Here is a 227,500-nt window from a genome sequence, read left to right on the forward strand (position 1 = left end):
CCACTCTCATCACCCACTCTCTATTGCACTCTGATTGACTGATGTAGATTAAGCCACCCCAAGAGGTGGCACGGGCATGAATAGCCCGTAAATTTCACTCTCGTTGTTGTTGTTGTTTTAGATTCAGCTACTCGGAACAAAAGTTCCAGGTAGCACGAGCTATGGTGAGCCCGTAGTGAACTTATTTGGCACAGAAGCGGGGCAAGTAGCATGGGCTATGGTGAGCCCGTAGTGGATTTACCTGGCACAGGAGCGGGGCCCTTTTCACTCTCTGTGTTTCCATCTTTTATACCACTGTTGCAGGCCGTGTGAGTTCGTGTGGTGTCTTCGTATCTAGATTGGTAATGACAAGCAGATTAGCAATGATACAACATATCTGACGACAACATTATCTCCTACGCACATGACCTGACCATTGTTAGCGTCTGTAGGTGTGAGTTGCCATTGTCTACTGATTGACTAGTTGTCCCTGTGCCCAACATGTTCCACTGGTATACTGTTATGCTGTGTACCGTTCTTTTGTTACATGAGTATGGGTATACCTCACTAGGGGCAGCGTCCATGTGGTTGGGGCCAGATTCACGAAGCAGTTCTACAAGTACTTACGAACGTGTACATCTTTCCTCAATCTTTGACGACTTCGGTTACATTTATTAAACAGTTTACAAGCCTGAAAACTTCCCAATCAACTGTTGTCATTGTTCGAAGCACCAGGAGGCTGTTTATGAGCTCAATAACTGTTTAATAACTGTAAACAAAGCCGCCACAGATTGAGGAAAGATGAACAGGTTCGTAAGTGCTTGCGAAACTGCTTCGTGAATCTGGTCCAAGGACTACCCTATCCATACTAAGTAGGTTGTAACAGGTATGGACAGGGTCCAGGAGCCTGCAGGTGGCTTCTCATGACCTCACTAGTCAGGGAAGGGACTGTAGGTCCAGGTGGTAACCTATCCACGCGCCACTCCCATGCCTGATGCCTTATGTAAACTGCTTAGCATGCGTTCCTCAGGTTCTAACAGGACACTTTCACCCCGTAGTTGCAAATAGCATCCAGGCAGGAAAGATACTCTCAATGATGGCATTTATCCTCCATCACTACAGCGCAAGTGTTTAGGGTTATGATGCATAACATTTATGTAAAGTTATATGATGCATAACAACTATATGCACAGGTGCAGGTGTTTAACAAGTGTAACAGCAGGGAAATATATATATATATATATATATATATATATATATATATATATATATATATATATATATATATATATATATATATATATGCAATTGACGATCACAAAACACTGATCATTTTATGCGGAAAATCCACAGAGAAATATGAAATGAGGTGAACGTTTCGGCTCTGTTAAAGCCTTTGTCAACACCAGACTGACTCAAAGTCAGTCTGGTGTTGACAAAGGCTTTAACAGAGCCGAAACGTTCACCTCATTTCATATTTCTCTGTGGATTTTCCGCATATATATATATATATATATATATATATATATATATATATATATATATATATATATATATATATATATATATATATACTTATCCAAGGCCTCAATATGATCCTGGCTATTTATCTTCGATCGTATTGCAATTCGTAGTTAGCTAATAGTTATATATTACAAATAGCAAATTAGAGGGTATTAAATATAGCATCCCCGGCCTTCCTCCTGCCACCGAACCATTAAGTGTTGTCGGGGACAGGAAGCCTGTTAAGGTCATCGAGGTCCTCCCCCCCCTCCCAGGCCATCTGTTGACCTTCCTTGCATGGAAACCCTAACCTCTTGTTCTTGACATTTTTTTTATCCCTGTCGTGAGTGAGGCCAAGATCCGGGGCCCAGTTTTTATCTCTCGCAAGGTTTCCCGCGTTTTTTTAAGAGGTTTCTTTCATTATATTTTATATACAAGTGTGAGCTATTTATCAATTTGCTTCGAGGGGCGAGTTTATTGGGCAGCGTCACTCATCCTGTGAGTGGACACACCGCCATAGTGACAGTATTGGGCAGCGCCACTCATCCTGTGAGTGGACACACCACCATAGTGACAGTATTGGGCAGCGCCGCTCATCTTATGAGTGGACACACCGCCATAGTGACAGTATTGGGCAGCGCCACTCATCCTGTGAGTGGACACACCACCATAGTGACAGTATTGGGCAGCGCCGCTCATCTTATGAGTGGACACACCGCCATAGTGACAGTATTGGGCAGCGCCACTCATCCTGTGAGTGGACACACCGCCATAGTGACAGTATTGGGCAGCGCCACTCATCCTGTGAGTGGACACACCGCCATAGCAGCATGTACAACACTCCTCCAATAGGAAGAAAACCCCCGCTGGATTGTTCATCCTGTCACTTGTACCCAGACACAGCTGGGACTTGCTTAACTGTCTCAAGTGAACAGCTTATCAAAGAAGAAGATTAACATTCGTCATCCCTTAAAATCTTACGTTATCTTGTGGGTGCAAAATGGGGAAATCTTTTAAGAACAGTATCTATATTTGACAAATACGATTTTCCTAACTCAATTGAAGTTTCTAAAAAAAAAGTATCTTAACTGCTATTAATCGAGAGCAGAGATGAATACATTTACGATCAGATAATGTACAATGGTAATGTTCTTATGAAGAACTTCAACTACAAATCCGTCAGCATGTTTTTACCTGAATTTACCAGAAAGTCACCGCCCATTGGAGAAGGGGGTATATGATAAGCCATTTTTTTTTTTTTTTTTTTTTTTAGATATACAAGAGTTGTAACATTCTTGTACAGCCACTAGTACGCGTAGCGTTTCGGACAGGTCCCTGGAATACGATCCCCGCCGCGAAGAATCGTTGTTACAACCAAGTACACATTTTACTGTTGCGTTAAACAGAGGCTACAGTTAAGGATTTGCGCCCAGTAAATCCTCCCCGGCCAGGATACGAACCCCATGACAAAGCGCTTGCGGAACGCCAGGCGAGTGTCTTACCACTACACCACGGAGACTGGTGAATTGAATTATGAAACTAGCTCATCGCATATGGGAGCTACTTAAGAGACTATAATTGTGGTCTTTCTCGAACCCATTGTTGGTATAATGCTGTAATATACATTAAACTGTCTAACAAGCTTTTCAAGACTGTAACTCTAAATTAATTTTGGGGTTCAGTTCCTGAGCCCATTATGTGCCTCTCTTACCTCTTCCACTACCGCCCACAGAATGGGTATGGGGTGAATAATAAATGAATAAGATCAAATAATAATAATAATAATCATTCATTGTGTCCCCCCCCCTCCCCATCACCAAAGTCGAACTGTAGACCCTACTTAGGATGCAACCACACAACAAGCTGACTACCTCCTCGGTATCTATTTACTGCTAGGTGAACAGATGCATCAGGTGATAGGAAACGCGCCCAACCATTTCTCTCCCGCCCGCCCGTTGCTACCAGGACCCTCGCTCAATTATACACTACATACTCATTATGTGGTAATGAAAAGATTACAGAGGCACATAATAGGCTCGTGAATTAAACTCATAAATTCGTTTAACTAAATAATGTTTAACACTTATGACAATTTGTCTCTTATCGAGCCTATACGAATATGATTGGTTTTGTGATTCATTATATAGAGATGGAAGTGCTGAGGTCACGCTGATTTTCGTCATTGTTATGCATGCTGATTTAGCTGCTTAGTCGGTGTTATCATGATGAGTTATATTTATATGAGACGGAACATTCATAAAATCCAAGAGAGTTGATCGTCAGCGAAAACTCTGGTAATCCCAGCTTGTATTCCTCCGCGCAGCAGTATTGCCAACTCTGCGGCGCGAGGACGGTATAAATCCTTAAACTGCTCACGTCCACGGCAGCCATACTAGGGGGGTAGAAATAGCCTAAGCTACTCTATCCCTTTGAGATGTATTTCTTTCTCATCTCAATAAACATACTTAAACTACGCTATTAAACACGCACATCAAAACACGGTGTATATAGTTACATATAGCAGTCTCCGTGGTGTAGTGGTAAGACACTCGCCTGGCGTTCCGCGAGCGCTATGTCATGGGTTCGTATCCTGGCCGGGGAGGATTTACTGGGCGCAATTCCTTAACTGTAGCCTCTGTTTAACGCAACAGTAAAATGTGTACTTGGATGAAAAAACGATTCTTCGCGGCAGGGGATCGTATTCCAGGGACCATAGGATTAAGGACTTGCCCGAAACGCTACGCGTACTAGTGGCTGTACAAGAATGTAACAACTCTTGTATATATCTCAAAAAAAAAAAAAAAAAAAAAAAAAAAAAAAAAAAAAAAAAAAAAAAAAAAAAAAAAAAAAAAAAAAAAATTGAGGAGGGGGGGGGGTCAAACGAAACGAAGTCGAAGGAATAAAGTAACATAGGAATGAAGCAGCTCTTATGATAATTAGGCAGATAATTAAATGATTATTGGGCTCACTGTCCCTGTCTTTTTCCACTACCGCCTACAGAATGGGAATGGGGTGCATAATAAATGAACTAAACTAACATATGATGTGCAACAAAGACGTATGTTTGCCTGCGTTTTTTTACTGCAGCTCCGTTCACTTGCTGTGCAACTTCCAATAACTGGTGGATCCTAACTGTTGTAGTCCTCTTCTTCACCAACCCGCTGCATGGATCACTCAACCCGTCCGCCTACATAAAACGTCGCTTTTTGCTCGTATGCGTTACCTAAGGCCACACATTGTCGTACTAGAAAATGGAAGCGGCTGGCGAAAGTGACGTACTGCCCCGTTTTCTGTTTTGGGTCCTCTGGCAGGTTAGGAGATGACACTTTAAATTGACCGTTTTCTTGATGTTGGGTTACTACCGAGTCTTTTGTCTCAGATTTATTTCTTATATAGCCATGCAAAGACAAGATCATTCTTAATGTGTTAAGCAACTTTTCTTTCATAATTTCTTATGGCAGATCTGACTTCCATAGTAGCTGCAGGCGATGAGTCACAATAACTGTGGCTAAAGTATGCTGACCAGACCACACACTAGAAGGTGAAGGGACGACGACGTTTCGGTCCGTCCTGGACCATTCTCAAGTCGATTGTCGACTTGAGACTTGAGAATGGTCCAGGACGGACCGAAACGTCGTCGTCCCTTCACCTTCTAGTGTGTGGTCTGGTCAACATAGTAGGGGAGTTTAATGCCCCTCTGTATATATCATAATGTCTGTGACTCCTGGTAGAGAGATATGTCTTATCGAGGCTGTGCTTTGTTGTGGCAGAGGCTTTTACTGTCCTTTGTCATCCATCCAGTTCTTTGTCGTTATGTGCATGTATATGTATATATACATGCACACTGCTTTTCCATTGGAGACTTTCGGCGCCGTGGAGAGGGGGAGACCTGCTGCATGGGTAACAGCTTCTCTGTATCAACCTACCCTGGCTTTGCACTCTAGAGAGGCCACTCCAGACCGACCACCAGAGCGCAACTCAATAGTCTCCTGAGACTGATGGATTACTACTACTACTACTACTACTACTGCTACTACGACGACGACGAATATACTCCTTCAGGATCACCCTTTGGTTTGGCTGTTGCAACTGGATCGCTTAGACATCCTCTCTATGGGCTAGGGGAACCTCGATTGACCAGCCTAATTAAGCGTCCTGTCCCCGGCCAGGACAGAGCCAAACGGATGGGCACGTTTCCTTTCACCTGCATGCCTCGCTCACCTGTGGCAGTAAATAGGTACTCGAGAGTTACACAACTGTTGTGGGTGGCATCTTGGGGAAGGTCCGTAGTTGACCTGGAGGAACTTCGATAAGCCTAGCTAACAGGCTTTCGGTCCCCTGCTATGGGGACACCACGAGACGACCATACAGACATAATCACATCAAATTCAAGGCTCGATTTAAACACAACACTTCATTCTACACGCACACGAGGCTACTGTATCATACAGCAAACATACAATAGATACGTCATATGCAGCCGGGACAAACCTCTAAAAAAATCGTTCAATTTAGTTTATTTGTTATGCACCCTTATATATATATACTCATCCAATATAGTGTGAGCGGTGGAACTATGTCAATCAGTAAAGGCACATATATTGGACTCTGAAATTCAAGTGCAACTGGAACCCGCTCAGTCGACAATGGCACTGGATTACTCATGGCCGGGGCGAACAATCGTCGGCATTAAACTAGTATTTAAGGTTCCTGGGAACGGATCCTGGCGACAATACGACATTAATCAATCGTGACAAATATTGCTGAGCTTAGCACACTGCCCGGTCATTGGCGTTACATAGTGACTACTATGTAACACTGCCCGGTCACTGACGTTACATAGTGACCACTATGTAACACTGCCCGGTCACTGACGTTACATAGTGACCACTATGTAACACTGCCCGGTCACTGACGTTACACAGTGACCTCTATGTAACACCGGTCGCCTTCAGTCAGCGGTGCCCCCTTGTGAAGGAAAGATAACTGGAAAAGCAACAATCTGACCTTGATAAGATAAAAGCAGGTAGACAGCCTCGTAAACCAGTATACCATGAAGTTTAACCTGTACTCCCCGTTTGTCAAGTCATAACAGTTTTTTCAATATAACAAAAATGAAGCAAAAACATGCGAGGTATTTTGCGATACACTTCAAGACAAAAACATTGTCTTGAAGTGTATCGTGTTCCAGACCCTGTGTAATGATCCCAGAGTCAGCCTTGAGTGTGTGGAAGCCCCAATCCATTACTTAACTATAGTCCCTTAACTCTAGAAGAAGATGCTTTCCATTTTAAGTCTTTGTGTGATCATACACAAGTTACCAGCTAGCACAATAGGGGAAACAAACAGATCTCATTCAGCCTTCTTTTTCCCCCTACTTTTTTTTCTTTTACTGGCGCAAAATACGAGAAAAGGCTCCACGAGTTTGGAAATTATATCTTGTCTATGTCCTTAAACGCTTCCAGGAACCTAGGTTAGACTTACTAACATAGTTCTCAGTTATACAGGATTTTAAGTGCAATGTTAATTTAATTTGTTAATGTGTTTAGGTAGCAATGTTAATGGTCCATTATATGCTCAGGGTAATTTTATCCGGTCAAGACAACAGGTGTCAGCTTGGCCGCAGAGTCGTATTGTCGAAAGTCAGTGTGGTGACTGGCCAAGCCATTGTGGTGACTGGCCGAGCCATCTATGGTGACTGGCCGAGCCATTACGGTGACTGGCCGAGCCATTACGGTGTGAGCTGAACTGCTAGCGATGAATCTTGGACTATATCCAGGGGAGTGTCCATTTGTGGTACCATTGTAGATGAGACTAGAAATGGGTGATAGCTTGGGTACGTGAGCTATAAATAATGGATCAAAGAAACTAGCTTCTGGGTGCTTCCTAGCACCTAGCTGGTGACTTAAACTGAACGACCACAAGCAGGTACCACAGGTACCCCGGGGTCAAGTAGCCTGGTAGAGACCTCCCAGACAGATCATGTTCAAGTACGTTTATTGAGACAATAAGATACATCTCAAAGGGATAGAGTAGCTTAGGGCCATTTCAACCCTATTGTATTCTCATAGAGAGATCTTATATGCTAAGCTGTATGGGAACGCCCAACCCCTTGCTTATATAATTGACTATTTTAGTTTTGTTTGTATTAACAAACTTATATGTACACAACAATTATATACGGCTTCCCCAGTCTATATAAGAGGGAGTGCAAAGTATATAGGTCAAGAGCTATAAGCTGTAAGTTCATCTAATATCCCCATCTCACAGGATCGTTAGTCACACCTGAAATCAGGAGAAAACATTGCATGAGAAGATCGTCTACTAGCCTGTACTAAGCAAACTCTTGGTACGGCCATGATAATATCTTGCAAATTCGTGAGTGTATAGAATAGTCGAATTGTTTTCATTCTCATACCTATTATAATATTATATGGGTGCTTACAAAGGTAGAGTTATATATCTTGGAAGCATTCTGAATTACAGTGTATTTGAAAATAAATTATGTATTCTCTGGCAGATGCTTTTAATGTTGAAAAATGCAAGATCTTGCATGTAGGGCATAAGAGTACACATCAGAACTATCATAGTCAATAACACTACCATGCAACAGATTCACCAAGAAAGAGTTAGGAGTCAGAATCCACCAGGCATCGAACCCTAGGAAGAGTCAAGCGAACCTTAGACATCAAGGAAAATTGGTTATTCAACTGTACAAATCTATTCAACTGTACAATTTATTTGGACTACTGTATGAAGACTTATCCTCAAAAGGATGTATCTGTTTTCGAGAACTGTTCATCACAGAGAGACAAAAATTATCCCAGAACTAAGTCACCTCTCGTACCAGGAACGGTTCAAGGCCACAGGGACTAACGTCACTGCAAACCAGACACGATAGGGCTGATCTCATCGAAACTTTTAAAATGCTGAACAAATTGGAGGCAATTAATTCCTACCACTTATTTAAATGACCAAATATAATACGTACAAGGAAGCAACAGCTTCAAGCTCAACAAATCACAATGTAGAAACATTGCAGATAATTTACCAGGTAAATTCAGGTAAAAAACAGGAGATGCTTTTTCACGCCCAAGCCGTAAATGCCATATCATTACTTCAGTTTAAAATCCAGTTGGGAAAAAAATATCCTCTGAAAAAATGGGGGAGACCTTTGACAAGTCGTCGGCTTCCTGTCCTCGTCGAGGCCACTATAGAGGGATGTTGGCCTTCATGTAAATTCCGGTAAATATATATATATTCTTTTTGCGTAAATTGCCCTACAATTAAACAATATTTTTTCTTCCGCAACTTTGAAACGTTTATTCCCGGTTACAAATACAAATACAAATATTTATTCAGGTAAAGTACATACACACAAGGTGAAATACAAAATTTGATGGATTTATAGATACAGCTAGTACATACAATGCCTTAAGTCTTCTTCTTGTTGATAGTAGGTGCAGTTTGCATGAAGGGTTTGTCCTCCCGATGACTGCACATGCCTAAAGTCACTATTACGCAAAGCGTTTCTGGCAGGAAAAACACTAAGACTAAAACTTAATATTTAGATTAAAGTATAAATTGTGTTGAGAAAAAATCAGAAAAAAATGAAAAAAATGGGGGGAAACATGGCAGAAAAAAAATAAAAATACAATTTGGTGAACAAAGAGCATTGATTTAAAATCGTAGACATGGGTTGACAATCAGGGGTGAGGTAGGTTACATTGAGTTAGTGGTCAATGGTTCTGTCATTGCCATTGATGAATTGTTGGTGGTGTTGCCTCAGCTCAGACTGCTCCGGCTATATTTCTACTTTTTTCTGCTGTTATTGCTGCTGTTATCACTGCTATTGCAACCGTTGCTGTCCACGGCACCACTGCTGTGCCAGGTAAGTCCACTACGGGCTCACCATAGCCCGTGCTACTTGGAACCTGTTCCGAGTAGATGAATCTATAACAACAACGTTGCTGTGGTTACGCAACATTGCAAGTCTCCGCTGCTATGGGTGATGCAGGGCGCTTCAGATTCGTAATCCTAAGGTTCCGGGTTCGATCCCCGGTGGTGGCGGAGACAGATGGGACAAAAAGTTTCTTTCACCCTGATGCCCCCTGTTATCTAGCAGTAAGTTTGAACCTGGGAGTTAGACAGCTGCTACGGGCTGCTTCCTGGGGGGTGTGTAACAGAAAGGAGGCCTTTTCGAGGACCGGGCCGCGGGGACGCTACGCCCCGAAATTATCTCAAGATAACCTCAAGATAACCATGATGGAGGCAGGCTGACTTCATAAACTTGGTTGTTAAACGATTCTTTGCGGGGCTCGTATTCCAGGGAACATAGGAATTAAGGACTTGCCCGAAACGCTACGCGTACAAGTGGCTGTACAAGAATGTAAGAACTCTTGTATATTATAAAAAAATATATATATAAATTATATCGACCATGAAAAGCCATTCTGGTTCTCGTAATACAGGTGGTTTCGTGCTCAACTTGTAATCGGTCATCCCGGGTTCGACTTCCAGGACGGGACAGAAATGGTTGAACACGTTTCCTGTCACATAATATGAGAGTAACGGTGAAATTAACGATTCCAGCATGTTACGTCCAGACCAAATGAGATGATCCGGAAAGTGGAGTCGGAGATCTCGCTGGACAACATATTCCACCACCACCATCACTACCTTTGCTAGCAGAGCTTTAGGTGGAGGGAGGAAGGACTAGAGGTAACTACAGAAGCACTATACTGTCTCCTGAGGTCAAAGCGGCAGCTAAGGAGCTTCCTTAGAATAAGGAAACAGTTGTCAGATGAGGTGATAAATCGCCAACATACGTCATCCTCAAAAGAATGAATATATTGAGAAAATAAACCTCATCCTCTCTCATTGAGCTAAATTCCCCAGGATCACTAAGGATACTATTGTCGAGCTGAAAACAAAGGTAAACAGACTGGTTGCAACCGTTACTGCCAAAATGTCAGGACTTCACCCGACTAAATCTATTGAAGAGTACAAACCTGGATATACATATAGGACTGTCAAGACCCACAAACTCTAACCGATCATTAGCTAGATTCCTACGCCCACCTACAGACTGGCTAAGCAACTCAACTCTCCGCTAACTCTGTATGTGCCGCGCGCCTTCAGCTTTGTCTCCAAAGAAATTTGACGACTTACTGCAAGGGGCCGCAGGCATCAGGAGTGACTAGACCATCTCTTGAGGCCGAGTCGCTGTTGACCAATGTGTTCGTGGATGAAACTACTGGACTGTATTTTTGTATTAATAAGCTTAGGTATACACATCAATGTGCTTCTACCCTGTTCTGTATGAAGGACTACAAAGTGTGGAATGATGATGGACAGAGTTTATCCGGATCCAGTTTGTATTCTCCTTGACACCCCAGAAGGCATACTTAGCAAACTACTCGAAGTATTACTAAAGAGTAGTACGAAGCATTACTAAAGAGTAGTACGAAGCATGTACTCCCCTTCCTGAGCACTGATGAGTGCACGTATGAACAACTAGATGCCGTCGGTATGGTTTGCCCCCTTGGAGTCCTATTTGCTAATTTTTACATTGGTACCATCGAACAGAAAGTCTTTGTCGACATGGGCCTAAAGCCAAGCATCTGCTGTAGGTATGTAGACATATTCCTCCAGGTACCTGATAACAGGCACTTGCTACAGCCTAAGAATGCATTCGAGCGAAGTTCATTGCTAAGATTCACTTACGAGATTGAGAGTGAACGTAAGCTACCGCTCCTGGATGTAAGAATCTTGGAAAGGAATAGTGGCTTTCAAGCTGCATTCTACACTAATGGACCCATTATGGAAATGTAACTTAATGCTGAAAGTGAAGTGCCGTGATAGATACAAGCGGAATGCTGTCAGTGCCTATGGCAACCATTCGAGTCATCAAACAGTTGGATGCAGAGCCGTATTAACAGTATTATAGGCCCTGGATAAAGAAGTGCAGTAGGGGCCCCTACTCAGATGATGGGCCCCGCCCATCCACTAAAGTGTAGGATTACTGTCAGATAGTTATGCACAAATCATTTATACAGTTAATATATATATATATATATATATATATATATATATATATATATATATATATATATATATATATATATATATATATATATATATATATATATATATATATATATATAGACAGTGTCAGACCACGGGGAAAGAATTGGAACAAGAATTTCCTTAAGTACTTTTGTATATTAATACATCTTCAGAAGGAATGATTTACAAGTCAAGTTTTGGACATATATAGGCAGGAGAAAGAGGTGAAGTGAGGTACAATGAACGAAAATTAGGTGGATATAAAATAAGAGATCCATAAGAACTGCAGTAGTTTTTATGCATCTGGATTTGTTCTTATACTCAACTGGATTTGAGTAGGATCAATAATCCTACTCAAATCGCCCTCTAACTGATCTATCAAAAATGGATCTAAATTATATAAACCACTGCTAATGTTCAAATTACATGATTTTGTAATCTGTATTAAAGCAGATTCCATTATGTTCCTATTGAAAGTGCTTTTACAATTCGTTATTGAGTTTTAGTTTAGTTAATTTATTATGCACCCCATACCCATCTTGTGGGCAGTAGTGGAAAGGGTTACAGAGGCACATAATTGGCTCAGGGACTGAACCCCACAATTCATTTAGTTACGCAAGTTACAATCTTGATGAGCTAGTTACAAAATTCAGTATAAGTCGTCACATCAACAATGGGTTCGAGATCGACCACAAGTACAATACAATACAATACCACAATACAATTTTATTTAGGTAAGGTACATCTAGTCAATAAATATTTACAAGGATTGTTTGACTTATAGGTATAGCTAGTACATACAATGCCTAAAGCCACTATTACGCAAAGCGTTTCGGGCATGGTACAGTTTCTAAATTAAGCAACTGACATATGTGGAGAGCTAGTATCACAATTGATATGTTTGGCCTGCACACCGCCCCCCAACCAGTGGGCAGCGGTGGATAGGTTACAATCCCTCTTAGTTACTACCTACAGTTAGCAAACTGGGGATATTTGGCTAAAATTTCTGGTAGCAGTTCATTTTGAATGAAATATTGACACACCGTTGATACATTGGTTATAGAATTGTCTCTGAATTCACGTTATTGAAGAAGCCATCTCCCAATCAATTTGGTGAGAATTTTCTGACAAATGAACAAACAAAGCATTAGACAATTGGCCATCCATGTCTTACAGAGTATTTATGTTGCGAAATTTTTCATTTCAAATCTTTAGATGTTTACCCAACATAGTTGGGCATAGTTAGTTAGTTAGACAATTAGAAAACGAGGTGTGTGAAAACGTCAGTTTTATACGACTTGACCACTCCAGTATGGTGAAATTGAAATAAGTTTATTGAAGTAAAATACACACAAAGGGATGAGGTAGCTCAAGCTATTCTCACCCCGTTCAGTACATCGTGTTAATACATACATAGACACACATCACAAGCAATAAACGTATTACCGAACATTCTGAGAGATAAACATATACATTTCCTGTATGGTGATCTATCTGGAGCTATATGGTGAAGGGTGTGGTGGTGGGCGGGTAGTGGCAATACTGTAGCATGTAAACATTGGAGCTGTGGGTGGGGAGAGGCAGCAACAGGTGTCATCCCTGTCTCATTTGTCAATATGTCTCGCTCCCAGGACACGTCCCACGAAGTGAAATATGTCTACGACCTGCCATATACAGAGAGGAAGCTCTTGTGTAATATTCTCGATTCAAATTATGACTGGGAGAAGCTGGGTATGTAGTGTGATTTACTTGGTTCAGTGCCAAGAGACTGGGGCAGCGAATGGGTTTTATATTTTTGCTTAGTGCTTTCTCATCATTATTATATTACCTTATGTTTGAAGGAGCTACAGGGTATATTCTCAATTTTTATTTTTAATTGTTTCTAAACTAAAGCTAACTTAACTAATAAGCAGCCTCTAATGAAGAAAAACCTTAATAGGAAAAATATTAATGACAGCAGCATGATCCTTACTACAAATTGACCAATCACTGTCTGTCTTATGTAATGTGTAGGTGCTGTAGTGCAGTGTTACATACATGGATACATAAAACTGAACTTATTATGTATCAAAAGTAGACTTTCCAATGAACAACTGGAATTTAGCCCAATCTTAAGTAAACTAAAAGTGTAGTTTTCTTTACAAATATTCTAATTATTTAAATGTGTTTTGGTGGCAGTGGTTTATGGAGTGCATTACTAACTGTGGGTGGACAGCCAGAAAGGTTCATTGTGAGTAATAAATTATTTATTTGAATTCTGACATTAATTTGCATGCAGACTTATTGGGTGCTTTGTTATTTGAATACAGTATTAAGTACTGTAGAATGAAGAATCCTGCACTTAGTAAATTGCCCCATAGATCTGTATCCAACATCTCAATTTTTTTAGGTAAAGGTTTATAAGTCAGATATTTCCTAAATCAATCCAGAGAAAATTCTAAGTGTTTCCTAACAAATTTAACCCAGTTTAATCAAACCTAATCCAAATTCAAACTAATAAAACTTAATCCAACCCAGCCTAATAAATTAAAAACCAATGGTTCTAAAGACAATTTAAAATGATAGGCAGCTGTTGGCATTACATTTTTTATTTTAGTTTGTGAAAAGTTACATTTATGACATAAATGTTTGTAATAATATTACAGTATATTATATATATTGAATAAAAAACTGGTCATGAAATTGAAATGGGCAAAGATTCTTATATCATAGTTCCCAAGATGTCCTACATGGAAACAAATAAAAAGTAGTATTTTAATTTTAATGTTTTGTTATTTCACTTTAGTATTAAAGAATTTACATAAAATTTTAGGTGGTAAGTATATGGGACTGAAATGGTGTGAGCTTGAAGAATTCCGGCGTGCAGAGCGTTGCGGAGAATCGCCAACTAATCGACTGCTCCAAGTATGGGGTCAACAAAACCACACAGTAACTGAACTCTTTTGGTTACTATGGAAAATGGATCATTTTCAGGCAATGAGAGCTCTGAAGTCTTGTGGTAAGTTTTATGTTAATTCTTTGTATATGGAATATGGTTTATACATTTTTTCCTTGACTGCACATAATACATTTCAAAAATATTCACGTGCTTGAACATCATGCAGTAAGTGAACACTTATAAAATAATCACATTTTGTATTAAATAACTGCATGATCATTAGGATCATAAGTTCCAGAGAAAAAATCTAAGCAGACAAATGAATGCTAATATACAATACATTAGCAACTTGTTGAATAATGTAGGTGCTATGTAGGAATAGGCTGAAAAAGTAAATTGGAACAGTGAGGTGACTTGAACTAGTGATGAAGGTACTCCCAGCCACGCACCTTACCCCTGTGCCACGACATGGTATAAGTTATACATCCTGGGATTCTACTGAATCCACAGGAAGCCTGGAGGCTTCTATACTGAAGCCAGACCAAGTTTTACATACAATACCCATGCACTCTGGTATAGGTAAAGTAGTTAGTCAACCATATACTAGCTTCAGATACACAAAGGAATTGCACTAATGTGATACTGTATATTTTTGTTAAAATCCACACAAAAAAATCTATTGACAAATCATGATCAGTGGTATAAAATGCAGCAGAGAATTGACTGACTTTTCTGAACAAGCATTTAGTATAAATCATCATTGTCTTTATACAAAGTTTCAGGTAAATGAAATGGTAAATGAAAAAGGGCTCAGATACAAACCTGAGCACTGAAATGGCACTCTACTCTAGAAAAAGACATCAAGATTAAATCATTCAAGAAGTTTTATAAAGAATAAATCAGTGAAAACCAACAGATGGTGCTTTGATGCAAATATGTAAAGAAGAAAAAGTCAGAAGAAGGAAATTTATGTTTATTTACATATGTGATATTACTTTCCCTGGTATCACACACCAGTTGAATTTTATTCTTATTCTATATATTTACAGGTACAGGTATTTGAAAAGTAATTAATTTATAACTTTCCAGTTCAATTTCAATATTTTTTATGAATTTTATCAGTACTGTATAATTATTTGTTTTTCCCAATTACTTCAGTGTTCATATATTACACATTCTGGCTTCTTTTTACATACATGTAACATAAAGTACTATATACTATACAGTATTCTCTTCATTTTCTAGTACCAGAGAAGTACCATACACTGTTCACTAATGCAGAGCGACGGACCACAGAAATTATTAACAAACCACAACTAGTTGGGGGTATAGTAAGGAGAGAGACTCAAGAACCAAAAAGAACTCTCAGACTTTCTTCTGAAAATGCACAAAGCCCTGCAATACAGACTTCACCAGGTTTCACCGAAAACAGCTCTACACTAGGTGCTGCATCCCTACCCTCTCGAGCTGACTTTATACTGGAAGCAGCAGCCAGATCCATTCAGAGTCATTCAGAGCAACAAACATCAAATCCTCCTATATCAAGACTACAGCCTCAATCTCCGAGGGTAAGCTACTTTAGAGATATGGAAAGAGAGTGAGAGATGTGGAAATAAATAAATAAATATATATATATATATATATATATATATATATATATATATATATATATATATATATATATATATATATATATATATATATATATATATATATATATAATATGAACAAATTCACAAGGGCCATGACGAGGATTTGAACCTGCGTCCGGGAGCATCCCAGACCCTGCCTTAATCGACTGAGCTACGACATGTAAAAGATAGCTCAGCCGATTAAGGCAGCGTCTGGGATGCTCCCGGACGCAGGTTCGAATCCTCGTCACGGCCCTTGTGGATTTGTTCATTTGATGCATCACGCTATTGTGATTTCTGTGTGTAATAAATAAGTGTGTGTATATATATATGTGTGTGTGTGTGTGTGTTAGCAAGCCCACTGGTCCAGTACCTCGTGCTGGATTGTGTTCCAACAATATTTCTAACACTTACTGGCAGGAGGTTAACGTGGCGAGCCAGTGATGTTTACACAGTATTCTCTTTGCTCAGGACACACTTACACAATGCACCGTTAATCGTTAACTCAGAACTAAATCCAATAAACAATAAATCATTAAGCCAGAACTCTCTGGGAGTTCTTCAACTCCCCCTGCAAAGTACTGCAAAGTACTCGGAAAGTACTTTGCAGTTTCTCCTAACACCCCTAAATTGAAATTTTTGTGTACAATATGATTTATTTATTTAATTTTATTCCATGGTGTTTGGTTACAGAATACACACACACACACATACATACATATACATATATGACGATCGCTGTTTGAAAACCTCATTCACCTCTGCAGAGGTAGAGGGGGGGGGTGTAATGTTTGTGGAAAATTGCCCATAAGTGAAGATCTAATAGACTGGAAACTGTTGGAAGAAGAAAATGGTTTCAGTTCAATGGCCGTCTAGATATTACATATCTAGAAGGGGAGTCGATAGGTGTGGGCAGAGACCATACAATTTTGTAAAAAAAAAAAAAAAAATTATTCATTTTAATTGTGTTTCTGTATTTTCCACAGGAAGACAGTGATGGAAGAACTGAGGGTGCCTGTGCTCTCGTTGCTCCTGCACACAACTATAAGTCTCACAATTTCAACCGTGGTGAAAGTCATTCCAACTCCTACGTAACATCTCCAAAGATTCCTGTAACCTTCCTGTACCCAACAGCTACAACACACACCACTTCAAATACAAGACCTCCATTGGCTGAAATTATGCAGCCTAGAATAGAAAATAACAATTCCAGGGAAATGGATTCATTTAGAAAGATCAACAACAATGAAATGTATGGGTAGGATTGACTATTACTTTGCATATTGCTCTTAATTGGTTTCTTGAATGATCAGTGATATAAAACATTTTATTAATATAAACCTATTTTACTTAAAACAAAATTTAAGCTATGTACTGTACTTGGTATTTGTGTCCTCAGATACCTTGGTTCTTGGCTCCATAATTTATTTTTCATTGTCATTCTGCTGTTTCTGCATAGGGTGGACCAACTCATAAAATACATTCCATTGTGTATTTTTTAGTTCATTATACCAGTATAGTTTTGCAAATTTCACACTACTCCCTACATTATTTTTTACAAATTGCATATTTTGAAGCTATGTCGTCCATCTGATGTTGCAGTCTTGAGGTCAGAATACTGTACCATAATTTAAATTTGATTATTTAAGGAACTTTCCATACTTAATAACAATAGTTCATAAAAGGAATTTTTTTCCCCCCTTAGAAAATCACTCTATATATCACTCTGTATGTCTTTCTAAAAAAAACTTTGTACTGTACTTGATCATTAATGCCTACTGATTTTCAAGATCGATCTTGAAAATCTATTTAGCTCATAAATCTCGGGAATCCATTCATACTTGCTGTGTCTCACAGAAATACTCAGTGCACAAAATATCTACACACATACACCAAAAGTCAGACCTTGTGTATTACTGTATTTGGAGCTTGCTCAGACTTTAGTCCTTCATGTAATTTAATCCACTTCAGTAAAAATAATTATATAGTTTTATTGTTTTGCTCTACATATGCTCGTAATGTAAACCAAGTGTCCATTGTATTTGGGTCTCACACAGATATACTGTCACTTGGCAAATTGCAAATTGTTCGCAGTGCAGTAATTAGGTTATGAAAGTTGCATCTGCTGCTAATAAATGGCTCAGGAACTCAAATAAGCTACTGGTGTTAGGAGAATAGATAAAATAAGGAGTGAAAATGGTATGGGGAGGTGTGGAGTGCAGTCAATATAGTGAAAAATGGATGATGGTAGACTGGTGAGGTGAATGTATTCAAGTGAATTTGAGCTGGACATTGTCTGTGTGTGTGGGGTGGGGGGGGGGGGGATGGGGGGGAGTGTGAACAGCTTGAGAAATATAGTAAGAGAAGGCTAGATAAAGCATTTTGTATGGGAGTGAATGTATCTGAATATACAGCAACATATGCGACTAGTCATGAAAAGTACTGTTCACCTGGTCTTATGAAGCAATGAGCTTCTGCTGTGAGTGACAACTGAAGTGTGGAAGTCCTCATTTATCCATGATTTGTATTGTGAATGACATAATGAAAAATAGTTTAATATTTCACTATTTAATATCTATAACCCTTCTTTTACTATATTATTCAAATTTTTTCTCTGTTCTGATTGTTCTCCATACAATGAAAGGGGTGAAAAGATAATGTATGCATATACTGTGTATGTATCTATTACTTCAAGTAGTGATCTTGGTTTCTATTTTAATTAAGAGCAAAAATATCCTCGAGTTATTCCTTGTTAGTTATTTACAGTACTATCCAGCTAATCACAAAGCATTTCTCAGGTAGATGGTGCTAGCAGTATATGCTATAATCCCTACCGGTACTGAAGGAAATCCCCTGTGCATTTAAAATGAAACTGTGTCTTTATAGTGCCATGTGTCGAGTCATGTCATAAAAAGCGATAAGAGAAGTGTATAAGAAGCATTGTAGTTCACTGTTAATGAGGACAAATTGTTTACATATTTCAGGAGATAAAGACAAAGAAAAAAGGGGACCTTAACTTTAAAAATTATATAGTTAAAGGGTAGTGACAATGTATTAAGGTGTATAAAGATTGGCAATAATATGGATAAATCTCTAAATGGATAACCTAAACTGATAGTACGAGGGGACAACTGATTGTATGAGGAGATTATGTCGTATAAAATAGTAGTAGAGGACATACAAAATATGGAGGAAAGATGTCAAATATTGCTAGATTTATTATTTAAGTGCCAAAGTAATAATGTTCAAAGGGCAAGCAGAATTATGAACAAACAAATTCGGTATATATAAAGGAAAGTTTTTGAAATTGGGAATGTTATGCAGACCACTGATAAATTGGTGTGAATTTTTTGAAGAAATTAAAATATTTCAAGTAAGATAAATGTTAAATGTATGAACTACATTTTGTTATATTAAATATATAAATAATGTTTATGGTATGCTATACAGCAGACTAATGTATTTCTTTGATTCCAGAACATGTGGAGTACCATCTTGTGAGGATAATAATATAGAGGAGTTACAAACAAGACCCAAAGCTCAATATGATCCTCAGAAAGATTATTTGGAGAAGGTATGGATATTACCCTTTTTCTTTATACAGTGTTTACTTGTATTCATTCTCTATAAGTGAGCAACATAGAAAATACATAAAATAAAGCTAATTTGTGGATTTATATACTGTACTTTGTCATTGTAAAGGTTGGTTTTCAATGCAGCATAAATGCCCATTAAATATCAAGATTCATCTGATAAATTGTCATGTTATGTAGCTTATCGTATTATAGCACTGCACTCATCACACACACTTCCACCTTATCCCCCACACTTCAACTTTTATCCTCCACACTTGCATGGTCACCCTCACACATTCTTACTCTCCAAAACTCACACATATGCACATGCATACACACACACACGTGCACACTTGCATATGCTTGAGCGACTGTAAACTAAACACCACAATACAATATTAAATAAGGACACATAAATTACCTTAATCATGTAGTATTTGTACGAGCCAATTAAATAATATTGGCTAGTACAAAACATAATTTACATTGTTTTATAGATATTGGTACATTATAAAGGTGCTCATCAGTGGTCCAGGTGTTCCTCTTTATATGATTCTGGTGATCTGAAAATAATGTCCCGGTGGCTGTTAATTGAGAGAGGAGGTAGATGTTGAAGCTTGGGGCCCAAATACTGATGTTTCAAGATAACTATTTGAAAAAGTTTAAAGTAATTTATTTTTGCATTTTAAATTGATTTTAGTTCAATCGCACAGTTGGAGGAAAAGAGAGCAAAAGAGGCAGCACGAGAATCAAGAGGCAAAGAAGCAATTAAACACACTAATTCCTCTGGAGGAGCATCACTAGCTGTCTCAGACCATCCCAAGACGGTTCCGCCACTCACAAATCTTCAAGGGACTCCTGTGGAATACCCAGGGGGAGAGCGACATCGTCGAATCTCCAGTGAGTTATTCTTCTTTTTAGTACAATTATGCTAGTATTTATATTTTTTAGGCTGAGTTACATGAAATTGTTTGTGCAACAGATAAAGAAAAATATACTGTATTAGGTTGGAAAGAAAGTTAATCTTGGAAGGAACAAACCAATACAGAGAAGAATATAGAAATGTAATAAGAATATTGGCAGTAGAATACAGTTCATGAGAATGTTAAAGGCCACTATGGGAGAAATATTAGTTGGTAAAGAGAAGATGGCAATAGTATATTGAAAGTCTGATGAGTCGAATAACAAAAAAGGCTGTTGTAAATGTGGTTATTATTGCAGGTGTGAGAATGTTACAAGAAAATATACATATAGAAGAGATAGAGGAGAAATTTGTAGGAAAAGTTATAGGTGTGGATAAGTTACATTAAACCCTCAATATACACGAGTTTGCAGAGCATGAATTTGTATGTGCACAGTACAGTATACAGTTCAGCACCAAAATATACATAAGCAAACTGCCTTTTGAATCCATTAACAAAACCTTTGCTGTTTCTATGTGCATATACAATGGAAAATCGTCAAAAATAAAAACCTGACATTTAGTTCAAAGAAACCTGTCGTGAAGGGAAGGGAAAGCACCAAGCCATTACGACTACAGTATATAGCACTTGGAAGGGGTTAGGATAAAGATTTGGGATGGTATGGCGGGAAGGAATGGTGCCCAATCACTTGGACAGTCGGGGATGGAACGCCGACCTGCATGAAGTGAGACCGTAGCTCTACCATCCAACCCAAGTGGCTGGAACCTGTCATGAAGAAACCTGTTGTTTCAGGTAAGGTAACGACAGGAAATAAGAAAGTAAGCAGGTAAATTTTGGTTCTAGGAGATCCCCAGGTAACATATTTGGACAAAAAAAATTTTATGCTACAGATAGGGCAAACAGGTTAAGGGTTTGGTATCCAGGAGGAATAAGGAATATCGGTAATAATATATTACCCAAATGTAGTTATAGGAAGAGAGCTATGCTCATGGTAAAGTAACAATTAGCTTAACATTTATTGTGTGAAAATTGCTTGCACTAGTAATTGTAAAAGCCATTTATCTACATCTTACAAAACATCGATTAATAAATGATTCACACCATGGTTTTACAAAGAGCTGCTCATGTTTGATAAATTTGCTCTCATTCTATTTCAGTATATTTGAGGCAGTTGATAGTTGAAAAAATTGCGATGTTGTGTAACCTTGATTTTAGCAAAGCTTTTGACCCTTTGCCTTATGAAATACTGATTAAAAAGATTGAAGCCTACAGTATGGAGTGTGCTATTTAAAGTTGGATAAGGGTGTGGTTACTGTATATAAAAGGAAACAGAGTTATTATAAATGGAGTTTAGCCAGAGTGGGACCCCATTGTAAGTGGAGTGCCCCAGAGTTCTATCTTGGGACCTTTGTTGTTTACCATACATGTAAATGATTTATATTCTAGATTGAAAAAGTAATTTTTCAATCTTTAGTAATTCTAGATTGAGGTTTTCAGATTAATTCTAGATACTTGCAAATTTGCAGATGATATAAAAATTGGGTGGGAAGTCAATTCAGATGATACAAAATCACTTGAAGATGTTCTAGATAGAGTTTTTATATGAAGGAAAGATTAACAGATGCAATTTAGTAATGAAAAATGTAAGAGTTCTGAGTCTAGGTCATGATGATGAGTTATCAAATATCAGCTGAATTGAGTTCAAATTGCCAAGTCTGAAATCTGGAAAGCCTGGGGGCCATTTTTAGTAAGAATTTAGCTCTTCAAATGCATATGTCATTCAGGGTCATTTTATTAGTGGTGCGCATATCAACCAGGGTTGATTTTAGGTGTAGCGTAAGATTCAACACACACTCGCAGGTACACGGGGCTCACATCTACTTTCTCAGGTCTCCAATAAACAGAATCCATCTTTGGAAAAAAAATCTTGGGCATCCCATCTTGGTGTGAGAGTCTCTGTACTAACATGCAGTTCATGCCTACAACATCCCTTAATGATGATAAAATAAGTAAGTACGGTATCTGCAAATTTTTATTGGTGATAGTGACACAAAAGACCCTGACAGTGATAAAGATTATGTACAAGGTTCAGATATCAGTAAACCTGATGCTGGTGGGAATGTTTTCAAGGTGAGGCAGACAGCCGCAGTTTGGTGCCTCTACACATCATGGTCTGGGACCTCATGTTCCTTTAGAAACATGAATTTAGAATTTTTCCCAGAAAAATTATTCACATTCAGGAGTCTGATATTGAAATGTTTTAGCTAGAGTTAGTGATGTATGTGTAGTTCATCATCTAGCGGTACTTTGCTTTGTCAGATTCTGTCGGCAATTGGAAATACTGTATGCTATTAATGAATCAATGGTTACAAGATTATTACACTCACCAGAACTGCTTGGTGGTTTTCAGTGGTGTAAAAATATGTAGGTAACTACATATAACACATTCATACAGTGTGATAACAGCAAATACAGTGTTTTATTATTTTAATGTTATATTTTGGTACGCATATTGGTTACAATAATATATCGGTGCATACCGATGTTCTACACATTCTGTGATACAAATAACATTATTGACAATCCAACACATCATTACACTTGAAAAAATTATGTTAAAAACTTAAAAAATATGAAGAGGGGAAAAGAAAAGTACAGTAATTCAAAATGTGTACTAACAACTTTGGAGCAAAATTTGTGAAGCTTGGCTAACCTTGACTCAGTGGTTACAAGAGTATCACAGTCACCAGAACTGCTTAGTGGTGCTTACTATGCATAAACATGTAGACAGTTATATATCAAGTGTATGCAGTATGATAATAGGAAAAACGTATATTTTATTCTCCAAAGAATGTAAATTTGTGCATATATTATTGACACTAATGTATTTGTGTGAATCGATGTTCCACATGTTTTATTATATAAATTTCTCAAATTACATAGCATTGCATAATATAAGTGGAATAAATAAATCAGCAGAAATATATTTGTGACAACTTCCACTGCCTGCCACAGCTGAAGTAAGCTACATAATTTTTTTTTAACTTTCCCATAATCAGGGAACAAGTAACTCGACCAACACGTATAAAATAAAATGAAAGTGACAATGTTTTGGTCTGTCAAATTGTTTCAGTCCAGGACAGACTAAAATGTTGTCACTTTCACAGCATTTTATGTATGTTTTTTTTTTTTCAGCCACATTATTATGACTGCGTCTGCATTGTTATTATGCTCCTTTGCGTCTTGGGGACATTACACAAATCTGGCATATTCCTGTATCTAATATAAAACCTAGGCACTTATTACACTGTTAACTTTATTGCAAGTACAGAGATACAACAGTTAGAGACATAGTGATTTAGGGACTACTTAGAAATAATGTGCATGAATTGGTAAAAAATGTGAATATATTTTTGTTACTGGCAATATTGTAGTTCTCTTTTCTTTACATTATCAGCAATTCATTTGTTATATAACTACAGATGCATTTTATGCTGTATACTTGTATTGTTATGTTTATATATTTTTCTGTTTATAACAAAATATCTAACTGTAGGTGCCTCAGACACTTCAAGCCATAGTACCAGTGTACCAGTAATCCCATATAAAGAACTAGAGGAAGCTACAGCACTTTGGAGTCGAGATCATCTCTTAGGCCGAGGAGGCTTTGGTTGTGTGTTTAAAGGTACTTGGAAAAATACAGAAGTTGCCGTTAAGAGAATTGAACCTGTAAGTATTGTACTACACTGTACTGTTGCTCTATGTATACAACATCTGTTCTTGGTGGAGCACCAATTACTGTACACTCTAACTTGTACAGTTAGAGTGTACAAGTTAGATGACTATTATTTCACACTTTGCGATAGATTTTAAAGCAAGGAATCATATGACGCTTAAAACTACAGTGTCTTATTTTATTTAAATATTTACTTAAATAAAATTATTTCCTACTTAATATTCTGCAAATTGTTGCCCATTTTTTAGCTTGCCTCTGTGGGGATGAGATCATCAAGGTTGAGACTTAATCATACTACAGTAATTACACATATCAGCTGTAATTGAGCTTCTGTTAAAATCAGCCCTTAAAGCATCAGAAATATTAGGGTATGTAATATTGTAATTCTTTGATATGCCTCCAAATCATGTTTCAATGATTTTCATAGATGGGCGCTACATTACCAGAAATAGTTGGAGTTTTGGAGTGCTATTGTAGTTATTTAAAACCAAATTCTATGGTTGGTGTTTATTTTGAGTTGGCAAAATTTTTGTTTACTCAGGTATGGCCCTGCTGCCTTTTGAAATTGAGGACCAAACCTCAACTCAGAAGATGGAGAAACAACGACGTTTCAGTCCGTCCTGGACCATTATCAAGTCGTGTCTTGATAGTCCAGAACGGATCGAAATGACGTTGGAGAATGTTTACCAAGATTAAAAACAAAACAAAAGTCAGAATTGTGTTGTGGATTGTTGTTTTATGGCAATATTTTTTTCTGGAAATATTTTTGGCAAATGAGTTTAAATATGTACTGGTGCTACAAATATACATTGCTGTTCGTATTTAATGCTGCAGTTTTTTCTAGACTAAATGAGTAACTTATAGTTTAAGTGCAGCGATGCCTTTATCTTTCAATGTTTGTTGTGATTTGCTGTTAATAATTAGGTACAGTATTTATTAAATACAGTATACAAGAATATTATTCTGCCTAATATCTTCCGTGCTTCTTTAGATATTCATTGGGATGATCACACAAGTGGAATATTTACGGTGAGTAGATGGAATGAAATCAGTTGTATGCCATCAATGTTTGTGTCTAATGTGAAAAGCAATTCTGAGTTTGGACATAACATACCCAATTGTCATGTGGAAATATTTATTTCAGCATGGTAATGCTTCACTCGATAACACTCGGCTGCACATTAGTCAAAGTCTCGAGGAACTGAAGCTGCTACAGTCCTACCGCCATGACAACATTCTCCAGGTAAATTGTTATTAGACAAATAATATTTATAATATCTGTAAACATTATACATTGGATAATGTTGCAGACATTACCAGTTGTATATTGAATGTATTTTTTTTTATTGGGCTTTTAATTACACATCTTATTTCAGGCAATCTTTAAGTTCAATATGATTTAATATATTATTGTAAAATACTTTTTTGACTCCTATACAGTATTGTGTTATTAATTTGAATAGTTGCAGAGTATATAAATTAATTTGTAAAAATTTAAATTAAAAATTTGTAAAAAATTAACTCTCTAGGGAGTTTGTGTGTGTATACCTATAGCATCTATATTTGTTATATAATTAATATAAATTGTAATTGTTACAGGTTTATGGTTACTCAACAGATCATGAATTGTCACCATGTCTAGTGTACCAGTTTATGCCTAATGGATCTGTTGAGGATAGACTTCAGTGCAGGGTGAGATAAAGCATTATTTAACATACTTGGCTGCAATCGGTAAAATTGTCAAATGTTGCTGGTTGTGGAGAGGATAAAAATTAATCTCTCATCCCTCTATCATGAACACCTTCAAGTAAATTCAATTTTTTCATACAAATTAGCATTTTCTTACTCTTTTATATTCACTGTGTTATGCATTTGAATTTTGATGAGGACATTAATTTCAGAAAATTGAAGCTTTTGGTGAAGGTTCACCATTAGGTGCTACTACTCCACTCACCTGGTGGCAGCGCTTCAGGATAGCCTGGGGCACGGCAAGAGCTCTACAATTTTTGCATACTGTCAAGGAAAAACCACTCATCCATGGGGATGTAAAAAGGTACGTAATACTTATCTGGAGAGTTTAGTTTACAAGCCTATTGTAACTTTCCTAAGCTTATGGTACTGGCTCTCTAGGGACATACTGGACACACCAGGTTCTTATGACTTCTCTCCAAGAAGAAGGGGATGGGTTACCTTTTCAATCTGTCTTGCCCCCCTTCCATGTGTGCCTTGGGGAGCTTGAGTTTAACAAGGAAGAGGCCTGCTTGCCTGAGCCCCGAGAGGCCTGCTTGCTGGAGCCCCAAGAGGCCTGCTTGCTGGGGCCCCGAGAGGTCTGCTTGCTGGAGCCCTGAGAGGCCTGCTTGCTGGAGCCCCGAGAGGTCTGCTTGCTGGAGTCCTGAGAAGCCTGGCTTGCCACCTGGTGGCAGTTGAGAAGTTGCAAAGGAAGGTGTTATAATTGTTTTCAGTGTTGTTTGGTAGTTACCAAATCACTAAACATTCTCTAATGAGACTTTGAATGTTTGATGACATTCATTTAAAGACAGTTCACCATTAATAGTGAGTCAATCATTGATCATTACGTAATTGGGGAAAAAAAATAAGAGTTTGTGAACTGTAAGTTGCTCTCCAGGTGGACAGATTGTCACAGATGCCGGGTATGTCAGTCATGACTCTAAGGTGTTAGAGTATACTAGGCTAGGAGAGCTACTGAGGTGCTGCCCAGAAATGCATGTTTTGTTACTTTCAGTACTTTAATTTTCTTTGTGATTTGGCTTGTATACCTTTCCCAAATTTCGGAAAAGTAGGAAATTGACCTTGTTTTCTTCCCTCAATCTTATTACCATAAAGAAAATGCTCCTTCCTCTGTTCTTTGTAAATGCATGTTTATTTACATATATTTATTTTATTTTTATAGTGCCAACATATTACTGGACCAAAACTATGAACCCAAATTAGGTGATTTTGGCTTAGCAAGAGAAGGAAAGAGCCAGTCAACTAGTATGAAGGTAAGTTTCTTAAGTTTTGAGATGATAAATTATTTTACTCCTGCAAAAACTCCCATTTCTTCAGAAGTGATGATTTGCATGATGTTTTACTGAGCTCTCTGGGGGGAACCCCAGTGGCTCCCCTGAACTAACCATGCTAATATCATGTGGCTTCCCTGAGCTATCCAGGCTAATATAGATATATTAGACTTTGGCATCAGTCAGTGTGCATGGCATTCTAGGGACCACAAACCAAAACCTGGCCCCCTCAGAGAGGAACGAGGAGCAATGGCCTATAGAAACTTACATGTGGTTGGAAACATTTTATGTCTGCCATCGACCGGGTCAGGCACCCAGAAAGGTAAGCCCCCCAAAACAAACCCCTATTCTGGTTAACATTACTACTGAAAGCCAAACTAGTGAACAGAACTCCCCAAATGAAAACAAGCAAATGAGCATGACGTCACCACGTCGCCACACTGCTGTCTGTGGAATTCTCCCCATCCCCTGGAGAGAGAGAAGGGGGATCCCCAGACCCTCGCATCAGCTACCCACACCCCCAGTTCTTTGGCTGATGTGATTGGCAACAGCTGTGTGTCTCAGGCTCGCTTGGAGATATACTAGGGAAGCGTTGTCCACCTGTGTGCTTCGTCTCGCCAGCAGTATAAAGTTTCCTGGTGGTCCTACCATTATTTCTTATCTCTGCATAGGTGTACAGCACTTCTGTCTTAGATAGAGATAGGGTTGTCTTGTCCTTCCTATGTGGTGGTTCCAGGACCATCATCTTATGCTGAATACTATTGTCTCGTATAGTGTGCCGCTGGCGGAGCTGCTGCAGCTTGCATTCGGTATTGATGTTACTTCTGCTCCATTCCACAAGCTGTCTCGTGCATTGTTTCACCTCCAGCCTGCTCATTCACTGCCTGAACAGTCAGGCAGCGCATGCTAGATTCACGAAGCAGTTACGCAAGTACAGTACTTATGAATGTGTACATCTTTCCTCAATCTTTGACGGCTTTGGTTACATTTATTAAACAGTTTACAAACATGAAAACTTCCCAATCAACTGTTGTTATTGTTATAAACAGCTTCCTGGTACTGTACTTTGAAGCTCATTAACTGTTTAATAATTGTAAACAAAGCAACTAAAGATTGAGAAAAGATGTACAGGTTCGTAAGTACTTGCATAACTGCTTCATGAATCTGGTCCCGAGTCATTGGACCGAGTGCCTCCTGGTCGTTGAACCGGGTGCTCTCCTTTCTCTCTTCTCCTCGGTTTGTGGTGGCCCCTTCGGTTCAGGATTGTTTTTCTTAAGCTCTTTTCCCATTGGCATTGGCCTCTGAGGGTTAGGTCGGGGAGCTTCATGCTCTCCTCCGGCACAGGGGTTTCTGCTCTCTTGATCCTGGTGGTAGGTTTGTTCGTTTGCAGCTGTCTCCTTCTTTTCTGCCAATGAATGAGTGCTGCTTTCCGTAGTGGTCCTTGGGTTGTTGATGCTTGGTTGGTTAGGCCAGGGGTGCATCATGTGTTGTTTCCTGTTGCGACTCTGCCGTTACCTGCGTGCCACGGCTTTGGTGGCCAGAGATGCGCTTTGGGTTGACCCGGTTTCCCTTCTTCCCTGTTCCAAGGCTTGGGTCTCTCAGGTCGTCCACAGGGTTATTCGGGCCAGCCAGCCTGCGGTTTATTCTCGTGCCCACAATGTTCGTAATTTGCTGCGGTCTTCGGTAACACGTCTTGATCTGACATTCGGGAATGGGGCTTTGGAAGTCAAACAGGGCTATGGTCGCTCGCTACCTTGTTAATGTTCCTGGGCCCAGTCGGTCTGTGTCGTATTGGGTCAGCGGTTGCAGCCTGTTGTCTCGACTTCATGTTGAGGAGTGAGGGCCGACCACCTCCCGAGTAAGTCCCTCTTGTTTTGTCCTTGGATAAATAGCTCCGGGGAGCCGAATGGGTTTCCCCCCCTTCCCACCAGAAAACCAGCGTTGAATGTAATGAAACGCCAGCTTCTGGGCAAGACCCAGAGGCTCCTCGGCATCCCTCCCTCCCTCTGGTCGTCGTTTTTTTCATGGTTTTTGACATCCAGTCTCAGAACTGCAGGGGTAGATAGCTGGTGCGGGGGTCTGGGGCTTCCCCCTCCCAGGGAGAGGGGGAGGGGTTGCGCAGACAGCGAAGCGGTAACGTAGTGATGTCATTCCCTCTTGCTCGTTTTCATTAGGGATTTCTGTCCACTAGTTTGGCTTTCAGTTGCAATATTTTAACCAGAACAGGAGTTTGTTTTGGGGGAGCTTACCTTTCTCAGTGCCTGACCCAGTCGATGGCAGATGTAAAATGCTTCCAACCACACGGGAATTTCTATAGGCTATTGCTCCTTGTGCCTCTCTGAGGAAGCCAAGGGCCAGATTCACGAAGTACGCAAGCACTTACGAACCTATACATCTATTCTTAATCTTTGGCGGCTTTGTTTCCAATTATTAAACAAGTAATGAGCTTGGAAGCACCAGGAGGCTGTTTATAACAATAACAAAAGTTGATTGGCAAGTTTTCATGCTTGTAAACTGTTTAATAAATGTAACCAAAGCCGTCAAAGATTGAGGAAAGATGTATACGTTCGTAAGTACTTGCGTAACTGCTTTGTGAATCTGGCTCCAAGTTCTTGCTCATGGTCCCCTGTAGGCCTAGAACTCCATGTGCATTGACTAATGCCAGAGGTCTAATACATTCATATCAGCTCAGTTAACTCCGGGGAGCCTCCAGGTCTCAGCCAGAAACTGGCTTTTCATTACATTCAATGCCGGTTTTATTTCATAAATTTGAATAATATTGTTTGAACTGTAAGATATATCTGGTATTGGACTGGAAATATTGCATACTATCAAAACATATTTAGTTATTGTACTAAGAAATAATTTCTCCTTTCAGGTGTCAAGAGTACATGGTACCAAGCCTTACCTTCCAGCTGATTACCTAAGGTCCAAAAAGCTGTCGGTAAAAGTGGATACGTATAGTTATGGGGTTGTTCTCTTTGAACTGTGCACGGGACTTAGAGCATATGATGAGAAGAGGAAGGAAGGAGGAAAATTTTTGGTAAGTTTACTCTTCGGAGTAAGAGTTGAAGTACAAATTAAATTAAACTGCTTTACATTAATATATCAGATATTAGGTTAAGAGACCTAATTAGAATGTCAGTCATTATGGAGACAATTATTTTAATTACAGTATTAGATTGGCAAAGTGTCATTTAGTAGGGCAGCAAATAAATGATTGATAGCTATTTGTACTTTGTGCAGAAAGATCTCGTAGACGACACTACCGATGAGGAGTTACTCAGAGACAGAAATGCTGGAATCGGTCATGATGGTGAAGTGTTTACATTCCTTTATAAACTTGGAAAAGTAAGTCTTATCTTTATTTTTTCCAACTCCATTAATATAAACATGCTGATATTTAATTGCTTTTTATAAAAATACTTATACTGTACATTGAAAAAAGAAGCAAAAATGGCTAAAGAATAAAGTGGGTGCAGAATGGGAGAGGGAGAGATGGAGAACCAAGGAAGACAGACAAAAAGAGAAACTCATAACAAATCAATAATAATTTAAAGATCATCCTTAATAGATAAATGAAAAATTATTATAAAAATGCAGTATTGTGATTAGTTATAATGATGATATACTCCTTTAGGATTGTGTGCAGCAAACGGCAGGAAAGCGTCCAGACATGACCACGGTCTTCAAGGAACTGGAGAGTTATGGTCTGGTCCTGGATGAGAGGGCCCGAGCAAGAAGTAAGGACATTTTCTAAAATCTTCATATTCTAAAACCTCAATTTTATCAGTTATTCAGTATGTTTGAATTATTTTGATTTATAGTGTTTATTACTTTTCTGTGTACTCATTTTTTGATATTCCTTACTGTTTTAACCTTTGCACTTGGTATTATCTGTATATGCACAGAAAAGAATGTCTAATACGTACATCTTAAGATGGTATGTGCATTTCTAGAGTTAATCATGTTTGTGTATTATTTATATATCCCCATTTACAAACATGCAATAAATATGTCTTAGTTTATTTCAACAGCCAAATTTCTTAAGATATGAACAAGTGCAGAGTAATTACGCTATCATATCTGTGTAATTACTGTGCACTTGTTCATATCTTAAGAAATTTGCACAGAAATTACACTATTACATATCTGCTGTAACAGTGTGTGCTTCAAGATCATGTCGCAGCATGCTAAGAAAGAAACTCATAATCACTACTACTTGTTGACTACTTATGCAGGGTATGAGTATTTCCTTACATTCCTTCAGCTGATGTATGTTTCCAACTTCCACATTTGTCCTCATTGTACTTTTTTCCAATTTGAAGAGGCTATCCTTATCCACTTTATCTACTTTAAGGTTGAAGTGGATAAGTGGATTCCTCTCAGTATCTTGTATGTCGTGATCATATACCCCTCTGTTCCTTCTCTCCTCTAGGGTTGTGGCCTTGGGCCTATTATCTTCTTGTGAGTACTGTAAGATAGTCTAGATACTTGTGTGAGAAATATGGTGTTTTGAATTTCTAGTCCATTAGTTGAGCAAGCGTACAGTATATCATTAAACTGAATATTTCTTTTCTTTCAGGAATTTCCCAAGGTGAAACGAGCTCAATATCGCCATCGCCTCGTTTGCTCCAAATGCATTATGACACTGCTGGATCTCTTCAGTCACCTTCACCATCCACCCAGCCATCTCTTCCTCACTTCTTTAATCCTTCTCCATCTCCATCAGCTGCTTCTATGCTTCCACCTTATTCTCCGCCATCTTCAATTCCACCACGTTCACCTGTTCCACCAGGGTTATCTCCAAATGTACATTTACCCCCATATTATCCTGCATGCCAAGGAGTGCATGCAGATGTTCCAAGATTGGTTGCTAATGGGCCAGTTGCATATCGTCCACGAATATTACCATATGGCGGAGCAGCTGCGTGGAAGCAGGGAACTGGGGGTAACATAGTTTATGGAATGGATCATCTTCAACCTAGTGGTTCACCGTTTCATATGCCTCATATAAATGTCGGTCCAGTCATGACTAATGGTGTTGAGAGCAGAGACCCACCCAGCTACAGCGAAGCCACATGCCGGCCTCCTCATAATGGTGCTGTAGGAGTAGCTGGATGTGCTCCTCCAATGATACCACAATTCTCAAGGCTCGGTGTCAATGATGACCATGACAGCAGAAATAGTACTGAATCTTGTCACACAGATAGTGATTATGGTTGTTCTGAATCAAGCTCAGTTGCAAACACTACTCAGAATGTTGGAATGGCAAATGGTTCACGCATTTTTCGCCAAGGGGCAGTGGTAGACACAAGATTACCAACAGTCATTCCAACAGTTATTCCTCAGCATGAGAGTAACTCGTCAAGGGATAATCCTGCTGCACCCTTTCCTTTATTGACAGAACTAGGCATGTCTAACCACACAGAAATGCCTACTGCTGCAAAGAAGGAATATAAATTATTTGGCTGAATTTTGTTATTAACACAGCTTCCTAAATTATATAATTATTAAAAATTTAAAAAACATTTATCTGATGTGTATATACAGTATCAGAAAGGCTAAATTTTGCTTTGTGGCCTGAAAGAGTGACCTGAGTTTCAGGATGACTAGAAATTTTGCTTTCCCAATATTCCTTTATTGAATGCCAGCATTGGCACTGTTCTCCCATACTATGTTGAAAGTGGAGATAGAGACCTCGAAGACTGCCATGAGGATACTGTATTAAATATATCCTCCAGACCCAGGGCTCTTCTGTCCTCCAGATTGACTCCTTCACTTGTCTCTCTTATGGTCATCAACCCCATTGTATTGTTAAGATCACTTTTGTTGGTAGGACCCTTCCATCATTCTTGCTAGTGCCAGATGCTCCATTCAGGAGCACATCCCCCTCTCTATGCCTGCAATAGGTGTTGGAAATTTGGTCATGGTTCTGAGTGCAACAATAAGATGTCCCTTGGCCCTTGTGTTCAATAGTATTCTTGGTGACTCGGATACTTTTGATATCGTTCACCTTATGCGTTTCTGTTCTCGTATTGGCATCCTTGGTGATATTTAGCGCCCTCTGATTATCCTACACATTTGATGGTATATAGCCTTCCCGGTTTGGTGCCTTCTTTTGATAATTACTTACTTACTTACTTACTTACTTACTTGGCCCTTGTGTGGTGACCCTAGACATTCTCGTACTGATTGCTCTTCTTCCCAAGCTCGTTGCATCAACTGCTGTGAGGTCCACCCTTCCTTTTCTTGTACATGCATCCTTTATAAATTTGAAAAAGCCATCCTCACTTTGAAGGATCTTGATCGTATTTCTTTCCCCAAGGCTTGGTGTCAGGTCTGCCATCTTGACGTTTTCTCTACCATTACTTATGCTCATGTGTTGGATCACATTTACTCTTCCCCACCCTTCTTCCCTTCCTTCATTCTCAAATCATTTCCAAAACTTAAACCTCCTTACACCTCCAGCTTCCCTTCTACTACTCAGACTGTAGCCACAAGTGTTCCTCTTAAATCTCTTGTCTATCATTTCCAACCTTCCTTTCCACTTGTCTCCTACCTCCCAGGTTAGCTCCATTTCTCTATTTGCGCCTACTCTTCCTTCCTCTGTGCTGTTTATCACTTTTCGACCCCATCTTTCTTCTCAGTCTTCCCCTCAGCTGTCCATCCAGGCCACTGTCTTTCCTCAGTCACCTTTGTGTTGTCTGCTCTTGTTCTCCCTCTCCGACTGAGACTGTGAATGCCTTTGCACAGTACATCGCCCGTGTCTCAGAATCAGAAATAGAAACCTGGTTCCTCTTCCCCTCTTCCTCCCCAGCAGGTAAGAAGGCTTATGTTTGTCCCCCATTTTGTCTTCCATTTTGGTTCATGCCTCTCCTCCTGTCTCAGCCAGAGTCGGCTGATCTAGCTATGAAAGCTGCCGTAGCCCTCTGGTACCGTCCCTGATGCAGTGCTCACTGCAGTTTGTCATTGCCTGACCTCCCTCAACTACCCCTACCCAGACCTCACCAGCTCACCTCTACTCCTTCCTACTGCCTTCCCCCCACTACTGATCCTCCCTAGTCTCCTGGGTCATTTGCCTTAGTTTTTTTTCTTGAGCTCTATTCTTTACTATGTCTATTCTTCAATGGTATATTCCTAACCTTCAACTTCTGTTAACTCAATTTTCACTGTTATTTGTCCGTCACTAGGAGCCAATGCTTGGGGCATGTTCTGGCCACTTCTATGGTTATGCCTTTCTTTCCTTCCCCCATCCCCCAGCTTTTACTGGGACTCCTAACTCAACTGCTTCCTTTATCCCTCTCCTTTTTCTGTTGAACGTTCATTCCTATGCCACTCGTATCTTTATAGGTCTGTGGTAGAGTGTGTGTGCCATTTATATTCCCCCGCATGTTCCTCCTCCTCTTCCTGATCTTAGCTGCCTCTTGGACTCATTACTGGAGCCTGTGCTCCTTTTGAGTGATTTTAACTGTTGGGATGCCCTCTGGAACGATGCTCTGATGAATACCCAAAGCCGTCTTCTGGAATCTATCTATCTTCTCTTCTCCAATGTGTCTCCTGAATTCTGGCGAGCTGACTCGAGTTAACTCTCAAATTTGAACCCTGCCTGTATTGATCCTTCCCTTGGTTCATCTTTCATTTATATAGACCTGTTGTAGAGGGTCCTCGATGACCTCCATAAGTGCCCATTTCCCCCATCCTCATAATCCTCTTTTCTTTCCAACCTCATAACCCTCTTTTTCTCTCCACTCTCCTCTTTTATTTCCTCGGTGACAGTTTGATAAGGTGGACTAGAATCTTTTTCTCCCTCTATGCTCTTCTTTCCAACCTATCTGATTTGTCTCTCTCTCTCGAGCCCTTTTCTTTCTCGTGACACCTTATTGTGGATGCTTCCCTCCTCTCTATTCCTCGTTATGCCTCCCGTAGTGCCCAGAAGTGCATTCCGTGGAGCCATTAGCTCCAGTGCTCATCTTCCTCCTACTTTCCTTACCTATAATCCCCTGCTTGAGTCTTATACGTTTGTCTTTCACACTTAGACTCCAGCTCTCCTATAACGATCTCTTCTATCGGAACTCCAGTCTGCCTGTCCCTCCATGGTTCGATGGTGGGAAGCTCAGGCAGCATTCATCATGAGATACGTCACCATTTTCCTCATGGTGCCTTTCAGTATTTACTGAATATTTATAATTGTATTTGGGAGATATCATCAGTCCTTAAAGACTGACTTGATGTGGTTGTTCTTTCTATTCACAAATGTGGTACTTTAGGGACCTCTCCTAAGGATTTTTGTTCCACTGCCCTGAAGAGTTGTGGCTGCAGCTTTTCAAACATATGGTCAATGTCCATCTTTTCTGGTTCTTAGAAGGCTATCACTACCTTTCCCTCTCTCAATTTGGCTTTGGCAAGATTCACAGCATGAATGGCATTTTAGTGGATCTAGAGGTTTACATTTGTTCCTTTGCCACAAAGACCTCCATGGTTCTCATTCTTTTTAATCTGGTGAAAGATTATGACACCACCTGAAGGTACAATATTTTTTCAAGATCCATTTTTTGGTCTTTGTGGAAATCTCCAGTTCTTCCTTCATAGCTTCCTCTCTCATTGTTCTATTAAAGTGAGACTTGGTGTCATCTTCTCTGCCTCCTTCCCCAATTCAAAGATGTTCCACAGGGTAGTGTTCTGAGCACAACTATTTTTCTTGTTGCCTTTAATGGTCTTACCTCTCCCTCTGGCATTTTCTTGGCCCTTTATGTTGATCTCTCTGCTGTTTGGTGAACAATTCCTCTTTCTTCCAACACCTGCTCCAACTTGTAATTGATGCTGTGTCATCCCGAGCCACCAATCATGGCTTTAAGTTCTCTATGTCCGAGACTTGGGCTATGACTTTTACTCAGAGGTAGGTTGTTCTTCATCCTCCATTGTCGCTCTATGATAGTCCCCTTCTCTTAAAAAAGTCTGCAAAACTTTTGGGATTGATCTTTCACATTCGTTTATGTTGGTCACCCCATATCTCTTACCTTCAAGTCAAATGCTCCAAGCCCTAACATTACTTTAAGTCTAGTCCCATACTTCCTGGGGTGTCGATAAAATTCACATTCCTCTATTTGCACTCATTTCTTGTGGTGTTTAAACTGGATTATGGCTCCTATGCCTCTCCATTGACCCTTCGTCATCTTGATGCTTTGCACCATGCTGGGTTGTGGCTCGGCTCTAGTGCCTTGTGCTCGTCCCTACTCAGATCTTGTATATTGAAATTGGCATCTTGTTGCTACAGGCTTCCCTGAATCGTTACTGCTTTTGCTACGTTGCAGGGTCTCTGCAACATCCTGTGTAGGCCGTTTTCTTTCACCACCTTCAATTTTCTATAAGGATGTTTCACAAGCCTTCCTTTTGTCTGTTTTTATTTGCAATATGTCTCCTTGTGTTATTCCAGCCTTGCCCCTATGGAGGATCTCACTTGCAAAGTTTTGCAAGTCTTTATCACTAGAATCAAAAAGACTTCTACCCCTCCTATTGTTATGAAATGCCTTTTCCTTGAACATTTTTCTTCACACTCAAATTCTGTTGCCCTATTCACAGATGGGTCTAAGTCTGCTAATGGTGTTGACTACTCTGTAGGTTTTTCGACTAAAGCTTTGTGCTGCTAATCTCTGAAGCCTACCATTTTACTGCTGAACTGTGTGCAATTTTGTGTGCTCTTTGTCAACTGCTTTTTCGGCGTCAATGTTCCTTTGTCATCGTGGTTAATTCTTGCAATGCTGTCATGGCTCTGGAGTCATTTAATCCTGTGGTATTCAAAATCCAATATTGGCCAATTTTAATCTCTAGCAGATTGAAATCAGCTGGTTTCCCGGTCATATTGATATTAAATGGGCGTGCATACACTACTGCTAAGGAGGCTATCTCCACTTGTCCCATTTCCCAAAAAGGCATTCCTTATTCAGATTTCTACCCAGTCATACCTCAATACGAAACTGTTGGCAGGGTTGTTGGTCTTGTGTTACAGGTAACAAACTGCATGCTCTTAAGAGTAGCCTTTGCCTTTGGCCATTCCCCTACCATTGTAATTGGCAGTGGGAAACGTACCAGGTTAGGTTACACATTGGCCATACACACTTGACTCACGGACAGTTAATGGAATTCTGTCCTGGTCCTTATTGTCCAAACTACATTTTCCCTATACTGTCATACACGTCTTGTAGAATGTCCCGATTTTCAGGACATTCATGTGGCATGCTTCCCAACTGTGTCTTGAGGTGATTTGTCCCTCGATAAAATCCTTAGTGAACACTACCTTTGATATTACTCGTCTTGCGTGCTTTTATTCTCGTATTGACCTCCTCTGTAATATTTAGCACCTTTTGAATATTCAGCAACACATGTACTATAGTCTCCCCATCTTTGTACCTTTTTGATAATTAGTTAAGTATGGAATACCCCCAGCCTGCAAACCCAATCTGGATCCATTTTTCCTTATAAATACTGTATGGATATCTTTCTTGCAATGATTATGCTTAAGGGACTTTCACAACTTCTTGGGAAAAGCTATTTTGTGTGGATTAATATTCCTACACAGTAGGATGAGTATAATAATGAACAAAATATCACCACAGGACAGGCTGGATTCAAAACAGTATGGGTCGCAAGTCTCACATGCCAGTGTCAAGAATGTTCGGACAAGTGAGTTTTTCCAAACAATAGAGTAACTGCAGTAGTACAGCAATGTAGATGTATAGATACAGTGTGTGTATTTACTATTTGTGTGTGCAGAATCAGGCTATCAGCTCTTGGACCCTACCTTTCTAACCAATCTGTTTTTTCCTCTATGTCTATTACATATATTTCTCTCTAATACTTACGCATGCATTCCCAGGAAGCAGCCCATAGAAGTTGTTTAACTTATAGGTACCTATTTACTGCCAGGTGAACAGGTGCATCAGTTGAAAGAAATTGCCCATTTGTTTCTGCCTTGGCCAGGAATCGAACCCGAGAGGGTGTGTTAAGAATACAGTATTTTTATAATTATATGGAAATAGTACATCATGTATTAATGTTTATCTAGTATGTTCTATAATTAAAGTGTTGTAACGTACGATTATGTTACACTGTTGGGTATATTAGATACACAGTGTTTAGTGGGTTTTCGTATTTATTTAGTGGTCTTGGTTACAGCAGTCGATTGTTGGCAGTATTGTAGACGTTGAAACAGAACTTGGAGCAGAGTAGAGAGCTGAGTGAGGCCGGAGTCGCAGAGCTCGATGCGGGAGAGCGTGGCGGCTTGATGTGGGATGATGAGTGTCGAAACTCAATGAGATGGTGAGTGTCTAAACTCAATGAGGCCGAGAGCATGGGAGCTCCATGTGGTCATAGTCTGCTGTCTGCTCTGTGCCGAAGCTGAAGCATCTTGGGGTCGGTTGGAACTGTACACGCCGAATGCTACATTCTTGAGGTTGAAGAGGTGTGGTAACTCCCAAGCATTTGTACTGAAGTTAACTGAATCACTGTGGAAATTATATTGATGATTAATCGCTTCTCGATTGCTTATATGATTGGACTACACCTCACCTCATCATCCTCCAATAGGTTGGAAGGAATGTTAACTAATTAGGGAAGAGGTATTAGTGCTAATGAAAGAGTGGAGCAGGTATATTGTTTACATAATATACTCGCTACAGTGTATTAATATAAAATTTGGAGACACATAACTACCTATCTTTATAATGTACTAATACAGTAATTAAATGAATATACATCTCGGAGACTTAATAATAAGAACGAAATTCACTCAGTCTCTCCCTCTCCTTATCTATATATCTCACTACAGTATTTTATTTTTGTTTTTCCATCTACCTATCTCTTCCCGTCCTCCCTCCCTCCCTCTCCCTGTAAACCCCCATCGCCCAGCCACTTGGCCTGTACGGTCTTGCTTCATGCAGGCACCATTCTTTTTCTCTGTCCCATCCCTAATCCTTATCCTGATTCCATCCAAGTGCTATAATATATACTGTAGTTGTGCTTGGTGTTTTTTTCTGATAGTTCCTTTCCTCCCTCCCTCCCCTCTTTTTCGCGTTCCCTCCCTACCCCTTTCTTTCCTTGCCTCTCCCAGTCCCTTTCCCCTTTCACCTTTTTACTCCCCTCATTTCCTTACTGCTCCCCCCTCCTTTACAGAAATGCACATGAAGTCAATTTAACAATTGCCTAGAGAAAATACACGTTAAACAGATAGTGTGTTGTCTCATGTCTCGTGAAAATAGGGTTTGGTTAACTCCTTGAATTAAGGAAATGATTTCTCAGATACTGTATAATGTGTAACATTAATCGGGAGCAAAGAATCGCTAAAATTTTGTCGAGTATATAGAAGTGAGAAGAATACACAATTGTGCAATGGTAATAATTACTTTGTTTCATTAATATATGCATAGCCATTTTTTATTATATATATTATATAGTAGCTATAAATGTTTATAATAATTGTATGTAGTGTTGGTGCTGGTTATCTGTGATGCTGTGTTATGACATTTCACAGTGGGATGGATGTAATATTTTAATGTATTTAACATTCTTTACCTTTATTGCGCCCCTAGTTTCAGTGTATATTGGCAGTAAAGCTTTGACTTGTATCTTTTAAGATTATGACAAAAATGCTGAGGCTATCTTACATGTTTTATCTTTGGAATTCATATTTTGTCTTTCAATAAAAAATTATCAAAAAATCTACTAATGTACAGTTAAGTGTAAATATAATGGCTGCCACTTCAGTTGTGGGTCTTGAGCTTATACTATAATATAAAAAAATTATTAACATATATTTTCTTTTAGCAAAATGTGTAAAACCATTCTTGTTTATATTGTATTGATGCAGCATATGCAAATGTTGAAGATAAGTGGCTAGCTACCACTAATAATAAAGTACCTGACATCAAAATTTATTTACTTTCATAGCCTTTTCTTTCTCATGAGGTGGTATTGCAATACAAATTTTAAATTTAGTACCATGAGTACATATCACTTGGAAAAATAACCCATGAACATTTAATAGAAAAGAAACTTGGCTCTGGTATCCAAATTACATTAGTCTGTTTAGTCACATATCTTGAAAAATCAGGGCATTCTAAATAAAAAAAATAAATGGGTTAACAAATAAGTCACTAGATACTGTGCTGTATAATGCTTATTGGCCCAACTTTCTTCAATGTACTGTACATACAGCATTTCTGCTATTATATAAGCATTTTTAATGGTATAAACATCACCTCCATTCACTTGTAAAGTGCATAGTACTGTTATTGCACTCGTGCATGAAAAGTCAAGTACAGGCTGTAATTATTAAAAGAAAGCACCAACAGTGTTGCTGGATATTCAAAAGGCTCTAATTATTACTTAGTATGCCTATACGAGACCAAAAGCACATGAGGTGAGCAATATCAAGGGTATTGGCTTCACCACAGATTCTGTCTGGGAACAATTAAGTAATTATCAAAAGAAGGCACCAAGCCGGGGAGACTATATAGCACCATCAAAGGTGCAGGATATTCAAAAGGTGCTAACCATCACTGAGAATGCCAATACAAGAACAAAAGCGCACAAGACAAACGATATCAAAGATACCTAATTCACCAACGATTCCATTGAGGGACAAATGACCTCAAGGGACAGCTGGAAAGCAAGACGCGCACACGTCTCGGAAGTCAGAACATTCAACAACGATACGCACTACAGTAAGAGGGACAATAAGGAGCAGGGCAGCGCTTCATTGAGTGCCAGTGAGTTAAACGTGTGTGACCAATACGTAAGGGGGGGGGGGGGCAACCCTTGTGTTTGCGGGGGTTGAGCTTTGCTCTTTCAGCCCGCCTCTCAACTACCTTCTTTTTCCCCCACACCACACACACACACACACACACACACCCCAGGAAGCAGCCCGTGACAGCTAACTAACTCCCAGGTACCTATTTACTGCTAGGTAACAGGGGCATTGAGGGTAAAAGAAACTTTGCTTATTTGTTTCTGCCTGGTGCAGGAATCGAACCCGCACCACAGAATTACGAGTCCTGCACACTATCCACCAGCCTACCAGGCCCCAACGTGTGTGTAGCACACAAGGGTTGTGTGCTACACACACAGTTTAACTTCTGTATGTTAAACTTCTGTATGCAGTTTATTATTATCACAATTATCGTTTAAATTTGATCAAACAGACTATTCTGGTGCCTACGACGACGGGACGGGTACTATGGTACGTGAGGAAGGGTTGGTACCTGTTGATAGCCAATAACTAAATCTACCACAGGAAAACTGTGAACATTAGCAGCCTAGGAACTATGAGCATTATTTGACATTAGCGCTATGGTATCCCGAGGACAGGTTGTGTGGAGAGCCTTGCTTTGGCCAGGGCATGAATCATTGACTCCTCTGTGTATGACCTTGGTAGCCAGGTAGGTATAACCTAGGTAGCACCCGAACATTTATGGTTGGGAATGTGTCAAGAGGTCGTACCACAAAAGTATTACTGAAGTACTGTATAGAAAATATGATGTTCAAGGAAAGAGAGTATAAAGGGGAGTTATCCGGAGAAAGAGCCTGCCATTCAGACTATACAGACTGTGGAGTGGTGTGGGACATCCTTATTGACTGTGAGTGGAGAGCACTAGGATACACATGCGTTTGTTTCTACTGTACACCACGAACACCCTTCATAACTGTGTTGTGTTAGACTTCGTTCGGTGTCTGTTCTTTTGCAGAGTTTAGAGATTGTTCTTTTGGTGACCATTCGTAGTGCCTGAAGTGTCCTGCTTGGCTTCAGGCACCTGCTTCACCTTCAGGCCATGTTAATTCTCCTGTAGGTCTATGGTTCAGCTCATTATGGATTGACCCATTGAGCCTGCACTCACTACATGCAAATTGGAAGGGCTCTTGACAGCCCTGTTACAGTCCAACAGTAATTCTGCCTGGCTCTGCCATGCTACCTGTTAGGTCGGTGACATTTTTGACCCAGAGTTCTGCAAGATAGGCACACATTGAGTATCCATTTTATCCAAGCCCACTTCATGACAAAGCTTTATGGGCTTTTTTTGTATTTGTGCTCCCTGTGGTATCTAGAAACTTTAGGTTCTAGGGACTGGACCTCCTCTTTCTTCCCCTGTAGGTGTGGTTTGCATAGCTTCTGGCCTTTCCTTCCCGATTCTGGCTTCAAAATGCCTGAGAGTTTTGTGTCAGGGCATGGTTTAGTTTTGGATGAAGCTCAGCCATTTCCAGGAGCAGCCCCATCCACTTTGATAATGAAAGTAACAGAGAGCCATCCCTTCCCAGTGGGGAAGTGGAAGGGGGAAGGGATGGCTCGGCTACCTCCACCATCGAAGTGAATGGGGCCGCCCCTGGAAATCGCTCTGCTTCAGAGATTTTTTGTCTTCACAACATACCTAGTACCATTCTTTCTCCTTAGGACAATGACTTTCTTTCTTAGGCATTGGGTGGTGAATACTGTTCCACCCTGGAGTCATCATGGCTAGCTTCCGAGGCTTGAAAAGAGCCCGAGGAGGGTGTGTGCGCGCTTTTTAAGCCTTCTTGGATTTTGCTTCCTTCAGATGAGGGTATTTTACTCCAGGGGTAAGACTTTTCCTATCTTATCTTCTTGAGGTTCTCTTGAGATATTGGGCTTAACGTCCCCGCAGCCCGGTTCTTGACCAGGCCTTCTTTTTGTTACACACCCCGAGGAAGCCGCCCATAGCAGTTGTCTAACTACCAGGTACCTATTTACTGCTAGGTAACAGGGGCATCAGGGTGAAAGAAACTCATTTGTTTCCGCCTCCATCAGGGATCGAACCCAGAACCTCAGGACTACAAATCTGAAGCGCTGCCCACTCCCTGTCAGGCCCCCAGGCCCCCCCACTCATCCTCCTGTAATGTATGAGCTAGATTATTCAGCAGCTGGCCCAGGGTTTGCTTTTATGTGTCAATTGGTTCCATGGGTTCATTACACTATATTTTTAGAGGTTTCAATCATCCCACCTTGATCTTCTGTGGCCCCTGTGGACCTGTTTTGGTTCATCCTGTGGGATTCATACCTCACTTCTTTGATGGACCCAGCCTGGTTCGAGTTCAGCTCTGCCATGGCCTATTGACCGAGGTATGAGGTTTTGGAGTGATCCTAGCTCATTGGTATCTCTCCAGTGTTACCATATTATACATGCTCAAAAAGGAGCTCCCAGGAGGAGCCCCTTTTAGAGCATGTATAGTATGGTATAACTAGTACACTATGTATATCTAAGATATGATGTAGTATTAAACAATTATAGAAACATAGTCCACTACTTAACACTTTGCGTTCCAATGACAACTGAATGTTTACTGTTGAAGCATGTGTCATCCGTACTCCACAGTAAACATTCCAATGATGCTAAAAACAAGTCATCCTACCGCCATTCATCACTATCATGTTTAATCTATTGTTAATACATTTTTGTTTTTGCTTTTGTTTTCTAGAGAATTCAATTACGAACATTTAGCTTTTTTTTTTTTTGTAGTTATAATAAAACAAATAACTGAGATTACTTAATAATAATATCAATTTTTTAAGCATTCCTGAGCAGGACCTGCCAAGTCCACTATTATTATGTTTGGGAACACACATGAAGAGGAGCAAAAATCTATGATAAATTCACTTTTGTTTTTGCATCCAATCTCTAAACAATTCACTTGCAAACATTTTGACACCAAATTTATATTTATAGCCTAACAAATAATTTGGAAAACTTAAAAATTGTGGTAAATATTTTTTGCATTGGTGCGTGCCACTCACCAATGCAATGGTGGGTTATGTACCAGCATACATAACCCACACCTGATATATCATACATTATTTAACGACTGTGTTACCTTTAAAAAACATTTATTCATGATCCAAATGAGAAATGTTCCTGAAAATTTGAAAGGAATGTTAAACTTTCATCTACCTGTCAGCCATTTGTAATGAGTGAATAACAACAAAACAATAGCACTGCGATGGTGTGCTCCCACTGAGTGCACTGCCCTGGTGGCCTGCTGCGGTAAACACAAAATATCACATCCAGAAATACAAGTTTCACATCCTATATAGCAATTCTCTTGGCCAAAATATAAACAACTATACAGCTGATCTTAGAGGAGGTAAAAGTTGGGATACAAAAACCACTTTAAAATATCTTTCAATAAATGTATGATTAAACATACTAAAATAGTTATTTTCCACAAAATATCCTTGTAAAATTAGGGATGCATCTTATGTGAGAGTGCATCTTTTATGCTGACAAATACAGTAGTTCTTTCAAATCTAAGTTTGGCTTTGATCACATTTCTTCTTTGAAGATCTTTCCTGCCTCCTGAATGTACTGAATTTGCAATTTTTAAATTAATATTTTGACAACCAGAATACTGTATCATATACAGCCTAAATTACACTTTCAATTCTCAGATGTTTTTGTGCATGACCACTCTTAAATAGCTTAAAAATAAACTTGAAGGTCTTAATGGAAAATTGGTGACGGAAGGCAAAATCAAAGTTTCTTAAGGTACATAAGGAGAGCAAATTTATTCAAGAGGATCTTGTGATGGTCCAGCCTTATCTTCATCATCTTGCTTTGTACATTGCATCCCATGTTCTCTTCTATATCTTTTTAAGGTCTGCTCTGTTCTCTTTTCAGCAATAAGACCTTTTAACCTCATCTTCTGACGAGGAGCTGAAAATGTGACTCTCTTCTTGATTAACTCCATAATGTCAATCTGATGAATAAATGTTATCAAAGTTAAGAGTAATCAGTAATAAGTATATTAAACTTGTGATAATTATATACAGTATAGCACAGAAACATTCAAACTTGGAAATAACCAAGCCTTTTGGCCTTGCTATCATTAAAGAAAAACATGAGATGGTTATTTTATAGATACAGTATATAGGTATATATTTAATAGGTATTTTATTGATATATCAGGATAATGTAATTTATCTGTGAATTGAAAGAGAGGCATCATAGGTAGAATTACTAGAGGACAGAACCAGAGTGCATGGGGAAATTGTGTGAAACCCTGGTTCGGTTTCAGTGGTAACCTTGGGAATCCTTGAGGGTGCAATTCTTTTGACCATTTTTATTTTTGGTGACTACGTAGTAGTTTAGATCGTGCATCTGGGAATACCCATTGCATCAGTTAGAATCCTTATCACGGCTCCTGTGAATTTTCTTATAGATATATCACGATAATGTAAATTCTGTATATTCTATTATATTACGTGACACACATGTATACTGATTATATTCATATGGTTTTCACAACTCTAAAATGGTTGTGAAGAAGCATACCAGGTCAACCAACCATCATTTGAACATAATACTGTAATAAAGGAACTATAGACAGCCTATTGGCCACTTATTAGGCAGCTCTTATTTATATTGATATAAATAGGAGCTGCCTCATACAAGCCTATTGGGCTATATTGGACCTATTGAACCATCATTGCAACCATATGGAGTTGTGAAATTCCATATGAACATAATCAGTATATGTATCATATAACATAATGGAATTTTATACCATGACAGTTACCGCATTGGCATAGTAACATTTGCAATAATAATTGCATTGACATATTAATTAAGGTGATCATGAAATGATTGGAGTTTTCATGTGACAAGGTAAACTTCACTACATCCATATAAAGCTATTGTATTTATATTAGCATAATTCATACAAAATCCAGACAATATCGGTTTAAATCAACGTATTATGATAACCACATTACCCCCATGATGAGAACTACATTTTAAGGAATAAGAAAAATATGATGAAAACATTAATGTTGGGAGGGGTAATTAGCACATCGTGTATAATCGGCTAGGAGGTTGGGTATCAAGAGCTAGATCTCACTTAACTGTAGTCAGTGATAGGTAAGAGTAACTTCTATGGTGTGTTTGGAAGCTGACCCACTGAGAGGCCAGGCTACAGGGTAGGAGAGCCTTGCCCAGGGAAGTGCACAAGTCATTGACTCCTCTGTGAGGTCCTACAGCTAGGGGAGTTCTATTTGGTTGTGAACTGGGGTGCACTAGGATATGCATGCTTGTTTATACAGTACAACATGTCGTGGAAACCCTTTGTAGCAAAGTTTATTGCTAGGCTGCATTCAGTATCTGTTCAGCTGGCAAGCATCTCTTGTACTTAGGTGACTTGCTTGGGTACTTAACTTCATGTCCTGGTAACTTTCCTGTGAGTCTGTGTCATGGCTCATTATGGATCAAAACATTGATCCAGCACTCACTTTCAGTCTTCTCTATGCACAGGAGTCAGGCAGATATATGGAAAAAGGCTAACATAGACCCTCTTAACTATAGACCTGTATCGTTGATAAGTGTAGTGGTCAAAATATTGGAAAAAAATAATTAAAATCAAATGAGTAGAACACCTGGAGATTTTTTTTTTATTTTTTCTACAGGAAAGAGACAGTTGGATTGACTGTACATACTGTATTTATCTGGACCTAAAAATGGGCTTTCAACAGAGTCCCACATAAGAGATTGTTCTGGAAACTGGAACATACTGAAGGAGTGACAGGGAGGCTTCTAATGTGGATTAAAACTTTTCTAACAGAAAAATGAGGGCAGTAATCCGAGGCACTGTATCAGACTGGAAAAATGTCACTAGTGGAGTACCACAGGATTTAGTTCTTGCACTAGTGATGATCACTGTCTACGTTAACGATCTACTAGAAGGAATACAGAATTACATGAACATGTTTGCTGATGATGCTAAGGTACTATGGCAGATAAGATATTTAGACAATTGTCATGCCTTGAAGATGACCTAGACAAAGTAAGTATTGTATATGGAGCAACACTTGGCAAATGGAATTCAGTGTGAATAAATGTCATGTTTTGGAATGTGGAATGAAACAGGCCAGACACAACAACCTACAAATTACAGTACAGTATATGGAAAGGCATTAAAGAACTTTGATGAAGAGATTTAGGGGTGGTTCTAGATAGAAAACTGGCCCCTTAGACCACATAAAGAGCATTGTGTGAGGAGCCTATGCTACACTTTTCAACTTCTAGACGTAAGGAGCCGAGGAGAAGTTCGAACCAGTGAGTTACAGTACATCTCTGAGCTGATCATCTGAAAGAGGTGGAACCATGGAAAAACACCCAGATTCGGACACCGAGCAAGCAGCGCTTGAAACCAAGGTTGTATGACTATTTAGTATGATTGAAGTGTGTTCTGGATGTAAATTCTTACCAAGTCAAGGCCTTGGCTAAATTCTTACCCCAGTCAAATTCCACTGTATTGTGATCCATACAAGGCTTCACTCTACAGTACAGTATATTACAGTATTTCCTTACCAACCTTTCATAAAGAGTGCCCCTTATGCACTGACCATTATTCCTGGAAGGCAATACTACATATGAAAGAGACCTCAACATAAGAAATCTATTTAAAATTAATTGACAAATATAACAGTAAAGCATAACTCACCTTATCAGGTATGTGCACATAGCGAATCTTTCTGCCCATAACATGAAAATTTTCTAACAATATACTTTTCCCATTTACATCGGTATATCTAGCATTTGCTATTTCCATATTCATTTTCCTGTAAAGACAAGTATAGTATTACTCCTAATATGCAGCATTCTGGGTATCAAGTAAACAGACAATCTATATAAATAAAAATGGAAATGTTCGTTTGTGCATAACCGCTAATCTCTGAAAGTTCTTCACCGATTGCTTTGAAATTTTCGCACAACGTTCCATTCGCATCTGGCCAGGGTTTTATATACATACTACAGTATATAGATGTCACATCTGTGATGGTAAAAAAAAAAAACTTTTTCTGAAAAACTGTTTTTTCCATGTGAGGGAAATCTTCGAAACCTCTTTACCGATTGCTTTGAAATTTTGAGACAACATTGCATTCGAATAGGCGCGTATTTTTATATATCTACTATATTCATGCTTCACCTGTGACAGGAAAAAACATGCTTTATTTGAAAAACAGCACCATCTGTTGGACGTAACAGCAGCACATGCTGTAATCTCCGAAAGTTCTTCACCAATTGCTTTGAAATTTTGACAACGTTGCATTCGAATAGGTGCGTCTTTTTATATATAGTACCTACTATATAGATGCCACCCCTGTGACAGGTAAAAACATGCATTTTTGAAAAACAGCGCCATCTGTTGCACATAATAGCAACATGCATGCTATACTAAATATGTCACGAATTCCATTTCAGTGTTTCCGTTTGCATTGATAAATTTTATTTTCATAGATTTTAATTTATTTTATTTTTTTATTGAATTATTTTGTGTGACATTGTGTTGGAATTGGGCTGTGTTGTTTACCATACCGTTCATTTCGTAAGTAGAGTATAAGTATAGAGGTCATGCCTTTGACAGGTAAAACTAAGTTTTTCTTGAAAAACAGCGCCATCTGTTGCATGTAAGAGCTACACATGCTATACTAAATATGTTACAATTCCATTTCAATGTTTCTGATTGCATTGATAAAATGAATTTTCATAGATTTTGATTTATTTTCATTTTGATTTAATTATTTTGTGTGAATTGCATTGGAATTGAGCTGTGTTGTTTACCATATCGTTCATTTCGTGAGTATAGTTTATTTTTTTATTTTTTCATATTTTCATTTCATTTTTTAACTGTTGTTCTTATAATTCAGTGATGGGAACATCAGATCACTTGATGTTCCCAATTTTCTGATAGGAACATCAGACCATTTGGGAAGGCATCGGACGAGTGAGTGGGGAATGGTGGGGATGACGAGGGGACGGAAGTGAGAGATGGTGGGGAGGATGAGGGGACAAGGGAGGGGTAATGGTGAGGAAGGACGAGGGGACGGGGGAGTTTGGGATGGTGGGGGACGAGGGGATGGGGAAATGGAGAATGGTAGGGAGGACAAAGGGACAGGGGAGTGGAGCATGGTGGGGAGGACGAGGGAACTGTGGAGTGGGGAATGATTGGGAGGCCGAGGAGACGGGTGAGGGGAGGATGGTGGGGAGGACTGGGGGGACAGGGAAGGTTGCTGTGGCCCAGCAGACAGCAACACGTGGCCGGGTACTGCTAGTATATAATAAAATACATTGTTGTTTGGTACACTGTCTTTTTTATTATATATATATATATATATATATATATATATATATATATATATATATGCATGCATGCAAGCAATTGACGATCACAAAACACTGATCATTTTATGCGGAAAATCCACAGAGAAATATGAAATGAGGTGTTCAATATGAAAATATGAAATGAGATGAAATGGCCAAATATGAAATTTGGCCACCTCATTTCATATTTCTCTGTGGATTTTCCACATATATATATATATATATATATATATATATATATATATATATATATATATATATATATATATATATATATACAAACATTCTATGAAAGTATTTAACTTGTCAAGTAGTTTTAAGTTTGGTTAATTTGGCCACTTAATAATATATTTCCTTATACTGTACAAAGTACTGTATCTCCAAAAGCCAAAAATGTTCAAAGGAAAAAATTCTCGACAGTTTACAAAAAATAAATAACTGTAGTCATAAATACAAATAATAAATACATGTAGACAAATACAAATAGTAAATGGCAAATACATAAAGTAAGAAGTAAGTATGTTTAATTATAGAACTTAAAACACAGTGATGAACAGTGCTACCAGAGTGAGCACCCAAATAATTTGATAAAATTACATTTATCTTCACTTTTACTTCAGTTATTTTTCTGGCAAAGGATTTAAAATGTAGCTTAAATTACTGTATTTTTGAAGACATAAATTACATTTATTACTATATCTAGCTAAAATCAACTTTGATCATTGAGAGGTCGCAGCTCCAATCGATCACGAGGGCTTCGCTATGGAAACTTTCCTTTAAAAATCATAACCATCCTTGTTCTTTGATATGCTATATTCCCTGTAATGCACTCACAATAACAATTATATCTCCATCTTTCTGAAGGCATATAATATTCCAGGCTTTATTAACATACCTCAGTTATTTACACAATATATCTGCCAGTGCAATGGCTTTGGTACTCCATAACCCACTGGAAGTGGTTATTAAAATATTATTAAACATGTCCATGGTAAAAGATTTGAAATGAAGCTTATATTTCTGTCTTGAGACGTATAAAACATTTACATTAATTAATGTATCTATGTGAAATAAACATTGATCCATCGATCAATCTGTGCAGGTTCGGTGCTCGGCAAGTGATGAAAAAAGCAATCTTTATACAACTACTGTACATATATCTATATATAAAGCCACTGTGCGTACTACATATTACTGCACTACTACTACAACTACATATATCTATATATAAAGCCACTGTGCGTACTACATATTACTGCACTACTACTACAACTACATATATCTATATATAAAGCCACTGTGCGTACTACATATTACTGCACTACTACTACAACTACATATATCTATATATAAAGCCACTGTGCATACTAGTGGCTTTAGGTATTGTATGTACAAGCTCTATCTTTAAATCCAACATTATGTTTGTAACTCCTCTTCAATGTATGTACCTTTACCTAAATAAAAAATCTAATCTAATTTTTGGTTTTATGTAATTTATTACTCTGGTAGAGATTCTTCATATACTGTACAGTATATGAATTGTATTTCCATCTTTCTTCTGACAAATAATGTTCATTAACTTATAAAGATATTTTAAACAATTTTCTTTGGGAGCTTATCTGTTGCAACATGGTTGCACATTTTTGGAATCCTATATATGGGTTAACCCAACTGACAGTTGGGTCAGATTCCAATATGATGCAGAAAACTTGTACCAGGGTAATAGTAAACCTTGAAAGGGATGTCATGCATTATATTAAACAAACCTCTTCATTTAGTCTTGATATCATGCACACACTACTGGGGTAAGTCACAATAGAGTAGGTTAAGTTAGTAAGGTAGCATGGATTAGGATTGGTTAAATTTAACAGAATTCAGATGGCTAATTTACAATCACAATTTTCTCTCACCCAACAGAGAATATGATTTCCTGTACCATAGCAATTTTTGACAGAACGTAATATTAAGATTACTTCTTAATAACAAAAAAAAAATTGGCACGAGTAATTACTCACTTTATTCACGAGTAACAAAATTAAGTGACTATAATACAGCAATATAATTAATTATTATTTTCAAACACTAATCAAGAGGAGCACTCACACATCAACTTCAGTAATCAACCCTGAGACAAATGCATCATTGTGCAGTTCGACAGTGGTCCTCCATCCTGTGAGCCCCATGACCAGGCAAGTCAGGGTGTTGAGCTCTTTGTGACGGCTCCGCCCATCCAAACCCATTTCTTAACCAAAATCTGTAGGAATTGACAAAAAAATATATATAATTTTGTTTACAATGTTCAATATTATCTATTGCAATATTTAAATTTTCATGCATTAGATTAGGACTTGCTTTAGGTCTTGATGCTTGATACACACACACACACACACACACACACACACACACACACACACAAAATTCTCTTTCTCAAACAGTGGTAGACGGTTGGAACAAGTTAGGCGAGAAGGTGGTGGAGGCCAAGACCGTCAGTAGTTTCAAAGCGTTATATGACAGAGTGCTGGGAAGACGGGACACCACGAGCGTAGCTCTCATCCTGTAACTACACTTAGGTAATTACACTTAGGTACACATGCATGTATGTATTACACACACAAGAAGATACATTGGGTTGTGAGAGTGTATAACTGGCTGTAGAGCATTACATGTTCTTATAATAATAATAATTCATTGTGTCAGGGGACAGGAAGCTAGAGTGTAGTCATACAAATTAGACCTTTATTGAAATCCCCTCACCCCACCCCCAAGGCCGAATTACTGACCCCACCCAGGATGCAACCCCACACCAAGCTGACCAACTCCTGATTGATTACTTACTTATTGCTAGGTGAACAGAACATTAGGTGAAACACGTGCCCAATCATTTCTGGCCCACCCGGGGTTTGATCCCGGAATTTGTTATTGTGCATTGAGAATGGACCTGACTGTACTACTGAGACCCCTGTTGTTGATTTTTGGGCAGCAACGTACCTAGATGAATGCACCCTGCCATGCATCTAGGCTGCCAAACCAGATTCTTGGGATGAAAACCAAATAGGAAGCTATTCTGACAACAAAAATGTAACCAGGCAGCAAAACAAGACTGCTTAGTGGCACTAACTACCAGGTGACACCCAAATACCCCTGGCAGGGCAGCCACCGACCACCCACACCACACACAGGGGTAACAACTCCGGCAGAGCAAAAGCCAGGAGCCCTCCATGTCCAGAGGGAAGACAGGAGCGTCTGGAGCCAGCCAGCCACAGGTAGTTGAATGAAAATTCCTCATGGAATGATCTAGCCCTATGGGCAGCAAAATCAAAACGCTAACCGATGACCCGTAGGAGCAGAGCTCAGGCATCCGCACAAGAATGAACTGGGAGTCGAGCATTAGGGTTCCGGTAGTACAGTCGGGTTCGTTCTCAACGCACAGTCAAGAATTCCGGGCTCGAATCCTGGGCAGGAAAGAAATGGTTGGGCACATTTCCTTTCACCTAATGCACCTGTTCACCTAGCAGCAAATAGGCACTCAGGAGTTAGTTTTGCTTGTTGTGGGGTTGTATCCTGGATGGGGTCAGCAATTCGACCCTGAGTGGGGGGGGGGGGGACCTAGATAAAAGCCTAACGTGTATGAATACACTCTGGCTTCCCTCGACACTGAATTATTACATTCTTGCAAAGCCACTAACACAATTTAAAGTACAATTAGATAACTGCACGAGTACACAGCTAAGCCTTAAATTTAAATATAGTAATTATACTAATTAATTGGTAGTGAGAACCAGGAATCCTAGTTGACTGACCTTGCTGGTGTTGTTATAATTGTTCCGAACCTCAATGGAATCTGACCCATATATCAATCAGGTCAACCCATGTGTTGCGTTTCCAAAAGGGTCGCCCATGTTAGAATCGGTGAACGCCCTAGTAATATTGTTGAAAACATCTTAATAACTTATTAAACCAAAGGTCTTTTTATGTCAGAAGAACGGCAGAAACTGGATCTATATATGAAAACTCTTTCAGGACAAAATTTAAAGTAAAACTAAAGATATTTGTAGTTGTATAAAAGTTGCATTTTTCATCGGTCGTAGAGCCGGAAATCCGCAATATTCATCTCAGAACAATGCTTATTTCACGCAGAATCGTTAATAAACGTAAGATTTTTATACGTCTCAAGAAAGATAGAAACATAATCTTCATTTTAAATGCCTTACCATGGGCATATTTGTATTTAAAGCGAAGATACGTGTATTTTTCTAATCGGCGAGCTCCGATCCCGCACAGATCGAGCAACGGAGTAACTCTCTCTCAGAACAATGCTTATTTCACGTAAATTCGTTAATAAACGCAAATGTTTTTATATGTGTTGAGAAAGATAGAAATGTAAGCTTCATTTTAAATACTTTACCATAGATATATATAAAGTTCTAATGAAGATACAAGTGTTTTAATAATCGCCGAGCTCCGACCCCGCACAGACTGATCGACAGAGCAACTCTCTCAGAACAATGCTTATTTCACGTAAATTCGTTAATAAACACATATGTTTTATATGTCTCAAGAAAGATAGAAATATAAGCTTCATTTTAAATACTTTAACATAGACATATATAAAGCTCAAGTGAAGATACATACGTTTTTATAGTGGCATTCAGTAGCTTGTCGGTCATGGAATGTAGAAGCCTACGCACTTGCCAATATAGTGTGTAATTAACAAAGATACGCTTATAAAGCCTAAAATATTATATGCCTTCAGAAAGACAGAGATATGCTCGTTATTGTGAGTGCACCAAAGGAAATATATCTTGTTGGAGGACAAAGATATATCAATTCTAAAATAAGTTTCGACTCTCGCTCGGGCGAGAGATAGCGCGACTCTCGCCCCATCTATTGGAGATTCTGTTCACCTAATGACCCAAAGCTACTCAAAGCCTCCTAGCATTACTTAAATAATGAAGAAATATGGTATATTTATTCACTATAATGTTGGTGCTTAATGCAGAACACGAGAAAACATATATTTACTATAAAATAATATACTTCCATTATGAAATAAGTAAATATGTGGCCTCATAGGAAGTCAACGGTCCAGGTGTCAATGTTGTGGAGCGACTTATCCAAGATATATTGTTGTCTGGAAAGTGTTTGTTGGCATATCAACCTTCTTGTACACAGTGATCCAGTCGTTGCACTTCTCTCCTTAAATGATCGCAAATTTAGTTTATTATATTAACAAGTAGAATACGTATTTCTAATAATATCTAACATAACTAGCCAGAAAATATTTAAGACTTATTGAAAAATACATGTCTAAGTTAAATCGACTTCATAGAACAATAGTGTTGGTCTATACTAATCGTTATTCGTTAGTATGCGTTCGCTACTTAAAAAACATTTACTGTACTGATGTAAAATCTCCCATGTCTCTTCGCACATCGAACACCGAACCTTACACACTCTCTGATATATTGTTTAATTAATAGAGATTCACTAATAAAGCTTATAATTGTATATGTTATCAAAAAGGCATAGATAAAGTCGTTCTTACGTTTTAGTCACAGAGATTAGATATTAGTAAAGTAAAGTTCATTTTATTCAGGAAAGTACATAAATAGTCGATTTACAAACATAATATTGGATTTATAGATAGAGCTAGTACATACAATACCTAAAGCCACTAGTACGCATAGCGTTTCGGGCATATTATTGAGAGAGGAAAGATATTTATATTTAAACAATTTTTTTTTTTTACCGACGCTCTCCCTATTGATGAGAACTACAACCTAATGAAGATAAATGTTAATTTTATGTAGATACTGTAATAAACGAAAGTTTTTAATGTCATCAGAGAAGCAGAAATATAGGCAAATTTTAAATCCCTTGTCATAAATATAACTGAAGTGAAAGCAAAGATATATGCATTTTGATAGTTACAAAGTCCCTTCGTTTTTTGCACGTGGTGATACAGGATATTGTGCATTTGTTCTCGATTCTTGACAGCGTCGAAGAAATGGCTGAGGCGGTATGCCCAAGTGGCAGTGAGGAGGACAGACAAGATGATAATCGACCGTTTGAATTAGTAGTGAACAAAAAGAAACGGAGAAATAATAACAGACAGCGAGACAGTGAGAGTGACGATGAGATTGCAAAGAGACCAAAGAATGAGACCCTACTCGGCAAGACTCAAGACAAGACAAGAAGGAAGAGGCTGTTGTTCCCTACAACATGCCAATTGAATTTCCACCAAAAGCTAGAGTGGACGGTACGTTTGGCTAAACAATGTTTGGAATACGAACCACTTTTCAAGGAGGGTCTTCACCGGCCCTACATAACAGTTGGGACTGAACAGGCCGTGGAACGCCTCACGACGGTTGGATTTGAGAATGTAGTGATGGTTCCTCCAGAAGAAGGTATGTTGCACACAAAGATCATAGTTTTCAAGTTTCCAACTTATTTGGATCCTGACTGTCTTCTTCTTAACAATGATAATGTTGTCTGGGCCAAGAGGAACAGTGTTCGTGGTGACAAACGAAGCCAGGTTGTTGCCTTGGTAAAGGGTGAGGCGCCGGAGAAAATTTTTGTGCAAGGACTAGGCTATAGGAACGTTGCAAAATACGTTGAGGAGCCTATACTGTGCATGAAGTGTTCACGTTGGGGACATATGGCATGGAAATGCCAGTTTGACCCCAGGTGTCGGTATTGTGGGAAAAATCACGACTCGCGAGAGTGTAGAGTCAAGATTGAAAGAAGTGAAAAGATTATCCCATTTTGTTGCAACTGTCGAGGCAGCCACAATGCTGGTTCCTCTCTATGCCCCATGAAGCCTCATCTGAAAGAGACTAGAACGGGTCCTACAAGCAGGATAGATGTATCCTCGCAGCAAGGAAAAATTGTGCAAGAGGAACATGGAGGAAACAGTTGGAAGCCAACGGCAGCCCCTATGATCAATGTGTGGGAAAAAGGGACGGAGAAAGTAAAGGCGAGCTTAGGGAAAGTACATCATGCAGTGGAAAAACTGAAACCTTGTGACGACAAGGTTCAGGACAATATGGTCACCTCTGAGGTTGGTAATCAAATTTTGGAGTATCTAAAAAAACTAGATAAGAGGATTGAGGCATTGGAAAAATTGGCTATGGAAGGTGGACGGGGTAAAGATGGTGGTGAAACAGGACGTGTAATTGAAAGTAAAACGAGACGTGAAATGGAAAGTGAAACGTGCGTAGAAGAAAGTAATGATGTGCATGAGGTAACGATGATAGAGGATAGTCAGGAGAATACACTTTCTAGTAGTGTTAGCGGTGTTCAACCTCCTGTTGTGACAAATGGTGAAAGAACGGTTAAAGTAAAACGGGTTACAGAAATAACAAAGAAAATAGATATGAAAAATATTACCTTCGATGTTAGTAGTAGTTGTGAAGGTGAGGAGAAAGAAAAAATGTTACGGTGTTGGAAGGAAGTTTCTAAGGTACTCTTGTATCTCATGGAATGTGACGGACAGGGCAAAGGTAGTTTTATTATTAATCATGGATGAAAGTAAATTGAGAATATTATCTTGGAACATTAATGGATTAAAAACTAGAGCAGTGGATGTACACTATTATACTCTTAGAGAGGATATTGACATAGTAGCACTCCAGGAAACTGGGGATAGGGATGGTAGCATACTGAGGCTAAATGGCTATAGAGGCTTTCACTTATATGCTGATGGAGGAACTAGGGGGGTCTCATGTTATGTCAAAAGTACCATACCTGCCGAGATAACTGGAATTCCTCAGAGATATAGAGGTATTGAAAGTATTAGCTTGCGGATACAATTAAAGGACCGAGAGTTAAATTTCATTAATCTATACATCTCTGATAGCTCCCTTGATTTACGATACTTGCCAGATTCCTTCTTTTCTGAAGATACACTTGTGGTAGGGGATTTTAATGCCAGACATCCAGCTTTAGGATCAAGGGGTAAAGCAAATAGGAATGGTTGCAGATGGTACCAGTTTTTGCAGGAACATGAAGATGTTCAACTGCTGGGCGAGCCCTCTCCTACTCATTTGAGGGGAGGGAGATTAGATTATGCTTGTTTAATAAATGCTGAGGGCATAGAGGGGAATTGTCTTACTGTGGATGAAATGCTAAGTGATCATTTTGCATTACAAATACAGCTTAAACTAGATAAAAAGCATGCCTGCCTTCAGAGGAAAAGGTTAAAGTTTAATGAGGGAGAATTAAGGGGTCTTGTCGGCCATATTAAGTCTTGGTATGATACTTATAAGCCGGTTTCGGCAGAAGCATTTTATGAAGATTTAATTAAGGAGGTAGATGTATTTAATGCAACATTGAACCGGAAACCATCTAGTATAAAAAGGCATCCCCCCAGAAAAGAAAATTATACACATGACAAGATGCTTAAGGGGTGGACATTAACAATGAGGAGAGCTCACAGGGATTGGAATAGGAATGGTAGGACTGAGGAAGGGAAGAATGCTTTACTGGCAGTTGCTAGGCTGTGTGGGGAGAAGAGAAAGGAAATTAGGAGCAAGTATTGGCAGGAATTTGCAGAGAAAGTTGGGAGTAACAGAAACTTGAAGGAAATCTGGCAAGACGTAAATAAAATAAGGGGTAAAAAGCACAATTTTGTTGCACATCCAGACCCGCAAGGAATTGCAAATGAGCTCGTAAATAAATGGGCGGAAGCTGCCAAACTTAGTTCATTACCCGCTGTAACGAGAGAGTCATTAGATTCTTGGAAAGATCTAAGAAAGGATTTTATACTTATAGCAGGTAACAGTGGTGATGTCACTTGCACAGGTATTACCAGAGAAGAACTAATAACGGCGATTAAAGTTGGGAAATCTACCGCACCTGGGGAGGATGGAGTAACTTATGAAATACTTAATGAACTTGCCACTATGACGAAAAGCCCACTTTTAGACCTCTTTAATATTAGTTATAAAGAGGGCAGTATTCCCAGTAAATGGAAAAAAGCTATGATCATCCCTATCCCTAAAGCCAATGGAGAGTATAGACCTGTGTCTTTAACCTCGTGTTTTTGTAAAATGATGGAGAGGATCATTTTAAATAGACTTTTATATATAATAGGTGATCAGCTGTCTAGTAATTTGTTCGGGTTCCTCAAAGGAAAAAGTACCTCTGATTGTATTATTAAATGTCTAGCTAATGAAAATGATTATTATAGAATTTTCATTGATTTACAAGGAGCTTTTGATAAAGCCAACAAAGAGGTTATTTTATATGAATTAGCTAGTCTTGGTGTTAAAGGGAAATTATTGCGCTGGATAGGGGATTATCTTTACGAAAGGAAGGCTCAGGTGTGGTATCAAGGTTGTATGTCAGATGTGAGGTCTTTTGAACTCGGCACACCTCAGGGAGGAGTTTTGAGTCCCACCCTGTTTAATGTACTAATGAATAAGATAGCATCTGAGAGATACTCAAATGGGGTAACTCCGATCATATATGCCGATGATATTTTATTTCAGGGCAAAGATATTTCAAAGGTTCAAACAGTGTTGGACAATTTCGGAAACCTGTGTCACCATATGGGATTGGTGGTTAATGAAAACAAAACTAAGTTTGAATGTAGAAGTCGGAGCCCCATTGTTTTGAAAATAAACGATAAAAATATAGAGAGAGTTAATATATATAAATATTTAGGCATATATGTTGGATATACCCATGAGAGTTTGGAAGCTGAGATGAACAGACTGTTGGGTCAATGTCGGAAGAGATTACAACCTCTGAAGGCTTTGGCATGCTGTGGAAAGGGAGTGGGAGTCCCTGTGCTACGAATGTTATACTTGAGTACTGTAAGATCTCTTATTGATTATGCTGCACCTGTCATTTCTTGTTTTGGTAAAGGTAGGATGGGCAAGTTGGAGAAGGTACAAAATGAAGCAATGAGAATTATCTTAGGATGCCCAAGAAATGCTATGATTGAGATAATGAGGATGGAGTTGAATCTGCAGAGTATTGGGGATAGAATTTCAGAGATAAATGTAGCCTCTGCCATTAGATTAATGAGAGGTGGGGGAGCTAATGAATTAATCCTCTCGGTTCAAAAGGTGGGAAGTAGTGAACAGTGTATGATGAAGAAGAGAGTATATATGAATAAATTATGTTATAATGTTATAAAGTATGATGTTATTACAGAGTGTATTGCTGTGCCCAAGAGAAAATTTACACCACCATGGGAGGATTGTAATGTAGATGTAGTAATTACTCCCTTGCATAAGAAAAAAAGTATGTATGAAATAGGAGAGCTGAGGGCAACATATGATTGTATAATTAGAAAACTGCCTACGGAAAACACTCTACATGTATATTGTGATGGGTCAGTAGCTAGGGATGGGAAGGCAGGATGTGGAGTCTTGATCAGGGAGTACACTGACATCGGCACTGTAGATACTGTTATTGGACGCCGCTTAACTGACAATGTCTCTTCAACGCAGGCTGAACTCCAAGGAGTATTAGCAGGATTACAGGAAGTAGTCAAATGTGGAAAAAATGCTTGCTTCTTTATTGACAGCAGAGGAGCGTTAGAGTCTTTAAATAGCAGACGCCCAGTATATCAGAATATTGTGATAGAGTGTAGAGAGAATGTTAAAAGACTAGAAAAAACTGGGTATAAAGTAAGATTCATGTGGATCCCTTCACATGTGGGAATACTGTTGAATGAGGTAGTTGATGACATAGCGAAGAGAGCCACTGAAAAAACTCTTGTTGATGTTGTATGTCAGTTAACCTTGAAACAAATAAAAACAAGACTCAAGGTGATTCAGGAGGGTGAAGAAATGATAAAGAGAATGGCAATGGTGGACAGTAGTAACACACTTAAGAATTATTCAATAATAAATACAAATTCGTCCTTCACTTATGGTAAAGGAAAGTCTACTTGGAAGGATTCAATTTACATGAGATTACGATTAGGATATAAATATATCTGGCAATACGGTGTTGATGTCAGTGAAAAAGATAAGGAGTGTAAATTATGCAGTATGCCGTCCGCCCACACCTTAGAACATTATGTATTAGAGTGTCACCTTATTGAAAAATATAGAAATAAGGAAATAAATAGTGTACCACATCAAATTGTTTGGATGTGTGATAATGGTATAATAGACAGTATACTTAGGAGCTACAAGAATTTTGCCCCAAGAATGTAACAATTATATGCTGTACTTGCTGTATGCAATGTTAAATGGGATTTTTGTACTGCTATATGTCTATTTGTACTCACTGAATTTGTGCGCCCCTTGAGGGACTTGAAGTAGAGGGGGGTAGAAATAGCCTAAGCTACTCTATCCCTTTGAGATGTATTTATTGCTTATCTCAATAAACATACTTGAACTTGAACTTGAACTTGTTACAAAGTCAGCTCTTTAACACAGGTGGAACACGAACAAGGGGAACTTAGTACCAAAATGAGCCACAGAGATATTAGAAAGAATTTTTTCAGTGTCAGAGTAGTTAACAAATGGAATGTATTAAGCAGTGATGTGGTGGAGGCTGACTCCATACACAATTTAAAATGTAGATGTGATAGAGCCCAATAGGCTCAGGAACCTGTACACCTGTTGATTGACGGTTGAGAGTCGGGACCAAAGAACCAAAGCTCAAGCCCCTGCAAGCACAAATTAGGTGAGTACAACTAGGTGAATACAGCTGAGGGGCGGGACCAAACAGCTGAAGCTCAATTCCCTACGCATAAGTAGGCGAGTCCATAGGAATTACCATTTGTCCTGGCGCCATCCATGTTTTGACAGCAGTACTACTAATGTTCCCACGTTATGTGATTATCGCTATACGGGTGTTACGGTCAGTTGCTCTTCTATATATGTTTATGGACAACGTAGGTGATTTGAGGCAATTTGCGGCCAGAGTGAAATAGTATCTACGCGGTGAGTGATGGAGGAGGATATATACTGCTGTGTACTCGACCAGCGGGTGAGAGGTAAGTTATATCGAACAACTATGGGGAATAGATGGGTTATTTTAAGCGTAGAATGTCAGGTAACCGGTAACTACACAGATGGGGTAGTGTTTTTTCAAGTCTTTATTTACTAAAGTTGAACATTACATTATGCCTTTAGCTGAACAAGTCTGCTGGTGGGGGAAGTAGACGGGTTTTATGAAAGTATTTTACCTAAATATTTGTATTTGGTTAACTAGTTCAGCCGTTACCAGGGAGGGTGATCCTTTAATCTAATCTAAAAATTCTAGCCGGACAAAGTGATTAAATAAAGAAATTGAATAGAACAAAGTGGTTTGCTAGGGTGCTTAACATTTAGTTTAGTTCACTTACTATGCAGCCCATGCTTAAAGAATGCAAGTTTATCATATTGAATTTACTGTTTTACTGCATTTAATATACCGTTTTTACCCTATTATGTCGGTTAAAGGCCGGTCGTGGAAAGTTCCTAATATAGCAAGTTTTAAAGGAAAAGTTTGAGGTTAACTTTAACGCTTAAGTTGGTGACCAATTAGCTTAGTCTATTGTGAGGAAAGTTACTAAATCTAACATTGCAAGTGCCATTTCTCTACTCTTTTTGAGAAACATGAGTAGATACATGAATCGCATAGTTTTATTACTAAATGTTCATGGATTAGGTTGCATAGTTGAGGAAATAGTGATAAGGTTTGTGATTTTGTGTACCTTGACTTCAGCAGAGATTTTGATAGTGGCAATTGATAGGGCTCGGATCATTGGGAATGCTGACTGAAGTTGATTAGGTCATGCCTATACCAAAGGAAATTAGTATAAATGGGGTTAAGTTGGGAGAAGTGTTGTAAGTAGTGCCTAATAGCTCTCCTTGGACCTCGGTTATTCGCAAGATTATGGTTTAGACTGCAATAGTTGCAGAATTGGGAAATAAAAAAAATACCGATGCCCTATATAGTTTTGAAATGGTTAAGACTACCAGATGCAGTTTAATGCTGACAAATGTAAGGTTTGGGGGCTAGGTAAAGATGAGATAAATGGTGCAGATTGTTAAGAGTATTAAATTTTTTGCAGGTGGTAAATTCTCCCAGAGCTGGCACTGCTCTCCAGCCTGGGATGTTGATTGGTTAGTCTTCAACTGCCTCCCAACATGGTAGTGAGGTCCTGAGCTGACATGCAGTGAGGAATGTGGAAAGCTTCCTGAATTGGCACATGGTATGCCTCCATTTCAAACCAGCAGCTGACACAAATGTTCCAGCTAACATCAGAATAGTGGATGAAGCCCACACTAAAATGTAAGTGGTGCAGTAAATGGACACCCCCCTCCCTTTTGACACTGAACAGTTGGGAGGAAGGGGGGGGGGGGTACAATACACCACCCATTCTTCTAAAATAACATCCCATATGATAAAAACTTCTGCTTTTAATAAATATTTAATAATATTAAATAATTTTAATAAATATAAACAGAATCAGGTGAGGTTAATCTGAATAGATTTGCATAAATAAAAAAATAGTAACTTAAACAATATAGCATTGGCTAAAGATAAATGTAAATTGCCATTGAAGTGCAGTTGTGGATAGTTTCTCAAATGACATTTACTGAAACTTGGCAAGTTGATGCCATATATATTTATATTGCTAAATTAGATCTTTACTACTGCTACTAGAATATGTAGGAAAGGGAAATTCCTTAAAGAAAGTTTTTCCATCTGAATTTGTAAACTACTGAATGCTAATTTGAAAAGTAAAGAAAGAATGGCTTTAAATCTGAAATTAATTTTGAAATATTTTTCAGGTGAAAGTGATTATGATGCATGGACTGGCTTGGAGTGAGGGTCCTTTACTCTGCAAAAGGAAATCTACAAAAGTGGGTGAGTGAATTTGATGTTTTAGCTATATCAATGACCTAATCTTAATTCTCTTATCTAGTCCATTTATAGGTGTGTAACCATGTCCTACTGTTACAACCCACAGGGGATGATGCAGTTTGTACTGATCCTACCCCATTTCATTAAAGGGGACCAGGCAGTCCTGCAGATTTCCCTGGCTTGGCTTTTTCAGAGCTTTGCTCTACTACCCATCTAATAGATGGACTAGATTTGCATAGGTTTAGGGACCGTTAACAATGGTTACATTGTTAATTCTCACAGGGCTTGTTTGCTGAATGGGTGGATGCATCTAAAACTTTAGTGCCTGGCATGCATTGTACAGTGCTTTCAGTAAAGCATATGTACAATGTGTTGATGGCACTAAAGTGGTGGATGTAATGTTCCCATTCAGGGAACAAGCTCTGCACAAAAATCAGAGGAAGGGATAGGCCTTGCTGAGCCTATCTTAAAAGATAGGCTGTTAGGATTTTTTGGGCTTATTATTAGGCATTGGTGATAATAAAAGTAGTGTCCCTGTTTAATGTTTATTTTTCTTTTACAGGTGATTGTCTCTGGAGTTGTCTTGGCCTTTTGGATCTTCTGTTCATCTAGGAGCATCTGTCCCACAACCTGAAACAGTAATAAATATTAGATGTATTATAAATACTATATGTAAAACTTATTAAATAAATTTTTTTTAATGAAACTACTTTATATACCTTATCCTGAAATTATGCTGCAAATTGTTTACTACTATTGATGCAATGTTTAAACATCTGAAATTTATTTACTTTGAAAATAAATACTTGGTAATTTACACCTATTTGTAACTTGTTACATAGGTGCATGCAAAATGCATTGAAAAGATGTAAAAGTGGACTACCTAGTTTATGTAAATTGAATAACAAATATTGCAAATTAGTCTGAAATATTAAAGTGGAAGAAACTTTAGTCAATATTTTAGTTTTCATATTTGAAAGTAAATTTAAAGCTATGCAACACAATTTAATCATAATTTGTACAAAGCTTAACTAAAGATCATTTGTAAATTTAAATATTAGAAAAGTGACACTGAAGCATCTATACAACATGGTTTTCACAAAGTCTTTGGTAACTTAAATTTAATCAAAGCTCTTAAATGATTTGTCTGCCAAACTTCAGATATTCTGAAATACTTTACCTAGATTAAAACCATTGTTTGAAAGGGCAAAACAGATTACTGTCAATTAGTTTGACCTAACATCTGCAAGGTCCTGAAGGAATGGAATTTTTTTTTGTAAAACTTTGTTTGCTAAAAACAAACCCTGCCTAATGAACCTGCTCATTTTTTTTTAGAAATGGTAATTGCAACATTACCAAAGGCCATTGTTTTAATAGCCAAAGTACCAAATGAAAGACCAAGAAGCAACAAACAGGTACATGGTAAAAAGGACAAAAGAATGGTTACGAGGACCCTTTCATTTGTTAAATGACTGGGAAAAATGCTGTCATACCACAAGGGGTCTTAACCCTTGTCATATACATCACTGACATTAATCTAAATATTACCAACCACAAAAATTGCTGATGTTATAAAAAAAATAAATATAATAATATTGAGGCCTTAATGCAGATCTCTAACTCTACAAATAGTAACAAGACTGGCAATTTCTTAATATAAAACAGAAAAAAAATCCAAGACCTTGCACGTGAGCCAGAACAATCCATATCACAACTACCACATTAAAATGAAACAACAATGAAGGTATGGTAATTACCAAAAGAAGGCACCATCAAAGTGCGAAATAATCAGAGGGCGCTAAATATCACCAAGAATGCCAATACGAGAACAAAAACGCATAAGGCGAACGATATCAAAAGTATCCGATTCACCTAGAATTCTATCGAGGGGCGAGGGACGGTCGGAAAGCAAGAGACACGCTCGTCCTGGAAGTCAGGACATTCAACAAGGATATGCACAACTGTAAGAGGGACAACGCAATTCGGACAATAAGGAGAAGGGCGGCGCTCCATTAAGTGAACGTGGGTTAAGCGGGTATGACCAACCCACAGCCGTGCCAAAGCAGTGTCCCACCGCTGGTTACGGTGGTAGGAGGAAGGCCATGGGGACACACTAAGTTTGAGAGTACACAGCTTGTTAACAACCACAGAGGACAACAACCCTGCCAACGGGGAAGAATGAATAACAGGATAAAAGTCGGAATAAGGAATACCTTTACGGGACATGGGACAAGAATGGATAGCTTCCTTAGCGGCAGCATCCGCACGCTCATTGAAACACCAATATGGCTGGGAACCCAGCAAAACTCTACTGATTTAAATTTACTAGAAATAAGAAGCAGCCAATGTTGAATCTCAATGACCACCGGATGGACAGGATTAAAGGAGCCATGAGGGCACTACGAGAATCAACTACAACCACAAAGGAGGAATGAGAATGAGAAAGCAAGAGACAAAGAGCATAGAGAATAGCATAAAGTTCTGCCGTAAAGACGCTAGCCTCCGAAGGGAGGAGACACATGTAAGTACGGTCAGGAAAAACAACAGAGTAGCCCACACCATCCACAGACTTAGACCCATCAGGGAAGATGGAAATAGAGTGGGAGTGCGAAGAAAAGTGCTCAAGGAAGAGGCTTTTCAGAATTGTAGGAGGGGTAAAAGCTTTAGTAATACAAGTCAAGGACGTACAAAACTTGGGAAGGGGGACTCTCCACGGAGGTAATGAAGGAACAATACGAGGAGAAACATTAGAAATATGAACAGAAAGAGAATCCTGTAAGCGAGATAACTGGACAGAAAGTGGGAGACAATGAAGAGGAACAGGAACCACAAGAGGAGGAAAAGTCAATGCACGACAGAGGCGAGAGGAAGGATGTTGGAAGGACCGCGCAAGATAGCGAAGACAGTAGCAATCACGGCAGTCCTGAAGAGAGAGAAAGCCAGTGTCAACATACAAACTAAGGGCGGGAGTCGAACGAAAGGCACCAGAGCCGAGACGCAACCCAGTATGGTGCAAAGCATCAAGACGGCGAAGAGTAGAAGGAGAAGCAGAAGAGTATGCAGGGCAACCATAATCGAGTTTAGACAGGACGAGAGAGGAGTGCAAATAGAGGATCGTGCGCCTATCCGCTCCCCAAGAAGTATGGGACAAAACCTTAAGGAGGTTAAGGGCCTTAGAGCATTCAACTCGGAGGCAAGAGATATGGGCTGACCAAAACAAACGAGTGTCAAAGACTAACCCCAAAAGCTTCGCGGAATCCCTGTACACAATGAGATGACCATAAAGCAACAACAATGAAGTACAGGTCCTTTCAGTAAGAATCTATCATTCACTGAAAGTTGCTGCCGTTAAAAATAAAAGAAAATACAAGTCCCTAGAAATAAACAAGCAACCTTTTTGACTAAGGAAAAGAAGGTAGTTATTCTACTGTATAAATCTAAGTATTCACTTAGATAACTGTATCCAAGCATAGAGGTTCCCCCCCCCCTTCCCTTTCAGAAAAACATCTACTTTCGAAAAAGTTTAACACTGGCCAACAAAAATGATTCCAGAACTAAATTGCCTAATACCATTAACAACTGAGAGCCATGACAAACACTGCAACCCTCTCCTACCCCCAAGTCTTATGCTATTTATGATCCAAGGTAATTTGAGATACTATACTGTACTTCCTACAGACGAGTCTAGTGAGAGGGTGATCTCCTGGCGATTAAATTGAAGCACGATACAGGTGTCAATGAACATCAGTCAGCCCACTTGTCAGCACAGTGGATAACTAATGACATCATAATCTGCAGTGTTGTATGCCTCCCTGTGGCCATTTAAATCAATAAAACACAGGGTTGTGGCAATGTTTACAGCATAAGGCAAGGTATAGAGGAATCCTGGAATGCCATGTAATGTGTAGTCCTTGAATGTGCTTTAGGCAACCAAATTGAATAACAACATTTCTGGTGTTCGGCTATATAATCCGAGTTTCTCATTCGGTATAATGTTTTAAACCTAAATAGGAATTCACTTTAAAGGTCAATTTATTTGGAAAGTGCTAACCAGATTCCAAATTACAGAGCTCTGAAAGTACTACAAGGCAAGTTTAACCGAATGAGTGTTTGCCTATCCATACCCCCATGAGGTATGTGACAACACTGAATAAAGAAAGGGTCTTTGAGCATTCACCGTGCAGGTATTTGACATGACCAATATAGCCAAGTGTTAAAGATCATTCTAAGCAGTTCTGCACAATCCATATACTATCAATTAATATAATTGTACAATGGTGCTTGGTGGATGATATTTCCTATTAAAACTCATTGGAGAACTGTTAGTATTAGACATTTTAAACCTACAAATGGTAGCCCTAGATATCGCACTACAGTATTAATTACAAGATGAACAATGTAAAATCAATACCACAACAGCAAAGGATGACGGCTTTTCAACAACCGACAAACACACAGGTCAAACACCAGCCATCCCGAGAGAGGACGTCCCAAGCATGTACACCCCACAACTTTACATCACCTTTGCTACCTCACGCGAGCACACAACAGCATGAGGATGCCATACTCCCAAACCAACTCCATGCACTTTGAGGCTTTAACAACTCAACATTTAAAAAGTTGATTTAAAAAATCAAACACCTGAATTTTTCCCTAATTAAATTTACTAGGGAAATGCACACCAAGCCATGAAACTTACAATGAAGATGAACAAACTACACACAACTGTCACCAAACTTCCACATACCACCCCCCTCTCACTCCTGCCCTCCCTCCTTAGGTGCTCTGATTGGCTGAGCACCTGAGCCACCACCACTCACCTCTTGTTGTGAGAGCCTAAAGCATGTTTGGTTGCACTTTAAAAGTGCAACCAAACTCGTGCAAATTAGTACTCGACTAATTGTGAGTACTGCCTGCCCGGTTCACCATTTTGTTTTTCAATCTACCTCAATTTACCCCTTTACAGTCAAATATTATGCAAAATTCTGTTTAAGACTTGTCCCTTCTTAACTTAAATAACTGCTTTGGCCATCTGCAATCTTTCTAGGTGGGTAACAATGACTCTTGAGGCCAGAAAGGACTTATCAGACGGCGATCATAACAATACGGTACACACACAAAATCACAACCTGATATACACCAAGCAGAAAATCCACTGGAGCCGTGAGGCGACGTATACCCTTGCCCAAGGCACTGGCAGCTGCATACTCTACCACAGTATATTACTGACTTTGTAAAAGTCTTACAACTGGATTTCCCCATAAATCACAGCAAGTTTTGAGGCCACTCCTTGAGTCAACGTCTTACGTAAGACCTACAAGCACTCAGGTGAAGGCTGAAGCAGTTCAACACCATACGTCCCAACTTCAAATACTGTACACAGTTGAGAGGCGGGACCAAAACGTGATTTTCTGTGTGTGCCTGAAGTTGGGACATACGGTCTTGCTTCACCCTTCACTTTACCCTTCACCGGCGTACTTCAGGGGTTTTATTTAATACTTGGACTGGCTTCAGTAGGGCCTCCAGACTTTCTGTGGCTTCACAAGTGTCACGTGAATCCCCTGCATAGCAGTGGAACTGCCTTTTCCCTTCACCTTCAATGCCTCTGCACTGGAAGTATACATCTACACCAGCCCAGAAGAGTCATCAGTCCTGCCACCTCTCCATACCCCCCAGGGCCTGGCACGGCCTGGTACGACTCAGAGGCAAGCCGGGCGCCACTGCTAACTGGCAGTTTGTCCCCACAAACAAGCAGTTAGCCGCCTTCAACTGACAGTGGTACAGCTCAACACAAAGGCACCGCCAGCCACAACGAGCAGTTTGCTAGTTGACCAGATGTCCACCTCGTGTTGACACTGGATGAGTCATCACCGCCGGACTATATAAAGAGCGCTGCCTCCCTGGAGAGGCAATCTCTCCCTTAGTGCTCTAGGATCACCTTCGTGTCTCTAACCCGTCGTCCGCTTCCAGCCAACGTCGTGTGACTGATGCCATGGTGGTATGGTAGCTGTCTTCAGAACACCGGTATATCTTCATACTTTTATTCATTGCTTATAGTTTATTTTTTGCATTTAAGGTCATACTAACTTGCTCACCTTTGCATTACATGATAGTCAAGTATTGTCATGTGTTATTTTTGTTCATTACTATTTCAGTAAATTGTTTAATTATTTATTTGATAATTTTCATTTGTTTCCACCTGCAACTTACACACTGCAAGGCCAATAGCAGCATTTCTTTCATTTATGTGAGGGAGAGCCATACCATCTTGGTTCAGTATAGCTGTGATACCATAACCCATCACACAAGATATCCAGTTGTAAGACTTTTACCATCAGTGGTGGTAGAGTATGCAACTGGCAATGCCTTTGTTACAAGTTCGCTTCATCTCACAGCCCCAGTGGATTTTCTCACACATTTGAATACATGAAACAACTTTATTTGATACATTCCAAACCAAAGTACTGTACAGTACAGTAATTATCAAACCATCAAATGTGTGGGATAATCATAGTGCGCTAAATATCACTAACGTCGCCAATACAAGAACAAAAACGCATACAGCGAACAATATCAAAGGTATTGAATTTACCAAGAATTTTATCGAGGGACAATTGACAGTGAGGGATGGTCGGGAAGCAAGACACGTAAGTCCTGGAAGTCAGGACATGTAGAGACAACGGTTTGGACAATAAGAAGCAGGGCAGCGCTCCATTAAGTGCCCGTGAGTTAAACGTGTATGACCAATATACAACCTCGCCAGAGCCGTTTCCCACCACCGGTTATGGTGGTAGGAGGAAGGCCACGGGAACACACTACTCTTAAGAGCACGCAGTTTGTTACCAGTAACAGAAGACCAACAACCCTGACAACGGGCAAGAATGGGGAAATGAATAACTGGGTAAAAGTCATAATAAGGAATACCTTTACGGGAGATGGGACAGGTGCGGATAGCTTCCTTAGCGGCAGTGTCCGCACGCTCATTTAAGAACACACCAATATGGGTGGGAATCCAGCGAAATTCCACTGTCTTAAATCTACTGGAGATAAGAAACAGCCAATGTTGAATTTCAACTACCAAAGGATGGACTGGATTAAAGGATTCTAGAGCCATGAGGGCACTGCAAGTGTCAACTACAAACACAGAGGAGGATTGACAGCGAGAAAAGAGTTGATGAAGAGCATAGAGAATAGCATAAAGTTCTGCCATGAAGATGCTAGTCTCCGGAGGCAGGAAACACAAAGGTGTAGTCAGGAAAAACAACAGAGTAGCCTACACCGTCTGCAGACTTAAGACCCATTGGTGAAGACGGAAATAGAGTGGAAGTGTGAAGAAAAGTGTTCAAGGAAAAGGTGATTTAGAACTGTAGGAGGGGTAAAAGTTTTAGTCATGTGGGTCAAGGCTTACAGAATTTAGGAACGGGGACCCCTCCATAGGGGCAAAGACGGAATGACACGAGGGGAAATATTGGTAACACAAACTGAAAGAGCATTTTGTAAAAGAGACAACCGTACAGAAAGAGATAGGTGGTGAAGGGGAACAGGAACCACAGGATGGGTAAAGGTCAAGGCATGACATAAGCAAGAGTGAGGGTGCTGTAAGGACCGTGCAAGGTGGAGAAGACAGTAGCGATCATGGCGATCCTGTAGAAACAGGATGCCAGTTTCAACATACAGGCTTAGGGTAGGTGTCAAAGGAAAGGTACCAGAGCTGAGCCGTAACCCATTATGATGCAGTGTGTCCAGATGGTGAAGGGTAGAAGGAGAAGCAGACGAGTAAACAGGGCCATAATCGAGTTTAGACAGAATGAGAGAGGAATGTAAAGAGAGGAGCAGTGTCGATTAGCTCCCCAAGAAGTATGGGACATGACCTAAAGTTAGTTAAGGGCCTTAGAGCATTCAACTCGGACGTAAAAAATATGGGGCAACAAAGACAAACGAGTGTCAAAGATTAGCCCTAAAAGCTTTAGCAGATTCTTTGTACAAAAGGGGATGACCCCTGTTACCTAACAGTAAATAGGTATCTGGGAGTTAGCTGTTACAGGCTGCTTCCTAGGGGGGTGCATGTGTGGGAGAAAAAAAAATTTAGTAGTTAACCACTGAACTGCTCTGTCTCCAAATAACACCCTGGTGCACAAGAAATAAATTCTTTCCAAAAATTTTTTTTCTCTTCTTATATTGTTAAAATGCAGAGTCTGATCACGGGGAAACTAAACAAAAAATATTGTATGTGACTTACTTTAGCTGCGATGGAGCTGGGAAGTTGAGCAAATTATGGGCGCTGAGCGTTGGAGCGATGGGGGTCTGTCGGCCCCGCCACCCCGTGCGACGGCAGTTGCTGCGAATAAAATGTTGCTCAATTATTTTGAAGTTTCTCATTCATTTCTTCCTTTTTTTTGCTGTAATATTATTTAAAAGTGTGTAATTTGTGGAATTTATATAATTCAAAGTATAGAACATCGCTATGCTCAAAATTATGGGCCTCATATATGCGACATATTCTACAATCAAACAGTGTTTTTGCTGTTATTACACTATATACACACATTGTATATACCCATCTACGTATGTATTCACCATAACGATCCACTATGTTGGTATGGTGAGCCCAAAAAACATGAGTGAGCTGCCACACCCTGCCAGTCCTCCCTCCCTCCTCCAACACATTACTCGCCAACATTCCTCCTCCCAAAATACTGTTATTGTGTTTATTACACTATTTACACAAGTTATGTATAAGTATGTACATGTTTTATTCATGTACATACGTACATACTTGCCATCTCCTCACCTCTCTCTCTTGCCTACTTAATGCTCTTGCTTCCCTCATCTCATCACAATCGACTTTATAATGGTCCAGGACGGATCGAAATGTCGTCGTCTATTCAATTTCCAGTGTGTGGTTTGGTCAACAATGAAATCTTCATGCAAGATCTTATAAAGAAAACCCCTAGAACGAGTTTTGCAGATACGAAAGAGTTTAAGGTGAGTAGGGGATGGTTTGAGAAATTTTGAAAAAAGACGTGGTATTCATAGTGTTGTGAGGCATGGTGAGGGTGCCAGCTCAGACAAAGTAGGGGCTGAAAGATTTGTTCGTGATTTTAAAGATTTTGTAGATACTGTATTGATGGATATATTCCACAACAAGTGTTTAATTGTGAGGAGACATGGCTATTCTGGAAAAAATTGCCGAAGAGGACATACATTACCCAAGAGGAGACGTCACTGCCCGGACACAAGCTAACTTGGGCTAACTTGTGTCAGGATAGGCTAACTCTTGTGCTGTGTGGCGATTTGAAAATTAAACCCTTGCTCGTGTATCATTCCGAAAATCCAAGAGTTTTAAAAAATATATAACGTGCAGAAAAACTGTGATGTAGAGTGGTTTGCCCTGCCATCAAAAAATATCTTCAAGAGAAAAGTTTGACACTAAAGGGCCTGCTTCTCGACAATGCTCCTGCTCATCCTCCAGACTTGGAGGATGCATTGTTGGGGCCACTTTTTTTTTTTTTTAGGGATATTCCTACATGAGCCCTGAGTTTCTGGCTAATGTACCAATGACATGAAGGAGGAGTTTTCAACCTACCTTGTGTTAGGTGTGCAGAGGTCAATGGTTGAACATAATGTCAGGAGCAAAGGGGGGCGTTTGCCTCTTCGAACACAATTGCGACCATCTTCATCTCTTCGAACTATCCTAAATCCTCTCTTCACCTGTCTGACCAAATTGGGTGTCCAGACCACCTTTGAATCTGAAATTGTAAAATTAATAGCAATTTCAGAATATTCAGTCCATTTATACTAACAAAATTATACATACAGTACTGTAATTGAAATTTTACAGAATGATAAAGGCAATTTAGCAACTTCGTTAAAATGCACATGGGGGAAATACATGAAAATAGGTTAATATTGTTTGTAAGGTTGATGGGAAATGTTTATTACTTTTATGATTTAAAAGATGTATAGCCCTAATACTCCATCCTGGGTGCATTCCACCAGGTAATGACCACAGCAAAAGTTTTCCACGAGGCTCTATTGTCACACAAACTTTTCACATTTTCAAACTTGATTCATCTTCCCCCCCCCCCCCCTCGTTCCAGGGGTTTTCTTTAAAAGGTCTTCATGCAAATGCCTTGGTTTCTCACAAATGATGGCCTCTGAAATGCTATCACCTGCTAACTCCTTGTTGTGCATCCAAATTAATAAAAACTTTTTAACATCCTCAAGTGTTTGTGTTCTTCGTTTCGGGATTGTTGATATGCCTTTTGCCTCTTTAATGCTCATAATGTCCTTTTTCTTAGCAAGTACAGTGCATATTGTTGACATAGATTTGTTGTACTGCCTAGCTAGTTCAACAACCTGTGCACCGTTTTGACATTTATGAATGCTCTCTTGTTTTTCCTCTATGGTCATTCTCACATGTGTTTTCTTGGCTTGAACCTTACCATTGGCTTTCTTGGGACTCATGGCAAGATATATCATAACAAATTTTATGTTCAAATAGCCAAAAATCCCAAAACAAATTTAATGCTTTACAAAGAATTCAGGCGCGATACTTACTAGGCAGGAGACACTGGTAAACTGAGGCGCGATCACCATGCCACCACGCGCTAGGTCAGCCCATACGTATATCAACAAACTCCTTTCCCGAGGCAAAGTTTGTAAGCCGATTCAAATTTTTCGAAGAAATTAGGCTCGTAACCCGAAAAGTTCATAAATATTCATTCGTAAGCCGAGGTGTCACTATATATAACTAAAAAATTAAACTCAGGATTACTTTCAACCCCCACCCCTTTTGCTCTACTCCATCGCCACCTACCTTCACCCCCCTCTATGATGTACTCTTCCATAGACACCTACCTTTGCCCCCCTCCTCCCCTCTACTCCTCCATCTTCACCTACCTTCACACCCCCTCCCTTCTCCTCCTCCATCGTCACCTTCCTTTCACCCTCCTCTATGATGTACTCTTCCATAGACACCTACGTTCACTGCATATAATGCTCCCCTCTACTCCTCCATCGTCACCTACTTTCACCCCCCCCCTCCGCTCTACTCCTCCAGGGTCGCAGACAATTTCACGAGCGTGAGAACTACGAGTTCTCTAACCACTCTCACACTCCTACTCTCTCACCAGTGAGGGGGAGGGAAGGAGGGAGGAAATGAAGGAAGAAAGGTGGGGGAGAGAGAATAGGCAGGGGGAGGAGGGCCTAGATACATTTCTTCCATATAGATAGGTAGACTGAGGGAGAGCTGCTTGCCAAGAGCCCTATCAGACAGGCTTCCTATTCCTCAACCCTCCCTAATATGCCACATCCTGGTCAGGACAACTTGCTCGATTGTTATTCTTGGTGTGACTCGAGAACTGACCTCGAGGCGGGGCATGGGCATGGATTATCTCCCTGGGGCACGCACCTCCCTGCCCCAGCTCTCTCTCTATACTAGATGTACAATAGTACATTCTGCGTACATTCATTCTGAGCAATAATTCAGTAGTAGTTTGCAGTATATAAATAATAAAATAATACTAACAGCCCAATGCATCATTGCCCTTGAAAAACTATGGTAAAAGCATTCAAAATATGAATAAGATGTATTATGTTCAATGCGTGCTGTTACAACTTCATGTAAAATATGCAGGGCTAAGCTGAATTTGGATCACTGGTTACTAGATTACCACGCCCGGAAAGGGAGCCGATCGGCCGAGCGGACAGCACGCTGGACTTGTGATCCCGTGGTCCCGGGTTCAATCCCGGGCGCCGGCGAGAAACAATGGGCAGTGTTTCTTTCACCCTATGCCCCTGTTAGCTAGCAGTAAAATAGGTACCTGGGTGTTAGTCAGCTATCACGGGCTGCTTCCTGGGGGTGGAGGCCTGGTCGAGGACCGGGCCGCATGGACACTAAAAAGCCCCGAAATCATCTCCAAGATAACCTACCAGAACTGATTAGTGGATCATATTAGTGTATGTAGATATACTGTACATAGAATGTGTATGCAGTGCGATAATAGCAAAAACCAGCACATTTTATTGTTCATAGAATATAATACTGTGTGTGTATATTAGTGATACAAATGTGTATTTATATTTTGCATGTTTTATTATAGAAATTTCTTAAGTTAAACACTGTTGCATAATATAGCTGCAAAATACCAGTGAATAAAATCAGTAACACTAAAATAATGTAAATGTATTTTTGGCAACTCATGTCACCCAGGGAACCTTTATGCCTGGTAATCTCATCCACCAATGTCTCCAAATTGTGCCCGAGATATTTCTTCTTTCGACCACAGCCAAAGTAAACTAAATGTTAATTATTATTTTTCAGTGATTATTTTAACATTAAAGAACTTTTTTTTTCACACCATGGAGTTGTTACTAGTATAAGTAACAGGCACACAGTGTAGGGGTTTAATCTATTTAAAGATTTACAAATTCAAGACACCTACCAATTTGATTAAAATAGCGCTCTAAATTGTCACAATCCAACTTAGTGCGGCAGAATATTAGTGCTTGATCCATTTTGTGTGTGTCAATAGCCTTAATGCAGTACTCTCCTTTCAGCAGCTTCACCGCCTCACTTAATGTCTCTGAAAGGAGAAAAAACAAAACAGCAATGAATGTAAAGAAATGCCTCTTTCCGGTAGATGTCCAGTGGCCCTCCTGAAGCTATCTCACCAAAATTGCTCCGTGCAAGTGGATCACACCAGTCACGGAATTTGTTTGGACATGATTCGATATTTAATAATGCTATATTCAGTAATGCTATACAGTATTCATAATCCTATATATTCATGATCATAATGTTAAATTCAAGCTATTATTAACTACTGGAAAATATTATCAAGTATTGCATTATTGGGAGAGTGAGTACTACATAATACTGTAATCTCAATGCTAGAAGGGTATGAGATTAGCGCTGCAATTGAGTGGTGGACCGGAGCACTAAAGTAGCAATCACCAATAGAACAACAGCAACAGAACTGAGTAGGGAAGTTAGTTGAAGGCAGGGGCCAGGCCAACTGGTCGTGCCGATCGGTACTAATGCTTAAGTACAAGCCAGCTTAAGTGAAACTCAAAAAATATTCATAGCTCATAATGTGAAGCAGCATATTACAAACCATTAAAATTGGCAAATGGTATCTAAATACATATCTGAACAAGCTAAATAAAAATTCCGGACACCAAACTGAAAAGCATAACAAATTAAAACATTAGAAGCACTTACACTTACAGTACTTTAAAAAACTAAGACACATTCTCAAATATTAACTGTAAAGCTTTGCCTTGCACTTTTATTTGCTTACCAGGTGTATTGTTCCCAAGTCGTACGCCATCCTTAACATGCCCGCCATCAGTTTGCAGATGGCGACGAAGATTGCTCCAGCTACTATCCGTTCTGGGATCAATGGTTACGACAACATGGTGGGCAGTCTCGGGCACAGCATCTTCCCCTTTAAGATCTACCCAGGTCGGGAAGTGCATCAAACGTTCCTATGTAAAGTTTTTCTATAGTAAAATTCACTGGTCGGAGCAAAATTATTTTAAGGTCCTGTACTAGAATCTGTCGTTTAAATATTTGATGCGTGTAATTGGAAAAAAGTTTCATGCAAATAAGATTGAGCAAAGATAGAACTGAGGGAAGGAAATTGACTGGTGGAACGTAAACCGTGCCTATAGTAAAAGCAACATACTAAATATTGTACTATATTTACTATGATATTATCTTTTCTTCTATTTTTTTCAGGTAACACATTTTTAGCAGCCTTCCAACATGAATAGTAAAGCTTTAAACTACTATATCTCTCACCTTCACCACTTCTGCAATTACATTCATAAAGTCTGATACACAAATTCCTAACATGCACTTATGATTCAATCTACAGTATTTCCACATTGAAAAAGAGAGCATTAAGTAACTTTGAAGTATTAAAGACACAATGTCATATTATATATATAAAATATGTATACCTAACCATTAATAAAATGTCACCCTTGTACAAAATATTCTTTATGGAAACTAATTGATACATTAGACAACATTCTTTCCACTCCATATATGCTTGGAACACACTAGTCATGCTATTCACTGTTAATTTTCACTTGATTATTATATAGTATACCATAATCTAAGATAATTCATAATCCTTAGTCTTAAGACATTGCACCGTTGAGAAGGCACAATTTTCCTTAGCAAACAAGTGTTACCAAATAAGGGTTCAGAAACTTACTGCCATGCGCTTCACTTCAAAGGAATGTAGGGTGGCAGAACAGACCACCATCTGGAGTCTCTTGCCTTCAGATGTGATTTTGGGTATGGAGTTGTAGATGTTATTGATGAGACGCTCATGCCCCTGCAATACCAGTACACTTGTATACAAGATAAAGTAATTACATGAAACAAAATATGGCAAGAAATTTAATGCAATAAATGAAAGTCAACAAAATACAGTAATGCATCAAGTTACCTTATAAATAAATCAGCTGTATATTTAAAGTCATTTAAAAAATATGACCAACCTTTCCAGGATGAAATCTATAAAAGTTACCCAACTCTCAAGTGCCCATTTACTGATAGCCAAAGATGCACATTAAGGAAATGTGTAAATGTTCCACGAGTAGTAGTCAAGAGTTCTTAGTTTTTTTTCTAATTCATAAGGCAAGCTGATGATACAGTACTTGAATTTATATCAGGTATTCCTGCATATTTACTACCAAAATATAAAAAGTACTTTTCCTTGGATAAAATCAAACTTACCTGTTTAAGAAGTCCATCAGCCTCATCCAACACAAAGAATTTGCAAGACTGGAGAGAGAGTTGTCCTGTACAGTATTAATAAGATCTTCCAAGCGTCCTGGAGTACCACAAACAATATCCACACCTGCACTGAGTGCTGCTATTTGCTCCTTCACGGGTATACCACCAACAACAAGAAGGTCACGAACCACTGGATTATCTAGATGCTTACGAAACATTTGAACCTGTTTTAGGGTCTGTTCTGCGAGTTCTCTTGAAGGCTGTTAAATGATAAAAACTTTTGTTTGCATTAAAAAAAAAATGGTCTGCTTTTGGAACTTGCCACTTCTATCTAAACTGTTTAACAATTCACATAGCACAACATACTACTTTTAGTTTGAATTTTCATATTGTATGTATCCAGGATTTAATGAACAGGTTAGTTTAAAAGCAACAGTGATGTAAAAATGAATCTGTACCGAACTGTATAGGTTATATTGTTAGACATCCATCCAGCAATCAATATAAACCAGATACTGGACAAGTAAATATAGACCAGTGACGTGTTACCATTCTTACCTCAATAATGACAGCATGTGGAGCATTGTTCTGAAGCTTTTGTGGCTTGTCTCCACCTCCCTTCACACCTGAGCTCACAGTACAGTCCTTGCTGGCCTGAGACACTGCTACGTATCCCGCTTTAGGTGGGTGCTTGAACTCTGTTGCACCAAAATTGAAAGACATCTCTGCATTCTGGAAATCACGTAAATTGCTATCATCTGTAACTTTCAAATATCATTAAATTCACTGAAGTTATTCTTGCACTTTATTGAAATTAGAGAGATTTGAGTAAAGAACTAACAGTTAAAAACTGATAGAAAATTCAATAAGAAATTTACTTATTTGTATTAATTTTCTTAATGACCTAGATCATAAATATGATCCAAATTTTGGAGGTACTGTATCACTGTATATATACATGACCACTATACACTTTTGAAATACACCAAGTCCAAATACTGTGACAAATGCATAACCCAAAAAAAAAAAAAAAAAAACTGGGCAAATTTCAGTCTGCCTTAGACCATATCTATAATTAATTAATAACATCATCCAATTATCCACTGCTTAAAATACACAACTAACATGAATAATGCATGTACTATACTACCAACCTTCAAAACTACAGCTGGATGGAAGACAGCATTCTTGAATTCACTTCGTAATGTGAAAGCTTTACCTAAATCGGTGCCATTTTTGCTGTAATGCATCTCCATGGCATCCAGGTTGAGATAGCAACCAATGACATCCCTGAGGCCAAAAGATTCACCATAATCGTCAAACTGCTTGCAATTAGACTTTTTTCCAGTGCCTCCAAATCCAAATCCCGATTTACATGTTCCAAGATCTAATGCTGCCTGAAAATATAAGTTGTTTTGGTTGTGAATATAAAAAATATTATTGCATAAAGGCAATTGATAAAATATAACATCTCCCAATGCAGGTGAAAATACAGTACAAACTACAGCAAGCCTTTGCTTCTTTAAGTTTTGAAACCATTAAATTCACCTAACATGAGGTAGGTACTTTTTTTTTTTTTTTTACTACAAATACGCAAGTAATGGTTTACTAAGCACAAATTAGTGTTTTAATTTGTTTTACCAACTTTCTGCATTAAATTCTCGCATAATTATCTTTTCCAAATGGTCTTCAATGCCTGTTCCTTCCACCTCCCCCAAAAAAAAATAAAAAAATATTTACTCACTTTCATTACCGTTTTGGAAACAATGGCCGTTTCCAGGATGGAGGTGTCAAACAGTTGGGTTTAACTTTACCAGTGTTCTCTTTGGCGAGTAACCATGTTTAATAAATGATATTCAATCAAGTCATTTTCTGATATGCAGAGTGCAGCTGCATTTCCCTCAACAATGGCTCGATTCGTCTGACTTCATCAAATATTTGTACATCATCATCAGTGGATGTGCTAGTCGATGCATTCAAATATGGTGCCGACTTTCCTGGCAGTTGTGTTGATTTCAAGGATTGAATTTGTTGGTTAATATGGAGAGTTTGGGGCAAATGCTGCCTGGAAGTTTAATATGGAGAGGCTTGCAGCTATTATAACAGTTTACAATCTTAAACTTGTTTTCATGAAATTTGCTTATGTAAAGCAAGGGCTTACTGTATTATTATTATTATCACATGAAGATGAAAATACATGTGAAAAATGCAATCTTTAGAACAAAAGGAGTTGTATACAGGTATAAGTAAATAAGGAAGATTATGATATGACTACTTGTGAAAACTTCACTACAAAATCATACCTACCATAGTACCACTTCTGAAGCAATTCTATGAATACCATTTTGAAAGATTAATGCAGAAAACTGGCCCTTAGGCTATGTTTTTGGGAAGATATGCACAAGATTTGATCCAAGAAGTCGCTAGAGAACTACACTGCCCCATTTCAATTTAAACTCGTTACACCATAGTAACTTGTGTAATATCAAGTTGACAGGTAATGGCATTAATAAGATATTGCAGCCCATTCACCTGTTTTAATAGTACTTATAGGAAGGATGAGGACGCTAATACATGTACATATGGGCCAATAGGCTTTCTGCAGTTACCTTCATTCTTATATACCGATGTACAACACAATTAGAAAGTAGAAATTGACGTGTTTTCTTCTTAATAACTTATTAAACCAAAGGTCTTTTTATGTCAGAAGAACGGCAGAAACTGGATCTATATATGAAAACTCTTTCAGGACAAAATTTAAAGTAAAACTAAAGATATTTGTAGTTGTATAAAAGTTGCATTTTTCATCGGTCGTAGAGCCGGAAATCCGCAATATTCATCTCAGAACAATGCTTATTTCACGCAGAATCGTTAATAAACCTAAGATTTTTATACGTCTCAAGAAAGATAGAAACATAAATTTACTTTAATCTACTTTAATCTAGTTTTACATAATCTAGTTTTACTTTAAATTTTGTCATGAAAGAGTTTTCATATATAGATCCAGTTTCTGCCGTTCTTCTGACATAAAAAGACCTTTGGTGCAATAAGTTATTAAGATGTTTTCAACAATATTACTAGGGCGTTCACCGATTCCAACATGGGCGACCCTTTTGGAAACGCATGGAAACGCAACACTTGGGTTGACCCGATTGACAGACTGGTTATATTCCAACAGGGTCTTCGTCTTGACCCTGCGTCTTGAACCTGCGTCTGCGGTTGCACCAAAATTGAAAGACAGCTCTGCATTCTGGAAATCACGTAAATTGCTATCATCTGTAACTTTCAAATATCATTAAATTCACTGAAGTTATTCTTGCACTTTATTGAAATTAGAGAGATTTGAGTAAAGAACCAACAGTTAAAAACTGATAGAAAATTCAATAAGAAATTTACTTATTTGTATTAATTTTCTTTGGTGATTTGAATGACTGAAGACCTGAGTCAGGAGTCCTGCCCGGGTTTGTTTACATGTGATAAACAATTGACAAGGAATTACTTTGTAATAAGAAAACGTAGTAATAATTTTTACTAATTTTATATATATACGTATATAATAATTTTGCAATGTTTCATTGTTTGATAGAAGTTTTATCGTATATTGTATATTTTATTTGACAGCTGAGAGCTACCTAAAACTTTCATTGGGTTATAATATTTCCAACTATGAGACTTATAATCACCATCTTATATCTAATACCTACAATTACAACCGCCAATAATACAAACACGACAAATCATCTGTCATAGGCCCAAACTGACCCACAAAGCTGTATAAATAACGGATATAGACATAAGTGAGTGGGGGCGCCGCCTGGTGGCCGAGGGTGACACTAGAGGTTGATGGGAGGATCCGTATCCCGGCTGACCTACACCACCTCCACGATATTGTCCTCCTTCCTCGCCTCCTGCTCTGCTCTGCCCTCACGCTCAAGTATATATATATATATATATACCTTGTTGTATATAACAACACTATAAGACGCAATATTGTTGTATAAGACATGGGCCATAAAGGTAATAGGGGGAAGGGTTAGTTCACTCTTGATGACTCTTAGGCAAGTTTTACCTGAATTTACCTGAGGGGTCACTAATATTAGTGACTTCGACGAGGGCTGGAAGCCGATGGCTTGTCAAAGGTATTTCCCCTTCCCCCCACCAGAAAATGATTAATTTAATCATTTTTAAAATGTGTCAGACAAATTGTATGCATCATTATTCATTATGGTAGGACTTGTAGCCAGTTCTTGTAAGATAAGTGCACTTCCTGTACATAACCAATGTCTGTTTAAAACTTAAATACAGTATGTATATATTTCAAATATAATATACAGTATATACATTTCATTACGGAATGCAGAAAGTAGACACAAGCAAGATATGCAACACTAACCCCACACAACCATATCGAGAACTCGTTCTCGAAAAAAAGCACACACACAAAGATGCAGCAGTAACACCTGCTCAAAAGCCAGTCTAGTAGTTGTGCAATGTGCACATGACGCAGGTTAGTGAACAGCCTCGTTAGATGCTAAACATTCAAGTCGCCACAGTAAGGGTGACTTATGTAATGGTTGGCCAAGTCCTGTATACCTAAGTCAAACATGTTTGTATTTAGGAGGAGTGAGGGAGCTTAGAAATGTAATCATGTTTGTTGTGTCGACAATACAGTACTTCCAACGCTTGTGTTAAACAGTTACCAAGTAGCACAACACCATCGAGCAGAACACACACTGAGTACACTCGTTACTGAATATAGTCGGCAATTAATGTAAGTGTTGGCAAGTATTTAAGTATTCTTTGGCATTTTTCAGGTAAACGTACATTTCTACAATGACGGACTCCAAGTACTTCACAACCACCAAGAAAGGTGAAATCTTTGAACTGAAATCAGAGTTGAATAGTGACAAAAAGGAAAAAAAGAAAGAGGCTGTGAAAAAAGTCATCGCGTCTATGACTGTTGGTAAGGGAAATTCTATTTGCTTTTTAATTAAGTGAATGTAATTTAAATATTGGAAGAAAATTATTTGTTTGTATTAAAATTAAATGAATAAAAGGTGGGGATGAAATTGACAAAGCCATATTTGCTGAATTTGGCTTTGCCAATGTCTAATGTCTAATTCAAATTTGCCGAAATGTCTAAGAAAACAAAGGTGCCAACAAAAAATGTATATTATTGTTTTCCAGTACAGTAGTATTAGAATAAATGCAAGGCTATGCTAAAATTACACAGGGACAACTGGACGTAATTATTCCCCACTTTAGTCCTCATTTATGAAAGTGGAAAAAAATACACTAAACCATTCTTTTTTAAATTAAGCCATTTTAAAGCCTTTTGGATTTTGTTCATCAAACAAGTATGATGGGCTCTATAAAATTGTACCTAAACATCTTGACCTTTTAATAACATTTTCTCCCAATATTACTATTTCCAGGGAAAGATGTATCGGCTCTGTTTCCTGACGTGGTCAATTGCATGCAGACAGATAATCTGGAACTAAAGAAGCTAGTTTACCTTTATCTTATGAACTACGCCAAGTCCCAGCCAGATATGGCCATTATGGCTGTAAACACATTCGTTAAGGTAATGTGCTGTAATGTTTGCAGTGCATGTCATTGTAATTATGCTGTCTCTGGGTTATATCTAAGTGAACTACAGTACAATAGTATCTTTTATGGTTAGTTTTAAAGGTTATATTTCACTCTTCCTTTTCTCTCCCCTTACCAAAAATGGTTTCAGGCAACAGTATTTCAGTATATCTTATGGAAGATGCATCTAGTTTATTATTTAATTTAGCTATGGTTATCTTTATTTGTTCACTTAGTGTTTGCTATAATTTTTAAAGAGTTTAGCTTAATACAATGTTATAGCATTTTATTATTATTATTATTATTATTTTATTATTATTACACTGCTATATACATTGGGTCCTGTAGTACAGTGGCCTACGTTCTCAACTCACAATCGAAGATCCCAGGTACAATCCCTTAATGAAACAGAAATGGTCAGGAAGATATCCTTTCACCTGACACTGCTTTTCACCTAGCACTAAATTTGTACCCAGGAGTTAGGTAACTTGTGGGTTGCACCCTGTGGAAGGTCAGCCCTTGATACAAGCCTAAGTACAGGTTTTCATCACCCGGACTCTGGGAATTATTAATTAGCACAGTACTAGATTATCATGCTTTTCAGGACTGTGAGGACCCTAATCCTCTAATTCGAGCTCTGGCTGTGCGCACAATGGGATGCATACGAGTTGACAAGATAACAGAATACCTCTGTGAGCCATTGCGAAAGTGCTTGAAGGATGAAGACCCATATGTACGGAAGACGGCAGCCATCTGTGTTGCTAAGCTGCATGATATTAATGCCTCCATGGTGGAAGACCAAGGCTTCCTTGATCAGTTGAAGGAGCTTCTCTCTGATTCTAATCCAATGGTAATTAGAAAACAAATGTTTTGTAATGATTGTTTCTATTTATGTAAAATGCATTTAAACTTTGTATGAATGTTCTTTTCAAATATCAAAAACTGTACACCATTGTGGAAAGACATGCTTTGCTGTAATGTGCACAGAGGAGACAAGTCAGTTGGGGTAAACAGGTGTCTGTTCCTTCAAGTTGAACAAAGCCCTAGTGTCATTTTGACATGTAATATGAGGCTAGTGGTTCCACTTGATTTTTACCTATATGGTCAAACTTCCTAAGAATTATATATATTTTCCAAAAATACCTCCAAATTTTTTCAGCATTTAGACGGCATTTCATGACACATTAATAGTATTTGTAATTATAAATGCAGATTGGGCCAAAAATGTCATCACTGTGGTATCATTTTTTAATTTTAATTTATGATTGTTCGTCTACATAAATGTTAAATTATTTACTACTTCAGGTTGTTGCAAATGCTGTTGCATCCCTTACTGAAATCAATGAAGCCAGCAGCTCGGGACAGCCATTGATGGAACTTAATGCAGCAACGATGAACAAACTTCTCACCGCCCTCAATGAGTGTACTGAATGGGGCCAGGTGTTTATCCTTGATGCACTCTCTCAGTATAGCCCAAAGGATGAGAGGGAGGCACAAAGGTTAGTCTGACCTTTTGAACCTATTTGTAACATGCAGGACTGCATCTACATTTAACCCTTAAAGGCTGGTTATCGTCATGTGTGTTGATCTTGGGGCAAATACGGTTGCCGTAATTTGTTAATTTTAGTTGTCATCTGGTTTTTATACAAATGATGTAAATATAATTATAAATCATTTATATGGATGTAACAGTTACCCTAGACCAGTGGAAGGATTCTGCTGTAATTTTTTAGTTTACTGTGCAATGAAGTTATGGTATCATGTGCTAGTTGCTTGTGATTATCATCAAATTACAATTTGGTCTTTTCCTGCTAGTGTTTGAATTACCAGGAAAATGTTCTCATACTGAATAGTAGCAAAGAAGTGGGTTGCAATACACTTCCTTTGAGATGTGCTGCAGACAGGTTTATGATTTGTAAGGAATGGATATTACATTGTAGGCCTATATGCCAAACTCAATCACCATTTTTATGTGTACAGTACAAAGATAATTATTAAAAGAATTATGCAAATTAATAAGTAAAGCCAGATGTGTAAAACTGTTCAACTTGATCATTCAGGCTCTTACCCAAAGTTTGCCTGTCTCCCTCCAACATGCTCTAGCTCACATCCTCTTATGAGTGGCTGTCTAAAGCCTTTTTAGGTCTAGGTAGATGCAGTCAGCCCAATCGTCTCTTCTGTAAGATCTCTGCAGTTTTATCATAAAACTATTTAATTTGTTACACAGTCTACCTGTTCAGAAAGATTATGTCTGCCCATGCTATGTCATTTTTTCCAAGTATTCTACCTATTTGGTTTTAGTGATTTGACTACCATGCTTGTCAACAAAACAGGAAATTTAGTGGGTTTTCTCTGATAATTGTTTGGTAGTGTGGAACTGTTTGCCTTTTCTGTATATCTGCTAGGTTTCCTGTATGTAAGTATGCATGAAAAAATCAATAGTAACAGAATGCTCAGCTTGGGTGCACATTCCCTTAGAACCAAGGTGAAACTCCATCTGGGCCAACTGCTTTTTCTTCCTGCCTCCTTGAGCAGATTTTCTACTTCATCAATATAAAATATATATATAAATACTTCTGTCAATATACTCTGTGCTGTGCACTGAAGTTTGTATTGTCTGGTTTTTCTGAATGCCTCATTTTGTGTTTTTCACACATTTCCTTTTCAATCTCTGAATCTGTATGACATTGTTAACCACTGAATTTTATCCTTTACATGCAGTTTGCTTTTTATGAATCTATTGAATAGACTGGGTTCCATTTTACATTTATCAGCTATCCCATTTGCAAAGTTTCTTTTGCTCCTCTTCATCGTTGTGTAGTTTTCTTGTTTGTATTGCTTGATATGTTTGACAGTTAGGGTTGTTAGGCTTCTTCCTATACTGATTACATTTTTTTTGCTGTTCTCTGGACCTTGCAATTTATGTTGAATAAATCCTGTTTCCCGTTCTGCATCTCTTGTTTCGGTATACTGTATATTTTTGTGTACCTTTAATATTTCGTAAAATTTGGCATTAATCTCATTTACTTCCTAGTTTAACGAATCTTTCCAATCAGATTCATTAAAGAACTTGCTAAATTCCCTAAGTTCTTCTCTTGAAATCAAGTTTTTCAACTGTTTCACACCCCCATTCTCTTCTAGATTATAATGCACTGCATATTCAATTTCCAAAGGGACATGGTTGCTCTTACCCAAGGGAGGATGGTACTGAATTGGTTTATATTTGAATTTTTCTCTCTCATTAGTATATACACGTACAGTAATAGTTTTGTTGCTCAAGTGTTCTATAATACATTCATCTAGGATTGTTTTATTGACAGATATCCTTTATTTATTAAAATTTAGCCCTTAAATATGCTGATTTTTACAGTATCTGTGAGCGCATTACACCTCGTCTTGCACATGCAAATGCTGCTGTGGTCCTGTCTGCAGTGAAATGCCTCATGAAATTCATGGAGTTGATGGTCAGTGACTCTGAATTTGTTAAAAACCTGACCAAAAAACTGGCTCCACCATTGGTAACTCTTCTGTCATCTGAACCTGAAGTAAGTTTCTTACTGGTCATTGTTATCTCAATTACTATTTGAAGTCCTCTACCTCACTTTTCTGTTGTACCAAAATGAATCTTGCTTATCATTTGTAATGCTGTTGCTCTATCAAGACCCACTGTGCACCTCTTATTATCCTGAAGAATTCATGTTCAAAATGTTCAATAAAGGAAGATGCCTACTTTGCATTTTTTTCTTTTGTGATATTGCTAATTGTCAGTTTAATTTGTTACAGGTGTCTTTCAAAGAAACTATTAACACCATGTGCATCTCTTGTATCGATAATGGTAATACAGTATGGTAGGCTTTATTTTTTATGCGTGATTTTTAATTATTAGTATACCATTAATTTATTCAGTAAATAGGTTCTTGCAAAATTATTTAATTATTTGAAAAATTACTAGTGTTGTAATTTCAAGGTAATACATGTGATTGTTAAAACAGTATTTTTCAGCTATGCCTCATATGACTGAATGCCAGTGTTTTCTGGTTTGGCCTCATCCACTTGGGTTGGTCAATAGTACAGTCTTCACCTCTGGCTAGGTTGGCATTCAATACCTTGATGGTCTAAATGGTTGGGTAATATTCTTTCACTCTATTCTCCTATCCAAGCTCTTAGGATGTCCTTGTATCCCTTGCATATGCTGTATGATCATACTAGCTTAGCACTTTATTGCATTTGGGATTGGCCACCTCAGTAACTCCGTGGAGCTGAAGCAATAAAACTACAGTGGTACCTCGGAATGCGATTGTCCCTGTATGCGAGGTTTTCGGAAGGCAAGGTGTATTTACTCCAAAAATTTGTCTCGGAAGGCGATGGTTACTTCGGGAGGCGAGTTTGGACGCGAGTTTGTTGATACGCGTACAGCCGACCTAGCGCGTGGTGGTTCGGCGATCGTCGCCCCTCCGCCCCGCCGCCCCTCAGTTTATTATTGTCTCGCGCTCAGTGACTACCCCCACATCAATTCTTCTCGCGGATTTTCAGTGTTTTGTTGGATTTTTGGTGATTTGTCTATACAATTTGTTATTATATATCTCACCATGGGTCCCAAGAAAGCCAGTGGTAAGGATAAAGGCCAGAAAGCTCATGTGAGGATGACAATAGAGGAGAAACAAGAGATCATTCGGAAGCATGAGAACGGTACACGTGTTGTTGAACTTTGTAGGCAGTACAACAAAGCCACATCAACAATATGCACTATACTTAAGAAGAAAAATAAGATTATGGGTGCTAAAGTGGCAAAAGGAGTAAGAACATTAACGGCACAAAGACCACAAATACTTGAAGAAGTGGAAAAGTTGTTATTAATTTGGATACACGACAAGGAGTTGAGGGGTGATAGTGTTTCGGAGGCCATTATTTGTGAGAAAGCCAGGGTGTTGCACGAAGACCTTCTAAAGAATACCCCTGCAACGAGTGATGCAGATAAGAAAGAGTTTAAGGCAAGCAGGGGCTGGTTTGAAAAATTTAGAAAGAGAAGTGGTATCCATAGTGTTACAAGGCATGGGGTTATGTGATGTGATTATGGAAGGGGACTCCCCTTCCAAACAGTAACTCCTCTCCTCCTCCCCCCTCCTCACCATCTTCCATACGCCTACAGCACTCGACAGCAAGGTAAGTAATAACTGGAACACAGTTTTGTAGGTTTATTTAGATGAATTAGGTAAATTAGGTATAAAAATTTAGTTTGATGTGGGGTTTTTGGGGTAGTCAGGAACGGATTAATTCATTTCCCTTTATTTCTTATGGGGAAATTAACTTCGGAATGCGAGTTTTCGGAAGGCGAGGCGTCTCCAGGAACGGATTAAACTCTTATTCTGAGGTATGCCTGTACCAAGCCACTACTCTTATCATTATTTTTGTTTCTCTTTTTATTCAGGTTCAGTATGTTGCTCTTAGAAACATCAACCTGATTGTCCAGAAGCGTCCTGACTTGCTGAAACACGAGATGAAAGTTTTCTTTGTCAAATACAATGATCCTATATATGTCAAGCTGGAGAAGCTGGATATCATGATTCGCCTGGCATCTGAAGCCAACATTGTTCAAGTTTTATCTGAACTGAAGGAGTAAGTTTTTTTTTTGTTAATGCTGATGCAGATTTAAGACAAAAAGGTTTCTACCTTGTAAAAGAAAGTGGGACATTAATAATTGGTATATCGACACTGCTTATCCTGCCAAAAAATGCTGGCTAATTTGAGCTTAAAATCCTGTCGGTTAAATGTGGTGTTAATTAATATTTGGTTGGGCATTTACATAAGCTTTCTTTACTCTGCTTTATGAAGTTTGTGTATTTTATTGACAAACATTTGTTAAATCTTATTTTTTAAGCAATTATTTTGGCATAATTTTTCTTAACTTTAAGTATCGTTTCATTTTGCTATGTCTTTGACTATGCCACATTGTGTGCCATGATAGTAAAGCCATGATGATAATACTTGAGCTTTGATAAGGAGAGACCTGTTCCTGACAGTCTGAAGACCTCAGTATAAATATATTTAGTACTTTTACACACCATTTTGAGGAATTTTAGGAAGTTTTATGAATGTAGTATACATTAGACTTGTTTAAATTTTAATATATTTTTCAGCTTCTGAAAATACAGTAATACATTTTCTTTAAAAATTTGAATTCTTTGTATTTAAAATTTGTGTTAATCACTTAGATACTGTACTGTTGGAGGAAATAGTGAAAAGCAAACAAAAAATTTCAGGTACGCCACAGAAGTTGATGTTGACTTTGTGCGAAAGGCTGTTAGAGCTATTGGGCGCTGTGCTATCAAGGTTGAGACATCTGCAGAGAGATGCGTTTCTACACTTCTTGATCTTATTCAAACTAAGGTTAGTAGCAGTAGTATTTTGCCATTTAATCACATTTCTTAAATTAAAAAAACTGCCCTATATCATAGTTACCTGATAGATAAGAATTTTTCCTTGGACTAATTATCTAATGCTTATCATTATTCTTCTTTGAGGTTAATCTGTAGTTGCCAACCCAATCAAAGGAGAGTTCTGAGAGCAATGCAATAAAATTCATAGCATTGCATATTGTATGAGTTAAGTCCAAAGATAATGTTTCATAACATTGGGATTTTTACAATCAAAATATTTCCTTATTTTCAGGTGAATTATGTGGTTCAGGAGGCCATTGTGGTGATCAAGGATATTTTCCGCAAATATCCCAACAAATACGAAAGTATCATTTCTACCCTCTGTGAAAATCTTGATACCCTTGACGAACCTGAAGCCAGGTAATTTTTAAGATACTGTAGTTGTCAATTCCATACCTGTACTTTATGCCTCTGCCATGTCATGCATGTGCTGCTTCTACATCAGTGTGCTTGCATTATTGTCTTTAATGTCTTTAAAAAACAACCATTGTGTATTTACCCATTATCCACACGACTTTGTAATGGTCCAGAACAGACAGAAACGTCGTCGTTTCTTCATCCTCTGATGTGTCGTTTGGTCATCATACCCATTATCCATTCAAAATAATTGTTACAAATCTAATGCCAGTGTTTCATTTGAGATGTTTGATATTTTGAATTCCTAAGCTATCCATCCAAATAAGTATACTGCTCACTTGTGTCAATAGAATTTTCTCGATTTCTTTTCATAATTAGTCTTCCTAGTCTTATCAGTTTCAATATTATTATAAAGGTCAAAGAGATTGGGCTTGCTCATTAAAATATTACAAAATATATCCCAAGTTTGTTTATTTGTAATTAAAGCACCCAACACTCCTAGAGATGTCCCACTCTACTGTCTTGACTTCTGTTTTCTATTATATGTTCAACGCTTGATGTTTCTTCCTCACTCAACCGCTACCTGTATTAGAAACCTTGAGAAAAACATTACCTGGGGTTTGAGCTGACATATTGAAAGTTTTGTGTCTTGTGATGAATCCAAGGATGTCTTGAATATAGGGGTGGGGGGGTGAGTCCATGCAAAACACATCCATTCCAGGGGTGCACTTTTCCCGTGGGACATGTGCAGCTTGGGTGTGCAGAATTGCTCTCTCATGGTGCAAAGTGCTCTGAACTTTTTCACATTTTAAACCAGAATAAAAAAAACAAAATGATTTAGTTCAGACTTTTGCAAACCAAGAAAATGGTATGATTTCAAAGGTAATATTTCAATAGTTACAAAATAATGATTATTACAAGGAATGTCTTGCATGCTCAATTTACTCATGGTTTCAGTTTTCTCTGACTAATCAAGAAGTTTGGTTATTACACTACTCGGTGATAAAAGCTAAGATGCTGCTATTTAGTAAGGAATATTTATAAAAATAATTTACACCAAATACCATAAATATTTTACAGGGCATCAATGATTTGGATCATTGGAGAATATGCTGAACGTATTGACAATGCAGACGAGCTTCTTGAGAGCTTTTTGGAAGGTTTCCATGATGAAAATACACAGGTGCAGCTACAGCTTCTCACTGCAATTGTGAAGCTCTTCCTCAAACGTCCCACCGACACACAGGAATTAGTTCAGCAGGTAGGCATGTTCGTTTTTGTAACCTAGGTTATTCATAATTTAATAAATGGGGTTTTGTTTGTAACAATGCCTGTGTGAAGTGCTGATATATATATTTTACCCAAGGCTAATCATCCAATACAAGGAAAGTGGCTGTACCATTTCAATGATACTAATATGGAAAGCAAAAATAAGTGAAAATGGGTAACCATTTACCAAATAAAGCTGTCAAAAGGCCTAATATGGAACAGATCATAACGTGGTGGTAGTGTGTGTTGCAGACTATTGTGAGAGGGATAATTGTTTTTCATGACTTAAGGTCTGCCTGTGTGATTGGTTAGCAAGAGTTCTGTTGATTATACTGTACTTCAAATATTAGATGTTGAGATTGACTTTTAAACAAAATTCTAGGTGTTGAGTTTGGCAACACAGGACTCCGACAACCCTGATCTGCGAGACCGAGGCTTCATATACTGGAGGCTACTATCCACAGATCCCGGCGCTGCTAAAGAAGTAAGCAGGGATTTTAGGCAAATTTTGTGGAATGTGTGGTTAGGATGTCTTCATTAAATTTAAAATGCCTTGTAATGCTGTGTTAATGATATATGTTTTAGAGTTTTCACACACTCGCTGGTTCCATTTTCTGCAACCTTTTTAATGTAGCAAAATTGCAGTATTTTATTTTTGGAACTTGTTTTCTACACAAGGTTTTTAGAACCCTTCCTAACTTTTTGGTTTATACCACTTTCTTCATAAAATGACTCGATATCTCTTATCTTTTTATTTTCTTAATTACATTGGTACCTCCACTTACGAATTTAATCTGTTCCCAGAGATGGGTCGTATCATGAAAATTCGTAACGTGAAATGAATTTTCCCATAAATAATATAAATTGAGTAATCTGTTCCACACCCCCAAAAATATTAATTTAAAAATACTTTTTATACTGAATACCACTCTTTTGTACTAGCTACAATACAGTATGTACATCTTACCTTTATTGAGGACTCTTGTTAGCGTATGGAAGATGGTGAGGAGGAAAGGTGTTACTGTTTGGGAGTCCCCTTCCATTATAACATCGGGCAGTGATGACTTCTGTGGGGTACTCTCTCTCCTACGTTTTGCAGGCATACCACTAGGACCTGGTTGTGGCTCACTGCTTGCGTGTCTTACTAAGAAACTGTCTAAAGACTTGTTTTTTCCCCTAAATTTTAACACTTGATTGTAGTGAGACATCACATTGTCATTTAAGAGGTCAATGCAATGGCCTGCTACAACTTTATCTGGGCTTGTTTTTTCAACAAAACTTTGCAATACATACCATACTTCACACATTTTCTTAATGAGGAAGGGACATTCTCTATTGCCTCTACTCATAACTATTTTCTTAGGTTGAACCTTACCACTGACTTTCTTGGGACCCATGGCATGATACTGTAATTACTTTTGTTCAAAAACAATGAAATACTTTACAAGTGCGATCGTCACTAAGCAGGTGGCTTTGGTAAACTGATGTGGGGTAGAACTGAGGCCAACAGGAACCACGTGCTCAGTCAACCCATACATGTATCACCAAAGTCGCTAGTCGAGGCAAAGGTTGTAAGTCAAGTTGTGTTTTTGGAGTCGTAACTCAAAAAATTCGTAAGTAGAGGCAGCCGTAAGTCAAAGTACCACTATCTTATATCTAGTATATTGACATTGTATTAGAATTGTTTTGCTGATTTCCACCGAGAAATTAAATTGTTTGGAACATAAAGTACTTTACCAGTGTACAGTACTGCCAATTTATTATGAGGCCAATTTAATTGGAACGTAAGGTCAAATTATTATGATGGAGGAGGGGACTATGGAAAGCATGAGCTACCTTACCTTGCGATGATTTTGAGGCTCCAACCAGGCCTCCTGGGTAGGCAAACATTGGGTAAAAGTAAATTTTTTTGCTGTTGAGATTTAGGCCCCAGGTCAGGTAATGGCTGTTTAGGTTATCCAGTCTCTCTCTCTCTCTGTCCAGGTCCCCTTGGAAGATAGTTATGAAAATGTCAATTTAGGAGCGAGAAAGTTGTGGGCTGCCATACTGTGTTTTGAGTAATGAAGTGAGACAACCATTGCCAAGATAATATCTTCTCTTGCATAGTGCTTCTTTATGCAGCTCATTGCTACCAGTGTATTACATACTTTATTAATTAAATCTAAAACAAATATTCCCATACATGACTGCATTTCATCATTCTGGAGAAAGCCAATTATGTGAAATAAAATAGGTAAAATGAAATTGACCTTTAATTTTAATAGTCTCACAGTAAAGAAATGTGCATTTGTTAAGATTTAAAAAAAATAATCTACATACTGTACTTTATAACTGAAAGCTCTTGTCATTAATAAGTCTAGATATTAAGTTAAACATACAGTTGGTTTCCCATTGTCAGTTACAGGAAGTCATCTTAGATCATCGAGGGTTTCCGTGAGAACTACAACTGACTTTCCCTAGAATGCAACCCACAACATTTAACTAATTCCTGGGTGCCTATTTATTGCTAAGTAAACTGAGAAACAAAGTGTAAAGAAAACTTGCCTAAGTGTCCTGCCCTGCCCAGGAATCAAATGAGGGAACGTTGAGTTGTGATCTGACTGCAGTGACCACTGTGCTTCAGGTTATATTGATAAGCCAATGCCTTTCAGGTTGTCCTCGCAGAGAAGCCACTCATTGCTGAAGAAACTGATCTGATTGAACCCACACTCTTAGATGAGCTGATCTGCCACATTGCTTCTCTTGCATCAGTCTATCACAAACCTCCGTCTGCCTTTGTGGAAGGACGTACTGGTCTTCGTAGGGCACTTCCTAAGGTATGCTTTTAGTAACTACCAGTGCTAAATTTGGGCTTGCTGTATTGTTGTACTAAAAGTGCCTTGTTTTTCAATGCAATATAACATTAAATATTGTAATAAAAATATTAAATGTTGTCCCCTAAAGTATACCATAACTTCATATGTTGCCAAAGTCAACATTCTCTATACAAAGTTCATCTGTATATGAGCCCCAGTAATGCTTCTAGCTTCATCTCTTGTAATAGACTTTTTTGTTTTTAAAAAGTATATCGATTTGAAACTTCTTTACCCATTCACTTGATTAGTCATCTGGTGGAAGTGACAATGACTCGGCTGGTGATCAGCCGCAGCAGCAGCAACCACAGCAGACTGTTATCCCGAACCAGGATTCCCTTATTCCAGACCTTCTCAATATGGACATCAATGCTCCCCCTGTTGTACCAGCAGTGCAGTCAGGTAACTGACAAAATGTAAAATTGGCCAAATATTTTCTTGGGTGATGCCAGTTGACACTTGATCAGTCATTTGCAAGGCTTAACATGCACTGTACCTGGTAATTCTTAATGATATAAATGGTGAAATATAATTTAGCTTACCTGTTGATTTCCATTATAATGTGATTAACTGAGCATTCCTTGTAATAATAAAACACAGCTCACTGTGTTTTAATAAGTATGGCCATAGCCATCATGGTTTTTAAATCAATATTGTTTAGAACAAGTGCATTAATTGCCCTATTTGTAAAGTTGGTCTCATAGTTCAAATCATGATACAATATAATTACAGTACTCTAACTCGGAGAATAATTTTGAAGTTTTTTGCCTGTAAAATTTTCTCATGGAAGTCAGCATTATACTTATGTGAGTGACACTATTGTGCATTAGTATATATATTAGGTCAATAGTTTGTAGTATCTTTGTTCCTCTGGTAGCTTTCTCTGGTGGTACCTTGGACCTCCTGGGCGGAGGTCTTGACTCCTTGTTGGGAGGAGCAGCAGCCGAGGTAGGAAGTGCTCCAGCCCCTCCAGTAGCTGCTACATCAACTGCAGGTATAATATTTGATGCAATAGTGTGCATATTTTCCTCAAAAATTATTTTGCTAGTCATTTGTATTTAGTATTGAGGTTTTCAGATACAATGCACCTCTTACTGACACACGTAGGTTATAAGTTGTCAGTTTTGTATTACCTGTATATCTTATAGCTGTAAGATTAAATTCAAAAGGCCCTCTTTTGAGTGACTACCTATCTTGTGATGATTCCTGGGGTCGCTGTCCACATGGCCCAGTCTGTCTCCAGGCCTCCAGATTATCACAAACACTCAGTACCTCATTATATGTAAGCTCTAATTTTAATGCTGCTCCAATTAAATATTTAATAAGATAACTTCTGCCCTTTGTCCAAGTAACTGTTTGTAATAAAATATTTACACTCCTCATAGTATGCTTATAACTCAAAATTCTTGTGTTATATGTAATAGTCGCATATTTTATTTATATGCATATTTCTTCTTTCCATGTAATGCTATTGATAAGGTGACACAGGTATTGAGGGGGTTTGCTGTAAATGTATTGCATGTGAAGGATTTGTTTGAATGCAAATTTATTTTGTTTGAAACTTGGATTTTTTTTTAAACAAGACTTACACTTTATACATTTAAAGTTCTGTTTTATGAATTAGTATTAGATTTACTCGGTCCAGTTTTAAGAAAAGGAAGTGAATTACATTATCTATTAAGCTGCTTAACAATTGTTTGTTTTGGATAACTTTTAATAATAGCATGCCTGTATAATATTAAATTTGTTAATATAAGAAGGCACTTTTAAGATAACATACTTTAATATATACCATTTAGATGTTTTATAAATATTTTAATTTTTGCATCTGTGGCCAGGCCTTCTAGGGGACATCTTTGGTATTGCATCCTCGTCTGCACCAGTTTACTCTGCACCTAAGCAAATATGGCTGCCAGCAAATCGTGGTAAAGGAATGGAGATTGCAGGCACATTTTCCCGCAGGTAGATACTGTATTTTATTGTATAAATTTTGCAATTTTTGTGCTCAAATGGTTTGAGGTTCTTCATATCTTAATGGAAAGAGTTGTGGAATGAATATTAATTAATAGTAAACTCAAAAGTTTCCTCAATTTGCTATTTGTCCAAAATTTGAGAATCAAAGCAGTTTAAATTTGTTTAAATTGTGATGTGAGAATTTATCACAATTTAAATATAATTTGTTATTTAACTGTGATAAATCTCCATGTTATTTAAATAAATCTATTCATTGCAGTGAAGGATTGATTGCAACTAAAGATGCCTCCAGGATGTATTTGCCATGCCCTATGGGCTAATTTCACTTGGCAAAATTTTCATTGCAATTTATAATGTAATAGACAATGGCCAAATGTATGTCTGCAAAAACATTTAACATCCAGTGAATTTTTCACGTCCCCAGCATCAAAACTAATTTTCAAAAGGTATCGGGACCAAACCTAAATGAACAAAAACGTTGACCAATTCAAAATGAAAAATGTAGAATTTGGTTTTAAATATCTTCGATAGCTATTCCAAGGCTCCAACTGTTTCTTGTAATGTTGAGTCTATTTACAAAAATCATAAAAAATATTCCAAAAAGCCCAATAAAAAAATTAAAAAATGGTGAATAAAAAAGTTCCAAAATGCCCAAAAGAAAAAAAAATCCAAAATCCTCGACAAAAATATCCTTGCAGGGAAAGTGTGCATGTTCCAACAGGAGTGTCACCAAATCAAGGTTCAACTGTAGTGGTGGAACCTTGCAGTAAGGTGTACATTTCTCAGCTCATTAAAACTTTGTGAAGATTAGTGAACCATATGTGTGGACTCATAATCTTTACAAATGTGCCCCCATTCAAGGCATGTCCTGGGCATTGCCGATCTTCAGAATACACCCACACCTGTAATTGGTTAAACATTATTTCTTTTACCATTTCTTACCATAAATTATGGAACATATTTGTTCATGTTTTCACACAGGAATAATATAGGTTAACAAAAAAAACTCATAATATCCATGAGTTTTTAATCTAAAAATATAAAATATAATGATTTAGATAAGCTTTATTCTTGTAGCCCACTTGCAGCAAAATATGGATACAGTTCAGTATTGAGAGGATGTTGCTGGAACCTTGATGAACTAAACAAGCTTCCTCTCCCCAACAGTGGGAAAGCCATTTAAGATTTAAATCCCTTTATGCACTGTACAGGACTTTCGCAAATATAACATTTATATGAAAAATGTTTTAGGAGAGGTATATAATTAATACTTAACCATAAAATATTTGAAATTAAAATGCCAATATTGACTGGCAGATAATTCTGACCTTTCACTTTAGTTTGTCTTTTGGCTTGTTGAGAGACCTGTTCATGAAAGAATGGCATTCTCCAAGGTCCTACATCTGAGTCTCTACTTATCGACTTTAAAAGTGGAGATTTGACCAAATATTTATAATTTTCATGCTCATTACTATATTGCCATTACTATTTCTAATATTCCTCTTGTAATATTGGTCACCCTTGAGTATGGAATTAAATGACCTCTTTGTCTTGCACAACACTTCTTAACCATTGTGATGCGCCGAGTTTGTGGCATTCCTTGTGCGCATGAAATCAAGTGTTCCCAAAAAATTATTTTTTATTTGTAAAATGATAAATTCCCTTCCCTGAACATGTTTATGTAAAAATAAATACCAAATTCCACTTACTTTGGCTGTAGGGACGTAGTCAAGGTGCGCTGTGACGTTATCAGGGGCTGGTTGCCCGTGTATGAAGCTCCCAAACACGGTCACGCGGGCCATTCAAGCAACGCGTGTTGCCACAAATATATTTTCACTTGTTTGTTCTATGTATTTCCAATGCGTTTTTTTTTTTATCGTATATGATGCATATTTGTGTCCTTTACAATTTGTATACAGTAGAACGTTCATAATGTTCCATGGAACTGTGATTCATGTGTCAGTAATGGCTACAATAAATGTTTATTGTCGCAATATTTGTTAAAAATTCACTAAAATTACAATATGTACATTTTCACACACTATTTACACAGTAACACACACACTCAGTACTTCGGAAGTGAGTGATAATCAACGAAGTAGTCCATGGTACACAGCGCGACTATTCTCTCATTGCACCAGGTACAAATAGATTTTCGCTTACTGTTTCTTTGTTCTGTGTGCTTATAAATAACGAATTCACGTACACCTTTGGCTCAAGTACTTGTAGTTGGTATGTAGCCAAGCTTGTATAGTCTAAGGTAGTATTGAAAAGATTATAGGAAAAGATCAATTTGTAAGGTAGTCTTGAAAAGATCGCTTTGTAAGGTCCCACACAGGAAGAGATTCAGCTACCCTCAAAGAGTGTGTCAATCTGGAAGAGATTCAGCCAGCCTCAAAGAGAGAGTCAGTCAGTCTGGAAGAGATTCAGCTATTGAAAATATTTATGGAAAACACCACCATGGAAGCCACTAACACTGTTCATCTATGGTACTTGTATCAGATATATCATCAATGAACACAGAAAACGATTCATCTATGTATCATCTATATAAATTGGAAATTTATAGCATAGGTGGGCAAGGGTGGCACTCAGAGCTACAACTGGATACGCTCGCTGTATTGTCCTCATAGGTGCTGTATCACTTGCATCTGACCTTTGTGTTAGGTACTTATTGCACCTAGCTTCACCAATATCATGACCCTTATGTTCTTCAAACAATAAGGTTTGAATTTCACCGAAAGAGTGCGACCTTTCAACACCGCGTCAGACAGATGTTTGGGAGCCAGAGGCGCGTGTGTCGCCCGTGGTTGCTCACTCAGTACTAACCCAGCCAGCAGCCCTAGGGCATTCTGGGAATTTTTTCCAAAATGGCCGCCTCTTACTGGGGGTCCTAAGAGTCCATTTCGTACACAACCAACCGCGCGCACATTTTGAATGGGTACGAAAAAATCAGAGTATTCTCGGTTAGCGCAGTCCAGTGGCTAAAGTTGATATTCAGTCCTAGCTTGGATCATAGTAAATTTTAATGTGCATATCATCCTCCTCCACCATTCCAACATGCCCAGCAGTTTCATTGTTTGTTAACATTATACCTAGCAAATATTTTGCTCATTGAAGCTCTTCATTGAACAAAATGTTTGATGAAGGCTTATCTTTACTGATATTCATTCCCTGACTTATCTTGAGGTTATCTTGAGATGATTTTGGGGCTTTAGTGTCCCCGCGGCCCGGTCCTCGACCAGGCCTCCACCCCCAGGAAGCAGCCCGTGACAGCTGACTAACACCCAGGTACCTATTTTACTGCTAGGTAACAGGGTGAAAGAAACTCTGCCCATTGTTTCTCGCCGGCACCCGGGATTGAACCCGGGACCACGGGATCACAAGTCCAGTGTGCTGTCCGCTCAGCCGACCGGCTCCCCTACCGACCGACTTGTGGGCAACTCTGAAAAATAATTTACATTAAAGTAGTTTATTAACTTTGTGTTGAAATAAGTGTGTGAAAATATCAATAATACTGCAGTCCACATACAGTTGTTCTATTTTCTAAAACCTTTCTATTTCTCTCATGTCAGCTTACCAGATAGTAAACTTACTAAACAGCAGCAATTTTACATGTGCTCTTTTTAGAGATTGTTTTCTGTTATGGAAGTTGCAGAGCAAGGCATTTTTCTTTGAGGCAGGAACGTCCTGGGATGGTGGAGTAGATTTCTTGAAAGTAGCATCCTGGTGTATGGTGGATAATGCCCTCGCTTGCTTGCTTCATAACTAAGAATAATCTGTGTTCAAATCCTAGGCAGAGGGTGAGACGATTGGGAACCATTCTTTCAATATCTACCCCTGTACTCGGGTTGTAAACTGCTTGGGGAATTGTGTTCTTAGGAAAACATGGTGAATTATAACCTAACCAGTTTCAGTACCATTACAAAATTCAACATCTCTTATCTTTCAGAAATGGCATAATTTCAATGGATTTGACTTTGCACAATAAGGCTATGCAACCCATAACAGGATTTGCCATTCAGCTCAATAAGAATAGCTTTGGTATTACACCAGCTGCACCACTCAATGTTCCTGCTCCTCTAGCTCCTAATCAGTCAATAGATGTGAGCCTTACTCTCAGTACTAGCGGTCCTGTCCAGCGCATGGATCCTCTCACAAATTTGCAGGTAGGAGCCAGTCCACATCATTGCAAGTTTGTGTTGCATAATATTACTTTTAAAATTCATTTTTGTTTTTGGAATCCCTATATATTTCACTATTTTTATTTAATAATTTTGTTTGAAAATAATGTTTAAATACATTAAATAATTAAATGGTAATTTTGTAATAGTGTTTATTTATGATTCCTTGTAAAAGAAAGTGAATTGTCTTTGGTGACAGGTAGCCATAAAGAACAGTGTGGATGTGTTCTACTTTGCAACAGTTATGCCCATGCATGTATTCTTCTGTGAAGATGGGGCAATGGACAAGCGTGTGTTCCTCTCCACGTGGAAAGACATTCCAAGTCAAAATGAAGTTCAGTTTAATATTGAAAACATTAACATGAATGCTGGTAAGTAGATTTTCTTTTCTATGTAGTGTATTCTTCCACTGTAATTGTTATAATTTAGAAGTCATGTCAGGAGTTTGGAAATTCCTTTTATTGAATATACACTGATATCTAAGTAGAATTGTGATTGCCCTAATTTCATTCTTATTATTATATATTGACCAGGTTTACTTATCTCAATAATAAAATACTGGATATCTAAAGATATTAAACAGTTTTATTTCTATGCTATAAGATAGTAGCTTTTAAACTTTGGCAATTCTATTAAATTTCCATTTACCTTTTTCACCAATTGGAAAAATAGTTCAGTATAGTATTAAGTTTTTCATAATATAGTTACAAAGATAATAAACAGGAGTGGGTAAATTCTTAAATTTGTATTAATGTTACATAATAAAGAACAATTTTCTCCAAGAATTTCCCTGTTTTAAAAACTTGATTGATGTGTGCCTTGTTCAGTAACTTACAGCGGTGTGTATCTCATCCACAGATGGCTTATCAACTACGGGTAAATATAGTTCCTTGTATCACGGATTATTACCATTATTATTCAGATTTTAATATTGCTTCCTTTATATATATTACAACATGCAGTAAATAGGTTTAATTTTAGTTTCCTAAATTTATACAAAGCATGATCCTTTTAAATATTTGTTTCTGAAAGGTACTTTATGTAGGAACAATATTTACCCAGTATTCTACAAGCTAATGAGCACTAAAATTACTGCATTAATTATGTTAGTATTTTGGATAATTTTTAGGATTAAATTTATACTGTGCATTGATCATGCAACTCGAGTGAAATTTTTGTTTAAGGTTAGCAGCTATGAGGACCCCAGGAGTTAGTTACCTGGGACCAACTGCAGAAAAGTTTGCAAGAGATAGTTGCTGAGAGAGCCAATATTTGGTTAGGCTAGCTATATATCCTTGCAGAGAGGGAGAGATGGTTTGGGGGGGGGGGAGCTGTAATGGGATAGGTTAGGTCTCTTCAGAGATATACACTGTGCTTTATTTTGTTGGGTATTTTTATTCTTTCACATGTTCACTTGGGTAGTAACAAATTAAAATAAATTAGGGAGTAGAATGAACAGCACTTGAAATGGAAGCTAGTGCTAGTTTGAGCAGCTGATTCTGTTGGCGAAGCTTTCGTCTCATTCCTTGTTTCTTGCTTGGAAGCACAGATCATTGTGACCTAGTTGCATGTTTCCTGTATGTGTGTGGGGGTTTGTCTGCTTTCCTGGCTGGTTAGAGTCCCCCAGCCAGTCTCCGTGTAAGTTAGCCAGGGTTCCGGTTCTCCCGGCTCCCAGGGCTAGGGGGGGTTTTGGTGAACTGGCAGATATCCCCGTTGGTTTCGTCCTAAGTTCAGACTTGGCTAGACCTCATTTTGGACTCTGTTGGTTTCTCTGTTCCTGACTCCAGCAGCTTTGCTCTGCCTGTAGCTTTGTTGGTGTCTGGTGTCGGATCGGCCATGGGTAACTTGCCGGTTGGTTGAGCAGTTATACAGAAGCCAGAACTTTACCTGCATAGTATTTCCTCTGATAGGGTTTTGCTTCAGGCATTTTATCGCTTTCTCTGTTTCTGCCCATTTCTACTCCTTCATCTGGGGGTGGGTGGGGGTTCAGGTCCTGCCCACCCATGCTCGATGTGTTCATGGACACCTTAAATTTGGGTTGGGACTTCATGATTAGTACTTACCAGGTCACCCAAGGTTAGTGGTTGGGCCCGTTCCTTTGGGTGCATAGCTCTATGCGTGAGTTTTCAGCTGTGTGGCATGCCCCAAGGAGGATTTGGCTTCCTTTAGGCTCCATGCTTCGGCTCCACTCTAACTGCTCCCTGGTAGTTCATTGCCTGATACATAATTGCTTCAGGCCATCACTTTATGGAGTTGGATGATACAAGTAGATCAGCTTTTAGATTCTCAGTTTGGTTCTCCGTGGGTTTGCATGTAATGTTTCCAATGTTATTGTAGATAGGTTGTCTTTCTTCCAGCCCATTTGTACAGTGTGTCCTGTCAATCACTCGTTCTTCTGTTGGCTCTGTAAGACATTGTTGTCCTGAGGCGGACCTCTCCATGTTGGCATTGTTCCAGCACCACCTCTTCTATGTGGCTCTGTTCTCTGATCACAAGGCTCTTGCAGTTCATGCCTTTTGACTGGGCTGGTTAAGGTGGAAGTGCATGTATCTTTTCCTCCCTCTTCCATTGCTGCTCAGGGTGGTGTTTTGTCTAGGGTCATACTCGGGGAAGGTAATTCCTCTGGCTCCTTGGTAGCCAACATAGTCGTGGGTTCTGGTGCTTCTGGCGCTTCTGGCCCAGTGTCTGAACCTGGATGCTTTTCTGCAGCTTCGCCTCTTTCAGCAGATTAGCCTGGTGATGCACTTCACTGGTTCAGACTTCTTTGCTGTCCACGTCTGGGGTTTTTGATGAGTATCACCATTTGTATGGTGAGCAGGTGGTTTGTTCGTGTTCCACCCGAGTCTTAACAATGGGAGCAAGAGGCTACCTGGTGCTTGTTTTGCCACTACCTGTCTCTTTGTCGCCTTTCTTCGATTTCAGTCAAGGCTGTCCTGTCCCCTCTTTTTTTTTTTTTTTTTTTTTTTCCCATTTCCCAGTCATAGCATGCCTAATACTGTACCAGCACCTCTTATCGTTCAGCAGTGGCAGAGCCATTGTTGCTTGTGTTTGGTGTCAACACCACCCCAACACCATTCCACAAGTTCATACATTTTTCACCTGTGTCTTGCTCATGCTCCTCCTGAGCTGCCATGTGTCTCTTGTCTAGATTTTGGTTTTTCTCTCACCTCTGTTTCCCTTTTTCAGCTCATGATATCTTTTCTGAAACTGTTGTTGTTGTTGTTGGCTCTTGCCTCTGGCTGTAGGGTTGGGAGTTTCAGGCTCTTCTCTGGAGGCTCTGTTTTGTACTTTTGGCCCTGGTGGGTGATTTGTTAATTTACAGCCTTCTTGGTGAAGAATGAGTCGGCAGGCTACGGTTCTACAGCAGGCAGAAGTCGTGTCTGTAGGTGATTGATGCTTGGTTTCTTCAGCCACTTCACTGGTTTTGCCTCTGCGGATGCCTTGTTGATTGGTCATTTTTTTTGTTTTCCTGTTCCTGGGCATACATTTCCTGTTATCCACACTCATCAAATCTAGCCAGCCTGCAGTCTACCTACTGACCTTGGTGTTCGAAAATTGTGGCTTTGGTCATGGTCTTTTCCAACAAGTCCTGGGTTGATATTCTGGCTTTAAGGTTTTGACATTCTAACTGGGTACTGACGGCCCAATATTTAGTCAATATTCTTGGTCCCAATTGGTCGTGTGATGCTTTGGGCCATGTCACCATGCATTTATATTCTGTCCTAGAGCTTGCTGCCTCTCCTTCCTGGTAAGTCCCATTTTTGTTCTATGTGGTTAATTTCAGGGAGCTCTGATGGGTTCCTGATTCTCTTCCCTCCCTCCCGGGTTTGTCAGTTGTTGTTGGGTTGTTCATCGGCTCCAGACCTGGCTGGTCCAGGGGAGCCAGATGTGGGCTGGGATTGGGCTGTCTGGTGGTGGGAAATAGATACTAAAAGAGTTTTAAGCTAGTTTGAGTGAATCCCTTATTCTGTGCAAGTAGTTTGCAGAATTGTTTACCAATTTTAAGGCTTCATTTTCTCCAGTTGACTGTAATGCATCTGAATTTCTGGGGGCTTTTTCTGGTGGGGTGATGAATTGTCACCTGCTCCTTGAGCTTTCGTGAGGAGGCTAAGTTCTTGCTCTGGTCCCCAGTAGGCCAGAAAGAACTTTCACAACTGATGTAACCTTTTAGTAGGCAGCCACTGAGGCTCCTCCAGAATGAGGTAGTTCATTACACACACTGCTGTTTTTTCTTGCACACTACAGGTTCTTATAAAATAGGTGCACAGTGCAGGGCTTAACATGGTCAAGTGTAACTTTAAGACAACACAGGTTTTAGTCAATGTTCATATGTTTGTTATATTGAATGTTATGCGTATTGCAATATTTGAAGTTGACTTTCATCAGTACAATGTTCAAAATACGTGTGCTTACTGTAACTTGCATATTCTCTAGCCTTTGTGAAGATTAACTAAATACTATTCCTTTTTATGAATTGTTTGCTAACTTTGTTATCGTCAACAAACTCAAATGAAAGCAGAAGTACAGAACCACAGGCATGTTATTTACCTGTTGCTACTAATTATTGATGATTAAAATTTTATAGTAATATGTATATTGCTTTCAAGTTCCAACTTTATTACTTAAAAATACTTTTCATTTAGGAAAGGTACCAAAATACATGTATTAGTGTAATTGATACCCTTTCAGGTGGGTATAGTGTTAAGATTTTTAAATCGTAATTTTGTTAAAATTGGTTTTAAATCATTTCCATGTGTAAATGGTAATTGCAGTGTCTTTAAACTTTGGTCTTCATTTAAAAGAAAATAATTCTATGGGGGCTTAAAATGTGCTTTTTGTAATGTCAAATGTGTTGAGGTGGTTGTTAGCTAGTATGAACATGGTTAGCGGTCTCTATTATTATTATTACTCATGATTTGTATTAGTTGTTTTACAAAAAAAACAGCCTGTAAATTGTATTATTTAATTTACAGATGGAATCTCTAACAAGCTGCAGAGTTCCAATATTTTCACAATTGCAAAGCGCAATGTGGAAGGTCAGGACATGCTGTACCAATCAATCAAGCTGACCAATGGAATCTGGGTTCTTACAGAACTTAAAGTGCAGCCTGGCAACACTACTATTGTGGTATGTAACTAATTTCCAGTATTGAGATGATCTGATGAGTTCTTCCATTAGAAGTTGTTTTTAATTAAATGTCTAATCAAAATTTGAGACAATGCATATAGATTGAAGGATTAAAATAAAAGAGAACTTAACATGTTTGTATTTAGTTTTGTGTTGACGTAATGAAGTACATATAGAGAATGTGCACGTGGCATAACACTTTGTTGAGACAATCATGCTGGCAGTCAGTTCATGCCAACTTGTAAGAGAAAATCTAGATCCAAGCGAATCCTGATGTTGCGTGTGTGATACTTACCGAGCCGTGAAATGTCACAATGAATGCAATGGGTCATTCACTTTTTCACTTTGCTTGATTTCATCCCAAAATATGGAGGTGGGGATTGTTTGAAGTTGACATGCAATTAACAATCGAGCTCTACTCAACGTATACTGAAATTAACCCTTTTGATGCAATATTTCCAAAATCTCTGCTTCCCAAGGATTGAACATTAAAAATTTTAACGAAGATATAAATGTTTTGTATAATTGTAGAGAAAAACACTTTATATACATAAATTTAAATGCAAAATTTATCTCAAAGTTGTTTTTGAAATAGGGAATCTCCAAAATGGCAGGAATTCTCTATGAAGCTCAGTTTTTTTCAAATTATTTTATTCAGTCGCAAAAATAACACATTAACAATTTATTTGATAGTTTCGTATATAATGAGACTCAAAGTGCATCGAGCCACTTTCTCAAAGACGTTATAGAAACACTTGATTAGTCAGCATTCTTAGCCAGTGAAATTTTACTACAGCATATATGATGAAGATGAAGCCAATTCTATTTGAGTTTAACAAAGCTAGTTTAGGTGGGAAAACAACAGTACAGGTATACTAATTGTATGAACTAGTGTCTCTTGGACATGAGTTATTCTTCCTCTGTGAAAGGATTAAGTGTGATTAGCCATAATGTCAAAATTAATGGGTACCATAGTTATATTTTGCATATAAATTTTATATGCCCTGTTTCAGCATTTCACTTGCTGAAATGGTTTCAATTTACTAATCTTTATAATCCACGGTTAATCTTCTATCCTTGAGTAAACAGCTATTAAGCAAAATTTTTCCCACACATTTCAAATACAGTACATCATATTTATATTAAAAATTCCTGAAACCTTTTTCAAAGAAAAACCATGTGCTGATCTGGCTATCACAAATAAACATTTGTCATAGCATACACTTGGAAATGTACTTAACCTTAGCCAGTACATAAAATAAAAGCACAAGAAAAAGTTCTGAGAAGATGGGAAGACATACGTTACGAGCGAAGACTCGGTATCAGATTGATCTCTACCTTTCAGTTAGTTACCCCATCAGTTTCACACACACAGAAAATATTGCAAACCTGTGTGATATAAAATATTGGGGTACTGTATTTGTAAGCAAAGCATTACACAGTTACAGCCATAGGTTGTCAGTTCGTAAGCCAAACTTACTGCTTCAGCATTCTGTTACCCACACAATGTCCCTGATCCAAGATATACATGTATATTTCTTACATAATCAATCTTATTTATCTGGAGGCCAAAAAAAGGGGGCTCTTTTTAATTCAACAGCATAAATACTGTGACCCTCTTCTTATCACTGCCATTGGCTAAATTATGGGTAGTAGCATTACTGAATACATGCACATGTTACAGTTAAGAATTAAACTCAACAGTAATTGGCTTTGCTAGTTATTGAAGCTTTTGGAAAGGCTGGGTAATTCAGTGGTCATTAGCATGATATTAAACTTGATTGGCATTTAAGTTACAGCATCCCTATGTTTGAAATGCAAGGTATTTGCCTAGTAAGAGTATATGGCCTCCTCTCCTCCCTTATTACATCTTTCCTCCTTTTTCCCATTCCTTATTCTCTTCCCCTTTTCCCCTCCAATTCACCCACTTTATCCCTCTTGTTTTTTCCTTACCCTCATCCCATTTTTTATCCTTTTTCATCTCTTGTCCTGCTCATCCACTGTCTGCCTATACCCTTTTTCCCCCTCTCCTCATACCCCCTCCCCTCATACCCCCTCCCTAACACCTGGCTCCCTCTCTTCCCCACCATTTTTCCTCTATCATTCACTCCACCACTAGTTTCTGATCTCTCCTCCCTCATTTTTTTTCCTTCCTCCTCCCTCTGGCCTTGCCTTTGTTTTCCTCCTTTGCTTGGCTTGCTACATGCCTTTGCCCTGTGTCTGCTTTAACACGCATTTTACATACTATAATGTATACTACCAGTTAACATTTTTACATGTCATGGCAATAATTTTGTTTAGTTAGGTTTTGCAAGTGTCATTGCATAATTAAGTACAATACATGATCACAAGCAAGATAAATTATTTATCAAAATAAAAGTTGTAATATATATATCAGAAGAAAATGTGATCTTGATACATATCTTGTTTGACATTAGCCCTTAACTAACCTAACTTAGCTAAGTTAGAAGATAAAATCTTAGATGGTTAGGTGTGTTAGACCAACTTACCAAGTCCTACCTAACTCAACATATCCAACAGTCCCAAGTATTTAATCTAGTGAGGTTGGGGTAAGGAAAGGTCGAATGTCAAATCAGAAGTTGCTTTGCTAAATGTGAGATTTGACCACATATGAGTTGCTAGCACACCTGTTAAAGTGTTTATCCCACTAATAAGGACCTAAAGCTTTCAGATTTTGTGGTGTTTTCAGAGAAGGTCTGTTGGTAAATTAGGTATAAACACCTAGCGACTTTAAACGGGAAGATCGATGATGAAATGGGGAAGAATTTGATTCTTGATATTAATTTGGAGAATCAAAATTTGCTATGTTTCATTTTCTATGTACTCAAAATGATATTGACCAGATGAAGTCTTAAGAATATCACAAGGCACTGGTTTTGGGTTATTTACGCTTATTATGCTGAAAATCTATATCACTTGTACAGCACGACTCCGTCAACTTGACTGCCAGCTTCAAATGTAAACAAAAAGCTAGTGCGTTTGATGACGTAAGTGCACACTCTCTGTTGGGTAAAAGTTCTTAAACTGATATTTGTGCTAAAAAAAAGTTCATATGCATTGCATACTTTAGATCCGATCATCAGTTTTGTAATATTCTTGATTTTGTTGATATTACTGTATTGTGTTAATGCTCTTCTCCCTCTTTACAGTAACATTTATGTTCAATTATTTGTTTTCTTCCAGTTATCTCTGAAGTCGAGGGCGACAGATGTAGCTCAAGGAATCTTTGAAGCATTTGATGGCATCCTTCATTTCTAGTGTTATGTATTGTATTCATTAGGCCATAAGCTTGTGTATAAAATATATATACTGTACTTATTTGATGCAAACATTGTATATGGAATTGATAAAGAAAATTATTTACTTTTCATAAAGTACAGGCCTTAATTGTTATCTTGTCCTTTGCTGATCATTATATATATATATATATATATATATATATATATATATATATATATATATATATATATATATATATATATATATATATATATATATATATATATACAGTATATATATATATATATATATATATATATATATATATATATATATATATATATATATATATATATATACAGTATATATATATATATATATATATATATATATATATATATATATATATATATATATATATATATATATATATATATATATATATATATATAATATTAATATAAAAATACTGAAAACTACACCCTCTCCACAAAATCAACTACCAGGTACGCCAAGGTGCATAGTGCTCCTGGCTCTCTGGGTTCGAATCCTTCTGGGGTATGAAGTTTTCAGTTGCATATTGGCTTGAGACCCATTCAAGCTTGTTCACATATACATATATCACTAAGAACTCTATTTGACCTGGCCAGGATTCAAACCCATGCTGTCCCTTAAATGTACACAGTACATTTAAGGGACAGCATATATATATATATAAGGGACAGGGATATATATATATTATATATATATATATATATATATATATATATATATATATATATATATATATATATATATATATATATATATATATATATATATATATATATATATAATGATGTATATATATATATATAATTATCCTTCTGGGGTAGATATACAAGGGCTGTATGAATGTGCAAGCCATTAATCACCAAGAACTCTCTTGACCAGACCAGGATGGGCCCCCTCCCTCTGGTGTACAGGGTGTACATCTCTGAGGGGAATGGGGGTGATCCTAGGCCAAAAAAAAGTTCTTAGTGATAGAATACACATATTAAACCACTGTGAATGGAAATATTTTTCATCTGAGCTTGATTTTGGGATTATTCCCTTCATTCATGAGGAAATAGATTAATCCTGGAAGCATGTTCAGATGATGTACCATTCTGTTCATTGTGGTTTAATTTGCATTTTTGAAGATCAGTGTTGTGATGTCGCAGTATGTACTGCCTACTTGTCAGTGAGTCATTCCATTTTATCCTGAAAATGATGTAATTCTATAGTATTAATGTAAAAATGTTATAATAGTATCCTATAATAAATATTTAAGTCTTCAAAGATTCCCTTACTCCAAATTTATATTTCATTAGTCCACTTAATTCTATACAGTAAGTAAAACGTTTGTACAGTATTTGTTACTAAGGTCATGGCTAATGGGGGGAGAAAGGGGGTGCTTATATTACCTATGACTGTTAATAATGTTGATAAAAATAAAATAAGCACACCCTGGTGTTGCCAGAAGCAAGCAGATTTTTATCAAAAGTTTTAAAAAGTTTCAATTTTTGTCATATTTTTTAAAATGTCCCCTTAACTCTCAGGTCCCTATTGATTGCTAGGTAAACAAAGGCATTAGGTGTGAGAACCCCCCCCCCCCCCCCTCAAAAAAAAGGCTAACTGCTGACCTGCAGGAAGCAACCCACAACAATTTAACTATTCGCAATCTTGCTCGCCTTATGACTACTGTCAAGTTTCTGGTCCCTCAGTGGTTGTCTTCTATTTACACACACTTCCAGCCCTGCTTTTGATATTTCTGCATACGCAGGAGATTCACAGATCTGTGGGGAAATTGCTATCATACTCTGGTTCTCCGGGTTGGTCGGTCTCTGCAATGGATTGCGTCTCATTGTAATTAATGGCAATGAGGTGTCAGACGTGCAGCAGGACTGGCATATTGTCTCCATTAAGTTACACAGGTGCCTCTGGACACAGGCGATGAGTCACAATAACGTGGCTAAAGTATGTTGACCAGACCACACACTAGAAAGTGAAGGGACGACGATGTTTCGGTCCGTCCTGGACCATTCTCAAGTAGATTGTGCCTCTGGACGTCACAGAAACTCCCAGATCCTGACAGGATGGGAGGTGGAGATGCCAGCAGCTTTTTGGTGCTCTTCTCGGGGTAGCCTCCGGCAGGGCAACAACCTGCTTCCATGGGTCCTTCACTGTTCATGTCTCTCTGGCACACCCTTCACTCGCCTTCAGATTGGGCACTCCTGCCTGGCGGCACATACCTGATTTACATGAGGGCCACAAACATAAGAACGAAGATAACTGCAGAAGGCCTATTGGCCCATACGAGGCAGCCCCTATTCATAACCACCCAATTCAACTCATATGCATGTCGAACAACACCTTCCCACTCAGACTTAACCCCATTTATACTGTTTCCTTTGGTATAGCCATTCCCTAATCCAACTTAATATAGCACCCCCAATACCATGGGCCTCTGTATTCTTAATCAGTCTTTCATGTGGCACTGTATCAAAAGCTTTGCTAAAGTCAAGGTACACATCACAATCCTTACCACTATCAACTGCCTCAACCATGCTAGAATAAAAAGATAGCAAGCCTGTCAAACACGAACAGCCATTTGTAAAACCATGTTGCGACTCATTTACTAATCTATGTTTTTTCAAGATCGACGAATTGTATTTGCAATTATCGATTCAAGGAACTTTCCCACAGTAGATGTTAGGCTAATTGGCTGATAGTTTGATGCAAGTGATCTATGCCCTTTCTTAAAAATTGGTACCACATTAGCAACTTTCCATGACTCTGACTATTGATTTATTAAATATGGTAGACAGTAGCTCAAAGCTCCTCTTTGCATTCTTTAAGCACCCTGGCAAACACTTCATCTGGCCCTGGGGATTTGTTTGGTTTGAGTTTTACTACTTAATTACATCCTCCCTGGTAACTGCTAAGCTAGTCAACCTGTCCTCGTCCTCACCCACATACTCGTTTGGCTGAAGGCATATCGTTAATTAACTCTTAGTAAATAGATATAAAATATTTATTAAAAATACTAATCTCTTCGTCATTATCCGTTATTTGACCTGTCTCGGCTTCCAACGGACCCATCCATTCCCCAGTGGCCTTGACAAAGACAGGAAGCCTGCAGCTTGTCAAAGGTTCCACCCCATTTGTTTCTTTTCCAGGCATATTTTGTAGCATTGGCATAGTTTTGGCAAAGGTAGATAGGCAATTCCATGGGTTAATAACCCTATGGGTGAAAAAGCATGTCCTGTTCAGTCCTACATTGTGGCTTGAGCTTAAAACCTTTGCCACTTGTTTGTGTTACATCTGACCTGAAGAAAATATCCGGATCAACATCGAATTTGTTCAGTATTTTTTTCAAACCAAGCCCGGTCATGCCTGGTTTGCAGTGTTAGCCCTGTGGCCATCAAACATTCCTGATGATATGAATTAGCTCTGGAATGACTTGTATTGCACCTTCTCCAGAGCAGCTATGGCCTGAAAATGAGGTCTCCATGCTTGGATGCAGTAATTAAGTGACCCAGGCACTTGGTATGTACAAGGCACCAAAGATTTATACAGTTGAACCATTACCTTCTTTTCCTTATAGCCAAATGTATGCTCGGTTAGCTTTTCTGACTTGCTATTGTGCAAATTTTAATGAGTGGTGGATTTTGACCAAGGTCCTTTTCTTCATCAATCTGCTGTAATGTAATGCTATTAATTTGGTAGTCATAGCAAGGGTTATGCCTCACGTGCATGGCCTTGCATTTGTAGATATTAAAAAGCATTTGCCAGTCTTCGGACCATTTGTAGACTTCGTTTAGAACTCAGTTAGGCTTTAATATCATTTCCCACTTTACCATACATATTTGTCATCTGTATATTTGATAATGTGGTTTGTAATATTCTCATCTGTCATTGATGAATGACAAAAAGGATAGGTCCCAAAATGAACCCTTGTTGCACACCTTATCACATTTCTCCATTTAGATTTGTTTCCATTTACACAACTCTTTTCTTTCCTTAAACCATTGTTTTATCCATTCTAATGTTTACCAGAATAGTTCCTTATACACATTTACATCGTCCATGGGCGCAGAAACACCTTGGATGAGGCAGGTGACGATTTTCTTTATTATGCATACCCATCCTGTGTAATCCTTGGTATAAGTAACAGTTGCAGATTATATTTACAGGCATCTTTCCATGTAATGTCACACAGGCAGTTAGGGTTTTGTAGTAAATGTGAAAGTATGTGAAAGACCTGTTGAATGCAAATTGATTCGTTAAAACTTGGATTTGTTTTTATTTTTACATTTTATATATTTAATAAGGATGCAATAAACACAGTTTGATTTTTTTTTCCATAACGTCCAGGTTTTTTATTTATTCAGTAGGAACAGGTGCTGGTTGTGCAGGGGCAGGAACAGCAGCAGCTGCAGGCTTCTCCATCTTGTTCTCTGAATGTGGTTCAGCTGGCATCAGCTCTTCCTTAGGTTCCACGATGTTGATGTGATCAGGAAGTGGAGTACGTGGTCCATTCTTGCCAGTTGGGTCCCATGGCAACATAATCTTCACCTTGATACCCAGCACACCTGTAACAAATTTAGTTATTAAATTACTACTCTAGGTCAAATTTAAAAAAAGCAACTATATTTTAATATGGACACCCAGTAATAGTTAATATATTTTTCTAGAATACAAGAATGGCCTACAGACCAATTACTCCACAAAATACAGAACCTAGAAAAACACTTGGTTTTTTCTCCACTAGAATAAATTAAGAAACTCCGGTGGATATCTAATAATGTACACATGGAAAATACTGGAGGGTCAGGTCCCAAATCTACAGTAAAATAACATACTTGAGAACAATATGGAAGAAAATGCAGAATAGAACCAGTGAAGAGCAGGGGTGCCATAGGCACAATAGGAGGACATTGTATAAACATCAGAGGTCCACGGTTGTTCAACATCCTTCCCCTCCCCCCCCCCACCAAGAGTACTGCATAAGAAATATTGCCAGAACAACTGTGGACATCAAAAGAAAACAAGAGTTTTCTTCAAGTGCTGGACCAACCAGGCTGTGGTGGATATGTGGGCCACTCCAAGCACAAGCCTGTTGGACCAAGTTGGACCTCCCAGAGCCCCATCAAGCAGGTAGGCCATGGTGAAAGTCAGCCAATGGAGAAGACTTGCGAGAAAGACTGCAGGGTGAACATAACCTTTATTGAACTTTAGCAAGAATGACAAACAGGAATGCTATGCAGAAATATTGTAGCAAAGATCATATCAACAAGGAACTCAACTGTGGCAATGATATCTGTTCAAATTCATTATGGAAAGGAGGGGCATGCACAAGATGCAACCACCAATTTGAGACGACCTATGCAACATGTGTGCGAGGAAGCAGAGATTAAATTGAGGCGGTAAGAAACATGACAAATTATCAACCGATGTGACTCATTCATCAGACCGCGAGCAGCTATGCCTAATCAGAGACAGGGCCCATAGATTTTTATCCTCAGAACCAAATGATAATTGATGGGGCTCACTTAAATCTGCCTTAAGTGCCCTATGAGTAATAGATTAATATAAGCTAAAGTGTATACAAACACAGGCTGAGATATGCTCATCCTGTCAGCTAGATTTCCAGTATTCAGTAGAAATTGCACATTAGTCAATTTTTTCTTACTATACTCCAGCATTAATTTCCTAGCACCATTATACCCAAAATCATGTTCGATGAGCATTTTCTGCGAGCTTTGTCCACAAGAAACTAGTATACAATTTTTACATATACTAGTAGCTGAGTGAGCAGCTGAAGAGGGTGGGTAAGTTGAGAAAATGGTATCCCTTACCCTCCACTGAATGTGAGAAAGATATGGCAGGGTGGCAGCCGTCTGTAAAAGTGTTTGTGCTGTGTGACAACTCGTGTGTTCAATAATGCATAATGGGGTGTAGTTGTGTATAATTTGATGGGGCACGGCAAAGTTCCATTCTCACGAGACCATATAATGTGGATGAACATTTAAATTTATTTCTCTGGGTTAATTCTCTCTCCACTCCCAAAGTGATGATTGTTATAGGTAGTGTCAAAGATACGGATAAGCAATTAAATATCTTAAAACCTTGTTTTCAAAAATCACTACTAAACTGTTCATCCACCTTAACACTGAACTTGCCAATAAAGCATTTAAGATTCTGTACTTTAAATAATTACAGGAATATTGCCCCAAGTTTTCCTTTCAATTAAAAAATATAAAATTGAAAAACTAACCTTGGCGCAAATGGACATGACGAACTGCAGTGTCAACATAGTGGCGTCGAGGTTCACCAGAATGAATCATGAGACCATCTGTGAATTTCATGCTCTTGGCTCGCTGTCCTCGTAGCTTACCAGACACCACAACTTCACAACCCTTTGCACCAGACTCCATGATGAACCGGAGCACACCATAACATGCTCTGTAAATTAAAAATTATTTATATTTACAAAAATATAAACAAGTTATTGTACATCTAATATAAATTTCACAATTTTTAGTGGTATGCAACCAATCTCTTAACTTCACATTGAAATAATTTCTACTACCTATAGTCATGATTTCACCCACAGCCAAGCATACAACCCTGTCATAATAAGCCACTCTCACTAATGCACTTATTTTGCCATTTATCTGCCCCAGCCATCATAATGGCTAGAACAGTAATAATCATAATGGCTGTTTTAGCCATCTGGACATAGGTAGGATAAGGGTAAATGAGATTTTGGCATTGCAAGACTCATAATGGACTAAAAGGACCCTTAGTGGTTAGTGCCATAACCACTAAGGTTAGTACCATAACCCTTTAATGGCACCAACTGTATATACTGTATACAATTTTGATCTAATTGCCTGAAAGGTGTGCATTGTATATATTCATCTTAAAGTACTGTACTGCACAAGATTTAAAAGTCCCACGGCTACACATCGGCCTCCTCAGGGTAGCCGATAGGAAGCTAAAAAGTAAACAGACGCCATTAAAAAAAAAAGTTGTGGATACTATTCCAGAGTGTGAAGGTTTCAGTACTGAGAGAGCACCCAAGGCTGGTGCATGCAACATGAGCTAACAGCACTACTGTTCAGCTTGTGACCACAGCATCACCTAAAAACGTCAAAATATATATGTAACTGGTATTATTTAGCAACGATAGCATTACAGAAGAGCCTGACTGTGATAAAGACTATGTACAATGTTCAGGTATCAGCTGAATACAATGCTGTTTAAAATGTTCACAGCACCAGAACACCTTACTCGTCAACATTCCTCCTACCACCATACTGTTATGGTTTATATTACACTATTTACACATGTATAAGTATCTACACGTTTTATTCACCATAACTATACAACTAAGCTGGTATCGTGTCCAAATAGCACAGTGGCCACCATACACTGCATGACAAGTCACACAGCAGACGATGCTACGAGTAAGACACCACCTCCCAACATACTGTTATTACACTATATACACACGTTATAATAATAAGTATCTACATTTGTGTTCACCATAGCAAACCACTAAGCTAGTATGGCAAGACCAAACAAGAGTATGCCACACACAGTGACACTACCTCAATTCCCTCCCTCACCAAAAATTCCTCCTCCCACAATACTATGCACAGCTCTAATATCACCACAATCCTGGCCACTAAATCCTGTAAATGAATAATTTACCGCAAATTTGTTTTATAAAGGAACATAAGAAGTCATTTGAAGATTCCTAGATGGACGAAATAATGCTGTGGCTAGCGCTGTGAACATCTTGAACAGCACTGATTCACTGATATTTGAACATTGTAGTCATTATCACACTTAGGCTTTTCTGTAATACTATCATGGCTAAATAATACCAGTTACACATATATTTTGACATTGTTAGGCGACAGACACTATAGTCACAAGCTGAACAGCAGTGCTGTGAGCTCATGCTGCGTGTGCCAGCCTAGGTTGCTCACTCAGTACCGAGGACTCTCACACCCGGGAATGTTGACCACGATTAAAAAAAAAAGGCATCCGTTTACAAGCGCCCTGACGAAGCTGATGTGAACCCCATGTAGCCGCGGAAGTTTTGAATCATACACTTATACCTATAAGATCCCCGAGGCGCATTGCGCACTACCCTGTTGAGCGCCTACAGGCGCGATGCGCAGTGCAGTGGTTAATAAAATTAAAGCATATTACCTCCTGACTGCAAGACCTCCGACAAGTTTGTATCTAAGGGATTCAGCCTGAGCAATGGCGCACAGACCACGCTGTGCCACCTTTTCTGCATATAGCTCAACAGATCCCTCAGCAAATCCAAAACGCTTCTGTACCAATGAAGTCAACTCCCTGATACGTCGCCCCTTCTCACCTGGAAAAATATTAATAATTTCAGTTTTAGTGATCTCCACACTTAATGAGACTTCACCAAATAAAATTAAACACATACAATACCTCTATAGCACTTTTTGGTGACTAATGCCAGCGTAACAAATTGAAAATCCAAATTTTATAACCAAAGTACCATTCTTGGAATATATAAAATCAATAAAAAGTCAAAGAAGGATTAATTAATAATATGCCAAATATGACTTTAAATATCTTGTGTGGGAGATCAGGAAAGGTATCCAGTGACTGCCTATATCAGAATGTGAACAAATATAACAAGCAGTGCAAAGATTATAGGGTGTTTAAATGGGTGCAGAAAGCTTTGAATAAGGAATGAGAATTTTGTCTAGTAGTTAAAAATAGAGGTAAGTTGTAGCATATTAGTGTTGTCTCAGTATTTGTAGTGCATGTAGAAAAACTAGTACAGCATATCTGATCAACATTAAGTACCTTACATTTTCAATTTTGTTTTTAATTATAAATTCTTACGCCAACTGTGTGCCTTTGAATAAGACAGAGTCTGCTAGAGGTAACACTATTAATCCCCGAGGGACCTTCCAGATCTTACTTATTTTGTTGACATTCACCCACTATACCAGTTAATTTATTCAGCTGTAGCTATACTAAAAAACACTATCCCTACTTCTACTATTAGGGACCTAATTGGCATGTTTTTCCAAAGGAAAATGGCTTCCATCAGACAACTTATAGATGAAAATTGGCAAATTTACATGCAAGATAAACATATGGGGAGCATACAGGCTTTGAGATCCTGGCTCAAATACTCCCTTCCAGTCAGAGCATACAAACCAAAGCATCACAGGCACTATAAATTATAGGAAAGATAAAAGTTTGATAGGGAGGTATTCCACATTAATTTGAAGATCAATAATTAAAAAAATAAAGAAAAGAAAAAAGAAAACCTTACCTAACACATTCTGAGTGCGGGTAGCAAGGATGATAATCTCGGTTCTTGCAGGGGTGTGGCGAACCTGCACACCAGAGTAGCCATCTTCTGCCAACTCATTGGTGAGGAATCTATTAAGTTCTGCCTTGAACACACCATCCTTAACGAACTGAAAACAAAATATTTTATTAGCACACCCAACTTTGATTATTCCAAACACCTTAATTATAATTACAATAACCAAATCATGCCTTCAGTTGACCAACAACTGCATTTCACTCGTCTCTACCAGGTAATTATTTTTTTACACGTTTACCCTATAGGATCAATTGAATTTAAGGGGGGGTGTATTACCCGATTTTTAAATGTTGTTTAATATCAACCAAACTTTTTATACTAGTTGTATATAAGAAGGGCTGCAACTGTTCCAAGTTTCCGTATCGCACCCTAAATAGAAAGGGAGGGATTTTTTTTTCCAACGAATTTTACACATCTTAATAAAACTCTACAACAATTTTCAAATGAAATCATTTCCATGACACTCATCTATTACATTAGCATATAATAAAGGATTTGTATAGAAAGGATTATCCAAAATATTTAGTTTTACTAATACTGTACAAGTAGTCAAAAGAGTTCCCCAAAAATATATGCCAATATTTCATGTTTGCAAATATTTATAAAATCAATAAATGAACTTAGAAATAAAGTGTTCTATAAGTTTATTAGATGTTAACTCTACATACAAGATGTAAATTTCATGTAAATTGAAAAAAAATGAAAGGAGAGTTCATTTTATGTTACTTGACAATAAATGAGAAAAATTCTGCCACCTGTGGTTGAAGTTGACTTCAACCAATTTCCTCCAAAATTTGCACCCTGTCGGATAGGCTTATGTTCTGTAAGGTGTACAAGTTTCATGCAAATCAGCCGATAAAAAATATGAGAAAACTTGATAATTTTTTTTTTAATTTTGGGGCATAAAACTAAATATTAAAATACTTTCTTATATACTATTGTGATAGCTTAAGAGTCATAGACATGATTTCAGTTGACACTTTTGTTTGATGTTTATTTTTTACCATTTTGGAAAATTTTGATATAATTCAATATTTTTTTCTCCCATTCCTATTTATACTACGATGCTGAGACTTGGGCCAGTTGAACCAAATTTTATATACAACTAGTCAAAGTTTGATTGAAATCGAACCAGTTTTCATTTTCGCATTTTTCCAGCATACTCCCCCCTTAAAGTCAGCAAGACTTTCCACTTCCTTTCTTTTTACCAGATACAGTGCAGTACAATAATAATAAATATTGACTTGCTTGTGCATTAATAAAACACAGTACCGTATAATAATTCACTGTCAGGAGACAGGCAGCCAGTGTATTTATAAAGGTTAGGCTTATATTGAGGTCTCTAATCCCTCCACTGGACCTCAATTAACCCCATAACAAGCTGTACCTCCTTACTGCTAGGTGAAAAGGTGCATTAGGTGATAGGAAATGCGCCCAACAATTTCTGTCCCCGTGGATCAGAACCCGGAATTCTCGATTGCGAGTCTAGAACAAACCACTGCACTACCGGGTCTCCTCAAATAGTCAGTATGGTCTCCTCAGTATGAAAATTATAGAACTACTGTATAGGAAAGGAAACAACAGGTAAATTGGTGGATAAAAGTCATATCATACACAAGACTAGACTATTTGCCAAAGGATTTTAAAACCAACCTAACCTTACCCAACCTAATCAAGCCTAACATGTTAAATTGTATTCGTTTAATAATATAGTTTTGACATAAGCTTTGTTGAAAAGCCTGTGAATAATATATGCACTGAGCTGTTCTTTCAATTTACAACCCTACTCTAAAAATTTTATTTACAAAAGGTCTTTATCTAAACGTATTTAATCCTTATCCCTTTGTTATGCATTTACAGTATTTTACTTATGATGCAATTTAGCACCCCTAGAACTATATTATAGGGAAAGCCCTTTTTAAATTATTTTAATAACCAAATGTTTATATTGACTTTTTGGAGTACTGCATAAATTGTATATATCAACCATATAATTTTTTGAAATAGGAAACATTGCCACAAATTTACAATCAGGAACCATTTGCAGTTACAAATGAAATACAGTACATCAATTTATGACAACCTGTTTTCCACATAAAAATGAAATTAATTTTTCAGACAAAACCAAAGTGGGATGTATCCTGTCCATATGTGTATAATCGCCTTATTCGAATAAACATTCATGTACAGCGTGTTCTCGGTTTAACAAATTGTCCAGTGGAACAATGTTCTTTTCAGTAAGGATTGTTCACCTAAAAGCCAACTTCAATCCTGACCATCAAGACATGTTATCTAGTCATGTTAGGCTGACCTAATTCAATCGTAAACTACTGTGAACAGCACATAAAATCTATGCTCCAAATTATATATAAAAAAAGTGAATAGGTTCCTCTATTCCCCTATGTGGTGCCGAAATATATATATGGGCACATTCTGTATGGTCCATGCCTAAAGAACTTTAAATGCAAAGTCCAAATAGTGATAAAATATGCAAAAATTAAACAATATATACAGCACTAAACTCCAACATATAATAGCATTATTCAGAACAACTAAGCCTGTACACAAAATTACCAACAGATGCTCCCAAGCCAGTCTTGGTATGCCTTCAAGCACCAAAGATATTTTAGCTGGTAGAGGCTACAATTTTATTTTTAATTATTCCACCCATGCTAGAAAGTAGAAAGAGGCAACAGCAGTACACAAAGTAAGTTTTACTTCCCTTCCCCTCCTTATAACTTAAGGGACCTTTGACAAGCTGCTGGCTTCCTGTCCTTGTCAAGGCCACTAGGGTTAGTGGCCTTCTAGTTAAAAAAAAAAAAAAAAAAAAAAGGGAGGGGGGGGGGGAGGGGTGTGCCCTACCCATTTTACATTTTTGGGGCCCAACTTAAAAGCATGTAAAATTTAAGAGCAAAGTAAAAATTTTGCCAATGATCACTTTAACCATGTGACTCAAAATAAGGAAAGGGCAATACTGGACCATTCTCAAGTCGATTGTGATGAGGAGGTAGGGACAGGCAATAAATAGGCAAGAGAGAGCTGAGGAGGAAAGTCAGGTGTAGGGGATAGTAGTAATGGAAACTGCAGCAGGCCTATTGGCCCATACGAGGCAGCTCCTATTATAACCACCGAAGGAGAAGTAATAGGAAAAAGAGAGGATAGCAAGGGAGCGTAGGAGAAGACAATGAACATTCAGCCACGTTATTGTGACTCATCGCCTGCATACGGTCCTCTGGTAGGTTAGGAGGGCAGGAAGTTCTAAAGTTTCAAAATGTCATGAAAGCCATTAACACTTTCGCGCTTTAGATTACAGATAACTCGTCGCCGTTTTCTCTTACGATTCCGCATAACAGCCGAGTTTTCTCGCCCATCGAAAAAATATTTCTATAAATTCCATTTTTTAACCGAAATGTATGGGGATACTTTTGTTTTGTAGGGAATTTATTTGTGAATGTTTTGGTACCAGAATGAATATTATATCACATAAACTTCTATGAGTAAAAAAAAAAAACACACAAAGTATGTTTGGGGGTGTGGCGAGCGTGTGGCAGTGGGTTCCCTTTAGCCGTTGATATATCCAACACGTGGGAAATATTTGTATGTGTTATGTATATGTCTGTGTAGGGAATTTTACTGCGATCACTGTCATACAAATTATAAAATGTTTCAACAAGTATAAACATGACAAACATCAAACGAACGAAAACAATGCGTTCGTTTCTGCCGCGAACGCATACTGAGCGACGTGGTTCTATATTTGGCGCTTCTCTTACACATGCTTTGTACAAATGTTATACAGTTCATCTTATAGAAAATTTTATTGCGAACACATTGGTATAAAAAAGAAATACGTACATAGAAAAGTAGGGTCAGGAAACGTATAAACTTTCCAAGCATGATTTCCCCCCTGTGTTTTCGCCAGTGCGCTCGCGGCTAACTACTCTCCACTTCACACACTCTTGCGGGTGGGCAATTACCTATATTAAACATTCATATGCATATGTTCGTGTAGAGAATTTTATTGCGATTCCAATGATACCAAAATTAGTGATGTAGGACAACTGTAGGCTTCGCAACCATTAAGAGAGTGGAAACATTTTGTTGCTGTTTGGCGCTCTCGGCGAGTGATCTGCATAGTTTTTTATTTGGTGTTGATACTCCTTATGCTTGGGCGGCATTTTATAGGTATGCTCTTATAGACAATTTCATTGCGAACACAGTGATACGAAATTTAAATACGTGCGCCTTCAATTATTGTCAGGACAGTCAAAAGAGTGTACACTTTTCGGTCTTACCGCGTAGGCGCGCGAAGTGCCGAAAGCATCTGGGGTATTGTTTTTTTTTGAGCACCGAGAGCGCGAAAGTGTTAATTGAAATTTTTCTCTCCTAACCTAAATTATAAGATTAACCAAAGGACCCAAAACAAAAAAATAGGACAGTACGTCACTTTTGTGAGCAGATTCCAGTTACAATTACAATATGTCCTTTTTTAGCAGATTGCACATACAAGCAAAAAGCGACAATTTATAAGACGGGTTGTATTGCTTGGACATTTCCCTTGTTACCAAGTAATAAACTATACAATGCAGTACAGTGGACGTAGGCCCTTCTATTGTTGACAAATACAGCGACAATAGAAGACTGGATATTGGCGAAGCATTATACACCATGCAAACCTAGCCAACTATCAACCCCAAATTACACTGCCATCTTCGAGAACATGACAAAACATACGGATCCAACCATCATGAAAACAGGTAAGCTTCAATGGGCCACAAGCGAGGCGCTTCATCTCATCCCCGGCTATATATCCGGTAGCACAAAGACTTGACCATTCAAACTTTGTCTCATGCTAGAAGCATTGCTCTCACCCTTTGGCATATCCATTATGTCTACTAGACAGATTGCAACCAAAATATACTATTGTAAACTTGTGGATGAGGTGTACAAGAAACCCATCCTCCTGATATGATGGTACCTTTAGTAACTGTGTGCTCGATCGTACCAATATGTAGAAATAGAGCTCAAGGAAGCCACTTTCTGTATTTTTTCTTAGTGGAAAAATAACAGCAAATCCAAATTAAATTATTCTTAGGCCTAGCATATCACATTTTAGGCCTCATTGTGTTAGGCATATGACGGTTATCAGATTTCATTAGTAATATATACAAACTTTTCTGGTCTGCCCAAATGCAATAATATAAGTTAACTTTCTATAGGTCCATCTAGACATTTGTACTATCGACCACCTAAGTTACTTAAAGTACTTTCATTTTAGGAGGATGGGTTGGAGAAGGCAAACGTAGCCTGGAGTCCCTAGATTATTCAAGTATAGCTCAGGAGAAATGGGAGTAAATATGGCAGTATAAACAGACACTGCTTCACACGAGTCAATAACCTTGCTGTAGTCGCCTGTACTCTTACGGGTCACACGAGGGACACTGGTAAATAAGGCCGGGAAACACTACGGAGTTTCACAAACACCTTAACCACGGATTAATGCTGGTTTGACCTATTTATTACTGCCTAAAGTTTAAATAATTTCATCTATGGGAGATGTACAGAGGAATTAATATAATTAAACTAACAGTCTAGAAACTCTCGAGCAAAAACACACACACCGCCCCAACACGCTGGACATGTGCGGCGCGCCAATACAAACATTCCCCGCACTATAACCCCTAAAACTGCTACATTTACAACTTCCCCGCCCGCCCTGAACAAACACTAAGGAGTACGCTACATAACCCACAAACAAGGCCCATGGAACTCCTAATGTGAGCGAGAAACACAACAAATAACACCACCTTTTTCTTCTTGCTGATCGGGGCAGCCATCTTGACGGAAAGAGCGAGTCGAGCACACTGGCCCGCCGCTCTGCACCCGGTAAATATCTCACTCTCTACACCACCCTCCTCCACCTCACTTTTACATTTATTACATTAAAAAATTATTTAAATTCAATCTAAATTTATTAAGTAGTAATTAGCCTCTAGAAGATGCGTATATATAATTCCTGGAGGAGAGTTGCGCCTGGCGCGCGTCACTCGACCACAACGTCAACATTGGTAGGGTCGAGCGAGGGATTTTTTGTAGATTTGTCTCATTTTGACAATTATGGACTCATTAAACACAGAAAGAATGTCGTCGTCACAGCGAGAGGTGCTCATGGACCAAGTTAAACAACAGATAATTATTGCCAACACACAGGAACTGCTGACGGTGAGACCGGGTTACCGGGGAAGTTGGGACTTGTCACTACATGCAGACGAAAAAAGATTATTACATTGTTATAGCTATAAGATAATAACAGCTTAGAAATCTATTTAGATTAAACCACCGAGCTATGTAGTTCGACTATTTTTAGGAATATCTTTTAGGTACTCTGGGAAGTAGTAGAGATGATGAACATTAAGGACTTGAGATTAAGGACTTGCCCGAAACGCTACGCGTACTAGTGGCTGTACAAGAATGTAACAACTCTTGTATATATCTCAAAAAAAAAAAAAAAAAAAAAAAAAACATTGAAGAAGCGTGCCGCCTGGAGATTGCACATGTCAACCAATATAAATCTTAAGATTTTTGATGAGAAAGTCTTGTGTGTGTCCAATTTCTGTAATCAGGTCCTGAAACCTAGTTCTGAAACTATTGGATATTGTGTTTTTTTATATAATGTTTTCCAGCCATGTGGGGATCATAACTACCACAAATAGTATATAACCATAGTATGTGAAACAATGGAAAAAGAATTACAGTACAGTATATATGTTTTTGTTTATAGTGAGCATAATTTGTTCCTCAATAAGTGGTGAAAATCTTTGAGCATTGATTGCCCAGATGTTGTCACTATGCATTCCCATTAACACTTTCGCGCTATCTGGACGCGCCGGCGCGTCCCGTTTCGTCTAACGCTAACGCATAGTGGACATAAAGTTGAGTCCTCTTTTAAAATATTTGTATAAAATTCAATTTTTATCCGATTTACTTTGGGTTTGTTTCAAACTGCGCGCTATGAGGCTCTCTTTCTCACCACTAGGCTGCATGGTACAATAAGTTCATGAAAGGTGTGGATAACTTCGATCAAATGGTATTTTGTCCCAAACGGGTTGCAGGTGGGTGACTTTAGCCGTTTATACTGGTAATGCTTCCCCCATATCATGTATTATATGCATATGTCTGTTTAGGGAATTTTATTCCGATCAATATACAACCAAAAATAACTGTGTGCAACAAGTATAAACTTGACAAACATAACAAAAGTAAAAACATTTCGTGTGTGTTTGACGCTCACTGATATGTTCCAGCGTTGTTTTATATTTGGCGCTATTCTAACTTACGCTTTGTTGATATTTTTTACCTATGGGCACATAGAACATTCTATTGCGAACACATTGACACAAAAATGAATGACGTACATAGAAAATTAATGTCATGAGAGTGAAATAAGTATAAACTTTCAAAGCGCCGTGCGTCGTCCCGTCACCGATACCGGGTAACAATTTCACCACTTCCCACACTCTTGCGGGCGGGCCGCATCATTATTCTACGCTTATATTCATATCACCGTGTTGGGAATTTCATTGCGAGTCCATTGATACCAAAATTAACGCTGTAGAATAAGTGTAGAGGTGATTACAATCCCAAGAGTAAAAACATTTTGTTGCTGATGGGCGCTCACGGCGAGTCATCTTCGTAGTTATTTATTTGGTGCTGGTATCCCTATACGTTTCGTGACTTTTTTTACTGATGTTCTTCTAGAGAATTTTATTGCGAACACGTTGGTACCAAAATGAAATACGTAGCATGAGAACTAAGGTCAGAAGAGTAAAAAGAGTATACACATTTTTGTTTTTACGCTTAAGCGATAAAAACGCAGCGCGCACATTCGGTTGGCTGAGTGACCTTTGCGGAGAGCGCGAAAGTGTTAATGAACCATAATGTATTATGTAATTTTAGAATGGATGAAAAGTTTGATTTATTTCAGAATGGTATAATTGGCTGTTCATAATGAAAAATCTTCAGAGCAGTGTAAGCCTGGATTTATTTTCTTATTGATGGGGGAACAGGAAGTTGCTAGACCAACTACTAACCTTAAGTATGATACAACCCATCACAGTTGCCTAACTCCTGGTTACCTGTAAGTGTGCAGAGCCATCAAGTGAAAGGAAACATGCCAAGCTTCTCTTGTCCTACTGCAGGAATGAACTCTGGGACCTTTCAGTTCTAAAGTGATTGGCAGTAATTTGTTATTCTAACACTTTTTGAGAAGCTTGTTTCCAAAATAGTTAAAAAACTGATGTATTGGTAATTAGATAAAGCTTTCTCACAAAATGCTTTAAACTTTACCTATTTCCCAATTTTATTTAAATCATTGCACCCATTTTTAATTGTTTTGAAGGAATGATTAATATGGGATAGCAGTAAGAGATGATAATCGTGCTATTTATAATTTTGTAAGTAAAAGTTGCTGTAACTTTTACCTGACAGCCACATATCTCTAGTGAATTTGATGAGGACAGGAAGCTGGCAGCTTGTCAAATGTCCCCACATTTGTCCTGATGATTTTATCAAGCTGGATTTTAAAATTCAGCAGTATTTTGACATGGCATTGGCAGGTAGACAGTTACATGAGTTTATAACTCAGTTGGTGAAAAAACATCTTCTTTCTGTCCTTTCGATATTTCTTTTCAAAATTTCAATGAGATCCATCCTGCCATGTCTGGTTTGCAGTGTTAGTAATGTGGCCCTCAACCATTCCTGTTATGAGAGTCAACTTAGTTCTGGAGTTATTTTTGTTTTCTGGTGTTGAACTTTCTCCAAAGCAGCTGTGTCTTTCTGAAGATGAGGTCTCCATGCTGGGATAAAATAATCCAGGTTGGGGGGGGGGGGGTTGCAGCAGAGATTTATACAGTCAAATAACTACCTCCTTTTACATTGCCTCTTCCAGAATTAGATGACATAAATACTGTATTCCATTATGACATAGACATTGAAGGTTTGTTTATTCATGGATGTAAAAGCACAATCAACTGATTAAGATGTTATCAATACTGAACAATATAAAAGTTATTGGTACGGGGATTTAATTATCATTCTTTTTTATAATACCATACCAGAAACCTGTAACAGAATGTTTATTTAGCTAGACAAGGGCAGTTTACCCTTGTTCATTTCATAAACAAATTGTTCCACTCAGTCTTAAGGAAATATTTTGACCCAACTCAACATGACTTGCATCTGAATCACACCTGTTAGAGTTAGACCTACAGATCATAAGGTTTCATTGTTTTAGGGTGTGCATCAAGTATACTACAGATTAAACAAGGAATTTGCTACTTACCATATATGAATCTTATAACTCCTATATAGTTAGATATATTGGATAGGAATGAGAGGTTTAACATTATATTAAGCCATTATCAGATACTATTTACAAATTTATCATTTATTGACACATTCAAATTCATCATTATTGTTTTAAAGTAAAAACTGCTGCTTTAGGTAAATTTTTTTGTTAACACCATTATTTGAGTATACCTTCAGTGATACTTCCTATGGTGGTCTTGTTCACTACTTAACCTCTGAGCTTAAGTATTAATTAAACAAAAATTACCCATAAAAGTCTAATCTTAATATTAATTTAAACAGAAAATGGGTGAAAAATGCTTTTCCAAGTGCATCTCAAAACCCGGATCATCCCTAGATAGTTCTGAACAAGTGAGTACAGTAGCTTCTTTTTCTTATGTTCATTGTAAATCAGTTTTTCAGATACTTATCAGTAACATTTTAAGTGTACTTTACTGTTGTTTTGAATGTGCCTCATAAAACAATTTTGGTGTGTTACATGTTAACATTCTTAGGTTTTAGTTTTATGTATCTTTTTATGGAATTGATATTCCATTCATAGTTTGTTTGTTGCAAATAATAAAATATATTGAATAGTTTGGAAAACCTATTAGTTGCAAAACTACTACCTGAATTTACCCTTTTCATTGCTTGTTGTTATACTTTTTATGACATTGTATTTTGCTCTCAGTTATGAAGAAAATGGATTTTACGCAAGATGCAATATTTTAGTCCTTGATCCAATATTCATTAGATAACTTTAACATTTACAGGAATGTGTGTATAGATAGGGCAATATTTTCTTCTAAATGTATTTTTTGCTTTTCAGAAATGTTTGGCAATGTGCATGGATAGATATATGGACTCTTGGAACCTCGTCTCACGGACGTATACTAGTCGTCTCCAACGAGAGAAGAACTTCCAGTAGCGATCTACAATCTGTTCCTTATTTTTATAGCTGAATCTTGTAAATTATCATCAGAGCTGTAACAATAAAACTTGTATTCATAATGGTTAAAATGAAATCCTCAGAACTGTAGAGGCATTAAAATAAATTATAGTTCATTTAATTTTCTGTTGGGTTCTCAATAGGTTTGGTTCACAAATATCTTTGCATAAAATATCGAATAGTGTTTATACTTGAAATTAGTTATCATAATTGGAAATAGGATCTGCCAGGAAAAACTTGAGCATAGAGAGTAATTTTTCTTCCATATTTATCTGAGCATAGTTTTGCATCAATAAATGTAATTTAACTTTTAAGATATTTAAAATATATAATTTTCTGTCAATTTTGCATGTACAGTAGTACTGTACTGCTGTAAAATATTACTGTACTACAGTACAGTACTTGCATTATTTGAGGCAGCAGATAGGCTTACATTTCATTATTCTAAGAAATATTTTATTCAGTTTTGGCAAATAAAAAATAAGAATGTGCTATACAGGGTCAGGTTTCAAAATATTTGTTTGTTAGCAGATAAATTTTGTCAAAAATTGTTCAAACTAAAATGGATTTCATGGTAGGATCATAGACATCAACTGAGTGGACCACTGTACTGTGTTACTAATTAACTACCTCCTGTGAAGTCTCATCCTTGTTCTCTTAATTGACTTGGTGCAATGTGTGAACTGCTAGTTGATATAGTACTGTATATATGGGTATTATCACTGGTCATATGTTAAGTAGTTAAAAAGTCTTGCTCGAAGTTTTCTTTGTGGGATGGAGTGGGGGGGGGGGATCAAGAAATAATACTGGGTATGAAATTAATTTAAATTAGCATGTTATTTAGCAGTGATGTAGGTTCTGATGATTGTAAATAAATTCTATGAACTATTTTCATTTATTGTTTTGTATCTATCCTTTTAAAGCCTCTTTTGAGATTTATACCACTGGGTAATACCACTAGATTTTATTACACATTTGATGCAATCAAATATTTTGGGAGGTAATGATAGTTGTAAATTCTATTACCTTCTTGGAAATTAATAATGAATGTCTGCAATAAACGTGGAGATAATTCTCAAAGTACATAACTAAATGTTAAGTCACGATCAGCTCTACTACAGTTCTTGTTAATGCGTGTCCACAGTGTCTTCTATTGTACAGTAACTTGTATTGCTGCATTCTTCAGCTCAAAGTGTAAAGACAATTTTTGTGTTAAAGTACTTAAAGGAATGTGGAGGTGTATTTTAGATCATTTTTGTTGTGACCACTGTTACTCATTTATTGTATAGTGTTGAATATATTTCTAGTTATTTTTATAGGTGGGTATATCCCATTGGAACCTCTGGACTTGCTGAGGTCATCTTAGCCAGGAGCTATACTATTTTTAAATGATCACCCATCTGCGTACTTGCCAAACCTAATTTGAGTGATGTGTATGTGATTCAATATGATAGCCTTAATTTTCTATAACAAAATATATGGCCTGTGCTATTAACAACCAATTTCAGTGTAAGGCAAAAACTGCATATGCAATGATTTATTTATTTATTTATATACAAGAACTTTCATTGGGTTTTTGAGGGTACATAGCACTGTGTTTACCTTCTAGTAAAGCCACTAGTACGCGCAGTGTTTTGGGCAGGTCCTTAATATAACAGATAATTTTAAATAGGTAAATTCTAGCAAAATTGATAAAATTTTAACAGGCACATTGTAAGAAAAAAATGAGAGAGATTAGTAGGTATATTAAAGCACATCGATAGCTCTGATTGATAGCATTGGCAACTTGATTTATAATTTAACAAAGATTAATAGGCACAATACAGCAGCATATTGATATCACATGTAAGATGACAGCAATGATCACAATGGTAATGTGGTGAATTATGATAACAAATCATTGTGAATATTAGACCTAATATATGAGTATAGATGAAAATTTGACCATTTTGGTTTAAATTGGAACATGTTGCAAACCTGCCATGACAGGGCTGATTTCATAGAAACTTAAAATACTGTACTGAACAATTTGGAGGATATTGATAGACAACTTATTTGAAAGTTTAAATGTAACACGAACAAGGAGCAGCAGTGTAGGACAAAACAGGAAATACTTTTCACCCAAATTGTAATAAACCCATGGAACCGCCTACCCGCCGAAGCCGTAAATACCAAAACGCTGCAGAATTTCAAAATCTGGCTGTAAAATCAGGAATGGTGATTTTACACCCCTAAATGGTGGGGAGTGGAGGAACTTTTGATAAGCCTCCAATTTCCTGTCCTTGTCGAGGCCACTAGAAATAATGGTCCTTAGGCAAGGTAAATTCAGGAAACCATTCTATTAGATGCGGATATTTGATGAATAAATTTTGTATAGCAATTAGATTTGGTATAGTTAGATTTTGATCTATACTTCGTAATCGTTCATACAGAATATAATATTGTAGCAGCACATTGCTCTATGTAGTTTGTTAATAAAAAACTAATATACTATATATGATTGTTGTTGTCCCTAAATCAACAAGAGAAACAACAGCGCTTGTACATGATAACGATGGCAGTCGGCCTGAATCGTCGTCCCATTGTAATTTTTAATGTGTAGATTGTTTTTTATTTCGAATGTATACCCGCCTGGCTATATTTACGCATGTTGAATTTGTCTTTAATTTTGGGCTGGTAGTCCTATCTTAGAGGTCATGATTGATCCACATAAAATTATGTAAATTGGGAGAAAGAGTTCAATATATTTTTTTAAATATTTAGTAATTATAATAATTAACATTTTGACTTGCAATTAGCAACTAATTATATAAGATCTTGTTAAGAAATATTTTCCGAGGTGACCGTCAATAATCTCGAGGTCGTCATGTAATCTCCAGAAGATCCCGTTCTCTTGCACGCTCGACCCGCTCGTGTAAACATGGACAAGCCAGTCAAACTTGCTCGTGTGAGTATTATTACTGCCTCTTATCACCTCTCTAACCCTAATAACGTGCTAATTATCAAGGGTTTTATGTTGTGTATTGTTATTAATGGTGTTACTCTTGCCGGGGGTTTTGTTAGAAGGGAAAGACGAAGAAGAGTTGGTGGAGGATGGCATGCATGTGGCGGACATCATGTCTGGACTATTTTATTAACAATTTTGCCTATATTTCATTATATTCTAGGTTGGTGCTTTAATTTAACCAGCATTCTGCAATTCAAATTTTGAAGATGGATAATATTTGTTTAATTTCACTTGTTTTCCAGAGTTTATATAGGTAAAGATTATAAATCAAAATTCATTGTATCTGGGGACAGGCAGCCAGTGTATATATTGTATATATGTTAGGCTTATATCAAGCCCCACCCCACACTTTTCCCCCTGAGGGTCGAATTACTGACCCTCGCCAGGATGTAGCCCCACAATATGATGTCTGTAAGTCCCACTGGGACAAACATCATATTTTGGGGCTAGTCCCCGGTGGGACTTTATTTATATTATTTAGATAATTACAATAGAATAAAAAAGGCCCACAAAACTTTATTATGCACCCCATACCCATTCCTCGGGCAGTAGTGGACCCCATACCCATTTCATCCCTCAGCAGTTGTGGACCCCCATACCCATTTCATCCCTCAGCAGTTGTGGACCCCCATACCCATTTCATCCCTCAGCAGTTGTGGACCCCCATACCCATCCTGTGGGCAGTAATGGACCCCATACCCATCTCATCCCGTGGACAGTAGTGGACCCCATATTCATCCTGTGGGGGGTTACCTTGAGGTGTTTTCGGCGCTTAGCATCCCCGCAGCCCGGTCGTCGACCAGGCCTCTTCATTGCTGGACTGGTCAACCAGGCTGTTGGACGTGGCTCAGGAACTGAGCTCCAAAATTCTTTCAGCTAAGCATGTTAGTTCTGATATGCTAGTCACATAGTTCAGTACATTTTATCTCAACAATGGGTTTGAGAATGACCACAAGTGCAGTCTCGAATCTAAGCAGCATATGTTTGTGTTGAGAAATTTTCATAATTTGGTTTGCTTATTGTGCACTTCACCCTGCATACAGCGGGCATACCTGGAGAGGGTTCTGGGCATTAGACTCCCAGAACCCGGCCTGGGGCTGGGCTCAACCTGTATAACTGGTCCAACAGGCTGTTGCTTAGAGTGCAGGCCCATGTATCCACTACAACTTTGTTAGTCAGGCACTTTTCGCAAAAACTTAATCTAAATGCTTCTTGAAGACATCCACCTTTCTTCCAGCAATATTTCTAATGCTTGCTGGGAGGGTATTGAAAAGCTTTGGGCCTCTGTTGTTCAGACAGTGTTCTGTAATTGTGAATATGGCAGGTTATCTTGATGATTTCGGGGCTTAGTGTCCCCACCGCCCAGTCCTCTACCAGGCCTCCTTTTTGTTACACACCCCCCAGGAAGCAGCCTGTAGCAGCTGTCTAACTCCCTGGTACCTATTTATTGCTAGGTAACAGGGGCATTAGGGTGAAAGAAACTTTTTGCCTATTCTGTCTCCGCCTCCACTGGGGATTGAACCCGGAACCTCGGGACTACGAATCCGAAGCGCTGTCCACTCGGCTGTCAGGCACCTTCCATATAGGTTCTCTTTATTACCTCTATTTCAGTAAGCTCTCCTGCTCTGAAAGTGAAAGTGAGTACTGAGTAGCACTCAAGATTAGACAGCACCATTGATTTAAATAGTATTAACATTGCTGTGGGATCTCTAGATTTGAACATTGTCACAATCCATCCTATCAAAGGTTACACTTGCCTCCATTTACTACCTACAGTTAGCAGACAAGTATACAGTATTTTTTTTAAGAAAAAAATTGTGGTGGTCTTCTGCATGCACCAGTCTTGGAGTAGGTACAGTGCTTTTTGTAAAATTTAAGGTGTCATGATAGATGACCCCTAAGGAGTTTGAATGTTGTAATTAGGCTTATCTTTAGCCATGAGGAAAAACTATTAAACCTTAATAGCTAGAAGTAAATAGGTGTGATGTGGAGGTCAGTACCAATAAGATCATACACGTATGGTAAAGTGTGTAGTATGCAGTAAAATGGCCTGAATTCTTTTTCCTACTGATAATCAAAACTTGTCGGTGTTGCTTGGGCTAACGAACTTTTAATTGTACTGTGTAAATGAATGCATTTTTGTTATAATCCTTAAGTAAAATTGCATGAGATTGTGTGTACTGTAATATTAGTCAATATTGTATGACCTTAACACTATCGCACTCTTTGAACGACCCTCACGTCTGATTTTTTTCTCTTGAGTCAGAGTATCAGACTGTGCTGGCGTCTGATAAAAAAATATTTGTATAAAATTCGCTTATCCAATCGTCTTAAGACACAGTATAGATATTATGTGATAAAAATCATAATTGGTTCTGTCAATTGAATATCCAGGTTTTTGGGCAAGAAAGATTGCTAGTGGGCAATCGGTTTTTCATATTTCATCTATGATCGGCACACTGCATTTACTGTATGCATTTTTACCAGATGTTTAATTTAAGCATGGGGCTAAAATGTAGCATTGAAATGACTTTTACAGTTTGATGTATTTACATGTTTTTTGTAATTTATAACAATTAGGCTTGTTTTTGTAAACATATCCATTGCTTACCCTCCCCTACCCCCAGAATCATAAATCTCTTTCCTAGATAAAAGGATGAGTACAAGATTTCATTGTTCATTACCAAATTTCAAGATTTCATTGGGTGGGAAGCCACCAGTCTGGAGAAATAAGAGCTTACAGACTAGCAATAGGTGATCAGTATTACAAATTAACACTCATTTATTCATTATTATTTATCTTTCCCATGTTACCTGATTTCTGAAGGACTCCTGAGAGGGATTGTATTTATTCATACATGTACCATATACTTTAGTGCAGAATGTACAGTGCTAAGATTGGAGTAATCTTTTTTGTTCTATCTAATATAATTAGTAAATATATTATATTTGTAATTAATATAGTTGGTTCATAATAATGGATTGTTTACCAAAAGTTTTAAACTTTGTATAATACTTTTTATTAAATATTGATACAGTATTTCCCTCTTACTGAAAGTGACCCACTTTACTGAATTCTTGCCTTGCAATTTGGATTGTTTCAGGTGACAAAGGTACTGGGCCGTACAGGTTCCCAGGGTCAGTGCACACAGGTTCGTGTCGAGTTCCTGGATGAATCTCACCGTTCTATCATCCGCAATGTGAAAGGACCTGTACGTGAAGGGGATATCCTTACACTACTAGAATCCGAACGTGAGGCCAGGAGATTGAGGTGAACTTTACCAAATGACCTTCCATTTTTGTTGCAAAGTAAGCTTTATATTTATCTTTGTTTTATTGCATCAAAATTAATGTGTAGAATAATATGTGAAGACTATGATAATTGATCTGTAAAAAAATATTTAGCCGCTAATAGGCAATAAGCCTAATGGTCAACACAAGAAAGTGTGTTGTTACCTTCACCTTCACTAAGTAGATGCCTTAAATTGTTTTTGTCAGGTTAGCTTTTGATATTTAATGAGTTATAGCATATACTGTATATAGATAACCCAGTGCACAGTATTTGAAGGCACAAAATAAACAGGCTTTGAGCTGAGTTTGGGGAGAAGAACCCTTGAAGCTGACTGTGAGAGCGAGTTCTGAGAGTTCTACTCCACAAGCCTGGCCTGGGTTTAGGATGGAACATATCCACAAGGCCTATATAAACATAGAGATGGTCTTATAAATATACATGGCTTATGTTAGTTTCAGGTGGTATGAATGAAGAATTTAGATCACAGGCTGTTGTAGAGACATGTTTGATTTTTTTTTTCCAGGATTGTGGTTAAAGTATAGTAATTGCCGCACTAAATTAAAACAATCTTTGGTAATGCTAAATTTTCATAGTTATTGCTAATGAATTAATATGGCTCCTTTTTTCAGGTGATTTGGTGAGATGCCTTCTTCTGATGGACTAAGAAATAAACTACTGTATTAAGAAAAATGAAATTTTTATTACCCACATTTCAAATTTTCTGGTTTCTTTATTTTTTTATTTACTTACCTTTTGTAGTCAGCCATTTCAATGCCTTATACTGTATAAATATTTTATTCTTTATATTGGAGGAAGTGTATATTTTAATGCTTGATATATATTCAATACAAGATAATCACATAATAAAACAATTTGAAGCATAGTAAAATGCATGTTAGCTACTAAGTAGTGTTGAATTATTAATTTTGTCAGTTTTTGAAACTTCCAGGAATCAAATTAAACAATTATAAAAGTTTTGCATCTTGGTTGTTGATTCTGGTATCACTAATTTTTGTTATTTAAAGCTATTAAATATTCTGTTACTTTACTATTAAATGCACATGGTGCTTTGTGCCTTCTTTTGATAAGTGTTTGCACATATTGGTGTGTGGCTCTTTGTGCATCTGATAACTTTAACGTTTTTTTGTTTCATATTAGCATCCTAAGTGATATTTAGGATCTTCAGAAGATCTCTGGGCACAAACGGTATTAGTCTTGGCTTGTTGCTTTTTCATTTGATAATTGCATAGTTATGTGGTCAATTTTTACGTACTGACCCCTTGTGGGTTTCATCTTGATGTGGTAAGGTTAGGCTCGGGATTACCTCGGCCCGCTCTCCAGACATTTTATGTGCAAAGATGGTGCTGCATGGCCTTCTTTGATAAATACTTACTTTATGTGCAAAGAAATGCAGGGTTTTTGACAAAGTCACCACCTGCAGAAGGGGCTGTTCATGGAGATATGTTTGGGTGTACAGGCTGGGGCAAAAGGAAGAGGACTGTGCTGGTATTGGAGAATTCCCGTTGAAAAGGGAAAGCATCGCTTGGGATGACTTGCCCTTTGCTGCACCACCTCCCTTGTTACCCTAGAAGTGGTATCCTTTGGCTCCGAAGTCCAAACGGGTTCGTGGGGAGTCCAACCAGATCTTCATACCTGTCACTAATTTGGCAGGGATTGCTCCATGTCCTCAGTGGCAGCTACTTTGTCATCTGGTGCAACTCCATCTATATATGTTACAACGATTCCTTACACACACCCCTCCCTACTGAAGGACCATGGTGCTATTTGCTTTGCATTTCTAGTTGTCCATGTGTCCCTTGAAAGAACCCATTTAAAATTAAAAAGAAATGCCATGATTTCCTCCCTATACTACTACCTTCTGTCTTGTCTATTCTCACTATTTTATCTATACAGTATTAAAAAACCAGGGGACATTGCATATCCCACTTTAATCTTAAATTTTATATAAATATGCATCAAAACGCAAGATATCGAGGACTCGAATGTGTCTGTGCTCTCAACAAATATACTACTGTACTTGAGGAATTGCCAAAAAAGACCACTCTAAATGTTAGGTATTTGCAGATTCTTAATAGTTCTGCAATTGATTTATCTAGCTTAAGGTATTTTTTAACATTATCTGGTTGATCTTGAAGGATGTTAAAACTTTCAGGTCAGTGCTAGGATACTGGGTTCAATAATTAGAACTACTGTAGTTTAAAACATTTTCAAAAGTCTGCAAAGTAAATTTTTTGCAGAAAGAACTTCTCATAGCAGGTCATGTACTATGAGCTAAAGTTATTTAACAATGTCTAAGCATGGATGGATGGTACCTAAAAAATTTCATACCTTGTTGGTCTTAAATTGTGAAAGTAGGAAATGTTCACGATGTATCCTTGGTGTCCATTCTTGCACTCGTTGCAACCTCCTACCTGGCCAGATGTCCACACCTACATTTGAACTAGTATACAAATGTATGATATCCAGTTATCTGGCAAGAATCCGCCCATCCAGCAAAATTGACTTTTTATATATATATACTCTAGGCACTAATTTGTTACTGGCCTTTCCAACTTGTCTAAAAATCTCAACGTAAGAAATACAGCTTATGTAAGTTAAGTAATTATCAAAAGACGGCAGCAAGCCGAGGAAGACTAGCACCATCAAATGTGTAGGATATTCATAAGGAACTAAATATCACTAAGGATAACTACTATAACAAAAGCAAACATCAAAGGTCTCATTTGCCAAGAATTCAAATACAGTACAGCTTAGGGTAGAAATAGCCTAAGCTACTCTTATCCTTTTGAGATGTATTTTATTGTCTCTATAAACGTACTTATAAATTTAACTACAACTTAAGAATCAATGTTGTAGCAAGTCCACAGGATAGAATAAAACAAGCCAACACTGAAAGTAGACCCCGCTCCCTCCTACTACTATCAAAAAACAAATTGGATTTTGATACATGATGGCTCCAGAATCTGTATGTAAAATGCTGAGGGATGTAAGAAAAATTATAACTTCATAGTATGATTAGTTAAGTAATCTCATAATTTTGATATAAATTATGCAAATAAATGCCTCGCAGGTCTAATGGTAAACTACACTTTTTCAATATATAATCTTTCAAACTATAAGTTAAATGTTACTTCACTGTTATGAATAGCTTCTGAAATTAAATCTTTTTTTTAAAATTACTGATAAATGAAGCTTCTAAATCCAAATCTAGTTTCTGCAGGATATTATAATGATTACGTTATGCTGTTATTGACGTTCTCTTAGATAAATAATTTACTGTAAATATATGCAACCAACCAAGTTATAAATGTACAAATATTTATGAATATACTTTTTGAATTTGAACTGTAATGAAATGAGCACGTTAAATGATGTGACAGCTGTTATGGGTTAATATGATGTGCAGATCACTGTGAGTGGAAGCAATAATTTAAATTGCTAATAATACAAAATTTAAATAATTTTAAGTACAAATTAAGCTGGTCTCTATTGAGATAACTAACTTGAACTTGATTTTTTAAATTATACATATTTTACAGTTAAATTTCATGCAAAGGAGGCAATGATACAAGTTCTTTAATATACATAATATATTTACAGATATATAATACACAAATTATAAACTTTCATCATTAACAGAGTATAAGTGGTGTGTGGAAGTAATCTAAAAACATACTGGTACCTGTCCTAGACTCTTCTCCCTGCAATTTGTACATTTAGGAAATTATTGAAAGCTTTAAACAAGATATTAAAATTAACCCATCATATCAACATCTGAAGTATTTTACAGAAGACCAGAAGTATAGAAATAGTAATTATCAAAAGAAGGCACTAATCAGAAAACCAGAAATAACATACAAGAAAACTCATTTGTTCATTGGCAGCAGATTTCAGATCATTCAGCTTAGTATGTTGCCTTGAGGTGGGAGATCTCTTGGCGTAATCTCTCATTCTCTTGCAGGAGGTCTTCATTTAAAGAGTACTGGCGGTGAAGGTGTTCCATTACCTCCTGCAATACAAAACAAAAAGTTCATTAAATAACAATAACTCAATTCAGTAACTAAAACCTATTTTTATACATTTTTTAATAAATTATAAGTAAATTTCTTGCATTTTTGGAGGATTAAACTATAGCAGAAGATAAATGAAAGGGCCACACCACAAACTTGTGAGATTTTCTCAACTCTTGCTGATTCTTTCCAGTGGAAGTGCACAACTAGTCATGTGCTGATGAATTCTCTTGGTTAGCCTCTTTCAAGCTTTCAAGCAGAAAAACCGTTTACCAATACTAGAGAACAGTGATTCAATTGTCAATGTATGACAAGATAATGTTTATATAGCAGTTGTAAAAGGAATACGACGACAGATGTGATATGGAGAAAGAAATATCCAAATTTCATTATGCTCCTGCTGAAGATAACACTATTTGATCAACTTTTAACAACTGAAAAGGCAGTTTTATTTTAATGCAAAGATGTAAAACTGAACTGTACTGTATTGGAGTTCATCCCAACAAATGTAAAGTACAGTTTAGGAGAAGGGAAGAGATCATGACAGTATAGACAGACAGCTTCAGCATGGAATCCACAGCTGGTAACATACAAGAAATTTAAGAAAGTTCAACTCTCTCTATGAGAACAGTCTAAGAGAACTAAATTTAATAAAATTAGAAGAGCCCAGAGGCTCAATATCTAAAGATATGGAGGGAAAATATGTAAAGTGGAGCGCAAGTTTTTTCAAAGTGAAGGACAACAGATGGAAGTTGGAACTGCAGAATGTGCCAAAGAAATGTTAGAAAATACTTTGAGTAGCAGGGAAGGCACACTTAGGTGAGTATCAGGTATGTGAGTAAGGAGGCTGACATGCAGGGCTGTTGGGTGACCATGACCAGGGTGGCAGGATGTGTAGAGACAATGATTGTTTACTCATTACCAACTACTGGTTACCTAGTTTTCTTACAAGAAGTGGTTTGTTTCGTTTCAACCTGTGACTTTCTGGACGATTTCCTTGTTAACCCAGCAAGTAAGTAATTATCAAAAGACGGCACCAAACCGGGAAGGCTATGTAGCACCACCAAATGTGCGGAGTAATCAGAGTGCGCTAAATATCACCAAGGATGCCAATACGAGAACAGAAACGCATAAGGCGAACAATATCAAAAGTATCCGATTCACCAAGAATTGGGAACTTGCTTGGAACCCAGCAAGAAAAAGTTGATATTGTTAGTTTTTATATAACTTATTTAACTTAAACTGCCAACAACATCTCACATTGTCGCTCTTTTTTCCCAATATTGCCGATGATGCAGTGTAAGGGTAAACTACTGTAGTATTTGGAAGTACAGTACAGTTGTGTTACTTCAAATAATGTACTGTATGATTGTAAAAGGAACTGAAAATAGAGGCACAAATATTTTGACCCAAGAAAGAGGGCTGAAAAATGTGTTATACCCCTGTTGTGTGTGTTACACCCTGTACCTAATGCTTTCTGCCAAGGTAAGATGATAATCAGGAGAAAATGCTAAGCTTTCTGGCAAAGAAAACCAGGGTAATTCAGCATGTTTTCTGTCCACTGAAATCTCCAAGACAAACATCTTTCTGTCAAACTACAAAATTTCATAATTGTACTAAATTTAGTGATTACCTGCTGCTTGAGGAATTGCTTGGTTACCACACACTGTAAATGCATCAGACGGCGGTTCACATCATCCTGGAATTCTTCTAAAACATCTGCCATACAGTTGCGTATTAATTCTACCTGCAGTCGAGATACTCCATTGCCACATTTTACTGTGTCTGAAGAGAAATATGATTATTTAATTTCTCATTTTCAAGTTACAAAGAGGTGCTCTTCTGGAGATAATACAGTATACTAATGTAGGAAAAGGGGGTTAAATATATTCATCCATGCACACGTGACAGCATCACAAAAAACATGTATCATCCAAGGGAATAGAGTGTATACCTGATAAGGACATAAATTGTGCAACATACTTCAAAAATTATTTAAACTACATCAATGGTCAGCTGGATTCTTTATGGAATTTAATCCCAGCAATTACAAAGTACAGTAATGAGAATGGCAAAGTGTGAAATAGAGGACAACAAAAAAATGCACTACTTAAGACAGACAGCAGCTTATAAATTGAGGAAGTAATTGTCAAAAGAAGGCACCAAGCTGGGAGACTGTAGCACCACCAAAGTCACAGGAGATTCAAAAGATGCTAAATATCACTAAGGATGCCAAATGTGAGGACAAAAGTGCATAAGGCCAGCAATATCAAATGGTATCAGATTCACCGAAGAGTCTAACAAGGGACAATGTCCCCGAGAGACAGTCAGGAAGTAAGATGCATGATATAGATTAAGGAAATAATAATATGCCAAATCTAACACCAGAAGTGTTGCAGGATATCAGCAGAAGTGTATGTCAAGTTGACAAGAATATATAACAGACTTTAACACTTGGATAAACAAGTTCAGAACACTACACAACCTATGCAAGCCTAGTCATAGAGAATGCAAAGAATCAACTTCAGTATGCACAAATTTAATATATGCTGTTATACAGGTATCTTTTATGATATATACTATACATACTTTTTATTAATTTCTGAATTACTTTGTGCTAGTCATACGTGCTTAGCAAAGTTTAGAAGGAAACACCGTGCTGAACAGTACTCCTTCAGTGTCCAAGTAGTGAATAGGTGAAATGAACTTGAGAAAGAAGTGATGGAAGTAAACTCCATCCACAGCTTTAAATGTAAATATGACAAGAGCCCTGAGAGATCGAAAGTAGTTGCACTAGAGGAAGGGCACAAGAGCTGCACCTTTCTTCATACAGATGTTAGTAGGCAAGCAGAAATTAGCAAATTATCTACAACAATTTTAGAAACTAGGGCTTATGTGATTTGTCATGCAAAATAACATTAATTTCATATTAACAACCTGCTTCCACTCAGCCCTGTTTGCCACTACTTTTGAAAGTTGGTACATTCATACCACATTTTCACACACACTATCACATCTTGTTGACTTTCATATCAGCCTTATGAAAAACTTTCACACTAACATCTATTCATTACTAATTCTATCTTCCTACCAATCACATGCTCCTCACAGTTCCTTCACAACAGCTCCAACTTCCTTTTGTTCATGTTACATCAGGTTTTACACCTGAATACTAAGGTAGGAACAGCCACTGCAAGCAATCCTCTATCTGCATATATTTACCCCGTGGAATCTTTAATACTGTATATGACTAGTGAAGGAAATGCTAATATAGACTGCTTATAGATCCAAAGAAATAATGATGGCTGTATCTCAACTTGAGCAATACAAAAAAATATCAAAGCCAAGAGACAAGTCAGAGTAAACAGTATTAGGCAAGTACTAAACTGTGTGGTACCACACACCTGTACTGTGTGGTATCTTAATATTAGTACTAATACTATTTACTTCAACTTGTTTCTTGGCTTTGATATTTGTTTGTATTGCTCAAGTTGAGATACAGCCATCACTGTCTCTTTGGATCTATAGTAGTAGTAGGCATCCATCAGTCTCGGGAGACTATAGTGTTGTGCTCTGGTTCCCGTTTCTGGAGTGACCTCTCCAGGGCATAAAGCCAGGGTAGGTTGATATGGAGGAGAAGCTGTTATCCAGGCAACAGGTCCCCCCCCTCTTCACGGCGCCGAAAGTCTCCAATGGAAAGGCAAACGCCAATACGATCGTATTTTCTTAATACGATCTACATGCAGTCTATATTAGCATTTCCTTCGCTAGTTATACGTTAAAGATTCCGTGGGGTAAATATATGCAGATAGAGGTTGCTTGCAGTGGCAGAATGTATAGTTAAATCATGAGTGTCACTCATAACTACTTTTGCGCAATCCTTTGGCTGACTATTAATGATTTTGTCAATCTCACTACAGTACCTTGGGAAAACTGAATATTCAAGGTACTAGCATATCAATCTTAACTATCCTTTACTATCTTTAAATGTTAAGTTTCAAACAGTTTTAATCCTATCTAGCATTAGTCTATTTTTACTGACAATATACTGTATGGCAATAATAACCACTGCACATTAATAACAATAATATTCTTAATACTCATTTAATTTTTGCTATAAATGCTAATTCCCTATACAATTTAGCCTACTTTTCCAAATCCAAAGTTTTTTTAAGATTTGTTCTCATTACAGAAAATACAGGACATATACAAAAAAAAATTTATCCAATTATTTTTTGACATGTACTCACCCAGTTGTGCTTGCGGGGGTTGAGCTTTGGCTCTTTAGTCCCGCTTCTCAACTATCAATCAACTGGTGTACAGATTCTCGAGCTTACTGGGCTCTATCAAATCTACATTGAAACACTAAGGAATCTGCCTCCAACACATCATTGCTTAATGCATTTCATTTGCTAACTACTCTGATGTTTTAAAAATTCTTTCTAATGTCTCTGTGGCTCATCTGGGTACTAAGTTTCCACTTGTGTCCCCTTGTTCGTGTTCTGCCCCGTGCTAAACGGATGCCCTGTCAATTCCCCTGAGAATTTTGTAGGTGATTATCATGTCTTCCCTTACTCTTCTGTTTTCCAGGGACGTGAGGGTCAGCTCCCTTAGCCTTACCTCGTAGCTCATACCTCTCAGTTCTGGGACTAGTCTAGTGGCAAACCTCTGAATCTTCTCTAACTTTGTCTTGTGTTTAACTAGGCTTAACATGTGTGTTAGTTAAACTATGCAGAAATTGCACTAACTGTTTTGATTAGCTCAACAATACCTGATACATTTGTAGGAGACAGGCCTAAGGAGTTTTCTTCTGTAGATTTCACTCCATTTGGACTCTCTGCAAGTAAATCGCTGGCTTGAATAGGCCACATAAATGACCGTGTAATTGGTGGTGATATTCTTGCATACAAAGTTTTCTCCATGCTACCAAGGTCCTCTCTGGATTCTGTAGTACTTGAAGATAAAGATTCATCTGGCAGTACATTTTGCTGAGCTGAACTAGGAGGAATTTTATTTTGGTTTTCCGTACCTCTTTCTTCGGAGCTTCTCGGCAGATTTTCCACAGGCTCAGAATCTGTTTTTGTATCAATAGCCAAGGATCCAGAACATTTTGAGCCATCAGTGTTTTTAATTTCTTTATTACACATATCTGGATCTTGCTGAAAATTCTTACCAAGTTTTCTGGAAGTATTTAGATTTATATTAGCAATAGTATTTACTTGGGGATCATTAGCTTCACATAATGGAGAGAGATGCCCTACTTTGTGGGATGTGGCGATAGAAGGGCGAAGTTGTAATTCTGATGCATCAGCTGGTTTCACATTCTCTTTATCATTTCGTGAGAGAGAGGACATAGTTACACCAGAATTTACATTTATCTGTGACATTGCCAAGTTTTGACTGGGAGAGTTGGTCGTGCCATCCATTCCGTATGTAGCTCGAATTGAAGTCAAAAGGTCATCTGAAATTGAAAAAAGTTTTAATGGAAATTGTATTTATATGGACATGGTTACCCAGGCATGCTCAGGGTTGTTGATGCTGAATATAAGCTAAAGGAAAGAACAAGTACATGAAGGTGTAAACTTTTCTCGTCCAAAGCACTGAACCTCCAAATCAAGCAAATTTATATGCAGTACTGTTTTATGACCTCATAGATGGGAATGTGAAGAAGCACTTGCAAAGAATGTGGGTGTCATGTAGCCTTTCTTGGTGGTGGAGGAGTGTGTGTGTGCCTGGTTTTGTGAGGGAAGTGGGAGTGCTCCCACCCAATTGTAGCGTCTTATTTGAGCCTCTTTATCTACGTACAGTACTTGCCTAAGTGTAGTTACAGGATGAGAGCTATGCTCATGGTGTCCCATCTTCCCAGCACTCACTATCATATAATGCTTTGAAACTACTGATGGATTTGGCTTCCTACACCTTCTCACTTAACTTGTTCCAACTATCTACCGCTCTGTTTGCGAAAGTGAATTTTTTAATATTTTTTTGGCAGCTCTGATTTAGTTATCTTGAAACTGTGACCTCTTGTTCTTGAAGTTCCAGGTCTCAAATTTTTTTATCAATTTTGTGAACTCCCATTACTATTTCGTACATAGTACATGTGCACCTTTATCAGAAAAGTGGTTATATGTATGTTCTGTTAATTTTATAAAACCAGGTGATCACAAATCCCCTGCTTTTTGCACCTCTGTGAGGGAGGGAAATGTGGGGGGCCAGGTTTTGGCCTCTGGTCCCCAGTAGGCTTTGAAGGACCCCGTAAGGGTTGATGTGGCTTATAAGTGTGGAGCCATCTCAGTGTGGCTAGCTACACAGAGCTACCATTTGGCCCATCCAGAAAATACCATACATTTTCAATGTACAGTACTGTACTGCACACAGAAGTGGTAAAAAACTACTGTATGAATATGAATTAGTGTGATGCTGCAGTGTATAAGCTATGATGAATGCATTTGCATCATTATTTAATATTATTAGCTCTATGTTACTATATATCTCCTCCAAATTGATGCTTCACCTCCCCAAGAAAGTTGGAACTGGTAAAATGATGATGATGATAAACCAATCCCTAACACACGAAATGAAAGTAACAATGTTTCAGTTTGTCATGGATCCTTATCAAGTTGAGTTATCATACTGTGACATTCTCTGTGTGATGTTGCTGTTAAGTACACAACTTGTGTGACGTAATTATTATAATCAACATACGGTTGGTAGATATGAAAGAAAATGAAAAACACTTCCAGTTCATTCACCGAGTTACTTTCTTGCAATGTAACCGAGATATTTGTGAAAAAGATCTTGGGATCATGGTTAACAGATATTTAATACCCCAAAAATTATGATTTTTATTTCATCAGTATTTCATCAAATACTCGGCATAAAGCAAATAGGATACTGTATTTGCATACATTTCTAAAAATGCTAGCAATAAAATAATATTCCTAAGCTATGTCTTGCTCGTGTTTGGTCCCATTTGAATTATGCAGTTCACTTTTTTTTTCATACTGTGGAATTAGAATAGATTCCCTTGGATGCATTTAGTGAAGGATGACAGTAGTAGTCCCAGAATTTGGAACCTTTCCAATATGAGGAGAAATTTGGAAGGCTTAATTTGAATTCCCTTAAGGAGTGAGGAATGGGAGAGTGACATCATCAAAGTGTAAAAGTGGATATTAATAGGGTGATGAGTATGTCAGCACAAAATAAAACACGAAGCTGTGAATAAGGGTTGGAGAAGTTAGATTTGGGAGTGACCTACATCGATGCTGGTTTAGAAATGCAGTTGTTTTGTGGAGTAAATTGCCAGGTAACATGATAGATGTGGGATTGCTTTTTTGAGTATTGATTGGACATGCATACAAGTGAACTTGGTTTAATGTGGATGGGAGCTGCCTGAAATGGACCAATAGGCCTTCTGCAGCTTCATTTTTTGTGTGTTCCTGCACATAAATCATATACAGTACAGTATCATATTTTCTCATATATATTTTGATTAAAGTTTTAACAAATTAAAATAATAAAAAAAAGCAGTGGAAATTGTGACGTGTAGCTCTAAGATGAGCACCACTTACGTCAATTGTCCTATATTCCACTAGACTACAGGATGTATTGATCTAAGAGTTTTGCACAAACCTTTTTCAACACTACTCCTTAGCAGTTTGATTGCTAATGGTGAGAAGTTTCCTTTCAAGGGTTGGTCATTAGGCCTTATTGGAGACAATACATCATTAGTGTTCAATGATTCAGTTGAACTATCAAGACCAGCCCATTTCTCGAAACCTTGCTCAGTGTTTATCTGCCGGGAAAACACACTGCATTAAATTCTTGCCTATGTCACTATTTTTATTAATGTAATTTCTTTCATCAACATGGAAAAAAACACTATAAATACATAATATAGGTTAATTAACTATACTGTAGCTGTATTTTAAATTTTTAGAGCTTGTGATTAACAGTCTAATCCTAGGGTTCTAGAAATTGTAATATTGTTTTCAAAGTCAAAGCATGACTTTCAAAGTTAGAGCATGACTAAAAATTAAGCATGACTTTCAAAGTTAGAGCATGACTAAAAATTAAAGTTGTAACCAACTTCTGCAGCCGAGTCCATGGGCCTTATTGGAGAGAAAACATCTGGAGAAAGCACATCACTTGCAGGAGAAGGGTAAGACTTTGGTTTCAGAAGTGAGGATGGTTCTTCAGGTTGATCAGAACAGGACCTAGTATAACAACAAACAATGATTCAATAATGTGTTCTTACTGTCAATGACAAGCTGTATATGATTTACATGTACTACTAAACAAAGCGATGGATTCTGGATGAATAATTTTTATATTTTCAAATTTCATTCACCTTTATGTGCTTGTAGGGCAAGCAACAGCTCTTGGGCTCTATCTTCAGTTGCCTGCTGCAATGGGTTCCCAACCCTCTTTCTTCATATTATAATACCTAATCTTCAAAATAATTTTCAGAGTTTTAAGAGTAGGCATGATATTAAACATGAGAATTAGGAGTCACTGCAACAGTGACTTAGGGGATCTCACTGTGCCTCATTACTCCTCTCATCTAAAATCAATTTGAAGATTCTCACCTTACTACTGCTAATTATGTGCACAAGTTATCTCTCTGTTGGCAACATAAATAACAATGGGACTAACCTGTGATGAAAATCACACCCTAGAGAAAGAGGGAAATGGGTTAGATTGAGCATTACTCGACCTGCCAAACTGCACCCAGCAAACCTTCACACAATTCAACAAATTTTTTCTTTTATAAGGAAACACTGTAAATCTCCTCGAGATGTAAATTGAATGGTTCAGGGAATGTCGGTTTGATGGCTGGATTTGAAGTTGAAGGTAGAGCACCCTCTGCCAATCAGAGCAGATGATAGGAGACGCCAGCCAATCAGTGAGTGAAAGGTGGTGACGTTACCTTCATACAGCTATGTAAGGTGGGCACAATGTAAATTGACATCTCTCTGTGATTAGCATCAACAATCGGCATGTGTACTTTAGAGGCAGGCATAGCAAGTGCTGATGGCAAGTGGAGCCTAATTGTAATTACTGTGTGTGGTAATTGAAACAACAACAATCTACTGACACCGAGGAGATTACCCCTAGAAAAAGTTTTCAATAATGGAAGTAGAAAATAGAAAGAAGCGACTAGGGTTAACCCTGACAGCTGACAGAGGAATCGTGATTAACTTGTCTGTACAGCGAGGCAGATATGGTGCATTTTGGCACTGTTTAAGATAATTAGTTTGGAGTGAATAGTGAAAACTGTGGGTTAATTGAGGTTGTAAACTGACATGATGAATTTATAGTGAATTGTGAAATTATGGTAAATGTGGATTGTTAAACAACTGTGAATGGTATACCAAGATACTACTGTACTTGCCAAAAATTACTACAGTATTGTACTATTATAAGTATTATTATATCCCCTATTTACAGGCAATGTTCAAGCACTAACCACTAAAAATTAATACGTTTCTTTTAATTAAATTACACTGTATAAATTCTCCTTTTCAATTATTTGTTGTCATTTTTCTATTGAGTGGTAGTTTTCTATTTCTATTTGTACTCTTTCTGTTGAGAATTCCATGCACTACTAGTATGTAAGAATGAACACAGTACAATATCATTTTTTCAGCTTTTGAATATTCCCAGCATTCTGGGTCAAAAAATCTGATTTGACTCCTGGTAAAATTGTTGATAAACAATATACAACAGTTGTTTTTTACTGGTGAATGAGATGCTGTGAGAATTTTTACAAAAGAGAAGAAAATTACAAAAGATTGCCCTCATAATCAATCTAATACTGTAAATTTAACTTGAAATATCCCAAGAACTCCTAAGCTTACCTCTAACCTGCAGGCTGCAAAGAAGTGGACGGAGTATTCGTTATAAGCATTTATAATATAAAATCACATGGTTGTAGTACAGTATCATGATAGTACTTTCTTCATCAAAGAGGATTATAGCATGCTAATACATTACTGTAAACTGATATGATTCTAGGAAAACCAAATGCAGAATGACTTGGCTCAGAATGAACTTCATACAGTTCAGTATAATGAAACAAAAAATTTGGTTTCAGAGACCTAAAACATAAATTTTCTTCCATTGTTCTTTCAACAAAACACATATTCCATTGTAAACAAAATTACGATAGAGCTAAAAAATGTTCTTGGGGCTTGGTACGAAGCACGATGCCGAACTGTAATCAAAGTCTGCAAAACACATGTCTAGTCACTATGTAAAACGTGCTTGTCTGCTGGGCACAAAGTGGAAGTGAAACAGGTGACTGGGTAAACTGCATCACACACTAAAACGAGAGCTAAAGTGCCTGAAACCACTCATTTCTGGCCCAATCACCTCTGATATACTTCTAGACAATTTGCACACAGCCGAATCTGCCACTGCAGATTATGGATGATGACATGAGCAACGACACTGCCTCAAATCCATGTACTGCAGTTTGTTCAAGCACGGTCAAACTGTACTTCCATAGCTTGGATTAAATTCTACTAGCCATTTTTTTGTCATGTAGCTTGCCTTTCTTCTGAAGCATCCTGGAATCTTCTTTAGTTCTTACCTATCTCACCATTTTACATTATCTACAAATCTTGTCAAATTAAATTTTAATGTCTTGGACTGGTTACACAGACAAGGAACACACTAAGGATCCTAGGTCCAAGCATTACAGGACCATGCATGCCATTCCTTTCACTCCAACCCTCTATTTATTTTGCCAAGTACTTCCTTACCTAGTCCAGTGTCCTCCCAGTTATTTCAGTCTGCTCCTCCATCTTGTGTACTAGCCTTGTAGGAAAGTGGTATTAAATGTCTCTGTACAGTCTAGAAAATGTGCAATCCACTCATCCCTCTCTTGCCTTATCTTTGGGGACACAGTTGTAGAATTATCAAGCTCATCAGATATGATTTGTTTCCTCTTAAGTCCATAATGCCTCTTTGTTCTAAAGTTTGTCCTTGCCAAATCCTACACAATTCTCTTTCTGGTTATTTAGTTTAATACTTCACATGGAATGCCATTCAAGACACACTCGTCTATGAATACTGTACTGTACATGTATTCCACATTGTAATTAATAGTCATATATCCTACACTTATCACCAAAGGAACATAGGATTTTAAACTATTATTAATGGTTACACAGCAATTCATGTATTAAACTAAACACACTTCCACAGCCACTAAATATGTAGTACACACACTTCATTCTCTGGATCTCCACATTTAAAGACCAAATGGTGACTGCTTAAATATTGCCCAGGGACCTAGGGACCCCAGGTACTATGGAAGTGGCACTATGTCCACTATAATATTATGATTAGGTTAATGATATCAATATACTAATTGGGGTAAGCAGTAGTAGGTTAAAGTAACAAGCATGTATAATAAGTGAAATTCCATCTTCTGATTAAGAACAGAATAGAGCATTTCTCAGTAGTTGAGGAAGCTGGCTTGGAATGCTTGGTCCCACACATACGGCTACTGGCCTGGGTCCTCCTGCCTTCAATGATCTTGATATGATTTGGCCAATAGAAAAATAGCAGCACTGTAGGCCTGCCTTGTGATAGGCTACCTTCCCTTCATAGAAATGTGATGTCACAAGGGGGCACTGGTGGGTGTTACTGCCCTAAGCTCTTCTGCAGTCACCTAATGTTGTAAACCCTTTGGACTAGCCCCTCTCTCAAAATGTCTCATCAAGCAGGGACCAAGATGGTGGCTGTTTCTAGAGAAACACATCCTAGGTTTCTTGTCTTAATTAACCAACCAGCTTCACACATTGGCCATGTGAAATCTAAGCTCTGGAAATGAGCTCTCTTCAGGAATTCCAATCAACAAAGGTATCACCTGAAATAGCGATGTCCCTGCCCAGCGTGCACTGCACATGCATCTCATTTCCATGTCTGTGATACAGGATCAGCTACAAAATATCCACTTCTTTACAAATGGTGTCCAAAGGGAAATTTGATAAACACCTTCAATGGATACCTGATTAACCGGCCTGTAATTCATGTCGGACTATGGGCGGTATCATCTAATAGCATGGTTGACCAAGCTTTCAAGTCGAGCCTGGCCTCGGGCCAGGTTTGGGGAGTAGAAGAAGAACTCCCAGAACCTCATCAAGCAGGCCACATGGACACTGATCCTCAGAACGATATCAAGGTACAGTATCTTCAACGTACAATGTATAGTACTGTATATGGTAAGAATTTTATTTTTAAGGCAACATTACACATACTATATACAAAAAATTGCTCCTTATCTTTATCAATTGAATAAAAAAGTTCAGTTTCACTTACTTTGCTTGTTTTGTTTGGGGTACTGCCAGAGGAACATTAGTATTCTTCTGTGTTGAAGGCTTCCTGGTGTGGCCGCCCACAATATTTTCAGACTGCCACATCAAATGTAAAAATGTCAAGAGAATGTATATATAGTACATACAAGCATGAACTTATTATTGATCAAATTACTATCTTATTTTATCTATAGGTACTTAATCTTACCTAATTTAACCTTAATACATAAAATGGTCTAAGTACAGTGACCTAAAACAGGATGTAAGTTCTCAATAATTATAATACAATGTATATGTTTTGTTTGAAGTGGAGGGGGGTGGGGGATTTTTTTTACTTTATTGTATCCATTTTTATCTAATTTCTAGTAAGAACATTTCCATATACAGTATACCACATTGAATCTTTATAATCATTATATAATATAACAAGTGGCTTAAGTAATTGTATCAAGCCATACATGTTCCAAATATATTGAATATGATCATAAATGCAACAACTAGGCATACTTACCAAGAAACTTTATGCCCTTTAGTCACAGGTCAAAAATGAATTCTGTAATTTTCTTCTTGCATTCATTTGTGTTGCTGCATTGATCAATGTTGTTTTATAAATTTTTACACTTATAATGAGTAAAATTAATGTTCTTTCCATGTTTACCATTATTAGTTAACCATATGGTATTCCGTAGTCAAGGTCAGGTAGCCTCTTGGGCTTATCAAGGTCCCCTCTAGGCCCAACTACTGATGACCTACCAGGAAGCAACTGAAGCCACATGCCCACAGGCACACAAATCCTCAGCCACCAGGGATGCCCAAAGGGACCTCATAATGCACCCAGTAAGGAAAAGAGGAGTCAAATTCAAAAGAAGAAGGGTCCATTATCGAGGTGTAATATGGGTCTCGCAGGAGGTAAGCCGCAAGGGCCTCCCCTCCCCCTCGGCAGGATGCAGGAAGCCGAAAACCTTCGGAATGAAGGGAACTGAGGAACCTAAAGGAACCTGGAACTGAACCCAAGGAGGAGTCGAACCTACAACAAACTTGTACAGGGAGGGATGGGATAGGAAAACCCCTCCCCCTGTAACAACAAGCCCTGCACCGAGGGTACCAACACCCAAGCGAGGTCAAATGGGGCCCTAAGCCCCACAAGTCAACTCCTCCCCAGTCGTGGTTATCTTGATGTTATCTCGAGATAATTTCAGGGCTTAGCGTCCCCGCGGCCTGGTCTTCGACCATGCCTCCTTTTTGTTACACCCTCCCAGGAAGCAGCCCACAGCAGCTGTCTAACTCCCAGGTACCTATTTACTGCTAGGTAACAGGGGCATCAGGGTGAAAGAAACATTTTGCCTATTTGTCTCCGCCTCCGCTGGGGAACAAATCCAGGACCTCAGGACTACGAATCCGAGGCACTGTCCACCCAGCTGTCAGGCACCCAGGGATCCTCCAAGGCAGGACCCGGGGCCAAGCCATCCTCCAAATCTGCCTCTGGAGAAAAGCCAGAGTCCACCGGAAAATCAGGGAAGAAGGGGGCCCAATGGTACGACTCGAAAGCCCCAGCAGGAGGAACAGGTTTGAATGCCACCACCACCGATCTGGAAGGGGCAGTCTCCCGAGACTGCCCAAGTCACACCACCAAGAAAGTCCTGCCCAGACTCCCAAAACCCTCAGACATTTGGGAGCTGGGAGCAGGGGGGAAGGGGGGGGGGGGGGGAGGAGGATGAACCACTGCAGGGAAAGAACAAGAGGGTGCAGATGAAACCAAGGTTGAGGTGACTAGCATCCCCAAGTCTGGGTCCCTATAGCCAAAGCAGGGCGGCTGAGGGGCATCTGGAAAGGCAACCAACCTATCACGTTGCAGCATCCTAAACCTCGCATGTAATGCCGAAGCTGCCTGCACCCGAATATTAATATTCGGGTGCAATAGGCCCTCCCACTAGGGCCTACATGGCCCTAGTGGGGGGTATGTACTACATAAAAATCAAGACCAGCCTTGCACCACTATACAAGTGTTGAGTGTTCCAAGCCAAGATATTGAAAAATAAACTTGCATATATACAAAGGTAACTGTACTGAGGATACCTAATTCAGGGAAGTGAGCAAGTAAGATAGTTGTATGTAGAACTCAAAATAATGGTACTTACCTTAGATCGTGAAGGCGGCTGAAGAAGCACACTGGTAACAGCTGTTTTATGTGCCGAGATGACAGTAATTGGTGGTCGAATTGAGCGCAGGTCATGTATAAATACTTGTCCTGTCATGCTACCCAGAGCTACTTGCTGACCACCCGCCAAGAAAGCTGCACTGGTAAGCGGTGCAGAGCTTCGATATGTCATTAAGGGTCTGAAAATACAATATCAAGGATGACCTTTATTGCAACCTTAACACTTGCACATTTCAATAATGCAATACTGTACGTGTCATCCTAAAAAAACTTCCTCAGTATACATTCCGACACTCACAATTCATTGATACCTACACGTTCACCTTTTACACAATATTTTAGTCACTATCTTTCGACAGTGATTTAACAAATGTTCAATTATTTAACCTCTATGCACAGTACATAAAAGCCTTGTTACATGTGAGGAAAAAGTCCTCTTTCCTTCTGACAGTTCTCACCATTACTTCATCACATCTTGTAGACTGTCTTACCTGGTTTACCAGACATGCCAGTTTCTGTATGTTCTTGTTGCCTCTACACTCCTGTATGCTCAAACTGGGAGCTCTTTGTAAAATACAGACTTCCTTTTAGTTGTTTTAAGTGAATTATAATGGCTCATGAGCACAAAAAAACTTAATGTTCGTACCTCTACCTTCCTTGTTTTGAATGAGTTAAGCAATACTTACAAAAACATTACTCTGTATTTGTACTTTAAAATGCTTACGATAAATTGTTTTAAGATTGGCAAGATTATTAATAGTGAATACTGAAACAAATTAGTTATAATGAACTACTTACTGTTTTGTTTGAACATTGTAGCATGCAAGTTTCTTGTCATAACCAACTGATATCATTAACATTTCATTAACAGGAGAGAACAATAAGGCAGTAACTGGTGAGTGGTGAGCAGTTTGGAAGGTATGGACGGTCTTGTTAGCATTAGAATCAAATAAGGCGATGGACCCTCCTTCAGAGCAGCATCCTAATAAGGATTTCTTCACGTGGCTATATACCAAATCAGTCACTGCCTGCAAATACATTATAAATAAGGTGAACCTTGTTTAACATCACCTCAGTTATGTCATTTCATTTTTACATTGTTAGATAAATTAAAAAAATAAATTTAACAACAATTCTCTTTCTACATTTTTATTCATTCTTCCTTTGAATTTTGCCTATACTTTCTATTCAAACTTTCCATTTATGTACTCTTTATTTTCATATTTTTTTCTTAGTGTGAGTGGTGTCTGATTAAGTGATGTGACATCCAAATTGATATATAGAAATTATTTAACAAATGTCAGATACTGAACCGAGATGTCTATCTTCTTCGTATCTTGGGGTTATCTTGAGATGATTTCGGGGCTTAGCATCTCCGCGGCCCAGTCCTCGACCTGGCCTCCTTTTTGTTACACACCCCCAGGAAGCAGCCCGTAGCAGCTGTCTAACTCCCAGGTACCTATTTACTGCTAGGTAACAGGGGCATCAGGGTAAAAGAAATTCTGCCCATTTGTTTCTGCCTCCACCGGGGATCGAACTCGGAACCTCAGGACTAGGAATCTGAAGCGCTGTCCACTCAGCCATCAGGCCCCAGGTCTAGGGAAGGTTAGAGTACTGTATTGTCCAAGTTCACTTATCCAGACTATATAAGAAGGACCTTTCACCGGATAAGACTGACATTTGGATAAGCAGAATTCTTACCTGGGAAGTCCCAAAATTACCATATTCACAATTTTGTGTATCACAACCAACATAATTCAAATTTCCACACACACTATAAATAAAAAATATAACTTAAAACAAATGTCTGCTACCTTGTGGTCGTTCGTATTCTTGTTTGATACCATAGATATTGAAGTATGTAGTTCTTGAAAATTCATATATACTGTAACCTAATCTCCGGTTATCTGGGTTTCTGTCTGGATATGGCAAAGTTTTGCCAGAAAATTATCTGGACATGATTTTGGCCAGATAACCCAAATTTTCGGTTTAGCAAGCATCAGCTAACCGAGATTGTACAGTAATTACTACCAAAGGACATTGGTAGTAATTACCACCATTGGTCATATATTGTTTAAACAATGTTTTTTAATTGACTTAATGCTACTTACACATACTGTAGGCTATATAAAAATAGGGGACAAAGCTGATTTATGATACATACCTGATTATTAAATATTTTAAAAGGTCCAGCTGTGGAGTTGTTTACAACAGACACGGAGTAGATGGTGCCTTTTCTTGACGCTGCTGTTATGTGGGTGTCTTTGTGACTGAAGCTAATTTGTGCTATATCACTCTGTGTCACCTGAAAATTAAAGTAATGCTCAGTGTTTCTTGAGAAATACTGAAAGCAACAGGTTATGCATTGCACATAAATTACAAAATAGCAGTGGCTAAATGGGTTAATGAAAAATACTATGATGCTTTGCTTAGGTGAAGAGCATATTGAAAACTAGAACATATAGATATTATTTTCTGTTGCCAACATAACATACAAATTATGCAGAAAACCATCATAAACATGTGAGTGATTGATATAATATGAGGATACATTCTTGGCATTGTTTCAGCTACCACATGGGATTGTTTCCTCGTGTCAAACAGAAGGCAGCACATACCAGTCCTAAGTGCTACTTTGAAGGACAGGTGTTACAAGATGTGGAAACCTTGTTGGGACACCTTGGCTCACATTTTTTCCAGGAAAATATTTGTTTTCAGTTGTAGTTACGATCAATACAGCAAACGGGTAAATGGAATAAGACATAAGGAATGTGGGCTAGAGTGCTAGGGAAGGAACCAAAGTCCTAAATAGATCAGTCATGTGATGGGGTTATCGTGTGATATACCAACACACTGTATTTGTACACCTCATTCAAAACTCAGGAAAGATATGTGTAAGAATAAGAAGTTAAAATTAGAATGCTACTGACATAAATACTAGAGCATGGCTTTAAACTTACTGAATACATTTTCAACTGTGACTGTAACTTCACATTCCAAACAGTCACAGTACCATTGCGGCTACCAGCACCCAAGATATGAGGAGATTGGCTTGCAAATTTGATAGAAGTTGGGGCTTCCTGAAAATAAAAAAACAAGTCATTTCAGTTTCCTAAATAGCAACTAAATAAGTTACTTCAGAGGGATTTATCAATCATAAACATTTTTTTTATCCTGAGGGATATTTATAACCCTATTTATAATGATTAGCAAAACTATTGCTACTTACATTTCACAAACATTAGTATTACAACCTGATTGGAAAAAGTATTTCCTAATGTAACTTTTCAGTGAACTTCATTAACATTTATGCTATGGTTCTTATATTTTCTGACAATAGAGGAATTCTTAGTCAAAAGATGTTTGAAAACTAATCCACAGATGCCAAGCATTAATGAATGCAGGAATGAATACATGTATCATTTCCACCCACTTTGTTTTTATATAAAAATTAAGAAATTGAAATTGGTATGAAGGAGAAAAAGCAAATAGTAGTCTTCTACTTCTTGGTTCTCAGTTTCTTTGACCTTAGCTTCCTCCAAGTCTTAACGTGCTTACAGGAAGCATCAGTCTCAAGGTTCTTCGGAGTTGAGCCAAGTTAAATGATTAAATACTGTATATACATTTCCTAAAGTAGTTCAAGTACAAATATTTTTACTAGGTTTTCCCTAGGACTATTTTGAATATCTTAACACTGTACTCTTTCTTTAGTGATGATTTCTGTCTTCTGGGAAAATAAAGCCTTCCAAAATTTTACATCAATGCACTTTCATACCTCACCTGAGTATTTTATAATGCCACCCATTTTAAAACAAAGTTGAAAGCCACAAAAATACTTCTGACTAGTTGTCACAATCACGGACATCCCTGTATTCACCTAGTTGTGCTTGTTGGGGATTGAGCACTGGCTCTTTCGGCCAGCCTCTCAACTGTCAATCATCATTTTTTTTTTTTACCATACCCTGTATGGTACATTTCATGGCTTATTTGCTACACAGCATCATTAACAGATCCCTGTATAACTGTGACATTGAAAATCTTTTCTAGTTTACTTGTACTTAACATAAACAAATTAACCTTCTCCAAGCTTACAATTCCTCTTACAACTCCTATGTTTGCTGCTGACTTGGCATTCACAGCTGACAAAAAAATTTCTTCTCCCGTTTCCCCCAAGCTTGCTATACATTGGCCATCCTGATTCCATGTTAGTCCACTAACACGCCCTAAAAAAAAAAAAAAATGGTTAAAATGAAATGTTCATCACAAAAAATCAAATTCTGAAAAGAGCTACATATGTCTACAATAATGTGTACACACAAAACATTCATACCAGTGTTTCAAAGTAATGTGTCAAATATAACTAAAGTATATTTTCTGCATGCTTTAAAATGATATACTTACCTAGTTGTGTCTGTAGGGAGTGAGAACTTGCAGAAAAACTTAGCCTCAACTATTGTACCTGGTGCATTTTATTTTTGCTTCTAACGTTCCAGTACTGTTATATTTGCTTTTCAAGTTGTGAATCAAGGTAATTTTCAGCATTTTTACCACAAGGTTGTTCTACTTGTTTACCACACTGTATGATGTACAGTACCTGGATATTCCCATCAAAGATTGTAACCTGTCCCTCTTAATCCATTTCTACAATTGCATTAAAAAGTCCTCTCTCCTGTTCGGTATAATTACTATATAATCCACCTAGAGCTGGAGTAATGTTAAGAGTGGGAACAGTCACTGTTATATCAGTTAGTCACAGGAACAGATACTGTTTCTGGTATCTTTATTACTCACTACATACACAAATGATTAAGATATAGGAATCAACAGCAATATTGGTAAATTTTCTGGTGACACTAAAGTAGGGAAGATACAGTATTAAAATCGGACGAAGAAGAAACATTACAGGAGAACCTAAAAGACACTCAAATTTATAGAAAATTTACATACAATTGAATGCTGACAAATGTAAAATCCAGGAAATGAAAAATATAGTGCAAGATATATAGCTAAACAACAGTGAAATTGCTAAATCAAACTGTGAAAGGGAGTTAAGAACAATGATTAGTAGGGATAGGGATCCAAAAGGCAACACAAATACAGTAGAGTACTTGAAATATGGCAAAAGGGTACTCGGATTCATAGTTAGAAATGTTAGTAATAACAGCTCTAATGTGAAAGAATAACTTCACCTTAACCCTTAGACCGTGCATAATACAGCGAATTTAGGGGGCATAACATCAAAAAATATTCAAATTATGTAGAAAATAACTTAAAAATGTTAAACAAATCTCCAACTTATTGGCTTCAGTGTCGTGAAACTCTCATAAAAATATTTTCAGAAATTGATTTTAGACAAATTTTTGAAACATTAATGTTTTATTAATAAGAACAGCTCCTAATAACTGTAACTGAAGGATTATGCAGTAATAAAGAGATGCAAGCATCTGTCTTATGCTCAAAGAAGATGAATAGTAATAAGAAGTGTCCACAAAGTGGATATGCAGTTGGTGCCTTTATATCATTGCCAAGTAATACATAATAACACAAAACATAATGAATAACTATGTTAATATGATCTTGACTAGACCACACACTAGAAGTTGAAGGGACGACGACGTTTCGGTCCGTCCTGGACCATTCTCAAGTCGATTGTCAATCGACTTGAGAATGGTCCAGGACGGACCGAAACGTCGTCGTCCCTTCAACTTCTAGTGTGTGGTCTAGTCAACATACTTCAGCCACGTTATTGTGACTCATCGCCTGTTTAATATGATCTATTTTGTTAATATCATATAAATACAATGTCCAATGTTAATATGTGTTACTTTCATCAATGTCCCAAAAATATTTTTTTAAGGGATTTTTTTTTTTAAGATTCTAGTGATTTTTTCTCCTTTGTTTATTATCTGCTTTTGTTTTAACCTTTATATCCTGGAGAATGCATATGTTTTCATAACTATGTGAAAATAGAATGAAATTGGTCAACAAATAAGTCAGTCACAACTAACAAAACTTAGAACTTTTAATTTTTTTGGGCTGATTTTTTCTCCTATTTCAAACTATTTTCTTTGTTTCTTTAGGTTGTTTTGATGATTTAGGGACCATATTAGGGCTTTTTCACTTATATAAAAGATACCCTAAATATATTCCCTAAATCATTACATTTATTATAATTATCCCTATATTTTGTGTTTTTTGGGGGTTATTTTTTCTTGACTTCATTTCAACACATATTGACCTACAACTTTCACATATTCGAGTACAAATGCCGACCAATATTTATTAAAACATACAATTAAATTAATGCATTAAAACTATCTTTATTCATTGTTGATAACTTCAACTTCAATTATCTCTGAAACCAGTTTCAACTTTGAGTGGCTTCTAAAATTCCAGTTATTAACCGATTCTCACTATTTTGACATATTGTGTGCTTTGCTGTCTGTTCTACAATCCCATCAGAATGGATTTTTCATAAACTTTATACATTTGGAGTTATAATTTTTTTTTGTCCAAATTTGCAGCATATTTCAAATGTCCTATTGACGATTTTTTTTACAGTAAACTATACTAAAAACCTATATTCTAATTTAATGAAAATGAAGATCATATGCTATTCCGAGAGAATAATAACATTAAATGAACAATTAATGATAGTTTATATTTTTTATTCTGAATTGAAAATCTGAAGTTTTCAATATTCAATTTTAAAATTAATTTTGATTCTCTGGTTTTTGAAGTTATGCTGTGATCATTTAGACAAAGTTGGAGCATTTGCCTAGTTGATTATGCAAAAAAAAAAAAAAATTGGAAAGTGTTTGTGCAAGTTTTAAAAACTTATCTTAAATTATTTTTTGTCAAAACATATACAGTATGTATGTATTGCTCGGTCTAAGGGTTAATTATGGTTAATGGTATATGTACAAAATGTCACATCAAATGTCCATAAAGGGATTAATATGCTTGATATGGAAGGAACCCATGTTGTCTGCAGGGAGACGGGTGGAGATAAGTTAAGCCATTAGTTATAAACATGAGGTGTTTTAGTTTTGCTGAGGATTTTATGACAAATTGCCTCATTTCTAACCAACCACAACCTAACCTAACCTTAACTGTACCAGCAATGACCTAATTTAACCTAACCTAACCTAACTCACCCAGAAAACGCAAGATAGGTAATTTTTTTCTAATTCTTTTGTAAGTATCAAGTTTTGGACACTTAATTCATTTTCATTCGCAAACTCACCATTTCCTGAAGTAATTTCTTGGCATAACTTGAAGTTTTGAGTGTCCCAGAGTTTGATGGTACTTCCAGCTGTAGCAAGAAGTTGCTCGTTATCCATGTTCAGATCTGTAATAATAACTTTTATTAAAGCAAGAAATCCGCTGCAAAGTGAACGAATTCTCCTGGTGTGAATGTACCAGTCACACCAGAAAATAGTTACAACCCCCATTGTACTTTGATATAAATATTTAAATGCTTAAAAAAATAATCATTCTAATTTAATAAATAATAATAATATCTTGGGCTGGGAAGCCTCACACACAAGTGATTCGTACTGGTAGGGGCATGTCCTCATGATCCTTTATTTAAATAACCTTAACCAACAACAAGTTTAAACCAACTGACGTGTCTCGGTGATTGTAGCTGATAATGAGGAGCCCAGGTGGCTACTGACCTCCGGGTGGCGGGTTATTACCAGTGTTGAAGGAGGTGGAGGCCACAGCGCGGGTCTGCCCGAGGTTTAAACTGTAGTGTTGTGGTGGGCTGTGAATGCTCCCTTGGGCTGGTGTTTATATTATATTTCCAGTATAACTTCCTTATTATACACATTTTGTTATTTAAAAAGAAAAAAAATAATGATATTTTATCCTATACTTTGATTAATTTGCATATTCAAGCTTTTTTTCAGTTGCAAATTGCAATGAATATATTTACTTTTAATGCATACTGATTCATAATTAAACATAAATTTATAGATTTACTTTTTAATTAATAAATTGGCAAATGTTCTACACTTATATTATATATTATGTTTAGAGGGTGATGTGTACATTATATAGGTAAACAAACATTTGGTTAGTGTGGGGTTGAGACAGGTGGTGGTGCGTGTGTCTGTCTGTCTGTCACTTTCTTCTCTCCTGTTTTACACAGTGTGGGTGAGACTGACAGCTATGTGCTTTTGAGAAGTCATTCCTGTGGTCGTTACTACGTGTCTTGTAATGTTTGTTAACAGTGACGCTGTGTGGAGACTGGCTTTGTTAATAGTTTGGTTTTAGGGGTTGTGCACGTTAAATTGACATGTTTGGAAGTATATGACTTTTGAAATAGATTGTTCCATTTGTTGAAGTATCACAGCTTTCTTCCTTGTATAGTGTGTGTGGAAAAATCTCGAGATTTTTGTTATGTTCTCTTATAATCCCACAAATAGTTTATACTTTTTTACAAATTAGAAAATACTTATTCAATAGTGCATAGAAAAATTAAAGGAATAATTTGCATGCTATAACAACATAAGAACAAAAGTATTATGGAAAATGTAAAAGGTCTCTTTGACCCATATGTAGCAGCTCTTGCTTATATCCAAACATATTTATATATATGTCTAACCTAGGCTTGAAACAATTGAGTGATCCCACATCTGCTACATTACCCAATGATCTGTTCCACAAATTAGCAACTCTCAGAAAATCTTTGAAGCATGACGGGAATCGAACCAACATACACGTAATCCCAGATGTGAGCCTTAACCCAAGGACCATGATATGCTAAATATTATTAACCTTTAAATGTTAGCACTGACCACCTTCTCCTACTTATCCAGCTTGTAGAACCATTCATAGATAAAATGTGTGCATTTGAAGTAGACATGGTGCACATATTTTGCCGATACATCCAACAAAATCATGGGAATGAATGCTCTACTGTCTTCTGATAAATCAAAACAATCATGTTATACCTGATGTAGTCAGTGAGCAAACTATTCCTATCTCCCACCCATGCACTCCCACACCACCACCAGGCAGCAAGCCCTGGCAGGTGTTCGCCTTGTGACTTTATCGTATATTTTTATTTGAACCGCTCACCTCACCAGTTTATCGCACATTTTTGTTCAGACAAACCCAAAACAAATAACGGGTATATCTGGATAATTAGTGTCCAGAAAGCACATGGTCTTCTGTTCATGGCAGTGAGAAGAGAGGTAGAAAGAAACTTTGAGAAAGGGATTACAGATAAGTGTTAAAGTGTTAAGTGATAAGTGTTAAACTGCATTATGACGACCAGAGTACAGATCTTTGGCAGAAACGTAGGCTTCAGCATTTGAGTAGTTATCAGGAAGAAGTGCACCTGCATATTCATTAACAGGTTCATCACCAATAGGATGGTAATAGAGGGGTCTGGTAACCTTTACTGGAGGAGGTTGTAGCCTATTCTATAAATTCAATAAAATAAAATTGTATGTAGAGGATAAAATCCAGAGATTGAAAATGGTGATCAGATTGATGGAGAATGAAAAGGAAATGTGTGAAACACTAAACAAGCAGTGTCAAAGTGCATTTGTGAAAAATATAGTTTTCAGAGGACCAGACACAATATGAATGTCAGAGAATAACATAAGAGTACATAGAGGTGTTTAAAGATGAAGTGGAAAAATGCACAAGGAGCTAGGGATAAACAAGGCAGTTGGCCTTGATGGGGTTTCACCTTTGGGTCTGAGGGAATGTGCATCTGTGCTGAGCATTCCACTTCAATTGAGTTTTAGTCATCTTTGTTTACAAAAGTTTTGACATAATTATATCCCAGATCCTGTTAAGTACAGTCAGGTTCTTGACGCACAATCAAGAATTCCAGGTTCAAATCCTGGGCAAGACAAATGGTTACGTGCATTTCCTATAACCTAAGGTTCTGTTCACCTAGCAATAAGTACGTACTCAGAAGTTAGTCAGCTTGTTGTGGGGGTTGCATCCTGGGTGGGGGGAGGTCAGTAATTTGACCTTGGGGATGGGGACCTTAATATAAGCTTAATGTGTATATTTGACCTTGGGGATGGGGACCTTAATATAAGCTTAATGTGTATGAATACACTCTGGCTTCCTGTCTCCCGACACAATGAATTATTATACTGTATATGGAAAAGGTAAACATGGTTTGCCTTTGCCAAGGGATGACAAACGGGGAACAGGTTAAGGGTTTGCTATCTGGGAGCTGGAATTGGTGACAACCGTGAAGAGCTCAGTCCCCCAGGGTACTGTGCTTGCTCCAGTACTTTTTCTCATCCTCATTTCGGACATAGACAAGGACACAATCTATAGCACTGTATCATCCTCTGAAGATGACACTAGGATTTTTATGAGAGTACACAACATAGAGAGCACAGCAAACCACCAATCAGATGTAAATAAAGTCTTTCAATGGGCTACAGAAAATAATGTGGTATTTATTGAAGATAAGTTTCAGCTCTTGCGCTACTGGAAAAAATGAAAATATGAAAGCAGAAACCTCGTACAAAATGCAGTCAAATCATAACATAGAACGAAAAAGCAATGTAAAGGATTTGGGTGTACTCATGTCGGAAGACCTTACCTTTAAAGAACACAATAAAGTGGCTGTCACAACTGCAAGAAAAATGACAGGTTGGATAACAAGAACTTTTCAAACTAGAGATGCTATTCCAATGATGATACTCTTCAAGATGCTAGTGCTCTCCAGAGTGGAATACTAACTTAATTAACTTGGTGCACAATGACAGCCCCTTTTAAAACTGGAGAAATTGCTGATCTGGAGAGAGTGCAGAGATCATTTACTGATAGAATCCACTCAGTAAAACATCTAAACTATTGGGATTGACTAAAATTCCTAAATCTGTATTCTCTTGAGCGCAGGCGGGAGAGATACATAATAATTTACACATGGAAAATAATAGAGGGGCTGGTCCCAAACCTGTACACAGAAATAACATCACATGAGACCAGGAGGCATGGCAGGATGTGCAGAATAACCTCATTGAAAAGTAGAGGTGCAATAGGTACTCTGAGAGAGGACTCTATCAACATCAGAGGGCTGAGACTGTTCAACACACTTCCATTACACATAAAGGGCATAATTGGCCGACCCCTCACAGTGTTCAAGAGAGAACTTGACAAGCACCTCCAAAGGATACCTGATCAACCAAGCTGTGACTCATATGTCAGGCTGCGAGCAGCCACGTCCAACAGCCATGGTTTACTAGTCCAACAATGAGAAGGCCTGGTCGATGACCAAGCCGCGGGGACGCTAAGCCCCGTAAACACCTCAGGGTAACCTCAAGGTAACATTGTTAACAACATGAATGATATTATGGCTGGAAATGGGAACAAACCCATTATTTGTATCAGTGCAGGTGGAAATGATGTTGGACGAGTTAGGAGTGAGGCACTGATACAGAGGTTTAAGACAGCCATAGAATTAGTTAGGAGCAAGGGTGGAATCCCGATCATATGTGACATTCTTCCAAGAAAGGGAGTTGGAAATGAATGGTTGACGAGGGCACTTGGTGTCAACTGCCAACTGGAAAAATATTGCAAATCAAATGCAATATCATTCATAGATAACTGGGAACACTTCTATGGAGAAAATGACATGTATGCTTGGAATGGGGTTCACCTATCTAGGGCTGGGGTTGTTGCTGTTGCGAACTCATTGAAACCTGTGGTTGGAGGGGCTTGTTTGGGTTTAAACTGTTAGTAGATAGTGGTATGGGAATTGACATGGAGACAGGAGGTAATAAAAGTATGTGTTTGTGGGGGGAACAAATTGGCAAAATGATAAATGAAAGAGAAGGGCTTCAAAATAATGATACACTTAGGGTATATTACACGAACAGTAGGAGTCTAAGAAACAAAATAAATTATTTAAATGCCTTGTCTGCACAGAAAAAAGTAGATATTATTACACCTACCGAAACAGTGGATGTAGAAATAGAGAACTATTAGCTGAATATCAAATGAATGGATTTAATCTATTTCACACAGATATATTAGACGAGGAGGGGGAGTAGCCATATACAGGTATGTTAGGGAAAATTTGATATATAGTCTCAAAGAGGGAATCAAAACTGAGCCTCACACATAAACTATATGGCTAGAATTAAATGAAAAAACAAATAATCTTATAATAGGAGTTATATACAGGCCACTAAACTTAGACAGAATGGAAGCAAAGCATCTATAGGATGAAATATCTAGAGCATCCAGGTCTAACAATATTTATCATGGGTGACTTTAATTTTAATGGAATAAACTGGTTTAACAGAACAGGGAATAATGAAACAGAAGATTTTCTTGAATTGAATTGACGATTACTTTCTTATACAACACATTAATGAACCAACGCGGGAAAATAATATTTTATATTTAGTGTTAACTAACAAGTAAACACAAGTTAATGACATCGAAATAGGAAGTGAGCTAGGGAACAGTGATCACAAGTAAATCAGATTTAGCATAGAATTTAGCAGGGGCAAGCAAAGACAAATCCTAGAGGTTTTTTCAGTTATATTGAACAAAGATTAGAGAGAGATAGGTCCACTAAAAACCCATTCACTGCTGGGTAAACAGAGACTACAGTTAAGGATTGGCGCCAAGTCAATCCTCCCCGGCCAGGATACGAACCCAGGCCATAACGCTTGCGAATGTGTTGGGTGAGTGTTTTACCACTGCGCCGTGGGGACTGGGATTTATTTATTGATACAAGGGTTCTTACATTCTTGTACAGCTACTAGCATGCATAGCATTTCGGGCAGGTCCTTAATCCTATTTTCCCCGGATTACATGCAATTACATGGCTTACGGAAGTAAAAAACAAGAGTCATGAAGAGAGAAGCTAAAGGAGTGACATATACCATAAGCTAGAAGACAGAAGAAAAAGAGGTGATATGACCACTACATTCAAAATAGTAACATGAATAAAAAAAGTTGATAAAGAGAAATTCTTGAAATCTGCATCTTCAAGAACAAGATGTCATAGACTCAAATTACGGAAACAAAGCTGCTGAAGAAGCATTAGAATGTTATCTTTTGCAAACAGAGTGGTAGACAGTTGGACTAAGTAAAGTGAGGTGATACAGTAGATGCCAAAACCCTAAGTATTGTAGTTTCATAGCATCATATGACAGAGTACAGTACTAGAAAAATGGAACACCATGAGCATAGCTCACAATCAGAGAACTCTGTATGAACATCAAAGGTCCACAGTTGTTCAACATACTCCCAGCGAGTACTGTATAAGAAATATTGCCGGAATGAACGTTGACACCTTCAAGGGAAAATAAGATAGTTTGCTTCAAGAAGTGCCGGACCAACTGGGCTGTGGTGGATATGTGGGCCTGTGGGCTGCTCCAAGAAATAGCTTGTTGGACCAAGCTCTCACAAGTTTAGTTTGTCCCCGGGCTGGGCTTAGGGAATAGAAGAACTCTCAGAACCCCATCCAGGTACAACTACATTTAGATAATTGCTTAGGTAATTTCTGTTCTTTTATAAGACCATGTGTACAGTACACCACACAAATTATCATATGCTGTACATTGAACACAAATACACTCACTCAAGACTTCTTCCATCAAACCTTATGCAGTAAAATATCCACCTACTTCCTTGCCTGCCTCTCTTCTCATTTACATTCTATTCATGTGTATCATTTTAGTGCCCTCGCCTTAATCTTTCTGTTTATTGATTTTTCACTCCAAATTTTGTCATTTTCATTCTTTAGCCCCCAATGTATTTTCTTAATACCACACATGTTTCTCAGATTATTGATTATGTACAGTATGAATAATTTTTACTTGTAAAGGTTTTTACTTGTGAAGCCTTATTGAGTGACTTTATTTTATATTTTTCAGATTGAGTAAGAATGAGCTCACCAAAAGTTGACTGTGATGTTTGTGTTTTAGGGGACAGAAATGTAATCCCACAAGAAGATGTTTCAGGGGCAGCACGGATACGGAAATCCAAGAAACCAGAAATTCAAATATATCGTCCAGGAGCTCTTCGACAAAAGCGTTCTAGTGTTTCAAATGAGCATCTAATCTCAGTAACCCATGAAGAGAACACAACAAAGCCAGTTAGCACAAAGAAAGATGTTAAAGATAATGGAAAAAAATCCCTTGTGCAAGGAAGACAGGGATTATTGCAAGAACAGAAAATTATGAAAGAAGATAGAGCTATAGACAGTGCAACAAAACATAAGGAAACAGTCAATAAATATATTAAAAAAGGAAGGGAATCACATGTCGAGGTTAATGTTGACAGTAGTAAGAAAATCGGAAATGATACCCAATATTGTGAAGAGATGCATGCTAGTGAGTGTCATGCAAAAGAGAAGGAAAAATCTGGATTTGGGACCTCTAAAGAGCAAGTGAAGTTGTCAAATGCAGCTGAGGATGTGAGGATTAAAGTACAACTACTTTCAGTAAACAAATTTTCAGCTTCCACAAATATTAGATCTGATAGTCACAAAGAGGGAAACAATACACATGAAAAACAAGAAGAAACCAAGTCTCCAGCAGATGTAAAAGTTACATGTGTACAATCTATGAATAAACAAGATGAAAGCAAGTCATCGGCAGGGAAAAGTGTTTCCAACATTCCTGTTGTTACACTTCCTGAGAAAGGAAGCTGCTCTTCTTTTGACTCTGCAAACTCTGGAAACAGTAAAACAGAGGTAAATTGTAAGTTAATAAAAGAAAATAATGCAAAAGTTGGATCAGAAAAGTACTTGAGCAGGAAGAATACCAAAGGTGCCTCTGAAAAAAACCCACTTAAGAAAGACAGAAGAGGGTCTTTAGAAAGATCATCAGAGATAAAAACTAGGTCAGCTAATCATGGTAAATCATTAATAGATACAGTTTCTGTTGAACTTTCAGAAAGTCACATAGAAAAAAATAAGTGGTATGACCATAATGAAGGCTCAAGAGAAAATAGAAGAGTAAATGATGGAAAAAAAGAGAGTGAAAATAATGAACAAAGCACAACAGAAAAGGGGGAAAACCCAGTTTGTGATAGACAACAAAGTAGAAGAAATGGAGCGAGTGAATGTGACAAATCAAGACGAAAGAAGGACACTTGGTGTAATAAGAATATGGTTAATAGAATGCCTTTTAAAAAGCCAAGAGAAAACGATGGCAAAACTGGATTTGATAAACAACATAAAAGAGATGGAAATTCTTCTGGAATGAGTAAGAATGATAGAAGTTATAGAGAAAGCTATGACTATTATTATACAAAAAGTGAAAACTATAAAGGAAAAAAAGCCAGTTACTCTAAGAATGAACACATTAATGAGTCCTGCAATCAGGTTTTAAAATCTCGGACAAAATTGAACTCTGGGTATTGCCAGACCAATGAAAAGTTTGAAAATAAAGAAGAAAATCCAATAACAGTTAGTGAATTGGCTGCTAAAGTTGATGAGCTGGCTGTTGGTAAATTGGCTTCAAAAAGGGGAAGTTCAAGAAGGAAAGGAAAAGGATGGCCTGACAATTCATCTGAGGGAAAAGAAGACCTTCATGGAAGCTTCATGAAAGGTAGTATGAGAGAGGAAAAATCTTCAGAAACTAAGTTAGAGCCTTCAGATAAAGCTCTAGCAGGAAATGAGAAAGAATCTAAGTGTGCTGTATCAAATATTGCTACTCCAGAATTCAGTGAAAAATCTCCCAGAGTAAAGAGCTATTCAAATGTTAGGGAGAACAGAAAAAACAGAGGAAACAAATCCCTTAATATGGGGAAAATCCATAGCAACCACCAAGAAGAAATTAAGATTCAAGTGACCATTAATAGAAATAGCCATGAAAGAACTTCAAGTATACGACTGAGGAGTGAATCCGATACAGAGGAATTTGAAAGTAAATCACAAAATACGCAAGGAGTATTGAGGAACAGAAATAAAGATGACGTGCCTTCCTTATCACAGAAACATAGCTCCAGTATGAAATCAAAATCAGTGGGGTATGGAAAGGCTGCACAAGATATTAATGTACCAGAGTTCAAAGACAATCCAGGAGAATTTGACATGGAGCATGATGTAGATCAAATGACTTTTATTGATGTTCCAGATGACTTGATAGATGAAGTGGACAGAGACATGTCTTGGTGTAATCAACATGTGGGTGGGACTAAAACACCCACTTGGGAGGACGAGAAATCAACCTGGAAGAGCAGGAGGGACAAACATTCTGAGAATGAAGACCAACAGAGAAGGGTTGAAAGTCCTGGTCGTAGAGCTGGCCTCATTCAGCTGTCCACAACAGTGTCTGGTACTGATAATTCTGGCTCAGAACCTGCAGTTTCTCATCAGTTACCTGCTGCAACACAACAGCTGCAGAAACATTTGTACAATCCACATAATCCAAGCAAACCTGTGCTAGTTGTTCCCAGTGCCCGAGATTTACCAGTATCTCGGGATCCTCACCGTGAGGTTGGTAGGGGCTTCGGGGACAGCGTCACTGGGTCTCTTCTCGCGGAAAACAGCAATATAAGTGAGTATGCAGTTGAAGGTCGCAATCCAAAGATTGATCCAAGCCTCCTTTATAATATTCAGAAAGGCGAGATGGACATAAATTATTATGTCAGTAGTAACCAGCTTCCAGTGGAATTCCGTCGTATAATGGATATCCGCCATCATTTGCAGGGATGTTACAAACAACTCCTGACCTCTGATATCCGTATGTGTCAAGAAAAAAATGTGGAAGGTTGCTTGTGGAAGACATTGTACTATGTTATAATTGAGAAGTTGCGAGAATATATTAGCAGGGATCCAACTTTGAAAGATCGAAGCCTTTCTACACTCCTTATGTTGGTGGATGAAGGCCAGCGTTACCTCCAAGACTTGCTGGAAGCTCTTCAGCGAGAATATGGTTTTACCCTAGAGGACCATTTAGAGGAGGAAGGCACCTCACACACTGAGATCCGGGGTAAGGCGAGGATAGCATTGATGTCAGCTCAGAAGTTGCTTCTCTCGCTTGGAGATCTTGCACGATACAGAGAGCAGTACAGTTCTACTCCAAACTTTAATCTTGCAAAGAAGTAAGTCATAGACAAAATTTACTTGTTCTGTTTTGATATCATTTGAAGGAAAGGATAATTAATGTGTCCTTAGAGGTCATATATTTCTTAGAATATATGAACAAAAGCAGTAGGAATTATTGCAAAGGGACTATTAATCCATTCTGGGCAAAGCTCTTCTAGATCCAACTCGCTCCCCTTCATTGTATCTATAGAGTCTATCTGTAAAGCTAGTTATACTAGGTTTCTTCCTAATTTTTGTTAGATTTGGCTGAAATAAATATTTAGGATTTGCCTTGGCCAACACTGCTACTGTATATACACTGTTATATCAGTAGCACCATTCAGCTCTTTCCCCTCCTACCTGTGTCTTAGTACTATATTAAGAGATATTGTTCTGTTATATAATAATCATTCTGTGATTGATCTCCAGTTACAGAACTCTACTATAATAATTATATGTGGTGAATGTGTGATGAATTAACTGATTTTGTTAACATGATAAATAAATTGGGGATGACAAATACAAATCTCTCATGGATAGAGATCGGCTTTACAGTATTTTGTTTTCTAGCTTATCTGCAGGTAATATTCATAGCACTGCTTTAGTCAGTACAGTACAAAATATTTGTTTTCTGTGGGGTCACCCTTTGGCTTCCTGGAGCTATCGGCCTGATATGAGATATATTAGTCTAGAGCATTAGTCAATGGAGTACAGCCTACTGGGGACCATGAGCCAGAACCTGGCCCCCCTCAGAGAGGCAAGGGAGCAATGGCCTCTGGAAATCCCCCCCTGTGGTTGGAGGTATTCCTTGTCTGCCATCATCTGGGGTTAGGCACCCAGAAAGGTAGGTATAATAAAACAAACATCACTTGGTAAAAAAAATTGCAACCGAAAACTAAAAAGGGCAGCAGAACTCCTCCCAAATCTCAAGGAAACGAGCAAATGTCACATCACCACCGCTGCGCCACTTGTCTGTGCAGCTTGGGGGAGGGGGGAGTTTGCATGTAGGTCCCTCCTAACCACGCCACACACTGTGGTTATCTAGGTATGTTATGCAGGCTCATGTGTCAGGTTAGGTCAGGAGTGTGGTCTCACTGGTAGGTTTCGACGGGTTTCTTCAGCATGGGGTCCTCCTCTCCTGGGTTGTGGGTGCCGGGTTGTAGACCTGCTCGGATGAGGTGGTCCTTGATGGACTTACCTCTCTTCCACGCAATCATTGGTGTATCTTATGGAAATTCTCCTAAGAAGGGTGGTTACTGTATGTCTCCCTCATCCAGGTCTATACGTTTGTGAGTTTCTGTTGTAGTTTCCCCGCAAAACCAGAAAAGAACAGGGTACGGAGGATCCATCTCTTATCCTACAACAGTGGGGCCGAGGGCCTGAGAAGTTGTTCTCTGATCTTCCCGCCTAGTTTCTCCAGGGCATGGATCAGCGTTTCCTCTTTGCCAGAACATCTCCCGCAGGTTGTTTAGCTGGGGTTTGAGGGTTTCGTCTTTGCTGTTTATTCTTTTAAGGCATATTCCTAGGGAGAAGGATAATGATTTCTTCAGGGCTAGCGGATGGCATGAGTCAAACTTCGGTATGTGTGAAGGTTCGTAGGTTTGTAATACGCCTTCGTGTTCAGGTGTCAGGTTGTCTTGTCCACATAAACTGGTGTGTTTAGAAAATTTATTGTAGTGTCGTCATGTTGTAGGGTAAATTTTATGATAATGTGGACTGTGTTCACCCAGGCAAAGAAACCCTCTAGACGTGGGAGTTCGCCTACCATGACTTCAAAGATATCGTCTATATGTCTGTAATACACTGCCGAGGCGTCCTCTCTGTGGGATCTGTCCCTTTCAAATACTACATGCATTAAGATGTCAGCAATAACTACGCTACTGGACGCTTCTATGGCAGTGCTCTTCATCTGTCTATATGCCTTACCATCAAATTGAAGGAGGGTATTCCCTCATTACATGGAGTATGGCTTCCACTAATAACTGTCTGTGAGGCGTCCTCTATACAGTGGTACCTCGCATAACGAATTTAATCCGTTCCATGTTTGTCATGTGAAACGGACGTCATACAAAACGAGTGTCCCCCCATGTAACCAGTGTGATGCACTGTGTTTATTGTGAAATTCCCCCAGAGTGCATGACATCAAATGTTCCCCAAAATATAATTTTTCTTTGCAAAATGATAAATTACCGTCCCTGAACATGTCTATGTAAAAATAATTACCAAATTCCACTTACTTTGCCTGTGAGGGCGTGGACAAGGTGCGCTGTGACGTCATCAGGGGCTGGTCGCACGTGTGTGAAGCTCCCAGACACGGTCGCGCAGGCCATTCAAGCACTGCGTGTTGCCACAAATATATTTTCAAATATTTTTTCTATGCATTTCCAATGTGGTTTTATTTGTTTCTTTTATCGTATATGATACATATTTGTGACCTTTACAATATGTATACAGTAGAATGTTCATAATTTTCCATGGAACTGTGATACATGTGTCAGTAATGTGTCCACAATAAATGTTTATTGTCACAATATTACATGGTAAAAATTCACTAAAATTACAATATGTACAGTTTCACATACTATTTACACAGTAACACACTGTAATACACACTCAGTACTTTGGAGGTGGGTAATAGTCAACGAAGTAGTCTTTGGTGCCATGTATCCTCGAGTGTGTGATACACTCAGTATCCACGAGTGTGTGATATGCAGCGAAACAGCCAACGGGGCAGAGTGTCACTTTGCACTCCACGCACCAGGTGCTGATACATCATTTTTGCTCTCTGTGGGTAGTGTTCCTGCATACTATGCACGCACGTTTACCCTTCTCCCATGATGCTGTGCCTGGCATATACTCGAGCAAGTGTACTTCGAAGTTCTCGTTACCCCTCAGTCTGTCTGGAGCTGCGTGTGGCATTGTTGCTTGCACCCTGCGCAGTGCAACGGAGCCCTCCTTGCCATACTTTACAAGGAGCTGTGACACAACACCTGCACTGAATGTATGTATTGACGGTTTCCTGCCAGATTTTACCAGGTACATATTGAAGCAGTTGAGCACAGCAACATCTGTTAGGTGGAAGAACTTTTTCGTCCACTTCACAGAATTGTACATGCACTCCACTGCACCAAGCATCATGTCACAGTTATCAACGAGGCGCATGTTCATGTTATAGTCTATGACACAGTCTGGTTTATACATGGGGAAACGCATCTGAAAGTGGACTTTGCCACTGTTCAATATCGCACCGGTGTGAATCATAGTCAGCATATTCACCTCGTCTGTCCTTCCACCGCACTGACAGCATATTGTCACACTTGCACAACTGGCAATCATCCACTGCTATACCAATACCGAACACTGGCATTTCCTTCCTGTGGGCCTTCACAGTGCCACATATGCCGGTGTTGTGGGCAAGGAGGTATCTGGTCAACAAGGGGCTGGTGTAATAGTTGTCGGTGAATAGGATATGCCCCTTGTTCAGCAATGGTTCCATCAGGGTTTTTACAACACTGCCGGAGAACCCGTGTTCATCTTGAGCTAGTATGTCGATGTCTGTACCAGAATACAATATCATGTCCAAGACGATACCAGTCTCACAGTCGCACAGCACGATAAACTTCAGTCCAAAACGGTGCCGCTCTGATGGGATGTACTGCTTGAATGCCAGTTGCCCCTTGAACAGTACTAGCAATTCGTTGATAACCACATTCGGTCCAGGTACAAAATAATCCCTGAACTTCCCTCTCATGTCACTGAACACCTTCTGTACCTTCCACAGTCTGTCGTTTCTGTCCTCATTTGCATTATTCTCGAAATGCATGCACCTGAGAATCAAGAGGAACCTATCACGCGACATATACCGGTTGAACACGGGAGATGGAACTAGGCTGTCTTTGTTCCAATAATCCTGGATGACAGCTTTCTTGGAGTGCCTCATCATGATGCTGAGTGCCAGAAACACGTACATTTCGTCAACTGTCGTGTCCTTCCATCACGTGAGGCAGGTAAAATGCCGGCGTCTATGAGGCTGTGACCGTACCTGTTTGTCTCAGTCACAAGATGCGTCATGAATTCGTTGTCGAAATACGCTTGGAAATATTCCATTTCTATCATATCATCACCAGTATATGGGATTAATGGTGTAACACCAAAATCAGTAGCATCAAACGTTGGTATGTGAGGGACAAATGTGGCGCAATCCTCCCACACAAGTACACTCGGGGGTTTGGTGTTGGTGCCAACACCGCCACGAGCACCAAAAACATGGCTTCGTTGTCTGGTTATCTTGAGGTTATCTTGAAATGATTTCGGGGCTTTAGTGTCCCTGCAGCCCGGTCCTCGTTCAGGCCTCCACCCCCAGGAAGCAGCCCGTGACAGCTGACTAACACCCAGGTACCTAATTTACTGCTAGGTAACAGGGGCACAGGGTGAAAGAAACTCTGCCCATTGTTTCTCGCCGGCGCCCGGGATCGAACCCGGGACCACAGGATCACAAGTCCAGTGTGCTGTCCGCTCGGCCGACCGGCTCCCTGGAGCTGCGTGCGGGTATGCTAGGCGATAAGGCAGATTTACGTACTGTAGGCCTACCACAAACACCTGATGTTGAGGGGCCACTGTCGTCATTGTCCAGTTGCTGTGAGACACTCTGCTGCCTGCCATGACGTGTTGCTGAGGCAGGAAAACCCTGCCTGGTAACACCCTCGCTGCTCGTACTCGGGTAGTCCACACTACTTGTATTGGAGCCTATGTCACTGAAGCCCGAGAACGATTCATCATTTGTACTGTCACTAAATAAACTTGCGTCTGGGAACATACATGGTGGTGGTGATGATAACGGTGTTGACCCAGGGCGGCCAGGCAGGCTGGGCGAAGCGCGTGTGCCGTACACGCTCGCCACATCATCCACCACAGTCTCTCCTTCACTCGTATCAGACCTCTGTGTAAGGTCTTAATCTGGATCATAGGATCATAGTCTAGGTCATCATCCATAGCACCATCATCATACAAAATGTCGTGTATCTCCTCCTCAGAGAGTCGTTTTCCATGACTGCGGGTCACCGTGGAGCGGGAGCTCGTAGACGATGCATCAGACATGGTTGCTGCTTTGAAACTGAGGCTCCCCACGGCCACAGGGCATGCTGGGAATATTTTTCAAGATGGCGGACGATCACTGGGGCCCCAAGGCATCCATTTCGTACCCTGGTCACCGCGCGCCAGTTTTGAATGGAACATGAAAAATACAAATACCTGGAGGCGCGTTGCGCAAACCAGACGAGGGCCTGCAGGTGCGTTACGCAGTTCAGGGGTTAAGGGCCTCCTTTCGTGCTGGTTTGATTTGAGGGTCCGCTGGTCGTTTCGTCCTCAAGGTCAAGGATAGGCTTGGTGAGATTTCACATGTCCTTTTCGTCCTTGACATGTTGATTTCCATCTTAACCTAGGTGATGGCCTTACATTCATCATCAATACCTCCTAACACTTGACACAGAAAAAATGGGGGAAAAGAATACAAAGTTACTAGGTTTTTGTTCCCTTTTTGTTTCTAAAGTGTCGAGTGTGAAAAGTAACAAAAGATAGTATTCATCCCAGAAATGGAGTCTGTATCCCGCTCACCCCTAATGGAGGATCAGGGAAAACTTCATGCCTTAACTTGGTGAAGGAGCTGTTTTATGTCCCAAGTTTCGCCCTTCAGAATTTCCCCCTAGTTAGAGGAGAGGGAATAGTGTTGGGGGAATGCAAAACTGGGTACAGCCGACTGTTTCATAGGACTGTTACTCTTCAGCCCCAGTGATGCGGAATCGTGCTTTGTTTCATCTCCGGCCTGCTCATGCACCACCTGAGCCGTCCTGGTCCTTGGAACGGGTGCTCTCTTCTCTCTTCTCATCGGTTTGTGGTGGCCCCTTCAGTTCAAGATTGTCTTCCAAGGCTCTGTTTCTGTTGGCTTTGGCCTCTGGGGTCGGGTTGGCAAGTTTTATGCTCTCCTCCGGTGCAGGGGTTTACTGCTCTTCCGGTCCTGGTGGTCAATTTGTTTGGTTGCAGCCATCTCCTTTTTTGCCGAAGAATGAGACAGCGGCTTTCCAGAGGGCCCTTTGGGTCATTGATGCTTGGTTGGTCAGGCTGGGGTTGCATCATGTGTTGTGTCCGGTTGCGGCTCTTTGCCATTATTTTCGTGCCTTGACCTCTGTGGCCAGGGACGTGCTTTGGGTTGATCTGGTTTCCCTCGTTTCCTGTTCCAGGGCTCGGGTCTCCCAGGTTGTCTACAGGGTTATTAAGTCTAGCCAGCCTGCAGTCTATCCTCATGCCCATGACGTTCGTAAGTTTACTGCTTTGGCTGCTGTCTTCGGCAATATGTCTAGGACTGACATTTGGGCACGGGAATTTTGGAGGTCGAAAAGGTTCCTGGCTGCCCATTATTTGGTAAACATTCCTGGTCCTGGGCGTTTGTGTGTGGCTTTGGGTCATGGGGTTGCAGCCAGTTGTCTTGACTTCGAGTTGAGGAGCACGTGGTGGCCACTTCCCGGGTAAGTCCCTCTTTTACTTATCTTGGGTTATGTAGTTGCAGGGAGCTAAGGGTCCCCCCTCACAGAAAACCAGCATTGAATTTAATGAAACGCCATTTTCTGGGTGAGCCCCGGAACTTCAGCATCATAGACATTTTACGGTACAGTGCATGACTAAAAAGGTTTTGAAAAGTAGGAAAATAAAGAGAGATCTATACAGTGCTATGAATGGTGGGAATGAGTGCATTGGTGCAGTGAATATCTTTAACTACCGTGCTGCGCCGAGTTTATTGTGAAATTCCCCCGGTGCACATGAAATAAAGTTTTTCAAAAAATTCTTTTTTCTTCGTAAAATGATAAATTCCCTTTCCTGATCATGTCTATGTAAAAATAAATACCAAATTCCACTTACTTTGGCTGTGGGGACGTGGACAAGGTGCGCTGTGACGTCATCAGGGCCTGGTCGCCCGTGCGTGAATCGCCCAGACACGGTCGCGCGGGCCATTCAAGCACCGGGTGTTGCCACAAATATATTTTCAATTATTTGTTTTATGTATTTCCAATGCGGTTTTATTTGTTTTTTTATCGTATATGATGCATATTTGTGTCCTTTACAATATGTATACAGTAGAATGTTCATAATGTTCCATGGAACTGTGATACATGTGTCAGTAATGTGTCCACAATAAATGTTTATTGTTGCAATATTACCTGTTAAAAATTCACTAAAATTACAATATGTACAGTTTCACACACAATTTACACAGTAACACACTGTATTACACACTCAGTACTTTGGAAGTGAGTAATAATCAACGAAGTAGTCCATGGTACACAGAGCGACTTCGCTCTCAGTGCACCAGGTACAGATAAATTTTTGCTTCCTGTTTCTTCATTCTGTGTGCTTGCAAATAACGCACTCACATACACCCTTGGCTTTAGTACTTGTAGGTTGTATGTAGCCAAGCTTGTAAAGCATAAGGTAGTATTGAAAAGATTATAGGAAAAGATCAATTTGTAAGGTAGTCTTGAAAAGATCGCTTTGTATGGTCTCACACAGGAAAAGATTCAGCTTGCCTCAAAGAGTGTCCGTCAGTCAGAAAGAGATTCCGCTAGCCTCAAAGAGTGTCCGTCAGTTAGGAAGAGATTCAGGTATTCTTGAAAATATCTATCGAAAAAAACACCATGAAAGCCGCTAACACTGTTCATCTATGCTACTTGTATCAGATTCATCATCACTGAACGCAGAAAACGATTCATCTATGTATCATCTAAATAAATTGGAGATAGCATAGGATTGCAAGGGTGACGCTCAGAGCTACAACCGGGATATGCTCGCTGTATCGTCCTCATAGGTGCTGTATCACTTGCATCCGACCTTTGTGTTAGGTCCTTATTGCGCCTAGCTTCACCAATATTATGACCCTTATGTTCTTCAAACAATAAGGTTTGAATTTCACAGACAGAGCGTTATCTTTCAACACCGCGTCGGACAAGTGTTTGGAAGCCAGAGGCGTGTGCGCCACCCATGGTTGCTCATTCAGTACTAACCCAGCCAGCATCCTTAGGGCATTCTGGGATTTTTTCCCAAGATGGCTGCCTCTCACTGGAGGTCCTAAGAGTCCATTTTGTACACAACCAACCTCGTACATATTTAGAATTGGTACCGAAAAATAATAGAGTTTTCTCGGTTGGCGCAGTTTCCCGCCGACCGAGAATACTCGGTTGGTGCAGTTAAGTGGTTAATGTTATTGGGCCATGTAGCTTCCTGCATACATTCTATAAGCATTCTATAGTCTCCCTGGAACCCTTCCTCCCTTTGGTCGGCAGTAGGGTTTGCTTTTGATGCTCAGCCTCCGAACTGGGGAGGTTGGTTGGAGCAGCTGGCGCGGGGGTCCGGGGCTCCCCCTTCGAGGGGGGGGGGGCTGTGCGGATGTGTGATACAGCGGCGGTGATGTGATGTTTTCTTGTTTCCTTGAGAGTTGGGGGAGTTCTGCCTCCCTGTTTGGTTTTCGGTTGCAATTTTCTTACCTAGTGGGGTTTGTTTTGTTATGCCTACTTTTCTGGGTGCCTAACCCCGGTTGATGGCAGATAAGTGATACCCCCAACCATGGGGGGTTTCCACAGGCCATTGCTCCCTTGCTTCTCTGAGGGGGCCAGGTTCTGGCTTGTGGTGCCCCGGTAGGCTGAACTCTATTGACTAATGCCCTAGAGTAATATATCGCATATCAGCCTGATAACTCCAGGGAGCCACCAGGGCTCACCCAGAAAATGGTGTTTCATTACATTTAACGCTGTTTTTTTTTTTTTTAGAATTCTCAATCTTTACACTTGGGAAATTAGAAAACACTTGAAGTGTAAGTCTTTTGTTGGTTAAATATATTGGCACATAAAAACAGTAGGGTTAGTAAGACATTGGAAAAGTAGGAAATGTTCTTTGTGAAATTAAGATCATGTTACTGCTATTGTACCCGTTTTAAAGGGGTACAATAGCAGTACAATAAAGGGGTAATTTCTGTACCCCTGTACAGAAATTAAAAAATAACTGGATGTTTTTATTTAGGTGGTATCAGATGGCTCTTCAAGTGCACCCAAGGAATGGTCGACCCTTCAACCAGTTAGCAATTATTGCTGTAAATCAGGTAAGGTATGCTATAGTGACTCAGAATTTGTAAGGTCAACCTCAAGTCTATAGGTTAATGAGCTTATTGGCCATGATGTGTAGTGAATTTTGAAAACTGTTTATATTACAGTATTGTGTAAAAATTAATTCACCATATTTATAAAATATATGTTACTACTGTATTTTATATATCATAATAATTATTTATTATGAGTTAGAGCCTCACAGTCTGACTCAAATAATATTGCATTCAATTCATCAACAATAAAGATAGTCTTATGCTGTAATGACAAAATGTTGGTCCTTCATATTGACTTACTTATAGGTATGTGTTATTCTAAAATATGATTCACAAGCATAATCACATAAATTTGGCAAATTTAGAACTTCAGCATCATAGGCATTTTAAGGTACAGTGCATGACTAAAAAAGTTTTGGAAAGTAGGAAAATAAAGAGAGATCTATACAGTGCTATGGATGGTGGGAGTGAGTGCATTGGTGCAGTGAATATCCTTAATGTTAGTGGGTCATGAGCTTCCTGCATACATTCTATAAGCATTTGAAATCAAAGGGTAGCTTGTCTTAAATTTCAATAAATGCTTTGATAATCCCATAATAGTACAGTATTGTTGGTCACAAATAATACCCATGGAAGTTTTGCAATACCATATATGCATTGTGCAATTATGTATTTACTAAGAACTTTCATTTGTCTATTTTCTCTAGTAAGATTCCACTATATTCATCATCATCAGATTGTGCAGATAGGCAGGGGTCATTATACAGCACGATGCTTCAGGATAATTTTCAACATACCTTCAGGGTCATATTGTGCTGATGGAGTCATTGGAGAAATAATCCATCGAGCCTAGAATTGAGTGTAAGAGGTCAATCCATAAAAAATTGAAACTCTTTCAATACCTTGCTTGGCAACACTGCTGATTTCTTAACAAGGGGGGCCTCATTAATAACCAGTAAGCCTCATAGTCGTTAAACCAATTACCACTTTTCCTGTTCAAGAGTCCACTGACCCAATTCAGCTCACATAATTTAATCCATAAATGTTGTCCAGTGTGTTGTCAGCAATCTGGGGGACCAGTTTTTTGTTTACAGTTAGTTGGATTTGTGTTTTCATTTAAAGCATTGTTATTGTGTGCAGTGGGCTGTTTTTTGTGTTATGATCTGGCTCTGATAGTAGTATATATCAGCTTCACATGTTTGTTATTAGTCTTTGTGTGTGTTTCTCTCTGACCTCATATTTTAGCTCGGTGCTGGTGTATACAGTAGTAGTTTAGCTCTTATCGACATCACCTCATTCACTGGCCTTCCCTGGTACTTCACCAATGATTATATGTATTTGTAGTTGTGCATTGGGCATGTTCATTTGTTCCTTCATCAGTCTGCTGTAGGCACAGTTCATTGTTACCCCTAGGCTGTGCCTTGGTAGAATGGGTGGATTTTATTTGTATTTTATTTTACAACCATGATCATGCCTTTCTTTCCTTTATTGGGCATCATGACAGAGTTCAGTTTGTGATTGTTGAGCATTCGTGCTCTGGCACACTGGCTTCTTCCTTGGATTTTGCTCAGGGAAGTCAGACCTAAAAACCTGCTCAAGATTTATTGATTTAGTTTTCCAAGCTCTGGGCATCATAGAATAGCACATGATGCCCAGCAACAAGAACAAATTAATATAATCTAATGATTAATATATTTTAGAAATATGCTAGGCTCCTTGCACAATGTTCTTTATGTGATCCTCAGGTGATAGTTCTCTATCTAGAATCACAACCTAGATCTCTTTCTTTATCAGAATTTTTAAATCTTTTCACATAATTTTTAGGTTGTGTGTGGTCTATTTTTTCCTATTCCACATTCCATAACATGACATTTATTCACATTAAATTCCACTTTGCCAAGTAGTGCTCCATACACTTATGTCCAGGTCTTCTTGAAGGGCATGGTAATTGTCTAAATTTCTCATCTTCCCTAGTATCTTAGCATCATTGGCAAACATGTTCATATAATTCTGTGTTCCTTCTGGTAGGTTGTTTATGTAGACAATGAGCATTACTGGTGCAAGAACCGAACCCTATGGTACTCCACCCGTAACGTTTCTCCGGTCCAAAGGTAGTGGACCAAACAGCCAAAGTAAGTCTTTGAGTACAGAAGAATTGGTAAATACAGAAAAGGAAAAGATCGATTTTTAAAGATTACTCTATATAGAGCTAAACAGATAGAAGAAGTACTGAGGAAAGTTAGAAAATTGCAAAGTGATGAGGATGGGAAATTATGGTCATTAAGATGAGATCTTTCAGAGGAAAACAGAGAGAAACTGAAACTCAATGAAGCAAAATGTTGAGTAAGAATGAAGAATATTTTTTTTTTCTACAAGGTGATAGGGATCAGGAAGTCTGTGAATTGGTACATAAAAACAAGCCTACAAAATCAGTAGAGGAATTGTGAGTGAGTGTCATAAATTCTAGCCAGCCTGTGGTTTGCCCTTGGACAGACCATAGGCTGGCTACAAAACTTAAAGGTAGTTTTCCTCCAGGTTAGTGATTATTGAAGACTTGATGAAGAATTATGAAGAATTATGAAGGAAAAGTTATTAAATTAGAATAAGAAAATGAAGGGCTCAATAATGATTTTCGTAATTTAAAAGGGAGTATTTTTCAGTAGAATAAGGACATTACCAGCGTGATAGATAAGGTAAGAACACAGGCAGCACAAATCAAAGAACTAGTGGAAGAAAATGAGATATGGAAAATGAAGAGGGGCGAATTTGAAGAAATTAACGGGAAAATAAACTTGTGTGGTGAACAACTCAAAGTAACTCTACAGACTAGTGCAAACATGGAGTTAGGCAAGGATATGCTAAGGAAAATGCATGGACATCTCAAATAGAAGAGGTTAATAAAGGACTGGAAAAGTGCATGGCAGAAATACAAAAACATGAGCTAGTTGTAAAAGAGTCCATAATAATTGTTTGGTGTTTATGTTACGTTTTGGCAGGCAGGGAAACACGCTTTAGTGTTAAGGGTTTATTCTACAGCAGCAACAACAACAAAACAAACACCCGTATAGGTTTTGTGTATCAATTATATACAGTACTTACAGAACAAAGGCACATCTATGCTTAATATTATGAACCTAAACTAGGTAGTATTTAATCCTACAAAACACCTTCCATCCTAACATTCCTTCCCTTTTAAATAAACTCTACCCTTCTACAGAAATGACCATGACCACCACCTGGAGACCTGACAGTCTGCAGGGGGTGTTCATGTGTTATTTAGTATGCCTGATAGTTCCTAGTGTACAGTATTAATTGACTATCTTAATGTTGTCAATTACTGTTTGTACTTTCATTGTTTTATTTTAATGTTTGTAATAGTTTTGTTTATTTTAACAGAAACGACCCCTGGATGTCGTATATTATTATATACGCTCGCTGACTGCCTCCAACCCTTTTATGTCAGCACGTGACTCTCTTGTTTCAATGTTTGATGACATAAGAAAAAAGGTAACTATAAGAAGACCTGATATGTATATATTTTTGTAATATTGTTATGTATATATGTTATTTATATTTTTAATATTAATAACATAATAACATATTGTTATTATGTTTAATATTCTTTTCTGGGAGGGATACAAAGCATTAGTCAAACACTAAGCATCCGAGACCCAAGCTTTGCCTATCGGAAGCAAAGACAACAGATCAGAAATCAGTGATGAAACTTGAAAAAAAACTGAAAACATGCACAACAAAATACTGTAATAGATTACCTGAAGAAAAATAAGGGATGACAAAGGAAAGAATGCAAATTGATTGTTGCTACCAGATAAACTATTCTAATCCTGATATGCCTGACTGGCAATAGATGGCAATCCAGGATCCCTAAGGTTTCAGCTAGTCTTCCACTTCACTTTTCTGGCTGGTGACACCAGCTTAACAGTATCGATGGCCGTGGACGACGCTCACGTCCATTTTTTTTCTCTCGAGCCCTAGCCGTGGGCAGCGCTCACATCCAATATAAAAATATTTGTATAAAATTCATTTTTTATCCAATCGACTTCGGCATACAGTAGTTTCAAAATAAGTACCCTTAGAGTGCGCACAATTTGATACCAAAATGAAAGATGTAACACGAAACCTGATGTCAGAACATTTGAAAGATTTAAATTATAAATACATTTTTGATCAAAATTTTAAAATATTTGTTAAAGTTCTATTTATTGTGCTATTATTTTGGGACTAGTTTTAAAATGCGCGACTTTACATTGCGAACAATTTGATACCAAAATGAAAGATGTAACACAAAAATTTGTCAAAACACTGGAAAGATATACATAATTTTGTGATGATGTGCGTATAAAATTAAAATATTTGTTAAAATTCCAGTTAGTGCTCTATTATTATGGGACTAGTTTTAAAATATGCGCCGTTATATTGCGAACAATTTGATACCAAAATGAAAGACGTAACATGAAAATTGATGTACTGTACAGTAATTAAATTGAACAAGTATACAGTACACATTAGGGTGTGGTGTGCCAATTGGTGCTAGTTTACGGGTAACTTTAGACTTTCCTGCAGGGAATCACACCGAGCTTTTGTACATTATATGTATGCATATACACCTGCAGGGAGTTTAATTGCGAACACATTGATGCCAAAACGAACGACGTAGCATGAGAATTAAGGTGAGAAAACTGAAACAAGTAAACACATTTTACTGACTTTGTGCGCTCACAGGTAACTTTTGCCGACTTTAGGCTTTGCTGTTGGGAGTCACGCTAGGCTTTTGGACATTATATGCATATACACCTGTAGGGAATTCTATTGCGAACACAATGATACCAAAACGAACGGCGTAGCACGAGAATTAATGTGAGAAAACTGAAACAGGTATACACATTTCAGTGTCACCGCACGCTTGCCCGCACGCCAGGGGCGTGACCTCTAAGTTGGCAGGCCGCATGCCCGGCGCGCGATGGTTTTAACATCTGTAGCCTCTGCTGAGGCTACAGCAGAGTTTCTGCAGTTCCTTATAGCCTCGCCCTAAGCTCTATTGGACTTGTCAAATGTTTCTGCTCCAAGCATTTGACTATGTGTCTGAAATGATCCCAGCCTCATTTGGGTTGATACTGTAATTTGATAGTGATTTTAGTGTTGGTTGGTGTGTCTTTTCAGCCTTTTCACACCTTGTTTTAATTGTTGTCCAGTTATTTGCCTCATGGGGTCAGGGTCAGTGTGTGTTTTCTCAAGCTCCTGATGTGAATAATGGTTCCGAGTTGCTTGAGGTTTGTATATCTGCTGTCTTTTTTGGGGGGGAGCCCCGTCAGCTCCCCAGAGCTATCCAGGTTGAATGGATATATATAACTTTCTGGCATTAGTCAAAGTGCTTGGAGTTCTTGCCTACCAGGGACCACGAGCCAGAACCTGACCCCCCCCCCCTTCCCCCTCAGAGAAGCACGAGGAGCAATGGCCTCTAGAAACCCCCCCTGTGGTTGGGAGCATTCTATGTCTGCCATCGACCGAGATAGGCACCCAGAAAGGTAGGCGCCCCAAAACAAACCCATATTCTGATGAAAATATTGCTACCGAAAGCCAAACGAGTGGACAGAACTCCCCAAACAAAATTATCAAACTAGCATGACGTCATCATGTCACAGTGCTGCCGTTTGTGCAACCCCTCCTTCCCGGAAGGGGGAAGAGGGAACCCCTGACCCTCTGCGCCAGCGATCCAACCGGCAGTTCTTGGCTGATGTGGTTACTGGCCGGTCGGGTGCCTCTGGTTTCGGTTTTGTTTCAGTTCTGTGCTATGTGGTGTGTGAGCCAGGAGAAATATTCCACGGTACTCGGGCTGCATGCACCTAAGGCTCTCTTCCCTAGGTGCCCTGTAAGTACTGCCCTTGGGGCTTGGGGGCCACCTTCCACAAGTCATCTTGGGATTTACCTTCGCTGTGTCCTTTACTGCTCGGTACTTGGCCGCCCTTGGAGTCAGCTGGGGTTTTGTTGCCCTTGTTTGTCTCTGGGTAGGGAGGTAGATTTCGTCACTGGTAGGGGCGCGGGATACTGCACAGCTAGTTTTCACCAATAACAGCGGCCGGCTCTGTTCCACCTAGGTGCGTTGTCCTCTTGTGGGGTTTTTCTTTTGTTTTTGTTTTTTGCCTGGAGGGGGTCTGCCTTTGTGGTCCCCCTTTGTTGTTCTCGGATTTTTATATATATATTTATTTTCTATTTTGGTGGTACTCCCCGCTTGACCCCAGTGAGTAGACACGTCCCAGGGATTCAGCTGTTAGAAGTTTGTTTGGTAGACTTGGGCGTCAGTTCGCAGTACCCTTCCTGGGGTTCCCTTAGCGTGTAACCAAGGCTAAGGGCCCTGGGAAACCCCACGGGGGCTACGTGGTCTGATGGATGTGATCCCCTGAGTCCCCCTTGCGTTTTGCGAGTTTGAAGGTTGCTCTGTCCCCTTGTCTCAGGGTGACACTCACCGGTTGTGCCTCCGCCATGCCGCCTGTTGGGTCGGTGATTCTTTTTGACATCATTCTTTTGACGTCAAAACACGTCGTTGTCTGTATGTGCTCTTGTTCACTCAAGCCACTGATCATGATATGCGGGTGCAGGCAGCTGCGGTGTTGCATGCTAGGTTGATACCTGGTTGATACCTTGTTGATGGGGTTCTGGGAGTTCTTCTACTCCCCAAGCCCGGCCCGAGGCCAGGCTTGACTTGTGAGAGTTTGGTCCACCAGGCTGTTGCTTGGAACGGCCCGCAGGCCCACATACCCACCACAGCCCGGTTGGTCCGGCACTCCTTGGAGGAATAAATCTAGTTTCCTCTTGAAAATGTCCACGGTTGTTCCGGCAATATTTCTTATGCTTGCTGGGAGGACGTTGAACAACCGCGGACCTCTGATGTTTATACAGTGTTCTCTGATTGTGCAGATGGCACCTCTGCTCTTCACTGGTTCTATTCTACATTTTCTTCCATATCGTTTACTCCAGTACGTTGTTATTTTACTGTGTAGATTTGGTACTTGGCCCTCCAGTATCTTCCAGGTGTATATTATTTGATATCTCTCGTCTTCTTTCTAGTGAGTACATTTGGAGGGCTTTGAGACTATCCCAATAATTTAGGTGCTTTATTGCATCTATGCGTGCCGTATACGTTCTCTGTATTCCCTCTATTTCAGCAATCTCTCCTGCTCTGAATGGGGAAGTGAGTACTGAACAGTACTCAAGACGGGACAACACAAGTGACTTGAAGAGTACAACCATTGTGATGGGATCCCTGGATTTGAAAGTTCTCGTAATCCATCCTATCAGTTTTCTGGCTGTCGCAATATTTGCTTGGTTATGCTCCTTAAACGTTAGGTCGTCAGACATTATTATTCCCAAATCCTTTACATGCTGTTTTCCTACTATGGGTACATTTGATTGTGTTTTGTACTCTGTATTATGTTTAAGGTCCTCATTTTTACCGTACCTGAGTACCTGGAATTTATCACTGTTAAACATCATGTTATTTTCTGATGCCCAGTCGAAAACTTTATTAATATCAGCTTGAAGTTTTTCAATGTCCTCAGCCGAGGTAATTTTCTTACTGATTTTTGTGTCATCTGCAAAGGATGATACGAAGCTGTGACTTGTATTTTTGTCTATATCTGATATGAGAATAAGGAAAAGCAGCGGTGCAAGGACTGTACCCTGAGGTACAGAGCTTTTCACTGCACTTGGACTAGATTTTATATGGTTGACAGTTACTCGCTGAGTCCTGTTTGACAGAAAACTGAGTATCCAGCGTCCTACTTTACTGGTTATTCCCATTGACTTCATTTTGTGTGCTATCACGCCATGGTCACATTTATCGAAAGCCTTTGCGAAGTCCGTGTATATCACATCAGCATTCTGTTTCTCTTCTAATGCTTCAGTGACTTTGTCGTAGTGTTCAAGTAGCTGTGAGAGGCACGATCTTCCCGCTCGAAATCCATGTTGGCCTGGGTTGTGAATGTCATTGGTCTCCATGAAATTGGTGACCTGACTCCTAATCACTCTCTCAAATACTTTTATGATGTGCGATGTTAGTGCAACTGGTCTATAATTTTTTGCCAATGCTTTGCTCCCTCCCTTGTGTAGAGGGGCTATGTCTGCTACTTTAAGTGCATCTGGTATCTCCCCCGTGTCCAAGCTCTTCCTCCACACTATACTGAGTGCCTGTGCTACCGGCACTTTGCATTTCTTTATAAATATTGAATTCCATGAGTCTGGACCTGGGGTTAGGTATCGGTTGCTGCAACGCACTAGGCTGGTTGCGGCCCCAGATGCCCCCAGACTCCCGTTTTCGTTATCGGGGTCTGGACTTGGGGGTGGAAGTCGCTTCGGCTCTGGTTCCGTCCGTTCCTCCTAGTCCTTCCCCTTCTGTTGTGCATACTTCCTTCCTCTTGCTTCCGGCTCCAACCCATCGGTGGGTTTCAGGGTTGGGGCAGGGTCTGGTTGGGTTAAGGCTCGGGCAGTCTCGGGGGTTTTCCTCTTCCGGGATGGCGGCAGAGGCATTCGAGCCTGTTCCTCCAGTTGTGCCGTATGGGTCTGACCAGTGGGCTCTCTTCCTTAGTATTTTGTACGGCTGCCCTGGCTTTTACTTGTGAGGCTGGGGCTTTTGGGGAACAACTCGGCCCTGGGTCCTGCAGTAGAGGTTTCCAGGGTTGGGGAGGGGTTGCCTGGGGGTCCTAGGCCCCGTTTGCCCCACTTGGGTTTTTGTACCCTTGGAGCAGGGCTTGCAGTTCCTCAGCGTTGGATTTTTCCTTTCCCCCTCTGCGTTCGTGTTGGTTTCGGGTCTACCCCTCCCTGGGTTCGGTTCCATGTCCCTTCGGGTTCGTCAATTCCGTCATTCCTGGGGTGCTTTTCTCCCCCTTTCCTCTCCTTTTCACTATTATGTCACGTACATGTTCCCTTTGTATCAATATCCCTGCATGTCCCTTGGTCAGGGGTCTCTTTGGGCCATATGTGCTTCCGTGCATTTGCGCTTGGTTCTCACGGTTCTCCTTGGTTCGCGGAACTCTTTGATACTTCCAATATTATTGGAACGTCTGTTGACTTCCGGTGAGGCTTCCCTCTAGTCCTTTTTCGGACTCGTTGGTCCTCTTCCGTGCTTCTTGTCTTCTTTTGATTCTGTTTTCACATTATTTAGTCTTCACTTTGTCTCTCCTTCCTGTCTCACCTTTCCTATTATTCATTCCATGCGTCTTGCTGGCACCCTCCCTGGCAGATGGGTGTGCGGTGCGGTCCTCTGGTGCTAGGGGTTGGGTGGGGGGTTTGTTTTGTTTTGGGCGGTGTACACATGTGTTGGTGTTCCGCATCCTTTCTCGCTGATTCTACACTGTTCTCGCTCCTCTTGTCTCCGGTCATAACCCCCTGGCTACTCTGTGTTCTGGATGTTATGTTTGGAGTGATCTAGTTCTTTTCTCGGCTTGCGAGTGTGGGGCGGCTTTGAGTGCACCTCCTCCACCTCTGTACTGCATGCTCCTCATCTTCTCCTACTGGGCACACACACCTGGACATTCCCCACTAGGGATGTTCCTGTTACATTGCACTGCTCAGCTGTGTTGTGACATGGTAGTGTCTCTGTTCTGCAGGTGAGATTGTACTGTCTGGCGACTCTGTCCACCAGGTGCTGGTTCTCGCTTTTTGGTGAGGTGTTAGGTGCTGTGTGTTTTGCTTGGTCACTTTGCGTGTGTCTTACAGTGATTTTACTTTGTCCATATGTCTTGTTCTTAGTTGCAATGTGGGACGCAGCCCCGAATTTCGGTGCTTTTTGTTTAGTTTCTCGATGCCTGGGTCTTTTCTCGATATTTGGACACTCCTTCGTTCCCTCGGTCTGTGCTTTCTGTGTCCTCATTCATTGAATCAGTCTCTGATCTCTGGACACTCCTACCTTGCCTATCTTCAGTGCCTGGCTGCACCCTTATATCCATGGTGTCCCTCTGTGTATGTGCGACCGACCACAACACACAATGTGGTTGGTCGTGTACATTGCGTTACCGGCTGCTACTTGGTCCGTATTTTGGGTCTTTTCCTTGCCTATTTCCATTTCCTCCCTTTATGCTACACATGGCTGTGTATCTTGGTTGGTGCTTATGGGCTATACTGATGTTCAGTGCTGGGGTAAGGCCTCTGTCCATGTTCAGTTCCCTGATTTTGGACTTCCCCAGTGTTTTGGTACTGAGTTCTTTCACTTTTTCATTGTATCTCACTGCAGTCTTCTGTGTTGCAATATTTGCGGGTGGTTGTGGACCTCCGGTCATCCGATCCTGCCCTACTGGTTCCTTTTCTTGGGACAGGGGTAGTTAGAATTCCGGTCTTGGCTACAGCTTTTCTTTGTTCCTTTTCCAGGACGTACGTTTTTGTTTTCCTGCAGTACACGTCCTTCGTAGTTCTCCTCATGTATACCTCGGAGATGCGTGCGTCGTTCTTCCCTGCTGTGGCTGGTTGCGCTGCTCCTTTGGGTTGCGGGGTCGTTGTTTTTTGCTTCATTTATCGCGCTTTAGTTCGTGGTGCTTGTTTTAATTGTTGGCCTCTGCCTGGGCCCTGGCTCTTCGGTGTTTGCCTTGTTGGTCCTTATGGGATCCGGGGGGGGATTCTTCCCAGACAGGGCATGTCAGCTCGCCTGGTTGGTTCTTTCCGGCTCACCGGGATTGGGTTCCAGGTTCCTTTTGGTTCTTTGCCAGCCTTGGTTGTGGGCGCCGCTTTACTCGGTTTTCGATCCTGCGTGTCTTCCCGCGGCTCCGCCATTTTTGCGGATCGGTCCAGCCCTGTACGAGGCTGATTCGTTTTTTCCCTCGAGTCTTCGCGTCTTGAGTTTTTGTCTCGAGTTTCTCATCACTTGTATGGGCACTGGTGGCTTCGTTGTTGGTCTCCCACCTGTGTGCTTTGTCTTGACGACAGTGTGTTGTTTCCTGGCAGTTCTTCCGGTTTTCCTATCACTGCGAAGGGTTCTTCGGTCTCTGATAGGGTTGTCTGATCTTTCTCTTCGGGGTTGCTCCAGAACCGTCGTGTGGTGCCGTGTACTGTTGACTCGTCTTGGGTGGCAATGGTCTTTTTCTGGTTGGCACGGGGATCGCCTTGTGTGCCACTTAGGTTCTCGTAAGGTGTGTCAGCCCTTTTGCGGTTCGTCCCATTGACGGAGCAATGGGGGAGAGGTTCTCTCTGTTTGCTCGCACCTGGTCCCATGATTTGTGGGCCTTTCGGATCGTTTCATGAAGCCTGTGGTGGTGTTAGGTGGCTCCTCCTCCTTTGGGGGTTTCGAGGCTGGAGTGCAGGCCTCTTCTGTGCTCTGTCGAGTCATCTCGGAGTGGGTTTGCTTGGGCGTGGCCAAAACAACCTCGTCTCTCAGGATAGTTTCCCCACCTGTTTTTGGTCCCGAAACGGGACTGCGCGGACCTCTGGTTCATTCTGGACTTGTCCCGTCTGAACTCGTGGCTTTATTGCCCCCTCCTTTCAGATAACTACTCTGTCCCAGTTGGAGCTGTACTTCACTGTCTTCTGTTGGAGCCGGACTTTTGGACGGTGTCCCTGGACCTCAAGGATGCGTATTGGCACGTCCCGTTTCATCCAAGGTTCAGGAACTGGCTCGGTTGTGGGGCGTCAGGGTTATCGCTTTAGTTGCCTTCCATTCGACTTGAATCTGGCGCCTTGCATTTTCATAAGCCTTACTCGGGTTGTGGTGGCCCGCCTGTTTCTGTTAGGTTTTCGGATTCGGGCCTACCTCGATGACTGGCTGGTTTGGGCTCCCAGCCAGTCTGCATGTCTGCTCACCAGGGATTTGGTCCTTTCCCAGCTCGCCAGGTTCGGGTTCTTCGTGAACTGGTGGAAGTCTCATCTGGTTCCCTCTCAGGTTCGGTCTTGGCTGGATCTTGTGTGGGACTCTCGGACCGCTTCCTTGTCTCTTCCTCCGGCGGCTCTGCTTCACCTGTGTTCCCACCTTCGTCTGTTCCTGAGGGGATCCTGGGTTACACAGTGGTTGCTCAAGAGTTTGTGTGGAAGCCTGAACTTTGCCATGATGGTCTACCTGCTGGGTCGGGTATGGCTTCGTTGGCTGTTCTGGTTCCTTCGGGGATGTCCCTTCCGCATTTCTCGCGACCGCTGGGTTTGTCTTCCGGGGGCTTTGCATCGATTGCTGCGTCGCCAGGTTCCTCTTCATTTTGGGGGGGGGGGGTTCAGTGCCTTGGCGCCTACCCGAACCCTCACTCGATGTGTTCACGGACGCATCGTCTTTGGGCTGGGGCGTTGTGACCAATGCTTTCCAGAGGGGTCCTGGGGTTGTTGATGCTTGGTCAGGCCAGGGGTGCATCATGTGTTGTGTCTGGTTGCGACTCTCCATAGTTATTTGTGTACCACGGCTTTGGTGGCTGGGGATGCGCTTTGAGTTGACCCGGTTTCCCTCCTTCCCTGTTCCTGGGTTCTAGTCTCCCAGGTCATCTGCAGGGTTATTAAATCTAGCCAGCCTGCGTTCTATCCTCATGCCCAGACGTTTTTAAGCTTGCTGCTTTGGCTGCCGTCTTTGGCTACACGTCTTGGGTTGACATATTGGGTTTTTGGTAACGTGGGTTTTTGGAGGTTGAACAGGGTCCTGGCTGCTCACTACCTTGTCAGTGTCCCTGGACCTAGTAGGGCCTGCGTTGCATTGGCTCGGCGGTTGCAGCCAGATGTCTTTCCTTCACATTGAGGAGCGAGAACTGACCGCTGCCTGGGTAAGTCCCTGTTTTTCCTTGTCTTTGGATAGTTAACTCTGGGGTGCCGACTGGGCTCCCCCAGAAAACCTGCGTTGAATGTAATGAAACTATTTTCTGGGTGAGTCCCGGAGGATCCCCCCCTTTCCCCTCTCATGGAGAGGAGGGGTTGTGCAGTCAGGGGTGCAGCAGTGTAATGACATCATGCTCATTTGCTAATTTTCATTTGGGAGTTACTGTCCACTCGTTCAGCTTTCGATAGCAATATTTCACAGAATAGGGGGGTGTTTTGGGGCACCTGCCTTTCTGGGTGCCAGACCCGGTTGATAGCAGACATAGCATGCTCCCAACCACACTGGGGTTTCTATAGGCCATTCCTCCTTTTGCCTCTCTGAGGAGGCCAGTTTCTGGTGCGTGGTCCCCGGTAGGCAAGAACTCCATGCGCATTGATGCCAGAAAGCTAATACTGTATATCCATATCAGCATGGATAGCTCCGGGAAGCCTCCGGAGACTATTGGAGATTCTGGGACTCACCCAGAAAATGGCGTTTCATTACATTCAATGCTGGTTTTTTAATTATGATATTTTAATTATGTGCTATTTCCTACTACTGTACTGTATTTACATAGTTTATTGTTACTTGACAGTATATATCAGCACAGCATAATGAACCCCGTACCGAAGGCATGCAAACAAATATGGGACGTGCTCACCATTGTGAGGGATTAAGACAGGAAATTTGGATTCGACCAGACAGTGGTGCTACACACAGACGCACTCTCTCCCAGTCTACCGACGGTGAGGGCAAAGACGAGGAAAATGAACTTAAAAAAATTCCACTTGAGCAGGTTTGTAAACTATATACTGTACTGCATTGTAGATTTCATTTAAGTTCTTGCTTGGTTGTATTATGTGATAAATGCCATGACTGCATTTATAAATGCATTCTACACTCACTTAAAGGTAAATCCTGCCCCCCTACTTTTTCTTTTATATTTGAGCATCTGTAGGAAGCTACTTTCATTGAGCAGCAGAATGTAGCTCAAGAAAACATGCTTTGAGCTTGTAGAAACCCACTTTCTGAGCAAGGTATTCTGCTGTTCCCACCCTCCCTCTCTGCTCCCTCTCATTTATCCCTTGTGTTTCATTGTGTCATTTTCAAAAGTTGGTAGTGTATGTGAGAGGTGGTCGTGACCTGAGTCACAGTGGTACTGTCACCTTCAGGGGTGGGTAGGTAAATTACTGCAGCAATTCAATCCAAATAAGTATACAGTAATAAAGGTGGGTAAGGGAGGAAGTTCAAAAGATTGCAACTGTTAATAGTAGAATTAAGAGGTCTTAGCTGTAAGGACAGGTTGGGAGAACTCACCTTTAAGGAGAGATGAAATAGAGAAGATATGATAACTACATACAAGATTTTAAGGGGATTAGATAAAGTGGACAAAGAAAGCCTATTTTACAAATTAAAAAGAGGCAGGATGATGAGACATCTGTGGAAGCTGGACTTGCAGTTGAGTTGAAGATATGGATGACTTGAGTTCACACACACACACACACACCCCTAGGAAGCAGCCCGTAACAGCTGTCTAACTCCCAGATACCTATTTACTGCTAGGTAACGGGCATCAGGGTGAAAGAAACTCTGCCTATTTGTTTCTGCCATCGCCGGGAATCGAACCCCGCTCCATAGGATTACGAGTCCCAAGCGCTGTCCACTCAGCCACAGGCCCCATAATGTATTAAAACTTTATTTACTAGTATTAGTACATGTATTAGTACTATAGCTGTACATTAGTACTAATACACAGCACTGATGTATTAGTGCTGAGTCTTCGGTGTTAGTGTAGAAATGACCAGTTTCATTATTGTTTCACTTCACAGCTTATGAAGCGATTCCTCACAAGCTACCTTCACTGCCATGGGATGCTGTTTTCACGTGTTGGGCTAGATGGATTTCGTGAGTGCTGTGTGACCATGATGCAGGAATTCTGTGTGTTGCTGCGCTCATCACCTCCAAGACTCTCAACTAATCATTTACTACAGATCATGGCTATTAACATGTATGCGGTCAGCAATACTGAGCTGAAGGGTGAGTGTTAAATTTCATTGTTATGTTCCTAATTTAAAATTTTTATTTTTCATTCAACTGTGCATTTCTCAAGTATAGAAACCTCAGGTATGAAGAAAGGTAGTATGTTCAAAAAATACAAAGAGGGGGAAATTAGTGTTTTCAGAAAAGCAGCTGGTGTAAGTTTGTGAGGTGGGTATAACAGTGATGAAGTATACGAGTTGTGAGTGAAAAGGGTCTACCTACCTGTTGACTACCTAGTGATGATTCCGAGGATCAATGTCCCTGTGGCCCGGACTCCGACCAGGCCTCCTTATTGCTGGTCTGATCAACAAGGCTGTTCAGTAGGTTTTGTAGGTTAGGCACAATACAATGAGATGGTATGAATGTCTTAGAAGAATGTTGAAGAATCATTTAATGAGAATATTGGACTTGAATGAAATAACATCATCATATGGTAGAATAAGATGACCATTAATTTGGTAGGGAAGAATGAAACAATGCATGAAAGATAGGGGGGGCAGGGAGGGGGTTAGAGAGCTTAAAAGTGTGAAAGGTTTGTGCATTAATTGAGCTTCTGGGAGGAACTTCTGATGTGGCCACCCCTTAATGCGGGGCCCTTGGGAAGGAGTAAGAAGTCTCGGCTATAGATAGTTTGCATTTCTGTCTGTCTGCATATATTGTCTCTTGGCCTAGCTGTCATTCTGCTAAAATGTTTGCACTGAATTAATGCCTTTTTGATTGGGGGCATCATTTATTGAAAACTTGATGCATAAGTTATGAAATAAGCAAGATCTCATGGAAAGCCAAGAAAAGGGGGGTCAAATTATAGCACGTGTTGCTTCAAAGCTTAACAAGGTTAAAAAACATGTAGACCAAGTTTCAAAAGCCCTGTGGAGAAACATTTTTTTTGTCTTGGCGAGTAATTTTTTTTGCATTACTGATAATTTGTATCTTTGCTTGTTTACGTATTCCAGCATTATGTATGAGCATTCATAGACATATTTTTTGGAGGGCATAAATCAACCGAGGCAATCAGCAACAGAAGTGACCTTATGCTGTATATGAACCTGAGAATTGTCTCTTGCCCCTCACCCCTACTCGGTTTGAGCTTCAGTAAGCATCGTTTACTATCCTTTGTTGACATTTTTCATTACATATTGGTGCAGTGGTTAGCACAGTCAGCTGACAACACACAGGACCTTAGTTTGATTTTTGGGCATGGCAAGACATCTGGCCATATTTAATTACACCCGATTAGATGCCACTATTCACTTAACATTAAATAGGTACCCAGGGGTTTGGCAGATGATGAAGGTTGCATGGTGTGGAAGGTCAGTTATTGGCCTAGGGAAATATTGATGAGTTTACCTTCCCCAGCAATGGGAACTATATACCTGCATATATTTAAGACTCTTAACACACACAATGACTATTTAGTAGGGGTACTCCTGCTTCTCTCAGTTCAGTGTTGGGGATGGCACTGCTCTTATCTTAGTGATGGGATGCAACTTTTAGCTTGGTGATGAGATGCTGTTACTGTTTTAGTGATGGGATGCTGCTTTTAGTTTAGAGATGGGATGTTGGTGTTGGTTTAGTGATGGGTTGCTGCTGTTGGTTTAGTGATTGGGTGCTGCTGTTGGTTTAGTGATTGGGTGCTGCTGTTGGTTTAGTGGCAGTAGTGCTGTCAGTTTAACCTTTAAACTGAGCATAGCATATATACAACAGAGCCCGATGGTACCATATGTTAAATTTTTAAAACTGGTTCTAACGCTTTCAAATTTTTTGTGCATAATCTACTAGGCAAACACTGCAACTGTCTAAATGATCATCAATGTAACTTGAAAAACAAGAAAATTAAAAATAATGATAAAATTTAATATTGAAAATTTAAGATTTCAGATCTACAAAAATATTAAATATCACCAATTGTTCATTAAGTGTTATTATACTCCCAGAATAGTATATGATCTTCATTTTAATAGATTTAGAATATAGATTTTCAATTTAGTTTACTGTTAAAAAAAATCATCAATATGGTATTTGAAATACTGTATGCACAAAATTCAGACAACAAAATTTATAACTCAAAATGTTTAGAGTTTAGTAGGGGTGCTGGTGGTGCAGGCACTGTTGCTGGTGGTGCAGGCACTGGTACTGGTGGTGCTGGCACTGGTGGTGCAGGCACTGATGCTGGTGGTGCAGGCACTGATGCTGGTGGTGCAGGCACTGATGCTGGTGGTGCTGGCACTGGTGCTGGTGAAGCTGGTGGTGCTGGCACTGGTGCTGGTAATGCTGGTGGTGCAGGCACTGTTGCTGGTGGTGCTGGCACTGGTGCTGGTGGTGCTGGCATGGTGCTGGTGGTGCTGGCACTGGTGCCACTGTACAATGTGTTCTCAGTAAGGTATAATTTATTACCCGAATTTCCTCAAGTACTTGCACTGTGTTCATGGAAACATCAACAACATGGCATCAATCCAGGTAAATGATATCCAGCACTGTAGTTGAGAAGCAGGGCCAAAGAGCCTAAGCTCAACCCCTGCAAACACACAACTCGGTGAGTACACACACACACACAAACATTTTCTCCTATAGCTGTACATTATTCCAAAACTCTGCCCTAATAAAGGTCAAATAAATCTCAAATAAACTAAATGATATACAATGTGTACTCGCCTAATTGTACTTATCTAATTATGCTTGCGGGGGTTGAGCTCTGGCTCTTTGGTCCTGCCTCTCAACTGTCAATCAACTGGTGTACAGATTCCTGAGCCTACTGGGCTCTATCATATTTACACTTAAAGCTGTGTATGGAGTCAGCCTCCACCACATCACTTCCTAATGCATTCCATTTGTCTACTACTCTGACACTGAAACAATTCTTTCTAACATCTCTATGGCTCATTTGGGCACTCAATTTCCACCTGTGTCCCCTAGTGCGTGTGCCCCTTGTGTTAAATAGTCTGTCCTTATCTACCCTATCAATTCCCTTGAGAATCTTGAATGTGGTGATCATGTCCCCCCTAACTCTTCTGTCTTCCAGCGAAGTGAGGTTTAATTCCCGTAGTCTCTCCTCGTAGCTCATACTTCTCAGCTCGAGTACTAGTCTGGTGGCAAACCTTTGAACCTTTTGCAGTTTGGTCTTATCCTTGACTAGATATGGACTACATGCTGGGGCTGCATACTCCAGGATTGGCCTAACATATGTGGTATACAAAGTTCTGAATGATTCCTTACACAAGTTTCTGAATGCCATTCTTATGTTGGCCAGCCTGGCATATGCCGCTGATGTTATCCTCTTGATATGGGCTGCAGGAGACAGGTCTGGCATGATATCAATCCCCAAGTCTTTTTCTTTCTCTGACTCTTGAAGTATTTCATCTCCCAGATGGTACCTTGTATCTGGCCTCCTGCTCCCTACACCTTTCTTCATAACATTACATTTGCTTGGGTTAAACTCTAACAACCATTTGTTTGACCATTCCTTCAGCTTATCTAGGTCTTCTTGAAGCCTCAAGCAGTCCTCCTCTGTCTTAATCCTTCTCATAATTTTGGCATCATCTGCAACAGAGAAATGAATCTATACCCTCCGGGAGATCATTTACATATATCAGAAACAAAATAGGACCGAGTACAGAGCCCTGTGGGACTCCACTGGTGACTTTACGCCAATCTGAGGTCTCACCCCTCACCGTAACTCTCTGCTTCCTATTGCTCAGGTACTCCCGTATCCACTGGAGCACCTTCTCAGCTACACCTGCCTGTCTCTCCAGCTTATGTACCAGCCTCTTATGCGATACTGTGTCAAAGGCTTTCCGACAATCCAAGAAAATGCAGTCCGCCCAGCCTTTACTTTCTTGCTTAATCTTTGTCACCTGGTCATAGAATTCTATTAAGCCAGTCAGGCAAACTACCCTATCATTTTGCCAGTATTTTGCCCATCATTTTGCCAGTATTTTGCCAATCAGGCAAAAAAAGCATTTTGCCAGTTAGGCAAAATTTACCCTCCCTGAATCCATGTTGGCGATTTGTCACGGAGTCCCTTCTCTCCAGATGTGTTACCAGGTTTTTTCTTACGATCTTCTCCATCACCTTATATGGTATACAAGTCAAGGACACTGGCCTGTAGTTCAGTGCCTCTTGCCTGTCGCCCTTTTTGTATATTGGGACCACATTCGCCGTCTTCCATATTTCTGGTAGGTCTCCCGTCTCCAGTGACCTACTATACACTATGGAGAGTGGCAAGCAAAGTACCTCTGCACACTCTTTCAGTACCCATGGCGAGATCCCGTCTGGACCAACAGCCTTTCTAACATCCAGATCCAGCAGGTGTCTCTTGACCACCTCTCTCGTAATTTCAAACTCTTCCAAGGCCGCCTGGTTTACTTCCTTTTCTCCTAGCACAGAGACCTCACCATGTTCTATTGTGAAGACCTCTTGGAACCTTTTGTTGAGTTCATCACACACCTCTTTGTCATTCTCTGTATACCTGTCCTCGCCTGTTCTAAGTTTCAAAACCTGTTCTTTCACTGTTGTTTTCCTTCTGATGTGACTGTGGAGTAGCTTTGGTTCGGTCTTGGCTTTGTTTGCTATATCATTTTCATAACTTTGTATGTGTGTGTGTGTGTGTTCGGTTGTCGCTGAAGATGTAAGATTAATGCACGAGAGTTAAGCATTAAGGTGCATACATTCATATATATTGGTAGAGTTTTTTTTTTTTTTTTTTTTTTTTTTTATTATTTTCTACCACAGACGTGGCCACACATTTACAATGCTAACCAGCATATATACATTTTCTTCTGTCCTCCATGGACAGGGTTAGAGAAGTGTTAAACATACAGTTCAAGGGTTTATTGAACACTCAACCACAGAAGGTGATTCGGTGCTTTTAAAATGCTAAGCTAACCTACATACGTAAATACAAAGATACACAGATTTACGTACGCCCTACATAAAGTATTAGATGTGTCTTTTACATAGTGTCATTAATGTACATTCACAAAGGTGAAATGTAATTCTGATCAGCTTCCATATTTGCTTTATACCCATACATATACATACACACACACACATACACATACATATATACACACATACATGCATTCACATACATTTGTCTCATTTACCCTGACAGGGTGAGGTAGCTGATAAAGAAACTAGTGTGCAATTAAGCACTTAATCACTGAAGGTGATGAAGGTGCTTTTACAAGCTCAGGTTATATAGTTACATCACATACATACATTGTATGATTGATACATTACATGGTCAATTTTGGATACAAGTCCAATATATCATCAAGTGTTCCAGTACTCATATAGTAACTACAGAGTTCAGCATACCTTAGCCCAGGAGGGCGAAAGTCAGTCAGTATGGGACATTCTACAATATAATGTTCAAGAGAGTGCATGTTTTCTCTTTCACAAAGTTGACACATTGTGTACTCGACATTTGGGTTTGAGGTGTGTTTGAGCTGGTAGAGGTGTGTTGGTCTCGCGGGCGGTGGTGAGCAATCGTGACGGTCACGCCTGCTCCGCCTCGTGACGTCACCGGCAGCCCTGACGCAGGAACCCTTTGTTTACTAATGAGTCATTTCTAGTCACTAATTTAGCACGGCTGCTTCATTTTTTGTGATTACGGCAAATCTGTAATATTATGTGATAAATTAGGCACTGAAGTCGATGGTTGCGTTCTGTAGATTTAAATAACCGTTGGGGTGAAGGTCGTTGGCAAGGACGCTGGTGGGGAGGATGGGCGGGAAGGAGTTGGGGGCGTGGGGAATAGTTGTAGCGGTCCCCCCTTCTTATGTGGGGAATTGGGGGGTTTGGGGGGATTTACGAGGGCTTGGCGGGAGTCTGAAGGAAATGCCGATGAAGGTTGTTGAGCGGACGCTCCCTAGCTCCTGTTTGCTCCAAGCTCATCCTCCTCCGGACATGACTCGTCTAGTGTGTCTTGTCTCAAGCTCTTAGGTGTAATATTATTATTTATGTATTAGTGTTGAGTTATATGTGTCTTGTATGTGTTTACCTTTTGTAGCATATTGCCTGTGTATAGGAAGAAGTGTATGAGTTGCCTCATCCGTTTGCATTTTATAGGCCAAAAAAATTATTTAAATTTCCACACCTGCCTAGTGCACGTCCTCCACACCTGCCTTGTGCACGTTTTGTGTGTTGGTTTAAGTTTTGCCCCGAGAGGCGAGTTTATTGGGCAGCGTCACTCAGCCTGTGAGTGGACACACCGCCATAGTAGCATGTACAACACTCCCCAATTTAAATTTTGCCCCGAGGGGCGAGTTTATTGGGCAGCGCCACTCATCTTGTGAGTGAACATACCGCCATAGCAGAATGTACAACACTCCCCAATAGGAATAAAACCCGCTGGGTTGTTCATCCTGTCACTTGTACCCAGACACAGCTGGGACTTGCTTAACTGTCTCAAGTGAACAGCTCCTCAAACTAGAAGATTAACATTTATCAACCCTTAAAAGCTTACGTTATCTTGCGGGTGCAAAATGGGGAAATCTTTTAAGAACAGTATCAATATTTGACAAATAGTGTTTTCCTAACTCAAACAATGTGGGGTTTATTATTCTACAGTTATTCCTAATGTCTCTCAGGTGTTCACATTCACGTAGATAGTGGTCAAGGCGGTGTCCATCACTCTCACCACAGATTCTGCAACTTCGCTGATCAACTGTTGTTTCCATTCCAAATCTCCATGGATATTTGTATCCAAGACGGATTCTCGCTATTACTGATTCTCTCCCTCGTCGTCCTCCTCTTCGGCCATACTGATTGGGATTGCCAGCTGCAACCATGTTGTACCATCGTACAGATTCACTGGTTTGTGCTTCTATCCTCCTTTCCTCAGTTACCTTGTCACGGTGATGTTGCCTGACAATACCTCTAATTTGTAGCAGAGTCTTGGGTATGAAGTATTCAATATGGTCTCCTTCAGCGCCTTCAGCAGCCAGCACATCTGCTCGTTCATTTCCACATATTCCAACATGGGAGGGGATCCACAGAAACTTGATGACTCTTCCCTGATTGGTAAGTACTCTCACAGCTCTCTTGATTTCAGCGACTATTGCAAGATTTTCTGCCTGATTTTTACTTAGGATTTGCAGTGCTGCTTTTGAATCGGTGCAAATCACTGCACCATTAGTGTTCCGTTCAAGAAACCTTAACGCCATAACAATGGCAGTTAGCTCTGCTTGCGTTGAAGAGGCATAGTTCTCAATACGTGCTTTTTCTTCATTTCTGCGTTGGAAGGTATTATCCTTGATTACCGTGTATGCTGCACCAGCCCTGCCATTGATAGGATTAGATGACCCGTCAGTGTAGATTTGATCTAGTTCATCTCCGGCTTCTTTAACATTTACCAACCCCTAAAATTTAAGTTATCTTGCGGGGTGCAAAATGGTGAGGGAATCTTTTAAGAACAGTATGTATGATAACTTTTATGATACTTGTTTTATGATAACTCAAACACTGTGGAGTTTATTATTCTACACATATTTCTAATGTCTCTTTGATGTTCACATTCTCTCAGTACTGGTACCAGTGGTGTTGCCGTGTGTGGTCGTATGATTGGTTGTGTGTCCTGTGTGCTGGTTGGTATCAGTGGTTGTGTCTGTTGAGTGTGTGATCACCCATCCAGTTTACATCGAGGCCGAAGGAGGCTTAACCAGACTCGCCGTGACGTGCATATATCCCCACGATCGAGGTCATTACGATGGTAGTTATAACAGTCGTGTGTACTACGAATAAGGGGAGGGGAGATAGCAATTACTACGGGTAAAGGTGGGACTCGTATGATAATTTGATCCAACAGGCTTGGTGGAGCGGCCCCGCAAGCCGCACACATCCTCTACAAAATTGTTTAAATTTTGCCCCTCGGGGCAAGTTTATTGAGCAGCGCCACACATCCTGTAAGTGGTCATACCGCCATAGCAGCATGTACAACACTTCCCAGTAGGAAGAAAACCCGCTGAGTTGTCCACTACAACCTAGGTTGGTCCGGGTCTTTTTTTTTTTTTTTGCATATATCTAATCCACCTTCGTTCGGGCTATACTTCTTTGGTTTGCTGCGAGGATAGTGACAATGGTGGAGCTCGGATGTTCATACAGTGCCCTCGGATTGTGTCTTTGGCACCTCTATTCCTCCTCTGATTCTGTTCTGCATTTGATGGTGTAATAGAGAGCAGCTGTGGTTGTATCAGCTCCGGGGTAAATGTGCAGGGGGGGGGGGGGTAATTGTGGTAGAGGTGGTGGTGGTAGTGAGGGTTGTAACGGGGCTTGTGTGTGTGTGTGAGTGGGGGGGGGGGGAGGGGGGGAGGGGCTGTGACCGGGCGGTGGAGGTGGTGCAGTGAACTAAGACGGCCTTGTGAAGGTCGGACCAACCCCCGGTCCCATCCCCCCCCCCCACCACGCTCCCTTCCTTACTCACTCTCCCCCCATCATCATCTTCCCTCACCCCCCCCCCCCTACTCTCCCCTCCCCCAAACTCTCAAACATTCCTTGCTTCCCCTCCCCCTTTTACTCCTATCAGTCCACAAGAGCGTGGCCTGCACTTCCTGTCATTTGCATCAAGTGGAAGTTTACCTCTATTACTACACCTGCCGCCACACCTGCCGCCACACCTGCCACCACACCTAGCCACCACACCTATCACCACACCTGCCGCCACACCTGCCACCACACCTGCCACCACACCTGTCACCACACCTGTCACCTACACCTGTCACCTACACCTGTCACTACACCTGTCACTACACCTGCCATTGACTACATCTGGAAAAATCAGATAGAGAGAAAGAGCTAAGAGTTGATATATCGCACCAAACCCGTCTCCTGAAGCCCACAAGAAGTGCATATCATCAGCGGCATATGCCAGGTTGGCCAGCATAAGAACTGTCTTTAGAAACTTGTGTAAGGAATCATTCAGAACCTTGTATACCACTTACGTCAGACCGACCCTGGAGTATGCAACTCCAACGTAGAGTCCATGACTAGTCAGACTCAAGACAAAGTTACAGAAAGTTCAGAGATACGCCATGAGACTGGCCCCGTTGCTGAGAGGTATGAGTTATGAGGAAAGGCTACTGGAATTAAACCTCACGCCACTGGAAGACAGAAGAGTTTGGGAAGACATGATTACTACCTACAAAATTCTCAGAATATTTTCATTGTCAGAGTAAGTTAATAAGTAAAGTGCTTTAGGCAGTGATGTGGTGGAGGCAGACGCCACACATAGTTTCAAATGTTGATGTGATAGAGCCCAATAAGCTCAGGAACCTGTACATCAGTTGACTGACGGTAAAGAGGCGGGACCAAAGAGCCGAAGCTCGACCCCCGCAAGCACAACTGAGTGAGCACACACCTGTCGACCACCACATCTGAACGGCACAACTCGAAGACCACTACAAGGGTCAATAACCACACCTGTTAGTTTCCACACCTGTCGACCATCGCACCTGTTACCAAATGCCCAACACTTATTTAACCAGTACAAACAACTGGTGCCTCCATTTTATGTTAAATTTACTCAACACCTGACCGCATATTAGAGTTACATTTACAAAACACAGTACTTCCTACGCAGGCGCTGAGTCACAATAACGTGGCTGAAGAATGTTGACCGGACCACACACTAGAAGGTGAAGGGACGACGACGTTTCGGTCCGTCCTGGACCGAATCGACTTGAGAATGGTCCAGGACGGACCGAAACGTCGTCATCTCTTCACCTTCTAGTGTGTGGTCTGGTCAACACCGCACTTCCTAATCAGGTATCTTCAGGTAGCAGGAGATACCTGAAAACTTACGTGAAGAGTCTAGGGATTTACTAGTCCTGGTTACTTGTGGCTCCTAGTAATTCTGATAATTGTGTGCGTGCATTGATGATGTTATTCAAATGTGTATATATCAAATGCAGTGCAGTAATGTGTTAATTTAAGACTTGCACGAAGTGGTGTGTGTAGTGGCCATGAGGGACTGTACTCTCTAAATGTACCGTGTACACACCCAGAGTTGTTATAAAACCCTGCCCTCTTGAAAATAAATAAATGTCGGGTACCTTCGTCGAATACCAAGATCTAAAAGGTTATCATGGGGACGAGAGAGAGAGGGAGGGAGGGAGAGAATGAGAGGGAGGGAGGGAGAGAATGAGAGAGAGAGGGAGAGAGAGAGAATGAGAGACGGAGAGGGAGAGAGAGAATGAGAGAGAGAGGAGGGGGGGGGGGAAGAGGCAGGAGAGTGGAACAGGTGCAAGAAAAGGAGAGGAAATGTCCGAGAGGAAATGCCACAGAGAGCAGCTTGAAGGTGTTTATTGTGATGGTTCCTGGAAGGTGGCGTCATCTGCACACACGGCCGAGCTGCAACTCCAAGGGGAAAACGCGACAAGAAGATAAATAGAGAGCTGAGGGAAGTAAAAAGGTTTCATGGTCATCAGGTGTGTGGAACTTGAGGGGAGAGTCTAAACGTTGGATCTGGTTATGCTGGAAGCGAATGATAGAAAATAAAGGGAGAGGTGCTCTTGTTCTCTCACTCTGGGGAGAGACGTGTGGGCGAGAGATCTGTTGTGAGAATGTGCATGAGAAGGGAGTCGGGCGAGGTATGATGATCATTGTTGGAGTAATGTACTCAAGAAGGGTGCGATCGGAATGAAGCTGATGCTCGCTGAACGTCCTGGGTTGTAGTGGCTGTCTTGTCATTGCCCGCTCTCCGATCCTCATTTGTTCATCTTGCTGCAATGGAAAGGAATATAACAACTATTGCGCTGGCACTGAGTGTGGACCATCACCTTTCATCAAGTTGAAAGGGACCCACACACCATCCTGCTCTTGTCTCACTCTTCCACTGCCCTCGAGAACCTCACACACACACACTACCAGGAAGAAAGATGCCTGCCAACTCACCATGGTGTATATAAGGCCAAGTCTTCCTCAGGTGGAACACCTCTCATTCTCTTCTCTCTGTAGTGTAAACCCTTCACTATGCCTTTGTATATTTCCATCCTTCCCTGAGCTGTTTGACTTAACCTAACAGTTTGCTCATTTCCTCTCTCTATCCCCCCCCCCAATTCCTCGAGTCCGCTCTCTTCCATCCCCTCCCCCCAACCTCCTCCTCCCCCCGAGTTATGATGTCCGCGCCCTTGAGCTGCCTTGAACCTGGCCACGCTGAGGCAACTTTGTTTTCTTTTTCAGCCGCAGGCTCTGTCTTCCCCCCCCCCCCTCCCTCGCTCCCCCACCAACCCCTCCCCCTTTCTACACTACTGCTTTTTCCTCCCCGTTAACCCCATCCTCTGTCGATACCTGGAGGATTGCTGCCCTTGGCGTCGCTGTTTCAACTGGGGGTCTACTGAGTGCTACTGCTGCTTCTGTTGCTACTGTTTGAGCCGCTAATTTAACTTGGGCCTCTGAGTACTGCTGTTGCTGCTGGTGTTCCCGTTGTTGCAGTAACTGGGGTCAGTGATGGGTGGTGTTACTCTTGATGTTTCGTGGTGTCAACCATCAGGGGTCACTTGCTTGTTTCTGTTGGTGCCAGTGCTTCAACTGGGGGTCGCTGATTAGTTATGTTTTTGCTGCTCTTGCTGCTACTGTTGCTGCGACTACCGTGCCTGGAGCCCCAGAGAGGCACACACGCCTCGTCTGCTGTTAGTTCCGTAGGTGAGTGACCAACACACCTTGAGGAGCTTGCATGCCGTCGGGGAAAGTGTTCCTTACTGTGCCAGACGGCTGAGTGGACAACGCTCGGGATTCGTAGTCCTAAGGTTCCGGGTTAGAGGTGGAAACAAATGGGCAGAGTTACCCTGTTCACCTAGCAGTAAATAGGTACCTGGGAGTTAGACAGCTGTTACGGGCTGCTTCCTGGAGGTGTGTAACAAAAAGGAGGCCTGGTCGAGGACCGGACCGCGGAGACGCTAAGCCCCGAAATCATCTCAAGATAACCTCAAGATAAGATAATATACTGTTATCCGCCGACCTGGGTCACGATCCATCATATAGATACTGTTCATAAAAGATTCCCCCATTTTGCGCCTGCAAGATAACGTAAGACGTTAAGGGTTGACAAATGTTAATCTTCTTGTTTGAGAAGCTGTTCACTTGAGACAGTTAAGCAAGTCCCAGCTGTGTCTGGGTACAAGTGACCCAGCGATGGTTTCTTCGTATTGGGGAGTGTTGTCCATGCTGCTATGGCGGTGTGTCCACTCACAGGATGAGTGGCGCTGCCCAATAAACTCGCCCCTCGGGGCAAAACTTAAAAAAAAAAAAAATTACTAGCCTGGTGGTGAGGTCCCTCGCCACTTTCATAAGACTAGCTGTAGCTGAAAACAAAAGCTAGCAACTGTAGAATATTCTCTTGAGTGAATGGGTTGTTAATTATATTTTGGCACGAGGGTTTAATTGATTAATGCAGCGTCACTCATCCCGTGAGTGACCATACAGACACAGCAGCATGTACAGCCGGTCACTCGTGAACGCTTTATCCAACAAAGAGATCAACATTTACCAAACCCTAAGCTAACGTTATCTTGCTGCTGCCAAATGGGGGGCAATATTTTAAGAACAGTATCTGTGGTTGACAACTAGTGTCTTCTTACTTCAAACAGTGCGGGGGTTTATTAGTCTTCTCATATTTCCCTGGTAGTGGTCAAGGCGGTGTATGTCCATCACTCGCATCTTAGATTCTCAACCTCCCTCTTTTCACTGCTATTTCCATCCCGAATCTCCTTGAGTATTTGTGTCCAAGCGAATTCTTGGTACAGTATTAGATTCTCTTCTCCTCCCCCATGGTCACCTCCCATTTCGCCCATAATGATTGGAGGTTGCCGCCTGCAACCTCATTGTGCCAGCGTATGGGTTCACTGGTCTGTTCTGTCTGCCTTTCCTCAGTGTCCCTCTCATGGTGGTGTTGTCTGATGATATATCTGAACTTGGAGAAGTCTTGGGCATGAAGTTTCCATTGTGGTCTCCTGTAGCGCCTTCTGGAGTCAGCACATTTGCTAGTTCATTTGTACAGATTCCGATGTGGGAGAGACGCCACAGGAACTGGATCACCTTTCCCCTGATTGGTTAGTATTTTCACCACGATCTCTTGATTTCAGCGACTGTCCCTTGGTTTTCTGCCTCCTTTTTTCCTATGGCTTTCTAGTGTGGCTTTAGAGTCGGTGCTAATCACTGCTCCTTGTGTGTTTCTAAGTGTCTTAATACCATAACAGTAGCAGTTACGCTTGCTTGGCTTTGCAAGACTGTAACGCTGAAATACCAATGTTATAGTCTCACAACCCAATGTACCTGCTTGTATATATAATAAATATATCAATGGGTTAGGTTATTACTAATGTTGCCGGGTGCCATGGCGGCTGCCAGGGCCGCTGACACTATGGTTATGGGACATTTAGTGTTGCTACTGCTGTTATAGCTGCAATTTCTGTGTGTATTCTTTTTGCTACTGGGATAGCTTTGAGGGAGAGGTGGAAGGGGTATGACTTGTGTATTGAACCATCTACTAACTCTACACTTACTATCTCCTGGCTGACTCGCCTTTCGCTGGCTAGTTTGTGGTTCTGAGGGAGAGTTCTCTCTCATCGAGTTGTCATGGAGGCGAACAAGGTGATTGGAGCGTCGTGATTGGAGCTAACTCCGTCGAGGTTAGCGGCCGCGTGGTCTGTGCTACACTGTACTCTCCTGCTTCAGTTAATTTATATTTATTTGTTAAATATGATAACTGGTTAAAGAAAGCCAGTGGAACTTGCCTTAAGGTCTGTTTAATTGGTTAAAGTTAATTAAGTCTCCCGTAATTACAAAAGCACCCAGGGTCATCATCTCAGCAAATGTAATTGGTCATACCTGAACTAACACCTCCAATATATCAACGGGTGCCATTGTTTTGTCTGGTGGTACTGGTAATTTACCAGTACTCTCAGGAACTAGTGTTTTTAAGAGTACACTATTAGTACACTAAGAGTGCACTCTTAGTGAACTAGTGTAGTGCTAGTGTTTTTTTTACCAGTGAAAGTGGGTGTTTTGCATGGTTTGGACAAAACATACCCACAATACGGGCTTTGTCTTATATCTTAGTAGAACAGTTGATTACGTCAGCTGTGCAGTATTTACTGTGCAGTCTCAATACGCTAATAAAACAGTGTCGTGCTGAATCATTGTGACAGTTACGAGGACAGAGACGGTACCCTTCAGCAGTGTTATCCCAGACACACCTTGGCATCAACCTGTCCTCTTACACAGATCGTCGCTTTTCGCGCGTATGCGTTACCTAAGGCCATAAATGGTCGTACTAGAAAATCGAAGCTGCTGGCGAAAGTGACGTACTGCCCCGTTTTCTGTTTTGGGTCCTCTGGTAAGTTAGGAGAGGGGGGACACTTTAAATTGACCGTTTTCTTGACGTTGGGAAACCTTAGGAGGACGGGTTGTTGATATAGGGGGGGGGGGGTCCTTTTAGGGTTAGAACAAGATCCTATTTTCACTTTTAACTTGCATAATATTCGCAGTCAGTTTAGGGGCAAAATCCGCAGTTTTTCCTGACGATACAATTAATTATATGGCATGCACACATTTTGATACCTTCAAAACTAAATAAAATGCAGAATTGCAGAATTGAGAAACCCCTACACTACACCACCTGAAGAATCATCACCCCCAGCCCTCACCACCTGAAGAATCACCACTCCAGCCTTCACCACCTGAAGAATCACCACCCCAGCCCTCACCACCTGAAGAGTCACCACCCCCAGCCTTCACCACCTGAAGAATCACCACCCCAGCCTTCACCACCTGAAGAATCACCACCCCAGCCTTCACCACCTGAAGAATCACCACCCCCAGCCTTCACCACCTGAAGAATCACCACCCCAGCCTTCACCACCTGAAGAATCACCACCCCAGCCCTCACCACCTGAAGAATCACCACCCCCAGCCTTCACCACCTGAAGAATCACCACCCCAGCCTTCACCACCTGAAGAATCACCACCCCAGCCTTCACCACCTGAAGAATCACCACCCCCAGCCCTCACCACCTGAAGAGTCACCACCCCAGCCCTCACCACCTGAAGAGTCACCACCCCAGCCCTCACCACCTGAAGAGTCACCACCCCAGCCCTCACCACCTGAAGAATCACCACCCCAGCCCTCACCACCTGAAGAATCACCACCCCCAGCCTTCACCACCTGAAGAATCACCACCCCAGCCCTCACCACCTGAAGAGTCACCACCCCAGCCCTCACCACCTGAAGAATCACCATCCCAGCCCTCACCACCTGAAGAATCACCACCCTAGACCACATAGGTACCTGAGAGATAGGCAACTGTTGTGGGCAGCATCCTGGGGGAAGTTCAGTAGTTTACCCAGGGGGAAGCCCCGATAAGTATCCCGTCCGTGATGTGGTAAACCATAAGGTGAAGCAGGGGTGGGAATAACCTCCAGAAAAACTTGAACAAATAATGGATCAGCAGTGAGTGTTCTCACAGTGGGTGCCCGGTGTAGCAGTTAACGAGCACTGAACTGGTGAGGTCGACCATCATGCTGGTAAAAGTGTTCAGACTGTTCACGTAGGCTGGAACACCTCGTGTGTTCAGCTCTTGCGCGCGTGTTAGGCTTTGTAAACCTTCACTGTCTCAACCGTATTTGCTCTTTCCGTCTTTACTTTTGAATAAGGAAACCCCCCAGATAGTTCAAAAGTAATAGGAGTAATATATTTCGGTAAGAAAGGTTACGACACATGAGAAAACACACCCGTCTGTAGCGCTGCTTTACCTTCCCTCACATCACTTAGTTACAAGTTTCACCTCTGTCCTGGTGTCTCGTCAAGAACCTAGTGAGCTTCCCAGAGGTACAAGTGAACCTCATACTCGTCCCTTCCACACACACTACACTGTTGCTCCACCTCTGGCGGTGCTGTCACCATCTGCCTCTCAACCTTCCAGATATCCATCACCACTTTCGCAGTTCACACACACTTTCCTGAGCCAAATAAGGAATTAAAGCTATGCTTTGCCAAATACAACATAGATAATAAATAGTAATCTTAAGGAATTTTAGAAGTAAATCGCATGTGAGATGGATGGTTAGGGAGAGCTTGGGCCCTTCGACGGTTACAGAGGGTCTTCTCGCCTTCTTCAACTTCTTAGCTCGTTTAAGTGTAATTTAATTTTTGTCCAGGGTATAATTTGTTGTGGGGCACACATGTAATAGGCGATAGTATTGCGTGCGGATAGTGTGGCGCGGAGGAGGGCAGCTCACGGTCACCTCCAGGGGTAAATGTCCTCTCGGTACATCTGCGCCAACTTCCGTCTCCAACATCTGTTACCAAATTTGAATTTTTCGCGTTCAGTCTGGCAACAACGTTTGCAGGGAGGTGTCTGAGTGGCTGTGTATTTGCCTGTACCTCAATTATATATGTATATGTATATTAGTTTCAGGTGTTTGCGTTTTTTGTGATTGCCGTTTGTATTGAAGGTGTCAAGCTAATGATATAAGTAGACAAATCTCAGTACGACTTTTTTTTTGCACTCTTATTGCCTTACCAAGAGAACCGAAACTTCACCATAGAAAACGTAATAGTGTCTTCGCGGGGTTGAACACCAACTAAAATAATAGTGATTTATTTCAGTTTTTGTTTTGTTTACTGTATTTGATTATTTAATTGTAGTTCATGTTATTAGCTTAAAGGTTCATTCGATATCTTGGCAGTCAAATAAATTTATGAGTTTTCGTTTAGCTATTTCGACTCACAATCGGGGATGCCAGGTTCGATTCCCGGGCGAAATAGGTGGGGACGTTTCATTTCATTTAATGCCTCTGAAGATATATATAAGATTGATGAAGATAAAGCCACCCAAGAGGTGTCACGGGCATGAATAGCCCGTAATTAATGCCTCTGTTACCTAATTCACCTAGCATGAGTAGCCTGGTGGATAGCGCGCAGGACTCGTGATTCTGTGGCGCGGGTTCGATTCCCGCACGAGGCAGAAACAAATGGGCAAAGTTTCTTTCACCCTAAATGCCCCTGTTACCTAGCAGTAAATAGGTACCTGGGTGTTAGTCAGCTGTCACGGGCTGCTTCCTGGGGGTGGAGGCCTGGTCGAGGACCGGGCCGCGGGGACACTAAAAAAGCCCCGAAATCATCTCAAGATAACCTCATCTCAAGAAGCAGTAAATAGGTACCCGGGAGTTAAGCAACTGTTATGGGGTTGCATCTTGGGAAGGGTCAGTAGTTCGACCTTGGGGGAAGACCTGGATACGACTCTAAAACTGATTGATTGATTGATGAAGATTAAGCCACCTAAAAGGTGGCACGGGCATGAAAAGCCCGTAAGTGGTGGCCCTTTTGAGGCATTATCAGTATCACTAGCTGATACTGGAGATCTGTGGAGGTGCGACTGCACCCTGCGTGACGGGAGATGTCTCCCGTCTGACTCTAAAACTATATGCAGTCAGTATGTATATGTAGTACCACGTCTGGGGCAGTTATATATTAATGAACTAATTCAGACTGCAAGATGCTACCATTGCACAGGTAAGTTGCTGTCTCTGAGTTCACAGCGCCATCGGGGGTGACCTTATATATTTTATCATTATGGAATTAAACGTGAAAATTATATACTTTATTTGTAATGACTGCCTAAAAATCGTAGCCATTATAATTTCCAGTTGCCCAGTGCCACTAACGATTAATTAAATGAACATTGGCCCTTGAACGACTGGAGGCACAACACACGGTGCTAAGAATGCTGGCAAAAAAAACCCGAAGACACGATCGTGAATCTAAGATGAGAGCGAAACAAACTAAAGACGTGTGCAGAGAATTTAGGCAAGAGCAACGAGACAGGTTCGTGACTCCCCGAGTGTGTAGAATCGGACCAACCCGAGCATGGAAATAACGCGTAGATCAATATATATACATCCCTCTCCGGTCTATGACAACATATCTCGTCATTGCACTAAACGACCACAGTTGGCAAGCCGGGGCCCAGGAGGTGAAGCTTGGCCCATCTGCTCGTAGGAGGGTGCTTAAATGAATACAACATGGATCGTGAGCTCCTCCAGGTATAACGAGAGAGATAAATCAGTAATGGAGAAAGGTTTTGTAATAACTTGAGAGCGATTTCCGGAGGTCAGTGGCATGGGTGGGACTGGCCTCACCTCAAGGACTCGTTAGGGAGGGTCGCTCTCCTGCCGGGGACCTCCCTGACGTCACACTTGCACTTCTGCTTTTTTTATATATCCTTTACCTGATCCTTCTCTACCTGCTTTGTACATCTCCTTCCTTCTCTGTCTCATCCTCCCTCTGTTCACGCCTCGTCTTTCTCCCCTCCCCCTCCCTATCGGAGGGGAGAAAGACGCCTCCTTTCATCCCCTCCTTTGTCCCCCTTTCCCTTCCTCCCTCCTATCTCTGTACATACCTATCATTGACTACGGGGAAGTAAGGTCTAGCTCTTTATGCCCCGCCTACTAGCCTGGTTGTACCTGTTGCCTTACAATTTAACTAGTCTGACGTCCGAATTCATTGTTGAATCTGCCATTAAAGTTGTGGCTGGAGATGGCTTCCACAACTTCGTTGACTGTATTCCACTTGACTAATCGTACAGGGTACGAGTATTTCCTTATATTTCTCGAATACATTTATGTTCTCAGCTTCTGTCATTTGGTCCTAGTTTCACTTTAAAGAGGCTGTCTTTGTCCACCTTGTCAGTTCCCTTCAATATCTTGTGTTATGCGATCATGTCCCCTCTGTTCTTCCTCTCCTCCATAGTGGTGACGTTTACTTAATCTATCCTAGCTTTTTAGTCTTAGTTCTGGCACTCCTCCCATTGCACACTCCTCCCTTCTCCATCCACCTCTTCCTCCCTTCACCTCTCTCCTCCCTCTGGTTCTTCCTCTACCTTCTTTCACTTTTTCTTATTGTCTTCTCTTTTCCTTTCTCTGTCTTCATCCATGGACATGCTTTACTTTAACTTGCGTATTCTCAGTACAACTAGCAGCAACCGGAAGCTTTTAGCATTTTAATGAATCCATAATGGTGGGAACATTTTGTGAGCTGAACTTGTCTCCGCTGGCGACAATAATAATCTAGCCTCGTCTGGCGGCAACAGTAATCTAGCCTCGTCTGGTGGCAACAATAATCTAGCCTCGTCTGTGGCAACAATAATCTAGCCTCGTCTGTGGCAACAATAATCTAGCCTCGTCTGTGGCAACAATAATCTAGCCTCGTCTGTGGCAACAATAATCTAGCCTCATCTGGCGGAAACAATAATCTAGCCTCGTCTGTGGCAACAATAATCTAGCCTCATCTGGCGGAAACAATAATCTAGCCTCGTCTGTGGCAACAATAATCTAGCCTCGTCTGGTGGCAACAATAATCTAGCCTCGTCTGGTGGCAACAATAATCTAGCCTCGTCTGGTGGCAACAATAATCGTAATTGTAACATGAGAAATCCATTTCAACCGTAATTCGTTTGAAAAATAAAAATGAATCGCACTTAAGAATATTGTTAAATGTATCACACTTAACTCAGTGTCAAGAGTGTTCTTTCGTAGTGTTGATTAACAGACGCAGCTAGGTAAGGTAGTTTTTTTGTGGTAGGTAGTTTGGCTGGTTGGTAGTTTGGTGTAATAAGTAAGGTGAGATTGCAGTTGACTAAGGAGACGGGGGGGGGGACAGGTACAGTGGTAGACAGGCGTGTGTTTAGGGAGGGGGGGAAGAGAGGCAGGTATGCAGACAGGTAAGGTCAAAGAGATTGGGTCAGCAGGAAAGCTGATAGTTTAACGGGTCGAGCAACAAGCAGACAAATAGACAGGCTGTCAGGCGAGAAGATTGTCGGTTCAGTAAATGTCTATAACCACGACGATTGTGATCAGCCTGAAAGTAAAGGGCAGCGATGAGCCACAGGCTAGCACTACAGTGCGTTAACAGACACTGATATACATCGACACATACGAGACGTATTATTGGATATGCGTCAACAGACACGAGAGACGTTATTGGATATGCGTCAACAGACACGAGAGACGTTATTGGATATGCGTCAACAGACACGAGAGACGTTATTGGATATGCGTCAAGAGGAGACATTACTGGTTAAGTACGTTGACGGTCAAGGCAGAAAAGAAACAAGCACGAGAGCTACCCGTGTTTTAACTAGTATGTATTGTACAAGAATATACTTAATATGGGAAGGAAAAATGGGAATTCACAAATAATACAAAATGAAACATGAATTTTGTCAAATTGGTTCCCCCCCCCCCCCAAAAAAAAGAGGAGGTTGTAGGCTTAAATGAGTTGCTTGGTTATGTATATTGGCTAAAGTTGGGTTAGGTTATCTTGTAAGGTTGATTCAAGAGCATTTGCAGTACTGGTTGTAATTTTCTTCTCGGACACTGGGACAGGGCCACAATGGCAGCAGTAAAAACGGCAGTGGTAGAATGCGTTCCTGCCTCGCACGGCAGCCAGTTATAACGGCAGTGGATTGTGACATAAATGGGCCTGATGGCAGTCGCTGAGGTACGTTGGAATGCACCCCTGCGCGGCGCCTCTTGTCTTGCCCAGCCATTTTCCCGCCAATACTTTCGCTGGGATTTTGTTAACTTCTCGGAGCTGTTGATGTTATTTGAGTGATTTTTGCGATTAAGTTTGAATTATATTTTTATATAAAATTTTACGAGGGATTTTGTAATCACATCACGGAGAGCCAACGGAATGGAGAGTTTGCTCAGATTTTTGATGATCGATAGGCTTGACCGCAAAGAATTAGCTTCGGGTCAACACCGCGTACCCGCCGTCATAGGCTGTCGCTTGCGGGCTTCGTTGCCATTGCCAACGATATATTTCTCACTCTTATTACATGGTAGATGCTATTGTTTTTCGTACTTGCTAACGTTATATAAGATCCGTCACGGATCGTTAAGGTAGACAATTACTCGGTCATGCTGTGTGTGCGTGTAGCGATGTAAATAAGCATTATTCCAACAAAGCCATGACTGTAACCGTCTTGTTATATTTTGGTTCATGTGCAAATTCATAATACGAATTGAGCATCTAAGGTTTTTACTGGTTGCAGCAAATCAAAATTATATGTAACTAGCTCAGCACAGTAAATTACCTAGCTTAGAGATTATGGTGGTCAATCTCTGGGATTCGTTAAGTGTGACAGAGCTCTTCTGCCCCCCCACCCACAAGATGTAAATGGAGTACACAATAAACTAACCATTAATCTCAATAGTCAGGACCCTTTGTGAAGACGGCTATCGGTGTTTGATTAAAGCTGTGAATAGACTGTTGATATGACAACAAACCATGTATTTGGCTTATCAGGGGCTGTTATAACGCTTCGCTAAACAAGCTTTGGGGTTCAGTTCCTGAGCCCGTTATGTGCTGGAAAAGTGTGTTGACATACATGTTAAACAGTGTACTTAACTATTCAAGGTGCTTCTGGAACAGTTTCCACTACCGCCCACTGGGTATTAGGCGCATGGACTAAGGTAAACAAGAAAATATTCCAGGAAATTCGTCTTGATTCTCAATATAATTCAGCGATTGGTAGTTGTATGTGATTGTGGCTAGGAACTATGGTTGATTGTGGCTAGTAGAATATCGTTGACTGGCTAGTAACAATGGTTGATGATGGCTAATATTAAACAGTTTATTATGGCAAGTACCATATGGTTGACTGACTAGTAGCATACGGATGATTATAGCTATATAATCGTAGCATATCATCAGCCATGTGGTTGATAATGCGCTACGACTGTGGCTAGTAGCAGTAGTTGACTGCTGGTTCTGCAATTCAAGGTTTCTCTGTCTGGCCTTCAGTAATCATCTGATGCGATGCGTAACTTGTTACTCTCTTCGAGCAATTCAAAATAGTTCCATAATAACAAAAGAACTGACGATGAAAATAATGAACGTTGGTCAGGCTCCCAAAAATCCTGAGAGACAAAAACAGCAGCGACTATTTTGTCACAGCTGTTATATATTTTGTGGTAATTGAATCGGGCACAAAGGTGAGGTAATTAGGACCAAGGTCTGTTAAAAAAAAGCTCTCTCTCGGACCAGGTACTTTCTGGCCCGGCAATGTTGTCAATGGTATTAACATTATAACATATCAAGATCTTAAGCGTTCATTTTTATGTGATTATAATCCGAATGGTGTCTTCTTTCGATAATTACTTTTCCTTAGCGTGAATTCATATTACGTTTGCTTTAATTATATGTCGACGAGGCGTGTTGGCGTGTGTGTAATATATATACACACACACACACACACACACACACACACACACACACACACACACACACACACATATATATATATATATATATATATATATATATATATATATATATATATATATATATATATATATAATGTGGCTATTGATTCGTTTCAGTACTTCTTGCTAGAGTTCATCCTCACCATTTCAACCCCAAAAAGTATAACACTTGAGAAATGACTCGTGTTTCCTGTCTATTGTCAAAGTCTACTGTATAAAAAACGCAATTTTATTTTATGCTCAATACTTTCTTTCTTGTTCCTAAATTTCCTTTTCGGATTCTCCACCTTCAGCTGTTTTTCATGTGCTTGCCTGCCAATCATATCCCAGGCTTTTTAATACATCACAGACGAAGTCAATAGATACAGTTGCCACAGTGTTGAGTCCCAGGACTGTTACCTGCTGGACTCCAGTTGTCACACTCCTCCATGCTGATGCCTCTGTTTTGTTCTTATTGGCTGTCTTGACCTTGTCCGCCAATCTCCTCCAACCACATCAAGATGCTGTTAGTTGCTCTAGTTTGTGTCTTCGGCCGTGTTCAAGAGCTTCTGGTATGGAACAATATCCAAGGTTTTCTGCCGGTTTAGAGAATACACGATTCCCATACTTCCCTGTCTTGTCTGATTGCTGTCATTGTGCCTTGCAACTTTGTAATTAGTTTAATAGGGTTCTTCTTTTCAACGAAGAACCCATGTTGGTGTTTTGTTACGAGCGTTATACTCTCTAGGTGTTCCGTTGTCCTTGTTATACTCTCTAGGTGTTCCGTTGTCCTCGTTATACTCTCTAGGTGTTCCGTTGTCCTCGTTATACTCTCTAGGTGTTCCGTTGTCCTTGTTATACTCTCTAGGTGTTCCGTTGTCCTCGTTATACTCTCTAGGTGTTCCGTTGTCCTTGTTATACTCTCTAGGTGTTCCGTTGTCCTCGTTATACTCTCTAGGTGTTCCGTTGTCCTTGTTATACTCTCTAGGTGTTCCGTTGTCCTCGTTATACTCTCTAGGTGTTCCGTTGTCCTCGTTATACTCTCTAGGTGTTCCGTTGTCCTTGTTATACTCTCTAGGTGTTCCGTTGTCCTCGTTATACTCTCTAGGTGTTCCGTTGTCCTCGTTATACTCTCTAGGTGTTCCGTTGTCCTCGTTATACTCTCTAGGTGTTCCGTTGTCCTTGTTATACTCTCTAGGTGTTCCGTTGTCCTCGTTATACTCTCTAGGTGTTCCGTTGTCCTTGTTATACTCTCTAGGTGTTCCGTTGTCCTTGTTATACTCTCTAGGTGTTCCGTTGTCCTTGTTATACTCTCTAGGTGTTCCGTTGTCCTTGTTATACTCTCTAGGTGTTCCGTTGTCCTTGTTATACTCTCTAGGTGTTCCGTTGTCCTTGTTATACTCTCTAGGTGTTCCGTTGTCTGTTATACTCTCTAGGTGTTCCGTTGTCCTTGTTATACTCTCTAGGTGTTCCGTTGTCCTTGTTATACTCTCTAGGTGTTCCGTTGTCCTTGTTATACTCTCTAGGTGTTCCGTTGTCTGTTATACTCTCTAGGTGTTCCGTTGTCTGTTATACTCTCTAGGTGTTCCGTTGTCCTTGTTATACTCTCTAGGTGTTCCGTTGTCCTTGTTATACTCTCTAGGTGTTCCGTTGTCCTTGTTATACTCTCTAGGTGTTCCGTTGTCTGTTATACTCTCTAGGTGTTCCGTTGTCCTTGTTATACTCTCCTGAACTTAACGGGTTATTCTTGTTAGCATTACTGAGCTTGGATTCATTCAGCATTTACGTGTTCACTTGAGGAAATACTTGTCCAACTACTTGGGTTGGATGGTAGAGCGACTGTCTCGCTTCATGCAGGTCGGCGTTCAATCCCCAACCGTCAAGTGGTTGAGCGCCATTCCTTTTCCCCGGCCCATCCCAAATTCTTATCCTGATTCTTTCCAAGTGCTATAGTGTCCTAATGATTTGGTGCTTTCTCCTGAAAGTTCCCCCTTCCCAGTTCCGTCACATATCAGTGATTGCTGTGGGTCCATAAACAATAATTTACAATAAGCTTTATCATTTTAATGAAGCAAGAACTATGAATAACTCTTGAATAGTACAAATTGTAACTTTACCGGCGGTGTTGAGTGTGGTGTACGTAGCGTCTCGGGAGAGGGTTAGTATTTGATATATTCTGGGGAGAGGAATGTGTTTAATGTAGATAGGAGCTGCCTCGTATGGGCCAATAGGCCTTCCGCAGTTACCTTTATTCTTATGTAATGTTCCACCATTTGTTCACCATTTGGTCCGGGAGACATCTCCCGTCACGCTGGGTGCAGTCGCACCTCCACAGATATCCAGTATCAGCTAGTGATACTGGTAATGGCTCAAAAGGGGCCACCACTTACGGGCTATTCATGCCCGTACCACCTTTTGGGTGGCTTAATCTTCATCAATCAAACAATCTGTTTAATCTTTGTCAGCACAAGTTGAGGCACGACAACACATTGTGTGAGTGGCGCGCAGGGGTGTGTTGAGGCTGTAGAGTGATGGTATACAGTAGTGGTGCCTGGCACTGCGGCCTGCAGGCGTTCCCTGATGTTGCTCTGGGCGGCCCGCTCTCGCAACACAAGCTTCCCTCCTCACTGACCTTCTGGTACGACCTCCGTCTTGGACCTTTCTCCCTCCTTCCCGCGGGGCTTTTCTCTCTCTTCCTTTCCATCCCTTCCCATCTCCCTCTCTCCCAGCCAACGTCTTCGCCGCCTCCATCTCACCCAGGCTTGCTAAAAGACTAGGGGTGGGAATACTTCCAGAGAATTGTCGTCTGTCCTGCGGCATTTGAGGTTCTCTCTTGCTGTTGAGTTTGATGTTATGGTTTCACAGGATAGATGATGAGAGACGTCGACCTCGTTATTATAAGGCATGATACTACTAGCATGTTGCCAGCAAACCTGATGCTTATTCGCGCATCGTCGGCTTGATTGGAATTCCTTGTTGTTTTTGCAATACTTGCAAGTATGATGAGCCGGGTAGGGGTGAGTCGAGACGAGTCATTAGGTGCTCGTATCTTTTAGTGTCAGCGCACGCAAGTGGCTTTGTGAATGTGAAATTCATCTTCTACAACGGCTTGGCCCTTAGCTAAGGGAACTATGCAGCCCGTGCTCTCGGGCGTTCACAACGGCACTAAAATGATTATTATTATTAACATCTTTATTGACAAAATTAATTACAATTTTGCCTAATCTGAGGATTTTGATAGGTCTTATTAAATTGAGGATAATGCTAAAATGATGCACTCAATTGCCCGAACTTAGAGTTAACCGAGGTCCCACGAATAGAAAACGGGACATCAGGTCAATTTTTGCGAGCGGCTATGAATTTTGAGTAGGTTTTACTTTGACGTTAAGGATGTCAAAATACGATAAATCATGCAAGAGGACAGGTTGTTGGCTTACCTTGGCGTGAAAGGTTATATTTGTACTTATTTGACATTAAGCATGACAGTTACAATAAGCACAACTGTCCGCATTTAGCTATGACTAAAATTGTCACGGAGTCGAACAAAACATTACATAGCTACATCACCTACACTAAGCAAATGTAGACATGCTAGTATCAGCCCATGTACGTTGTTAACCGTTACCCTAGGTCCCTACCACTGGAATTAAGTGGCCCGACGGCTGAGTGGACAGCGCTTAGGATTCGTAGTTCTAGGATCCGGGGGATCGATCCCTGGCGGAGGCGGGAACAGATTGGCAGTTTCTTTCACCTTGATTTCCCTCTTCACCTAGCAGTAAATAGGTACCTGGGAGTTAGACAGCTGCTACGGGGTGCTTCCTGGGTGTGTATGTGTGTGTGGGGGGGGGGGACAACAAATCCGTTGACTGACAGTTGAGAAGCGGGACCAAAGAGCCAAAGCTCAACCCCCGCAAGCAGAACTAGGTGCTTGCTCTGCCTACTAGGTGAGTATACCGGGGGAGCCGGTCGGCCGAGCGGACAGCACGCTGGACTTGTGATCCTGGGTTCGATCCCGGACGCCGGCGAGAAACAATGGGCAGAGTTTCTTTCACCCTATGCCCCTGTTACCTAGTAGTAAAATAGGTACCTAGGTGTTAGTCAGCTGTCACGGGCTGCTTCCTGGGGGTGGAGGCCTGGTCGAGGACCGGGCCGCGGGGACACTAAAGCCCCGAAATCATCTCAAGATAACCTCAAGATAGATACTGGATTATAGCATCACTGGAGACAAAATCCGGCGGTTCGAACTGCCACCAGTGAACAGAAAAAGTGTGATCCTTGGAATCACTCGTACACAAGAAAGTGTAAAGCCAGAGAGAGGCCAGAATAGTAGAGATGATAGCTGGGAGGAAGTTGAGAGGACACAAGGGCCGCGCTGATGATACCCGTACACTCACGCACTCCCTGGCCGTGTGTGCCAAGCCACACGCACCTGGATATAAGACCCCTCACAAAATTGCATACTCCCGAGAAATCAATGAGAGAGAGCTCTCCTGGTCTGTGGGTTTTCCCAGCTGTAAATCACTACTTGGCTCCTTTCTTTCGTGATGTGGAGAATTCCTTTCATGTTTTAGAGTCCTTGATGGCAGCTTCCAGACAGGCTCGATCACTGTGCTTAGAACACCACAAATCATTTACTCTCGAACATAAATTAGGTATTACGGGAACCTGATATTTTTTGTTTAACTTGCGATTCAAAATTGATTTGATAAAATTTTATTATACAAGGGTTTGGGATACAAATGTATGGCCAGTTGTGAAATATATGGTGAGCGTTTAGGAAAATTATATAGGTGTTATAATAGAAATATTACTGAAAATTTCATAGCAACAAGTAGAATTTAGAATATTTGAAGAATTTATGGAGAACATTAACCAATATAATTTAGGGTTACATGTAAATTTTGAAATGGGATCATTCAGTTTGAAACATGTTGAACTGTACTCTGTTGTAAGTTCAGTAATTCTGTGTTGGCAAACATTTAATTACATTTAATTACATTTATTTTACATTTTATTTTACATTTTATTTTACATTTTATTTTACATTTTATTTTACATTTATTTTACATTTTATTTTACATTTTATTACATTTAATTACTAAATTATCATTCATCATTTTAACAGAAACTTGTCTAAGTAAAGACTATACCCAACTCTACAACTTAGCTGGTTATAAAGCCATTCACAACTGCAGGCCTAATAAAAAAGGAGGTGGCACAGCAATATATTACAAAGATACCTTCATCTGCAATAGTGTCATTAGTGATAGAGACGACTATTGTGAATATACCTTTGCCAAGTTCTCCAGTAAATCTCTTAAATCCTCCCTAACTGTCGATGCTATCTATAGATTTCCCAATACCAACATGTTTTCATTCTCAGATAACGTAAGGAATCTTATCATAAATAACAATCTCAACAAAAATCACATCATCCTAGGAGGTGATTTTAATATTGACCTGGGTCTACAAAATAACCCTCAAGTTGACTATTTCCGTAACAGCATGCACTCCTGTATGCTAATCCCCACAATCACCAAGCCCACCCGAGTCACTCAAACATCTGCCACTACCTTGGATCACTTATGGACTAATATAACAGCTTCCCTTACATCTGGTATAATCTATGACAGAACAACTGACCACTATCCTACCTTCCTCATAGCAAACATGGACACAACACCACCAGAAAGCAAGAAACTCTCATTCAGGCTACACAGTGAATCAGCTTTAGGCAATCTCTCAAATGCACTTCACAATATTAACTGGGAATCTGAATTCAATAATACACAGGATATAAACTCATTAACTACCTTTTTTCTCTCCAAAACTCTAAGCCTCTACAACACTCACTGTCCCCTCCTTAATAAACAAGTAACTGACAAAAGAGTAAACAATCCGTGGCTCACAAGTGGCATACTCAAATCAATTAATCAAAAATCATGAATATGAAAAGAAATTTAGGATTGGCCTAGTTATAAAGGAGGTAGTTAAAAGGGCACTGATACTGGGCATCAGTGTTGCCCAGTATCATAAGAAAGGCTAAACTTTCATATTATGAGACTAGATTCAAAGAAGCAAAAGGCAACATGAATAGCTCATGGAATGCCATCTATAATATCCTAGGAACTAAACAACACTCTCTAAGGATGGCTTTACACCGTCAACTGATTTAGAAATGGCAAATGAATTTAATAGCTTCTTTTCATCGGTTGGTGCTAACCTTGCCCGTAAAATCCCACAGACTCAGACACATATCTCTCAGGCTAATATTCCTTTCTTGGAAACCATTGACATCTGTGTAAATCAAATATTTCTTTTAGATCTGATGATGAATACGAGAAGTATTCGAAACGTTATGCATTTTAAAGTAAAGAATCTGAAACAAGATGTTCAGTATATCCCTGGTTTTCCTATTCATCTTAAAATTAAGATTCCCGAAGGGAACATCGATCATAAATATTATATATATATATATATATATATATATATATATATATATATATATATATATATATATATATATATATATATATATATAGGGGTACCACCACTGGTGCAATTATAGGGACCCACAGCCTCAGAGAAGGGAACACAGAGCACTCAGGGAAAAACTTGACATTTAACTCTGAATACGAAAGAGTGTTCACTTCTCCTACCACCCCTTTTTTTTTATTTATTATGATGTACACTTTATTATGCAAGGTTATACAGTTACATATCTGATTTTATACAAAAAATAAACATTAAGAGGACACAAGAAAAAGTTCGCTTCCTAGAGGCTGTAGATTTCCTCGAACTCCTCCGACGCCGGGCAGGAACCGAGGATTATATATATATATATATATATATATATATATATATATATATATATATATATATATATATATATATATATATATATATATAATGTGTGTGTGTCGTACCTAGTAGCCAGAACGCACTTCTCGGCCTACTAAGCAAGGCCCGATTTGCCTAATAGGCCGAGTGATTTTCTTTATTTTCCACAAAAAGTTTCTAATCGGTTTATGTGAATTTTTATTATTATATTATATTATGAACAAAACCTATTAAACTAATTATGTTAGTTTAGGTTAGATTAAGATAGGTTAGGTTAGGTAGGGTTGGTTAGGTTCGGTCATATATCTACGATAGTTTCAACTCAAATTAAAAAATATTAACACATACATATTGAAATTGATAGCTCTACCATTTCATAATAAAAAATAAAAAAATATATAAATTCAAGAAAATTTGGTTTATTAGGCAAATTGAGCCTTGCATAGTAGGCCGAGTACTGCGTTCTGGCTACTAGGTACAATATATATATATATATATATATATATATATATATATATATATATATATATATATATATAATATGCGCTCACGTGGCCCCCAGAAATGAGGTGATTTGATAAAATACCATGCCCAAGATTACCATCAGAGTGCCGGCGGGATGATGAGGAATTAGCCTCGGCGACCATCATCTTTTGTCCGGTCGCGATGATCGAGTGGTTAAGGGGTCCTGAACACCAGTTGCAGAGTGCTCCTGGCAGTATGGGTTCGAGTCACTTCTGGGGTGAGTTTTCAGTTGCATATATGCCTGGGGATCATTCAGGCTTGTTCACACACACACACACACACACACACACACACACACACACACATACATACATACATATATATATATATATATATATATATATATATATATATATATATATATATATATATATATATATATATATATATATATTTTGCGGTGATCAATGGTGTTGTGGGGCGGTGATCAGTGGTGTTGTGGGGCGGTGATCGGTGGTGTTGTGGGGCGGTGATCGGTGGTATTGTGGGGCGGTGATCGGTGGTGTTGCGGGGCGGTGATCGGTGGTGTTGCGGGGCGGTGATCGGTGGTGTTGTGGGGCGGTGATCGGTGGTGTTGTGGGGCGGTGATCGGTGGTGTTGTGGGGCGGTGATCGGTGGTGTTGTGGGGCGGTGATCGGTGGTGTTGTGGGGCGGTGATCGGTGGTGTTGTGGGGCGGTGATCGGTGGTGTTGGGGCGGTGATCAGTGGTGTTGTGGGGCGGTGATCGGCGGTGTTGTGGGTCGGTGATCGGCGGTGTTGTGGGTCGGTGATCGGCGGTGTTGTGGGTCGGTGATCGGCGGTGTTGTGGGTCGGTGATCGGCGGTGTTGTGGGTCGGTGATCAGCGGTGTTGTGGGTCGGAATGGTGGAATGGTGTCCAAGTGGTTGGACACCATTCCTGGCCTCTAGTCCCATCCCATATCCTTATCCTGACCCCTCCTTCTAAGTGCTATATAGTCGTAATGGCTTGGTGCTTTCCCCCCATTGATAGTTCCCTTTCAAAAAAAAGAGAGAGATAGTTATGGGTCGGTGATCGGTGGTGTTGCGGGTCGGATGATCGGTGGTCTTGTGGGTCGGTGATCGGTGGGTCGGTGATCGGCGGTGTTGTGGGTCGGTGATCGGCGATCGGCGGTGTTGTGGGTCGGTGATCGGTGGTGTTGTGGGTCGGTGATCGGTGGTGTTGTGGGTCGGTGATCGGCGGTGTTGTGGGTGGGTGATCGGTGGTGTTGTGGGTCGGTGATCGGCGGTGTTGTGGGTCGGTGATCTGCGGTGTTGTGGGTCGGTGGTGTTGTGGGGCGGTGATCGGTGGTGGTGTGGGACGGTGATCGGTGGTGTTGTGGGGCGGTGGTGTTGTGGGGCGGTGATCGGTGGAGTTGCGTAGACAGCAGCCTCCACCCGCGGTAGACAGCGGCCTCCACCCGCGGTAGACAGCGGCCTCCACCCGCGGTAGACAGCGGCCTCCACCCGCGGTAGACGGCGGCCTCCACCCGCGGTAGACGGCGGCCTCCACCCGCGGTAGACGGCGGCCTCCACCCGCGGTAGACGGCGGCCTCCACCCGCGGTAGACGGCGGCCTCCACCCGCGGTAGACGGCGGCCTCCACCCGCGGTAGACGGCAGCCTCCACCCGCGGTAGACGGCAGCCTCCACCCGCGGTAGACGGCAGCCTCCACCCGCGGTAGACAGCAGCCTCCACCTGCGGTAGACAGCAGCCTCCACCCGCGGTAGACGGCGGCCTCCACCCACGGTAGACAGCAGCTTCCACCCGCGGTAGACTGCAGCCTCCACCCGCGGTAGACGGCAGCCTCCACCCGCGGTAGACGGCAGCCTCCACCCGCGGTAGACGGCAGCCTCCACCCGCGGTAGACAGCAGCCTCCACCCGCGGTAGACAGCGGCCGCCTCCCGCGGTAGACAGCGGCCGCCACCCGCTGTCTACCACTCACCACCCTTCAACACCTCCCCACAACACCTGGTCAGTCTCCTTGCTCAGTGTTGGGGCCTGGCTAATCAATATGCTAGTGGGCGTGAACGTACGTACGTTCACGTACGTACGACGATGTTCCCGTCGCTCTGGTTAGTCTCCACGCTCAGTGTTGGGGCCTGGTTAATGTCATCAACCAGTGTTGGGGCCTGGTTAATGTTATCAACCAGTGTTGGGACCTGGTTAATGTCATCAACCAGTGTTGGGGCCTGGTTAAGGTCATCAACCAGTGTTGGGGCCTGGTTAATGTCATCAACCAGTGTTGGGGCCTGGTTAATGTCATCAACCAGTGTTGGGGCCTGGTTAATGTCATCAACCAGTGTTGGGGCCTGGTTAAGGTCATCAACCAGTGTTGGAGCCTGGTTAATGTCATCAACCAGTGTTGGGGCCTGGTTAAGGTCATCAACCAGTGTTGGGGCCGGGTTAATGTCATCAACCAGTGTTGGGGCCTGGTTAAGGTCATCAACCTGTGTTGGGGCCTGGTTAATGTCATCAACCAGTGTTGGGGCCTGGTTAAGGTCATCAACCAGTGTTGGGGCCTGGTTAATGTCATCAACCAGTGTTGGGGCCTGGTTAAGGTCATCAACCAGTGTTGGGGCCTGATTAATATCATCAACCAGTGGTGGGGCCTGGTTAATGGCATCAACCAGTGTTGGGGCCTGGTTAATGTCATCAACCAGTGTTGGGGCCTGGTTAAGGTCATCAACCAGTGTTGGGGCCTGGTTAAGGTCATCAACCAGTGTTGGGGCCTGGTTAATGTCATCAACCAGTGTTGGGGCCTGGTTAATGTCATCAACCAGTGTTGGGGCCTGGTTAAGGTCATCAACCAGTGTTGGGGCCTGGTTAAGGTCATCAACCAGTGTTGGGGCCTGGTTAAGGTCATCAACCAGTGTTGGGGCCTGGTTAATGTCATCAACCAGTGTTGGTGCCTGGTTAAGGTCATCAACCAGTGTTGGGGCCTGGTTAATGTCATCAACCAGTGTTGGGGCGGAGTTATTTTGAAGTAGAGCCGAGCACTTGAGGTCCGGGTGGAGCGAACGGATTTTCTCGAGTGCTTTCTGAATGTTGCTTAAGGTCCCAGAGATTTTAACCTCATCTTCAGTGTTTTCCCGATCTGGAACTGTAATAAACACATCATATGTTTGCATAAGCATATTTTTAGTGTTCCCTTTTGGTCCTATTATAATATTTCTTAACCTGTAGGGAATCTGAACACGTTTTGTTATCCTGTGTGTGGTTTCAGCAGCAGTGATCATCGAGGCGATTTTAGCTGTGGCTTCAGCTACGTTTTGAGCTCTACCGCTTATTTTTACACTAG

General features: G+C 39.7%; 7 protein-coding genes and 1 pseudogene across 23 annotated transcripts; 4 read left to right on the top strand and 4 right to left on the bottom strand.

Annotated features, from left to right (window-relative positions):
• The first annotated feature begins 13,085 nt into the window (after positions 1–13,085).
• On the top strand, positions 13,086–40,241 carry LOC123762272 (uncharacterized). Of its 4 annotated transcripts, XR_006773329.2 has the most exons (16): positions 13,086–13,281; positions 14,363–14,548; positions 15,674–15,996; positions 17,046–17,317; positions 19,537–19,633; positions 20,348–20,534; positions 24,114–24,286; positions 25,438–25,536; positions 25,893–25,985; positions 26,195–26,346; positions 27,205–27,295; positions 30,192–30,356; positions 30,560–30,664; positions 30,954–31,056; positions 31,899–34,136; positions 38,489–40,241. XR_006773329.2 is itself a non-coding variant. In XM_045748686.2 (15 exons), the coding sequence occupies exons 1-15, from the start codon at positions 13,167–13,169 to the stop codon at positions 32,786–32,788; spliced, it is 3,051 nt and encodes a 1,016-aa protein (XP_045604642.2). In that variant the 5' UTR covers positions 13,086–13,166; the 3' UTR covers positions 32,789–40,241. The 4 variants fall into 4 exon arrangements, 3 of the variants coding, with proteins under 3 accessions (XP_045604642.2, XP_045604643.2, XP_045604644.2); XM_045748686.2 differs by having other exon boundaries at positions 31,899–40,241; XM_045748687.2 differs by having other exon boundaries at positions 17,046–17,311; positions 31,899–40,241.
• A 4,249-nt stretch (positions 40,242–44,490) lies between these two features.
• LOC123762273 (U7 snRNA-associated Sm-like protein LSm10) lies at positions 44,491–54,330 on the bottom strand. Of its 9 annotated transcripts, none has more exons than XM_069325072.1 (4): positions 54,103–54,330; positions 51,574–51,724; positions 47,810–47,927; positions 44,491–45,070 (listed from the first exon to the last, which is right to left on the bottom strand). In XM_069325072.1, the coding sequence occupies exons 2-4, from the start codon at positions 51,708–51,710 to the stop codon at positions 44,879–44,881; spliced, it is 447 nt and encodes a 148-aa protein (XP_069181173.1). In that variant the 5' UTR covers positions 51,711–51,724; positions 54,103–54,330; the 3' UTR covers positions 44,491–44,878. The 9 variants fall into 9 exon arrangements, with proteins under 9 accessions (XP_069181173.1, XP_069181137.1, XP_045604651.1 ...); XM_069325036.1 differs by lacking the exon at positions 54,103–54,330 and adding an exon at positions 53,271–53,405; XM_045748695.2 differs by lacking the exon at positions 54,103–54,330 and adding an exon at positions 52,971–53,058.
• Positions 54,331–63,822: 9,492 nt separating this feature from the next.
• Positions 63,823–81,509, bottom strand: LOC123762415 (ATP-dependent RNA helicase Ddx1-like; annotated as a pseudogene).
• Positions 81,510–81,849: 340 nt separating this feature from the next.
• AP-1-2beta (adaptor protein complex 1/2, beta subunit) lies at positions 81,850–109,356 on the top strand. Of its 4 annotated transcripts, XM_045748681.2 has the most exons (21): positions 81,850–81,980; positions 82,861–83,009; positions 83,482–83,630; positions 84,240–84,485; positions 84,941–85,134; positions 87,006–87,180; positions 89,064–89,251; positions 89,896–90,022; positions 90,305–90,432; positions 91,510–91,690; positions 92,081–92,182; positions 94,350–94,514; positions 94,802–94,952; positions 95,428–95,544; positions 96,389–96,512; positions 100,477–100,693; positions 100,908–101,079; positions 101,567–101,584; positions 105,682–105,836; positions 108,782–108,844; positions 109,041–109,356. In XM_045748681.2, exons 2-21 carry the CDS (start codon positions 82,880–82,882, stop codon positions 109,113–109,115), a joined length of 2,877 nt encoding a protein of 958 aa, XP_045604637.1. In that variant the 5' UTR covers positions 81,850–81,980; positions 82,861–82,879; the 3' UTR covers positions 109,116–109,356. The 4 variants fall into 4 exon arrangements, with proteins under 4 accessions (XP_045604637.1, XP_045604640.1, XP_069181187.1 ...); XM_045748684.2 differs by lacking the exon at positions 108,782–108,844; XM_069325086.1 differs by lacking the exon at positions 101,567–101,584.
• A 4,097-nt stretch (positions 109,357–113,453) lies between these two features.
• Positions 113,454–124,450, bottom strand: RpS3 (ribosomal protein S3). The gene is made up of 5 exons (XM_045748678.2): positions 124,308–124,450; positions 118,444–118,591; positions 117,327–117,498; positions 115,378–115,565; positions 113,454–113,692 (listed from the first exon to the last, which is right to left on the bottom strand). Exons 1-5 carry the CDS (start codon positions 124,335–124,337, stop codon positions 113,484–113,486), a joined length of 747 nt encoding a protein of 248 aa, XP_045604634.1. The 5' UTR covers positions 124,338–124,450; the 3' UTR covers positions 113,454–113,483.
• Positions 124,451–124,530: 80 nt separating this feature from the next.
• LOC123762269 (mitochondrial import inner membrane translocase subunit Tim13) lies at positions 124,531–129,688 on the top strand. Its single transcript, XM_045748679.2, has 3 exons — positions 124,531–124,722; positions 128,149–128,217; positions 128,675–129,688. The coding sequence occupies exons 1-3, from the start codon at positions 124,618–124,620 to the stop codon at positions 128,771–128,773; spliced, it is 273 nt and encodes a 90-aa protein (XP_045604635.1). The 5' UTR covers positions 124,531–124,617; the 3' UTR covers positions 128,774–129,688.
• Positions 129,689–138,686: 8,998 nt separating this feature from the next.
• Positions 138,687–161,374, bottom strand: LOC123762266 (protein NEDD1). Of its 3 annotated transcripts, none has more exons than XM_045748676.2 (13): positions 161,239–161,374; positions 160,855–160,959; positions 157,701–157,831; positions 156,569–156,688; positions 155,773–155,913; positions 154,407–154,636; positions 153,589–153,787; positions 151,455–151,546; positions 147,214–147,340; positions 146,757–146,919; positions 143,896–144,585; positions 140,758–140,909; positions 138,687–139,123 (listed from the first exon to the last, which is right to left on the bottom strand). In XM_045748676.2, exons 2-13 carry the CDS (start codon positions 160,949–160,951, stop codon positions 139,019–139,021), a joined length of 2,247 nt encoding a protein of 748 aa, XP_045604632.2. In that variant the 5' UTR covers positions 160,952–160,959; positions 161,239–161,374; the 3' UTR covers positions 138,687–139,018. The 3 variants fall into 3 exon arrangements, with proteins under 3 accessions (XP_045604632.2, XP_069181232.1, XP_069181238.1); XM_069325131.1 differs by having other exon boundaries at positions 161,288–161,371; XM_069325137.1 differs by lacking the exon at positions 161,239–161,374 and adding an exon at positions 161,169–161,194.
• A 315-nt stretch (positions 161,375–161,689) lies between these two features.
• LOC123762414 (telomerase-binding protein EST1A) lies at positions 161,690–209,428 on the top strand. Its single transcript, XM_045748928.2, has 9 exons — positions 161,690–161,768; positions 167,486–170,663; positions 179,710–179,788; positions 183,185–183,295; positions 193,153–193,353; positions 194,387–194,594; positions 196,701–196,972; positions 203,542–203,651; positions 209,218–209,428. The coding sequence occupies exons 2-9, from the start codon at positions 167,497–167,499 to the stop codon at positions 209,426–209,428; spliced, it is 4,359 nt and encodes a 1,452-aa protein (XP_045604884.2). The 5' UTR covers positions 161,690–161,768; positions 167,486–167,496.
• Positions 209,429–227,500: the final 18,072 nt, after the last annotated feature.

This window comes from Procambarus clarkii, chromosome 2, assembly GCF_040958095.1.
Source record: "Procambarus clarkii isolate CNS0578487 chromosome 2, FALCON_Pclarkii_2.0, whole genome shotgun sequence".
Classification (NCBI taxonomy): Eukaryota; Metazoa; Arthropoda; class Malacostraca; order Decapoda; family Cambaridae; genus Procambarus; species Procambarus clarkii.

What these genes read in the sequence shown, in the direction of transcription:
- AP-1-2beta (XM_045748681.2), top strand. Translation starts at nt 82,880, where the DNA reads ATGACGGACTCCAAGTACTTCACAACCACCAAGAAAGGTGAAATCTTT. An exon ending in TTGATCTTATTCAAACTAAG is followed by an intron (nt 90,023 to 90,304) that starts GTTAGTAGCAGT and finishes CCTTATTTTCAG; the next exon opens with GTGAATTATGTGGTTCAGGA. An exon ending in GCAGGCACATTTTCCCGCAG is followed by an intron (nt 96,513 to 100,476) that starts GTAGATACTGTA and finishes CTTATCTTTCAG; the next exon opens with AAATGGCATAATTTCAATGG.
- RpS3 (XM_045748678.2), bottom strand. Translation starts at nt 124,337, where the DNA reads ATGGCTGCCCCGATCAGCAAGAAGAAAAAG. An exon ending in CGATCAGCAAGAAGAAAAAG is followed by an intron (nt 118,592 to 124,307) that starts GTGGTGTTATTT and finishes TTTTGTTTTCAG; the next exon opens with TTCGTTAAGGATGGTGTGTT. An exon ending in TCATGTCCATTTGCGCCAAG is followed by an intron (nt 113,693 to 115,377) that starts GTTAGTTTTTCA and finishes AATTTGTTACAG; the next exon opens with GTGTGCTGGGTATCAAGGTG.
- LOC123762269 (XM_045748679.2), top strand. Translation starts at nt 124,618, where the DNA reads ATGGACTCATTAAACACAGAAAGAATGTCGTCGTCACAGCGAGAGGTG. An exon ending in ACACACAGGAACTGCTGACG is followed by an intron (nt 124,723 to 128,148) that starts GTGAGACCGGGT and finishes TAATTTAAACAG; the next exon opens with AAAATGGGTGAAAAATGCTT. An exon ending in CCCTAGATAGTTCTGAACAA is followed by an intron (nt 128,218 to 128,674) that starts GTGAGTACAGTA and finishes TTTGCTTTTCAG; the next exon opens with AAATGTTTGGCAATGTGCAT.
- LOC123762414 (XM_045748928.2), top strand. Translation starts at nt 167,497, where the DNA reads ATGAGCTCACCAAAAGTTGACTGTGATGTTTGTGTTTTAGGGGACAGA. An exon ending in TTGATGACATAAGAAAAAAG is followed by an intron (nt 183,296 to 193,152) that starts GTAACTATAAGA and finishes GTTACTTGACAG; the next exon opens with TATATATCAGCACAGCATAA. An exon ending in AAAAAATTCCACTTGAGCAG is followed by an intron (nt 193,354 to 194,386) that starts GTTTGTAAACTA and finishes TTCACTTCACAG; the next exon opens with CTTATGAAGCGATTCCTCAC.
- LOC123762272 (XM_045748686.2), top strand. Translation starts at nt 13,167, where the DNA reads ATGTCTCGCTCCCAGGACACGTCCCACGAAGTGAAATATGTCTACGAC. An exon ending in CCGTTAAGAGAATTGAACCT is followed by an intron (nt 24,287 to 25,437) that starts GTAAGTATTGTA and finishes TATTTATTTCAG; the next exon opens with CATGGTAATGCTTCACTCGA. An exon ending in ATCCATGGGGATGTAAAAAG is followed by an intron (nt 26,347 to 27,204) that starts GTACGTAATACT and finishes TTATTTTTATAG; the next exon opens with TGCCAACATATTACTGGACC.
- LOC123762273 (XM_069325072.1), bottom strand. Translation starts at nt 51,710, where the DNA reads ATGGGTTTGGATGGGCGGAGCCGTCACAAAGAGCTCAACACCCTGACT. An exon ending in TTGATTACTGAAGTTGATGT is followed by an intron (nt 47,928 to 51,573) that starts GTGAGTGCTCCT and finishes TTGTCTTTACAG; the next exon opens with GAAAATGAATATGGAAATAG. An exon ending in ATGTGCACATACCTGATAAG is followed by an intron (nt 45,071 to 47,809) that starts GTGAGTTATGCT and finishes TTTATTCATCAG; the next exon opens with ATTGACATTATGGAGTTAAT.
- LOC123762266 (XM_045748676.2), bottom strand. Translation starts at nt 160,951, where the DNA reads ATGGATAACGAGCAACTTCTTGCTACAGCTGGAAGTACCATCAAACTC. An exon ending in AAGGAGTAGTGTTGAAAAAG is followed by an intron (nt 144,586 to 146,756) that starts GTTTGTGCAAAA and finishes TTTCAATTTCAG; the next exon opens with ATGACCTTTTGACTTCAATT. An exon ending in AGCAATTCCTCAAGCAGCAG is followed by an intron (nt 139,124 to 140,757) that starts GTAATCACTAAA and finishes TTTGTATTGCAG; the next exon opens with GAGGTAATGGAACACCTTCA.